This window comes from Denticeps clupeoides, chromosome 19 (assembly GCF_900700375.1).
Source record: "Denticeps clupeoides chromosome 19, fDenClu1.1, whole genome shotgun sequence".
Lineage (NCBI taxonomy): Eukaryota > Metazoa > Chordata > Actinopteri > Clupeiformes > Denticipitidae > Denticeps > Denticeps clupeoides.
Window position 1 is genome coordinate 10,286,897 of NC_041725.1, and position 243,793 is coordinate 10,530,689.

The 243,793-nt window shown below is 40.8% G+C and overlaps 3 protein-coding genes across 8 annotated transcripts; 2 read left to right on the forward strand and 1 right to left on the reverse strand.

Moving 5' to 3' along the window:
• Positions 1-12,671: 12,671 nt before the first annotated feature.
• On the forward strand, positions 12,672-15,383 carry ttc36 (tetratricopeptide repeat domain 36). Its single transcript, XM_028962610.1, has 3 exons — positions 12,672-12,828; positions 14,056-14,244; positions 15,044-15,383. Exons 1-3 carry the CDS (start codon positions 12,723-12,725, stop codon positions 15,310-15,312), a joined length of 564 nt encoding a protein of 187 aa, XP_028818443.1. The 5' UTR covers positions 12,672-12,722; the 3' UTR covers positions 15,313-15,383.
• Positions 15,384-16,278: 895 nt separating this feature from the next.
• Positions 16,279-20,201, reverse strand: LOC114769433 (F-box only protein 40). 2 transcript variants are annotated; one of them, XM_028962439.1, is made up of 4 exons: positions 20,156-20,201; positions 19,662-19,702; positions 17,578-19,458; positions 16,279-16,718 (listed from the first exon to the last, which is right to left on the reverse strand). In XM_028962439.1, exons 2-4 carry the CDS (start codon positions 19,662-19,664, stop codon positions 16,527-16,529), a joined length of 2,076 nt encoding a protein of 691 aa, XP_028818272.1. In that variant the 5' UTR covers positions 19,665-19,702; positions 20,156-20,201; the 3' UTR covers positions 16,279-16,526. The 2 variants fall into 2 exon arrangements, with proteins under 2 accessions (XP_028818272.1, XP_028818273.1); XM_028962440.1 differs by lacking the exon at positions 20,156-20,201 and adding an exon at positions 20,058-20,105.
• A 58,942-nt stretch (positions 20,202-79,143) lies between these two features.
• cntn5 (contactin 5) lies at positions 79,144-232,101 on the forward strand. Of its 5 annotated transcripts, none has more exons than XM_028962211.1 (25): positions 79,144-79,215; positions 79,281-79,532; positions 126,642-126,761; positions 149,536-149,724; positions 159,899-160,022; positions 162,562-162,737; positions 174,440-174,535; positions 179,068-179,271; positions 186,898-187,000; positions 188,932-189,113; positions 192,663-192,799; positions 194,407-194,536; positions 197,874-198,018; positions 205,060-205,187; positions 205,798-205,973; positions 209,117-209,237; positions 211,774-211,932; positions 213,655-213,804; positions 214,649-214,719; positions 225,402-225,636; positions 227,066-227,175; positions 227,775-227,961; positions 228,486-228,598; positions 228,980-229,148; positions 231,124-231,230. In XM_028962211.1, exons 3-25 carry the CDS (start codon positions 126,707-126,709, stop codon positions 231,228-231,230), a joined length of 3,267 nt encoding a protein of 1,088 aa, XP_028818044.1. In that variant the 5' UTR covers positions 79,144-79,215; positions 79,281-79,532; positions 126,642-126,706. The 5 variants fall into 5 exon arrangements, with proteins under 5 accessions (XP_028818044.1, XP_028818042.1, XP_028818046.1 ...); XM_028962209.1 differs by having other exon boundaries at positions 79,295-79,532; XM_028962213.1 differs by having other exon boundaries at positions 79,158-79,532; positions 209,120-209,237.
• The last annotated feature ends 11,692 nt before the right edge of the window (positions 232,102-243,793 follow it).

A 243,793-nucleotide genomic window follows, 5' to 3' on the forward strand; every position in this document is an offset into this window, starting at 1 on the left:
CTGACTCTCTCCACTCAAGCCCATGTAATTAATGAACTCTTCATCCGTGTAAGATTAATGGTGCCAGACGTTGCACTGTGCGCTTGATTAATTGCTTCTGAGTCGAGGTCACTCCCTCCCACCTCGGTGCGGCGACGCCATTCGGAATATACAACTGTATTTATTTACATCAGCGAGCCCGAGCCAGCTCTCCCGAGGTGGACTCAACCTCATGAATTTGCCATCTCTCCAGAATCATCTGCATGCACTCTAATAAGGAAATAAATAATAATTTAAAAAAAAAAGGACAGCGATCTGCTTTTGGATAATGGTGCGAACAGCCTGCGATGGCTGATAACCCCCCGGATTCAGTCAACACTATCTGGCTGTGTAAGTGCGACAGTAGCTCTGAATGTTAATGGATGTGCTATCTGAGAAAGCTCAGGAGGCACTTAGTGATTCAATTATGTTTAAAGCCCTGGGTTCTGTTGATGAGAGCCACTGAGAGAAAACAACTTTGACAATCATGCCTGCTGAACATTTGAGAGGGGCTCATTACTCTTGAAGCCTTCTGTGTACAGACTAATGGCATTTCGCCACCACGGATCCATGATTAGGGTGTATAGTGGCATTGAAGCCAAGAATTACACTACCCTTGCGCTTGTTGGCATAAAAACATGAATGATTACATTTGCAATCTTGTAATATCCTCGCAAGTCCTTCCGCTTAACAATAACTAGCTGATACGCACAGAACATGCATTAATGATTCTATATGATTTGACAGATGGTGAATAAATACACAGAGCATATGACTAGTACAAACTCTAAAATGGCCCCCGTTTACGTCAACTAGACTGTCTAATGGCACGATTGTGGAAGTGCCCTGCCGTATGCAGATACTCTACTCACTAATAGTCTAAGGGCACCATCACTTGGCGCATATGCACAACTGCAGCTGAGCATTGACAGAATATGACCGAAACTTGCAAACAGGACGTTTATTTTCATATATACAGTAAGTTGGAATGGAAATTGTCACCAATGGACAGATTTAAGGACAGTAGACCAATGGCATGTGACACAGCCAGCTGAACAATATCATATTTTGATCATATCAATATTTTCATAATATTTTTTTGCATTTGAAAGAAACTCATCTGTTTCTGGACAAAGGGAGGGTTCAGCCGTGAAAGAGGTCAATATGCCTTTGGATGGCACTTTCTTTTCCTTTCCAGTATATTGCTGCATTAATGTTTGGGGAGCAATTTCATATTACTTGTCAACGGATCTTCTCTGGGCAACGCAAATGTTCTCATTTTGTAGTTGGGCGCAGTCACAAATCGCTCTTGCATGCCGTAGCCTGACAGCCAAGGATAATCTGCCGCTCCTGCTTTTTCGGGCTAGCCAATTAGAATTCCTGCATCACTTCAAGGAACTTTACATTTTCCGAGCGAGTTATTCCGTCTGCTGGAATGGCTGGGGTCGCCTGACATCGGCTGTTAAATAAGCTCTGGACCCAGGCTATTCATTCTGCTTTGCACAAGCCCGTCGTACCATCCGCTCCGCCATAAAAATCTTATTTCCCACCCTGCCGGAGGTAAACAATCTCCTGGGACCATCTCCATGCGCACTTACCTCTCTAATAGCTGATTTTAAACACATGCAGATAGCTTTCTGCAGCGGCCAGACAGGTGCATTCAGGTGCATCCTTGCATGAGTGCTGTTGTTTTTGCCTTTGAAGGAGGGTTGACATACAGCAGGTGCCCGCATCCACCTGCGATCCAGCTGAAAGGAGACACCCTGGTGTGTGTGGGAAGGGTGGGTGCGGTTTGCTTTCGGTGTGTGTGTACGATAAAATATGCAAGAAGCGTCAGCCGACTGTCTGTCCAAAAAAAAATATCTGTGCATATGATTTGTCTGTTGCTGAGGAATTTGAAAGCGTATACATCACAAGTAAATTACCAATGGATGATACGGACTTTATTAAAGAGGCTGTGTGTGTAGGAACGTTACACTCACATAAAATTAAGTACCTAATTCTGACAGAACGGAAAGCTGATAATATTGATAATGCCTTTTTATGGAGTCCAATGGTAATACTTTACTGCAAATTCTTATTCATGGGTTTGTTGATAGCACCCCATGCAAATGATGCTGCCTAGTAGGTTGTAGCCCCCTTGCATCATAATTGACCACCATGAGGCCTAGGAGACCGAGACATTATTATTCCCTGCAACTGGGTGAAATTTGGGAATATTTACAGCCTGTTTTTTTTTTTTTTTTTTTTTAAGCTTGGTTTCTACTTTCCATGGAGGCAGGAGGACACCCTGGTGATTATTGATGTGATGTATCTGTTGAAGCACTAACAGAAGCTGCCATGTTGCTGAGACAACTTCAGATGGAATGGCTGAACTTATTGATTTGTGTTATTGATTTGATCTGGACTGTACACAATGTCTAATGATGACTATTGGGGCTTCTTTTTTATGGTTTTATGGCTTTTTAATTAATTATTTCTGCGAACAACATGACCAGTCTTTTTGTCATTGTCTTTGTGTTGTGTGTTGCTTGTTAAGTTCTATGACTTATGCATTCAGGGCTGTATGTTCCTGCTGCCTTTTCCTGTTCATAAGGATATAAGGGGTTATATAATAGGGTTTAACACATAGTACGGTACAATTTTTATAATGTGGTATGCATGTTATGAATTCCTACACAATTTTATGTGAATATGAATCATGACCAGTTCATATGCAATCACTATCACATTTATTAATGGCTTGTCTGCTCTACATGCCATCTAATGTCTTGCATTGTTAAAAATCACAATTTATCAATTGGGTGGTCTTATTATGGTTTTACAGTTTTTAGAGCAATATTCCATGGCGTCCATAATCAAAATATTTTGATCATCCTCTTGCTGTTCTTGTTCCCTGGCAATTTTTCTGACTTGAGGTGTCAAGTGCACCCATACCATTGTTTAAGGAGCTCATGTGAATATGAATCATCGCCTAATGCAATCCTGGTAAAATTTTTACATGAAACATTACTTGTTGCTCTTTTTTCATTATTTTCTATGACAATTGTGCTGTGGTGTACTGAGGAGCGTTGCCAGATCATTTATTTATTTAAAAAATTCCTCATCTCTGAAGAAGATTCCAGACTGTGAAATGTTCTCAGATTAATTATCATCCATGCACAGGAAACAACTGAGCACACCCTAGAATTTTATTTTTACTCATGCATTTTTTCAGCCGTTTACAAAGACAATCCAACAGCAAACAAATCCTTTGCCAGCCTGTCAACAAATAGATATACAATTAAAAATCTCGAAAACTATCTTTCATCCAAAAATGTAGCCACTGCATCTTTTTAAAATTATTTTCATATTGCAAATTAGTTCAGAATCTGCATCAGATGAGTTTAGAATCTTATTTTCCACAAAGTTTCCATTTGTGTCTGCAGTCTGATAAAAGAGCCAGCAGGACTCCTGAATCCAGTTAAAGTTATAATGTGACATTTTTGGGAGGGGATAGAGACTGTTTTACATCTAGGGAACTGGAATCTTCTCAGTCAAGCTCTGTAATAACTTCAGCTTTGCCTGTTTGATTAACTGTAATGTCCACACTTAAAGTAGGATGATCCATTACAACCAGCCGCCATTTGCATAAACGAATCATCCACACATATCAAGTAAGTTTGAATAATTACTGTATTATCTCACCTTAAGCAAATGTAACCATGACAAATGGCGTCTCAGCAGGTACATTACTGTCTCTTTGAAGTTAAAGTTTTAGAGCCCGAATGATAATTATTACCTCTCCACATGGAAAAAAAAATTAGTAAAATTAACATGATGAGTACAGTGTCATTTCTGCCCCATGCAAGATGTTTGTGTGATTGTAGCAACACATAATACATATACATTCTAATTCATTTTTACTAATGGCTCATGCTGTGGGTATTACAATAATGACTCATAATTAACATCATGGCCTCTTGTAAAACGAGAGAGGCTTTTCTGCTGTGCCGGGTCTTTTTGAGAAGACTGCTCATTACCCTACAGATATTATGGAAAACTGTCAATCAGCCAGCCTTTGAATAGATTATTTTTTGTATATTTATAAGAAATGACTCAAATGATTAGTTGGAGTGAGTAGCAATGAAATAAACAGCGAGTGCTATACACTGTAAATATGCACTTTCCTGCATAGATGGTATTGTTTTAAAGTTATTTGTGACGTTTTGTTTTCTGAATTATGAATGTTTCAGTGTACACATTTAGGATTACAATAAGTGACTTCCCAGCCTTTAAAATGAAGTGCATCATTATCTTGTTATTCACTGACGCTCTGGTGCATTTAATTGGGATATTGATTATGCAAACAGACTAATTGCTAAATAATTTGTTTTACTCCTAGTGTGCTTTTTAAAAAATCACTTGTTTAACCAAGAGCCATAAGCATTTGCATCTTCACCATGGCATTTGCACAGGCACCTGAAGCAAAACCTTGCAAGTCTTACCTTATGTCCTAAGTCTTAACCTCAACTTTTCTTCAAGCTTTTACCAAGACCATGTGCAATTCGATGAAACACATTTCCTGCAGTGTCTTATGAAACATTGTTGCTGTCGCTGTGAAAGGTATTTGGGAAGGCTGATATTTAGCTATAGGCACAGTCATCAGAATTTTGCGGACATTATGCCTTTTTTGACCATGGTGTATCTCAATGCTCTCTATCAGCCCTAAATTTGGAAGACTTGTGCTTCCATTATTACTTTGAGTAGGTTAGTACACTATGGTTCTTGATTCCTTCAGAATCTCTAAAGTTTCTTGTGTACTAAATTTACATTCTTTCAGATTTGCCTACAGAGTCAAGCATTTTTTAAAATGAAGATAAAATAAGCTTCAAATTAAATTATATGTCTATCTCTCTACAGCATTCATGGTCTTCTGATGATTTACTAATTTCATTCTTAATTTATATTTCCAAATGCTAAATTGATCAGACTTTTCCTTTGTGATATATACTGCCTCTGAAAGCATGTTAAGACGTGCTGTGTCTTAAGCATATTTTACTACAGGAGGATGACCAGGTCTCCGGTTGACCTCGATTCGTTACTGTCCCAGAGGGAGAGGGCAACTCTGGGGAATTAAGTCAGACAATGAGAGAGTGACGCCCGATGAGTGGAGACAGTCCCACTCAGGCCATTACCCAGAGAATCTGGCGCTGATGCTGTTCTCGACCTCTCAGGAGAGTTGTCTTTCCCGGCAGCAGGATCACGTTTTATTTTTTTTAAGTTGCTGCTCTCCTCCAGAGGAAAATCACTGTGATAGTCATGGTAATTCAACATTGAATTCCACTGAGGTAAAAAAAAAAGTAAAAGTTTTTCTCTGACCCTCAGCAGTGAGGACACTAATGTAGGCCATCAGAGTGTGAAGGCCCCAGCTCTTGTGGAAGTGAAGTTTTGCTCAACGTGAACTGGACTTTGTTGAAATTTTTGTGTAAACAGTGGTTTCCGTTATTGTAAGGCAGGAGTACAAGAAAGAGAAAGAATGAGACTCATCGTTTATCTTCTAGCAAAGATGAACGGAGGATTGGCAGTTTGGACGTCTGCCTAATTTGGGTCTCGGTGTAAAATGCAGGCTTCGAGCCAGGAAGAAGATTGGTGTTGAAGGGCAGGCATGTCTGTTGCATTGCTCTAGTAACTCGAGATGCGAAACATGATGCATTATGAGAGACGTAGCATATCTGCGATATACAGGGTCTTGTCAGTGTTGTTAGTAAATTTCAGCACGACTTCCTAACACAAAGGTGAGGGAGGGGCGGAACGTGTTTAACAAGTTCTGCTGAGCAAACAGGAGCCCGTCGCTGCAGCGATATAATTTGTAACGCTCAGCAGATGCTTAAATCATAAAAAAAAACAAAAAAAACAATCCACAAGCCACTCCAGCTCGGCGCAAATGAAAGCTTTCACATTTAATGAGTACGGAGGAAGCGGAGTAAACATCTTGACTCTGGCGCACCTCGCAGTTCCATCCGAGTGCAGAGTCCTGCTTTGCTTCCAGCGCGATCCTCTAATTCCGCCATAAATCACTCATGCTTCATAATCACAGGGCTTTCGTCTCACCTACGCCGCACTCATTACTCAGGCTAAACAGTCAGCAACCGGCTGTCCTCAGCAGCCGCTGCGGAACAACTTCCACCAGGCCGATCCCCTTTCTCTCATAAATTCTGATAAGAGTTCCGTCGCCTTTTAAGAGAATTAGAAGTTGCGCGGCTCAAAAAAGCAAAACTTCAAGTGTTGTGGCCCACAGGGAATGTGTGAGGGATTCACTGTGACGTGCCATTTAAATAGTGTTACATGCGTAGTTGTGCGTTGCGGGGTCCTTGCAGAATCGCGTCACATCATCTCACGGTACGGAACCATGCGTAAATCATAGCAGCAACATTCGCAGATACACGAGATCATGGAGGTGACGGATGTTCGACGAAAGGCACTCTCTTGTACGTACCAACCTTCACCGTTCAATCTTAAAATCACACTAAACTAAATATTCATATAAACAGATTCTTATATGAAATGATGCATTCGGTCCCCCAGATCTCCAAATCGATCCACTGCGGGAGCATTTGGAGGCGTGTCTCCGACAGCATCTCGAACCCCATCAAACACCAAATGAGGGAAGAGTATAACTGGCTGGTAAATGGTTCAGAGAAAACATGCAAGCATGGCTGTGCTAAGAGTTTCCGAAGTCCCCCGAGCTCCATCGCTTCAAAGCGCGCGGGCTGTCCACTGCGGGCCATCAGCAGCTTCCAGAGCCGCAGACAGAGCGCATTTTTACGCCGAGTTTATCGGCGGTGCCGCTTCAGCCCTCTCTGTGTTTACATGTCTCTTCCCTGAGAGGATTACTTTGTTCTAATCCTCCTCAGAATGCCCCCGCACAGTCGCCCCGGCGCACCGGGGCCCAGGTATCCGTGCGCAGCACCCTGTTTACCTCCGCGGTGCGGGGGGATTACGCGTCGAGGCTTTGATGTCAGATGCCGGAACAGCGATGCAGCGGAGCCTTGCTGGATTAGAATAATATCCAATCCGCGTTATGCACACTCGCTGGGCGATAATAAGAGTCAGCGAACTCCCAAGAAAGTCAGATGGCAAGGGGCGGCGGGGTGGGTTGGAGAGAGAGATTCTTAGACGCCCGGCTTTGAAGGCTCGGCTATTGAATCAGTTAATTAAGCTAAGAACACTTGTATAAACCTGCCACGTTACACAAATGCGGGCCCTGGATTTAAAAGACAGCAATAAATTTGCTCCCTTTCACTCCTTTCACATCTTCCACCAACTGCTGCAGACCCTTCATGTGCAATAATCACTGTATTTATGAGGGCTTTAATGAGAAACGTCCCCTGCAGTCATTTCCCTTCCACTCATCATACAAGTCAATGATTTTATATGTCATCTGAAACAAAATATATATATTAGTCTGCAGAAAGATCCCATTTTGTCCAATAGCAAACAATGGGAAGTGTCTCGGTTGACTTGTGTATAACAGTGCGGCCAGACTACCGCTCGCAACCAAGGTCATAACTCTTTTATTCCTCCTTAATTTCCTCCCTGCTCTCTAAGCAAAGCCGATTCCCTCGCCCCACGGCTTTATTATCAGCAGGCGCGGAGCAGGCATCAGCCGCTATTGACATAATCAGGTGCAGTGCCGCTGACATTTTACTGTAATGGCGGGTCACTAATGCCTGCACTCTGTTCTGGCTACACAAACCACCCAGGGCGCAACTCAGAGCATCCCACAGCCCACAGATACCAGTTGTGTGTCATGTTAATTATTTTTTGGAAACCAAATATCTTTCCTCCTTTGGCTTGGGGTGCAGTTTGACATTCACTCAAATATACACACATAATATTTGTGTGTGTGTGTTGTTGCAGCAGGACTGACACCACCACCACCTCTCAACGGTCTTGGTGTAGATGTTTTGGGTCTCTGTGTCCACACCTGTCCAAGCGAATAACACCAAGGGGCAAAACAGACCCGAGGAAAACCAAAAGCGAGGTGTGAAAGAAGCAAAAAATCAATAGGCTGGTGAGGTTTGTGCTTTTTTTTTTTTACACAAATGACTGAAGCACTGCTTCCTTCAGCTACTCCCACCAAATAAGACCAGGGTCAAAACAGGATCTACCCAGTTTGGAATGAAACCGCTAAATGATGAAACAACAAAGATTCCCCACCAGCATCAAGACACAATTTACTTAATTACTGACATTCTCATTAATATTGTTAGATTGGTAGTTAATTAAAGAATATATTAAAGAGTCTGTCATATGAGTAAGAAAGCATTCATTAATGTTTACTCTGCATATCAATGCACATAGACTTACATTAAAGCTTTAATTACTTGTCTGTATGGTGTGTGTGTGTATATATGTGTATTTAAAACAGAATTTTAGGAATAAGATCAAAGTGTGCAATTTTCCAGGTCTTACCATAAGACGCCAAATCACTATTCTGATGATACAGTGAGTTTCTCATGGGGTGACACTGACCTTGATGTTCATTGTGACTGCAGGCCATTTTATTGGACATATAATAGACACATCTAAACTCACAAAATGAGTCAGGAATTTGGGAGAATTACTGAAATGTAATAAGCTGTATGCTGTTTCTGTAATAATGGCTTTTTACTATTCCTCTTCCTGGAAAATTACAAATTCACAGCAGAACACACTTCATCACTCTTTGTGCTTCTCAACCTGGCCTGAACAGGTACAATGAATACCCAGAGACCTTCAGGCCTCATGAACTCACATGAATATGCAAATCTCTTTTCTCGTGCCATTTTAAAGCAGAAATTAAAACTAAACGTGCATTCCACCTCGAGCTCTTCATTTAAGCTAAACTGTGGATCTGTGCTGATCCGTGGTCTGGGAGACTCTAATTGACGGAGAGGTATATGCCGCCAACAGCAGTCATTTGGAGAGCTGGAATGATTGCGGGAATTTAGTTCCTTAAACCTTTAATTAGGTGTTGGTCTTCAGGCCATTTGTACCAATGTACAGCTTTCAATTGCCCCTATACACAGAATGGTTTTGTTAGAATGATGTGTGCTACTAAATCTGCCTTGTTACTGTTTGTGAAAAATATAGACCCACTATAGGAATGTAATTAAATAATGTGTGTTATTAATGTGTGTATGTGTGTAAACTAGTGATGCATTATTACTTGACGTAACACCTGAGATAAGTGTGTTCCAGTGCAACAAGTAGCCAATAACAACTGTTAGCCAATCAGTGTACAGAAATAGAAAATGCTACATTTTGTGAATGCATACATACTTAACACAATAAGCATAGTGATAACATAGTAAGCAGTTGACCAATTCTACATGTACTACATGATTTGATGAATCAGACTGTTGGTAACCATCTTGAATTTTGAGGTCAGTGTTTGTAAGATGGATGGAACATACTAAATGAAATGGGATTCTTCTCCATGCCACATGATGGGATTCTACCTTTTCAAACCCTGTGTAGCAAAGTAGAATTGATTTAATTCCACCATAGATGCAGCTACAACTGCCAATCAGGATTTACTCATGGACGATTGTCAACAAATGTTGCAGACCTTGTTCAGTCCTTTTGCATAAACTCGGGCCGGTCACACCTTCCTGCACTGTTGTCGTGCTGAAATGGTATAGCAGCTTCGGCTTTGTTAGAGACACTTTAGACATTGACTGCAGCATCGTTGAATGCCAAAAGCACATCCAGTTGTCCTGAAGTGAAATATGGATCTTGACCTGCTCTCTACACCCAGTCACTCACTCTGATCTTTTAAGCTGTAACTTTTACATCATCATGATCCACTTAGACTTGTGTCCAGCGTTTGGTGGGATATGCTGTGACCTTGACCTGGATAAAGTTATTTGGAAAATGTATCATTTATTTAATCACATTAGACTGCATAGTACCAAGTACTAGTAGTTGTGTTTGACCCCAGGCAGGCATGTCTATGTCTATCTGAACCTGCATTGTGGTAGTTAGAACATCTCAAAAGGTGGCCAGGAGCTGAATTCTTCATTTTGTTCTGACAAGACAATTCAATTTATGTTGTCCACTGACCTGAAGAACTGCTGTGTTTGCTGTTTTCATTGCTAGCGGCACTGCTTAGCAATGAGCTTTAAAAAAAAGCCCATCAGTATGCATTATACACCAAAGAATAAACACACTTCATTTTCTAGTATCACAGTTGCAACTGTCTTTTTGCACTTTTGCACAGAGAAAAACAGTCTTTATAGCCATCTTCAGGTCTCTTGAAGCTTCAGTCAGGCACTTTCTTTCAGTATAACTAGAGCTCCCTCAAGTGGTGGAGAGAAATGCTACTTCTAGGTGGAAAAAAATATTGTGCAATTTACAGATTTTATTTCAGTTCCCTCCTAGCATTGTACTCTAGCCCAGAATTCTAATTCTCAAGTCAAGTCAAGTCAGCTTTATTGTCAATTCTGCCACATGTACAGGACATGCAGAGAATTGAAATTACGTTACTCTCTGACCCATTAGAAGTAACATTAAATACAAAAACAGTAACAGTAACATTGAATACAAAGTATAAATACAATAAAAAAAAAAACACAATTTACAATTTTAAAAACACCATATACAAATAAGGGCACATGGTGGAGAGTGCAAAACCATGTAGTGCAACAAAGGTAAGTTTAAAGTGACGAAGTGACAAGTGAGGTAGTTGGCAGACCAGAGCTGCACAGAGTGACTGGTGCATGGTCAGTTTGTGTGTGTTAGGGTTCAGAAAGTTTGTGGAGCTGAAGAGGGGAGTGAGGGGAGTGGGGGCAGAGCCGGGAGGGAGTTGAGTTTCCTGACAGCCTGATGGGTGAAGCTGTCCTTCAGTCTGCTGGTCCTGGCCTGGAGACTCCGCAGTCTCCTCCCTGATGGCAGCAGGCTGAAGAAGGTTTGCATTGGGTGGGTGGGATCAGCTGCTATGCCGAGGGCTTTCTTGGTGAGGCGTGTGCTGTAGATGTCTTGGAGGGAGGGGAGAGGGACACCGATGATTCTCTCAGCTGCTCTGACTATGCGTTGGAGAGTTTTTTGGCAGGACTATTCTATTCTATTTTCAAACTTATTTTTCATTAGATTAAAATAGACAAACAGACAGTCAGATAGATAGATGGCCAGACCCATTAAACATCCTTCATGTTTTACTATGGGTTGCATTAAGGTGTTACTCTTAGATTTATAGAATAAGAGGTCATTGGCCAATTTCTACTTGCTGTGTCAGTGGCCTCAATTGAATCTCTCTAAGAAGCTGGGCTAGAGGCCCACTTTATTGCAGACTGACTCTAAATTGTTTAATCTGCAACTATTCCAGCCACCAAACGTAAATTTACATAGATTCTGATGTGATTGTTTTGAGCATATTCTATATGAGCTCAAAAAGTGAACAAACCACTGCCTGTAAAAAGGTGGAAATGTTTAATGAACTGAACATCTAGTAAATACACTCATCAGTTTTTGTCTCTCGTATTCACAGCAGAACAGTACTGCAGGCCCATTTGTCTTATTTACGTCAACTCTGCTATTATTATCATTAGCCGGTGTCCACTGATCTCTGGGATTAAAGTATGAGCCCATTAGAACCCGGACATGGTCCTGAGCAGCTTTTCTCCCTACAGGGACTGTGGAGAACAGGAGGATTGAGATTCCATTAGTCAATTCCGAGAGATTTATATTGGGTGTGCTGAGTTGGGCTTACTTTAAGTAAAAGTAAATTTAATTAGGGCAAGGATGCATATTCGTCAAGTCAGCACTGCTTTGCTTTCGTGCAGGTCAGAGAAGGTTTCCGGCCATCTTCTCAAAGCTCACCGACCTCTGTTCAGGCTTCTCTTCATTATGACCAGTAGCATCATAATGGACTTATTTTTGTATTGGACAATCACAAACCCTGCACTGACCCCACTTGCAGGCTCACTCTACCCTGGAAGGGGTCCCTCTCTGTATCACTCCCTCCCAACATTTCTTCCTTTCTTTTTTTCTCTCTCCTAGAGGTTTTTTGTGTGGAGCTTTTCCTTGTGTGCAGAAGGGTCAAGTGTGGGGGGTGTCAACTGTAGGGCCTGTCAAAGCCCATTGAGACATACTGTATGTGATTATGGGCTATATAAGACATATGTTGTTGTTGTTGTTGATGACTATGACTGGCCCAGTCAAGTATCCCTATAGGGATTTGGTCAAATGATCTAGCTTTAATCAAACTAGTCCAGTGACTGAGGCTCATTTCATATGAAGCAAAGGTCCTTATACCTTCAAAAGTCAAGACCTTTTAAATAAGACGAGCGTTATTAAATCTGTCAAAGAACGACAATTATTTGATGTTTGTAATCTGTCTCCTTCCGGTTTTCCCTTGCGTTATGAATAGCATATAATGCGTGATTGTTGTTGTGTCCACAGATTTATTTTGTGTCCTTTCTAGTGACATTTTTCTTTAGAAACTTGCAGCGGGGAAAAAATTATAAAAACATTTATTTCATTATATGGAGTTCTTTCCTGTCTGCCCCAGTTAGCAACAGTTGCCAGTTAAGCAAATACAGATGTGATCTCAAAGTCCTGCTGCCGCCCCCTTCTCTGATTGGCTGAGGAAGAATCTGGAAGAGTCCATGGCTACATCCAGCATCAGATCTGGGTCCTGCATTCTTCTGGCGTTCTTCTAGGGTTCTGTTTGAAACAGAATGGCCACTGAACATGATAAGGCTGTTCTTCAGGCCATATTCAACCCCAGCACGCCGTTTGGGGACATCCCTGGCATAAACCAAGAGGAAGAGCTGACAGAAGATGGTAAAGACATTTACATTTTCCACTTGCAAAGTGACTTATGGATGTTAGGATTGGGCAGTGATCATATAGAGCTACACATACAGTACATGCCTTACAGTCGTCTGCTTCTGCCTTCAGCTTCTCTCCTTTGGCTTCACCCGGCCACAGCACAAATGATTTGTCAAAAGTCAAGTAGCAATATTACAATACTAATTTTAGTTTCTTGGAAAGTGAAACATTTAACATGTAAAATATTTTACATGTTTCTAAACTGTTTTCAGGTAATGTGGACATTTTCGATTTGACTTCTCAAGAGCATTCTGCAGAGATACAGTATTTCCTGAATTTTGCACAAATGTACTGTCATGCCTTGCATCTACCTTGTACAAAGTAGTATTGTAGATTTAATTTTGTCCCACAACAATGTATTTATGTCCAGAAACATCAGTGCACACAGATGTATAGGTTTGGGTCCATCAAAGAGGAAAAGCCAAGCAGTTCATAGGCAAAAACAAGTGAGGGAACAATGAAGTGAGACAGTGAAGGCAACAAAAAAGTGAAAGTGAAGTTGTTGTAAAACACTGCAGCAAAGCACACAGTGACACAACGAAATGTGTCCTCTGCTTTTAACTATCACACTTAGTGAGCAGTGGGCAGCCATGACAGGCGGGGTCAGGGGGGGGGTCAGTGTTTGTGGGGACAGTGCTTTGCTCAGTGGCACCTCAGTGGCATCTTGGTAGTTTGGGTTTCGAACCAGCAACCTTCCGTTTACGGGTCTGTTTCCTTACAGAAGTCCTTTAACATTTCATATATCTTGATGCTTTTACATTTTTCACCAGGCCAGATGTTCATTATTATTTATTTTTAATATAAACGTTTTATATTGCTTGCTCTATACACACAGCTTTTCTCATTCAATATAGCGCTGATGTATTGGTGCCCAGCAGATGGCGCCATATCTCTGTTGCATACTCTTAGTCCTCATTTTCATTCCCAAGACTACTCTCTTATTTAAACCTCTGTGTTCCTCTGTAATCTGAATATAATCAAAAAATTTAAAGAAAATCAACTGAAATGTCCACAGAGAAAAATAGAGAAGAATAAATTTGTACGTGTTTTGCAAATCTCTTCAATTGATGTTATTAAGGTTTTATCGCTGTTTCAAGAAGGTGTATAATGCCAGGTGTATTGATGTCAACACGTAACACTACTATAATTGATTCAATCTAACCCCCATCCCCACCCCAGACAGCAGCTTTGACCCAGATCTGGTTCGACGGGTGAAGAGTCTGGAGCTCCAGGGGGTTTCAGCAGCAGAGTCCGGAGACATCCAGGCAGCCCTGAAGCATTTCAACCAAGCCATAGAGCTGCTGCCGAGGAGAGCTTCAGCCTACAACAACCGAGCCCAGACCCGACGCCTGCAGGGAGACACCACAGGTAGGCCTCAACTTCCTCTGTGATTGTCATATGCATCGTTTTGTGCGTCTGTTTTCCTTCTTCTTCATTGTGGGAATGACGAATAAATAACTAATGTTCAACTAATGGGTTCATTTGGAGACCTTTGGCACTTTAAATTACGGTGTCATTGTAAACTGTTTTAAAATAACAGATGAAAAGGGGGTGTTACTCTCTGGTGTACTGACTTTTTTCAGAAACCACTTTCTGTCACACAAAGATGACAAAGGAAATTACACAACCCGGGAAATTTATATAATGGACGGAAACTAAAAACAAACACTATGGGTATGGGTTGTGTGGATCAGTATGGCGGACCCCGCCCCTTTCCGTCATCAACAACACAACAAGATATCTACTGTACATGTGTATATGATACATGAGCTGGTGCAGTGATAATCACTGGAACTAACCCTAACCATTAACACCACCCACAAATATTGAATTGGCCCCCGAATTATTAGTTTGCCAATAATTTTTTCCAACACCTCAATTTGAAGGTTACATGATAATCACTGATAATCACTTCTCTTGTGATAATGTTATGAATGATCGGTGAATGATCGGTGAATGTACAGCCTAAGCACATATATACAACAGATATGCATTTTGTTATAGGGTATGCCAGACCATTGATTAATAAACGAGCCCAAGGCCTGCTAGCTCAGGCTGCTGATCTTTTTCAGTCTGATGCTCTCTGAGGATGCTTTTTCAAAACCCTACTACAGTGTCTCCAGCTGTTTGTTGGTCATTCAGCAGAATCCTCCCCTAAATGTCCCAGGGGCGATCGTGGACCTGGAGCGCGCCATCTCGCTGAGCGGGGGAGCCGGACGCTCCGCCTGCCAGGCTCTGGTGCAGCGGGGGCTTCTGCTGAGGCTGGCGAACCGTGGTGATGAGGCCAGACAGGATTTCGAGCGGGCGGCGAGGCTGGGCAGCGAGTTTGCCCGGCAACAGGCCGTGCAGCTGAATCCCTACGCTGCCCTGTGCAACCGTATGCTGGCGGAGGTCATTGACAAGCTACGCAACCCAGACCTGGCAGACGCGCAGTAGAGACTGGTTCATGCTGAACAGGAGGAAAATCTACCTTATTTCACACTTTAATAAACACCGGCTGAAATTAAGGAGGCTTGGTCACGTTTGAGAGTGATTTCTAGGTATGTGTGTATATGTGTGTTTTCACATAAACAGCTCTGAAAAAAATATGAGAGAATCTTTTGGTCTATTTCTGGCAGCTATTCTCTGTCTATTTTTCCTGAGTTGCAACTTGTTGTTGAACATGGTGAGATGCTGATTAGATGATCAAATCAACCAAATCTCACAAAACAAGGAGAGGTTTGAGAACCACTGCTGTCGAATAAAAGCCCCCTGTGTAACCATTAACATTTAAATTAGTTTTTTTGTTTTGATTCAAATGAAATGAATAGTTTACAGGTTAAATAGGTTGTGTTTCTCACATGTTCTATTACAGAATCCCATCAACTGAAAAATAGGTGAAAATGATTTTAAACCCATATGCTACTGATTGTTAAAAATTGTTTGACTTTTATTGAATCCAGACCATGCATGGATCCCTATTACATCCAGGAATGCAGAAATCCAATTTATATTAAATATACTTTACAATTGATGGGTGATGGACATATGAATGGTTGTAAAAATTAAATCACAGAGGTTTTCACTGTTTTAAAGTGACACTCACTTTATAATCATTAATGTGAAATCTAAATAGCCTGAGCTAAAAGGAAGAAGCACAGAGTTCAAGAGTTCATGCATTTCCTTTTTCCTCCACTAGATGACAGCCATAAACCTATGTGGCTTAAAGACTAGACCAACTACTTAGCTTTTTATTTGAAATCATTGAATAAATTATTTTATAGAAACAATTTAATCAAATTTCATTTAACCTTATAGTTATTGTCAAGTTAGTTTGTCTTGCTTTAGAGTTTCAAAAGTCAACATCGCAGTTCATCGTTTAATATTATTAAGTTGTATTCAAAACTGAGGTTAAAAATCACGTTTCACAAGTCAACTGGCATTAGTTTATTTGTTCAATTATTTTGCTGAAACAGAACATGAATGTGCAGTGCAAAGCCAGTAGTGCTTCAGTAACTAAACTAATACCTGCTATTCACATTTTTTTTAACATAAATATATATTAGGGAACTAATATGATATTTAACAGCAGTATTTCATTCAGAATTTTGTGAATGCTAGATAACAGGCTCTCCTTATCTCAGTTGCATATAAATGGTTAGTGCACCTGCTTATTTTAATAGCAGTTTTACCAGACTCTGACGCTGCATGTCTCCATTCTCATCCATGCTGGCCAGAGCCACGGGCTCACTTCTCAGTTCCATCTGGTAGTAGGGGCAAACCTTCAGGTGCTGGGACATGGAGGGCACGTCGTCAAAAGTCCATTTGTCCACTCTGGAGAACAGGCAACTGAACTGCCACACCTGGTGGAAGCAGCATGCAGCAAGACGTCATTCGCACCGGCAGTGAGGGACAGGCCGTGTCCTTCAGAAGTTTCTGGTCTAGTCGGACCTTCAGTGAATTTCAGCTGCGACTCCACTTCATTTCCCAAAATGAAATATGTGTTTTATATTTGTGTGTTATCCTAACTGTATTATTCAATTTTACTGTGAAATTGAAAAAGAAATTGACAAAACCAGAACGCTGTGATGAGAGTAAAATAGCTCAGCGTCATAGGATAGGCACTCAAAATACATTCTTCAGAATGCATACGAGTGTGAAATGGAAATACTGGCAAATTGCCTTTCTATTCACCAGTCTTCAGCCCCGTGGAAATAGCGACTAGTGTGTGTGTGTGTTTTTTTGTCCAGCAAAGAGACTGTGGTAACATTCCAGAGCACTGACATCACAGGCTCGGCCTTTGCTCTGCTGTTCAGACAATGCGAGGAGTTGCAGAGCCTCCATCTGAGCCCAACTGCAGGGCCGTGGTCCGGGGAACCGGGCGGTAAACGCGGCAGCTGTCAACCCCACGTTCTCAAAGGGACTCATGATCACGACTGACACCACATGGCCAGTTGCCATGGAGCGGGCGCAGACTTATCAGAACGACCTGGTGGCTATGCCCTCTCTCAGGCCTTTTGACCTACATACCCTGACCAGACCACACTGTACCTTATTTATTACTGTTGTCACAACAGAAGTTTAATATTAGACGCCTATAAACGTATATTGAAATTGACTGTAGATGTTAAATGTTTTGCACGGTTCATGAACCTTGTGCACTTTCGTACTGAATGTGCTACAGAACACGCTCAGACTGTGCAAGGACGAAAAACAACTTGCCTTCTTTCTGCACCTCCAAGTCCATCCACCGTGAGAGTAGGTCTTCTTCTCCCATTTCAACAAGACCATACCCCTCTCCTGTACCAGTGTAGAGCACACCTCCCTCAGAAGCTGCGAGACGAGGGAAAGCTGATAAAGCGAGTAGCTGTCCAGGAAACCAGCGACGTGCCGAAGAACCTCAAATGGAAGCCTGCTGAGGGAATCGAGGTTTCGAGCCCGCGCTCTCTCGCTGCTCATTTTTTTCACCCCCTCAAGATGAACTGGAGGCACCTCTGGTTGGAGGCTGAAAGTGTTCAGGTCTTCGGCGTAGGACACTCTGGCTCGGTAGGTGGACGGCTGGAAGCGCCTCTGGCTGTATTTGCATCCCAGGTACGCTAGAGGGCACCGCTGCAGGAACCAGCCATTCAGACCAAACTGGATGTCTGAGTGAACGTTCCGGAAGTGGGAAGCATAGTCTTTCCGACGGAACACGTTGTCGCACAGACACGTAAAGACAGAGCTCGACTGATTGTGTCTCATGGTTACGCACTCTGTCTGTGTCTGGACATGCAGGTTGTGGTCCCCTTCCGCCGTTACGTCCGCCAGCGATGCGTCTGATCTGAATGGCGCTGAGGGGAAATTGTATGTCTGGGTTCCAACATCAACGTAGAGGCCATCTGTCCCCACTGCCTCGCAAATTGGATGTCCTCTCAGCTCTTTTTCTAAAGCACACAGCAACGTGGCCTGAACTTCGTCCGCCACTGGGATTTTGTCGATGGACAATCTGAGATCAGATGTGTCCACGTTCTTATTGAAACATTTTCCGGCACCTGACGTATTCTTCCAGTGGCAGCGTTTGGCTCGAAAGCTGGTTGGAACGTTAAACGAGCGCAGAGTTTCAACCTCAATAGGTTCCAAGTCCCCATAAACGAAGTCTTTCTCTCGCGGAGTGCAAGCAGCCAGCTGGCCAAAATTGATCAGCATACACCCATGATGTACCAAATACATGTTAAATTCACCAATATTGACTTCTTTTCTTAGACGCTCCAATACACCATCTTGCCATGGCGCTAAGCCTGTTTGAGGCTCTTGTGCGCTATTAATAGGTTCTTCTCTGCTCCCTTGAGCAGCTTCCTTGGGTGCCTTGCTCGAATTTGCTTCACTTGATTTCCCTTCTCTGGGATTCTGCTGTAGGTTTTTGGCCGTTTGTTTGCAACCTTCCATCTCTTTCCGGAAAATTCTTTCCCACGTGGTGTAGTTTTCGATATCAGTGATGTCGCGGCTCTTTGCCAGGGCCTCTCTCTCCTCTTGCGTCAGCTCCAGGGTCTCTGAATCCTCAGCGCACACATCAAGGACCTCACCTTGAGGAAAACTGGCCACCCCTCCTTCCCGAGCAGTCAAACCTCCAACGGCACCTGCCGATTCCAGACGAGTCACCTCTTTCTCTCTCTCAACCAGCTCAGGAAAGAGTTTCTGCATCTTTATGGAGCGAAACAAAAGCCTTTGGTCTCTGAACGCCATGGCCACATCCAACTGATCTGCCGCGACGGGATCAGCCGAGACATTCTTGTAGAAAACTGTGTCAGACTCCGAGACAGGCCAGCGGTTCCATTCCAAAGAGCAGCTGACCACACTGGCTGGACAGACCTCGAGATGTTGGGCGAGTCTGTGGCGATGCAGGGTAAGGGAGCACCCGTAGTCTGCATTCAGGCACGGCACCTTCTCGTTTGGGCAAAGCAACTGGTGCTCCTCGCCTTTGCACATATGGAACGACGCCCCACAGTGCAGACGACAGTCTACGACCAGGCAGGAGACCGCCACCTCCACGGGAACCCTGCAGTACCGATTGAAACACTTTTCACAGTGTGTGTGCAGCCCGGCTGCAGATTTTCTGTTTCCGCCCTGGGGATGGAAGTGAAAGCCGTGAATGAACCACTATTCATTCTTGAACAAACACAGAATTAACCCAGAAAGTCACTGGAAAGTCAAAATGATGACATCCTTTCCTGGAAGTAATGCAAGAAAGCTTTCTGAAGGTATTAGAATTGGTAGATCGACCATGCAAACAGCCGGATTAGAAACCAAAAGGATATTACCTTACTCACCATGTTTACCCTTTTCCCCTCAGTGAGAAAAATATCATACCCTAGGAAAAGACGGGAAAACTCATTTCATTACAATTGTGCAAACGTTTATACAATGTCAGTAGTTTTTTTCCCCTGAACCGTAGGCAGCGTTACTTTGAATACCCTTCATGGGAACAGGGAGCTTTACCCTTGAAAGAATAACTCTGTGCCAGCAGCAAACATAGCAGAGAGTGTTGCAATTCTAAGCAATGACCACCACCACGTCCAAACGGGCAGTCCACAGGAACGACACAATTATAAAATGTGTTCTCCAAGCTAATTGTAACTCAAGGGCGCCCGCCGGATTTGCATTAGCCTGTAAGCGAGTCTAACAACTCGAACGATTTAGCAGTGGCAACCTGTTCCGAATTCTACCTTGCGGCAGCACCAGTCGATAGCACAGTCAGCCGTTCTGCAGCCCAGTGGAAACAGAATGTATTTATTTGCACTGACCGGCACGCTGCCTTACTTACCCTCTCAGCCCGTCATTGTGTATTCATCTGAATTCCCACTGGTCTGTGCTCAGGCGTTAAATATAGTACTTGGGGGAGACAAGGCACTGTGACTCGCCCTCTGAGAGGCAAGGTCAGATTACTGGCCGTGCAATTATTGTCATTTGTGTGGTCTTAAGTGAGTGTGAGGCATGATCAATAGCCATGAATGCAAAGGGTACAATGGCTTCTTGTGTGTATTCTGGCAGGAAGGTATTGTGCTGCGTTAAAAATAAACAAAAATGTCCGTTGCTAAAATTAGGTAAAAAATTCAGAGGTGAAAATGATAATGCAATATGTACGATGAAGTCTTGATGGTCTGATGGTCTGTCTGTTTGGATATAGAATGTTTGCATCCTAGTACGACGATGTGCAGTGGTTCTCCACTAGGTGTCAGTAGGAGTTTGCTTTAAAAGGTTCAAAATGAGAATGAAAACGCCATTGCATGGGGCAGACTGTAGTGAGAAGTAATTCACATAGGGACATGCTTATTTTAGCATGTGTATTATGTTCTTACAAAAGATGTTACAATTTGTCAAGATACGCCAGCAAAAGTTTCAGATTTTTGTTCTGGTCTTTCACCATCAGCAATCCCTGTCCTAACATTAGATGAGCTTGTGCCTTTGACCTGACCGGCATCTTCTCCCAGAGCAGCAGACTGTTTTAGATTGTTTCTTCATTCAGGCCACCAAGCTCTTCATCTCTGACCTCTGAGCAGTACACACATTTAAATCTCTTTTATGTATGTTCACCTGTGAAGATGTACTGTGCTTAGCGCTTTCATTTGACAAAATTATTTAGAATGAGAGTGCATTGCATGGCAGAGCAGTCAGGGCTATTTTCTGAAGAGGACATCATTTCTTGATGAGCATGTCCAAAAGATCACCATCAGCTATTTAGGACACCCGAAATAACAAGTCTATGTACACAATTTTAATAAATAAAAAGAGAAAATGAAAATGAAGTGCTTGTCATTGTGAAATCATTACATCATTTCATTTTCATTGACAGAATTTATCAGATTCCCTTATCCAGAGTGACTTACAATCAGTAGTTACAGGGACAGTCCCCCCGGAGCAACTTAGGGTTAAGTGTCTTGCTCAGGGACTCAATGGTAGTAAGTGGGATTTGAACCTGGGTCTTCTGGTTCATAGGCGACTGTGTTAACCACTAGGCTACTACCACCCCTACTACCACCCTGAAACACTGCAGCACTGCACATGATGACCACAACAAAATGTGTACTCTGCATTTAACCCATCACCCTTAGTGGGCAGTGGGCAGCCATAAAAGGCAGCCTTGAAAGGAACCTCAGTGGCCCTTTGGCGGTTCGGGATTCGAACCCGCAACCTTCCGATTGCCTCCTTAATTTTTTAGGCCGCCACTGCCAGAAAAAACTGACTCCCTTTAAAATTAAGGAAAAAAGTATATCTGACAGCCTAGTGCACATATGACATAATGAGCTGCTCAAAATAAATCATTAACGGCATTTATTTTATAGGCCAAAATGCTAATTATCTCAAATTGTGTTTCTGAGGTAGTCTTTTATAAAAGCTGTTATGGTAGTAGTACAGTGACGCTCACACACACACAGACACATATAAAACTCTGCTTGTCCCTGCAGATGGTAATGGTCACATAAATTAGGCTCCTCAACAACCTTCCCAACCACCTCATCACCCGCTTTTCAATTTTCAAAAGGTAGTTAAAACCACCTTGTAATGATGTCTTTACCACTATTACAATTTAATTAGGATGAAGTTTTATAGACGTAGCCGGCTCTGCCACACACACACGCACCCTTCAGGCAGAACTTTGTCTAATTTGGCCACATTAATGGAGAAGCCAGTGAAGCACAACAGAACGTGTGAGCGAGGAAGGGCTGCCAACCGGCTCCAGTAAACGGGGCCAAGCAGCTGACAGGAGAAGTGTGGTGTCGCGGGTACGACAAATGTCGACGAAGGAGGCAAAACACTTCCTCCAGTTTGGGAGATGTCATGCCCTCATGGGCCCTGGCTCTGTCCGGAATTCTGCCGTTTTCCACCAAAATAAGCATAATGAGCCCTGCATGTTCACTACATACCGGGGGCAGTGGTGGCCTAGCGAGTACGGAATCGGACCTGTAATCACAAGGTTCCCGGTTTAAATCCCGAACCGCCATGGTGCCACTGAGGTGCCAAAGAGCAAAAGAGCACCGTACCGTGTGAATGCCTTTCAGATGCAGAGACCACACTTCATTGTGTGCACTGGATGCTGCGGTCTAATCACTTTCACCTTCTTACTACGTCAACACTCAGCTACGGTAAAAACACTGTAGCCCGTCTGTTAGCATCATGATAAATGCTTTTTGGCAATGTGACTAGCAACAAACTATTAGCTAGCCACTGCATATTTACCTACATTTGTTTGTTTTGTCTCATTAGCGTAGCGCAAATCGAAAACTGATCAAGTCTCTGCATTTTTTTTTTTTTTTTTTTAATGTGGTCTCATATCCGTGGCTGCAGTGCGTCTCACTTCATGCTAATTCTTTCCTTTCCAAGTCATTCAGATTCAGCGAAATGCTCCAAACAACAGTTGATTTGTCAGCTAATTTTGTAGCTTTCTAGCCAAGTTTGTCTTTTTTGTCTCATACGTGCCCCAGTTGAGAGTGGACAACTGAAGTACAACTTTCGACCTTATTTTTAAAGCTATTTCATCTGTGCGGCTGCTATGGAACTACTGTGAGTGACGTGAGCAAATCTGCTACTTAACGTTTTTTTTGTTCCTTTCAGTTATTGTCATGCTAGATTTTCCAGTGCAGAGCACAGGATTCTCTTGACATTTCCAAAAATGGATTTATCTGGTACAGCAAAATGTTAGTTTTACTGTTCCCATCCCACCCCAATAAATAAATGAAATAAAAAAAAAATAAAAGCAATAAAAAAACATCAGCTTTGCTCTGTATGTTCAACTCTTGTTAACATTTTCTGTCCTGCTGTCATGGAGCGGCAACCCAGATGCACTTCGTCATATTTTATTCTGCTAGTAGAAAATAGACAATCAGTCTATTTACTGCACAGAATAAATTTTTTTATATTCCTCAACATTTTAACTCAACATTCAACAAAAAAGTAAAGAGGGTAAAACGATAAGATTCCTGACCGTAAAAAAAAAAGTTCACCTTGACATTTGGAGCAATCAGCCACTGGTGGTCAAAGGCATCATGTTCTGAATAGATGTTCTCCTTTACAAATATGGAAAAAAATAAATAAATAAATGAATAAATGTATTTTCCTCCCACCCACACAATCCCCAACACCACCATGCCACTGTCATTCTGCGGGACAACTTGTCTGCGACCGCCAACAAGATTTAACACAGCAAAACATTGACAATGTCTCCGCTGGCAGCAAGAGTGAAAGTGATTGTCATTGTGACACTGCAGCACAGCACACGGTGACACAACAAATCGTGTCCTCTGCTTTTAACCATCACTCTTGGTGAGCAGTGGGCAGCCATTACAGGCGCCCTGGGAGCAGTGTGTGGGGACGGTGCTTTGCTCAGTGGCACCTCACTGGCACCATGGTGGCACGGGATTTGGACCGGCAACCTTCTGATTACGGGGCCACTTCCATAACCGCTAGGCCACCACTGCCCCAATGAGTTTCCATGCTCCTGCTGCAACAGAGCCTACCGATAAGGGGATCGTTCTAATAAGTGAGCGGAGCAGGGCCCAGGGAGACGGCTCGGACACGGCTGATGGTTGGGCGACTGATGAAAATGTGTTTTATTTAGTGATGCGTGCATGTTCTGGGTCATGCTTACTGGTGGAGACGAAATGGAGCACGTTTTCAGAGGCAGGAAGGGCTCTTGTTCGACATGTTTGCTGTTAGTGCTTATTCTCTCATTTCAGGAAGAGCTATGCACTTCAGTGCTGCCAGATCTTCCGAGAGAAACAAGCACAGAGGCAGCAGACAGCAAGGCTAAAATAAGTAATTTTTTTATTTTATTTTTTCAAATTAATCTGTGTTTATTTTTGTATTGAGTTTTATGTTCACAGTTTTCAGTATAATTATCTCATTTGGTGTTTGGCATGAAAATTGCGAGATGCTTCTAAGATCCTATCAATACTTATTAAAATGTTGCATTCAGTCATTTGAAGTTGGTTGTAGCTTAGTAACAGAAGATCCTTTTCTGAAATCAAAATTAAGACACTACAGCAGGCTTAGCAGAATGTAATCTGAAATGGATTGATCTTTATATTATACAGATACATAAAATCCGCATTTAAATGATAATTGACAAAAATCCAGTATTGGTAAGTCTATTAAAAGGACATTGGGTGTTGATTTTGTGCTGCACGTTGTATGTTAGCTCAGCTGAAATGAATTTTTGCAACGGCAAAAACAGTTACCTTCTACATATGCATTCCCAGATCAAACATTCGGATGTCTTTGGAGAACAAAGTCACTTTTGGTGCTTTCTTCTAGGATATCTGGCAATACCACTTTCAATAGCTGAAACTCTGTTTCATGCCAAATTATCCATAACCCGCTAGAGTGAAAGTCATAATCATTTCAGAGGGACATGAAATCAGAGTGGACAGGCATAATTTCCTTAATGAGCGGACAGTGGTATTGATTTTGTCTAATTGCACACACAAGATTTACAGGCCCTTTCTGAATACGTATGAACTCAACGCTCATTATAGATTCACAGAGCTGCTGCGGCCTTTCTTTACCGCGGCATTAGTTGTTGAGGCATGAATAATTAATGTCTTTCTCAGGTTTCATGAGAAAAAGGGCCGGACGGCTTTAATCTAGACCATTTCAAACGTGGCCTTATAGCGCTGGTTAAAATCCAGAACACGAGTGTGATTTTAAAGCAACAGGTTAAAAAACAGGCTGGTTTATTCAATTAGTAAATCAGGAAGAATTGTGAGGTGACGGATGCCTTGTCTGTAAAATGCTGACCAGACTCGTTGCTGATTACTCAAACGTCACGTTTGCTCTTCCCAGTAAACGCTCGAGGAGGTTAGCTGAACATGCACTGCATAAATTTGAAGGCAAGGCGGCTTTCAGGAGAGGAAAACGTTTCAAATCCATCTATCTGTAATGACTGAGGGATTAGAGTGAGCTTCAGAAGAACAAGATGTTGAAATTCTGAAGTATTATCTGGGTTCAGCATGAACCCACTGCAGTGCTGGCAAAATTCCACTAGAGGACGCAAACGAGAACATGTGGAAGGGTTCAAACTGACTCTCTGCTTTTACATGGTGATGTTATTATGCAGAGTAAAAATTTATGTTTTTTTTAATGAAGGATGTAGCTGCATCATATTGAATTTCCTGGACTGGGGAATATAGAGTGGAGCGGTCTGATTTTTTTCAGAGATGACCTCGTGTCAGGTGTTATTTACATTTACCTTTACGGCATTTATGAGACCCTCTTATCCAGAGTGACTTACAATCAGTAGTTACAGGGACAGTCCCCCTGGAGACACTCAGGGTCATGTGTCTTGGTCAGGGACACAATGGTAGTAAGTGGGGTTTGAACCTGGGTCATCTGGTTCATAGGCAAGTGTGTTACCCACTAGGCTACTACCACCCTGTTATCACTGTTATTTCTTCATTAGTCCTGGCTCCTCTTCAGGATTCATCAGCCGTGCCAAGTATCTCATTGTGAATTTTTTGGTTCATGTTCTCAGCCATCACTCCCTCCGCCCTGCATAGACTGTTCATAACCAATTTGGCAACTGGATCGTTTCAGGTTCTCAGGGCCCAGATGGAGAACAGAAGTCTTGTTCATCAGACCTCTCGCCCCAGACTGGAGAACACGAATGAACTTGATGGAGTACTTTTTTTTTTATTTTTTATTTTTGGGCTGGGGGGGTTGGGTGCATGACAGCTTGTGAAATGTTCCCAGCACAAATGACAGAAATTGTGTGGGTTTCCAGAGGGCACTAAAAATATGTATGCATTTCCTTTGCATGGCAAGTTGCTGAGAAAACAAAGAAAAGTGGGGGAACAGGGGTAGCAGCCACACACTAACACACAAATAAAAAGAGGAAGCAGTGCGTTGTGCTGTGCGGTGTCGAACCTGGTACATGCAGTATTTATATAACAAGTCTCACTGTCGAAATGCCGCATCTGTTCTAGTCGCCTCACACAATAGCTCGCTGTGAGGACGGGGCATGATTTCCCAAATGCAAACCTCAAAGAATGCCGTCAGCAGTCATCGTGGGAATGAGTGTGTGTGTGTGTGTGTGTGTGTGTTTGTGCCTTATGCGGAAATGATGAGATCAAAAGGTTTTACTTTTACAGACTTGCTTTGGAAAACTCCCTTTGGTTTCCTGATGGAGCAGTTCTGAGGAAAACAAAACCACAATGATGATCATTTTGGATTATGCAGCCACCTTCCGATTTCCCGGGGATGCTTATCATTAACATTCTGCTAGAATCCACCTGACACCGAAAAAAACGCTCTGCGCCACAAACACTGAGACAAAACCGTTTGGCGGAAACCCCTTTAGTTTGGATGTGCTCAGCGTAACACAGAACCAGCTTTTATCCATCGTTCAGCGTACTCTCCCTTTATAGGCTAATGAAAGGTAACGCTCTGAAAAATTAACTGATTATGTATGCGGAGCGCTCATTTCTGCACCCGTGTGGTGCAGTTTATGGCAGGTCCTTAATTATTTATGGATGTGTCTACCCAGCAGCCATTGGTACCCCCCCCGCCAAAAGCATACAACGCATCCTTCATGTTTACAGCGGTGCCACGCGACGCTGCACTGTCACAGCTCCATAGCTAGTGCCATCACCCCGAATACACATAACTGACATGTAACTATCCCCACCCCCCAGGAGGAGGAGGAGGGGGGGGCACTTCCCCAATTACTGTCACCCGTGGTTACCCTGGAGCTAGAGACGTCGTCCCGGCATGGTGGAGACCTCTGTGGTGCAGAGCAGAGGGCCTGTGTCTCGCCTCCAGCCCGAGGTCTGGAGGCTCAGCCACACCGCCTGAGGGGATCTGGCACTCTCATGCTCCATTAGGCCCTGAGACTCCGAGCGATGAAGAAAAATGCAACCACTGCAGAGCAATGGAGGGGGGGCCCCGCAGACATTGGAGCAACAGGATCTGGAGTTTGTAGATGGGCAATCTTGCATGTGCATAAATCTTATAAGGTGGGTCTGGTGTTGCCAAGCGTCCTATGAACAAACAACTCATCCTGAACTGACATGGACTGTTGTTTATTCATATTTTTGAGAGTCAGCCAGGTTCCAAACCCTTTGGCTAGATGTAGAAATAAAGGAACACCGTACTGTCTTTCATCCTTCTTGGTTTGTATACCATCACTATCCTGACACAGAAAGTACTTTTAATTGTCTCTTTGAGTCGCTATGAGTTATGTTTCATATCAACTGTGATTGTGCTGAATGTGGCATGAAAAAAGGCATGATGCGAGCAGTAAGACTACATAAAAGAAAAACAGATGTGAATGGGAAAATGACAACAAGTTGCTGGAGTACAAGGTCAGATGCATTGTTTGCAATTGCATTTTCAAATGACTGAAACTACTCTAATTTTTTGGGCACCAGACAGAGAATTAATACATTTTCACACTCCCTCAGTTTCCATAACTGCTAGGTCAGAGTCCATATCGGGACACTGGGCTGAGGGGACAAGGCACAAGCACAGCACACAGTGTACACAATGAAGAATGCCCTCTGCATTTAACCCAACATCTTGTGAGCAGTAGGCAGCCTTGAAAGGCTGGGAACAGTGAGTTGGGATGGTACCTTGCTTCATGGTTTGGGATTTAAGTCAAAACTACGCTCATTTACGCTATAAGGAATGGTGAAAATTCTAAATCAGTTTATGAATATAGCATTATTTGGTGTTGTGTGTGTGGCTGTGTGGATGGAACATCTGTACTAAAAAGCACACCGACTCTTTCAGACCAAGGACGTCCGCAGTCGGGGTAAAGAGTGAACAGGTCGCATCCACAAAAGTGCCTCTTTCTGCCTCCTCTTTCGATACACACTGACCTGCAGAGCACAAAGTATGTCTCGGAGCCATGTTGGAAGTGGCACATCAGATATTACACACACATTTTACCTCTGTGATCTGTTTCCCCTAAAGCTCATATTGTATTTACACTGCATAAACGTCTAAGGAAAAAAAGAAAAAAAAAACTTATATTTTGTTGCAATAAAATTTGAGCTGAACATATTGAAGAAATTCATCTTTGGCTTGTAATTTAACTGTACCAATAGTCTGGCGAATGAAAGACATTTGGATTTTTCTGGAATATTTATTCTTACCCATAACTGTATCTGGGAGAGGGGGAAATATCTAACCAGCAGATTATTCTTGTTTTCTTCAGTTTAATTTCTGATAATTAGGTTTTAGCTTGCATACCTTGAGATGATCCACCATACACCATCTTCCACCATCTTAACCAGCTTTTACCACCCTTGATTTGTGTCAGCTTTAGCAATGAGAAACTTTAAACATGGTCGTTTTGAAAATTGATGTATTTCTGATTTAGCAGTTAATTATATAATAATGTCATCTGTAATGTAGATTATGTAGTGCAACACAGGTCATATATTCATATGGCCTTAAATGAGACATAAAGCACTAATGTCACATTCATTGGGCCACAAGGCAGAGTGCTTGACTTCATGTGTTGATAATTTGTGTTAGTGCTCAAAATACATATTCCGTAGTCTACAGACCTAGCCTGTGGAAAGGGATGTTATGTGCTTGGAGAATGGATTAAAGAGCGCTGTCAATCATGTCTACACAAGCATGTCTCCGCAATTTCAGAAATAATTGCAAACAAACATAAAGGATTGGGGCAGGTCAATTGTTCCGCTTCTCCAAATAGTGACCATTGTCCATTCTTGCATACATTTATTTCTATAATCTTGTACCCATAAATGCTGTGGAATAAGTAAACATTCCCTACCTGCAACATAGCTTTGAGGCCCAATATATGGCCCTAAATGGTTTGTAATATATCCTGACAATAAAATATATGTGAAACCACCACAATTTCACTATAGTTCAATGCTTTAAAGTTTTAATTAAATTTTTTTATGTTTTTTTCCCAAAGCTTTCAGAGACGTCATAAAAGTCAGAGCCCTAAAATTGTAGTGCATTTGTATAGTTTTAGCAGGTGGCTTGTAAAATCCAGCCACAAATGTTGCCTGTGAGTTATAGAGCTACATAGTTGCCCTATAACAGATATGAGGAAATTGATCTAATTAGATCAAAAAGTTATAGTCACACATTAAAGCAGTGGCGTTGTTTCCTGCGCTGCGGTTCATGCGCTTTGTTCCATTTCTCTTAAAAAGAAAAGCTGAAGTGCTACATCGGCACTTTTGGGTCGACTGCTGCGGAGCAGGATTTTGGTGTAATACCTCCAATGCACAATGACAGTTTTCTCATTAAGATCTTCTTTATGTCAGAGTACCTCATCAATGTAGTTAAGCAAGGTAAACCACACGTGGGTAGATGGGACAGGCCCTGTGGGAAGAAGGAGCTTGGGATTCCTGTTAGAGATTGCTGGCTTCCTCGCGTATGATAACAGTACACGCTCAGCGATCATCCCATATCACCACACACCCTGCACAAGACCAGATAACAGCGTCTAAACAGGTACCAATTATGCACATCCTTCGTGGAGGATGGTAGCCTTCCTGTGAGGTTTATTGACCTTTGGGATTCATTGTTGAGAAGAGAATGAACAGGGTTCATGCTGCGGGGGAACCAAACACCAACTATAAATGCAAGTAATTGGCCAATTGCAATTGAGGAAAATGAGGAATTCACGTTTCCAGGGAAACCATGAGCTTGTTACAGCAAAACCCCTTTAACCCTGCTGGACGTGAATTTAGGGTCAGCCAGCAGTTCTGCGTTTAATGAACTCTGGTAGCAAGAGGGCCGCTGGCGCCTCGCAGTTTCCCAGTGAGCTGCGAAAAAAGGGGCTGTGACGAGCCAAAAAACCCCGAATGCAGCGTTCTCCCACCGTCTGAAGGAGTCCGAGCAGCGCTGTCCCGTGACATCCAGCAGTGAGCCGCTTCTGCGCTCGATCCTGTGCAGTGTTAGCGCCTCTCGCTCACTCCCGGCCTACAGCTGCAAAAAGGGATAAATCGGAGCACGAAAGCGTCCGGGTCACTGCGGCAGTATTGATTACCAATGGGGCGGCTGCCCAGCCGCCCACCCTCACCATCTCTCGCTTCTCTCCGGCTCTCCCAAGATGCTCTGTCACGCATATCATGTGGTTAGTGGTTAAACCAGCCGAAATAACTTTATATTAAAGAATTATTACCATTCGCTTAGGAAAATGGCTGGAGCACGTTGCCATGATCGATATGGCGCGTCGACCCTGGAAACAGAAGCACGCAGCAGAAATCGTGTTAAGCTGCGCAAGATGTAAGCATCCAATGAATCCAATATGTACTAGAAATATACAATAAATAATGCATTCCATGCATATTGACTCTGTAGCCATGAAGTGTTCATCATCAAAGGCAAAGAAGAGACAAAAGTTCCATGACTCTGTGGTCTTGAGGGGTAAACAAGACAAATGCGGGAAGAGATTAAGATTCAGACAAATAAAAGTCTAACGTATTTCTCTAATTAGATCGGGGATAGCTCCTTGAAAGTCACTTTTATGGGACATGGAATTGGGGAGTTGGGAGGGGGGAATTCTAAAGGGTGTTTATTGAAGTCCTGAACCCGTCCGCCTCTCATTAGATTGATTCATGGACTCAATAAGCAGGAAGCAAGCACCAGGTGCTCATGACAGCGTGAGAGTGGCCACATCCATCACCTCGAACAGGCAGTCTACCCCCCGAAGGCCCACCGGGGGCTTCGGTGCCTGGCCTTTGGGCTGCTACCCTGCTCTCACATGTCTACCCATGTGCACCTGCCTCTCTATCTGCTTCAGAACGCACATCTAGCCCGGGCGCGCCATACGCCCTCTGAGGACGAGAAGGTCAGGAACTGTGCCAGGCCAGGTTAAGTGTCAGCTTATCCATTTGTCAACTACTGTGTGACTGAGCATGATCCTGACATTGCGCGGTGTCACAGGTAGCTGCCTAAAGAACTCAACTAATGAGCAATAGATGAAATATTTCACTTTTGAAATCAATCAACACAGAAACAATGCATTGAACACTTTGCTAAATGCCATGTGTTAATGTTTGTGTAGGATTGATAAAGTTGTGGATTAGTTTAATATGTGCTGGTGGTAGTAGCCTAGTGGGCGAAACACTCGCCTATGAACCAGGTTCAAATCCCACTTATCCCACATTGTGACCCTGAGCAAGATACTTAACCCTCAGTTGCTCCAGGGGGGGGGACTGTCCCTGTAACTACTGATTGTAAGTCGCTCTGGATAAGAGCGTCTGATAAATGCCGTAAATGTAAATGTAAGTGTAAATATCATAATAGTAAGAAAACATTATTTACAAACCAACTGACTACATATCTTTTTATAAAGACACCATGTTAACGCTCTTGAATGCACAGTTTCTGCTCTCTAATTCCAATGGAAAACAATTGGCAAGAATTACTCATATGGTCATTTTCTCTATTTAGACTAGATATAACTACCATAACCTGAAGATGAGTTGCTGGAAAATAGACTGTTCCCAGCAAATGGAATGGCTTCTTTCTGGCCCTGTTTCAATCCATGATGAAATGTGCTTCTGCTACAGAGCACCTTTCCCACGTGGTCTCTTTGTAACAGGTCCGTCCTTACACCTGCACTTATTGGAATTACATCTGGAATAAGCGTGAGTCAGCAGAATGGCTGTTTGGGACCTTCAGCTCCTCGTTTCATGTATAAACGTGTCAAGTCTCTTACAGACAGCAGGTGCTTGGACATGCTGAACACTCTGTCTACTTGGTTCGATCTGAGGGCCAATCATGAACATTGATTTTGTGAGTCATTGAGTAGATGGAAAAAGAAAAAGAAATGGGCCCCAGAATGAAATGTAGTTTAATTTTCTTCCTTTTACAGCATGTATATGACTGTGAGGCACTTTCATGCCCTTTTAAAGGTGCCAGAAGCAAGAGCATTCACACATCCATGTAGAGCATTTCAGCATTTCTGTGAGGGGCCAAAAATTCTAAAATTCAGCCTTACTGGGTTTATTTTCTGTCTGTTTCCACGGCAACGCAAAGTTAGAGGTAAATGAAGAAAAGAAATGATAGAAACATTATTGCTCATGGATAAAAGTTCTTGAACATAATAACATTATGGATGACATTAACACTTTCAGATTCTGGAAAGATTAATAAAGTGGAATTTATTTATAGGCCCCTTCTTTAATATTTTTAATATAGGTGAATTTTCATATGTGCCTGTTAATATAATTTACATGGGCCTAGAAACATCTGTTTGAGGAAAGAGAAACATAGGATTGAAAAGCAGATTTTTTTATTTTCTGCTTCTTTTCCATAAATATCAACATTATTACATTTATTACAAAAAGATATTTATACAACATTATGAATATTATATTTATTAATTTTAAAAAGGCATTTCATGAAAGAAGATAATATGTATTACAATATTTCTAATAGTTGTAGCTCTGATAGGCTTGCTGTATTTCTGCATTGAGTCCAAATATTCTATATTTTATTCAAGAAAGACCATGAACAGAACTCTGCTCCAAAAACAGAACTAGTACTGCCAAAATATATATTGACCATTGATTGGCATTTTGTGTTTTAGAGACATTTTTTTATTCAATTAACCAGTCACCAGGTGGAGAAATTCACAGGAAATCCTGCTCACATGTCTCCACTGTTGTGTTGAGTGATATGAATGGACTATGATGAAATTGATTTTAGGTTAGCATTTGATTTATAAATAAACAGACTCTGTGATGGATTGTGTACACAAAATCTCTCTCTTTTTAAAGGATTTGTAAAAAATAATCTTATTTTATCATTAAAAAATGGTTATTTAGATTTTTCTGATAAGAAAACCTTTTCCAACCAAGCTAATTTAAGTTAATCTATAATTTTACATGTACTCACCACTATCTAAAATGTGACATAAATTAACTTGAAAAAATGTATGATGACCAGTGAATGAAAAACCCTGGAAACAACTTAAGCTGGTTATGTCTGTTGATAACTTCACAACGTCTATGCGACGAAAAGATTTGTCTTTCAGAATGCATTGCCCAATAATATATAATCTTGTCTGAATAGGTGTCAATCAATGCCAAGTATCATAAAAGGCTAAGTCACCCTGACAAGGCTATTGCACGTTTGATAACTCCAGCAGCACCTATTCTGTCCGTCTCTTTTTTACTCCTGTGCCTATTTAAATGGTTTCAGTTCGAGGTGTGTCCATATTGCTTTACATTGTAGATAAACAGGAAGCCAGCATCAGCGTGTAAAAGGCTGTCCTCTCCCGCAAACAGCTCATTCCTCATCACAGTAAGTGTAACCAAACTGTCGGTATGGCCATTATGGTTATTGATGGCTTTGATGGAGGTCATTATACATGCTGTGGGCAACATATGCTCTTCCAGTGCTCTTGAAAGTGCAGTCTGGGGTTTCAGAGGACTCCCAAGAGAAAGTAGATCTCAGTCTAGACTTATTCATTTACTGCACCCAGTCTACCAGCTCATTGGATAGACATATAGACAGACAGACCTTACCTCCTTTCTCCTCTGTTTCCCTGCTCTCTGTGCTTGCAACACCTCTTATCCATCGGCATCATTTAGACCAAGTCAAACACAGGTATTAGCAAACTAGTAAATCACATTCAGAATGGTCTATGGATCAAGAGTGGTTCTAGAGCAGGGGTGGGCAAACTATGGCCCACAGACCACACCCGGCCCGCAAAAGTTTGGTACAAAAGTTTGTCCTGTAACTTCCTTCAGGATTAATGAAAGTTTCTGACTGTAATGTCCTGCCATTTCACCAGGTGGCGCATCACATGAAAACAGAGCTGAATGAGCTGGTAATGAGAGGTCAGGTGACCTCTCATTTTTGTTTAACAAGAGAAAGATGCAGAAAGGGATACTGCAGAGTTGAAATGGACACTAGACTCTGGCACTTACATTTTGGTTGCACCAGCAACAAAAGCAATGATGTTTGTAAACGTACAGTCATGTGAGAAAATTAGGACACCCTATGAAAGACTGAATATTTTAAAATATATTTGGACATATGGATATTTAAAATCAATTTTAACGATATTGAGGGATCCAAATAATATAACTAAACAATTACATTTTAAGAAAAGCCTTTTTAAAACTTTCTGTGAAATGTAATTTAAAAAGAATGCAATTTCTGGTGAGGAATAAATTAAGACACCCCCACATATTATCCCACTTAAAATGGTTAAAATCCCACACAGTTGTATAACGTCATGTGATCAGTTCATCGTAAAGGAGCCTTGCCCTGGTTAAACCTCAGATTAGTTTGGTGTGCTCCTGACTGTTGAAGTGAGCACCATGGTGAGATCTAAAGAGCTGTCTGATGCCCTCAAAAAGAAGATTGTGGCCGTTTACAAGTGGAGGACATTCAAAACAACTGCCACCATGCCCAGGTCTGGTCGTCCAAGCAAACTGAGCCCCAGAGCAGACCGTAAGATACTCAAAGAAGTCATCAAAAATCCTAAAATGTCATCACAGGAGCTACAGCAGGCTCTGGATACTGTCAATGTGAAAATGCATGACTCTACTATCAGAAAGAGACTACATAAGTTTGACTTTCATGGGAGGTGTGCAAGTAGGAAACCTTTGCTCTCTATGAGAAACATTAAGGCCAGACTGAAGTTTGCCAGAGCGAATGTAGACAAAGACAGGACACCAGAACAGAAGACATGTTTGGCGTAAATGTCACTGTTGGGCTACATGGCGATGAAGGAGGATGCATACGTACGATTTCACAGGACAGGGGTTTATACAGACTACACGAGACAAGGGAACATTGAGATGCTGTATGGTGACTTGAAACGGGCTGTACATGCAAGAAAACCCTCAAACATCTCACAGCTGCAAGCTGAGGAGTGGGGCAAACTTTCGATGTCAGAGACTGGGAAAAGGCTACCAAAGGCGTCTCACCGAAGTTATATCAGCCAAAGGGGGCAACACTAGTTATTAGGGGGTAGGGTGTCCTAACGTTTTTCCCCCATTAAAATACCAATTTTTGTTCTTTCTTTTTTTTTTATGTGTAAAAATTTTTTAATTTTTGTTGTTTAATTGTAATTAAGTCACTTTCTTTTCCAGACATACATATAAAGCATTGATATGTGAACATTTACTAATAAAGAGCTGATTATTTAATGGGGTGTCCTAATTTTCTCACATGACTGTATAAACAAACCATTCTTGAAATAAAGCGAAAGAGCTGAGTGAGCACGTGCATTTGAATAGCGTGGCGAGCTTTCCCTAAACCGGGAATAAGAAACACTAGCAAGCACTTCACTTCTCCAAAGTGAAGGGTGATCTGCATCACTGTTCCTACTTAAAGTGAATGTAAATATTAACAGTGTAATACCTTTCTCATGTTTATGTCTGATATGTTTGCATCTGGTGCTGGCCGGACCGTGTGATGAATTTTAAAAGTCAATGTGGCCTCTGAGCCAAAAGGTTTGCACACCCTTGTTCTAAACCATCATTTTGTCTGTAATAATGATAATCCATTTAGAAGAAAATATACCATTTGCCTCTGCTGGTGATCACAACAGATGTCACCACTATATGGTGACAACCAACTCTGCTTCTCGGTTAACATCAGCAATCTTTCCCGCTCATGTAGATTCCTTCTCTACAATATCAGACAAACACAGGCACCCAGATACTGGTTCAGATTTTAGTAATCTCTAGACTGGATTACTGTAACTCCCTTCTAGCTGGTCTACCACTATGCACCATCTGACCTCTACAACTAATACAAAATGCAGCAGCATTACTGATCTTCAACCTTCCCAAGTTCTCCCACACCGCCCCTCTACTACGTTCCCTCCACTGGCTCCCAGAAGCTGCACGCATCAGGTTCAAAATACTGATGCTGGCCTACAAAGCCAAACATGGAGTAGCACCATCCTTCCTCACAGCCCTTATTACACCTCGCACTGCACCTCGTTTACTCCGAGCCTCCAGTACTGCTCGCCTGGTCCCTCCATCTCTGATGGTACGAGAAAGACACTCATCTAGACTCTTCTCTGTCTTGGCCCCTCGGTGGTGGAACGAACTTCCCCTCGAGGTCAGAACAGCTCAGTCACTGAATATTTTTGACCTTTAGAGAATATTTAAATTAACTTGTAACCTTCTTATTGTCTGACTTATGTATAGAAACATAGTCAATAAAAAGATAGTGAACCAGAATTGATCACTTCATCGATGGTAACATGAAAGCACATCTAAAGTCGCTCTGGATAAGGGTGTCTGCCAAATTCCTTAAATGTAAATGATGTAAATTTATATGGATGCCAAATAATTACATTAATGTTTATCATTGTGCTTTTTGTTGAGCAATATAACACATTATGCAACAGCCTGGAAAGCTGCAGGAAAGGTCTCTTTTTGGCCTTTCTGATAAGACACTCTACAGGGGAGACTTCACAGGAGACATTACATACTTTTTAATCTCTTGCACTGGCTGTGGACCTGATTATTGATTATTGTTTAATGCAGAGCTTCTGGGAGCCTGATGGTTGGGGTTTTCTGAGTTCACAGTGCTGTCATGAACGGAAGTCCATAAAACAACATGCTTCAACGTCCAACATCCTGGCATTTTTATAGTAACCCTCCATCAAATACATGTTTTCATCCAGACAGTCACCCATGGACTGACCAATCATGTGCAGCGGAAAATATAGTCAGAGGTAATCAATAAATCATCAAAGACTGCATGAGTCTGACTCATACACCACAGGGATGTCAAACCTGCTCAAAATCCAAATTCAAATGCACCACCCACCCAAGTTATAGAAAATGTTTCTGTTCATTTTGTTGGAGATTGTTGGAGTCAGAACTCAACTATTTATATACTCTTTACCTACTCTATCATTTACCAAATTAAAATCTGCTTTTCAGTCATTTAGAAGAAAGTCAGTCGTTAATAAGTCTGTTTTTGTCTTTGTCTTTATAGTGTAGTGTGACCACACCGGGTTTGTAGCAGGAGAACAATGCAACATGTAAAAACGTGGCGTGCAGCAAAAATGCACAAATGGTCATATCAATATACCAGCAACATCAAAAAGTGGTTTATAATTTTATTTTGTAAACAGAGAGACTGCACAAGCACTTCATTAAAACACTCTCATCTGGCATGAAAGAGCCATGGTTACAAGAATGAACAGGTTCTAAATTAACACCAGTAGATTACTATTGTGGTTACATGAAAATATTGTACGTTGAAATGGTACCAATATTACAGAAAACCCCCAAAGAAAGCTGGGGGTGGGGGAAAAAGACAAAAGCACAAAATGCCATGGACCTTACAATTAATGGTCTGTTTTTTTCATGTTCACATTTGTATTTGTGACATTTCTGGTTTTTGGTTCTTTTATTGTTTTGATGGTTACAGATTATAACGGATTAACTCAACAAATTTGAATAATCTTTGAACTTTTTAGAATCCCAGTTTTTAATAAAGCCACTGACCAGGTTCACTAGTTTAAGAGGTCAAATTTTCAAGATACTTTAATCATCAGTTTTGACAGTCGTGATTTTGTCTTTTTTTCTCTCCACTGTTTGCTTATTCATGGATTATCAGAGGACCTCCAACTTTTAATTGCATTCGCTGCCTTTAAACTTAGGTGCATTCGGGTAACCTTGTGTGTATATCTCATGTCATCTCGACACAAATTGGATATGACTTGAACTTTCCCTTGGGTAATAGCCCACTTTACGCCTGAGCAACTGCAAGTGTCTGTGAGCCTGCGTTCAAGAAAGCGAAAGGTCTTTTTGTCGAAAAAGTCCAGAGACAGCGCTTGATAAATGTTGATAGTTTAGCATATGGACTTGCATGCGCATCAAACTACGGCATCACAACATGACCGTGCCCTGAATACAAATGAATATTTGAACTATTAATTTAGTTACGAACCAGCATCAGTCACACGGGTATTGTTTTGCATACAGTGTCCAGTCGATGGTACTGCTCGGCGCAAGGACACCCAAACCTTGTTTGGTGAAAAAGTAATTTTCTTTCCCCCCTCTTTCTTTTTTAAAACTCTTCCCAGGCTCTACTTTGCCTTTCATCTGGATGTCTTATTTCCATAAATTATTTTCTTATGAATTGCTCTTGGGTTCCTGATGCTCAGCCAGTGTGATGCAAGCCCTCTTGAATTACTGCCTGTATGCTTTTCGGGCCTTTATTCTGTCAGATGAAAAAGCAGAATAAAGTGTAACACAAACATCACTGTCATCTCCGCAGCATTGTCGACCTATTGTGTCCTATTCAAATATGCATATGGCCTCTTATTGTGTTAATGGTCACAAATTGGTCAGATTGTTATAAATGGACAGACACTTCCAATGTATACCATTTTTTTTATTTTTTTGCAGATTTCTCGATTCATGTTGTTAATTTTCTGAACATATACCAGTGTATACCAGGGCAATAAAACATTGTCATGAACCTGACTTTGAGGGGTGCTCTGGTTCCATGTTCCGGAGCAGAGTTTTATGTTTGTGTAACTTAGCCCTGATTGTCTGTATTTATGTTTATGTGTATAAATATACCCTGCTGTGTCATGGTCGTGTCTGGTCATTAACATGTTATCACTGTGCTCTTCCTGTGGGTCTCTGGTTTTGAGTACTTGTCTTTTGATTTCACATAAATCCCTTGCCTGTTAGTCATGTATTTGCATCCTATTCTTACTCTCCTGCAAAGTTTTAGAACACCTTAATACTTTCCTGTTTTAACTGAAATTCAAGCAGTTAAGTGTCTCTAAGAAAGCACCAAATAAATAGTTTTATCTTTCTGAAGTGCTTATATAAAAATACATTCTGTGCCATTAAATGAATTATCTAACTACTAAATCAACTTACACTATGGCACAAATGTTTGGACAAAATCATTTATGGGTCTTGAACTTTTTACATCAGAGAAAAAAATACTAAATATGTTTCTAAGCTAGGATTCTTCAAAATGGCTCCATCTTAGTCTCCATAAATGGCACAGTGTAGGTGTGAGTTGCTTGTTGCATTTTGTAAGTTGACATAACTTTATTTTGTTCGCAGATATATAAAGCATTTTGTGCACTGAATTGACACCAGCACCTGAAGTTTAGTGGATTCTTGATCAAATTTTGTTGCTGCTAAACAGCTTTAAGTTATTAGCACATTTCTTTTTTCCTGATCCATATAAAATGTTCAGTTTTTATAACATTTTTTTAATTATAAAAATTGTTTTTTAGTTTCAGTAACATTTTTTTTTTTACCTGTGGTAAAAAAAAAATCAAAGTAAACACAGCACAATGGTCGAAGGCCCAAGGAAACACAGAAGTAGCATCGCATATGGTAAATGCTGGTCTCAAGGGTCCTTACCTAACTGGCAGAACCTCTGGGTGCTCCCAGCACGCATGTGAATGGGTGGCACCTTGCTAGCCCTGGACAACCATTGCATCACGCATATTTTTCCTCATGCAACCAGTTGCTCAATAAGGCTCATAGTTTTATTTTAGTTTTTAGTTTTAGTTTATTATTTTACAGCATTTGCCAAGTGTCTCTCAATTTCAGAAACTATGTGTTTATTCCAGACTGGGAAAAAACGTGATTTTCCAAGTTTGATATTTATGTTAAGATGATCTACCAGAGTTCAAACTGATTCAGAATGAGAGGCATCTGTGAAAAAAAAGTATTTAGTGCAAAGTTTTTGGAGTGCAGATCTAAAGAATACTCTACAGTGGGAGGCCTGGGCTTATGTCAAGTTATGAATCACATTTTTGTGCATGCTGCTGTCTCAAACCGTTGTCACACTGCAAACATGAACAGTGTAGTACTGTAAGAAGTGTGTGCACATTAATAAATGGTTATAGAATCAAATGGCAATGCAGAAAATACAATCGTGATTCATAATCAAATGCAAATGATTGGTGGTATTCACTGCATTGTGCTTTAATGCTGCTTGTAATCAAAGGGAAGACATTATATACAGTCTGTATTTAATTTAGGGTCATTACAAAAAAAATATGCCTGTTCTGGGCTTCTCAATTGAGGGTTTCCAAACCCTTATGCCTTTTAATAAGAACACAGCAATTTTAAAGTTACGTTTAACCACAACAACTCTTAAAATGTCGGCAGTGCTCATGATCCCTGTTTGCAGTGGCACATGAGCGCGAACTTTGTAGATCAAAGCACATTCAGTATATTATCAACTTTTTTAGGATGTCGAATGTTATGAAGAGTGATCAGATGGATTGCAAAGTCCCCCTTTGCCATGAAAATGAACTTAATCCTACTAAAAAAAACATTTCCACTGCATATCTGCCCTGCCACAAAAGAACCTGCCGGGTGATGGGTTAAAAGCTGGGGACACATTTTGTTGTGTTTCACAATGACAATCACTTCACTTTCACTTCATTGATATTCTGCAAAAAGTACAGGGTTTTGACTGCTGATGTCTGGGGTAAAGTTGTTTTCTCTGATTAAGCCCCTTTGCATTTATTTGGGGCATCTGGGCCATCCAAGAACAGTTTGGTAAAGAACAATGCCTTTTCCAGCCCAATGGAGCACCGTGTTATAAGGCCAAAGTCACAAGTTGGTGGCTCTGGGAAGAAAACATTGAAATTTTGGCTCCATGGCCAGGAAACTCCCCGGACCTTCCAATTGTGAACTTGCAGCAATTTTGTGTAATTCTCAAAAATAATTTTTGTTCACAACTGCACACTTAAACAAAAGGTAACTGAGAAAAAATAATTACAACTGAGCAGAACGAGTAATAAAAGCAAACTCACCTCCCAGACCTAACACACAATTGAACATTTAGAATGGCTGATCAGACCATTAACGACACACATTAAGGACACACAGGGGTAAACAAATACAAAATAACCTACAAAAAAATCTCTAGAAAACATAACGCAATAATTGGCCTGTCAGTAAGTAAATTGTCCAATTCCTCAAGCACAAAATCTATAAACTAACATGAACCTATATAAATAAACAGAAACAAAATACAACACTATTTGTGCCAGCAGATGTGGCCATCACACAGACATTAATTAGTTGGGATATTAAATAGTTATTTTTTATTCTAAGAAAGAGTTGGTCACAGCATGTGATTGAATAATATTTGCACTGCTTTACTATTAATTACTACTAATGTGTATAATAATGTAGTATACTTTTGTGAGTGTTCATTTACTATTACACCATGTCTAAACATGTGTTTTCCTTCCTTTCCTTTCCTATTGCAAAGAATGTAGGGATGTAACACTCAGGTACGTCTTACTGTACCCTGTCTCTGAAAGACAGTTCATCCCATAAAAACGTCCAAAAAAAAAAAGTCTAAAACTAAAACTAAAAACATCAGTGATGGCAACCACTGTATCGCACCTCAGGTGGTCATCACACATCAAATCCCATTCGGCTTGCTCCAGTTCCACATGTCAGTCCCACAGACAGGAAGGAAAATGAGAAAAACTAGCAAAACCACAAAAATACCTCAGAAACAAGACAAACTGACACAATCGATGTGTTGTAGCATATCACTGTCCAACCAGCAGCAGTCACCAACACAAAAGATTCAGGTATTTTCCCTGGTGTGAGCCTGAACACCCTACTGCCCTGTCCTAAACTAACATAATGTCATTTTGTTTAACAGAACATGCGACTTCTGACTTTAAGACATACTGTAGCACCTCAGTCCTTATCCCACTGAGGCCTGCCAATTAGACCGAAAATGTACTTAAACACAGAAATACCTACAAGGAGCTAAAGTTAAAAAAATAGTTCAAGTTTAATCAGTTTCTCTTAACCTAGAAAGCACATGAGAGATATGTTGTAACAAACTGGTTTGCGTTCAGTGTCGATGCCAGCTCACCGGAAGCTTTCGCACTTCTGAAAGTGCAGCCACACAGATTTCACTTCCATCCTATTAATTTTTCCAACGTGTGAAACTGAAGTGTTGTTTGACAGCATGTTCATTTTTGTGCTCTGAAACATGGGATTTGGAGCACATTGTGTACCTTGCTTCTTGCATAACTAACCCTTGTTGTCTAAAGAAAAAGTATGTATCACATCATCAGTTCGTTGTGTGGAAGGAAAATTTAGTGAGGCCCAGACACTCCACGTGTTTCACCTTTGGTCATGGAACAGTCAGAAGGCAACTGTGTATCTTAGGTCTGACCTTGTTGATGCAAAAGCTTGACGCAAAAGCTGGACATAATCTGATAAAGGAAAGGTTCTGTGACGCTGATGGGCGCCACTGTCCAAAGTGGTGCGAGCTTGCTTTTCGACCTTGTATACCCCAGATGTATAAATGCTTGTGAACTGTAATCAAGCGGGGGGGAAGTTCTCTTGTGGGTCCCCCCCGTGCGCGGGAAAATAAACTTGGATAATCTATTCAGTTGACTTCCTTTATTGCAGCTCCCCAGACGGCAGAATTTCCACCACAGTTGGTAGCGCCTTTCCATCTCAAATTCATTGATCTTTATAAATTTACTTATAATGCATCATATGGAAATTCCTTGTCACAAAATGTTACTTAATTAATACAAAGGCTTCATAAAGAGCATAAGAGAACACATGCTGGATGTCACAAAAATTCTATGTTCTATGTCCAAATAATTGATGGTCTGTAATGATGTGGAAAATATGAAAATAAGGGTAATTTTAAAATCAAATGTTAAATGGAGCTCATAACAGTTTACCTGTAATACATTCATTCACCATGCCATTATATTGTTACACTGGTATGATTCATTTTATAATTTGAATTAAATTCGAAATTATAGGTTTGAGGAACGGTTGAGGAAGTGCTGAGAGCCTTGACATTTGTTACTGTTCTTGTACTGTTAATTGTACGCATTGACGAAAGGCAAATGGGATATGGATGGATCATCATGCATCAAAGCATTTAAAAAACACTAATAGAAACGTAACACATCAATATCTGGTTTACATACATATCAGCCTAATAAGGCAGAGCATCCTTCAGGTAACAGCCCCACTGAGAACATGTCGGAGCCCAATTTGATGTCCTCTTGTCCCTAGACATGTCCTCTTTTTGAGACCTGGATAATTGTGTCATTACGGGTTTTTAGAATGATCTGATTTTAGCTGATTAAACATTCATTACATCATGGGTATCCTACAAGCACTTCTACTTGCACTAGCTGAAGTATCACTGCTTGTGATAATCAGAGGTGTCCTCTTTTTTTTCTCAAGCTCAAATCTGGTCATCCATGCTTTGTTTATTATTGGTTTTGGCTTTCAAATCAGCTCCTTTTTCTGGGTGAAAAAATCTAGGGTGAGCGTTGCCTGTTTTGAAAATAGATAATGACTTGCTGTGATGTCCCGGCCTACCAAGCCTTGGCCACTAGAGGCCGCACGTAGATGGGCACACTGTTGAGGCTAGGCTTATATTTATTATCATGTTTATTTGTGTTGATTCAGCTTTATTTGTCTCAGTGGGTATGACCAACAAAACGAGTCACCATTTGTATATACTTTAATTAGTACAATATGTACTAAATAATCTGTTTTTGTTCACTTAAAGCCTCATCCTTCTCATCTTGTGCAATGAAACAGAAAAAATTAAGGCAAGTTTTGTATGTTGAAGACAGTAGGGTAAAAATCAAATAACAGTTCACACGTTTGTATTATTATTGTATTATGTAGGGCTACATTGTATTACTTCCACTAATAACAGCTTTCACAAGTTCTGTTTTCCTGCTTACCTCGGATCTGTGAACACATAGGAACTGGAACAAATCACCTATGTTATATAAATTCCCTTCTGCAACTGAGAAGGTTAAAATTCAAGGTGATGCAAAAAATGGCCTCACCTTTCATGAATATGCTTTCAAATTTTGCTAAGCGCAACTGGCAAATCACATTTCCCTTGCGTCCAACAAAAGGTTTTTCCTTGTGGAGATGCATTTGCTTTGGCTGTCCAGTCAGCAGCAATAAGTGAACATTATCTTCTCTAGCAAGCAATACTCTCTACCTACAGGACACAAATAAAGGCAATAAAATCTTTTATGGAACAATTAAATTTACATTCTTGACCCACGTTTTCTCATTGAAAGTGCAGATGGTGCATTCTCACCTGCATTTGCCCCAGTCATCACTTCTGAGAGGCAGAGTGGACTCCTGGTGCCACATTAACATTCCGGGATCAAGGAGGGCAAAATCAACAAAATTCAGAACATTTGCTCTGCCCAATCAACAATGTCTGGTTTATGGAAACTAATGTTTTATATTCAAATCATGGATGAAATTGGGACTATTCACATTATATCGTGTTTTGTTGTCTTAAACATGGTAACAAAATCCATACTTGGTTAGGATAACATGTCAAGAGATATGTGATGACTCTGGTCTTTATGCACAGCCTGAAAGCGAAAATGATGAGGTTCTGCATAATAATAAGCTCCAATTCTGTGTTATCACATTTGATTTGCTCTGAATTGAAAAGAGGTCATTGTGGGTACAATATTCCATGTATCAGAGCTTTCTGCTGATGTGAGAACCTATATTGAATGTTATTATTGATTGGAAAAAAAATCATTCGGATAAATCTCATTGGTGTTTTCTCTGCTGGAAAAGTACTCTTTCAGGCGAGTGGCTGTTATAAGGCTTCTTCTGCCCTGTGTCTGAGTCTTCATTGACCAAGCTATGAGGGCATATATGAAATTCGTATAGGATACATGCTTGACTTTAAATAGTTACTGATACTTACGAAAGAATGGGTTGAGGCAATGACCAAAGCAGTTGCACATTTTCATTAAAGACCAGCCACTATGTATAGTATTATTATTGACAGCAATATCTTTTTCATTGATGGTTGCATGGTGAAATGCAACTTGACCAGAATAATGACGTTGACCAGAATAATGTTGTAGGTGGTTTACAACAAATCCACATACTAATATTTGCATATGGGTGTGCTTAGCTGGGAAAAGAACAAAATCTTATTCTATTTGATATAATACCAATTTGCACAAGTAACATCAGTACTACATTGTGTAGAAAGAAATATGATGTATTTTTTACTTCATTTTATGTATTAGATTACTAGATTTTCCCTAAAGCAATTGCCATAATCTATTCAGAATTGATATTGATTTATTAGCCATATTTCACCTGAAGCATTGCTCACATTTGTCCAACACTTACTAATATGCATGATATCACATTAATTGTGAAACTGAATACATTATTTTCTTATAGCTAGGTTAATCCTATGCATAAAACCACACTAAAAACCTGTACTCAACAAATGGAAAGTGCCATGAATATTATTTGTACATGTGGACTGTATATTCAAAAATGGATGGAATGAATTCACTTACACAAGGAACGGAATCAGTTCCAAATACAACCAGGCAACAGCAGCAGGTTGGGAGAGACGATGCAGGCAAGACTAAGAAAATCTGAAAAGGCAGTCCAGTTTGAAGTGTATTATATAAATCACTTTTATTTTACTGTGGGGAAAGTGAGTAATGACTCGAAAATCAGAAAAACTACCCAAAAAGGCTCCAATTAAGGAAAAGAAATGTGTTGCAAGTAATAGATCCTGTTTCGTATGTGTCCATCTAGTGAAAGGGCCACAGATGCTGTGGCAACAATTAAAGGCACCTCTCTGGGTAGCAGGTGGGCAATTATTCTTCCTTTGTCAACGACTGCAGCACCCTGCGCCCCGGTGTGTATTTTCTCTCCCTGGAATCTCCCGTTCCAGTTCCTGAGACTGCGCTATCACGTTCTCCCAAAACGTTTTTTGATTTGACCCGGGCATTCATTAAAACCCGTTCAATCTAGTCTTTTACTCTCTGCAGCACGGTGCTGCATCTGCGTACGCTGCAGGCTGCGAATGACAAGGCGATAGCTCTCCGTGATTTCAGGGGTGCTGCCAGAGCAGATCAGCAGGTGGCCACGCAGCTGTAAATCAATGTTGAGAGTGTGCAGCACTGAAAGCAATCAGGCAGGGGTCAGCAGGGCCTGGCCAGCCTGGGGATGGTGCCGATGGCTGTGGAAGGGGTCACCGCAAGGAGGGAAAGAGAGGATGGTTTTAGTGCTGTCCATTGATTATGCTTGACCGATGGATTGAAGGGTAGACAAAGCTTTAACAGTATAGCACCAACAAAATTGTGGTGAGTGAATGGGCTGTTTAATATTATGTTGTTAAATGGGCTGTGAATCATCAAAGACTCAGTAGAACCACAATCCTCTGTCAATACAGAAATGCCAAAAACTAGTAATAAAAATGTTTGGACACACCATTCAATGTGTTTTCTTTATTTTCATGACCATTTACGTTGGTAGATTCTCACTGAAGGCATCAAAACTATGAATGAACACATGTGGAGTTATGTACTTAACAAAAAGTGGAGACCTGGACTCCACAGTCACCGGACCTGAACCCAATCAAGATGGTTTGGGGTGAGCTGGACCGCAGAGTGAAGGCAAAGGGACCAACAAGTGCGAGAGAATGCCAAGAGTGTGCAAAGCAGTAATCAGAGGAAAGGGTGGCTATTTTGAAGAAACCAGAATATAAAATTGTCATGATCAGGTCCGGCAGGGTTTACTCCATGTCCGGAGTTCAGACCGGAGTTTCATGTTAGTCTCGTGTAATGTTCCCTGATCGTGTTCACCTGTTGTATGGTTATATAATTGTATAAAGCTATAATGTTCGTGTCTGTTCGCGGTCAGGTCATTGTTTGGTGATGTTCCCCTGTCCTGTTTATTCTGTATTAAACCCCTGTCCTCCTTCCTTGCCATGTCCAGCCCATAGTGACAAAAATATTTCACCTTTTTTTAAGTACGTAACACCTCATTCATAGTTCTTCAGTGAGAATCTACTCAATGGTAATGAAAATGAAGAAAATACATTGAATGAGAGGGTGTGTCCAAATTTTTGCCCTCTACTGTATATGTATTTTCATTTTCAGTGTTGCAAAAGAATTTAAAAAAAAAAAAAGAAATGGTAAAAAAAAGAATGATGAATTTGCAAGTTTTTTCATATCAGCATCAGTGCAAAAATGTTTAGTATTGACTGTCAGCCACATCCATATTTAAGTATGCAGAGAGGAAATGTTTCCTTAGTCACATCACTATTGCACATCTCAATTTTATATATGAATAAATGTAGTCACATTTGAAATATACAACAAGGGTTGGGATGTATGAGACTAAGCAATTTTGCCAAAAAATACTGGATGTCCTGGCTAATGCACTAATACAAAAATGTGCTATAAAAAATGTGGGAACCCTGTGGATCCAGCCTTGGTGTTGTCAGGGTTCTCTTCACAGCAACCCCACTGGAACCAGAGGAATGCAGGCAACATGGGGCCAGGCAACATGGAGCCGGAACTGGTGCAAAGCTTGTCAATGCCTGGGGAACTTCAGACACAGGCAGAGTCAAGTATGAAACTGCAACTGATGCAGATGCAGCTTTGGAAGCACGGTCTTCCTGGGACCAGCAAGTGGAAAAGTGACATTGGGAGCACTATCATCATGACAACTAGCAAGTCAGACACATAATCTCCTCCAGATGCTGATGCTGAGGTGCTGCAGGTCCACTAGGAGGATCTTGGAAAAGGGCGGTGGTTGAGACAGGTTTGAGACAGTTTGCTATTTTACTGCACCAGGACATTTGCATTAGATTGTGGAACTGGGTCCTCACAGAGTGCCTTAAGTTGGATACAACAACACCTCTTACCGCAGCAAGTTAACCCATCAAAGAGTTTTTTTTATGTTCATATTCTGGACTGAATTGCCAGAGATAAATCATGTTTGGACAAATGAATGGACAAATGTTTAAAATAGGACCCTTGGTACCAAATTTGCACTGAATTTGTGTTCAGTCCATCAGAGATCTTTCTCAAAGTTCTCTCATATATTTCCTGCTTATCTGAACAAGATGTGACCTACTTATTTATTTACATTTTACAAGGCCCTTCGTCAGGTTGTTGATGGATACTTTGGTGTAAATAAATGATGAGAGTGCATATGCATTTCCATGCATATTTTGCTGGCTCATGAATTATTCATGAGCAAATTGCATGACCATAAATCAGAATTTTATGATCCCACCAAAAGGACATTCTATTGACAGCTCACAAATGAACTGGGGGGAAAAAAATAAGTTTAGTCTTATCTGATATTTACTGTGACAGCAAAATCTTTGAATTGGTTCCTAATTGTGCAGATTTCAGAGAGTTGACAGTTTTATACCTTGTACTGATTCACACACAGCAAGGTGGCACAATGCCACTTGCATATGTAATGCAACCTGATTCCATGCAAACAAAATTAGCGAGAGAGCTTGGCTCGTTTCGACTGTGAATAAAAAAACTATTAGGGGCTGATCTCAGTGGCAGTCCTGCCAAGATGCAAGCTACTGCCTACCAATCAAGATAATTACAAATCAAAACACCGTAATAAAATGCACCTACTGCTCACAGACCCTCTTTACCCATAAAAGCTGCCACCACCTTTTAACATTGGTCTGGTTCAGATCAACCGCTCCCCACACCAGGTTATGTCTCAAACAATCAGCTTAAATAATGTATAATTAGAGCTCTGTAGCATCCTCCGGGTTACACAACAGGGCAGGAGCTTGCAAAACCACTTTAGCAAATCAGCACATATAATTACAAAATCCCGTGTTTTCTCGTCAGCTCTAACTTTTCTCAACATACTCTAAAATGTCCTCTTCAAAATAATGACTAGGTGCTACATAGGGCTGTTACTAGAAATTGGGCAGGCGTCAGTACTATTTTCAATACTATGGTGGGGTAAATTTTACATGTACAGCACCTTTTTAGGCAGGTGTGAGAAATATTATCTATATTATTAAATTAATTAAAAATAGAATTCTGTGCTACAACCATTCAAACCAGTCTAATTTCTTTTAGGAACACTTGCCCAAAGATAGAGATTTTGTAGGACTATATTTAGTATATAATCAATCAGTTATATTAAGCAGGTGCTAATGAACTGACTGAACAAAGCAACAAGACACAAGGTAGTTAGACTGCATCAGCAATGCCTTTCCCAGACAAAGACTTCATGCAGCAGATAAAAACGCATCAAGCAAACACATCATCCAGCAGTGCCATCAGCTCAGACCTGGCAGACATGCAGGTATGCTCTTCTACCATCAGGAAAAGTTAGACCAGAAGTGACACCAAAAAGCCAGACCCTTGTGATGGAAATGACTCAACTATGCATGAAAACATCAAACTGGGCCGCAGAAACATGGCAGCAGGTCGACTGATGAGTCAAAAGTTTTGATCGTAGCAGAAGGCAGTTTGTTCAGCAGGGCCAGGAGAGCAGTACAAAAATGAGTTTCTCCAGGCAACAATTAAGCATGGTGGAGGTTCCTTGAAGCGCTGGTTCTGCATTTCTAAAAAGAAAAGCAGTTTTAGTTAGAAATAATGGTGTCCTTAATGCTGAGAAATACAGACAGATACTTATTTTTTACTTTATCCATCAGATCCCAAATTTATCCTGACTCAGGACAATGACCCCAAAAACAGACAATGTCATTAAGAACTTAAGAATCCTCAGAGTAAAGAAGAAAGGTGGTTGTAGCCTAATGAGTAACACATTGTCTACAAACCAGAAGACAACTTATTACCATTGTGTCCCTGAGCAAGACACTTAACCCTGAGTGTCTCCAGGGGGACTGTCCCTGTAACTACTGATTTTCAGTCGCTCTGGATAAAGGCATCTGATAAATAATGGAAATTTGAATGTAAAAAAAAAAAAGTCCTGGAAGTGATGGTATGCTCCCATCCTCCAGAGACCTGATCTCAACATCATGGAGTAGGTCTGGGATTACAAGAAGAGACAGAAGGATTTAAAGAAGCCTACAGGAACAGAAGAACTGTGGTCAGATGTTTAGATCAACCTTCCTTCTAAAACTGTGCGCAAGCATACCTAGAAAACTGATGCAGTTTTGAAGGATGGTCACACCGAAATATTGATTTGATGTGTGTTGATGTGTGTTCTATGTGTGATGAGGTGCAATACGTTTTGTGCGATATTACACACCCTAATACAGTGTACATATCCCTGGTACCACCATCTGTATACGCTTGATCATCCTCTTCACTGTTTACTTAAATTCTAAACCTGTATCTTTATCTAAAATTACTCATACTTTTATTTATTTTTGTCAGACTTTGAGAATGACACAAATACTGTTTTTCACAAAGTTTGCTGCTTCCGTTTCTTTTGCATATACTCCAGAATCTTATGTAAAGTGGTGAATTGCAAAGTCCCTCTTTGCCCTGATTAACTTAATCCCAAAAACCCAGTTAAACAGGAACAAGGATAGTAAGGTAAGATGGCTGGTACATCTTACATTTTACATTTATGGCATTTATCAGATGCCCTTATCCAGAGTGATCAGTAGTTACAGGGACAAACCCCCTGGGGCAACTTAGGGTTAAGTGTCTTGTTCTGGGAGACAATGGTAGTAAGTGGGATCTGAACCTGGGTCTTGAATGGCAGAGGTCAGGCAAAGACTTTTGGAGGATGGCCTGGTGTCAAGAAGGGCAGAAAAGAAGCCAGTTCTCTTTGAGCAAGACTGATATTCTGCAAAAAGTACTGGGGACTGGGGTAAAGTCATTGTCTCTGATGAAGCCCTTTTCCAATTGTTTGTGGCATCTGGAAAAATTATTGTCCATAGAAGAAAAAGAAAACAGAAGTTAATTGACAGCAGGTCTTGAAAAAGGGGGCAAAATATTGACTCATTGCATGTACTAAAGTCAATAAAAGCATTAGAAACCTGTAATCATACACCTTAGAAACAATTATATCAAAAATATCTAAAAACACTGAAGCAGTAAACTTGTGTCAGTATTTGTGTCATTCTCAAAACGTTTGGTCATGACTGTAGTTTTAATGTGCATCTGCTGGTTTGGTTCAAACTTTAACTCACTGTGCTTGTATAGTGACAACATCTATCTACTATTGCATTGTACAGGTGGGAAATAATTTGAAACTATCCGTGGTGTTTTAATAGGGGTGAATGTGTACTTTTTAGACCCGCTTTATGCCAGAAATGCTGTGTATTGCAGAGTACAAAAAAAAAGGTAGTGCAAAAAGATACATTCCAGTCAGCAAAAATTACGGGTGTTTTATGTTGCCCGAGGAAGTACAAAAAAAAAAAAGAAAATGATACAAAGACAAAACAGTCAAACGTTTTCCACTAATTATTTAGGTATGTGAGGTGGGCAGGATGGGCTGCCAGTGATTCAACTCAGTTTTAGTGTGGAATTTGAAGTCAAACCAATACCTTCGGACGCTGTTGGTAGTGTTTTCCAGTGAATGTGTTCATGGGATCAGCTGCTAGTGAGAGGAAGGGTTGTGCTGTATGAGGACGAGGTGAAGACAACAACCCTTGAAGCGCCTGCAAAGAAAACACAGCATTGGCACCCAGTGTCATGCCCCCATATAGATTAAAGACCTGGCTTCACCCCTGGCCTCAGCCTATTGCCGAGCAGATCTAGCAAAGATTTCATTGCGTAGAGTCCGCTGTTCTTGAAAACAAAGGTGGCCACATGCCATGACACATTTATACAACGCCCCCTGAGGTCATCTGCAGTTTTGCTTGCGGGGGTTATGGGAAAATTAAAAGGTTTAACGGTTGTGTTTCCTTTGAGAGCTCATAATACACAGTTGCAGCGGCGCAATTTGTCACACGGGCCACTTGCACTACTCTCAAATTCTACTGTTTCAAGAGTGAATAAGACAGGACTTGCTCGGTAAAATGGGAAGGTATCAGTTTTATTTTGACCAAGATTGTCATGCTGGTCTACAGACGAGCCAGTAGAAGATCAGAAAAGTATCCTGAAGCTATAAATCCACCTGCTGCCTGTACTCGCACGTCAAACTCAAGTTCACAGCAGGCAGAAGGTGGAAAGAAGGAAGGGGCATCACAAATGGGACTGCAGAGAACGGCTACTCTGATATATTGTAACATACAGTAAAAGTAACTTGTTTTCATGAACATGTATTCAATTCAAGTTTTCCTTAAGGTTGTAACTATGTAATATTTCACAACCAACAGTTTGCTTCTTCTCAAGTCCTAGCTCTACATTATGGAAATTATTTGTCTTCATTGTTTTTTGGCTTCATTATTTTAATGGACATTTGTGTCAGACTTATTACATTGACATCAAATGTGCCAAGACTGACTTTAGCGTATTTACACCTACAAAGAATTAAATAACCAAGAACCTTTCTAAAAAAATGATAATAGGACATTTGGATATAATAAAGTATGGTATTTTTTTCACATTTGATTCTTAAGGACCATTTAAGTACAATTTTACTGTTCACAGAGGACAAAAATAAATGGCATGCAGTATAGTGCCTTAAACTACATCTTTGTTTCAACACTGAAATTGATATATAACAGCCCAGAAAAATAGACGAGCAATCTTTGGTCTTTGAAGCTTAGCCTTTCCTGCTTCCAGTAGTCCAGTTGTTCACAGTAAGACTGGGGAGATGTGCAGATCCACAGAATCCGCAGACGCACAGAGGGAAAATACACATGCAGCTCTCGTTTTTTTTTTTTTTTTTTTTTTTGAAGCAGCTCAGCTCACTGCTCCTCTGTGTTCTTTGCACCCTCCCAGCCGGCTTCAGAGGATCTGAATGTGAACCATTTGCATTGCGTGGGACTTAAAGACCCCTGCAGTGTTCCTCTTTGATGTTGGGCCGGCGATTCAGCGCCACTGATACATATATCGATCAGCCAAGCAACAGAAGTTTCTATCCTGCTGTTCCGTGTTTCATTTGTTCCCTGTGGTTCCTTCCTTCTATTGATCCTCGTGAGGAGACATTCAGCCATACAGCCTGCATTGGAGAGACATTCACAACAACGTGCCATGTGCTTTATATATATTTATATTATATTAATGCTTCTTTTCTTTTTTGTATTATTCCATGCATTACTTAACACCAGTGGTAACAGGGAACCGGGTTCTTGGACTGCTGATATTCCCAAGCAAATCAGTTACTACCAGACAACTTGACATCCAGAGTTAAAGAGCTCTGGCCTAAATACCTTGTCTTCACACCACTGGCCTAAGGTATGGTCAATAGCCTCAAACCTGGATGGAAAAAAAGAAAAGCGGAGACCCAAGCTTTCTAAAAAGGTTTAGAGTATCAGGTCAGAAGGGATCTGCCATCCCTTTTTATTATTTTCAGGGTCATTGTCCTGTACGGCTGAGTAATTAATCAAATTGTAATTATCAATAAAATACAGACTTCCACCTACTATAAAAATTACACAAGATTTTTAATGACTTTTCTACTTTATTTTTATTCTTTTTGTTGTTGTGAAGGGCCATTAAAAGAAAATCTAAATATTTAAAGTTAATTAAAAACTGGATGTTTAAAGGTCACTGAGTCATTTTTTTGAATAATTGTGATCTAATTTCTGGCCTTAATAACCCTGTTATTGTTTTTGGCAAAATGGAGTAGCCCTATTATCCTGCTCAGCATTGCAAAGTCAAACGTTTATTGAAAGCACATTATTTGAAATGAATACTGTTTGTCCTGGTCTGCTCATCATCTCTGCATTTTAATTAGCTTTTGTGGCTGATACTGTAAACAAGGTCTGATGTAAGGTGAAGGGATTCATCACAACCCAAGGACAGGGTATGGAAATGTCATTAAAACCGAACCTATTCATTATATATGGCACAACTCCATGTCAGCCCCACCACCACTGCAACGAAACGTCCTTGTCATGGCCTCCAACAAACTTCATGCTACAGCTAGAATTTGGGGAAGAGATGAAGCTGTAATGAAATTTGTTAACAATTCCCATGGCGAGGTCCAGCTGAGCAGCTCTAGCCTGCACTTTTGTCTTTGCCGGTCCTCTGAGGTAAAACTGTGTGTTGCCATGTTTAGAAGTGACAGCTTCTGAGCCAAAAAAAAAAAAAACATACACACTCAATACATCACTTCCTTCGGGTGCGGCGTGCACAGCTCTGAAATGTTAATAAATGTTATTCTTAAACCCACCTGGGATTCATCAGGATGGGGACTTGCCTTGAGCTATTCGTGAATTGTAATGAATTCGGTTGTAGTCTCCACGTGTGGCTGTGAGGGAGAAAGTCAGTGTGTGTGTGTGTGTGTGTGTGTGTGTGTGTGTGTGTGTGTGTGTGTGCATTCGTCTGCCATATTGGCCCTGCAGCAATGGCTATTTCCACCAAGAAGAACATCTCTACATACCTTAACTCAGAATTAATGTGAAAATATATATAAAAAGATCAAATTAATAATAAAATTAATTCTAGGACAATGAAGCAGATAAGAATTGGTGTGTCCTTCTAGCTATATGCAACCTGGAAAACCTTGACCTTTTCTTCTTCACCAGAGACTTCTTGCTTTGCTAGCTTGGCATTCTATTTTGTGGCATGTCTGGTATGAAAAGTCATGGTTTGGAAATCTTCTTTTTTGATAAAAAGAAGATTCACAGTTCGCTAATCACATTAACACTAGAGCTAGAACGATCGCTATTTAAGCTAGAAAAACCTATCTGATCCCAGATTCCCTGTCATAAATCTCATTGGCTCTGAACAAATCAGAGGTGTTGGGGCTCTGCCAGCCCCAGAATCCATCACCCTGGCTTGGATGCCATGTGTCAATCTTGATTAATATAATGGCTGTGTACTTGCTGCTCTGCCAGGTTTCCAATGTGAAAGGGTGGAGATGGGAAGGAAATCCCATGGGATGATAATGAAATTCCAGACCGGAAGACAGACAGGGTGTGGTGAAAGATGCTCAAGTTAATCTTGCACTGTTCCATGCAGACATTGGCTCTTAAACCAGGACTAAAGATAAATATTAGACTAAGACCTAGACCAGTGCTTTTGGGTTTAGATGATTTTCATGCATGGATTATCAGGAAAATGTCTCGGTTTTGCAAATTAGTTGTAAGGTGAGCAATTTTCTATTCACAGCCTAATATTACCCCATTGTGTTCTCCAAAAGCTTTATTCTTCATCAGACTTCACTAGATGCAAAGCTAGCTGGATGGACGAGAAAAATGACACATTCCTACTTCTTTTAAGTTTTAAAATTGATAACCATGAATCAAATGGAAAATTCTGAGGGTAAAAGGGGCCCGTAATCAGAAGGTTGCTGGTTCAAATCCCAATCCGCCAAGGCACCACTGAGGTGACAATGAGCAAAGCACCATCCCCACACACTGCTCCCCGGGCGCCTGTCACAGCTGCCCACTGCTCACCAAGGGTGATGGATTTAAAGCAGAGGACACATTTCGTTGTGTCACCGTGTGCTGTGCTGCAGTGTTTCACAATGACAATCACTTCACTTTCACTTTGAAAAAGGATTTGCAGCCAATTGTCTCATCAATACTGACAAGGTGGTAAAACTATTTTTGAAAAATTAAGATTCATCGTGGAAACATATTTTAATTGCTTGGTATATACTGAACCTTATGATGTTTGGTAATTCTTTGTACTTCTAAAAAGCCCTTATTTTGAAGACAGGAGGGGGCATTTTTCCAGCTGCGCCTCCAGAGGTGGTGAGAATATTTTGGCAGGTGTTCCCTAGACCTGTTTCATTTTCTTCTGCATTCCTGTCCACTGGGAGGCCAGTGAAAGTTTGCAATTTGTTTCCACCCAGCAGGCACGGTAAATACAGCTCCCTGGAGGCATTACAGAGATTATTTCTGCAGCACATACGGTGCGCGTTCTCGGAGCCCGGGCGTCCTCTCTGATCGTCACCCCGGCTTCCTGATACGGCCCTGATGAGACGAAGGCACATGGAAGAGCTTCATTGACACTGCTTGTTGGGAGAAGGAAGGGGGGTTATGTTTGTATAGCAGCGCTGCTAATAATAGTCCCAATTTGTCATGCAGCCGAGTCAGTAAGCTGATCGGAAAGATTACAGTATAACAGATCATGCAGCTTCATATATTGAGAGGTGATGGATGGATATAATATATAATTTTTTCACTTCTTTTATTTCCTTTCTAATATGATACAAAGTGGAGCAATTAACAGGGGCTGACTTGATATACCTTTCTAAAGTGTAGCCCATATGGCTGTTAATAAACTGCAGTCTCAAGCAGAACCTGACCGTTTGCTTTGAGGGATCAATTTGTCAAAAATGTGGTGACTTTTTTTTTCTGAGTGTGTGGGTAATTTTAGCCGACAGAGTCTCACAACCGTTTCCCAACTTCATCAACTGAATGTGCCCAGATGGACGTGACATTCAAAGCAGTGCCCAGAGGGGACATCCCACCTGCCGTTCCTGCTGAGCAGGTGAAAGTGCACAAGTCTAATGGCTTTGATAAGCGGTCATGATTAAGACCAGTACTGACAAGGCGGTGGAAAGTGACCATGTCATCTCCTCCAATTAATTGGACTCTTGCGTTGTGTGGCAGTTTTTTTTTTCCCTTGAAATTGGGAGCTCAATCTGAGCATGTAGATGCTGTCAGGTTGAATTGGGTGAGCGGTAATGACGAGCATATCGCAGCACTTAGACCACTTTCCTCTCCGCCTCTCTCTGGGGCTTAGTGCACTCGACTTCGGCAACAGAGGGCAGGCCACACCAAAGCACAGCAGCACTTCGCGGGTTTGCACGGGAGGGTGTATTGTATTAAAAAGAAAAGAGGCAAAACAATCCAAATGGATGAACTGAAAATATATAGAAGGCAGATCCCTGTTTTCAAAGCATCCTCAGGATTTCCTGAAATAAACAGAGAAAGAATTGCTTGGATTTTATGTGTGTTTTAAAGAAAATAAACTTATTATTACGCACCAATTAAAATGCACCAACACACACAAGAGGCTAAATTAGAATTTAACAAATACCTATTCAAGATAAGTTTCTCCCAAAATACCGAACAGAAAACTGTCCAATCTGGCAACACTGAGCTCAAGCTCCTGTCTCCTACTTCCACCACTATTTACCTCTGATTTCTGACCCCGTAATAAGATCTGGTCAGGGTACTATCGCAAATGTGAGTTGTATTTATCTCAAGAGTACGTCCACTACAGAACCAAGCATGCACATAGACTGGCACTGCGTTTATTGGCAAATTGGCAAGCTAGTGACATGCCTGAATCTGGCATGAACCCATCAAATGTGCAAAGTCTTAGATAACGCCTTGAAAATAGACCCAGCCGTGTTTATATGCCCAGGGCCAGAATGTGTGTTGGTTTTTATAGATATAATTGATTGCGTTTTTAATTGCCTGTATTCTTCCTGCAAAATTTCACGCCAGCCTCTGCATACATTAACTTGCATGCTGTAAAAAAAAAACTCCCCATAAAGTCCCTTATGTCATCGAAAAGGATCACTTTTGTATGTCTCTTTTGTTCATGTTGCTGGTGGGTAAAGCAAAGAATTTGGTGCCATGGAGAGATGTATTTGGATATTAGAATGTTTTGCTCACAGGGAAACTGCCTATAATTGTTTGCTTGGCAGGGTGTGCCAATCAATGCAATGAAAGACAAAAAGAGTTGTGTTGCCATTGAGTCGCTATTGTGTCCGTGTCTTCCTGCATAAAAGAGCGATCTTCAATCTCATTGATGGCTTCCCCGTCCCGCTTTGACAAAGAGCAACTAGACCCATGTGGGCATCCTCTGAAGGAAGCAGAGGTCCATTTACTTGCCAATAAGTTTCCCCATACAGTAGATCTCTGAGCAGGATGGGATTAATGCTTTCAACCGCCGGCTCAAGAGACAACACACTGGGAAAGGAATGAGCTTCTAACCATTAAATAAATCATTCATGCCATCGGACCGATGCATTTAGAGGCAGAACACTTCATGGCAGGACTCCCTACTGACTCGGTTCATTCTGCACCGTTTGTTTTCTTGAAAAGCTCAAAATATGCAGATTGAAACTGAGTGGGGCGAAGACGAGACATGGTGAATTGCTGAGCAGGAGACACAGGACACAGCGCTCTAGGTAAGACGGGGGTCTTCCAGGGACTCTTCCTTCATCGGATTGCTCATGGAAAAAAAAAAAGTATGAGTCAAGATATTGATTTATGGCCTCCCGGCGTGTTACGGCCTCATTCATCACTCTGTCCCTGAGCACCCAGCCATCCCTCCATCCTTCCTCATCCGGGAGATTCTCTTGCCCCCCACACTGCTCGCCCCTTCCGTACCAAGTTGCCCTGACCCCTCCCACCCTCAGTGTCACAGTCAATGCCAAAGCATGGCCACAATCTCCCTGATGCCGCTATACAGGAGCGGCAGATATGTCCTTGGGCATTATTCTAGCCATGGCTCATTGCAGGCGCCTGTTGAAGTTGCCCTCTCCACCATGCTTCATTATCTTGACTGCTAATTTTATTTGCTAATTTATTCTCATTATTACCATTGTATTATTGGTCATAATCACATGTTAATGACTGATGAATTTGTTCTTGTTAGCCGAGATGAACTTCACGTGCCCTGGAGGACTCCCTCATTGACTGGCATGTCGACGCTCACACTGTTAGGGCTCGTGCTCTTTTTTTTCTGCCTCTCTCAGTTCACTGTCAGCAGAGCACAACCCCATAACAAGAATTGTTCTTCTATTATTCAACATAAACAAAGAAATGATTCCACCTTGGCGCTATTGACTCAAGTCATCGTGTCTAACGACTGTCATGCTAATTAACATTGGATCTCATGGCACAGGGTCTAAATATTTAATGGCCTTACTCCATCACACCCCAAGTTCAGCTCCATTATCCGTGAGAGGATTTATGATTCTGTCCAAGTTTAATGCCCTCTCCCAGCCAGCCATACAACTTTATTGCATTCTACTGCAGCCCGCCCCCACCTAAAAAAGGAGGATAAAAAACATTTGGCTCTTAGGGTCTCCATGTAGGAAGTGAGCTCTGAGCCAGACATTTATGAATATGCATTAGTGTTTCCGCTGCAAGAGTCTCTTCTGCGGTGCTGCAGAATGAGAGGAAACTGTCTGGACTAACCAGGCAGATCACAGTCAATGTGATGAATCCTTGAATTCGATGAATCAAATGTGCATGTTGAAATGAATAGTAATAATACCTTCTGATTTGTATCCAGTCTGGCCTTCTTGAATCCCTGCATCTATCTTGTTCTTACTGAAAGCATTGAAGGATGCATTCTAACCCCCCCCTTGCTCATTCTCAAGGTGAAACCAGGAGAGCAGTAGCTTCCTGCAATCCCTGATGTCACCGCCTGCCAAAAGGTCACAAAAGACAAATGGTTAAAGAGCTATCAGCTCAGAGAGGGAAAAAACTGTTGGAAGTGCAGCAGAGAGCCTATAAATTCCACGATCCAATGTGCTGTCAGCCCCACTGGTCGAATTTACCTCTCTAGCCTAGAGGTCAAGGACATGGTATCTATTACGCAATCAGTCGTCCGTTGTGAAATGTCCACCGCTGCCCAGGTCCCTCGCTATTTTTAATCTGTAGGCAGTGGCAGACTGGCCATTGGGAGCGCTGAGACATTTCCCGATGGCCTGGCCTGCCGAGAGCAGTCAACTGGATAAGCAAAAATATCTAGTAACAACCTGTCAACATGGTTCTGTCTGTGGTTGAACTTCTGTAAATACATCCTATAAAAAATGTAAAAAATGTTCTAAAATGCATACAGTGGATGGAATTTGTTCAACGCTTTGTGCACAAAACTGAGGTCCATCAGCAAAGTGCAGTCAGTTTTACTGGAACAACAGTTCTGATCTGATTTTACAACAATCACATATTGGATTCATGTGCTGGATTCTATCTGGATAACCTCCCACATGAACATAGTTGTTATATTACATCAGCATATCAGCCTATGGCCTACAAAAATGAGCAGTAATGGTTTCAGTGTGGCCTGAGACTAATTCCAGGCTGGATTTTTTTGGTGTAGTCCAACCCTGTCTGTCCATTATTGGATCGATGTGATTAAATATGAAAAAAAGGGAAAGACCGAAGACTGAACACCACCGACAAAGCATGCATCAGTGAGTGTCTTTTCATCATAGTTCCATTATGCCATTCCTTTGGGGGCTTGGAAAAAGCAAATCATATCTCCCCCTTTGAGACCTAGTGGAGGTTGTCACCATTTACACTCTATATTACCAATGAATTTCACCTGCCTTGGAAGTGACCCTGAAGCTGGAAAACATTGCTTTCTGTTTTCCCTGTCATCCTCGTTCTTCAGCTTTGGCTTCTGTGAGGCTTAGACCAAGTCAGGCACCAATTTATTTTTCCCAGCCTGGACTCATCATTGGCTGCGACTGCCACTGCTCTCATCTTAGGCAGAGCGATAACTGGGTCCCGCTTCTCATCTGAACAACTCTTTTCATATTAAATGTACCTGTGAGCAGTTTTCCCTGGCCTCCACACTCAATCACACCTCACAAATGGTGCAGAATGAGCTTCTGAGGCTGTGGTGACTGTGGCCTTACAGAGACTGTCGCTTGGGACTACGAGACATATGCAGCAACACACTGCCTGAGGAGAAACTCATGACCTCCTCACAAAACACCATTAGCTTCCGAACATTGTTCTCTTTTTTTAACACGACATATTTTGAATTTCTCAGCATTTTGTAAGACATCACATGCACTTGCTTTAACGCCTATGTACATTTATAAAGGTCTTTATATTTACTGCTTTTGTAAAGAAATTAAAATGTGTTCAACGAACATGATGGTTTTATCTTTAGTGTGGGAAGTTGATTTAGGATTGCACTCCAGTCCCCTGTAACATTATGCTGTTCCCAAAATGCTTCTCTGTAGGAATAGTTTTCTCAGCATGATACTTTGCAATGCACTTGGAGGTCAGATGGTTCAATTTTTGTGTCATCCCACTATTGGCTCTTCTACTTGGAGACTCCCACATGCATTCTGCTGCCAAGAATGGCTACTTATTTTTCTATGAAGCATTTTCTTTTACTACCCCTTATAAAGGCTTTATGTGTGAAGCTCCTGGGCTTTGCTTGTCTCATGCCTGGTTTCTTCTATTTCTGTGATTGAAAACTATATATCCTCCAGAATTGCCAAAGGCCCCTAACACATCTATTTTATCATTGTTCTTACAAGGATTATTATTGCATAAGTGTTATTCAGGTCTCGAAATCCATCCTCCGCTCTACAGATTCAGTTTGGCAGAGATTTACCATTTGTATAAATAAGTCTTGTTCACCAACATGAATCAAAATAATCAGATTCCCTTCATTAAGTAAAAACAAATTGCTCCAGGTAAATGGCATTTAGCAACTACAGGAGATTAGACCACGGGAAATGAACATTCGCCCTGATTGCACCAGGTTTAGTAGAAAGGTCTGAATAAATGAAACGAGAAGTAGCCAGCATTTGCTGGCATGATTTGAATAACTGAATGGAGGTATGGTCACGGCTAATCAGTTCAAAGCTACGGCAAGTCTTTTATTTGAAGAAACAGATAAAAATGTGGTCTTTGTTGATCGGATCTCAAACAAACCGAACACCTTCGGGATGTTCTGGACTTATTGCACTTTCCACCATCATCATTAAAATACCAAAGAAGAAAAAAAAAACATTTTGGAAGAACTGTCTGCGCCTTCAGTAGAGAATCAAAGACTGTTGATGGCTCATGATGGCCCAACCCCTTATTAACATTGTTTTTTTTTCTGTTTCACCCATCCATGGCATGGAATACTGAATCTTCATTTTGTAGCTGCTGGTCCCTTCATAGACACAGATCTAAACTGACTGAATTTATGCCACGAATCTCCTTAATTGCACACAGGTGGACCAGATGGATATAATGTTGAATAATGACTGAAATGATGTTGAGTGCTGAAGAGAATTAGCGAATTGAATGCAACAAAGGGTAGTGTTATGTTGTTGTTGTTTTTTTTTTTTTTTTATCAGTAGGGAATTATCCATTTTTATTACATGTTGTACATCAATAAAAGGTGAAAATGGTTTGAAAAAAACAGTCACAAATCATTTGAAACCAGCCTTTTTCTTTATCACACAGTACTGTTCTGATGAGACAGTATAAAAGTATTTTGACTGCTCTTCACAGGTTTGATGTTCATCATAAAGGCATCCATAATGGGCAGTTTACTGTGTTGCTAGCAAGGCTGGAAATTGCCGGGCTACTTGGCGGTGGGGCAGAAGTCACATAAACAGCTCTGAAGACATATTTGGGATCGATCTGCGCTGCATCGGTCAAAACAGAGGTGTGTTTAATCTCAGCAACAACCAATAACCTCGACCGGATCAATAATGCATGCGATGTTGGATGCCCACTAGACTCTGAGCAGCCCCAATATTTATTATGATGTCCAGCCAGCTGTAAGTGAATGACACTGTTGCACTACATGATGGGTGAGTATCAAAGCGAAGAATAAAATCATACAGTGCCTTAGGTTAAGAAAACGAAATGGACGAATTTCCATAGTTTACTGAGCATAAATATTTATCAAATGACTTTAACCTGGCACAATGTCCCAGGGGGTGAAAAATGCTGAAAATGCATGCTCTGTCTCTGCTGGTGTAGAAAACAAAATTTGAATGCTGCTTCTTGGAGGCAAGGGCTTTGGTGAGCGGCGTCGATACCCATCTCTTCTCAAAAGAGCAGATGCGGCGCGGCCTAGTGACTGCTGATTTCAGATCTGCTTCATTGCCACAATGATTTTCTTTGCTTAAGCACACGGTGCTTCTCCCACTGTTTATTGCGGTCTCCTGGTAGCTTCATTCTCTCTTGTCGTTGCTTGTCCTTCGTTTTCAATTTACAGTGGTCTGGTAATGAAGCCAGGCTGATGCCGGGGCAGCCGTCCTGCACAAATGACTCACACTGTGACTCACACAAAGATCAGAGCTCGTGTTGTTTGTTATAAGTTATTTGTTCCTTAATTCACAGATAGTTTGTGAAAAGATATGGTTTTGTCCTCTAATTGAGCAAAATAAATCTGCAATTCGGTACACTTGGAGAAATTAAAACCTTCTTGGTGAGCCTTTTGAAGTCCTTACACCCGAACCCATTAAGTTGCTTGTGGAAAGTAAGTTCTACATGAATAAATCATGCTGTTGAAAAAAAACAAGCAGTAAAAATTCATTTGAAATATATGGGTTGAGTTTGTTTTGCTTTGTAACACCAGTGGAAAACCTCAACCACCCAGCCATTGGGTACTCTAACTTTAATAAATGCATTTTCTATACGCTTTTAGATGGAAGAAAACTGTTCTTGTGGCATGATCTGTGGCATGGTCTGCTCTTGATGTCTCTTTCCATTTCCATTCCATTTCCATTTAGGCATATGTGTCACTCACTATTCACAACGGCTGAATCCATATCTGGGTCTTGGCTGCTGGAGCCCATCCCAGGCACAGGGTGGTGACTCCCTCAGTCCGAGGAGCCAGCTCACTATAGTGTATGGGTGTTTGTGTGTGTGTTCCCTGCTGTTAAATATTATAGATTTCATGAAGATTTCTTCATGAACACCTTAAACATTTTTTAAAACAATTAAAATAGTTCATAAAATTATGATCTATGTAGTATTGTAGGTTTTTCATCATTTATCACCTTTTCCCCTGTCTTCCTGTCCTGTATGGTTGGGTTGATGGCTAAGTTTCAGTAGTACTTGTACTTTTGACATGGTTTGTTGCAACAGCAATAAAGAGTTTCATCAATCAATCAGTTCAATATTTGTTTGGGTGGCCTATTAAAAATCTTGGCTCATTGAGGCACTTGAGCCACCTATTAGTATGACCCTCCCCTAACACTTTATTACAATAACATTAATTGCATTAGCACCAATAGTTACACCAGTGGTGTGCCAAAACTGCAAATTTTTGTCATTTTAAACCTAATTGTAGGTGACATTTTTAAATGTAACATTTTTCCTGACTGGTTAATAATACATTTACTGATGGTGTGATAAACTCAGGTCACAATGTCCTGGTCTTTATCCACAAGTTGTTAAAAAGGGCACTGCTGAGGGATGCCATGGTGGACCTTACCTCAGTAAACTGAGAGCTTTCCTCTGTTGTCATTCTCATGGACATGGTACCTACATATAGTATATCTTAATGGACTTTGATGGAACTATGTAGTGATAGTCCATAACAATAAAACACAGTGAAATTATGATTTCGCATGAGAATGCGGCCATGGTTAGTTATTCCATTGTTCTTTGTACACTTTGTTAGTTATAAACGTAAAAATCAGTTTATAAAATTTGTTATGAAGCTTTGCATGTGTTACACCAACCAATCATATCGAGTAAATACTGTTCAATACCTGAGCAAAGACTAAAGCAGTGTGTGGGGACGGTGCTCAGTGGCACCTCAGTGCCACCTTGGTGGATCAGGATTCGAACCAGCAACCTTCTGATTACGGGGCCGCATCCTTAACCGCTAGGTCACCATTGCCCCAAAACTGTGCTTCTGTATCATGGAGAATGATTCAGATTCAAAATATTTAAAACATTCATTCTCAGTTTAAGACTTTTCATTTTACGCCATTATCTTTGGATAACATTTTATATTATTCACTCATATTATACATCCATGTTAAGAGCTTTAATACATATACCATCCCATATTGGTGAAGATTGTTGGTCAGAGGTGTTGGTCTCACATGTGAACGGTTGAATGTTTGGTCCCTAGGTGATGGAGAGCATGTGTCCGTGTCCACAGAGTACTCCCGCCTCTCTGATGCAGACATGACCTTCCCTCTCTGGCTGCTTAACCTAATCAATTATGGTTCAGAACAGAAGCCAAGAAAGAGAGAGAAAGAGAGAGAGAGGTATACAGAGAGAGCGAGCGAGAGAGACAGGGAGAGAGAGAGCGACAGGACGAGGGAGCCCACGACCTTGTCAGAGCCCTGAGGAGAATGTGAATAATTCCCTTTGAGGCCCATAAATAAGCTGTGGGATGTGGAGGTGGTTGTGTGCGGGAGTGGAGAGAGGTAGAACGATGGTGGTGTGGAGTGAGAAGAAAGGAGACTGTAGGTGTGGTGACATACTGCTTCGCTCGAAGCCAGACAAGCCGGGATGTTAGGCAGTGGCATTACTCATTCCTCAACACTTTGCTGTATCTATAAATCTGTTCCTAAGTAAATCTCGTGACTTCTCATTATCACTTTGGGTATCATGGGAGAAAAAATTAAAGAGAGAAAAATGAAGAAATGCATGGCTCTCAAGTTTCATTCGTTGGCCCTGTACACACGCATTTCAACCAGTTCACACACTCACACACCAGAGCTTGTATTCCTCATGCTGAGAGAGATAAGAGGCACCTCCAACCGAGGTGTTCTATTATAAAGAAATGTGTCCAAATTCATCACCTGCCACTCACAAAATCAAGCGTAAGCAATTTTCTTTGGAGAATACTAGTAAATGTGTTCATTTGTCATTGCAGGAAATATACAATAAAAATACAATATAATTTTTTTTCCCACTACAGAATGAATAAATGAGGCACGACTCAAAGGCATCAAAGTTTTCAGTCAGTGTGGGTCCTGATCGCTCCAAGCTGACAACAATTGACATGTTAAATGCACTAAGCAGTCAAAAGATGTGGCTGCAACATTGATGTGGAGACTGAACCTTACTGTGTGTGTTTGCGTTTCAGTTCCTTAATACCACTTGCCTTCGAGTTCGCTTTTTGTATTCCTTATTTCGGCTGTCATGATTATTTATGTTCCTTTTTAATAAAGTCCCAAGCGCAATCCCAAGACGTGAGTCAGGTTCATCCAGAAGCACACTGATGCTGATCTTTCACGAACCATGGATACAAAAGGTAAAAACAGACAATTACAAAATATTTAATAATGCATACAATACAATAATAAAGTATACAAATATGATCTATAAATATGCGGGGGTTTTTGCACAGACAATACTTTGCATAAAATTTTGATGTGGAGTTTACACTTCCTGACCAATGGACTGCATGTCAGCAACAGCAGGACCGCTGTCCTTAGAAATAATAGAAATAAATAATCCTGCATGATAAATTTCACTGACAGAAATCGACTTAGAGATAAGGGTTACTGCTTCTGTAGGTAGATGATTGTGACCTATGATGAAGCATTTCTGTCCTAATTGACACAAGCCTTGTGGAATGGCTGATGGGAGTGAAAATTGAGATTTTACATCAGCATTATAGAGCATTTGGAAATATCTTTTAATGTCCATCCTAACAGAGGGGTGGGTAATTTGCCAAAAAATCAAGTGTTGCTTACTGCCTTTGTTTCAGCACATGAAAAATCAAAGGGACCTCAGATAACATCTCCATGTATCCTCCTTTGATGTAAATTTGACCATATTTCTGGCTATTGTGTAGGATTCTTGTATTTTTTTCAACCCAGACTGCTGATTCCTGACTAGTCGTCTCCTGTGTAATTACCCCCCTTGCTCACAGACACTACAGATTCTGGAAGGCTGACTCAGGTCACACAAGAAATATGGCATCTTGTTCTGGTGCATTGCTCATTTGCATGTGCCATTCCTCTCCTCCCAGTGAATTGAAAGTCACATTCGATCATCACCGGGCCGGGGTCTGCTGCTGAACAGCAGTGTCACACAGACATGCAATTAAACTGTCTGTGATGAGATGGGTCTGTATTAACATAGAGCCATGGGTGATTAAATATGGAGGAAAAAAACTGCCTGGAGAAAGCAGGTAATGGGATGAATAATCTTCAAAATATTACCAATTAAATATGGAAAATGCAAGAAGATAAATGTGTAACATTCATGGAGACCAGACAAAATGCAGGCCAACATTCAACGAAACACAAATAAACACAACCAGGATGAAAAAAACATGGACGTCTGTGCAAAAGTCCTAATTTTTCAGACGTGCACTTCAGACCAGCACTGAAAGTCCCCTCAGACAGACAACACACCTACCCTGGTTCCTCCTGCTACCATTCCAATTAGACCGATGTGATTCAAAAGTGAGGAACGCACAAAAAGGAAAGTTAAAATGCACTCCAGAGGTTGGATGAATGTCAAGCTGATTCCCTCAGTCTCAATATAGTCAAGATCTAAACCAGCTGTTGCTCCTGCAAGGTGCCAGCAGAAATTTTCTCTGGTGTGCTTTTTCTTATTTATTTTCAAGCAGTCAAATGCTGATTGCATCGAGAAATGAGTGTTAAAGTAATAGATCCATTATGGGTGAAATTCCTCCATTATGGAAAAAAAAATTATTGAACATCAGCTTCATCGAGAAGGAAACTAATGCAGTTAACAACAATGTAAGAAGTCCCATGATCAGTAATGGGTCTGCAGGATGGTTCCTACACTTGACTGTCAATACTACACACTGTGCATAATTATGCCTCTTGAGTATTGTACATTTACCCAAGACTGAGGAACATTTGATACACTATGCAATAAGTTCATCTCAGCCGCTCAAACATCCACTGCCATTCGATGCATGATACTGGGTATAAAATGGTATAAAATGGTACAAAATAAGTACTAATTCAGAAGGGCCAAAAAACACCATGAACTACACGTTGCTTTTGTGTATTAGGAACCTTTTACTGTCCACCTCCATCTTTATGTTGAGATTGTTTCTGGCTCGGATAAATTTTGCATCCGTCTTACATCAGAACCCAGACAGGAAGTAAACAAAACCTATTTGTTATCATTTTGACAGGCATATTAACAAATAAAAATGAACGATTCCGGGCAACCACCATGGCTGCGCAGTGACTGTGTACTGATGTTGATTGCAGGATTCATTCAATTGAACTTGCAATCTGAGGATTGGGAAATTGGTGCCCCCATTCCATGGCACCCCAGACAGTTGCTTATGTTACCTGAAGCAAGATCAGCTTCGGGACTAGGTGTTTTATTCCAATTTTACACTGGCTGTAGCCCTGTCTGGCTGAAGCTGCGTGCAGAGTCTCATCTGGCAGACTGTGGAACTGTTAGAGAAAGTGTCTGGGATGATCTGTTGTCTGCACAGCTGCTTATTGGCTTTTGCCATTTCGCTGTCACTCAGGGAATGTGTTTGCAGTTGGGCAACTTTCACAGCACTTTGTCATTTTCATTTTGAGCCACGGGTCCTGGAAAGGACAAGTTAGTAGGTAACAAAAAAAAAAAAAAATACAAGCCAAGTTCATCATTTTAATTATGTAAGTTCATGGAAATACAGAATTCTCATTTCCTCTGCGGTGTATTTATTTTAACATGATAAACCTACAGTTTGTGTGCAGCATTGTAACATCAGGATTTCCCAGCTGCCCCCAACACCAATCCATTCCAAAAGGATGTTTATCATTGTTATTAACGTTAAAGGATTATCATGGCTAATTCAAAATGTTCACAGGGAACTTTAAATGTTTGCCTACTGATTAATCTCCCATCAAGGCTAACGACTCCAAGCGTGTAATAACATCAGCAGACATTGGCTCGGGACTCTTGGAGAGAAATCAGAGAGCAAAACTAATAAAGATTGATAAGTGAGTCACAGCATCGAAACTCCAAATGGAAGCCATCAGGGCTGAGAAAATGAGTTCATCTGGGCTGCTGCATGAACATGTGTCTTAAAAGAGCTACAGCCTTTCTTCCCTTGCCTTTCGTGCAAAATTGGGTGGCAACAAAAAAATTAAATAATTCACATCCACATGCCAAATACTGATATCTTTCTCTTTTAAACCAGGCCTGCAATGTGCAGATCTGCACCTTTCCAATTTTCCCAGGTGAATAAGTGATAGCGATACACGTAAAAAAAAAAAAAAACTTTATTGCCCCGTGAAAATAAAATACGTGGACAGATCAGTTATGGCACTAATTTCAACTGAAAAACTGAAGCCATTACTCTTTGCATATCTTAAACGTTACAAAAATCCAAAGTGGCAAATTGCCTCATTTGTATATCTTATTCTTTTATAAGCTACCCATAATTTTGTGCTGCTGAAATTGCTGCTAAAATGTATTTATTTGCATAAATATTTATTTTTTGCCCCTTCCATTTGGGGGAATTTGGGCCCTAGTGGTACTTGCCGTAGCGGAAGCCCTTGCCAATGTGTATGTTTGGAAGACATCAATCAAGGTCTCGTCCTAATGACTTATTCATTAACTTTTTCAAAACACATGTCATGATGATTAGAGCGGAAGGCACATGTTTCTGCAGACTCTGTTGCCGAGACTGCAGTCAGCATTTTATGGAATTAGGTCCACAATTAATCAATTTTTCCTGAGCTGGAACGTGTCCCAGACGTGTGATCTGGAGAATGAGGAGGATTCAGAGTCTGTGTGAGTGTGTGTGTGTTTGCATCTATATCTGTTTGTCCATCTTGGCTGATTTGCACTTCTAAATCGGCTTTTCGGCTCATGTTATTTGCTCTGATTGTGTTTTAATGCGTACAACAAAGAGGAGTTGAAGGAAACCTACAAGTGATCATATGGGGTTACAGACACAGCTACTCTGACTGAGAACTGCATCCAAGTTTTAATTCACCCCCCGCACCTCAATATATTGCTTTTGACTAATTCATTCCAGGATGGTGTGGATTTGTGCTGACATCATGCATCGTGTGCCGATATGTTCAAGTTTTAATTGCCGCATTTGTCTTTTCGTGGGGGGTGGGATTCAACTTCAAGGTTATAGAAGATGCTTTTTGCATAATTTGAGAGGCTGGTAATGAAAAGTTTGTCAGCTTTTAATATTAGCCCAATTACCAGGCTTATATTTCTTGAATATTTGATCAGGGATTTTTGTGAAGACTCTAAAGACATCCAAATAAAAATCCGGCCACCTGTATGTGTGAGGTGCAATTCGTGTAAATGGATTTAGTATTTATGCAATGCATTTCACCAGCAACAATGCAATAAGATCGTAATTCCCTGAATACAATTAGAGCTTGTGGAGGATGAAGTGCCGTCACAGGATTTTCAAAAATATGTCTGTGCGGGAGACTAAACAAACACAGGACTGGTGCAGCGGGGGGTCCTGCGCCGCTTGGGGTTTGTCTTTTGTCCGACATGAGATCACCAGCACGATAAAGAGTCGGTCTGAATGCGTATCTCCAGGAAATAAAAGAAAGCGACTTTCCCCCGGCCTCCTGCTGAGAACAGTTGGGAACATGTGTCCAGCTGTCTGAAGCAGCTGCCTCTGTCTCAGATGATGTCCAGGGAGAAAAGGCGAAAGGAAGGAGGCTATATAACATAGCAGGGGGTGGCAGAATGAGGGTGGCTGCCTCTGATTGCCTTGAAAACCCCCTGTACTTCTCAAAGTGCTTTAATGGGGACAAAAGGACAAAAGGCACAGTCTTGTATGTTTGGGTTTTTTTACATTTATTTGTTATTGACATTGTGATTTATGAAATTCTTTCATTAGATTTTTTTCGAAATTATCATGAATTTAAAATGTTCACAGATTTTGTTGTAGCTCAGTGGCTCAAACTGGTGCAATATGCAAATAAATAGATATTTGCTGATCATGAACTGCATGACACTTCATGACATATGGGTTACTTTTCTCGGTGTGTCTTTGTAATGGAAAATTATAATTTTCCATTACAGTCTTGTATCCAAATTAACATTTACGGTAAATGATCTAACATGTTAAATCAGTGTATTCACATTGGTGTGAATACAAGCTCAGCTGTTCAATAAAATATGAATAGCCATTTAGTCAAATTAATGAACAGAAACCTGGCATTGTAAATTTAATTTTGATTCTCATATTACATGCTCATCAGCAGTACTTTGCAGAAAGTAGATAAATTAATTAGGATAAATTAAACAGGAATTATAGAATGATGACTCTGAGATGTATATGTTGCTTTATAATGGCTCACAACAGAGGATTTTGGCTTGATGCACATTAAAAATAAAAGCACTATCTGCAATAACAGTCAGAAACAGTGACAATGGAAGTGTGTACTTTTCAATCAAATATTTTATAGCTGGAGGGTAACAAATTAAATGACAACCGACTTGACTTCTCAAAAACACAAGCAGGAATGCCTGACTATTCTATTCTTTTCAAGGCAGTCAGACATGAACAAAGGAAAATGGTTTGAAAAAATGAGTCCCCCCCTCCCCCCTCCATGACAACAGTCGTCACGCGTCCTTTGCCACGCCTCTATTTTATCGCTTGTGATTTAAGTCATGGGCTTTGCCTGTGACGTGCACCGCTCATTATAGTGCCCTGACACGTGGATAATCCAATATAAATCAATCCCAGTACAGTTAGACATGTGATGTGTGTTTTAGATTTATTTAGTTTTCTGGGAAGCGTCTGTCCTTATTATTTGGAGGGTACCAGGGCCTCTGGGGACGTTGTGGGCAGATGGGGGTTGAGGTGTTGTCTCTGCTCACTGTACAGGTAATCAATTATTCTCTTACAAATGGGTTTCAGCATGCGGGAGGCGGTGGCAGGGATTCTTACCGCAAATCTGAGGGGGTCACGGAAGAGGCTTGGCAGGCGCACCATTTGGTGTGTTTATAAACTGTGGTTTTTGGGATCTGGTTTTTGAGTCATCGGTGGATTGGAGGTGGCAGCTGAAGACGTTACAAGATGTTAAAGAAGACAGCTCTTGTTACGACCCATTGAAAATTCAGGGGTTGCTCATTCAGAGGAAAAAATTACTCAGAAATGGAGCCCATTTTAAGGAGGCGAGGGAAATATTGAAGGCTCACCTATGTGAGGAGTCGCCACACACTGTAACTGGATTGGGTTCAGTGTTGCCTGTGCTACAAGCTGCATCCACAAGTTTGGTCCTGCTGAGGTGTCTTCAAAAGTCTCCTTGCCAGTCAGCTTCCAGCATTTTCCAGTCGTTGAGCCAGTCAGAGGTCACTCAAACTCCTTCAGAGTCTACAATGAGGATGCGAAACTTAATATGGGGTCTGTCCAATTACAGCGTGTGACCTTTCTTGTCTGCATCCGCCTCCCTGTTCTTGGAATCAGCTGATTTGTAGTGACATGACACTAATGATATGTCCCTGGTGACACTCGGCGCAGGAGGATATGATTACCCTCATGATGATTGTTATTTTCGGTTTCAGCCAATTATACAGCAGCATTGCATTTCAGCACCATGGACAGAGGACAGCTGTTGATCATTGACTCCCGAAGCAAATGCTTTGCAACAAGTGCTTGTAGCCGTCTGTCCAGAAGCTTCGGGGGCTTGCTGGCCTTGGAGAGTGGGAAGGGAGGGTCAAGCCAAGCCATCAGAGGGTCAAAACCTCCATCAAAGCCAGAGAGAGAGAGTGAGAGAGGCAGGAGTCCCCAGCTTTCAAGGAATCTCTGTCTCATGTCTGCATCTAATGGAAGATTTTGGTTTAACTTTCAAGTTCACTGTCAGATCCCTCAATATCAGAGAAAAAGAAGGGTTGCGGGAAAAAACTCAATCTTTGCCCTAATCCTGTCATTTTCTGGATGATAACCCAGTCAACATGGGACCGCTTCCTGATTTCATTTGGTGCTGTGCCTGCTCTATCTAGCATTTCCTGATGGTAATGGAGTAATCATTGGTCCTATTCATTCAACACAGTTGTTTCTTATCAGTTCTGATTGCACTTTGGGGGGATGGGAAGGCTGCTGGATGATGCAATGGCATGACAAGATGGGATCTGTCCAATGCAACAATGCAACCGTCCGAGATCCCATACGGTACCTGAATGTGACACTGTGCGATTGTAAGTGTGAGTCTTTGCTATCATTACATCATTATTACCTAAAGTACACAGGGTGTCATAAATCACCCAGTCGAAATGCTCCTGTCCAATAGGTCAAGGGGTGAGATAAGACACAAATGGGATCATTGACTGGTGAGAGTTTCTGGGCAGGACAGGACAGTGAAAACCTTGCCATCAGATTTTCTTTCTCTTTCAAAGATACCCCCAATAAAAGGATTTAAACGCCTGTCATGATTAAGATCTGTGATTAATTCCAAATCTGTAATTAGACATTTAGTTTTGTCTTCCCCCCCCTGCTCTCCTCCTCACTTCAGATGGTCCCTTAATCTTTTATCTTTGCAAGACTGATTTTATGTCACCCTGTGCATACACAAATACTCCATCATGCAGATGTTTTCACTGTCGTCAATGAAAAGCAGCGATCCGCCATTCAAATTGTAATATACCACCTCTATCCAGTCAGCATCTGCTGCACTATAAAGAGAAATTGCTCATATTTCTCTGGCAGGATAATGTGATTCACCATCTGCAGCTGCAAACCTCCCTATGCTACTTCAGTGCTTTACATGTTGGACTTGCAGAAAACTTGTCAAGAAACTGCAAGAAAGAAAGAAAGAAGGTCCTGCATTAAACAATGCACTCAGTGTTATGCAATTATTTTAATTATCACTTTGCAACGCACAGTGAAATGCATCCTAATTGCACCAATCAAATTTGCATTAGGAAGGAAAGCTACAGGCCCTTCCCCCCGCCCTCGACATCAGCGTGGTCCGCTCTCAGGCTCATCAGAGGCGTTCGCCCTGCACAGACACCATCTGCTTCCCGCTGGAGAGGAGAGGACAACGAGGACCTGCTGGGCTCGTTCATCACTCCTTTCTCAAATGCTGCTATCCAAAAAGGAGGAAAAGAAAAAAGGAATGATCAATTGTTAACTCCATAACTACACTGGAGATATTTTTGAGGCTCTCTGTAAATCAGGGATTACACTTTGATTACATTGTCCTCTTAAAAGGACAATCTGGATTAAATTCATTTCATTTAATGTGGTGGAAAAAAAAGGAAGGAACATAAGTGGCAACTGATTTCTTTTTTTCTCCTTGCGATTCATGTCAGAAGGTGATTTAGGCCAAATCTCTCTCACCATGAGCTGTTACTATAATTGAGAGTTTCACAGTTTTGATTCTCTTTAAATTCTGTTAATCCTTTCTTTCTTTCTTTCTTTCTTTCTTATGCTGAACCAAACAACCCAGAGGCAATCATTACTAGACATGAGGTTTAAGAAATGTTATGGCTGGGTAAGGTTACATACAAAAACTTGATATATTGTTATATCAAACTTGGACTCTGCATGTGTGTGTGCGTGTGTGTGTGTGTGTGTGTGTGTGTGTGTGTATATATATATATATATATATATACACACACACACACACATATATATATATACACACACACACACACACATACATATATATACATATATACATATATATATATGTGTGTGTGTGTGTGTGTGTGTGTGTGTGTGTATATATATATACAGAGTCCAAGTTTGATTTGGACTCTTAATATGAACCACAGATGGACTAGCAAATGGTTCTTGTAGTGTTACAAGCAACAGGAATGTCTGATTCTGGTTCAGGTTCTGTTACTAGAACCATTTGTTAGTCCAACTGTGGTTCATATTAAGGTCTAGGACTTGGACTCTGCATTAGATCCACTGCCAACTTCTCACTGCACTAAATGACTTTTCCTTTACACTTTAAACTGTTTACGTTTAATACGCGAATAAATGTGAATAGAGTTGTTGCATGAAATACTGTCAATATTTCTGACAGCTATTAATCATTTCTTTTGCACATACTGCACTGTATTGCTTTTTCATATAACATGTTGTGTATACATTTGTTGGCAACATCATTCACTTTTTAATCCCTTATAAATTTGACAACAACGTCTCTAATATTGTAATGTTGTCTTATGCAGTGAGGATGGAAACCAGTTAGGTCAATTACTTTCTGCACTCTTGTATTCATGCAAGTTTAATGCTCATTTGCATGTCTGGGAATATTTGGCGAATACAGGCATAGTGAGATAGGTGTGCTCATTACCAAAAACAAACACTTCCAGAGCAACCAGAAACCACACAAATTAACCCTAGACGGTGACGTGATTGATTAGTGGGCGCTTCGTTTGGCATGACCGTTCAGTTTAAACCCAAAAGGAATGAAACAAATGATGTCGTGCCCTGCCAATTAAGTATGACAGCTGGCCTACGGACTGGCGTGGAGAGGATATTGAGATATGCCTCGCTGACCCATAGATTGGTACAAGGAGGAGTGCGGTGCAAAGCAGTGCACCTCAGAAGGCAGTCCTTGGTGTTTAATGGAGATAAATTAACATCTGTCTCTCCCCAGGAGGGACCCTCTGCCTGTTCAGACAGAAAGGATTACTATTTTTCCATCTTTTCATAGAAGAATGGCAAATAGTAAGCCGCGACATCATCGCTCGCCATCTGTAAGCCGCAGATGTCACATCCTCTTGTGATTACTCAGAGGTGAAGCCAACAATAAGGAAGTGGCGGCACTTGTGTATCTATCCTCATGCCGAGGATCTGTCAAATACTGTAGCAGGGTTTTGGATTTGCAACCACAGTGGCATTTAGAAAGTCAGTTCACGGGAATCACAGGAATCTATTTAGGGTTGCGTTACTCTGAGTGATGGACATGCTGGAAATGAAAGAGATATGAAACCAAAAAATATGAAACATGCTGGAGATCTTTTTGCTTTGCAGTTACCAGACAGTTATTTTTTTATTTAAATTTATACATTGCATTTTTGTTTGCTTAATTGCGTTAATGGTATATTTACATTTACATTTATGGCATTTATCAGACGTCCTTATCTTACAATCATTAGTTACAGGGACAGTCCCTCCCTGGAGCAGTGTCTCAGGGACACAGTGGTAGTAAGCAGGATTTACTTTACTTTACTTAGCAGGCACTTTTATCCAAAGAGGAAGACACCAGCAATTCTCGGGATTTGAACCTGGGTCTTCTAGTTCATAGGTGAGTGTGTTAACCACTAGGCTACTACTACCAGTGCCTCACACTTTAATAAATGTCAATGTATCTAATGCGTTTATTTAAAATATTTTTGCTACAGTGAATTGTATGTGTTTAAGTCAACATAGGCCGATCAATGATAACATAACGACAGAAATATCACATAAGAGAGAGAGGGGAGGTGTGGCCATGAGTAAAATCTATAAACTCCATCAATTCTGCTCTTTCCAATCTGGACAAGTGACATGAGTGAGAGGAATTTTAAGTATTACTGGAACCCAAAGAAAACCTGGGAGTGTGGTTAATTACTTTCTGCAATTCTCAAATGGAAAAGCGATTAATTAGTCCCGGGTGTTACGTTTTAATTGCCTCTGGCATTTTAACTCCACAGTCCAAAATGACCATTCACATTGACCTGCTCAACTACTTTACAACCAGAGCAGAACCTTCAAGACATGGAATTATGTCGAGTGAGTCATTTATTCTCCACTTGATTTAAATTCAGTGCAGGCAGCCAGTTCAGACCAAAGATAAATGCATGAATTGACAGGTAATATGAATGTAAATGTAAAGATATTCTCCCGCCCTCCTTTTCTAAAACACTAATAACTCAGCCAAATGAGAGTATCTCAACAGAATAAAATGAAGAACAGCCATTAACTGCGTTCTGCGCTTCTTACGTGCTGAATATTGTTCAAGATCGACTGTGTCCACACTGCCGAGTGCATCTGATGTACATTAACACCTCATCTGAATACGATATACAAACTGCTACAAAAAAAATGTTATTAATAAAAATGTTGCCGGCATGAATGAAAAGAAGAGGACACTTAAGAATGTTTGTCCCCCAGAAAGCTTCTCATTGAGTGTGATGAGTGCAGCAACTGTGAAATGGACCAAATGCACAAGAGGAAGTGAGCTGAGGCTTGGCTGCTGTTTAATTAATGATGGAAACAGAGATAGGCTGTTAGTCCAGACTGTTGCCATTCAGACACTTAAAACAGTCAGGAAGGGAAGATGAGCGATGTAATTGATATTAGGATGTCAGGAGAGTGCTTCTGCTCCAGCCATTCCAAGTTTGCACTTATGCCATCAAACCAATTAAAAAATCCTAATATTATTATATAATTTTATTGTTTTATTAAATATTAACTAATCTAATTCCATTGTATTTCACCACTAACGGCACTCTAATGCATGTATGTTCTTATAAGTGGACTCTTTTTAACTGAGGTTCTCAGGGAATAAGAAGAAAACAGTTGCGTCGTGAGGGTGAATTCAGCGTACCAGCGCCCCCGGAGGAAAATTCAGATACTGCACATAAAACTAGTCCCGGATCTCAACCCTGGTTGTACAGCAGAACAACCACTCTAGTATTTGACGGCAAATACATATAATTTATCTATCTGTTTCACTCCCAATTAGGTAAATATATAGTCATGATGAGAATGGGAGAAACAAACAGCATTCAGAAAGAAAAACAGAACCCATCTGCCGGTGGTGGTTGCGGGGAAATTAATATGACTGCTACATGAGCACAGGAGACAAGGCAGCCAGCAGACTGATCAATAGCACTAATGAATAAATAGGAATATAAATGGCAATGCAGACATCAATGGCAGTTAGATTTTTAGTGATTTCCGGTCTCGTGGAGTGCTGCCTTCTTCAGTGTTTTTCGGTGATAACGATGGCATGTTTAGCAGAATCACACTCATCAAGAGAGGATTGCAGATGAAATGAGTTAGTTTATGAGAGACATGCCTCCAGTGAAAGCTGTTCTAGTTGTGAGAGACTGAAGGGTAACACACAGCTTAGCCCTGTGCTGAGAGCCACAATCTCATGTCACGGAAAATTGGCATTGACATAGATGTCAAGGAGCCAGTGGCGAATGAGGCCTGGAGTGCCTGTCTTTTCATGTTGGGTGCATTACAGCATGAAGAACACACAGGGTACATCTATTAATACTGTCCTTAATGGAACCTCAGGTTAATAGACTGTTGTCATTTGGCATTGCCCAAAAACAGCAGAGACAGGTGACCCAAGGGAGCAGTGAAACAGATCATATTGCCTCCTGTGTGCCACCTGATACAGGGAATATGCTTGGATTCATGGTTAGCAGAGGGAAAATATCTGCCAGTGCATCCGCTCTAATCGGACTTCTGAGAGCTTTGACTTTCACCGTTTAAATGCACGGTCTGTGAATTTGTTGGCAGAAGATCTGGTCGCCAATGGGGAGCATATGATCGTGTCTTCACCTCTGACTTGCAGACCAATAGAACTGGATAAACATGGTCTTCTGATTTAATTTAGAACGAGAGCTCTGATGCTTGGAGTCACACACACACACACACACACACACACACACAAAGAAACAAGAAGAGATTGGAAACAAGCGGTTTGATCTGTTTTAGCCGACTGAGACAGAGTGTGTGTCTAAAGTGTCGCAAGATAATAGTGCAATTGCTGGCATGTGAAAATGAAATGCATCTACAAGGCTGTCAGTACGCATATGCATCAAAATACCACTAAACAGCACTACCACTTTTTCATCTCTGATTCTGCACAGAGCAAAATGATGATGGTAAGCAAACAAAAAACACTACACAATACAGAGTGACACTGCAGTTAGCATTGTGGCCTCACACTTCTAGGGTTGTGAGTTCAAATCCCAGTTTCTAGCTTTATCAGCACGGAGCTTGCATGCTCTCCCCGCCTCATCAAGGTCTCCTCTGGGTGACCTGTGACAAAAGTGACCATGTAGGTGTGCCGTAATTACTTCTTCTTTCAAACGTAAAAGTGTAAACGTTTACTCTACGCATGCGCACACAGAACCGGACAGGTAGGGCCATCAGGCAGCCACGTGCGACGCGTTTATCAACGCAGCACGCTTTTATTCTCACTGGAGCAAGTGGCCTCGAATCCTTTTCAGGGTTTTTTTTAAAAACGTGTCTGGGATATCAGGCATGAAAACAATTCCTGGAGGGACGATCGATCGATAGATAGATAGATAGATAGATAGATAGATAGATAGATAGTTTTTGCACGTGCATAGACACATACAGGCGCACACGAGCCGTGCACGCGCACACTCTCGCGCACAGACACGGGCGCGCGCGCGCCCGCCCGCACGCGAGTGTGAGGGTTTACGCGGAGACGCCGCTACTGTACTGCGAGTCGTCGGGAGCGGAGCGGACCGTCTGCAACAACAACAGTAAAACTATTCACCAAATTGTATGTATATAGATATATAGATATACATTTAAAAAGAAAAGAAAGGTGTCGTCCTGTAGCGGCCAGGCGCAGGTGGACGGTGGCGGCTTCACCCGTGCGACCGGAGGATGCGAGCGAGCGACCGGAGGATGTCGGGCACGCCGCGTCGTGCCGTGTGAGAGCGGGGGAGAAGGGCGTCCGGGAGTCCGCCGAGCCTCCCAAGTTCCCGGGCGACACTCGGCCGTGAACGGGACTTAGAGAGCGACGCGACGGTGCCGGCGAGCGAGGCTGCACCCTCCCCCGTACCCCCGCACCCGAGTGAGTACCGGACTTTCTCCTCACCGCCGCCCCCGGCGAGAGCCGAGCGAATTCTTCTCTTCACGCCGCCGCCGCGCATCTCAGGTTTTTTATTTTTGTTATTATCGTCATTGCCGTTTTTGTCCAGCACCACTTCCACACGCCAGACTCGGTGGAACAATACGTGGCGCCCACAAACTTGCCACTTTCCGTGGGTTAGTTAGCAGGTTGAGCTAATCCACCCCCTTCACCGACGCCGCGGTTAACTAAGAACGACAATGACGACGGAACGAACGTTGTAACAGGCGCATTCAAAGCCGTGAATGGAGCAGAACGACGGGCGCCACTACGGTGCAGATGGCTCATGTTTATTAGTGTTTTTTGTAATGGGGGCAAGTGGGGCTGAGTTCAGCAGAAGTGCAGTGGGAAGCCTGGCGGAGCGTCGGGATGCAGCGTGGCGTCCCAAAGGTCTTTTCATTCAGGAAAGTCGGGACGCCGACGGGATCCATTTCGCTTTTCTCAATTTCGCTTAATTTGGTGTCTTAAATTACTTTTCTTTTCTTGGAGGGGGGGGCTTGTTGCCACGCAACCGTGCGTAAAATGTTGTGCTCAAACTTTTCTTTGGAATTTGTATTATTATTATTTCTTGCTCAGTCCTCCCTCATATTCCCCTTATTAAAAAATATAGTTCAGGATTTAGCAGATCCTTTCTTGCTTTTTTGAAGTTTGATATTTTAATATTTACCAGATAAGGCTGGACTAAATATAAAAGGAATATAAATACTCCTATTGTCACTTGACTGAATATCTTGAGTCGCCTGAATCGTACGATTATTGCTGCTTATTGAATACAAACTTTTCTTTATTTATAGATTATCAATACATTGATAATTCCTCATCGATACAAAACCGCTGCTCCGCCTGCCTTTAGGTTCATAATCGGGTTGTAAATTATGTAAAGATTTGATTGTAATTGTTGGTGAAAGTTGAAAACATGTCAGTCAACAGAGAAGGGTGTGGCAGCCAGTAATACGTCCCTCCAGATTTTACGTTTGTGGAGACTGAAACCTCCCGGTTCCAGCTCCTGGTTCCCCAGTGGCCTTTGAATCTCAATATTGGAATGTCAATTAAATTAGAACTCTTCAGCGACTTCATGTGAACCGGCAAAACAAGGCCATTTTCTACGAGCCATCTCAACGCCATTTAAATGTCAGCCAGTGCAGAACATCGCCCGTATGCATATTAATCTGCCACGGGATGCTTGATTAGGCTTTCAGCGCCTTTTATTCTTCAGCCCTGTGGTGGAAAGGTCTCGTCCTGTTCCGGCGCTACGGCCTCCAGTAGCCCAAACAAGAGCACGTGGTCAGGCCCCTCTGAGGATGTAAGGCTGACTCTCTGTTATGATATTAGCTGCTACGAACCGAACGCTGACTGTGACCTTAGTTACTAAGCAACCTCACATAGCCGGCAAGTGGGTCAGAGCCTGATTCAAACGCAGCGGTCTGCGTGCGCTGCAGGTCTTCAGCAAGTAGGGAGATCAACTTTGAAGACGTCTGCAACTGGCCTTTGTGTCACAGGCCTTTATGAGCATGGATTTCAACTCATTTAGTTAAGCGAAATCAAATGTCAAACAAAAGGTTGGTGCTCTGCGTCCACCCAGGGGCGGTTTAACCCGTGAGTGGAAGGTTGCGGGTTCGAACGCACTGTTCACAACGAGCGGAGGGGGAAACGCAGAGGACACATTTTGTTGTGTTTTGCACTGTGTCACTTTTGAAGCGTCTTACGGCGAAGCCCTACAGAGGCATGAAGGTGCATTGCATTTTTATTAATACATAATATAAAAAGTATAATCAAATCATTGCAGTGCTGTATATCAGGACAGGCTCACAGGGAACAGGTCTGGGAGAGAATGGGCCACAGGTAAAGAATAAAAAATAATGAAAAAAGGACTTTACCGTCTACATCATTCTGCCAATGGGAGCCATAAAAAGACAGAGTGGCCCTTTTCCCCATCCAGATATAAAAATCGAGTAATACTTTAGCCACAGGCAGGGCTTGGTGCTTGTATGTGCATCAGAGTATCAATAAAATCATGCAGGCAGAGAAATCTGCAGCATTTTATTGGTTTGTGATACTGTGTCACTACAGGAGAAGTTTGGAATTTTGTCATTTTGCTGTTGTTATGCTGTCATAATTAGCCTGATACACACCCAGTAGCTGGTACTTGTCATGGAGTTTAGTGCTGACACCACTTCTTCTGCACACAGAAATGTGCAGCACTATTAGTTCCATTGCTTGGGTAATTGTGTTGTCATCAATTAAGGGGAGGTGTTCAGACAGGTGAAAAATTAAAGGAAAGATATGAGTTTTTGAATGGGGCATCTGGCAAACATTGTTGGACCCTCTTGTCCCCTTAAAGGGAAAGGTCAATGGAAATCAATACACTGAGATTATGACTGATCACTTTAATTCCATAATGACATGTTTATCTGCTGATGGGAGCAGCACATCCACTGCTGAAATATTAAAGGAAAATAAGGCAAAGCATTCTGTTGAACAGATCCTAACCCTGCTGAGCACCTATGGGACATTTTGGATGGACTGTGTTCACCAACATTGTCACAATGCAAAATCCTGGAAAATCTAACAGTCTTCATCCCACCCATATATATCCTATGCATATTCAGCACCTAAGACATTTTTTAACTCTTTAATTGGATTGCATCTTTCTTGTCATGTTTACAGGTCTCCGATTATGAATGTTTTCTTTTTTACTTTTATAAAGTTCTTAGTGGACCACTAATAATATATCAATTCAGTCTTGGTGCAGAATTACAGCCACTTTTTGCCAGATTTCTCCAGGACGCACCGTATCGGTGTCTGTAGCTCTAAATGCTAATGAGGAGGAGAGAGGCGGGACGAGGAGGAGAGCAGCCTATAGAAGTGCGCAGACATTCACGGAAATGATATCATCAAGACTCCCTGTTTTGCACAAACAAGAAGTCATGTTGCCATTTTCCAGAAAAAATTAACCCTCTGAGTCTCATTCGATGGAACTAAAAAAAAAATTGTGCTAATTTTTACATCCAATCACAGAGCAACTGCAATGATTCACATGTTTTCAAGCCGTGACAGTCAGGGGAGTTACTTTTTTAGGGGAGGGGTGGGGAAATTCTCTGGGCGGACAAAGCATGAGAAATATGAGGTAACCTTTCCCCTTATGATGACATAAGGGGACAAATTCCAGATCCAACTGTCCAAGCTGCTGCTCTCTGAATGGTGAAGCAGAATGGCCAAAGCCCTCTTTACACCTATTGGCATTTCTAACCACTGCAGGACCATAGACAGGCTAGGAGAACTCATATTTATGTGAAGTAATCTTACAAAGTGAAATTTTCTTGATGGGGACCTTTAAAAATTATCGTTAGTTCTATGGTTGTTGGTTTCCTGGTATTAACATACATGTTGATTTAAAAAGGCTGAATTTTACATCAGTGTCTCTTGGGGGAAGACTGTTCCTGCGGCACGCAGTATGTAATGCTGAATTGCACTGGAACAATACGAGGCAGCAGAGGTCATCATCTTCATTGTTCTTAATTTGCTGTATATTAAATGTGGCTGATGTTGCATCTGTAGTTAGCAAATTGTTAATTGTTCTTTCTTCCCATAAGCATTTGCATTTAACTAGGAGCTGGCTAAAAATATATATTTTTACTCATTTTTTCTAGTTATAAACACTTTTGTTCTCTTGAGTTTTTGCATGCTGAAGCCCAATTTCAGAGAGGCCTGCAGCTAGATAGCGCTCGGCTCTATTTTTATGCTCTGGCCAACTTCTAAACTTGAGTGGAAGGAACAAGCCAGACACCAGATCAAGTGGTTCACCATTGCATTTAGATTTCAGCAATGCACCCATTGTTTTAAACATTGTGTTTCTGGTCTACTGAAAAATGTGAATTTGTGAACTTCATCAAAATAAAATCTGATAAATGGTTTGTTTATTAATTTCTAGTGTACATTATTTTTATGTACGAATGCACCATTATTAAGGCTAAAAGCTCAAATTTATATGAATGTTGAAACCTGCACACGCACGCACACATACACACAAATACTGCTACTACTACATGAGTAAATGATAATTCCTTCATACCCTGTTTATTTTACAGATTTTTTTACTTTTCTGCAATAATACAAATTTTGGCATCCATTATTGAAATCGAAGGGTCATTCATTAATGTGAATCTAGTAAAAAAAATTTGAATGTTGACAGTTTAACAACACATTTAGTCCGCAACATAAAGGTTATTGACATAGGCCAACAGGCTTGGGACAAGACCTAATTGAAAGTGACAAATTTGCACTGAAGTCTAGCCCAGGGGGAAACTTTGGCAAAAATATAGGGCCATTCTGAGGGACCAGTGTGGAGGGAAGCAGTGACACGTCTCATGTAGACAAAATAATGGGACCTCAGGGAGTTCTACTGTAAGATCGGAGACGTGTAAAATGGGCATGGACAACAATGTCTGGAGGGCCACTTCTGGGTCATCTGGAATATATTTGCATGGACTGGTGGAGGGTTATTTAACTGAGAAATTTAGATTTCTTTTGTATTATATATGCATTATAATTATATGAAAACATAAATGCAGATAAGATATGATAAGCTCTAGTATAGTTTATAGATTTACGCAAATATCAAGCCAATCTTCACCAGTGAATGGTTAAGACCGGTAGGCGATGCACTATTTGCAACCTGGAAATGGTTTTGGGCACAAATTATCTATCGGTCAGCACAGGGAATATACTCACACTGTGTTTGGTGAATTTATTCCAAGACTGCCCCTTAATTATCTGCCTCTGACTCAAACTAGATATCAAACATCCAAATTGTCCAGTGGCGAGGCCAATTATTCTTGTGCGTAATCAGAACCTGAGCCGTGCAAAAAGCACACAAGAGGCAAAGCAGCAGAGGGCACTATTTCTTTATAGTCTTATTACATTGTTTTATATTGCTCTAGTTAATTTGTTCCACTTTTAACCATAATAACTAAAATTCCAAAACCCCTTTAATAGACGGAATGAATAAATGAAACAAATGAGTTCTCAAATGCTACATATATTGCCAAACGTTTGGAGAGTCCACCTAGATATCTTGTTATAGAGATGGATGGGTGAATCCCAGAGGAAAACGCACAGTCTCAAGCAGTTTCAAACTTACAAATAGACAAAGTTCACATTGAACAGTGGGTATGTATGTGTACATGTAAAAAAGGGAAATGAGAGTTGTTGCTATTGCAGTTATACTAAAAGGAAAAACAGCATATTTTCATTTATTGATTTATCACAACCTGTAGAACTGACTTTCTACCATACTTTTATGACCATTAAATGTGACCAGATGCAAGCTATACATTTATTGCGCTTGCGTTAAACGTACCCCCATCATCACTTGGACTGGTGCCATTTAATGGCTGGCTGTGTAGCTCTCAGCAGTAATTTATTTCCATTTGCACAATCCATCAGAGTTGCTTTGAGTCACGGTTAAATTGGAACTTCTTCTGTTTAGCTGTGGACACAAACCACGGGTGTTGAAGAGAATCTTCCCATGGCCACCCTCCTATGGCCAGAGGCTAATCACGTTGTTTAACTTCATTTTGAAATGCGGGAGCCCAGTGGTCTTTAAGACACTGTGTAGGACGAGAAATATCCCTCAGGAGCCATATGACAAGTTAATTTATGTAATTACACATGAGCCTCTGCATTGTGGAAGATGACTTAATGCAGCGTATTGCTGGTTGTCTGTTTCAAGAATATTTCTGATCTGAAACAATGTTATTCAAAGTCCTAAATATCTTTATCTTTAAGAAATGGTAGTGTTTTTATGTTGGTGTGACTAGTTGTCTCCATTTAGCACTGCAGTGATTTGATTGCGCTCTGTGAGAGAGGGTGTTTTAAGCTGAGCCCCAGAGTCAGTAATTGTAATTAAGCAAACACTGAGATTGTGATTTCCTGGACGCTAATGGTGGCATTAGAAACATTCAGGATTTCCATATTTCCATTTTGTGTTGCTATTTTAATCATCTGAATTTGGTCTTTAGCGCAAAGGGGGATGAAATCTGTGTTCAAGCTTCTTGAACAACACATCCTATTATGTGAGCAGTTCCAAAAATAATACAACAATTTAACTCAACCACTGCTGCTGTTTTATTACTAGTCCTTCTTGGGTACTATTATAGCTCTACTACTCTGTTTATTATTCTTAGAGGCAATTATCCCTCCATCTATCTGTCTATCCTTCCATCCATCCATCAAGCCATGGACGCATACACGAACACACCCTGGGGTGCCAGTCCATCTCATGGGTTTTCAGAATATAAAAATGATGCAATCTTTTATTCTGTCAGTTACTCCATTGCCCACTTCCTAGTGCCCCGGTGGTTGTGTTTCTACCAACATGCAGTGCATCCATATAGGTCCTTTTTAGGTCTTTAAACATCTTCCCCATCTGTATATTGTTGTTGTATGTAAGCATAATTTAATGAAGCAGAATAACCTTTTGACCTTTCGTTCTTCGGTCTCTCATCTACGGCATCTACAGGAAGATTTGTTTTGTGCATAGGCTACCTGTTCATCCTGTGTGTTGCGGAGAATACAGATTTGGTGTGAATGAGCGTGTGTGTGTACTCACCCTGTGACAGGTATTCTCTGTAGGGTTTGTGTCTAGTGATTGCTGGGATTGGCTTCAGCTGACCCTGGCTTTGATAAGCACCTAGAAATAGATGGTTGGATGAAAATATATTTAGTGTGTGTTATAGGTGTGGAACAGGTTGCAAATGATCTAAAAACATCTGTAGAGAATATAGCAAAAATCATAATGGGAGTTTTTTTTATCATAGGTATAGATGTTATAGATACAGGAATTTAGCTTTGTTTGTTGTTGTACCACAGTAAACTCCTTTAAACCAAAGTGTTTCCAAATTGCTGACTTGGTTTTGCCTTTCTTGGACACCAAAGGCTCTCGCTCTTTCATCTTGGCTCGATCTGGACTGAATTTGCCACTGACTGGCAACGAGCGAGTTTGAGCTTTTAAGGAGGGGAATGGGTGCAGCAGACAAGAAAGGTGTGTCAAAACTAATACAGTACAATTGTAGGGCCCTATGAAATTTACCTCTTCACCTAAAAACTTTATGATTATGGAGTAGATGGGGAAAAATAGCGGATTCCGTTTTATTGGTTGGAATTTGCTATTCCGTCCGCGTCTTCCACATCACGGAAATAGTAGACAAGAGTAGACAATCGTCATTTTACCTTGATTATAATCTTCATCATAAACTTTATCAAATGAAAAAATGTGAGCACCTTTAAGCATCTACGGTTAGTTAGATTAGCCTGATTACCTTTCACACCACAGTTCCTATTCATCTTACCGTGCATTCAGTAGTGTTTTACTAGGCTTTTACATTCCCAAACGTACACTGAATGTTTTACAATTAACGGGGGGGTGCATTAAATCTCTGTTCATACCCAAATCAAATATCCCAGGGCTCACCACAGCCTGAACGCTGTCACCAAACAATGAACATTTTTACTGCTCCCAGACAGTAGGCAAACATTCTTGCTGCATTTTTGTCTCGTCTTTTAGCTGAGGATAATTTGCTATTAATCTGCTTGTCTCCTTTGTCTGCATTTTGCATTGCCTTCACTCTCCCAGACTGATACAGTCTAATTCGTTTTTACTCCTTTTTTTCCTTGCCTCTCCATTTATTGTGCTCCTTTTATGCGCATTGTGTCGAAGTAGCCGCCGGCGTTCTGTTCTCTCATTTGGCTTGCACTCGGTTACAATGCCGCGGAGAAAATGTGTAAAAGATATTCATTTTGGATACTCCAGATTAAATTGTACCCCTCTTCAGCAGTGCAATGTCATGAAGGACAGGGTGGTTTGAATGAGCCCTGAACAAGATACTTCATCACCCTGCTGGAAAAAAAAGGAGGGGAAGATAAACGCTTTTCTCTTAATTGAGATCCGGACTCTATCCAATCTCCCGGCCCAGATTGCAGTTTTGTAAAGCGATGTGAATACGCGCTGATCCAGCTTCATCACTTTACAGCATGCCAGCAGTCCACCAAATGACATTTCTCCGTATCTCATTTAATGAGAAAATAATATTTGCCAAGGCCAGTACCTCATTAGTACGTCCTGGGGTGTCTTTAATCCCACGTGGCTCGAGTTGGACAAGTAATGTGGAGTTTTTGTTGACGGAGGTTTAAGGACTAATCAGCTTTAATTACCTTCATCCGGTCACACGGAGGCCGGGCAGCATGGGATAAATGATATTGGTTCTTTGAAAATTGCTGGCGTTCCAGAGAACAGCACTAGACTCTGCCGGCTGCCGACACCTAGGAACAGAGGGAAATTGAGGATTTGGGACAAATCTGAGATTAGGAGTAGATTTACTGAAAGATGAGGCACGGGGGCTCATTGAGGCCAGTTCTGTTGGGTTATTTATATCACTTCCGAAGAAAAAAAGACCACCACTTTTCTGGATATTTTAGAGCCACACCATCAACCATCAAGGGCATAATTGATCCAGTTCTTTATTGTTTTACAAAATACAAAAATAACCAGAAAATGGGTTAGATTGAAAGTAAAATTTCAATGGCAGAGTGCTACAAGCTTGCTCAGAATTGAGCTTGCTCAGTCTTGTAAGGTCAGTTGTCATCCAGATTTCCATAAATAAATGGATGAAACAAGAATGAAACATGGTTTTTAATGATGATTTGTCATGTGATGCATTAGATCATCCAGAATGAGGAAGTAGCCTGTGCGAGAGCTGTCGATCATCTGGATCCTCGTCTGGTTCATAGGCAATTGGCATTTTCTAGGTTTTATTATTTATGGGAGTACAGGACACCTTACCTGTAGAAAACATTTAGCAAACTCCAGTTTAAAAATTTTGCCCTTAGTATTCTGGAAATTTGTTCAGTTGCCTAATAATAGCATGAAATTTGCAATTTTCTCTTTGAAAATGCTCATATTTTTAATGACAAATTATAAGTGTCAAGATTTTAACATGTCTTTGGTCTAGACAATGTAAATTATTAATAAAATGCATTTAATGCACAAAAAAAGAGGAGCTGTCTATGGTCCTGATTTGTGGACCGTGAAGGGGTTAAAAATAAACCGACTAAATGCCCAGTGAGTGCTAATGTAAGTCTTTGTGTGACTGCATGCGTTCATGCAGTCACCCTTATCAGGACGGAAGGGGCTGCTGCTTCTGGACCGGGAACAGATAAGTGTGCCCTGTGGTGGAATCCAGTCGATGCCGGGGATGGTGTGCCGGAGCCGCGGGGATGAAGTGGCTTTCAGCACGGCCCCTCCTGATTTTATGTGACAGCGTAAGGGCCTAATCCAACTGGGCCACAATAAAGGGCGCTTTCTCTCTGATCTTTTATATTGCAGAATGTCTAACACGCTCACACCCCAGTAAAGATCAGGGCTTATGGGGAGTGCCGTAATGAGGAGCTAAAGTCAGGCAGAAGAGCCCCAATATGGGGTTCGTGGCAATTTCTGCATCCTGCTGATATCATGAGAAGGCACTTTTATGGATATTAATTCATCGCCTCCTCGGGTCCGTGACTCACGTTGACCTGCCTTTGTGATAGCCTCTGCTTTCTCTCAAATCATTCAGCACGGCTTAACATCCCAATGTTCCCTTTTTGTACCACCCCTCCCTGCGTGTAATTTTCTCCAAATCCTTTTCACATGGCAAATGATTTTTTTTTTTCTCATTTAAAACTAGATCGTGGGTGTTAACAAAAATATATAATTCCTGTGTCTGTCTCAAGGGAACAAGTGCTTAAAAACAACAGCACTGAACACCAAAGTCCTATTATTGTGAAAGAAGCCATTGCATTTCAAGGAATATATCATTTTTTTCTCCCTCCAAGAGACATGGTTGCCCATAGCGCTGCGACTGTTAGCAGCATCAGGTCCTCCGTCCTCCATGTTCACTCACACTAGAAACATTAGGGTTAACTGCGTCGATTCGAATTAGTCCGAATAAACAGGTCCAGGAAAAAAAAAAAAAAGCCTTGTGCTTTCATTTGTGCCAATGCTCACGGTGAACCTCCAGCTCAGTACACCGCGACAGCGCCAACAACCCCCCACCCCCTTCCCCATTAATCTAACAGGTGATTATCAGAATTAGAAACTGCGGTTATCGTGACCCAGTAAGATGATGCTAATGAACCCGGTGCTCTTGTGTTATGCAATTTGTGGCTCGTGGGCAATAAGCTTCTTATCATGCTCATGAATATCAAATGGCTTCTTAACCTCATGTAATACACGCCTGGTGACATAAACACCCCTGCCGAATTACTTAGAACTTAATCATTTTTGCTCTGTTACAGTAAATTATAAGAAGGAGGTCTGTTGCATCATATCCTGTTTAACTAAACCGTGCAATCAGAATAATCCCTTGGATTTGAGGGCAGCTCTTTATAATACGCTTCTGATTTTTATAAGAAATGCTTTCCCCCATCACGGCAGAGGACCACTTTTAATATTGGGTCGAGGCGTAGACCAAATGATCACCCGGGAAGATTTCTTCCTGGGTGGAAGAAGTCACGCAACCCTGCCGGGTGGGAATGAGCGCCGGGCTCCTCTCGCCGTGACCCGTCCTGAAAGTGAAGCTGTTAGCCGCCCGCTTCCTCGGTTACCAGAACCAGAGCCCCAAATCGCGGCTTCAATCACTGCCTGCTGCTCGGTGCAGACGGGCGCTGGAATCGTTCCAGACACACTCCGCCGGGAGCTTCCGACAGGTTAGTGTCTTCCTCCTGACCCCCATCACCCGCGGGCCGCCTGGTGCCGATCCCCCCCAGGTGTGGGGCTTTAGCGATAGAGCAGGTAAGTAATAAGGGGAGTGTGAGAGGATGGCTTCGCTTTGATATCTTTCTCTATCTCTCTCTCTCTCTCGTTCTCTCTGGTGCATTCACTCGCTCCCACTGCAGGGCTCAGGGAAACAAAACAATAAGATTTGCAGCGGCCACAGAGCACGGAAAAAAAAATGGCTGTGTTAGAGTGTGCACTGATTCGAGAGCAGCCCACACCGCTTGTCTTTAACCTCACGCTGCGGGGAGCCCCCTTTTCCCCCTCACTGCTTACATAACGCCGACTTTAAATGCATTTTACTTCGAACGGCCTGTCCAAAAAAATCCCCTCACCTGCATGTGGAAACGTTGTAACAGGATCAAAGTTTGGCAGGGAATTGAATTTTCACGTTGGGAAAAGTTCAGCTGCCTTTGGCGGGGGGCAGGACAGGCCTGTGGGGGTGTAATAATCAGGACTCCCACTGAGTCCTAACAGAATTTGGGGTTCGTTATGCAGGAACATGAGCGCCGACTTTGAACTGCTGAGTCACTTTGTTTGGGGGGGGCTTTTATTTTGGGAAAAACCGTGATGTCGACAGCTCACACGTGGGGGGGATTAGGGAGAGTAATCCCTCTGCATGGAAACACAAATTCACACATTCCTTTGCTGTGTTAAATACATTCAGCAAGAATGGATTTGTCCAGCAAAGCATGTAATAACATGCCTCTGTGTGTGTATGTGGGTGTGTGTGTTTGTGTGGATTTGTGTGCACTTTTATGTTGAAGAACCATTTGCAGATGTATACTAACGTAACATCAAGGAACACATGCAAGAAAGGATATGTGGTATGGTGGCAGCAGCACTGTTGGGTTAAACACTTGCCTATGGACCAGAAAACACCAAAATCACAGGTTCAAACCCCACTTAGGAATATTGTTCCCCATAGCAAGACACTGTAAATGTTACAACAGTGACACTGCGCCTTCCAAACGAATCGAACTGATCTGCGAAAAGGTCAATTAGGAGGCAAGCATTGTATCAATACAACTTTATTTATATAGCTCCTTTCATGCAGATAGCGATGGGAGGTCTTTTGGAGAAAATAAAAAAGTGTGTGTGTGTATATACATATATATATATATATATATATATATACACACACACACACACACACACACACACACACACACACACACACGTGGTTTACTGTTTCAGCATGTGCTGATATTAATATATAAACGTAAAGTTGCTGCACACAGTGATCTGTTCTTGTGTACCCCTGTATATGTGGTAAAAGTCAGTAAATTGTTGATTAGGAATTGGTTAGGAACGGATCTAGTCGATAGGAGTTTACTGGAAGCCTGCATGCAACAGCTGCCATTTGTCCCTAGAGGCAGCCTAGCGTGAGGCCGGTGGGAGGAAATCCGGATGACCTTAAACAACGCATGATCTTTGACAGCCTAATCTCCCCAGTGTTCTTGTTCACATACCCGGTCACTCCAGACCACATGTCTTTAGGAAATGTATACCGTGGCAGGCGACATGTTCGAAGTGAAAAAAAAAGGCTGACATGAAGATCACACCTTATTTCTGTCTGTCGGCTTCCGGATTCTGTGTCGGAAGAGTGAATAATTGACAGGGTTTCTGAGATAAGCCTGGCTCTAATCTCACCATGCTTTAGTTGTCAGAAAGGCAACCTGCGGCAAACAGGAACAGATAGTTGTGATACTGCGCCATCGCTCTGTTCAGAGATAGGTCTCTGTGAAGGGGGTGAATGTAGGATTTTCAAACTGTATCTCTGTGTTTGTATCTTCAAATTAATGCCAAGAAGCCAAGGTATCTATAAAGTACAAAAGTAAGACATTTATCGATCAGGGACAGGAATTTAGAATGAGTAACACACACACACGTTCACTGCTGTTTGAATCTAAATTCCTGTTGATAGGCTAAAAAATATGGATTATTTTACTGGCAGCTAATTAAGTGCCTATGGATTGGTCCTTAAAGGCCTGCTCATCTGAATGTTAGCAACAGAAAATATCACATTTGTAATGTGTGCTGATGTCCCTATCAATTTTTCAAAGATTACTTTGGAAATGTAATTCATTACAATTACAAATGACCCTATTTAAAATGTAATAGTATTGTACTATATAAAAGTAATGAAACAAATTACATTGGATTACTTTTGTAAATTTTGATTCAATGTTATGGCAGTGCTTACCCTAAAGCACCAGACATTGACTACTGTCAGACTTTTTTCAATATATAAATTAACATTGTTATAACAAAGATAATATGATAACAGCCACCCCAGGGTTAGGTTTGCAAGGTTTGCATGCTTTCCCTGTGTTGGTGCGGGTTTTCTCTGGGTTCCCGGCAGCCATGACCCTGAGTAGGACTAAGCGATTATAGAAAGTGAGTGAGAGAGCAAGTATTAAACATGCCTCAATTGCTTTGTCGTATCACCAGTAAAATGTCGCCTCTTCCTCTGCTTTTAACTTGGTGAGTAGTGGGCAGCCAAAGGCGCCCGGGCAGCAGTGTGTGGGCACGGTTCTTTGCTCAGTGGCACCTCAGGGAATTACGATTAATAATAATGTATTAATACATTACTATTAATGTAGCAATAATTGATGGAACAGTAATTGATGTTGATTTTTAAAGTAATGGACGTGAAAAATACCTGGAGCCTCTTGAACATTTTATTGATCAAAATGATAAAATAGAAGAAACAAATGCAGTAGTAGGCAGTTACACTGTTCTTGTGAATTCTGCTGTTACAAAACAGTACTACTGCCTTTTTAATGCCAGTTCAGGATCACACTAGGAACTTTGGACACACTCTGGTCATTATACAGGCCTTTTCAATAGTACGGTATATAATATTATACTGTACCATGTCTAGTTTATTATACATGTTCATGATGTGCAAATGGTGACGTGTACAGTGTAGTCTATATTACTTAAGGCTTGGATTGGTTAACACAGTGCTGGGCCATTGCCCACATCCACTTTCTGCACGCACTTAACTTATCAATGTGCAGTAAGAGGGAACAATTGGCACCAGTCGGAGGGCTAAGAACCAGTCCACATTCTCCACTGCTGCCAGCCGACGACAGGAGTGGATGTGTTAATTAAAACAACTTAAGATCTGGAAATCTGAGAACGGCCGTGGTGTTACTCTGCCACTCTGTCTCTATTCTCCACTTTGGCCAAAGGCACTCTTGCGCAGTGCCTGAGATCCTTGTTCTTTTGTGCAGGAAGAATAGCCCACTAAATGAAAAGCCAGGCTGTGTGTGTGAGTGTGTCTGTTTCTTGAATGGCGAGTGGAATATGGGTGTCTCAGCAAAGGTGTTTCTCATTTTTCATATCCTGCCCGACACAGTCGAAAAATAAAGATGAGGTTAAAGTTAATGAACTTTAAGAAATGAATAAATAAATCAAGCAGGGCTGACTGAGATTACACACATCATTAGGCAGCAGCACATTTTAAGTGTGCGGCGCTCAGTCTACGGTAAAGGTCCTTGTCTGTGTACAGAGCATATCAGAAGTGTTTGGGGTTTCATTTCGTTTGTTTAGTTCCCCTTTGGAAGCGGCGTTATTATAAAAGCACAGGTAGCTAAACACATCAAAGTCAACCAAATCCGCTGTAACATTTTCCTTTGGTGCTTTTTTGCTCTTCATCAGAGTGCAGCATCATCTCCGGGCTGGTTCGTTCTCGTTTTTAATCAGGCCGGACCACTTACAGCTCCACTCTGCAATCACTCTGATCTGAAGTGGCCATGGCTGGTACCCCTGACTTCGGTTCTGATGTATAGGCATGACTACTAGGGCACCAGCAAACATGCAAACAATTAAATGTATTCATGAAAAGGTTCATGGGAATTTATCTGCTTGTTTGAGGAGGTTGCCAGGGTCAAAAAACAGGGTGTGGGTTCCCCTGGAGCACAGAAGCTTTGAAAATTTCACTCACTGCCCCACAAGTTATCGGAATCAAAAGGAATCAGGTTGATGCTCTATTCATTGCCACCAGTAACATCAGATCACCTTTTGGTTTTGGTGTACTTGGGGTAGTGTTTTTACTTTTTGTTGGTTTGGTTGGCTGATTTTGTTGCCATCTTCTTCTCATCTCTTGTAGGCATTTTAGCCTTCTTTGAGGTTAATGGTCACTTTTTTTATACAGACACCCAGACTTAATACTTTTCATAAGGGTTAGGGTTAGTAGTTATTTAGACAGTTTTTGGGTACTAGGAAGTATTGAACTTATGAAATTTGATTATGAGTAGATATGTATTGTAGATTGCTGTTCTTACTGCAAACAAAGTCTGGGCATATTTTTCTCTGGTATAAAATTGGGATGGCAGTTAAGTATTGAGACTGGGTGTACTCAAGCATTTAATTTTTAAATGATGACAGTAGAACATATGGCACAAAACGGTGTGCAAAGCTTTGTGTAGATGCAGGACAGAACATTAGCAGTAGAACACAGAATTTATCATATTTTAGGAAATTACAATGTAGAAGACAAACATTCATATGATGAACATGCCTATGATAATATTGCATTGTAATATTAAATATGCACCAAGAGGCAGATGTTATAATAGCACTGATAATAATATAATATATAACTTGATCAATGTGCTTTCATTTGATTAAAATTATGCAAATAACTACTGTTTCAAATCTTCAATATTCAAAATGGTGTTGATATTTGTTCAATGAACTATATCAACTATAATGAAATTCCTATGTGCAAGTCAAATAAGTACACAGTGAGCAATATTGTTTTAATATCAAATATGGAGCTACTTACAGATATAATGTTGTCAACATCTCAACAGTGGACTGTGCATACAGATTATTATAATGCAACAAAAATATAATGCAAACAGCTGCAAGGTTCTATTATCAATTTTTCAATATTCAAGTTGGTGACCATGTAAAGGTATTGAAAAGGTATTGGTTTTGGATTAGGTCTTGGTCAAAGGTGGTGTGTCCATATGGTCTTGATTATGTGTCTGAGTGTCTTTTTTTCAGAAGGTGTGCATATGTTGATACATACCTGAGTGAGTGGTGTCTTTTGTGACCCCGTTTCCAAGTAGTGCCCCGTTGTGACCCCGTTTCCAAGAAGTCATGTATTTCGTCAATGTAATGAATCAGAAATAATTTTGACCTTTGTGGCGAGAACTGGTTAATGAATGCATCAGGTTCTACTCTGTGGTATTGTGTCTATTTTGCTATCTTCCATCTAAAATCCGAATAACTAAAATCTGTTATTCCATAGCAAGTGGTGATTTAGACAGCATTCATAAATGTATTCAGAAACATATTCAGCGTCCAGGGACAAAAAGATTATTATGGGTTTTAACTTGACATTTGCCTTTTGAATAAAACATTCAGTGTCATATATTTCTGACTGAAAAAAAGGATGTAAAGTGTTTTAAGCATTTGCTTGTTTTGGTAATCTGAGGTGGAACTGCTCACGTCATGCACTCGTTGACCTTAGAGCGTATAACATTTCCATAAATGCTTTTTGTGCTCAGCTTTGCACTGGAAGGCGCCACAGTTCGGTTAAAGAGCGGCTCCCTAATCCTTTAAACAGCCCAACATGTGTGACACTCTTCTCTGCAGGTTGCACTTATCCACCTGTCCCAGAAATGTCAGCCTTTTCTCTATTATCCTTTCACACCGCACTGATGGCTGAATGCTCGGACGATGAAACGTCCGATGAGCTGTCAGTCTTGCCTGTTTATTTATTTCCCCCTCATACCGCATACCAACTGGCTTCCCTGTGCAGGATTTGGTTTTGCTTTCTTGAAGATTTGGCCTTACGCTTCATTTAAAAAACAGCACACTGTTAATCATTGTTACTGTATAAACCGTATGAGGATGCTATAAAGAAATAGTTTTCAACATTTGACAGGGTGGCCTGCGAATTTGACATATGATCTCATTGTATGGCTCGATTAGTGCGCTCATGACTGATTACTCCATTATTTCCAACTTCTCAACTTGTTCACGAGCATATTATTCATAAAGAGAGTGGTAGTATTTTTCCCAACATGACGCAAATTACAGCATCTCTACGCAGTGACGGCAGCAGCAAGTTCATTACTTATTGTTCATCATATTTATTGTTTGTACATATGCCAGCGCTGGATTTGTTATGGTGATCATTATTAGATTAGATAGAATTGTGCTTGAGAGAGAGAGGGGAGAGTCGGTGTTGAAAGATGACATCTTCCAAGTGAACAAAAGACTCCACATCTTTGGAAAGGCTTCTGCCAGGCCCTTGTGAGCCTCATACAAATCTGAAGTAAGAAATATCGGCAAGTCAAACAGAGGAGTTAAAGATAAGATAAAAACCTGAATATGTGCATGGAGAAATCCTTCAAAATCTTGTTTTGAAAAAAAAAAAATTACTTTTTATTTATAGATTAAATTCATGGTAGACAGCCTAGATCCACTCAACGGTATGATGCTCCAAGACTTGTTGATGGATGCAGGATCAAATTAACACTCATGCCTCATAAAATAATAGGTATGTCATGAATAATTTTAGACACACAACGTACCTTGCTGGAGACTACAATTACAGTGCCATGTTCAAAATGATGGGCAGGTGGTGTTGCAGATGGACAGATGAATAAAATCAAATGGAAGATAAACTGCTTACATTTTTGGACGAGATCCTCTCAGGATTAAGTCACATTTGTTGATATTTTTCATAATTACACATGTAGAAAATTTGAATTTATTCCCTGGGAGACCTTTACAACAGAAATTAATTAAGTAGAGATAAAACTGCATTCTCCACCATGCTATATAAACTTCAAGAATGTTCAGAGAGTGCACTGGGCTGCTAACCAATGTAGAAGTTGAGTGGAAGAAACTCCTTGTTAAAACCAAAAGAGCCAATTTCTACAGGCAAGCATATGATCATACAACTAGTGTGCATATATTTAACCTACCTACTAACACTACTTGAAACACTGATTTGAATCATATCATGCCATCAGGTTTTCTATATAAACCTAAATGTGTAATTGTAATTGTGGGGAAGTGGTGGCCTGCCTACTGCTCACTATGGGTGATGGTTAAATGCAGAGGATGCATTTTGTTGTGTCATCGTGTGCTGTGCTGCAGTGTTTCACAATGACAATCACTTCTCTTTTTCATTTTCTGTTCATCTCTTATGAGAGATTTTTGAACAGTGCTTTAGACAGCCTCTCGACCAGCATCATCAAAACTCCGAACATGGGAAGATTTTTTGGAACAGCGGACTCCTTCTCACCGGTGGAGAGCTTAGTGTAGGACAGATAAACAGGACAACAGAAATAAATCTCAGACTTTGTTCTTATTCTGCGTGAAGGGGAAAAAAATAATCAAACGTCCACTTTCATTTGATGCAGCCTTATGAGCTCCTTAATAAGAAAACAATTTCTGTTGCCTGCATCCACATGGGAAATGTCAACTTGTGTCATTTATCAAGCTGAGGGAACAAAAAAAAAGAGAATTTGATGTTCACATGCTGTGAGATGAAATGCCTCAATTTGTGGAAACCGTGGTGGAGCCTTTTGGGTTTGTGTTAATCACTCTTGAGTCAAAGCAATTACTTGCTATCACCTTAGTTTAAGGTTGCTAATCCAAAGTCGTACAATGGCTGAGCTGAAGATGTTTCAAGCTCAGCCCGAAAGAGTAATGTATTCCAGTTTTAAATCTCCACTTGAGTGATGGCGAGCTGCTTAGACTGGAAATACAAGCTGGAAGGAGACCCATTGTTCCCCTGCACTTTATGGTTGATGGCCACACCGCAGTGCATTCGTCATTGACTGTGACACGAGTCACCGCGACTGACTGTCATTTCGCCTGGCACCATCCGGCCTTAAAGCTGTGCCTGCTAGCCACACTCCGCTAGGGTTCTTGCAGGAGATCCCACCCAATTTTTTTGATGGTTTAAGGACTGAAGAGAATGTAACCTCAGGTGGTCTCCCATGGTTCCACTGCAGAACAGCTTGAAATCGACATTTAACAAGTCCAGTTCTGAATGAGGGGTTAAAATGTGGACGTAATTTATTACTAGTGCTTTGGAATTATTCATATTTTAAAAATCTTGATGCGCTTCTCACTTGAAACTGCATTAAGAATGTTAGGATTAGGCCAGTAATGGAATATTCATTATCAATTACTGCTGAATAAAATCTGTATAATATGTATTATTGATAATAACAAACTAGCTCAGAGCTTCCTTGACAAATCATGACTGGTAATATTTTAACATATATTACATATAACCTTTTTAATACATTTTTAAATATATATTTATATGTGTGTGTGTGTGTGTGTCTCACTGCAATAACTGTCATGCACTGTTGTCTGACTTCATCGGCATCTTCAGTGTCTATGCATGTGTGTGCATGTGTGTGTAGGACTATAGAAGCACAGACAGGTCTTGTGCGGTTGTGTTAATTTGTTTTGTTCTGTTTATTGATTACATGATTATTTGGTAAAAACAAAAAACTATATATATTGCCGCTATAATCTGTATCACCTTACTAGAGCCTGAAAGAAGCCGTCTTCCAGTCGGCTTTTCAACATCACAATTTTTGTGAGTAACAATCCAGATTTGTTCCAAATACAAAATCCCCTGATAGCGCACCTTGCAGTACTGCACATTACAGTCTTTGCAGCAAAGCGATTGTTCTTTGAGAATCCATCTTTTTGCATCAGTCGTTTGTCTAAACAGTTCATTTTACATTTACATTTACATTTACGGCATTTGGCAGACGCCCTTATCCAGAGCGACTTACAACGTGCTTTCAAGTTACCATCGATGAAGAGATCAATTCCGGTTCACTAGGACCCCAACTATGAATACATCTATTTAATTCACTCTGTTGTAGATTCTGTACACATTCTGTACACAATTTTACATTTATTTCATGTTGAATTCGAAACCAAATACACAACTGTAAACTGTTTGAAAAAGAATTGTGATCCCAAATGAAGCAGGTTGCATGTGAGGCTCATGATCCTAATGAAAACACACAAATACCCCAAAGCAGCGAATACCTCCATATTTAGCCAGAAACATTCCAATTTTGTTTATCTGTTCACTTTTCCATTAGCAAACACGTCGCTGTTTAAACATTGATTAAATGTAAGAATCACTTCGAGTGCTCATCTCGCAGACTAAACTTGAGTGAGTGTTGCTCGGAGTGTCAGAATGCAGTCGTCACATCTGACATGAAGCCGATGAGACGTTTAGAGAACATGACAGGGCCCGTAAATGTTCATCAGAAAGCAGCAGATTAGAGGAGCTGCTGCAGCCTGCGGTCGGCTGATTAATTGGGAATTATTTCCTGTCACAGCCGCGTTGTTATTACTCTTCAGCGCAGGTCTTTCTTGCATCTGAGGACTCTCCTCTTGGGATGATTCTTGTCACAGCAAACGCAATATCACAGCAGACATGAAAGGCGTGCGTCTTGAGGAGGCTCGGCTTAAAATAGCTTCCTGCAATATCCTATGATACTGGTAGAAATTAATGAATGCGGGGAGAAATAGAAAACGGGTACAATGAGATAAACTCAGTGTGAGGGGAAGAGCCAACAGGTCACGACCTTAATTATGAAATTAATAAATCAAAGACGATAAGCCCTATTGTCGCGCCTTTCTTGATTTAGTACAGAGACCGGGTGAGCGTAATTATAATAAATGATCACTGGTACCTTAATTTAATCTCCCTCAGCGCGCCCGAAGGCTCTGGCTCGGACTATCCTAGGGCTCAGTAATGAACCCTGAGTCCCAAGATTAATATTTGATGTTTTAAGCTGAGCATGTAAACAAGCATGGCTCGATTCCCTGCCTGGGTGCAGGATGCGGGGAGGAAGAGAGCGAGCATCTCTCTCTCTCCCCGGTGAGAAAATGAAGATGTGGCGGAAGGCGGCTTTTGAGCCCGAGTGGAACCCTCTCTGATATCTGAGGTTAACAGCACCGGTTACCCTTGTTTCTTCTACCATCTGCTTCTCACCAGATTCCCCGCGAGGTAAGTGATATAAATAAATAACTTTGCTGGCCAGACGCTGAAATCCCCATATTACACTTTTTTTTCCCCACCTTCTCTGAAAGTCTTCCAGGAAATAGACTTTGAGGTGTCATCCAGAAGACCCCAGCTCCCATCCCCACCCCCCCCCAAACCCGATGCATCAAAACCGCTATGAGCAAACCACGAAAAGCTCATGTGTTGATTTCAGGGTTAATTAAACAATATAGCGCGGTAAATGAGTGCCGGGCTTTATTTGATAGTTTTACCGTGCAGCAGTGACCTGCATTTTCGAGGATACGTTTGGCGGGCCAGCATTGCGCAATCAATTCCCCGGCTTTAATCAGAAATGAGCACGATGCACTTTACATAGCGTGGCACATGTTAATTGCGCCGTTTTGCATGCTTATCCTGGCTCAATCACGCCGAGCATTCGGATTTCGCCCCTCCGTCTGCACACCACCCCTAATTTTGAAGTCTTACTTTACAGCTCAGTATGATATCTAATTAGCGGAATCCAGCAGAGACCTCTCGTATTGCGCTCAGACAATTGGATGCTTTGATTAGGATAACAATGAATGGCTTCAATGTGTGAGATGTAAATCCAAAATGAGATTCTTGTTGCACCGCGTATCATGCAGGCCAGGCGTGTGCCTTGAGAAGCGCCTTGTTTTCTTTTCGGCGTAGGTTCAGACACGCTCAATGACGATCGACACAATCCGCTCTGTTTTTCTTGGGCACGTCTCTGCGTACAATGCAAGGGAAATTGTCTGGTGATTAGAGTGACTCCCTCTGAGTTAAGAGATGTTTATGCAGGGGATTGTTGCAGTGGCGGAAGGGGATAAAGACTGAGATCCAATATCACTGGATGGGCCACCAGATTTTTATCACGCAGCTTCGTTTAATACTGCCGACAACTGATTTACCGCTTATAGTCCTATAACATGAATCAAGGGCTGTAATGACTGCATAACAACTGTACATCAAGATGATTGTCGTTGGAGAATAAAGTGCAGATATTACTTGCTGGCTTAATCTGTTATCCTAAATTGGTGATTCAAGGCCCTGTCAAAAACAAGTCTATACTCCCTGTGTTCTTCATCATTTTTCTGTCAGCTTCAACAAAAATCAATATCCAAGCTTGGTGCCATAGCCGAACAGATGAATTCCTCTCGCTAGTGCCCAATCCATAGTGAGAATCATCCCACACCCCTTTGCAAAAAAAAGCTGCAATTTTGACTAACACTTATTGGTTCAGCATTATAACAATATCCAGTAGCTTCACAACTGACTGGATAGAAGTAATGCATCAAGAGGAGCTGTCTTTAGTAGACTGTATTATATTTCTTGGCAGAAAAATATTGGGTTGATGCATAGTTTTATCTGCATAGATATGTATATGTGTATTAGATAAGCACACTTTTTTTTTTTAACTCAGAGTTAAGACATATTTTGTATGAGACTGTTATGTGTATTGCTTGATTACCAACCTTAACATTATCATGAATTTGACAGCGTTCTTATTTGAATTAGTTCAAATTGATTGTCTATTACAGAGCTATAGAATTACGTCTGTTTTTTTTTTGTTTTTCAGTGGTATCAAATGGACTCACAACCTGTTTCAATTAAGCATGCACCACAATCGGTATTGTGTTACTTCTCAATGTTGAAGCACAATGTGCCCACATGCAGCCAGATCAGGCCGGCTCTCTTTTTATAGATTTTTGCCCACAGGAGAAAGTTTATCCCGGAGCCAGGGTCGAGTTTCGGCTTTGAATCTTTAATTTCTTTATTTATTTTTCACTTATTTGTGCCGTTCACATGCTTTCATTCCAGGGGATGGCTGTAACAGACACAACAGGGCGCGGCATCTTCTCAACAAAACTCGTCCAATAAAAATCAATTACTGGAGAGCAGAGTGACATAAATCAGAATCCAGTGGAAAAAACTGTAGGCGCCACTGTCCCCCTTCCTTCCCCGGACGGCCAGACCAGTGGTGCATGGAGCTGAAATGAAACGGGCGCCTGGAAGAGAGTCAACAGTAATTCCGAAGGGAAGGTTTTATCCCCGGCTTATTGATAAATCTGGTGATTCATCACGGGGGCTAAACGGAGTGCTGAGGCTGAGAGTTCTGTCCACGAGTCGACGATGCCCCTAATGCCCTGGAAGGACACCATCCGTGATGCCACGCTTGATCTGTCGCTCACCTGCTGCTTTCGTCCTGAATTCATCTGTTTTTAATTCACTGTGGGGATTAATATATGGATTTTTGGCGGAGGAAGTGAACTTCTCTAATTGGGGCCTGGGCACTGAGCATATCAGGAAGTGATAAAGTCTGAAATGAAACAGCACAACGATGCAGTTTTATCAGTATTTCCGCAGAAAAAGAAGACCGGCGCTGTGGCGGCAGCACTTGCGCGGTCATGTGTTTGCACAGATTGCCGTTGGCATTGCTAATAGGTTGTGCAGCAGTTCGATTTTATCCGATAATCCATGTAAGTCGCACTCGTGAGTAGCTGCCCATCCTTCGGGAGTTAAATTGTCTGAATGTGTGGCGAAGGCGCCCAACTCTTTCGCCAGCAGATGATGCATGATTAGAATGCCATGGCAACAGATCAGAACCTAATTAAAAACATGTTTGCCCTTGAGGGAATGGGTCCGGCATCTCACCAGCGCTCATGTGGTGAAGAGGAGTGTCGAAATGGAATGCAGATTTAGTGACAGTGATGTTTAAGTGCTGTGAAGTCCTAGATGGAGTGTAATGATGTGGAATATGGCCATTTATCTGTTGTGCGCATTTAAACCTCGGAAAGGCCTACGGAGGCACTCCTGCCTTATGGAGCACTGAACTGGATGCTGCACTGATTTCTTTTATCACCCAGATTTGCACAAGGATTATTGCTGCTCTGACCTGAATACATCTACAACACACACAAAAAATACTTTATTACAACAGGGCGTGTCTCGTGAGTTCTGAAGTCCAAACTGCCACAGATGTCGAATATTTATGAGTTTAAAGCTTTGTTCATATGTTAGAACCTGAATCTGAAATAGTGCAAAAGCATGACTATAGACTATGAACATTAATCATGCTTCCTGGCAAAATAATAAAAATAAATAATAAAATAATTGTGTTTGTCACATGTGATAGACAGCACACGGTGCACACAGTGAAATTTGTCCTCTGCCTTTAACCCAGGTGTGTAGGGACGGTGCTTTTTCTCAGTGGCACCTCAGTGGCACCTTGGCGGATCGGGATTCGAACTGGCAGCCTTCTGATTACGGGGCCGCTTCCTTAACCGCTAGGCTAACATATCCTAACATAGATTTCTGTTTGAGTGCAATTATGTATGACACATGATCTTCAGCAAAATGTTTAAAATGGAAGGAACCCATAGGGATGATTGAAAGCTTTGACATACCGGTTCGAATCCCGATCCGCCAAGGTGCCACTGAGGTGTCACTGAGCACCGTCCCCACACATTGCTCCCCGGGCGCCTATCATGGCTGCCCACTGCTCACTCAGGGTGATGGGTTAAATGCAGAGGACAAATTTCACTGTGTGCACCGTGTGCTGTGCTGCTTTGTATCACTTTAACTTAAATTTAAGTTGTGTGTACAAAATCAGTGCAGCATCCCGTTCCATAGTGATTGTTACATTAGCAAATACCCACAATGCAGTATTCAGCACAGCAAAAATACCCCCATAGATACACTTTGGATCCACATGGTGGTACAGCAGGTAGTATTGTGAAGTCACACCTTTAAGATCACTGTTTCAAATCCAGGTCCCGGCTTTGTCTGCCTTTTGACAGAAGTTAATGATAACTGTTCTCAAGACTTTACACTTATGACTGGTTAAGTGGGAATCTAACATGGTAGCCGGGACAATTGTGGAAAGATTGCTACCTCATCTCTCAACATGTCATTGTACATGGACAGCAACAAATGTGCATGTGATGAGAGATCACTCAGAAAAATCATCTGATATCTCCTGTGTGACCTCTTGTAAACCACATAAACCACATTGTACAAAGGTAATTAGACACAGTACATGCAGAATTATACACTACTAGGGTGGTAGTAGCCTAGTGGGCAACACACTTGCCTATGAACCAGAAGACCCAGGTTCAAATCCCACTTACTACCATTGTGATCCTGAGCAAGACAGCAAGTTGCTCCGGGGGGGGACCGTCCCTGTAACTACTGATTGTGAGTCGCTCTGGATAAGGGATGTCTGATAAATGCTGTAACTTTAAATACTAAGAACTTTGCTCATGTTTTTGTTTTGATGTAACTTCACAAACCCAAAGAGTTGGCTGTCCTGTTCCCTAGTTCCCGTTTTCTGTTCCAATTTTTACTAGTATTCTCAAAAAAAGCACATTAAGAGTTTACCAGATGCCTCATTTCCCATGACCACGCACTTCATATTTATCATTTTCATCTATTTTCAGAGCGCAGTCCTGCAAGTGGCTACCCTGAAAAAAAAAAAAGAACAGCAATGTATCACAGAGCTTTTATGCATTTTTTTAAAAAGTCTAACAGCGTAATTTTTTTTCGAGGAAACAAGTATTATTGATGGCAGGGTTAGTAAATGATTAGTTTTGATTACAGAATCTCATTACTGCAGTGATAATCATATTAATAATTCTGATTAATTACCCAGTGTTCTCAGCCAAACGTTGAACAATACAGTGGCATTAATGTTAAAGGTGACGGTATCGCTGCATACAGAAGCCACCATTAGGGATGTCACCCCACATGCCACACTATAATCTCCCAGTTCCTGTCTGATGATAAGTTAGAGTCATTAGGATGTCATCAGAGGAAAATATCAGTTTTCCTCTGCTAATTAAGTGTTACAATTTCCTGGATTTAATTGACAGCAAGTGAGTGCTTGGTTTTGAAGGCACCATGCAGTGGTCTTTTCTTTCAATTTATATTTTGTTTCCTTTTCTAAATGCTCTGCTTAGCAGAAGTGTCCTGCTGTGTAGGACTTACATTTCTTATATGATTTTCTCCCTGCATGGGATTTCAAACGATGTTACCATCTGATCATTAAATTAAAATGAAATTGAAAGACAATACCAACTATTCATGCACTATGTGTACAAGTATGTACATCCTCTTATTTGGATGAGTGGAGAAGAAGGAATGTATTTATTATTTAAGTATTTTGCAAAAGAAAGAAAGTGAAGTGATTGTCATACACAACAAGAACAGCAGCTATCAAAGGTACCCAGGATTGAGGTGTTTAAAATTAATCATCTAATTGATCCATCACGATGCAGACGTGGACAAAATTGCATCGATGCAGTGCAGAACATAATCGCTTGTATTATAATGATGTTGCTTGGGGATTTTCTGATATAAAAATTATTGTTAATTTTAGTAGTGCTTACTGTGGCGGCCTGATCTGAGTACAGCGCCACTCTGGGGAGGACATTCACGCTGCACGGTGCTGAACTCGGTGGCCTTGTTCCCTGAACGTGGTCAAAGGTCAAATGTGTTGAATCGAGACGTATTTTATTGTGACCAATAGAATCCAAGCAGGCGAGTGTTATTTCTGCCACTTCGAAACACACAGGTGAAGTGGGAATGGAGGAAAAGCTGATCCTAACACTCTCTGAGTGTACAGGGATCTACAACACAACATAATCGTCTTACTGGGAGTTTAGAAAACCACGCATATTTGTTTATGCTGAGCCCCACGGTGAGTGCAGCACTGCCACGTTCGGTCAGAAAGTGGCTTTCGATTTTGTTCAATGAGCAGAAAAACCTGACGCCATGGACGTCTGAACCAGGTGTTGAGTTTGTGGCTTCAGGTTGTAATGGGTTTGGGTCGGTGTGTAGTGGAGGAAACTCTGGTGAAGCATGCAAAGGAAGGAGGCCCTACAGGAAGAAAGAGAATGGGTTTCCATCACACTCTCTGCATCAGGACAGGGGCTGACGACTAACTCCGCACACAGCATAGTGACGTACTACCAGTATATGCAACTATTAGAAGGTTACATGAGGACAATGTAGAAAATGTATGGGATGCATCACGATGCATCAATATGAAGGCATTGATAATCCTAATCGAATTGGCCTGTGAAGGTTTACACTTCGACCCGGGGAGCAGTGTGTGGGGACGGTACTTTGCTCAGTGGCATCTCAGTGGCACCTTGGTGGCTCGGGACTTGAACCAGCAACCATTCGATTAGGCATCTACTATTTGCTGGTACTTTTGACATATTGACATATAGTGTGTAGATGGACAATGCATGAAAGTACATCTTGTTTGTGACCAAGTTTCTCTTGTCACATTCCCTTCTAGGAGTAGAGAAAGTGAACAATGAAGGGAGGGGAAAAGGTGGCTGGAAAACACACAAACACAACCAAAGTGCAATAATAGTGCGTTTATTTACAGTGCAGGTAAGTGAGGCAAACACACAAACCAAGCCAAACCAAAGACAAGTGCTAAACAGCAACTAACAGGAGGAACACTACACACACAAAAGGGATTATTTACAAAGGGAGAGAACACACAAGGAATAGGCAACAATAGGCAACAAAACTCCAACAGCACAGAACACAACTCCAAATCTCTCCCAAAAAAATCGCCTCTCTTCCATGAGCACTAGGTTGCCATCTTTGTGAAGGAGGCATCCTTAAATGCATCCTGCGGATGTCACGTGATGGCATGGGCGGAGGCTCCATTCACCAAGCCTGTCCCTTAAGTACCTAAAAGGGAAACTAGACCCATACTCACACACAGCACAGAACACAAACCACTACGGCCGTAGGACTAGGGACGTATCACTTGGAACATCATCTGTAAAGACGAGGAACTTAGAGAGCATAGGCCAGGCAGGGCAGCACAGTGAGATTAATCATTTTTAATGCTACACATTCTCTGTAGCACCTTGTCCTCCCTTGGCAGCCGTTCCAGACTCCAGGTCAGCGTAATTCCCTGCCTGCCTTCCGCCACACCACGGGTATCCAAATGACTTGACACCCCAGCACTTTCTGGGAAATAGCTTGACAAGAGGACATTGCTGGGTGGAAACGGTTGAGAGGGGCAATGGCTGGAAGTGTTCATAATTAAAAGCTCATTTGGCCACTACAGATATGCTTATTTCCTTCTACTTCCTTTTTTGGGGGGGCGGATCATTTTTTGGACTTGGATTAAGTAGGGCTTGCAAGGATGATTAACTAAGAGTGACATTTATCCTGCTGAGAAATAATTCATTATTTTTATAGTTTTTTTTATGCTTAATTACTTAAATGCACACACTTTCTGTGTTCATTTGTTTGGGGGACTTTTGTCTGACATGGTTTTCACTTGTCCCCTTAGAAGAAGTTACTGTGAATCACCTTTATCCTATGATGGGGCTGCTGTATTTCAGGATGATGATGATGTCTCCATCCACAGGACATGAGTGTCACTGTTTGGTTGATGAGTATGTAAATTATGTAATAAGATAAGGGAAATTAGCCTTTTAACATTAATAGAGTCTTTTTCTCTTCTTTATCACCTATTCAAGGTCTTACATTTTACTCTGTGTTCATATCCAGTTTTAAGACTATTTCCATGTTCAATGAATTATTGTTTTAAATACTTTTGTTTTTGCCAAAATTGAGCAACCCTAGTCCTAATATCGCTATAATGCACAGTTTATTTCCTTTATTCTCATATTGTCATTTTTACATGTATTTGTACTTATTCTCCTGTTCACTGGGATTTTATTTACTCTCAGCAGCCATAATGGAGGGCTGTATCAAGGGAGCAAGCTGAGAGATGCAAAAACTCAACACTTAAAAACACAATTGTCCATTTGTCATGCCGGAACTTGTACTTTTGGGGGTTGGCTTTCATTGCGCTATCTCACAGCCAAGCTTCCCCTCGGGAGCAAGGCAGCTGAATTGAGCAGGCGTCAATGGACCCGTTAATAAGTCTAGTAATGTGGTTCGAGGAAAATCAGATGCATTTGTCAACAAAGCCAACTGTGCCTTCATGCATATTGAGTTTTATTTGCTTTGTAGATTTCAAAAATCCATTGAAAAGACTGTAAATGGCTTACACCGTATCACAGTGCCATTGTACAATTTTTCTTGCACAGAACGCTGTCCTTGTAGGCCTGCGCAAACAAAATCTTGCGAAATGGGTTAAACGGCAGGAAAGTGCTTGCATTTTTCCACAGCCAGTGGCCAAATCTAGTATCCGGGTTTATCTAACACAAACCCCACCCATGGTGCATAGCCTCCAGGGCACGTAAACCAGGCTCCCTCTCTGTCTGAGGTGATGATTTGAGACCAGCTTCCTGCTGCCTCCCCATAAACCTTTCATTATCTGAATTACCGTGCAGTTCCTTCAGCCCCAGCAAAGGTATCTGTATTGATCCAAAAAAAGAAGCGGTTTAATCTCCCTTTTGCTTGGAGGCACGCCAAGACATGGAATTTGTAGGTGATGATGACAATCAGTGGTTTTAAAATGGCGGCCCAGATTATATAGCGGTCTCCTGATGCTGCCAATATATTGAATTTACATTCAGATGTGAGGCGTTCTCACCCCTGTATTGTGTATAACCAGCCATCATGTTGTTGAAACCTGAATAGCAGGTATGTTTTGTCAAATTATCACATTATATGTCAGTCATTTTTACTATAACGGTTTGTATGACTTGATTACATGCTGTAGAGAGTATATACTGAAAGTAGCACTTATTAATCAATTAGAAAGTTTTGCTATCTGTGAACAAATTACTACTTATCTCAAGGATACCCTATCTTTGGTTTTTGCCTTCTGTTTGTCAATTTGATGTGCTGCTGATTAGTCTCAAATAAAACCATAAAACCAAGATTTCTATGGGCATATATTGTTCATTTTTTAAATAATGCAGAGAGCTACTTCTCACTCAGATATCTGAAACGCATTGTTAAATAGACAGGGAGACTGTGTTAATAAGAGTGCATGAGCAGTGAAAGTGAAGTGATTGTGAAACACTGCAGCACAGTACACGGTGATACAACAAAATGTTTCCTCTGCTTTTAACCATGAGCAGTGGGCAGCCATGGCAGGCACCCAGGGAGCAGTGTGTGGGGACGGTGCTTTGCTAAGTGGCACCTTGGCAGCTCGGGTTTCGAACCGACAATCTTCTGATTATGGGTCTGTTTCCTTAACCGCCAGGATATCGCTGCCCACTGTTGGATATTATGTCACAATTTACATTTACATTTATGGCATTTATCACCCTTATCCAAAGCTACTTATAATTAGTAGTTATTAGGACAGATCCCCCGGAGACACTCGGGTTAAATGTCTTGCTCAGGGACACAGTGGTAGTAAGTGGGATTTGAAGCTGGCTACCCCCTTTTTTGGGGGGCAGTGGTTGGCCTATCGGGTAAAGGAGCGGACCCCCAATTGGCCTGTCATGGCTGCCAACTGCTCACAGAGGGTGATGGTTAAAAGCAGAGGACACATTTCACTGTGTGCACTGGGTGCTGTTTTGTGGTTTGTCACATGCACTAATTTGTCAATCAGAATGCTAGAATTGTAACTAGCTGTGTAACTGGTTTGGTAGCAGCTTTGTCTTAAAGTGCCTTGTATGAGTGTAAAGTTTTGAGACTCAATCATGGAAGGGCTTAATTCAAGGTACATCACTGCCATCAGCACCAGCTCAGTTTTGACCTGAAAATGGGTACGCCACCGAGATCATAGCTGAGATTAATCTCTTCTTGCATTATTACACTTGTGAAACCTGGATGTGTGGTGTTTACATCCTAATGGGCACTGGTTTTGAATTGGGGTTTGGGAATGGTTTGTTAGTGACCATACAAGGAAAACAAGGAAGTAACAAGACTTTTAATGATGTTAGATTGACACAGATATAAATCATACAGAATGAGGAAGTATATGAGGGCTGTCAATCAAATCGTGTTCTGGGTGACATAAATAATTATAGTTAGTTTATCATGAAACTGATATGAGTCAAGTGGTTTTCTTGTGTGATCTATTTATGTAAATTCTGTGCACACCTTCGACCTTACACTAGTGTGTAGCTCTTTGTTTAGTACCAGAACTATTCTCCATGACTATTATTGCCCAACTATTATTAATGTTATTTTATACGATATTATTTATGTCTAGTTTAAAACTTATTAGAACAGTATGCCAGTATTTATAAAGAATCCAATTTAATATATTAGATGAACTGAGTAAAATATTTCCTTAAACCAAATACTCTGCCAGCATTTTGTTGCGCTGTGACTTTCATTTGGTTATATTAGCTATGTTGTGCTAGCTATGTTTACATGAGATTGTTGCTGCGCTTTCTTGATCTGAAAAGAAAATGAGAATGGTATTGGTGAGAACCGTATATGAAAAAGAAGCAGAGATCATGCAGGAAGACCCGGCACCACTGTATATGTATTCATATCATGAGGCACACAGCAAATAATTTGAGCTGAATGCACAGGAACGTCTTCCATCATATTTTTATCTCGGCTTGTGGCACATTTCCAAGGCAAGTAGCTTTACACCAAGCTGGTCCCCTCTTCCCCCATCCCAGTGTTGCCTGCCCCCCCCCAGTTCTTTCAAGCTCTCTTTAATATTCCAGCTAAGTTGCAGGGCGATAAGCATTTCAGCCACACGTTTCCATGACCAGTAGTCCCTGCTCCCTCCTACCTCTTCTCCCACCCTGCAGTTTGCACAGATTTTACCTAAAGGTGCCTCTCGTCATTCAGGTGCGCTCAGTCTCACATTGATGGAGATAATTGCCTCCCGCTCTCGCCTGGGTAATTGTCTTTTGATTGAGGTCATCAGGACAATCAAGCCAGCATGGGGTGAATAGTGACAGTGAAACACTTTAGATGGTTGGAGGCAGCAGGGAAGACTCTGTGTGCAAGTGTGTGTGTGTGTGTGTGTGTGTGTGTGGTTTAGAATGAGGTGATGGTTGAATGGAGTGGAGATGCAGCCCACTTCCTGCCTGTGATGTTCAGGCTTTTGTTTACCCATGATAAATAGCACGTCTTCTGCCATTAGAGGATCAGCTGATGCAGCCAGCCAGGCTGGTGTGATGGAGAGCAATGATGGAGGAGTAATGCTTCCTGATTAGCTCTGGGCTTCAGTGCCTGTTCCTGCTTCTGTCCACACATTGTAAGGAATGGCACAAATTGTGGGGTTGCATCCAATGTGATGCCATTATTGTTTTTGCTCATATACATGTGACCATATCAGACTTGGTGATTTTCAGACACAAAAAATAATAATAATCCAGACGTACATTTTTGAGTGATTGGCTGTCAATTTTTTCCCATTTGTTGTACTTGACCCTCCCATTTCGTATTTCCATCCATTGCATCACTAGCAATCAGCCTCAGCATTAAAACCGTTGACGTGTTACATAGTTATCTCATTACAACGGAACCTGTTAAGGACTGCCATATATTTGGCAACACTGACATGTTTTTAAGCAGGGAAGAAATGGGCAAAAGTAGGTACCTCAGCTATCTGGACAAGGACGAATCTGAAGAACTGCAGGTTTTGGGTGCTGTTCAAGTTCATGTTGATTTGGCTTCCATTCTGTGGAATGCACCCGAAAGGCCGTTCCATGGAGGTGTCACTGCTTCTCTGCTGCTCACCTGCAGCATATCAGGCACTTGATTTCAATGTCGTGTCTGATTTGGTGAATGCTATTTTCATCTATTGCACAATGTATTGTAGATTTTTTTTTAATACTTTGTAACCTCTGACAGCCATTCATAACACAAATGAAACGGAGGCTGATGAAAAAGACAAAATATCAAACGGGTGTATTTGTGCACATCTCTTTGATATAAGAGGCTAATTCAGTTTTTCATGAGGGGTCATCAATAACTGCTGTCAGAATACACAAAGCACTACGTCTGGGAGGGCCCATAAATTATGAGAAAATTGCGGTTTGTCGACATTATAGATCTATTATTTGCACTTGCAATACAATGAATTCACCAAGCCTAAGTACTTTTTACATGTCAGTTTTAATTTTCTGGGTAATGTTTCATTTGGACAGCACTTTATTTAGAAGTTTAACTACCCTTATTAAAAGTTAAGCCTCCTGACTGTAAAACACATTAGATTTTGCAGCGTTCAGCCAGTGAAATTGTTATTACTGTCAGTTTGTGCCATTCCCTTATTTATAGCCATTTTTAGAGGTTTGCTGGCAGAGGACCCTAGAGAATTCAGTAGTCTGACATCACAAGAGATAAAAAAGCATACATTCCCATGCAATGTCCTAATAGAGGCTGGTTTCAGACAGCTTTTTGAATGGGACTGGCCACCGTGGAAGTGAATTAAATTGTATTCTTACATGTGACAAAGGAAAGCTGTTGTCCTTAAGAAACCTGTGGGATTGAGAGCTTGCCCTTTAGTGTTTCTCCAGAGAGGAGAATTGCTTCGAAGGTGAGGGTGGAGGCCCGCTGGTTGGATTACTTCAGGAAGCTGATTAAATGTGTTTTCCTGAGGAATGAGTGTCTCACATCTTGCTATTGCACTGTGGGGGTATGTCTCAGTAAGGGTTGTATAAATACATTAGGGCTGTTAATCAACTGTAATATTTTAGCAAATGAATTATGCATTTTACAGGGAATTAATTGTGATGAATTGTTTACTACAGTAGATATTCAAACTATGGATGCAAGGTGTCTTTATCTTTTATTTAATAATCTTTTTATAATATTTGAAATGGACATGGAATTTTGTGCAAATTCTGTCTTGCATAGCTTCTTACTTTCAAAATTTCCACCTTAGGACTGATTCCTAAGATTCTCGATTAGTATTTGTAATTTTACTGTGAGGAGAAAGTTTTTATCTGGCACTAAGGTAAAAGAGAACCTGCATTAGCATACGATTTGTTTGCTGGTGTCGAGGTCAGACATCTGATAAGCCGTATTGAGTGTAATCCCGGTTTTATCTCGTTTTTTTTTAAGTGTATCCCTCGGGGCACTTGGATTAATTCTTCCAGTTTGTGGAGCACAAATCATCTTTAAAGAGCTTAGAAACCTACCAACTGCTTCAGAGACTTTGGAGCATAATTCTATGTCAATAAACATTTTTGCCCTGACAGTTTTGCTCCTCTGCAGCACCTCAACACAGCAATTATTGATTTTTTTTTCCTTTTCTCCTTCCCTAACAGTGCATATTTTTGGTTGCATTACTGATATTCATGGCCGCCACCCAGGAAGACCTTTAAATGTATTTAAATATGAAGGTGCCTACAATTTAAGCAACATGCCAAAATGGGTACTTAAAAGCAAATAATTTTAATCACTATTATAATTATACATAATGTATTTAGCAAATTAATTGGACCCTGGGACCTTGAAACCACAGCATCCACCTTTTGCCAGGGGTTCCTTAATTTCTGCCTTTGCTCTTGAGTATTTCAGCATTTTCAGATGATTTGCATATCATCAAATGCTAATTGGTGGCATTTTAATGGAGTTCGGTATGGACCATGTGACTGCTTGCTATCATACTGTGAAAAGGTCTCAGAAAATGTGCCAGTATTTAAACAGACCACAAGTGACAGTGGATTTATCTTTGACAGAAAGCTGAAATGATATGACACAGACAGCGTATCTACACACCCGAACACCTTGAAGGACATATGGAAACGTCAGCATGGCCTTACTGCATGGCCTATGTGACGTGTGAGTGACAAATCTGTCCTCATTACCGCAAATGCCAGAGAGCATATTGCACTTAATGTGACATGACGCACGAGTCACAGAGTGACACACCAGTCTCATAGGTTAGCAGCATGTCTGGAACATGAGGAATCATGCAAAATGAATTACTTTACCACTGCACCAGTACTCCTTCTAAATTGTAGCCTGAACCCTTACCCTCTCCATGCTACAACTATCACCTATATGTGGAAAATTCAACCTAAAATTGGTATTCTATCAACGAATATGTACATTGTGCTGTGTTTATGAAGCTGTAATAAATGTCAATTCAGTAGCAGTTTGAAGCAGTATTTGTTCTGACAGCGAGCAACATTTTTAAAACAATATTAATAATATTGTATTAAAAAGTGAACAGTAATACAAAATATTTTTCTCACAGAATATAGTGGAAAAAACGTGAGATGAGCATTATATGCCCTTTCTAGTTCATTCTTTTGAGCTCCCATTTACTGTAGTTGGGAATTAAAACTTTGAGAAACCACAAGGAGCAGCTCAAAAACCAGGACAATAAAAAATAAAATGTTCGGGCTCCATTTCCAGATCGCACAAAGAAGATGTCCAGTGAATTCCCTATGTCCGGGGAAAAGAGAAAGTCTGGTCACCCAATATTTCTGCAAACTAGCATGCCCCAGAAGAGTTTTCTGCTTGGGCAGGGGAGTGGAGATGCTGGCTTTGACTGGGCAGAGAAGTGAACCTCGAAAGCAAAGTACATGCTGTCTGTTTACAAGTAGCAATACCATTATCCTCGATTTATGGTCAACAAGACAAGATAATACTGTTCCATATATCACGGCCCTTTAATTACTGATGAATGGGGAAAAAAGATACCAGTCTCAGATCGAGATCATCATTGTATGGTACAAGATTTCATTTATTTGCAGAACAATTCCATTCCCTTAGATGTTACACTGTTCTCGCAGACATGAAGAAAATCAACCTTGTTTCTCTGACGACCTCACTGCACTAAAAGGAGAGGTTCTTTTGTATTTGTGCTGAATATGTTCCAAGTACTGAAGAGGCCGAAAATTCAGCTAGATGATTGCATGGAATTCTGAAATGTAAATCTGTGTAGACACCACGCACAACCTTAAGTAATTGGCAAAGTTCAAAAAAGCCTTATAAACTCTTCCGCAGCATCAGCAAGACTTGCCTGTCTGACCTGGACACACCCAAACTGCAGTCCTGTGCGAGAGCAGAATCTCGTAATAATCCTTTGAAAGATTAGCCTGATTTTAACTGGAAATACAGGTTACAAATCAGTACCCTGGCATTTCTGTTAGTCTACAGGCTACAGCAAATCAATAGAAAGAGAAAAAAAACATGTTTATGATTACAATCCAGCACACAAGCATCCATGCCTTTTATTAAACACTTGTTTCCATGATGAAAACGGTACAGCAGCAATTTTCCTAGATTATGCCATTCTCATCAGACAGAAGCGCACACACCCACTTTGATTACTGTTTACTATTACTATTACTAAATACTACTGTATTTATTTGAATGAATAGCTCATTTCCTTGGTGCAGAACATGGTACAGAGTATAATTTTTAACCCACCCAAATTAATGGAATGAGCATCTGTGTGTAGGCAGATAAAAATAAAACCACGGCCAAGCTTGAAATATTTCTCTCGCTTTAATCATTCCACCCAGATGAAGACAGAAATTTCAGAATCAGTGGCAAACACGACAGAGGTGGAAAAAATACTGCACCATATCTTTCCATAGCTAACTAATATGAAAGAAGGAGTTTGACAGCTCCTGATATTGGTTACATTTTCTCTGCCCAACCAAGGACAACAGAAATAATGAAACAACTTATAAAGAGGAGAACATTTTTCAAAACTGTCTCAGGGGGGGAATTAAAATTGCCCTGTGTCAACAAACTTTTGAGCTTGCAGTTCATTACTAGAAAATAGAACAGCACTCTTAACAGTCTTAACTGAGCAGAACAGAAGGAAGAAAATAAGTTAAACAAGAGTTCTCATTTCAAGGTCAGTAAAATAGCACAGGGGGTCACAGTGTTGCATAACTTCCTTTATTAAATAAGATCCTTTGTTAAGCGTTAGCTGGAAAATTTCTCAAGGGGAAGGCAGCAAAGCAAAGCTTTTCTACGAACTGGGTTACTCTGGCCCACAAGGTGTTGGACTGCCGTAGAAGTGCTCTATATCATTTTTACAGAATCAGAAAATGATTCATGCAAACATAAACTTATTATAATAAGAAGAATAACACAGTGACATTGTTCTAATCTGCATATAATAAGGAATTGGACACCCCTGACTCATGTAGAGATCTGCTCTTAATGAAGTAACAAAACCCCGATATGGAGTTAAGCCATTTTTCCTACTGCAGTAGCTTGGTAAATGCGAAGTGTGTCAGCAAACCTCCCCAGACAACATGTGACAGCCTGTTGTTAATGGCAATAATGACCAGGGACACAGCTGACGCACCGGTGCTTCATATAAGTCAGGATGGTAAGTTCCAGACGAGCTCTGAGTTATGTTCTTCAGCTGAACTAAGACTCAAAGCATTATAGTATTTTTGTAATATCATGCAATGCAACCGATCACACAAGTTAAAAATACATTGACAGTGTGAGAGTGAACATGCAGGATGACGCTGACAACTCACATCTCTATTTTTGCAAAGTTTTGTGGTTGAGCAACCACCTGCAAAGTGCCATCACCGGCTGACCAAACAAATACTTAAAGATGAATGAAATATCATGACCTACCCCCACAGAGATTAGATCTGGCCCCACCATCAAGGGGTGTTTTATGAACAAAGAAACTGAATAAAATGGCAACTAAATGGAAGATGTTGAAACTATGTTGGCATGTCTGTTGTATTCACAAAAACATTGTTATAATTTTTGGATTTTGGTCTCAAAAATAACACTCAAGCAAAAGGGACTGGTAGGGAGTTCTTTTTGAGATAAAGATAACTGGCATTCAATCCTTTCTCTTTTTTTCTGTTGATTGCTGTAAATCTTGCAGCACCATGTCTCTGGAGCAGCTTGTCAGATGTCCGTCACAGGGTGCAAATCAGTCTTGTGTGATCCAAAAATCATCCAAGTTGTAGTGACGGGAACCAGCAAGATTGCAACCCCCTCCAGAAAAATACTGATTGATGAGGAACAGCTCAATGTCCGTAGGAATCTACAAGACTGTTTAGTTGCACAAGCATTTTATGCTGGGATTTACCATTTGGAGATATTGACATTTTGCAATTGAAATGTGCATTTTTAGGGCCCTATGAAATCCGTTCCGTAAATCCGATCCATTCCATTTGAATTTTTCTGAATTCTATGTTATCAATTATATATGTTATTTCATGTTATATCATGTTATATCATGTTAATAAAATCATGTTTCACAGCTGATTTGCTGAACTGCGCAAGTTTGCCAATTTTGTGGTCCAGACAATAACAGCTGACCATGCCGGTGTGTGCAAAAGTCACGCCTCAACCAGAAACGCATGTGACCAGAAACACAAATTATACACAATTCCATTTTATTTGTGTGATTCTGCGATTTCTGCATCACGGAAATCTTAGGGCAGGATATTTTTGTTAAATACATTCATATTCAGAGTGCTACTTGTTGCTGTATTTTAGTATCTGCAGTCATTGGGAGTCTATCATAATTGGTAGGGAGTCACTGGGTAGAACTGAAGTATGTGTACAATTCATGTACATATGTACAATTTATTTAAAAATGTGCAAAGTGGATCCCTACATTTATCCATGTAGCTTTTTACGCGAATGACATTTCCGGAAATACATGAGCATGAGGCTACGTGGATTTCCTTTGAATCCGGAGGAAAATCATTCACCCAACATGTCATGTAACATGTAACAGATAACACATTATTGCTGAGTAGAATATTAAGCTTGCTATGTTTACATATTTCACTGATGTGGGCGATTTCTAAAAAAACAGAACATGGCAACAGGTATTTTCAGGCTGACATTTTAAATGCCTTCATTCTAGAATCTCTGAATGTCAGTGCAGCTTCCTGAACACAAACTATTTAAAAGCTCATTACAGCTGCTAGAAATAAACCATAAACGTAACGAGACCGGCAGTCAAAACAGAAATGGGAGGCTAGACTGCGAAATCACTCCTGATAAAATATACATTTTAAATGTATATAAAACACATGAGTTATAAAGTACAAGTATTTTGAGCAATGGCCCAATAGATATGTGGTGGAGAGCAAAGCTCTGGTTTCACCAAAAACAGGACCCTGTGTGTGCATCTATGTGCCTGATAATGAACCGAATTATCACAGTCCTTTCATAACAGCAGTTGTCCAAATTTGACGTGAAAGTGCCTGGTACAAAGTTTGTGAATCTGGTTTCCACCAAGAGCATGACTGTGTAGACACTTGTTAATCGGTTCCCATGCCTGCCTATTTACCAATTCAGATGCTACGGCTTCATGGACACACCTTGTGAGGCCAAAGTGCCTACAACCCAGGGGGATGACAAGCCTATCTGTTATTTTTCAGCCCTCCACTGCCTGGCACAGTTTCCGGGTGAAGGCTTGAAGGCAGCCCTACAGGCGATTCATTTCCAGTGTCATCAGTCAAAATTACTCTGGTTTGAATGGAGGTTTTGGACATTTAACCTGGGCAGTGAAGATGAATGTTCTGATTTTGCTGGTTTGAAGTGGTGAATGCGGGCATGTAACAGTGTCGGGTTGGGGTTGTATGGATTCACAACAGATGTATCTCATGTATTCACTTACACGTCCATTTATGGTGTGCATTGTTCTCTGGAAGACATACTACTCTTATAGCAGCACTGAATGTGCTAAATGGTGTTCATTTTCTCTAAAAATGCCTTTTTGCCTAAATTAAAAATTATTGTTTGATAGTTTTCTAAATCAAATGACATAATTTATTAAAAGACACTTGATGCTGTGTATCTGTAAAGTGTGGATGCGCAGCATTAACACAGCTTATCTTCAAGGGCCAGGGAACACTTTAAAGTTTACTTCTGTACGACTTCCCCTTTTAAAATACATTCTGCATGCGCTGAGCAGAATATGTTCGCCATATGGACTATTAAACAGGAAATATAATGGAGACTGTAATTACAATCAGGAGACTGTTACAAGTGATTGGTAGGTAAAGAATATCTCTCAGAACACCACAGCCACTTTGGGACAATGGCACTCTGCCTTATTTCTGTAGCTTGTGACCAATTTTCTTTAGTTTGCCAGATGCGGTTTATGTTCGTTCAGGTTTAGGTTATCAGCTTTTCTGTCAATCTTTGTGTCTGAAGCTTTGGAAAAGCTAATAGCTCTCCTTCAAAATTTTAGGGATATTGGCTTTAAACATAAAAAATCTGACAAAATTTAAGTTGTAATCCTTCCTCCTAAAATTATTCCATACTCTATTGGAAGTCCACTGTAAACAGTTGTTAGTCCCAAAGCTTGTGAGTCCTGGTGTTTAACGTGAAGGTTATTGGCAGTTATGGAGACACACCTATTTGGTCCAAATTAGATTTTCTGTCTAGGAAGCACTCAGTACCCCATAATGACAGTACAAACACAGAATTCTGGAATTGTTTTCAAAAAAAGAGGAACTGAAATATAATGTGGACTCCTTGAGTCTTTTTGGGAATGATTTAGAGTTGTTCCTGAACCACGTCTGTGTTTGTGTAGGGTCATTGTCATGTTGGAAGGTGAACCCTCAGTCCAGTTTTATCCAGGATATCTATGCACTTTCATCTTTAGTTCAACTACGACCAGTTGTCTAGTACCTGCAGCATTCCAGGTGATGAGTAGTGCCTGGTTTCCTCCACATGTAGGCCTTAGACTTTTTTTTGCTCAGAACATGCAGCGCATGCAGAATGTATTTTAAAAGGGGAAGTTGTACAGAAGTAAACTTTAAAGTTGTCCCTGGCCCTTGAAGATAAGCTGTATTAATGCTGCTCATCCACACTTTACAGATACACAGCATCAAGTGTCTTTTAATGAATTATGTCATTTGATTTAGAAAACTGTCAAACAATAATTTTTCATTTAGGCAAAAAGGCATTTTTGGAGTACAGAGATATCCTGGATAAAACTGGACTGAGGGTTCACCTTCCAACACGACAATGACACTAAACAAACACAGATGTGGTTCTCTGGGTCATCTTTTGGTTTTTGGTTACTCACCATTTGGTTACTCACTCACTTCTCCCCAATTACTCATTCAGGCCAACTGGCCAGCTCAAGGAAGAGTCCTGGTTGTCCCAAACGTCTTCCATTTAAGCATTATGGAGGTCACTGTGTTCTTGGGAACATTAACTGCACTGGATTTTTTTTGTAGCCTCCAGATCTGTGCCTTGCCATAATCAGTTCCTCTCCTCAGACACTGTGGTATTCACTGTGAGGTGTTAGGCCTTTTATAAATAGGTGTGTGCCTTTCAAAATCATATCTAATCAATTTCATTTAACACAGCTCGACTGTCATCTCAAAGATGATCAAGAGAAATGGACGTCACCTGGGTTCAATATGTCAGCATCGCAGCAAAGGTCATACAAGGAGCATAGATTCAGGACAAACTATAATGAATGTACATACATTTGGCAGAAGGCTACAACATGACAAATGATTAAAAGTTGAAAGAGGTCTGAATAATTTCTGAATGCAGTAAACGTTTGAACGCAGCTGTGGCAGTCATTGGCAGAGATTTTGGCCATCTATTTTTATTTTTTGTAGCAGGAGAAAGTGAAGTATGTTTTATGAATCAGTTTTTTCAGAGTCGCCTCTTTTTACCTTCATGGCTGCTTTGTTCACTATTGTCAGCATCAAAATCCACTTTACATGAGTGAATGATAAGGAAGTGTTCAGCATAAACCTTCAGGACTGTTGGAAACCGTCCCCGTTGTCTAACTTAAGGTGGTGGAGAGAAGCCAAGATTGTGAAATGCTGCCATCACAGCAAAAGCTCCCTGCTTTGCAGAGACCCAAGCTTTCTTTTTTGTTGTTTTTTTCCATTGTATGCTATTTTTGTTAACTACATATTTTATATAATATATGTTATATATATATATGTGTGTGTGTGTGTGTGTCTGTCTTAGTAAGAAGCTTGTTTTATGCCTTAAACACATCAGTTTTTCTATATCAGTCCTTTACACTCCCACTGCCAGGGAACAAACTCTGCTTTACCTTTATTTCTAGAGAAAGCTTCATGTTCCATTTCCTCCATTTCTTCAGGGTAAATGCTGATGAATTTTGCAGGTGAAACCAGGAAATCCTTGAATGAAACATTAGCATTCTGAGACTGGATGCCATGGAGACGTGGAGTTCACTGTGTAAAACTAGCAAAGAGAAAAAATTATGGCCAAAGCGACATGGAGTAAATTTAAGCCACTGTGTAAGATGAGTTTCAGTTTAGCAATATCAGAAAAATTTGGTTCTCAGACCAACAAAGCCACTTAGAGTTGTTTTGGAAAACATGACTGTTAACTGTCTTAGCCCTCAAAGGTCCCTGCATCATCTTCTGCATTAATCACACCAATGACTCCAAAGCAACATCCAAGACATCATGTCAGTACGATTTTAATTTTTTCCAATCCCATCCCTTAGATATCTCACTGACATCATGAGTCACTTCTGAGAGATTTTACTCACAGTTTTTAAACACCGAAGAATCAGAGGCCATTTGTTCATATAAATATACTATAGTGCCAGATGGGGATTTTGATTGGCTGAGAGGAGTCCCAGGAGTGACAATTATGTTTACATTGTTGCCTGAATGATTTTGCTTAGTTACAGTGAGATTATAGATGAAGGTTTTCCATTGGATGGAATGATGTTTCTCAGTAAGTAACACACACTCAAGTATATAAATGCTTACTTACAGCCCCAAATGCAGGTTCAAATTAGGTGTATGATGCAATGCTGTTTCAACATTTTTCACTAAGCAGCCTCTTGCTGAAAGGTCAAATAATTAATATCAACAAGTAAATGACCATGTCATTCTGTGGGTCAGTTTTAATTGTTTTAGCTATTTATTCTCTGAATTCTTCTTACTTCCAATCCAGTCCCCCAGACTCTATGATGTGGTGCAGCCTCTTCTCTCAGGACACATGCCTCAGCTAAACAAATACATAAAAAAAATAAAACGTGTCACAAGCCGTGATGTTGGGTACAAGGCTATATGGTTATCAGAATGTATGACCTTCCTTGCATACTTAAATTAATCTGATGTAAAATCCTGAATGACTGCACATTCTCCACAATGGGTTTCTGGATGATATCTTAAATGCACAAACTCATTGACATGTTCATGTTACTTAGACTTTACTCCACCCTGTCTGTCGCCATTACACCATGGTCAAAAGTTTCTAGAGGCTGAATGGCATAGAGAAATGTCTGGGCAGAACAAGTTTCGCTTTTAATGATCACCTTTTGTACGAGCAGCGGCTTGTTCTCATCTGGTTTAAGCTATTTTTTGTCCTGCTGAGGTCACTGTTGAGGTCTCATCTCAGGTCCAAAGCGTGTGAATCCCTTTGCCTCTGGGAGAGATTACATTTGATCTGGCTCTTTTAATTAATGAAGAATTCAAAGAGAGTCAAGCTGCGTGGGTTTGCCAGTGCAATGAACATTTCATCGCTTTTATCATCGCCTTTAAAGGCTTTGAAATTAGAGTTGCCTTCAAAACAATTACCACACTTTTACTACAGGCCTTTTCCCCCAGGCAGGAGTGCAGACCACTGTCTGGGCATGTGGAAAAATTTGAAAGTCTTCACTAAGGAATAGCACAATACATTTGCACTTCAGTATATTTATTCCATGTAATTACTGCATTAAAAACAAAAAAAAAGTGATATTTTAATAAGTTTTCAAAGTAACTGAATACAAATAATGCAGCTGCTTTTTGTTTCCTTCCTATGCGGATGTGCAGAGACAATGGAGACAGACAGCAAATGAGATTTAGGGCAGATTCAGATTAGCAACATGGATTCAGGCATGACTAGTTGATAATGCACAAATTCATCCATTTTTTGCAAAATTTATTTCACATATCTGATCAATTAATTTTTAAAGGTAGTGTTTAATAATGAAAGTGATTGTGAAACACTGCACCACGTAACATGCTGACACAACGAAATGTGTCCTCTGCTTTTAACCATCATCATGAGCAGTGGGCAGCCATGAAAGGCACCCGGAAAGCAGTGTGTGGGGACGGGGCTTTGCTCAGTGGCACCTTGATGGTTCAGGATTCGAACCAGCAACCTTCTGATTACAAGGCTGCTTCCTTAACCACTAGGCCACCACTTCCCAGATGTAATAACATACAAAAATGCATTATCTTGAGTCGTCTTCTTATTTTGTTCTAGCCTTTGTTTTGAGAGTTCCCTTAAAGCCCTGTATTGTTATCTTCTGTCTCTGAACGGTTTGTTTGTTTGTTCCTGCAAGTTGTTCTGTGTTTTTAGATCCTTGTTCCTTGTTCAGTTATAGACCTTTGTTGCTACTGTGAAACTGTGTATACTGTTCTGCTGACCAGTAAACAGACTTTGTGGGGATATTTTAGCTGTACTAATTATAACCTTATTGATCCTACACACTGCAATAAAAACCGTAGCTGCAATCGGTTGGTAGAACTGAACAAAGTCAGAACAGTTCTTTCTCTGCAGCAAGGCTATTACTGCAGAAGTTCTGAGATTCATATGTGGTATAGTAAATAAGAGTATGATTGAGTTTTACATCTGGCATTACATTGGGCTGCATTGGCAAAGCAACAGCCATTTTGGTTCCCATGCGACTTCATCTGTTTCGTCTCTAATTAAAACAGAACACTTGGCCAAACTCGTTCTTTCTTCCTGAGCTTTAGCAGTGAGACAAGAGTGGGTCCCCAGCTCAGTGCTCGATGCTTCACAATTACACACAGGCTTCAGGACTCTCTTCTGAGCGTCTTCAGGAAAAGGTCTCTAAAATGAGAGAGTGAAGCTCTGACAAGCCTGATGTGGGGCAGTCAAGTGTGATGAACTTTAGACAGCCTGACTGGAGGCCCACATTATTTAATACACAGCAGAGACCCCGGCTGGGAAACAGACAGGAAGAGTTCAGTGAAACCCACTTGGTGGAGATGGTGTGGAGACCTACAATGCCACAGAGGCAAAGGGTCAGAACCTGGGAGTTCTAATGTTAAAGGTTAACTTTTAGCATTTGTGTGGATATGGATAGAAAATGGAACATATGGGTAAAAATTATAGTTATACGTATTATATACATATACAATAGATGTTATAAATTATATTTTAAAACCAGATGAAGAGATATAGCATATGCCAAGGCCAAATATATAGAGAATATGTGGTTTTAAAAATCTGTATCAGAGCATCTCATGTCTTATGAACCCTAGTAGGTTCAAGGAAGGGCAACAAGTATGTCCAAGGTCCACAGTAGGTTCAAGAAGGCAAGCCTATCTGTTCTCATTGGTCATGATAGAGCACACACAGCATCACACTTGCTGACCCCTGTTCTCCTCCTAAAGTACATACAATGGAATTGGATGTGATGAATCATGCTCTGTTAGATCATAAAGACAGTAGACCAGGAGCAAGAAAATGGCAGGAAAAAAGATGGGGAAAAGGCAATGTTATGTCCTCTGTAAAGTTCTGCTGGGAAACCCTGGATCCTCAGACTCTGCACCATAGAAAGTTCTAGGAACTTATTTAGCTCACTTTTGAGGATTGGGTCTAAACTCCTATATGTTATCTGGTTTGAATACTATAAGTTTTTTGAATACTATTCAGTTTCTTGTGAGTAGATCTAAACAAGCAGTGGAATTTACTGTAATGCAAGGGGGCGGCACCTAAAATCTTGCCTATAGAGCTCCAAATTTGTTAGGACCATCTCCGTATAATATATGATAATATAACGTTGTTTTAATTATGAAATGGGTTTGACTAAAAGAAAATGTTGCTTTTTGTCTGATTTACTAGGTAATTATACTATATTGACTGGGTGAAATAAAGGAAAAGAGATTAAAATACAATTTTCTGATGTCATCGGTTTTCATTGACTAAACTTGGAATAGATTAACCACTTAAATAAGACTAAAAGGTGTTTTAGTTGACTGAAATTTGCCTATACTAAAATGACATGACTAAGACATGACTAAGACAAATTCACACAAAACTAGATTAAAACTAAAAACTAAGAACAGGCCGCCAAAAACAACTATAATACACTATTTAGTTATTTGTACAATATATGGAGGTTTCCTGTGCAACTTCTCAGTCCAAAATGGTCTAATATTTCAGACCACAAACATGAGGGGCAGTGGTGTCCTAGCGGTTAAGGAAGCGGCCCCGCAATCAGAAGGTTGCCGGTTCGAATCCCGATCTGCCAAGGTGCCACTGAGGTGCCACTGAGCAAAGCACCGTCCCCACACACTGCTCCCCGGGCGCCTGTCATGGCTGCCCACTGCTCACTCAGGGTGATGGGTTAAATGCAGAGGACAAATTTCACTGTGTGCACCGTGTGCTGTGCTGCTGTGTATCACATGTGACAATCACTTCACTTATTTAAGAGGCACACAACGGTGCCTCTTAAATAAGGAAATTTTGTAGTTCAACCTTGAAGTCATGTACTTCTCTGCTGTTACTCATCCTGCTAGCACTCTTGTTCTGTCATTATACAAACTTTATTTGTTGGGATTAATATTCTCCACTCGATAAATGCCATGGCGAAGGTCTTCAGAATAATACAGCCTGTGGTGAATGTAGGCTTTAATGACTAATGTCCTGTCTTTTAGTTAATCCCTTTTAATTAGTCCCGTTTTATAGTTAATCCGATATTTAGGACCTATTGCATGGCACAGAAATAACGTTTCTAAAACAGTGTTTAAAACAATAGTGCTATGCATTTCTGCAACACTTTACAAGTGATAAGTAAGAAGCAAATAAGGGCATTATTATCGAGGGGATATTAGAGAAAAAAAACAAAACCTAAATATTGTTGCAGTAATAGAGAAGCAATTGGGAATATAATTGCATTGCACACTGATAGCTTGATCTTGTGAGTCTATGGTAGCCCCACTGCTGCCACGCCGCACCTGTTCTACATCACGACGTTTAAACGCTTTTGGCAGAAATAGCAGAAATTCCCACCATTGCCAGATCAGGCCCAGAATGTCGGTGAGACTGAGTAAAAAGGGCCCCCTGCTTGAAACCGACTGGCTAATGCTGGCGAGCCTGTAGCAGCAGCAGGCTCAACTGTGCTTTGATCAGAAAAATAATACAGTCTGGAAGTGCAGCCTTTAAGTGCATGTGCCAGCTGCAAAGTTGATGAGGACTTGAAAATGAGGTTGCATGCAAAACATATCTTGTTCTCTCAATGCCTCTCCCGCTCCCCTTTACCAGTACTTTTTTTTGCTTTGTACCTCTCCTCGGCTTTAATTACCTCTGGAACCAGGTACGGACCTGAGCCTGAAACCTTACGCTTACCTTTTATTTGTTATTTATTTTATGTATTTTTTTTTCCTAGGCACTGCTTTAATGAAGAAACAGACCTACTAACAATCTCGCAGAAGGGGACCCTCCACAGCAAGCATGGGGTCACCATGGAAACCACTTCTCTTCCTGTCTTTTATCAGTGGCCTTTCTGGTAAGAATGCGACGTGCAACATTGTTGCATATTTAAATATTATTACTCCTATTGTGATTAGTTTGACGATCTCTTGATTTCCTTCACCGTTGCTTAAAGCGTTCCACAATGCCAAAGCGCAGAACACACACTTTTAACACAATTATTACGTCAGATTCTGGTGCTGCATGTAAAAAGATCTGCTTGTTGGGGAGCATTGCACCACGCAGCTGTCTGATTGGCCTGATGTGTGTACAGTGTAATTGCTGCACAGATGTCAATACCACACTGAGCAACAGCAAATGAGAGGGGATGATTTTTGACTTTTTGTGTTTTAGCCCCTAGCACTTGAAAGGAGTCTTCCTGTGTCACTGTGGTCGCTTGTGCCAAAACAGTGGGATGAGATGGCATCAGGAATTAGGACGGTCTGGGGGGGGGCGAGAAAAAGTCATCGTGGCTGTCAGAGAGGTACATTTGCAGGCAGTGTAGTTGCACAAAACTACAAAAGCTCAGAGAGGCATTCACAATGAGGGACAAGGCCTTTTTCTGGGAAAGAATGTGATTTATTGTTCTCACCTACAGAACAGCATTTTAATTTCGCTCTATGCACTGTATGCATAACAAGCTTTTCATATTAGTGCCACGCTTTATTACACCTCAGCACTTTCTGTTACGTTATGCTAAAATATTATACATTAGAATTTTATTCATTTAATGAATTTCTTGAAGGCATAAAGCATAAGGCATATTGTTTTTGTTTTTTGAAAAAATTATGTATACATGCACAAATGCTTATATCAATGTAATAATTTTAGCAAGGTTGTGTATTTGCTTTAAAAAATTCCATAGATCCAAAAATAATTATATAAAGAAACTATGAACACTTGAAGAATACTTGAAAGTTGTCCATTGAAAGCCATTAAAACAACAATTTTCTGATTTTCCATCTTTTAAAGCACAATATATATTTTTTTTACATGATAACTCTATTTATTTATTTCGTACTTCAATGCACTTCAACAGGCATCAGGTAAAGAAACTGGTATGTGAAGGGTTGAAATAGGCAGCCTTTAATCATTATGACCAGCAGTTTTATTGCAATTTTATCCTCAGTACATCGTTTTAAGTAAAGCACAAGGGTTAAGTATCCGTTTCCTGTTCCAATTCATTTTGCACAGTCAACCATAAATGTAAGTAGCTCAGAGTCTACAGCACAGAATGGGTAAAAACCCATCTTTGAAAGAAATGAAGCGACTATAATAATCAAAGAGCATAACAAATGACAGTGGGAAAAAAAATTACAGATTCAGATTGAACTTTTGGTCTCTGTTTCCAGACGTGGGCGAAACATGGCTGCATTTTTTTCCCTTCTGAACGTTTGAAGCCCACGCACCTTCTCAGTGCAGAATGGGGTTTTACCACCACACTCTCACCTTGGTGCTTTCCTTTTGTCTGCAGTGCAGAGAATGGCGCTTTCCAGTTTTCCACGCAAGTGGTGTCATGGAAAAAATATGTCTGTACACTAATTGCACTGATGAACAGGGGCTGCATACATCCTGTGGAATTGTTTTCCGTAAGGATCTGCTCGCCGCTTGTTGTTCAGAGGCTGGTTTGTCAGAACTCATCACGGCCCGTACAAGGAACCCTTCAGCTGTTTGTATAAGTGAAATTATGTATTCCTCAGCAGGTGTTCTCTATCCCTCAGGCCTTAAATGCTTTGAAATATAAAACAGCTTGTGGTGATGGGTGGTTGTGTTGGGCAGGATGGAAAGAGACGACTAGAGGGCTTTTAAATGAAAAAATTAATTTAAACTGGGAGGATTTGAACTCCTAATTTACCAGTTTGCATGATGTGTGGCGGGTATACGCTAGGCTTGTCACAATGACAATCACTTCACTTTCACTTTCAATACAGAAATTTCAAAATTAATACTAATACTAAGGATGGTACTTGGTACTCGATGCTCGATTCAATATTTTCAATTCTTCAGGTACTTTTTAATAATTTGTAATAAATAAAGAATACAATTAATATAAGTCAATCACTATATAAATACTACAGAAAGAAATTAATAACCAAATGGATAAATAGATAAAAAACAAATAAATAAATGAACTAATAAATGAACAAAATGTATTTTAATGTTATTGAGACAAACACATAAGCACTCCACGCTTCACATGCTGCAGCAGTGAAAAATTACACAATTTTAAAACACGGAGAGAAGCCGTTCCTATAGTTAACTTAATTCAACAGCGGCAATAAAATATTCAAATTTCAACTTTAAAACAACTTAACTCCACCCTTGAAATTTGGATTGGTGATCTTTCAAATGCTTTGCTAAATTTGTGCTGTTGCTCACTTTGATAGCGACAACTTTGAAGCACTTCTTGCAAATTGGCTTGTCCACATCATTTGGTTTCCCTTTCATCTGATATCCGAAATACTTCCTGATAGTGCGCTTGGTTTTTACATTTTCTAGCAGCCTCGGTGCTGCAGAATTACGTTGGAGCTGCTTTCACCCGCTGCCATGTTTAAAGTGTGTTTCTCATGTAAACATTGGGTCCTCTGGGTAGCCGGGGGAGGGCCTGCCCACTGAATTGCCTGTTGTAGTCTTCTGGCGATTTCCATGAAATTTAAGTATCGATACCAGTGCTTCGATTTTAGTAGTATTAGTGTCTGAGAATCAATTTTTTTTTTACAACATTCTTATACGCTGACCTTGCTAAAACGTTTAAATTACTTTGACATTTATTAAGAATGCTGAAATAACAACTTATACTATCTAAAATTTTTAATTTATATATGAATTATATTCTTGGTTAGGGTTTCTTATCAGTATTTTTGGAGACATTGATGTTTTAAAAATAACTTTGCAATAAATTTGCAATGAATTAACAATATGCACAGCTTCCAAATACTGTCTGAAATAATAGCATTGGTAGTGTGGTGTTAAATCTATGTGATGATCTGACATCCTGTTTGCAGTGTTTGCATCTAGTGGTGATTAAAGACTCCAGAAAACCAGTAATCCTTTGGAGCCTGTCTTTTCAGTTCATATGCACAGTGTTGATATAATCTTCATGAATAATCTTCAGGAAAACTTTCTGGTTATAAATATATGACAGAAGCATCCATCCCAGTGTTTCGGCTGTTTAATTGTTCATCATTTGGTTTTGATTCACTTTGTAGGTCATTATATTATAAGAAAGTAATCCAAAAAATTGAGGAAAAAACAACCAAATCCGGAACCTTATTTATTTTGCCGTTACCCGCTAATTATTTGAAGTGTTCAGTTTGAGACTGCCTTGCTTAAATTGCAGAAGCAGCGGGTAATGAGCAGGTATGAATGTGTGGAGTGCCTTTCACAGGGGCACACTGTAACAGTATGAAATATAAAATGGAAAGCGTTTACCTGCTGGAGCCGTGGAACCTTTTGGCCAGCACTTGTTCTCAATTTCTCAGCCTAGCAAAGCAAAGTAATGATTTGAGGCAGGGTCAGGTCTTTTGATTAAATCTGACTGTGAAGTAGAAACAGCACGATGATGACTTTGGCCAAAAAGAAAGAAAGAAAGAAAGAAAATGTACATTTTTCTAGTGGGGCACCTGCTTCAAGGTTGTCTGAAAGGTTCACAATCTGTTACTTCAAGGCGATATGAGTCTCGGAAACTGTAGTTGACAGGTATAATTTTGCCGTAATCTGTGTGTGTAACAGCATGCCACATGTGTTGCAGGGTGAATATGTATATGTATTTATTATTTTATCATTATTAATTAATTTTAAGACTCAGTTTGTGAGTAATGTACTCGGATTGTTTCAGTGTTAAAACTCGATCGCAGTCACCCACCTTCCTCACACTCGTTATCCCCCCATTTGTTTTATTCTAATCTCAGAGGCACCCTGCTCCTTAACTGTCCAATTTCAGATCGTTCATTCAGCGCAGCATCAACAAATGAAGCGTTAGTTCCATTTCAATGTCATTTATTTTTGCCTGTGATTGGACGGCACGGTACGGCCACTGCTGACTCAGGCTGTACGGCGTAATGGGGCCGCAGGTAGCCGCAATGAAAAAGTAGCTCCCAGACACCATGCTGATGGTACCGACCGGAGTCAACAGCCATTACTTCAGCACTGTGCTTACAAGCTGGAAAATAAATGCAAGCCCAGGCAGTACAGCACGTCTGTAATGGACAGGGAGCATCCCGCAATTCCCTCGTGTGTTTTAGCCTCTTGCTCCTCCCGCTTTCTGGCTTTAATTGAGCTTTATTCAATTTTTTTCCCCCACTGCTATAAACAACGCACCTGATACATGTTGCTTGTCAGGATGACTGGTAAGACTCTTTGGACCAAATAGGTCCGCGAGATTAACTGTCACTCCTGATTCCAAATGGGGACCAAAAATAAATGGACTGCAAATTAATTTGAAAATGTTGAAACACCTGATACAAATGTCAGATTAATTTGCATTCAGCTAGCAGGTTAAAATGTAAGAATATGAGGTTCAAGGCGGGCACTTATGCCAATGCCTTTCTGTTGGGCAAATAATATATACCATTCATTAAAACAGAAAGTTAAAAAAAAACTCATGTTGTTCTTAGCACTGATTTGTTTATTTCTGTTAATTTGCTGAGACAGGGATTGTATAATGAGCTCAAATTAAATGGTAAGAAATATTTTTACTTTGTTGCAATCTGGCATGTTTGCATTGATTCTTTAAACAAATGAGTTGAAGTTTGAAGTTTCATTCAGTCTTCTAATTCACATATTTAAAATAACACACACAACAAGAAAACATTCAAAATACAAAAACCAATCAATTTTTATTTGTATAGCGCATGTACACTGGCACAAAGCGCATCACATTAGAACAGTAGAAAACTCCATCCTCTTCTGGTCAGCACTGGGTTGTTCATATCAGGCCACAGATGTAGCACAGTGTGAGCTGCATCCAGGGATTCTGTGAGGCCAAATATGTTGCTTGGTCAGTCCACACCAGGGTGTTCTTGGGGTTAAATTTATGATCCACATGGGAGTGAATGGTGAGAGACATTTGCTTTGCATGCTAGATAAGGTGCTGGGAGAATCTGTAGTGAATCTGTTATCTCCAATTTGCACTTTTACTTGCAGTTCCATTGGTCCTGTGTGACACCTTGTTCCTACAGAATGTGTCCACAACTTGCATCAGCTCAGCATTCCTTAGTGTATGGCCTGGAAGTCCTGCTTTATGATGCTTTCTTTATGAGGTTTGGCATTTATTTATTTTAAGCCTGGCGTCCTCTTGCAGCCATGATAACAAGTTCTCTGTCCTGGGGCTGTTCTCGAACACTGCCGGGGATGTGCACCAGACATCATGTGTAATTTTGTTTTATTGTTTATTTGGCCAAGGTTCTCTTTAAACCACGGACTGTTTAAGTTTTATCAGCAAACTGCTGCAGAGCTTTCAATTCCCAGGCTGCACCATGATTCTGTGTCCGGGTTGGCTTTTAGAAATGCTTTCATAGTAAAGTCATGTGCTTGTTTAACCCTTTTAGGGATATATACTAGTATTTTATATTGATCCATGAAAGGCTGATTGTCACCATCCATCACCCCTCAACTTTATTTCCCCACTATTGTTATAATAATTTAAAGTCTTCCTCTGTGCATCTGACCTGACATTCATTCTTACTGGTCAAACCGTTTACTCAAAGGGTTAGATAGATTGTCCTCTTGTATGACACACACATACACACACACAGAAACTGTGATTGTGTTCTATACCCTTTGATTGGCACTTGGGTGGTCTAGCAGATCTTTCCTCATATTATGTGAAGTTTGCCGGTTCTCCATTGGTACAGTTTGGTATGTTTGGGTGTCCCCACACATTCATGCTAAAGAAATTCCACGCTTGATTGTGAATTTGCCCTGACCGATTCTTTTCCCCAGGTCCCCAACGTGGGTAAGCGAGTTTTACAAGATGGATGGTGGGATGCATGCATTTTTTTCCAGTTAGCATTTTGCTTTTGCCCATCTCAACAGTTTGTTCAGTCCACCAGATTGTGAATTAGTACTTTACAGCTAATATTATCCCATTCAGCCATAAACAATTCAACATGTGGCCTACCCAGGGGCTACATATGCTTCTGTGCCAGACTGTAAAACACAGCAGACTCCAGTCATTCTAAACACCAAATGTCAGCAGAAGAGATTACATTTTAGAGCAGACACTTCCATTTAAGTGTGCCCGTAATGATCATTCCCAGTATTTGTTTGCCATTGATTTTTAACAGCACTGCTTCTCCTGGATTTCTGTTCCTTTTCATAAAAATTATTTAAAAAAATTTGGCATCACAAAACTTTTTTTTTTTTGTTTAGAAGCTAAATAAATCCATTACAGCCCTATTTATTTTGCCCCAGTTGTTAGACAAGAAAACAAAGTTTTCCATCAGTTGGACAAGTGGCAATAACTGCTTTCTTACTGCGTTTATTTTTAGATGTATTTACTTTCAAAGTGATTGCAAATCTGCCAATTTGTTGTGCAACAAAAGCAAAATTACCCGTGGACAATTTACTCCACTTCACACCACATTTTAATCTGAATGAAAATGACTTCTTGTAAGGAGCAAGGATGCTTGGCCATAGATGGCAGAAACTCAGAAAACTGCTGACTGGCCTTGACTCTGCCAGCAAGGCTTTGGTGCACAAGTTGTGATGTATGTTTTTTTCTAATGTACACCATGGTGGAAGGTGAAGTCATCGTTCCAGCAGAAGGAACTTCAAGCTGCGAGTATCATTAATAATAAAAGGCAGTGAAGCTTCTACCTGCAGTTGGCAGCATTAGGGAAAATTAGAGCAGCCTCCAGCTAAGCTTCAGCAAACAGTGCAAAACAAATACGTTGCCACAAGGGGACATGTCTGTGTTTGAGAACGAGACTGTTAACGTGAAAGTTCTCCCAACATGCGTGTACAGTCAGGAGTGATATTAAGGGATATAATGGCCCATTTTCAATAAGAAGATCAAATAAGATACACAGTGAGGAGTTTTCAGAATAATAATGATTATCACACTGATATCTGTGTTCATGTCACATCTTATTATTCATAGCAATACACCATAATCACATTGTCATCAGACTAGTTTGGTCATTTGGCTCAGCCAGTGCTTTGAAATTCTAGTAAATGTAATTTATCAAAGCATTTTGACATGACACTGCAAATGAGTTTGCTTTTAAAGTGCTTGTTCTCTTTAATGTATGTGCTAAACACAAGAAGGGAGCGGAAACACACTATTGTCTCCTTTAAAAATAGGCACAGTTGTTTATATAATGTTTTCCTGCCCTTTTTTGCCTGTGCTGACTATAATTTCTCTTCTTATTGTTTTCTTTGTGTTTAAAGGACATGCAATGAAAAGTTGTAATTAGTTCTATGATCCAAACACCCTTTCTTTCTAGATGTTATTCCACAAACACTGGATTTGTGCATGAACATTGCAGTATTTTTTAAATAGAACTGGTTCAAATAGCAATTTTTATACATGTGAAAAGAGAACATGCATGAATTATTGTACTATATCTTGTAGCCGTTTTTCCTGAGGAATCAACTGGCTGCATGTTCCTCATCAATTCAAAAGCTTTCAGTACATGTCTTTAAATATATATATATATATATATATGTATATAAAAATAAATAAAACAAATTTAACGGCCCAGATTATGGCAGGGATCCATAATGATGACAGCATGCCTACAAAAAAAGGAAGTCCTTTGTTTGGTAAAATTTTGAAATTTCCTGCTGATGACTGCCATCACCAGGCTGATCACATTTGCTTGTGTCTTCGCTTTGTGCTTTCCGTCTTGAGTAAACTACCTCCATGATAGACATATCTGCTTTGTGTCAGTAGTGGGTAGATACCATCAAACCTCTCTAATGAAAGGCACAATGTGCAGTGTGAAGAGGAAGAGATAATTCGACTCAAATTCAGTCTTTAGGTGTATTACCCTGCTTCTTTGAGAATAACACTTTGAAAACCAACACAAAACCCGAGGTCTTAATTGCCCTGAAATGCGTTTTGGAAGCAGACGATTCCATCACGACTTTCCGGCCCCGCATTCGTTACCTTTTTCAGTGTTCCTCTTGGCAGCCGGCATCTGTTTTTTGCAGTGCTCCAACATTTTGCCTGCTCTTGCTCTGAAGACAATTATTGGGCCACGAGCAGGTGGCACAGAAACTACTGACGGGGGAGAAAGGGTAGAGAAAATGGATTAAGTGTTTCAGTGGAGGTGCCAAGCCTGCCTCTTCCCTGGGAGAAGGCAGTGCAGAATAATGTAGCCTTACAGAAGCCACAGAGTCGCAATTAATCAAATACATAAGTAGATTTCCCAAAAAAGATGTTTTTATTTACAGAACATTTTTCGATTTATGACAGTACAACATGGGGATGGGGATTTATTTTGCTCACTTAATACAATGATAAAACATCAGCTTCAGTTGCGTCTAAAAGTTGCAACAATGAACAGCACTAGTTTTTTTTTTATTTCTTTTTGCATACTTTGCCATAAATAAACCAAAGAGCAACAAGGGAGTGCAAACCTCTGGCAAGTACTTCAGTCGCCTTGTCTATGATATGCAAATTTGCATCCTGAACCATTATATATGTCTCCAAGATGGGTTCTTTTCTGGCCTATGATACATCTGTTTGCCAAGATTCATGGAAATTGGGCAGTTTTTGCATAATCCTGCACACAAGACAGACAAACCGACTTGCCAAGGGACACAAAAGAGCAGTATTTATACGTCCATACTGGGACAACAATGGGCCAAAGCACAGCATGAAAAGTACAATTTACCCAGGAAATTTGGTAAAAATGAAGTTCAAGCATATAGCTTATATAATTTTTGGTCAGTTTTATTAAGATCATTTTTGTTAGGTGTACATAAATGGAGAATGATGTCAGTGACCCTCTGGTTCTTCAGGGTCATTTCTACCACACAGTTTTGTGGAATTTCAAAATGAGATTTGTTAGCAAAATAGCCTGATTGAAATGCCCCCCTTTACCTCCGTATCTGTCGTGTTCTCTATGGACTGTGAGCCATTTTACAGATAGGCTCTGAGAGGCTCCGTACAGTTAATTTGTTTTTGCTGAGTCCATTTTTCTTCATTGATTTTTGATCTGGGCAATCCAGTGTACGGGGTTTTGCAGCTGTTTGCAGCTGACAGCATCTGCTGGGCTTGTTTATTCCAGTGGGCTCTCCAATCCTTCTCTACCTCTGATCTCTCTCCGCTCAGCTCCACCCCTCGGTGCGTGTGTGTCTGTGTTTTCAATGGCGACAGCATTTTAAAGTAGCGACAGTTTGGACCTGAGCATTCAAGGGGGGTTGTCACCCTGGGAGTGTGTGTGTCTGCATGTATCTGTGTGTGAATGTGCATATATACATATCTGTCTGTGACTTCCATAGGGCCTGTTTTAGGCCCCGTGCTGGGTCTGGCATCTGATCCTGTGGGCTGTTACCGCACTCCCCTAATGAAAGGAGCTGAGGCTGCCTGAAAGCTCCCCTCTGAGGGCAAAGACCTCGTACTCATCAGCATTTTTACCACAGCTTTAATACCTGCTGCCCCTGTGTGTGTGTGTGTGTGTGTGTGTGTGTGTGTGTGTGTGTGTGTGTGTGTGTGTGTGTGTCTGTGCACATGGATCACATGTGGGGATTCAGATTCTCTATAAACCTTGTGGGGGAGTGAGAACTTCTATATTCTAGGAATAAATATTCAGTTAGTACAAAGTAGTAATTACATGAATTCAACCCCACAAATTCCACATAGACAAACCTTTCCATAATTAGGAATAGGAATAGTTTCTTTTGAGCAGTCACCCACACAAAATGATGAGCAGTACCTTGCAATTTCACTACAAAATTAAATGCATTTTAAATTATTTTAAATAAATTCAGTGATATCAGGCATTTACTTTACTTACTTTACTTAGCAGACACTTTTATCCAAAGCGACTTACAAGAGGAAGACACCAGCAATTCTCATTCGGTTTCTATAGATTTTGAGTTTACAAATCTAAGAGCCCTGATAAGGCCTAATTTGTCAGAAAAAGAACATGCTCGGAAATTGTTAAGTGCTAGATGAAAATAAATACATTATTTTGTGCAGTGTGCATGTCACAAAAGTTTCTTTACTTCTGTGTTTCTTTGCTTCTATGTGTGTTTCAGATATATACAGGCTACCAGTGATGGTCACTCTATCATGTTTCCAGCCTATTGGGCCTGCAAACGTGGCTTGCAAGTCTTTTTATCATCCTGGCAAAGTGCATTGAATCCTTCAAATGCCACTGCTTTTGCCAATCCAGCACAATGCAGACTGTGCCAGCTGTAATTTTCTGAAACATATTGGGGGTTCTCCTGGTTAGTCATGCAGTCCATCTTATCTTAACAACTGCAGGCCATCCTGTCTATGTTCAGGGTGGGCTAGATGAAGCACCCTCTGCTCTGCGTTCACTCATATTGAAAAGCGATAAACAGCCCGCTCTCAGGCTCGGCATCCCTCTTTCCATGTGGAGGGGGATGTGGACACTGCTGTCTTTTACATGTGAGTATCCAAAGAGTGTCCAAAGATAATGTTCCGAGTTCAGGTTGCTTTTTGTTTTTTTTACTTTTGTTATTTAATGACATGAAAATTTTACTTTGTGATATTATTTAACAATCATGCGAGTTCCCCACTCCATTATTGTTATTGTCCCTTCATCCTGCCCATTGGTCTTTTTATCTGATCCTCTGAAGATTGGTATAGACATGCCAAAATAAAGTCATAATAATGTCAGCTCTTATTTGAACTCATCCTGTAATGCCAGGTGATGCGTTTCGACTGGCGATAAAGGTGGTGATGAGGTGCGATGTCGAAACGGACTCTAGCATCTAGCGATTAGGTTTTGGTTGTACTGACAATGAAACAACTTTGACCTTGATGTTAATACATGTATAGTCGACATATTCTTGACAAAGTAAAAGAGCTGTGTGCATGCTGACATTCGAATAATGTGGCAAACTTTTGCTCGCCGCTCATTCTGGCTGGAATAAGAGCTTTTTTGTACTCATCTATACAAGCTGGTTACTGAAGTCAACAGTACAACACGCACATGTTTTACTTATTGACTAGCAAGAACATGGCTACTCTTACATGTTTGCACCACACAAAGGAAATGGTGCCTAACCGCCCAACTACACAAAACTGTGTTTAAACCCCATGTAACACACATCTCAATATGCAACATTCGACTATTTACATCCAACTATTTCCTTTTCTTTCTTAGTTTACCAAAGTAATGGCTGATAAGCAGCCCAGTTCCAACTAAATGTAAATATTAACATTGTAATGCATTTTTATGTTTATGTCTGATATGTTTGCATCTGGTACTGCCCCGGCTCGTCTGACAAATTTTAAAAGTCAATGTGGCCCCTGAGCTTGAAAGTTTTCCCATCCCTGCTCCATGGGCCTGCAGTGGCAAGAAATGGTGATATGTGTAAAGCATGTTTTGGCCATTCTGCTTCTCTGTTCAGAGAGCTGCAGTTCAGATGGTTGGTAATGGAATTTGGCCCCTTTTGTCATAATAAGGGGAAAGGTTACCTCACCATATTCATGCTTTGTACACGCAGAGAATTTTGCACCCCTCCCCTAAAAATGTAACTCCATCGACAGTCATGGTTTGCCAACAAGCGAAGCATTGCAGTTGCTTGATGATTGGATGTAAAATGAGCACAAGTGTATTTTTTTAGTTCTGACATGTGATCCTCTGAAGAACCAGTGCGTTACTTAATTTTTTTTTTTCTAGAAAAAACGCTGGTTGGTGAATGGGGTTGATGCCATAATGTCTCTGTTGGCCTTCTATAGGCCACTCTCCTCCTCAATAAAGCTACAGACAGGGGCAGTGGTGGCCTAGCGGTTAAGGAAGCGGCCCCGTAATCAGAAGGTTGCCGGTTCGAATCCCGATCCGCCAAGGTACCACTGAGGTGCCACTGAGCAAAGTTCCGTCCCCACACGCTGCTCCCTGGGCACCTGTCATGGCTGCCCACTACTCACTCAGGGTGATGGGTTAAATGCAGAGGACAAATTTCACTGTGTGCACCGTGTGCTGTGCTGCTGTGTATCACATGTGACAATCACTTCACTTAAAAAAAAAAAAAAAAAAACATGGAAATGGCACATCCTGGGGAAATCTCATTGTGTGACTGGCTCAAAGTTTCTGTAATTCTGCACCACGGCTGAATTTTGGAAAGTGACTTCAGATACAGTATTAGGGGACAACATAAGGACCTATATAACTACATCTCCAGCAATGCACTCCAGAGCAAATCAGTGCTGCTCCAGGAAGGGCTCTCTGCACAACCACATACCTTGTCTCAGGCCTTGCGACCAGCGCAGCCACGGCATCCTGGGGCTCCTGTGGTTAATTTTTAGAGGACTGCCTCTTGGAGTGCTTCATCAGATCATTGAATGGGTTTCGATTTCTAACCATCACTCACACATCAACAATTTCATGCTACATTATTAATATGGGACAGGCCAAATTAAATGTCATATCCAACGTGCAGCTCGCTGTCTGACTGCATAGGTTTTTAATGAGGATGTGACCGTGGCAAGGACTGTTTATTTTTTGAATTTTTTCCCTTCCCAGGAAGAGGTGAATTTTTCAACGGAGAGTTATGAGTATTGATATGAATGTCTCGCTATCAGTCAACCAGCAGGTGCATTGTGTAAGGTAGCTGCCAGTTGCTGTAAACAATGGATTTGATCCAAATAGGTATGCATTCGCCATTTATTTCTTGAAACATATAGATCTGGAAAAGTGGGGAGGAAATAATAACCTGTGTTACATGGCTGGTTATCCACATCCAGTATTTGAAATGAGCTTTTAAACCAATCTTATCAAAATGAGTCTTTTCATTTCCATTGATTTATTTGTGCAAAATTAGTTTCCAATTTTTTTTATAGTTTGCAGGTTGTTTAAAAAAAAAGACCAGATCATCTACAGACGCCCCCCCATCTGAACCTCTTATCCACACAAATACACTTCAAATAGTCATTTCAAATATTCAATCAATATTTTTCATTAATTATTATTAATGTGCCAAAAATGTGTACGTGAAGGTCACAGTGCTCTTATAGCCTGCTGGTCTTTGATTATATATTGTCTTAACTGCACCAGGGAAACTGATAGTAGGTGGCTTGACATCAATCCCTTCCTTGGTCTAAAATCCCCCAGAATGCATAACCTTTGTTAAACCTCACCTTTTGTTTGACAAAGCAGCGTGGTTAACATACCTCAGATTCACTCTTTCAATCACTCCGCAACAACTGCATTTTGCAGGTTTTTTAGAAAGAAAGCATATAAAAGAAATTTCCAAATATTTCTGCAGGTCGTTTCTGAAGGTCACTTTATTATAGAATTCTCTTCCACCTGCTGAGAGGTGTGAATTGAGAAAAGCACGTAATTGGAAAGAGGAGGGGAAAAAGGCCTGGTGCTTGCAATATTCCACGCCAGAGAAGAACAGTTACATCTGAGAGCTAGCTCTCTCCCATGATGATACATGGGCCGCTGCCAGCTTTTTATGGGTGAAATGAGAAGAAGAATATGAGAACAATAATTGCTTGCATTTGCAACCGGAGCTTAAAATGTTATGAGAAATTAGTGTTAATGAAGACAACCTGCTGAGATCACAGCATGAGGGCAAAGATGGAAGGGAACCATCTGTAGCAGTCAGGTTATACAGTTTGTTTTAATAATCATCTTCCTTTAATCTACTAGTGATGGTTTTACAAGATTTGCATTTTTAATAGTTTTTGTAACACATAATGAAAATGGTATAATGGTGTATGGTATAATGGTGTTACTATTCCAATGAAAATGGACCACAACAGTTTACATTATATTGCTTTATATAAGACATATGTCACAATTGTTTAAAGACATTAACAAGAACCATGAAGTACATTATGAGGAAAGAAAGTAATAACCTTCAGTAACAATCATGGCATCAGATTCCCCCCCTCTCAGGCCTCAATATTATATGATGATGCCAATAGTAGTGCTGCTACTATTACTGCTATAAAGAATAATAATCACAAATCATGTAATATTGTAAGTTTGTTTCTTTCTTTATCTTTAAAATATTTATTTTATTTGTCATGGGGCACTAATGCTCCTCATCTGCCATATTATTAGGCATTCTTGTATGGACACTGGAGCTAGGTTATTGTTAAATCTCAGCTTGTATAAATACATCCCCCTGTAAAAAACTTAAAAACTCAATGCGAAGAATGAAGATGTATGGCGTTGCATGGTGGAAGTGATGCATGAAATCATTTTGACCAAGGGCAAAAGAGTCACGCACCCGAGACCAGCTTTACCATCCATGCATTTGTAAGAGGGGAGCAGTGATAGCATTAGCATGCCGAGCACACTGCCAGCGCTCTCTGTGAATTCTTGTCAACAGAGCGGCTAAAAAAAGGGACAACATTAAATTTGGAACATAAGTCTTGTTACATAACCCCAAAACTTCCCTGTCAATCCAGTCATCATTCATATTTATATATTTATTTTTATGGGATACTTGTGGATAAACAAAGGCACAAAAAACGGCGTCTCTCTGTCGCCCTGTCATATTGTGTAATAATTATTGTCATCCCTGATCCAATATTCTTAGATAAATTGCTGGTGAAACAAATCATATCTTACTTTGCAATCTGATAAATGTGATTTTGCCAGCCATGAAAGAACAGTAGGGACGTTTCTCTTCCTGCACCCTGGCAACTCTGATAATGCTTTTAGCGAATAAAGCATGAAAACCTTGTTTCTGAAGTCCCTTTCATATTTCAGAATGGGGTGTGTGTGTGTACTATAGTTTTGAGAAAGAGCTGTGACAGGACACGTCTCTTGCGTTATGAATTCTATGCCGTGTTGAAAGGCTCAGCGCAAAGACAGGGTTTAGTAAGATATCAGCTCGGCAAGGGGGTCTGCATATGATGTATGGATTGTTCTATTGCTAATGATATGCCATTGAATAAATGGTCTCCGGCATAATCAGCCTCAGTCAATATAATCTCCTTTTGAAGGTTCTCATTAATCTTAGCAGGGATGGCTAATCATGTCTCTGTGCTTGAGCTCTCGCGAACGTCTCACCTACTTATGTTATCCTAATTAATTTTCAGACGTAATGTCCACGGGCAGCAGACTGTCCCCACTCTCTTGTGCCATTCAATTCTGAAAGGAAAAAAAAAAGCAGTTCCTTGATTACCCCCACATGAATATGAAACTGAACCAACCATATGTGCGAATTAGAGAACCAAAAGTTAATAGAGATATGAAATTCAAGTGTTACTAAATCATTTCATGAATATATATAAATTTGGACCTGGTACTGCACTGGTTAAATATTGTCATGCTTGAGAAAGTAGTGTCATGCTTGAGAAATGGCCCGAGGCACAACTGCATGATATGTATTAAAAAATAATAATAGTGAATATAGGCATTGACAATTTGGTGTACTATAGAAGATGTTGTTTTTTTTATTTGAGTCAGAAGATCATAAAGTAGTTTGGAATACAACTCGTGAAATGTTCCTTAATAAAGGACTATAACTTTAGTCTCAATGCAAACAGTTTGACCGGTTAAAAAAAGAGAACAATTTGAGGCCCAGGAGTCCATAGGAAACTTTATGAATCTGTCTAGATAAAAAAAAATGTTTGGCTGCATGTTCTCTGCAGTATGTCTTCTTGGCTTCTGGAAATAAAAGCACAAGGAAGGGTTGGGTTGCTGGGTGGCTGTGGATGGAGGAGGAGAAACAGGCAGCCTAGCAGCCCTAGCTGGTTGTTTGCTTTCTGTCTCTCTCTCTCTCTCTCTCTCTCTCTCTCAGTCACACTCTCTCTCTCTGTGATGCATGAAAACATATTTGTACCAGTCGTCAGCAGCCTCAGATTTCCCCTGTGACACTTTTGCTATGATGACATTAATTCATGAATCTTGAATGCATCTTGCCATCAAATTCAGGCTCCACAGAATATTTAGTCATTTGGAAATACAGAAAACATATTAAAATAAATGTTAAATGCACTTAAAATAAATACACGCATGGTATCTCAAATTTTGGCAACTGCCCTAGGGCAGTTGTTTTAATAAATACCTGTCTGTGTATCCATAGGAAGATTATTATAGTTCATGCTTCCCACTGGTGTGAGTGTTTTCTTTGTGCCTGAATTATGGAGGCAGAATATTCTTGCCATTTGACGGTTTGGACGTGGAATGTCTGACATGTCACCCCTGCCCCGTTCTTTACAGGGAGTTTCTGTTTGTCTCACCCCAGAAAAGATGCGTATTCCAGGGGTCTCTGCTTTACCAGATGAATCTGACAATCTGACAGGGGCTCCAGGATACACAAAACAGCAATGCGCTCATACTGTTTCACTCAGAAACAGTATTTTTGTATTCTTTTTTTTTTAGTGCAGATGAACTGCAATCCAGCCATTTTAAATCAGCATGTGTTGTGTGGGATTCATGGTTTTTGTATAATAAATAAATTCTACATTTTGTATGTACTCTTTTGGGGGTTAATAGTTATGACACTGTCCAAACCTGTCACTTTTTACAAGCTTTTTTTTGCTTGTCAAAAGATACATTAATGTAGAATTAATCAATCAACAAGTGTTTTTGAAACACTAAACATGAAACACAAAGTCTCCTAATCTGGCAACACCGACTGCCATCTCTTCTTCCATCTCCACTTACCTTCAGTTTCTGTCCTCAAAATACTTGTAAATCTTGTGAATTCCTGAACGCATCCAATATTTAATGTCTAATGTAATATCTCAAAAATAAACCCCTAATTGTGATAGTGCAATTAAAAAAATCCAATCCAAAATGTTTAGCAATGCTGATCTCAATGCATCCACCACACATGCCTACAAAACAGTTCACAGTTACTGCTTCGGTAGGCTTACGTTAAATTGGTTAAATTGACGCTGAGTTTAAGATTGTGTTTTGCTCCTGACAAGGGGTAACATCCTTGTGCAGTGCTGAGAAGACTAAGATGTCATCCGGAGATCTCGAGGAGATGCAGCACATCAAGGGATTTCATTCAAGCTGATATCATTATTGCAATGACAATATAATTTCCCTGTTACACTGGACAGTTGATTTTTTTATTGACAATAAAAAATGCACTCATAAAAAAAATTACCACCAAAAATCTGCTGCCTGCTCCCTATTTAATTCCACTGTTGAATATGAGTGTATTTTTTTCTCACCTGATTCCATTTCTCTCTGTTATGGCACTGTAGTAACAGTCCCATAGAAAGTCCTAACTCAGTGTCTTTATCATACTTGCCATAACTTTCCCAGAACTGTCAAAGTTTTTACTTTTCTCTTTTGTAGTGCAGTTTAATGCCATTCCATCAATACACCACATAGTCATGCAAATGAGACGTTTGGAAATGTATACTTTTCTGTCCCTGCCTATTCAGTCTTCAGTTTGATCATGGATTTTAGATGCCCGAAAGAAAGGAACATATATGGCAGGTACTAATTAACCATGTCTCCAAACTGCCTTCTAATCATCAGGCACAGGGCGTCATGAATTTTTATGTGATACTGAATGCATAGGGTGGCTTTTGTGCATTTGTCCCAGCCTCCTGTCTGCCCAGTCCACAGTCATTCGGAAATCACATGCTGCTGTACCTGCAGACAGCACCTGCGTATAGAGGGGTCCATTCACTAATTACTGGTTCATTCCATACAGCTACATCAGAAACGCAGTGGAATAGCTGGATTTGTAAAAGCTTTACTGGTTTTTATGGTCAGTTTAGTGGACCACTGATACACCTCCTCTTTTTCTAACTAAACCGGAACCACAATATAAACTTTCTATTGTACTTGTTTTGATATAGCACTGAGTAAGAGCTGTAATTGCCTTCTTTTAGATGAGCACAGAGTAGGGTTTTTTTAAACCACAGAAAGCTCCCCAAAGGCAAATGATTATTTCCAGTTGTGCTGTGCTTTTTATTGTGCCGCAACTTATCACAGGCTCAGTCATAAACACATGCAAGCCCCTGGGGTTTTGATCACAGGATTTTGTTGCATGCTCTGAGTTTTTGATGCATTTTTTATGAATGTAGGTGTTCTGTTTATGTAACATGTCCTTTGTCAACCCTATCAGCATAGTAAGAACAGATATACAGTGGAGTTCAAATTTCTTACATTACTAGGGATAATGGTTCTATTTTGCATTCCTTTTTCATTTATCATGATAAAAATTTTAAATTAACTGTCAGCATTACAGAGTATTTCCCTTTGTGGGCAAACAACGGCCAAAAAAATGGTCCAAAGAACAATGTGACCTCACTCAACACTTTACTGCTCAGGGATACATGGTGTAGACATAATACAAAATACCATTCCATGTTATTCATCTATTCATTCATTTTTTTTTCTAATAAAACATTCTGCTGACCCTGACAGTAAACAAATAATGCAATAATTCAGTAGTTTTTATATAATTGTTCTCATTTCCATCCAAAAGCAATGTTGCATGGTCACTCCTTTTTTTTCATGCCTGAAAGATGAAGTGTCCAGATGCGGCATCTGACATTCCTTCATCGTCCATCTTTGTCTTTCTGTAGAATTTCATATAATCACACAGGATGTAAACTCAACTCAGCTGTGTTAATTGTGTTACATATATCTTTATACTGCCCTGGAGTGGCACCCCACTCTGGGTGAGTCCTGCCCCTGTGCCCAATGTCTCAGGATTTGCTCTCGCAGCCATGATTCTGCATATGAATAAGCGCTTAAAGAATTATTGAATCACTTTTTTTTTTTGCAGTTTTGATTAGACTTCGTAGAAGTCAGGTCAACATAAATACATACAGTCACGTTTGAAAAGAAACCTGAAATAAGCTGTCCTTTAACTGCAGACTTTAATTTCAAAACCAGGTGAATGGTGAAGAAATTATAACAGTATTTATGTGTGCCTCCCAATTTTTTAAGGGACCAAGTAATGGGTCGATTGGCTCTTCAGCTGTTCCATGGCCTGGTGTCTGTTATTCCCTCATTATCCCATTTACAAGGAGCAGATAAAAGGTCTAGGGTTCATTTCAAGCCTGCTATTTGCAATTGGAATCTGTTGCTGTCGACCTGCTGTCTCGATATGAGATCCAAAGAACTGTCACTATCAGTGAAGCAAGCAGTCATTAGGCTGAAAATTAAATATTAGGTGTGGTTAAATCAACTGTTTGGAACATTCTTAAAAAGAAAGCTCAGCAACGACCCGGAAGACCACGGAAAACAACTGTCTCTTGTTCCTTGGTGAAGAAAAGACCCTTCACAACAGTTGGCCAGATCGAGAACACTCTTCAGGAGGGAGGTGTATGTGTATTCAAGAGAACACTTCACCAGAATAAATGCAGAGGGTTCACCACAAGATGTAAACCATTGGTGAGCCTCAAAAACAGGAAGGCCAGATTGGAGTTTTCCAAACAACTTCTATATAGTTCTGGAACAACATCCCATGGACAGATGAAACAAAAGATCAATTTGTACCAGAGTACGGAGAAAGAAAGGAACTTCTCGTGATCCTAAACATTCGATCTCATCAGTGAAGCATAGTGCTTGTTTCTGCTTCCCTTGTATTTTTGGATATTTGACTACTAACAAAAGCAGGATGAATTCTGAAGAGATTTGGGGGAATATTGTCTGCTCATGTTCATTCAAATGCTTCAGAACTCATTGTACAGCCCTTCACAGTGCAGATGGACAATGACCCGAAGCATACTGAGAGAACAACCAAAGAGTTTAAGGCAAAGAACTGAATTGTCATGAAATTGCAAAGTCAATCACCTCACCAATCAAATTGAACATGCATTTTACTTGCTAAAGACAAAACTGAAGTAAAACACCCAAAGAACAAGCAGGCACTCCCCTCGAAACCTCTCCAACTGAAGCTGAAGGTCTGCAGTTAAAGCTCATTTTGTTAGTTTCATTTGAAATCCACTGTGGTGGTGTAAAGAGCCAAAATGATTAGAATATTTATGGACCTGATTGTATGTGAACAGATTACTACTGGATCACAGTTATATGTGTGAGTTATAGTAAATAGTGAAACGATTGTCATTGTGAAACACTGCAGCACAGAACATGGCGCACACAACAAAATTTGTCCTCTGCATTCAACCCATCACCCTTGGTGAGCAGTGGGCAGCCATGACAGGCGCCATATTAGCAGTGTGTGGGGACGGTACTTTGTTCAGTGGCACCTCAGTGGCACCTTGACGCTTCGAGATTCGAACCTTCTGATTACGGGGCCGCTTCCTTAACCGCTAGGCCACCACTGCCGCATGCTTTGTTGTGAAGTGAAATAATTATCAGAATGTGTAGCGTAGCTTTCATCTGTGCTTCACAGGTGTTTTCCCACCCTACTGTTTTCGCCGGTTCCCTATGGGATCTGTATTTTTTTTTGGACGGAGGTGCATTGAGGCTAATGTGTTGTGACAGTGCAGCCTGTCCTGAAGTGTGTACCTCAGAGAACGAATCATTCTGGGCCACTTTCTGATGGCCGCGCTTAAAAGAATGCCGCCGCTGCTCTGTTATTTTACTCACTTTGGGTTTTTATATTGCAAATGGCATTGATGTATGAGCAGGGAAACCCCAGTAGAATGTGAGGAGCAAAAATGAGACTGAGGACCTGGAAAACGTGTGTGGATTAAACCCAGGAGTTTTTTTTTTTTTAAACCATCTTTTCTCTGAAGCCGACTGCGGCGAACACACTTAATTGCAGAAATCTCACATGCACACGCTGTCAAGGTGAAATGCTCAGGGTTTCAGGGGACATCTCATGAATTCCTAATTGCTCTTGTAACTTTCAGATATATCTATTTTAATCTTAACTGATATGTGTAATTATCCATGCTCGCTCCTTCACTCCCCCGACACTTCGTCTCGCTCTCGATTTGCTTAATGTAGTAAATCATTAATGCTACATAGGAGAACTTTGGCCACAAAATGCCGTAGCAGATTTTTTTCTATGTTATTTTATCTGCTTTTCTGCCTTGCTGCGCTGACCTTATGCCCATGCATTGTAGAGTGTTAGTAGCCTAGTGGGAAACCCACCCACCTACGAACCAGAAGACCACAGTGTGGTTGTGTCCCTGAGCAAGACACTTAACCCTGAGTGTCCCCAGGGGGACTCTCTCTGTAACTACTGATTGTAAGTCACTCTGGAAATAGTTGGTGTACAGTATATATTTCACCAGCATTTTTCTATGCAGTAAATATAAATAAAAAAAACGAAAATTGGAGAGTTAATCTCTCTCCGTTGCCACATTAAATAGAACATTCAGAATAATTTTTCTATAACACTGTAGTGAAATATTTATGTATTTAATCATGGCTTTGTGATTGGTGACCTTTAAGAATTAACCTGAAGTAGGTAAACTGGCAAACCTGAATGGTTCATATTTATGAATGGATTCTACTGATAAACTCTACAACTGACTTCTACAAAGACAAGTAGTTCCATCTCTGATCTAGCGATTGGTTACATTAGTGAATGATAAAATATGATGTTCTGTATAAAATATGATGTGCAGAATATAAACCAGAAAGACTTTTTTCGTCCTCCATTCTTTCTCTGTATTGAACAATCACATCCCATTGGTGTGTGACGAACACAGCAAAGGTCAAATTTTGCAAGTATTATAAGTGCGTCTAATTAGGGCCTCATAAATGTCAGCATGCTTTATTCCGATTTGAGCTCCAGCCTGCAGGACCAATATACTGTACATATCCTGGCGCCTTCTGACTCCAATTTTTAGAGGTTGCCCTGCTCGTCCATACTTGAGACATGTTATAAATTATTTTGTGCAGTTCTCACAGTGGGGCATTAAAGTTGTCATACTGCTCAGTTTCTTATTAGGAAGCTTGTAACTGGGAATTAGTTTGACTGCTGTATATATCAGACGGCAATTGTTACTTTTCAAGACTCTAATTGGAGGACATAAATACATGATTTGGGGGACAGGGTGGGGGGATAAGGACTGAAGAAAGTTCCTGCTGGTTTGAGACATTTTGTTCTATTTTTGGCGATCTAAGATGTTGTAGATATGACTGCTTCAGAACTGTTGTATTTACTAGTTTGCAAGCAATGATAATCTAGCCGCGTGCTTTGTTTGGTGGCAGATGACTGTAACAGAGGTTGTGTTTCAGATGACAGCACCGTGAAGAAGTTTTATTACATGGAAGGAAGCAAAAGATAAACAGAGGAGGAGGCAGGAGAAAGGATCTTAGACTGTTTCCAGATTAGGCAGTTTGGTATTTTGGGAGAATAGGCATTCAGGAATCTCATTAACACTATTAAAACATTAGCCTCATATTCGGCTAAATGTACATGATTCAGTAGTATATAGTAAGTGCATATTATCAGGGCGTCAGATACGGGAGAAATACTGTTTTATTTGTTGCCTGCTTGTTTGATTGGCCGCTGGCTCGCTTGAGAAAAGTGTTTCACCGGTTGCATCAGATAATGAGACTAATTGAAATGCACAGCAACTCGCATCGAGCTGTGTATTCTGCCACTTGTACTTGTTACCTAAGTGCGCTGGATATTGGACGGGCCTGAATCTGTTATGGACAGTCCTCCTGGCACAATACGTTCAGAAGAACTTTCAACCAGCTTTTTTTGGGGGGGGTTTGAATACTCAAAAAGAGGGGAAAAAGGGGGAAGTCTCAACTTTTTTTCTGTTTTTCTTGTGCTCCCTTTATTGGTGTTAGACTTTGCCAAAGCAGTTGCCGGGAGACCTGTGTCCTATGCGGCTGTGTTGAGGATGAAACCAGACAGTTCCTCAACACTGAGCACAAGGATCAGACCGCGACATGACCACAGCACCACCTCGGACTGGCCACCCTTCTCCCGACACAGATTCTCCGCCCTCAGCTCTCTGGAGGACTACAGAAGCGAAGGTGAGAATTTATCCCCCTCGTGCCACCCGGCCATTGGTTGCCGCCTTCCAAGGGCGGACAGACAGCCTCTCGACTTTACGGGAAGATGTAGCCCCGGTAAAGCTTTCCACAATGTGTTTGTCCTGTCATCCCGGAGAGCACCATGTCTGGCAGTCACTTACTGTAAGTGCTCGGTGTCTGGAGGTGAATGGTTTTCATTACTCCCTGACAGCCGAACAAATTCTCGCTCTGACACCTCGTAGTCTCCCAGTCTCCGCCACAATCCCTGCCTTTACCTCGACCTTCAGCTTCATCAAGCTCTTTTAAGACCTCGCAACCTACCCTGGCCAGTTTGGTGTTGTAACATCCATCAGTTTATTTTCTGTGGGGTCCAATTACTGCAGCTCATTTAAGTCACTTGTAGCGATAAGATGGATGTAGTCTGGAGTAATTCTTAAGTCTTGAAGGGATCTTCCGGCCGTGCATTGCTTCTGTGAGCCGTAGCCGCTGACCCAGGCCCTGCCCTGCCCGAAATTGAAGAGGGATCAAAGGCAACATTCGGCGGTCCCCCTTGACGCCTGTCTCCAGTCGCTGTGGAGAATATGATGGATGCCTTTGTCAGGAAGCGAAAGATTAATTTTCTTGAAGGCAGCGGGAGGGCAGCAATATGACAAGTGCCGTTGCAAATAAATAATTTTGGCATCGGCTGGTTTTTGGCTAAGTCCAGGCGGGGTCATGGCAGGTGAAGCCGCATTGGAGATGGATTTGCCTGGTCAGGCAGAACTGACAGTTTCTTCAGGATAGCATATTTTGGAGAGAAATCTGTCCAAGGTCACTTTTGCATTAGCTGAAGTTGGGTGATTGTAGTGTAGCATACAAATACTTTCAATACTAAGAAAAGGTTTGAACATATTTTTCAAAAATGGCAGTGTAGTGCAATGGATAAAAATGTGCAAACAGAAGACCAGTGCACAGTGGACAAACATGACAAAATGTAATGGTTTTGGGATGAGAGCGAACATGGGATAAGACGCCACAAGTCAATACAAAACTATGCCATGGTAGGTGAATACAAGACAACATTACATATATTACAATAATAAAGTGATGGGTAGATGGAGAGATGGTGTACACTATGTAAAAGGTAAAGGATTGTAAGGACCATGTACACTTCTTGTACTAAAATAATCACCTATATCTCATATTGAAACAATAAGACTTGAGGAAAAAAATGCTACTCTTTTGAGGATTGGCAGTTTTGTGCTAATATATTACTATCAACACATTACAATTTCTGCTGTAAAATTGGAAAGTCCAGGTCCATGGCTTTTCATATGTTGTGAAGACCCCCACTTCTCCAAGCTGTGGCCTCCCCGAAACAAACAAGAAGTATCACCAGAGGGCCAAAGGCCAGCAAATGGCCTGAGGTGCCATGCCATCTTGTTGGGGGTGGATGACCACTGTATTCCTGTTTCAGGGGGGTTCTCTCTGGACAAAGCACAAACGTCAAAGCATAATCTGATTGGACTGTGGCAACCTTTTGTCCAGTATAAAGGAAGAGTTAATTCAGGGGGCTTTTCCCCTCCAGGTCTTAGGGGTTTTAGGGGTTCGCTCCAAGTTTCTGGGCTATTTCCCCCTCTCCCCATTGGGGCTCTTTTCCCCTCAGCATCTGGAGGTTCTTCTTCCTTAGCTTCTGGGCTCTTTCCCCCCTCCACTTCTTTAAGGTGCAATCTCCCACTCTCATTGCTAATAATTAATGGAGTCAGATTAACAAGGTCAACGCAATCCCTAATGGCCATTGTTTTTACACTACAGTAATAACATTTCCATAACTAATCCAAATAATACATTTTTTGAATTTTTGAATTTTTTACAGACTTCAATATTTGTTATTGTGGTTTGATGGATTGGCTTAATTGTTCCAATTAATTAATTATGAGCTGGCTTCCTTGCGTGGAGGCCTAGCATGTAAGCGGTTTAGGAAAGTGAGTGAGTGAATGAATAATGTTAGTTAGTAAAAGGTTTTATTTCACAGGTTAACCATTTAACTGTTTAACATTTATGGCATTTATCAGATGCCCTTATCCAGAGCGACTTACAATCAGTAGTTACAGGGACAGTCCCCCCCTGGAGCAACTTAGGGTTAAGTGGGATTTGAACCTGGGTCTTCTGGTTCATAGACGAGTGTGTTACCCACTAGTCTACTACCACCCATAAAATAATAAAATCTGTGTATGGGCTAGCTGTTAATCTTTCAAGTGCTTTTCACTTTCAAGTTACTTTAACAAGATAAACAAGATGTGGTGATAATGTAGTAAGTGAATAATACAGAGTAGGGGCTGAATACAGAGTAGGGGCTTAAAGAGTTGTGGTCTGAAGGGTTGAGAGCCTCTTAACCACTGAAAGTGAAAGGTTGAAGAGAACCACATTAAGCATCAGGGAGAGGAAGTGCATGACCATTCAATATTAGCCTTTGTTGTACTGATATCACTAGATTGGCTGATGGGACGCCCCTCAGCCAATCACAATGCAAATTCTGAACTACCAGGGCTAAATTTATATTGCTGTATTATTAATTGCCAACAATGCAAGGCCATTTACAGATGCAACATGGAGCCAAATTCTCTTATTGTCCTGCAAAATCACTGAGCTCATGGGATTCAAGAGGCTACTGATGTCTAAAACATTTTTAACAGTACAACAGACACTGTTGTTGTCCATGATACTAAGACAGAAAAACAACAGTCAGATTACCCACAGTTCCCCAGACCTGCACGTCTCACTTGCTACGCAATTCTCGTTGAGTCTGTTTTTATGCAAGCTACAGTTTACAGCTGACAGAAGAAAAGATTTGATTTAGGCTGACGCGTGTTACAGGCCGTAGGTCTTCTGTGAGTAGATGCTGTCTGCGTTGTCACATTTCCCCAGGTCATTACATTCTGAAGGTGCGTGGGCAAAGCCACGCGCAAAGATACGTGACACGAATTTTACAAATGAGGTGCAGCATTTAAAGCAGTATCTGTACACTGTTCTCAGAGCCTAATTGTCAGCGAGAGACGTCTCTACACTGCTGCACACAGCCTTCAATTGTCAGTGAAATTCAATGCCTGCAGTGCTAAAAGGGCCAAATGCTGATGCTGTGCTTGCACAGAGGCTGGTGAATAGCAATGTGGTTTTAGGATGACTGAAAGGCTGGGCTCTCTCAAACTGCAAAAACACACTGAATACAAGCCAAATGCAGTAACACACCCTTCACAGTGCATCAAAAGGGCACATGCACTGCATTCTGTGCTATTATCACAACTTCCAGTGTGTATGTTCACACAACACACAATACTAATTTCATATACGGTCACAGTGGGGCATTGAGCCAAAATGGCACAATTGCAGAAAGGGACATGAAAGGCACATTTTTTCTCAATATATAAATAGAAATGTCAAAAAATGTATTTAGATATTGACTATTTAATTTATTTTTCTGCCTCTAACACGTCTAGACCTAAATGTTGGCAGGTATGTGTTTGTTACACATCTTGCATTGACCATATGGCTGTAAATGCCACTACAACCATATTCAACGCAATATGTTTTCATTAGCATTTTAATATAATTCATTTTGTCATATTGATTTCTGTTTACACGCACAAAACTAGCTGTTTGTGTTGTGTTTTGTTTAAGTTAAATACATCTTATTTAACATGTATTCCTGCTTATTTTTTATTGGTTCTTGGATAAATCTGAAGTACAGTGGTTACAGCTTGAATCAATTAGCAATTGTGAAACACTTTGAAGGTTAAAACAAGCCTATTATCATGATTCTATCTTGTTTGAGTTGAACCTGCGTTGTAATGTGCTGGATAAATATCATTTCTAGTACAAAAATGATATCCTAATTGACACCATTTGCTTTTTTCGTTTCAATTTGCTTTTATTCGGTTCCTTTTAAGGTCGCAGTTAGTGTCACAATAGTGAAAATTAGGCCTGAGAAACATCAAATTAATTTGATAATGCAACAGATTTGCTAATTTCCCCCCTTTTAGTATAAAGTGAATTGGTGAGCTTTAAATTTCTTCACCCGTCAGGATTCGCTGTGATCTAGTCTACCCTCGTTACCCTCAAAACAGAGCTCCCTTTCCGACCTGTGTTCCCTTTTCTTTTCTTTTTCCATGAAAGCACCACTACCAATAGTGCCTCTACCAGTAGTTTCTGTTTCAGACGCACAGCAGTTCTCGCCAGAAGCCCACAGCGCACACTGAATTGCTTCAATGTAGTGGGAGCAACGGAACCAAAAAAAAAAAGACATTGATTTCATTCTCTTGTGTACAGACACTTAAAAGGAAAGGCAAGGAGAGAAATACGCAGATCTCTGTTGGTTCAAGACAACAATTTCATCTATGATGGTTGTGCGTTAGATTTAATGTGTAATAGAGAGAAGGAAGCAGTTTTTTTTGTCATAGATTGCTGAATAAATGTTTTTTTTAGATCTGAGCTGGGATTCATTTATGCTTGGTGCACAAGCTGAAAAACTTGCCCAAAGGGATGCCTACTAACCACTGCCACCAAAGGAATTGTCACTTCTTATTGGTGCTTTTTGTGAAACTTGACAGGAGGGCATTAGTGGCCACATCGCTTTTTCCCTCCTTTCAGATTCAACTTTGTTCATTTCTGTCTTTTCAGCTTCATTAAAAAAATAAGGGAAACAGGCGGATGGCTAGAAGGGTCCTCACGGTCATCGACCACGATCATTTTTGTGAAGTGATTTTATTTATTTCGATCTATTTTTGGGAAACTAGGGAAATCAACGTGTGAGTCTGTTAACCTTGAACTCAGAAGTGTCTGATGCTCCAAATTGCCTCGTAGCACTCGGAAAGATTCAGTGGCAAGACGGGCCATTCCTTTATTCCACCCTTTCCTGTGCGCCCGTGATCTATGTATAATTCTAAAAGGCATTTTATTTCCCTGCGGAACCACATTTTGCTGACAAGAAGCTGCTGAGAATACAAGAAGAAACCCCCACCACTCCCTTTTGCCACCAGATCAGTTTTAAATGTTGGGGGAACCATTTTGCCTTCATCACCGAGCAAGGGCCACCAAGAGGTGTCATAGCGGGGGGTTTATCTCCCTCGTACAGGACCCCTGATTATTTGTTTGCAGCAAACCCTCTGAGACGTTAAATGCAAACCTCGTTAACGAGCCCAGTAACGTTGTAACCTTTTAAAGATCGGCGGTGTTGTGATCTACGCTCTGCAGTGTTGTGATCTATGCTGTCGTTTTTACAGCATATTTTTTATTATGTCATAAATAAGAAATGAGCGTCACTGCTGTGCCACGCAGGTTTCAAATCAGCTCTGTGGGATTTAAAAAAAAAAAGAAGCTCTTTTGGTTTGCATCTTTGTGTCCCAAACCACAGGAGATGAACAACAAATGTGCCTTTTTCATGCAAGATTCTATTCATCTGTGTATCACAAAATACGTTTCGGAATCAAAGCCGACTTCCGAGCCCCGTGGTTGCTGCCATGGATTCAGTCGGCTTTTGTGTTGTGATTCAATAGAGGGTGGAAAGGAAGTCTCACTGAGTGTACTGTTAGCGCTGCCATAGTTACACTAATGCACATGGAATCTTGCGATGTTCACATATATCCCATTCTGGAGGATTTACATGCCTCTATGCTGTGCTGTGAGTGTGTGGTTATAATTAATGACATGGTATGTTATTCAACATGTGCATTTTTTGCTCGTGATGTTGGCCATTATTATGGGCTTTAAGGTCAGAGTTGAGTCTCAATCCTGAAGTCATGTTCTCCCAAGGCTACATTTGAATGGCAATTTTTTTTACAGCATTACATCAAGGCTGTCAGTGGCCCATGAGGGCATCCTTGCTTTACCAATCTATAAAGGATCCACTTATTGGATCTAATATAAAGAAACACATTATTTTGTTCTAGTTCTTCAGTTACACCTGTTTAATCCAGTTCAATCTGTTCTTTCATAATGTTGATTAGCTTCCGTTTTTTTTCTAAATGTATTATTTCAGCATTGTCATCTCTGGCTTTAGGCCCTTTCCTGCCTGGGCTCCAGTTCTTGGTTTGTTGTTGAATTTTTTTGCTGCCCCCATATTTTGCATTCGTGACAAATTACATCTGAATTACCACATGACTAAATTAAGTCCCGCTCTCAAGGTCCCGGTCTGGACACAGTTAGTCATCCATCCAACCGTCCGTCCTTTAAATTCACTTTCCCGTGTCGGGAAGCGGAAGACTGTTCCAGTAACCATCAGAGTGAAGTCACAAGATGTAATGCAATATAACGAGTCTCCTCCCCAGACTAGCCAAAACCCTACAAATGATTGCTGTGTGTGCCAAAGTCTATGTTGAAAGTTTTGTGAAAGCTTGAGTTGACTCATTGACAGAATTTTCTCAAATTTAGTCAAATTCCAATAAATGTCAGTTATATGAAGTAGGAAGTGACTATACGTATATAGGATGCTTATTACATTATTCTGTGTGGACAAATGTAACATGTAATGTAATTCTGCAAAGATTCACTGTGCTGCTATGGCCAAAGACTATTTACATTTACAGCATTCATCTGATGCTCTTATCCAGATCCTGTCTTGCTCAGGGACACAATGGTATTAAGTAGGGTTTGAACCTATGACTTTGTGGTCTTCTGCTTCATAGGTGAGGGTGTTACCCACTAGGCTACTACCACCTTATTACTGTTTTATGGCAATAAATAGGAAGGCTTACGCTGATCTGGCAGAGTGCAGTTTTGGGTGGGATAACCAATTTTGTTTTTCAAGATAATAAGTAGTACTGTTATTGCACTTTGTTTTACTGATTTTATGAGTCAAGTGGAACAATATAGAATTCTGTTATTAATGAGTATTTCCCCAATTCCAGCAAGTATGCATCCCAATGCCTCAGCATGAGCCGAATCCGGGTTTACAGCAGGTTAAAGTACCACAGATGCCTTTATAGTTGCAGATTTTTCACCACAAAAGTAAGCGGATTGTTACAGTGACTGTTACAGTGGAGACAGGAGCCAGTAAGCATATGGGAGTGGGAGTGTTTGTGCAGCGGAGAGCTCTTTAATCTAGCGGTGCATGAGTGTGCTGAGAAGCAGACAGAGGCACAGATCGGAGCGCTTGGAACGGGAGCAGAGGCGTCGTGGCCCACACAAAGCCCCGTTTTGTTTAGCGCGGATTAGCTAACAAAGCTCCTAATTGGAAAATTGGTCAGCTTCAGGCTCAGCAATTAGCATCACGATTTAAATGCATCACTTCAGCCAATGTCGTAAGTGCACATGCAATGCTATTAAAAACATGCCATTTCTCACATTTTATGTACTCCATGAGATTGTACACATCGATTGCCATGGACCCTTAGCACTACTCCAATTTTTCTTGAGATCTTGAAAGCTTGTTTTATCCTTGAAACAGTCCACCCACACATATGGTGGGTAAACTTTCCAAAATATCTCTGGCTTGGCTGATATCAGGTGGAGACACAGGATCTCATGCTGCTATACATGGGTGAGTATGAATTATACTGCTTTAGTCTAGATACACGACTTTTAAAAAGCATGCATGGAAATGTCTTTAGGGCAGGCGAGATAAGTAAAATGGACACGCCACAGGTTTCTGACAGGTTTGCATCTCCTCCATTTGGCATTACAACATTACTGTGTGGCATTACAATCACATTGCTATCCGCAAGGCAGCAAAATGATAATTGTGTCTTGATTATTTCATTTTTGTTAGCTTTGGAAGACAAAGTTGTTATCAAAAGCATAATCTATTGCACAGCCTTATGTTAATGGCTAAATATAGTACTTTGAGGTACAAATCATTCACTTGTCACAAGACAATTACAATCCTGAAGATCCTTCAACCAGATCAAGCCTAGATTTAAAGATCTACACCATTTCACTTGTGACACTTTTGACACAGTTACTGCCCTACGTCCTTATCTCTGTTTGTAATCGGCCTAAGCCTCTGACTGGACGACTTCCATTAAGTGCAGTGAGTCACTGATGACAGATGTTGCCCTCTGCATCATTGGCTTGGGTAATTAACTTTGAAGCAGGTATAGACACCAGTTATACATTTATTTCCACACAGTTGCATTTCTGCATTAATAAAATGTAGTTGAAGAATAATAAAGAGGTGCCTTATGTCGAGCTGACTTCTTAGGTTTTAAAAAGGTAGTATTAAAATCCATTGGAATTCATAATGGCAGCAATCATTTCTGTTGATCAATATAAAATGCTCATACAAAAGTCACAGACTACAGAGCACCAGTGCATTGCATAAAGCCTTTGAATAAATTGCAGTGAAATCCAAAAGGACAGGTGTGTTTATTGAAAAGTACAAAAGAGCGGCACAAAAACAACACGACCAGAACAGCTTTCAAGCTGTTCAAACTTCCTTTCGGCAGCATGAGAATATTAAGATTGTAAAAATCTCCTATTAAACCTGCTTTTACTGGCAAACACTTCATTTGTAGTAAAAAGCAAAAGTGTGGAACAGCTGAACGGAATTAAACTCATCAAATTTACAATATCATTTGCATAGTAGTGCTGTGGTGATGTGCCTGAGCTGAAAAGAGTTGCAACTGAAGTGACACCAGTTGACTGTGCTGTTTTGAAAAATGCTATGAAATTGGAAACCTTTGCTCTTTCTTATCAGTGGAGATGGTTTAGATGCTTGGCTCATAAGAGAGTTGTTTGGGAAAGATCACTCCTGGACAGAATGTCACTGAGGTGAGGTCCTTAATTGTTCTGCAACTCCATTGGAGAGAAGGGAATTGTTCCAGATGCAAGGTTTTATGAACAAAGAATGCATTAAGTTCAACCAGCCTGTTCATATATGATTGAAAAAAAAATTTTTTTTTTACACAATTTACATTCAAATTTGGGAAAACAAATGAGTAACACACTCACCTATGAACCAGAGAACCACAAAATCACAGGTTCAAAACCCACTATTATTGTGTCCCTTAGCAAGACTTTTCAGTGTTTCCAGGGGGACTGTCCCTATAAGGGTGTTTGTTAAATCACAATGTGTGTCTATTGCAATTTATTAAAAGTTGGCTAATAGACCTTACCATATTTGTTTTTGGTCATTTGCCATTGTTTTGGTTGTAGTATCATAAAATAACAACTGTCCAACATTAATAAAGTATTGAAGTTTCAAAACTTCATCAGAAAACACCATCAGGCACTGTGGCAAATAACACCAGAAAACTAAGACCAAGATTTTCCTTAGCAGAGGGTACATTTGATTGAGCATTTTTTCAAATTGCCAATTAAATGCACATCATGTTAGAGACTGAATAATTGCTTCACAGAGCTCAAGCAGCAGACATCCCTAAAACATCAGCTGTCTAGAAAAGACTCTCAGTCAGGAAAATAAGCCAAATAAGAAAATGAAAGGTTTTATTGGGCCACAAAGCAGAAATGGGCTGGACCTACACTGTAAAATCAAAAATCTGTTTCATCATCCATATCTGCTATATATGTATAATGTAATACAGTGTAGCAGTCTTACTTTCACATTAATTTACTTACAGTAAAGAAAAAATAAGGTTTTGTATACATAAATTTAAAATTTGTGGATGATAAAAAGAGTTAAAAAGGAACAACTGACAGCTTTCATGCAACCTACTTCGTCATTCTATTTCTTACTTCATCCCTCTGCTATCAGTGTGTCACTTGGGCATGTCTTCTCACTTTCTCCTCTGTTTCTGTCTGTTGTTGCTGCTAGTAATACACTTTGTCCATGCGGCCATCAGCAAACATCACAAATGCGATCTTCACAAGTGAATATGACATTTTGTAAACACTCCCATATATGGCAGGTCTAGTGGACATCATAGCTGAAGAAATGGTGCGATTTCTCAGAAAGAGTGAAGGAGAATGAATGAGGTGTTCATTTGTTCTTCCCACCATGAAGCATGGGCGAGGAGGTGTGATAATGTGGGGGTGGGTTGCTTGCAAGGCTGTTGATAAATGTAATCTTCTGGGAAAATGTATAGGTTAAACAAGTTAATTTTTCATCAATAACAGTAACAATATGAAAGATGTATATTCTTATATATATACATATATATAAGAATATATAAGTATTATTCTTTTCTTTGCTTGTGTTTATCACCATGAGTCCTAGCCTGTCCTTTTTTCTCTTTTCCCCTAGAGAGTGAAGAGTTTGGGCCAGTATTTGTACAGGAGCCAGATGACTTGATTTTTGCTGTGGACTCTGAGGAGAAGAAAGTGATGATGGCCTGTGAAGCACGTGGTAACCCCAAACCCACGTACAGGTGAGACTAAATGGAAACTCCTAGTCATACATAATTTAATATAAATAAAATGAGAACCAGCATTAAATGAAATGCTTTGTGAGAAAGAACATATAGACATTGTGTGAATTCCATCTTGCTTAGAACATGTGAAAACACCTTAATGAGCATCAATCTTGGCATGGAACACTAATTGTATTCAAACTGATGATGTGCTCATTAAGCCTAACACATAGCGGGAAACTTTAAAGGTAAGGTAATAAAAAATAGGGCCAGATTTATGTGTTACCATAGCACATGGGGAGTGTTTACTAAGTACACAATAAAAGTTTATTGTATCTTATTAACTGACTTTGTGGTTATTGTATTATCTTTGTATTGTATTATATTAAATTATAATGATGTAAATTCATGTATTGAAAGTGCTGTATCGTTCATGTGCTGTAAAGTAAACACTGCCAGGTTACACAATTTTAAAATAATTAACAGTTAAGAATTTTAATTTATATTTTACAAAAGTATAAAAAGATGTCATTAGTTTTATATAGTAATAGAAATTGTTACACTACACTAGATTGAAAGTTATACTACTATAAAGGATAATTTGTAATTGTAATGAACTACTGTACATTACTAAAGTAACACTGATCGTAGCACTGCACACATATGCCGCCAAACCTACAGTACAGGCCAAAAGTATGGACACACCTTCTCAATGTTTTCTTTATTTTGACCATTTACATCAAAACTATGAATGAACACATGTGGAGTTATGTAATTAACAAAAAAAGGTGAAATAACTGAAAACATGTTTTATATTCTAGTTTCTTCAAAATAGCCGCCCTTTGCTCTGATTGCTGCTTTGCACACTCTTGGCATTCTCTTGATGAGCTTCAAGAGGTCGTCACCTGAAATGGTTTTCCAACAGTCTTGAAGGAGTTCCCAGAGGTGTTTAGCACTTGTTGGCCCCTTTGCCTTCACTCTGCGGTCCAGCTCACCCCAAACTATCTCGATTGGGTTCAGGTCTGGTCACTGTGGAGGGGAGGTCATCTGCCGCAGCACTCCCATCACTCTCCTTCTTGGTCAAATAGCCCTTACATATAGCCTGGAGGTGTGTTTGGGGTCATTGTCCTGTTGAAAAATAAATGATCGTCCAACTAAACACAAACCAGATGGGATGGCATGTCGCTGAAGGATGCTGTGGTAGCCATGCTGGTTCAGTGTGCCTTCAATTTTGAATAAATCCCCAACAGTGTCACCAACAAAACACCATCACACCTCCTCCTCCATGCTTCACAGTGGGAACCAGGCATGTGGAATCAATCCGTTCACCTTTTCTGCGTCTCACAAAGACACCGCGGTTGGAACCAAAGATTTCAAATTTGGACTCATCAGACCAAAGCACAGATTTGCACTGGTCTAATGTCCATTCCTTGTGTTTCTTGGCTCAAACAAATCTTGCAGTCTCCTCTTAGCAGTTGTTCTAGAAATGGGTCTGTTGATAGTACTCTGTGTGGCATTTATCTGGTCTCTGATTTCTGAGGCTGGTGACTCAGATGAACTTATCTTCAGAAGCAGAGGTTACTCTTGGTCTTCCATTTCTGGGTCGGTCCTCATGTGGACCAGTTTCATTGTAGCGCTTGATTGTTTTTGTAACTCCACTTGGGAACACAATTTAAGTTTTTGAAATTTTCCGGACTGACTGACCTTCATTTCTTAAAGTAATGTTGGCCACTCGTTTTCTTTAGTTAGCTGATTGGTTCTTGCCATAATATGAATTTTAACAGTTGTCCAATAGGGCCGTCGGCTGTGTAGTAACCTGACCTCTGCACAACACACCTGATGGTCGCAACCACATTGATAAAGCAAGAAATTCCACTAATTAACCCTGATTAGGCACACCTGTGAAGTGAAAATTTCAGTTGACGACCTCTTGAAGCTCATCGAGAGAATGCCAAGAGTGTGCAAAGCAGTAATCAGAGCAAAGAAACTAGAATATAAAACATGTTTTCAGTTATTTCACCTTTTGTTAAGTACGTAACTCCACATGTGTTCATTCATAGTTTTGATGCATTAAGTGAGAACCTTCCAATGGTCATGAAAATAAAGAAATCAAATTGAGTAAGAATGTGTGTCCAAACTTTTGGCCTGTACTGTACTTTCTTATAATAATTATTATACCACTTTCCTGTGGTATAATAAGTATTTGTGTTTCTAGCTATACACATGCTGTGTATGGAGAATGTTTAAAAAAATACTGTGCTATTGTTTCCACACTGCACGGCTGGTTTGGAAATTGATTGATTCAATATAAGAACCTCTTGCAAGCAGCACTGCACAGGTCCAGAAATAACATTGTTTTTTTTCTGGTGTGAAATGGCTTGTAAGTTGTTATTGCACACTCGCCTGCCTTCTGCTCATTTTTATTAATGTCTTAATTATTCTTCTTTTTGTTTATTATTCAGAACCACTTAAAGATTGAATTTTTTATTCACTTCTGCCTCTCCGTGCAATTTCACGCAGCTTTATTCACTGACTAATAATCTCATTGTGATTGCAGCTGGTTGATCAACAGCACAGAAGTGGACGTTGAAGACGATTTCCGCTACAGTTTGATTGATGGCAACTTGATAATAACAAATGCCAGTGAAGCTGTGGACTATGGAGTATACCAGTGCAGGGCAGAGAACAGCCTGGGTATTGTCTTGAGCCGAGATGCCCTCCTGCAATTTGCATGTGAGTAACCAACTGCTATTCTAGTCTGTGTACAAAGCTTAGGAAGATCCAACTGTGGTATTTAGACATTGCTGTTATTGCATTACATTTTATGAATACAGTATTTAAAATAATTGGGTTAAATTTGCTTTTTATTCTGCTACAGTTTCATTGCAGCAGGAAACTTTTAGAAATGATTTTTAATTTTAAAGCTGAAATACCCATGGCTGGATGTGTTATGGGGGACATGGTTACAGTTAGCTCATAGCTGTTGACCTTTTGTAACTTTTACATTGAAAATATATTTTAAATAGATCTATTACCCCATTTGCTAATCTAGCCAATGCTCTGAATTAAACTGAATTTTTATGTAAATAACATTGGATTGTTAATTCTTTTTTGATTAACACATTTGTTGGAGTTCAAAATGTAGAAATGAAGCAGGTTAATTCACTAGTTTAGCATTTATAAATGAAGCATCACTTGCAGCTGCTTTGTATGCTCTGCTATTTACCAGTTTACAGTTAAGTGACATTATTAGTGCAACAAAGCATGCATAATTTCATAAGCAAGGCAATTGATAATATCATTAATTACCAACTATTTTTACTGAGCCTGACACAATGTTTGTTTATTAATACAGGTAATAGATAGGTTTCATCTTGATCAGTCGATTAGAGGGTAGGGTATCCTTAATAGCAGAAAAGTATTAGTATAGAAATATTGAAATTACAGTACTAATTGGCTGTTCAGTGAAAAATTCAGCATGGTTGCTCAATTTCATGCTACTAACAGCACTGGGCTAATTGGATTTAGGCAGTAACTCAAAACTGATCCAGTCACATTGATTGTTTTATGGTGAAAATCCTATTTAAATGTTTTTCCTTTGATAAACTATTAGGTATTAGTGGGCCAAGGTAATTATTTTGTCTTTGGTTTACAGGTTTATCACTTTATTTTTCTTGTAGCTCACACATCAGCACACACATATGTAGTTACGCCAGCAGGCTGCTTCAAGAATAAATTTGATTGCATTCCAGTGCCATTTAGTCCACTGAAAGCCTTAGGGGGTCACATGCTCACATCAGAAATACCCCCATGAACTAATGGTCTCTTCCAGCAGTTTCCTCATATGATAACTTCCATTTTGGTGTTGTGACTTATGCTCTAGAGAACAGAAAATGGTTTTCAGTACACAATTTTGTTACAGACCATGAGCATTTCTACATTCACTGTTTGCTGCCTGGACCCTACATCTGTACAGACAAGACATACCAAACAAAGTACATAAAAATACATAAGATAAAACATAGGTCAAGCAAACACATACAGGACAAGGTTCTGAATCAAGCATTGGATAAGAATTGAACAAATGGTAATGTCAACTAAAGGTACATCATGTTAATGAAGACTGGCTGTGAAAGTGTGGCTTTATAGCACCTGAAATACTTTATAACATTCATGTAATAATTAACGCAGGTTTACAGGTTTAAAAAAAACGCCGCAAAGCTAGTCTTATTTTCTAAATGCACTGGATCATAGAGTGAAAGTGGCAGAAACAAATCATTACAATTTTCTATCTCATCTCATTGGGCCACATGTCAGTCAAGCATCCTCACTCTGATCCCAGTGGGGTCCTCTAGGTAATGTAGCATTATTTAAAAGATACTAAACTCAGCTGAGGAAGAACTGCACACTCACCCCTGGGGCAAAAAATAGGTCATTTCTCAGAGCAAATTAAAATCCAGTCAGAGACAAAATATCCCTGCTGCATCAAAATGTGGAAGATTTATTGTTGGTGTGTTTTTCCTGTCCTAAAATACCATTTTGGTACCACTACTGTACCCATATCATGCACTGTAGAAGTTATTAAATTAGTCTTTGCAAATATTACAAATCATTGCATTGATTACGTATTGCCATGTTGGTGGAAGAGTGATGAGGCACAAACACTCAACGTGTTGAGGAAAGTGAGATTTTAATAAACAAAATTACTGGCTACCCCTGTTCTGATGGTCAATGGGATTACAGCATGTGTATCTTCATATATTTTGGATGTTATTGTTGGAACATTAATCAAACAGTGTAAATTAGGTGTACGATTGTGCATTCAGCAGTCCTAAATACAGGGCACCCTGAGCCTATATAGGCTGAAGCAGCCCCCATTAACTCCATTAAATGCCCTTAACTCCATACCTCCACTGGCGAAGGGATGCAAAAAAAGCGAAGCAAAGACCATTTCTCCTCCTCAGTAATCCTCTCTGGCCTGGCTCCACAACATCATCGCGAGCCAGAGAAGCATACAGCGAGAGGCCAGAGGCACAACGCTTGGTGGAAAACACATTGTTAGTTTTGCTTAGAGATTTTCTCTGGAGCGGTGACCACAATAGCCTCGTCGGCGTGCCTACAGGGAGAGCGCACTTCCGCCAGTCCGCACGCTTGGGCGCAGGGGCGTGGGGGGTGAGCGAAGAAAAGGAGGAGAAAAGAAACATGCTGTATAGGCTGTTTAATGTCACATATTCTTCAAAGCCCTGCATGCAGAAGAAAGATTGGGGGAGAAACAGCATCATTAAAAGCGGCGCGGTAGCCTCCCAGACTTCAGCAGAGCCAGGGATAAAATATTCTCTCTGGAACGTTGCATGTGATCTGCCCACACAAGTGCTTTCAAGCAAAATTTTGCAAAGAGGTCCCTTTTTTTGTCCACCTGGACTCTTTTTCAAGTTGTTTGTCAGCTTAGTGTGGGCTTCCCTACAAAGTAAGATATTGCCAGTCTGTGTTATTGTCTGTAAAATTGATGTTGAGCAGGACCAGACACTGCTGTATATGCAAAGCTGGTCATGCTCTGAGCTGGCGAAACGAACCCCCCCCCTTTTTTTAAGCATGTGGGGCATTGTTGTTTTGAGGCTGCCTTCGCCAAAGCCCACGTTGGGTCATTAGCTGCCATCCTGTCAGAAAGCGGCAGTGCAAACACCATTAGATGAATACAGAAAAGGTAAGAGCTTGTAGGACAGCCAGGAGTATCAATTGGTTTTGAATCATGGTGCTGGTTAGGTAACCCAACCGTCCTCCATCTACCCACCTATGTGAAGAAACTTAATGAAGTTGACTGTGCCTTTGAGAGAAACCATTACATATTCAGAGTACGCCTCTGAATATCTTGCTTTGGACCAGGCTAGCACGTGTGTGTGAGTGTGTGTGTGTGTGTGTGTGTGTGTGTGTGTGTGTGTGTGTGTGTGTATATGGCCATTTTTTTAAAACCCTGTTGAATATTCATGATTCTTTCTATCTTGGGGAATATTATAGCTTTTGGCCACTGTGTTTTAACCTTCCTTCCATGGTCTGACACAAAACCTTGACAGTAGACACAAAGAAAAGTTTTCTGCAGAAAGACATTGGGATGCAGGGTCCTCTCTCTGTGTCTTTGCATAACGAATGGCCACCATTCATCACCCTGCTGGAAACTCAAGGACTCTTTCTCTATACTGGCACAGCACTGTCCTCTGCCGCTGAGCTCCGGGTTTATTCAGTCTGGCTAACAAGCTGGAAAAAAAGAAGGCTTACATATGAAGATTTTTAGACCTAGATTGTGTTTCTTGATTCACTCCATACTTGACCGTAGTTAGCATCAGGTCTTTCCTAGAGTTCAAGTTCAAGTGAGCTTTATTGTCATTTCAGCTTCATACATATTAGACAGTACATAGTGAAACAAAACAACATTTCTTTGGAAAACGATTAAACAAAGTTACGTACTGACATAAGGTGCACATGTGTGACATTGACAAACCCGACTACATAAAGTGTAAACATGCAGGAGTGCCATTTAAGGCAAACAACACACATACACAACAAAGACAGAGGGTGTAATGTAAGATAATTAATATAATATAAAGTTGGCAAAATATTGCAAATATTGTTGTGAAAAATGGAACAGTGCAGCAATAGATAAAATATTATGAACATAGAAGAGATAAAGTGTGTATGTGTGTGTCAGTCCAGTCCTGATTGTTCAGCTGTCTGATGGCCTGTGGTAGGAAGCTGTTGCACAGTCTGGCAGTGAGGGTCTGAATGCTTTGGTACCTTTTTCGGATGAGCTTATGTAAAGACACTCGTGGACCCAAACAAAAACAAGACTCCTCTGGATGAACACCAAGGAATTTTGTGTTCTTGATAATCTGTTTTCTTGACTATGACTATAATTACCTATTAACACAGTGTGAGTGGTTTTTTGACAAACCAGGTATTACCCAATGAGCTGAACTGACACTGTGTTAGATGAACTGGCCAGCTGATGTGAATGCATGTATCATGGGCAAGAATTTACCAAACTCAAACAAGACTGTAAACTCAAAGTCCTTTGAAGTTTAAGATGACAGGTGGTGGCCACTAGTAGTTGTGACCAGGGTTAATGCAAAAGCATCTCAAAGTAAAAATATTTTCGTTTGCTTGGGATGTAAACTGTAAAATTGTCTCGGCAATTGTGAGTAGATTGAATAGCGGCATTACTGTTTTATGTGTAAATGAGGAAAATTCTTATTTAATACGTGCAAAATATTGGTTAGGTTCTGGTTTCATTTAGCTTCTGTTCCACATCTTTAGATATTTTCAGCTCTCTTTTACTTCTGCTCTCTTTGATTGAAGAGGCAGTTCAGGTCCTTCCCACTCAGAGTCAGCATCAGGAGAGTGTTGCACTTCAACCACTGATTCAGCCCCATCTATCCTCTTATATTACAGGATAGGCCAGCATGGGGAATCCCTGGCAGGAAAGTCAGTTGGAGCAGAAAGATGAATACACGTCCCCGAGAGTATCTTCTGCAGCAGAGCATTTCAGTATTCGCCTCACAAACCCGTGTGTTGTGCCTCCAAACCTCTCCTACTTTTAGCTTTTTTTCAGTCTTTGTTTAGAAATTCTGAGGAGCTGATCTCACGCTTGGGCTACTTTTCAGGCCAAGGTTTGAATGCTGGAGGCAGAAGGGACTCTTCTGATCTCGGTCCCCAGTGAGATTATCACCCACTCTCCATCCTCACTCACAGATGGGCACATGTGACTCAGGTAGCACTATGCTTGCCCCTACCGCGGGTGCCACATTTACCTGAAAGGGAACCTGTGTCATCCTGTTCCAGGAGTAAAACAAGAACACAACAAGCACTTGATTCATGTCAGGAAGTTCTTGGGGGGAGGAGGCCTAATGACTAAAACTGCTAACCATTTACAGGATCTAATTGGATAATGAGTGGGTTGTGCAGTGAATATGTTCAGCTTGAGATTCATTAGAGGTTCATTAAAGGCTCTATTCACCCATTCTAACCTGGCCTTTTTTTGTGTGTTAATAAATAAGAACATATGCCATGTGAGGCCCACCAGAAGATCAGGGTAATAAGTTATGGGTATGTTTGCTGAATGGCAACTAAAAGTCAGAATTCCGATATATATAAAAATTCGGACAACATACTTTATGTTTGACCTCATATTTGGGTCTTTGCGGTGCCTCCAGTGTGCATTGTTTTGCCAATATCCCAATCGGCTTTAGCATGACATGTGGTATAAGACCATATTTAAGTTTAATAAGTGACAGGAATTGTATATAACAGGAATTGTCAGATTTCAGGATTGTGATAAATCATTGCATAAAATTTTATGTGTCGGCTTTGCTTAAAAGGTATATGCTCATCTAGAACGAGACTTGTTGCTTTTTCAGAACGTACCTGGTTTGCTAATGAATTGCTAGTGCATTCATTCAGAAAGGTGATTAAACTACTTTATCCAGTTTTAATGCACACCCACCAGCCAATCAGAAATAATTGTTATCCCAGCTTTAAGTTAAATTAAATTAGGGGCACTTTAAATAAAGTAGTCACTTACATTTAAAATCAAATGCAGAGAGTAGCCGGTTGCATTCCAATTTTCTGGTTTGGAGCTTTGTTGTAGTGTATAGAGCATTTGATTGTAATTTCTCTATTACTTACTGTTTAATATGGACCATTTTTAATATTCATGTTTGTCATACATTACCATTTAAAATGTTGTCATCATGAAGAACTTTTTCAGAGCTGGAAATGTGGAGATACATAAGGCATCAGATCACCTTATTTGAATCTTTACATCTCCTGACTCTGACAGCTGTATTGCCTTCATTCCATCTTCTTTACGACCGCTTCCCCTCACAAAAGCCTTTCACATTTCTGCACCTCCTGTGACTTATTTTTTAACCTGACTTGGTAATTCAGTCCCAGTTTTCTCAAAACAAACCAAAGCCACGCCTTTTGTTTCGTGGATGCAGACTGTGGGATTTATTTCGTTCCCTCTTCTCTCAAACCGCTTCAGGACAACACAAAGGAAATCTATTTCCCCATTTAGGCTACAGGGGAAGACATTGATTAGCAATAATTCATATGTCGTCTCTGAATTGACAAGGGGGTCCAGATAAGAGGAGTGATACGGAGAACAACAAGGAGGTGGTGACAGGAGCTCCGAAATCAATAGGAATTGCAACGACAATGGGATTCAGGGCCTTCCATTCCTGCACTCAGCTGACAGCTTGTTAAGCCCAGATGATTCTCCTCAGGCCATGCATTATTGGCTGGACTATCTCTTTCCTCTGCAAATGGCCTTTTATTGAAACACCAAAGAGACACTCAGGTTTCCGTCGCACAGTGCTTGTCTAGATGCTAACAATAGCAGAATGAAATGGAGGGAGAACAGACAAGATGATCTCCAGACTGTTTGTGTAGGAAGGGGTATAGAAGCTTGGGGTGACATTTCATGCTCCTTTCTTTTTTTGAAAGGGGGTATAAATTGCCTTCAATGTCCCGCACTGTCAGTGTAGGATTGGTTTTGACCAGAAAGTGTAGTAGAAATACTACAAATAGAAATAGGAGTGGTATGCAGACATTTTGCATAAAATGTTTAAAATGTTTAAAAGTTGTATTACTATGAACAGCTTGAAGATAAATATTACACATTCTTTTAATGTTTTAGGAAAAATTACATTTTTTATTTCCACCATTTGCAAGTATAAAATACCCAAAAATAGCCTGAAGCAAAAGTTTGGATCAGTACGTAATACATCCCTTTGGAAAAGTATCACACCTTTTTGTGGCTGACTAAGTGGATGTTTACCAATTCATCCTTGTACAAAACTTTTAATTCTGCATGATTCTTCAGTTGTTTTGGTAGGTAGGTAGAACTTTATTTAATCCCTCAGGAAGGTTCCTCTGCCAGTACACTGGCAAAGAGTTTAAGAAGAAAATGAGAATTTGAAAAGACATATTGTCATATATCATATTATTTTCAATTAAAAATATTTCAAATATATAAAACAATAACTAACACCAATCACACAAAAAAGAAATAGTGGTGGAGTAATAAATAAAAAATAATTATTGCACATTTAAATTGAACAATCATGTGCCCTAATGCAGTAAGTAATTTTTGATTGTGTCACATAACTTTGAACATGTGGCGGTACGCGGCTCATCTCCAGTAAGCCCGATCCATTCTCCTCCTTTCCTCCACCCTGCTTCCCTGTTTGTTGTGTTTGTTATGTGAACGTCAACCTCCATGGGGGTTGCCGTGTACGCTGAACGCACTCGCACAGTTAACGGTGGAGACTCACCCACTGCTTTGCGTCATCTTGCAATTTGGCTCCACAACTCCTCCAACATTCGCTCTTCCATCGCAGCACACCACAGCCTTGTGACAGATTGTCCAGTACTTTTTGGTTGGACTCATTTTTCTTGCTCCTTTCCGTCCTCCTCTGTTCTTCTGTTCCCCCACATGTCCAAGTTTGATGGTATGTGGGACAAGTAATTTTGTTCTGTCACTGGCTCTATGGTTTTTTATGACATTCTGCAGAGGGTGTGTGAAATTGCCCATAATGGCCAGCAGTCTGTTCAGTCCTTTATTTGCATGCACTGCTCTTCTGAGATTTGTCCACACATTTTCAATGATGTTTATGTTGAGGGACTTTGATGAACCAAGGCAAAACCTGTTCTTATTGAGGAATATCATTACAGAACCCATCAACTTTTGAACTTTTTTACAGATGGTATGGTGATGGTTGGCTGATATTCCTTCTACCACAGAAATGCATCCTGTGCCACTGATCCACCCCCATGTTTTGTAGTGGGGGGTGTTCTTTTCTCTATTGCAGTCAGACAGGGTTGACCAGTTCTTTTAGAAAATTGTCAGACCTTTGTGAACATTGATTATTTAGCTTTTTTAAATGACACTGAGTTACTCAGAGGAGGCCATGGTTTTTGATTTCATGAACAAGTTTGAAAAGCCATAGAATTTGTTCACCCAGCCTTAAAAAATAGAATAGAAAGTGAAGTGATTGTCACACGTGATACACAGCAGCACAGCACACAGTGCACACAGTGAAATTTGTCCTCTGCATTTAACCCATCACCCTGAGTGAGCAGTGGGCAGCCATGACAGGCGCCCGGGGAGCAGTGTGTGGGGACGGTGCTTTGCTCAGTGGCACCTCAGTGGTACCTTGGCAGATCGGGATTCGAACTAGCAACCTTCTGATTATGGGGCCACTTCCTTAACCACTAGGCCACCACTGCCCCATGACAGTGAACAAATCATTATTCTGTCATCTACCCAAGGTCTGGGACTTTGCTTCAAGTTACCTTAGAACAATTTTTCACTTTTCTACACTTTTAAAAATGGTGAAAAGGAGTGTCAAAGGACCACTTGGGCTTGGATAGCTTTAAGCAACGATGCCCAAACCGTTGCACGCATAGTTGAATTCCATTTGCTCTGATTTTGTCCATAATATCTGCTCATATGTACCACCAGTGCCCATGTGTGTTGATTTTCACACATGTGATGGATTTTTGTGCCGTTCTAACATTTGTATACAGTACGGCTGTGAATGCCGGATAGATGTGTGCTTGCTGTGAAGATGCCCCTGCCATTTATCTAGTTAAGCCCAGATTAGTATGTCTCGATGGCGTATTTACCTCCTCCTCAACACTGTGCACCTTCAGCTCTGAGTAGATTTAAGTCTGGATTAAAGTGGGTCAGAGTTTAATCATTGCTTTAATTTATGTTTTTTCTCATGTTGTCTGTGTTTGTTGTCTTCAAAAAAAAGAGCTTGGTGTGAAAAAAATCACATCAATATCACCTATAAATAAAATATGGCATATTTTGAATGAAAAGAATGTGTACATTTATGTATTTATTTATTTATTTTATCTTGCTTTTAGTTAAATCCTAGGGCTACACTGTTGTTCCCATACATAAATCAAATGGAATAGCTTGACCAAAACAATTGTTATTGCTGCTGGGTAAGAGATTAGTTCTTTTTCTCCAGTAAACTGCATGCAAACTAACATGTTTACATGCAGTTTAAAATCCCAGTTTATGCCAGACTAAAACAATAATTAGAGTTTTTGATATGTATATAAAAGTAATATAAATGATATAAAAGTAATTATTGTGGCAAGAACAGTATTGGATCAAAAGGCACCATGGAATGTTATTGATCTGACTTAGAGTTTATTTTTCTAAATTAATGCATATTTAATATATACATGTTCCATTTACAGTCTAGCTGCTGAGGTCAGGAGTCAGGTTTTCACCACATTCACATCAATGTAACACCAGTAATACAAAGTAAATTAGATGCAGTTATGACTCATAGGCCTCTCACCCAATCAAAGTGCAAGATCAGGTCTGGCTTTATATATTTGCCAGTGTGCTACTCTAAGAAGCAGTCGTATTGGTTCAACTTAGGACTAAACAGGAGATGAAAGTGCTGGATCCGCATAAACCATCACTCTGTTATCTGCCACCCACCATGCCACAGAGCCTCGGTGTGAAATTAAAAGCATCTCATATTTCTTTTAAAAGAGGCTAATCAACCCCACCCAGGCTGAGAAATAAAACAGCATGACACAACCTCTCCCCAAATTGTCTTTTCCTCTCTGTCTGCAGAATAGAGACAGAATTAAACAAACTACCAGCATGTTTATGTAAGTTGATATGCAGGAGGGTTCAGAGAACTGTAGAAATGTGTGAGAGATGAATCTGTTTGTGAAGTCATGGTAGTAGCCTAGTGGTAGTAGCCTAGTGGGTAACACACTCGCCTATGAACCAGAAGACCCGGGTTCGAATCCCACTTACTACCATTGTGTCCCTGAGCAAGACACTTCACCCTAAATTGCTCCAGGGAGACTGTCCCTGTAACTACTGGTTGTAAGTCGCTCTGGATAAGGACGTCTGATAAATGCTGTAAATGTAAGTCATGTTTTCAAAATTATTCATATAATTGTCAAAGACATATTTGCGAAAACCGGCTCAACTTGAGCTCTCACTTATTTATAATTTTAGAAAGGACTCAAATTATCGTTTTTCAGAAAAGGGATCATCAGATGTGATATGTAATTAGTGCATTCAGTTACTAAGTGTACAAAACCTCAATATTATTTTTTTTTAAATGCTGTTTGGATTGGCACCTTTAAAAGGTTCCATTTCTTTTCTGATCCTTTCTAAGCTCTGATAGTGGGGTACAAACCTGCAAACACTTATATTTGTACATGCCTAAAATCAACAAATTCCATTTATTCAACATTAGCTTGAAATGTTAACCAAGAACTTGCACCTTCTCTGCCAAATGCCTTAAACGTAAATGTAAAAACCTCTCATTAGTTAATGAACTACTTTTCAGCTCCATTTGATGACCCTGTGTGATGACGTGACAAACTCATCGTTTTCTTTTGTTATCTCCCTCAGTTGCTGAGACCATGATTAAGACAACAAAAAAGCTCTTAGTGCAACTAATCAAAACAACACTCTTACTGATACCTTGACCTTCATGAATGTTGCACACAATTTATTTCCATTTGCCCACTGTGATTGAGAGTTTTGACAAAGTACAAGTCTGCAGAGCAGAACAACAATTGACCTTTATTGACAATTTCCACATTGCCCTGGGGAAGAAAAAAGGGCTTTTGCTTGTTAACATTTTCCATAAGCATTTGAGTGCTGTGCTTCTGGAGGCTGTTGATTGCAAAAATGTTAATGTGATTGAAAGATGCAGATGGCCTCTTCTGGCCTTAAACCCACATATGTATTTTCTCAGTGTACATTTAAAAAAATTAAACACTGATTTCAATTTAAATATTGGATCTGATTTGTTTGAGTGACTGTGAGACTGAATGAACGGTTGATTCTGGGCAGTCCTTCTCAGATTGATTTCTTCATATTTGGTTCGTTAAAAGGAAAAGGAACAATAGACACATAGGTATATAGCTTTGAAGTACACTATTTGCACACTGGCACTAAGTGAAAATAATGCCCAAAATATTGCCAAATGTTTGCATACATTCAACAGATTCATCTCAATTGAGCCAGACCCTTCTGTCCAGACTGTTGCATTAATTTTTGAATAAGTGTGACCCACTCTCGGGACTGGGGGAGACTGCCGGCAAGGTTAACTGCCTTAATTACTGTTAGGCCTTCATTGCACTAGGAAGCTAGAGGTCATGTTTTAAATCTGTGTAAAGGTAAGGAACCACGGCATGAGGTAGCCTAGATTGTCACCAGGCGCTCTGAGCGGATTACGACAAGTTTCTAAATCCGTTCAGTCTCCCAGACTTTTAACAGAGAGTTGCATATTTCCTGACCCTTTGTCTGCAGGTTATCGGCAGCTGTTGCCCTTTCCTCCTGTCGCTGTAAGCAAAAACTACAGCTTCTCTTTTCCTCTTTCCCACAGATCTTGGTGCCTTCAGTGGAAGGACAAGAGGGGCTGTGTCTGTCAGAGAAGGACAGGGGGTGGTGCTAATGTGTGCCCCGCCTCCCCACTCACCAGGTAAAAATACATTTTCCAGTTTTTTTTTTTAAAGCAGTACTTTGCTTAGTATTCTCTGATACTTTAATAAGCATAGACACAAATAACTGTTGTTCAAGGTTAATAACTTTGTTTAACCTTTAGGCTAAAGTCTAAAGTAGTTTTTTTTCTATATAAAAGACAAAATAATTTTTTTTTGCCCTGAATTACTCCAAATTACGCTCAATTGCAGAAAAGTCAAGCACATAAATCTTCTGAGTTGTTAAAATTTACATCAGTCATATAAAGCAAAGCCTGGCCACTGTGGGCTGCGTTTAAAGACCCAGCTTGTCCTATACAGAAGAGCTCCGGCATAATAACCTTTAGCGCAAGTCACTCATACCGTCTGTCTCAGCAATAAACGGTTCTGACCCAGTTTCAACTCTGTCTTTTTATCCTAGCCTTCACCCTACAGAGATTTATTTACCCCCAGTCAATGGTGTCTCTGGAAATTTTATGCTGAGTTCAGCTCAACATCGGCTTAGAGCATGTCCATCTCATAATCACTATCTATTACTTTATTATGCTGCCACTCTGAGCAGTAAAGTGTGATTGATTCTCCCCCGCCCCTCTCGGCTTATGGATACAGCAGTAGCCACAATCGCTCCACCCAAGTACTCATATTGCTCTTCAGTTACCGGACGCTAGCCAGTAGAGTAATAGTGTGTTAACCTATCCTGCACTGTCTGGTCGATGTCGTGTTTCCAGTAGAGCTTCAGTGTCAGAGCTCAAATGTATTGGATCATTAGAAATGAAAAAAAATGCTACACTTACAATTATTCCATGCAGGCAGTGGGGCAGCATGGGAGGATGCTTAATGGCACATCTCAAATCGCACCACAGTTGTCCTTAAATGTTAGTGCTTGTGCTTGGTTTTTTTTTCTCCAGGAGTCATGATTCACTGGGGATGTTTTGTTTAGATCAGCTCTACTCCAGAGTTACAGTGCTCCTGTGGGAACGCTTGCCAAGAGCTTTCCCGCTTTACCTGGGTGCCATATTGCCTGTCACTTTAGCAGGTTGCCATCAATTGGTGCACAGCTGGCTTGCAACTTTCAAAAAATGTACAAATAAATTAATAAATAAATTCTGACTGGTGTCACTAAATCAGGCATCTGTGACTGAGAACTTGTATTATTCATCGGGTCTCAAGGTTTGTTTACTTGAAATGAAGCCGATTTTTTTTTTCCAACCATAGTGATTTTCTGTAAGTATCTGCTTGATTGACACAGATTGCCGCTGTGGAGAAAATTAACATTGCACTGTCTCAAGATTGCAAAAAGAGATATCATGAGTGCCAATGCAGATTTTTTTTAATCCTTTTTAATGGCAAACCACAGGGAGGGTCATGGATTTTGGATGGCATGCACCAGATAATCAATACTCACTGCATTAATGAATTGCTTACCTTTTAATTCACCATTCATCTTTAAGGTCAGGTACATGCAATGTATTCAGAAAGGGAAGACAGTGAAGACAATGCCCTTATGGTTGCCCTCAGTCAAACCAATGATTTAGCAATAAACTTCAATAAAGTGTTTGCATTACAGATTGAAGTGTAAAACTAAAGCAGAAAACAAAGCTGAAAGTTATACACGTGCCTATAAAATGATTCTGGGATTAATTTATCTTTTATTCTCCCAAATCTGGGGTTGGAGAGTTCAGCCACATTAATATGAGAAGATTGCAAAAATTAAAAAGGCAGAGTAATTGAAAATAATTTAGAGTCACTCAGATGTAAACAGGTTATTATTCTCAATTTCCTTCTTCCTGTGTGGGGTCTGAAATGTATTAGGCACTCAGTTTTTTTTGTTTGTTTTGTTTTTTGCATTTTGAAGGGCTTCTGATAAGCATTCATAAAGATTAAAAAGCTGAAAAATATAAACCCATGCTGTTTACGTACGAATATCTTTTGATACATATCGGAATGACAATTGAGAGCTTACCACCATTCAATTTCATAATGTAACACATAATGAAGGGCCTAGCATAACTGAGTAGCATCTCAAGAGTTTCATGTAAGCAAAGCATCATACGACTGTTATTCACATGACACTTGTGTTGCACATTCCAGGATGTGCATTACGAGCAGAATGGATCGATTTAGCAGTTTATCATGCTTTTCATAATGAATGCAATGCCAGCACCATGTTTTAATGGAGTTATCAGAACTGTGCAGCATCCTCACCATCGCTGTGCTAATGTCTACATCCTGTAAATTTCTGCTTGTGCCCATTTCTGCTAAACCCACTGCAAGAAATCAATTTCCTTTGTCAGCCTGTCAGTGAAGTAAGTGAACATACTCAAAATTTGTGTCACGTGTCTCTGGTGTTGATTTTGTAATTAGAGAAGTATGCCATAGAGCAATAAGGTACATTAATTAGCTCAGTTCTTCAAGCCATGAAGTTGCAGTTGCACTTTGACTTTCTGCCTTACTTTGAACACTATGTCAATTGTCTGAGACAGAGAGAGGATTAATAAAAACAAGCAAACAAAATTAAGCCTTGGCAGATGAATAAGTAATAAACTGACTAGGTGAGTTGGTCGTGACACGATTAATAATCTGACATTTAATTAGACTTCTCTAGTTCCCACCAAAGAGGCCTTTTGACTTGTGTTTATAAGGATAAATATTCATTGTTTCCTTCAATGATGTCTGAAAAATGTTGCTGGAAACCTTTAAAGGGCCACAGTCTTCACAGTACTTCACAGTAATTAATCAGCGGCGTGATGCCACACCACCTGCAAGTGGGCATATTTGAAATGCAAAAGAAGCCAATGGTCCATGAAATCCATGCGATAATTACATTGGGGTCTAAATTGGTAGCAGGAAAAATATTTAGTACGTCTCAGTGACAGCCCTTTTTGTCATCATCTGTACTGTTGCGAATGATAGAGCGTTCTGGAGAGCTTATGTGGCTACGAGTCTTAACAGTGTTCAACTCTTGACATTCCTGGATCCATTCCCTTAATACAAGTGATTTAGAGCCTGGGCGAGTATGCATATAATTTCCTTTCAGGCCAGTGTGGGCTCTCTTTAAAGTTTTTTTTTGCGTGTCATTTTATTGGAAACTCAGTGTGACATGGCAAAGAATACTTAATCCATGTGCACATCTGTGCTGCAAAGCCTGATAGTGAAAGACAATTTATTTCCCCCATCTATTTATCATAAATAATCAGCTTCGGCTTTAGCAGCAGCATTACTTTTTCAGAACAAATTTGACATAAAGTGCAAGAAGCCTTTGTTGTTTCAATCATCATCCATCTCATCAGCCATCGCTCCAGGGCATCAGCGGTGAAAACAGAGCCTTTTGATGTCATTTTTATTGCCGGCAGGTCACACGCCACACCCATTCATTACAATGAATAAAATAGATTTTTCAAAAATGCTCCGTCCAGTTCCGATGTTTTTTCTGTTCCTCTGGTCTTGATTTCTAGTCACTGGCATCTCCTGAGCTCTAAGCACCACAGCAGGCTGCTCTCTGTGGGAGGACGGGTGTTACTTCAAAATTTCAGTCTCATGTCATTCGTTGCCTCCAAGTCAATCAAAGCCACATGAGGTGTGATCCAAAAATCGCGTGCGGGGCTTAGCAACGTCAGTCATTCTCAGCATGCTGACGGGAACCAATCACATTATACTTGGCCCAGTTCCACAATGGAAATGTGTTGGAGCTGGGTTTGAAGGCTGCTTTTTGCATCCTGTCTGGAGCCTTTAGACTGAAGTCACTGTTGCTGTTACAACTATGTATTAAACCATGAAGCATAAATTCATTTGTGATATGTTTGCAATTCCGACGGTCTCAAAGTCTCAAAACGGACTCCCAAGGAGATTATTAAAACAAAATATTAGTGAAGTCTTAGTTTTTCCAATAGTTGCGCTGAGACGAAAAATAAATCAAACCGATAATGTAGTTTGTTACTGCAGGGCTATTATAAATATTTGCTAGTATAGCTATTAGCAGGAGTGTATAGCAAGTGTAGTTGATTGGTGGAACCTGTTTAGCTATGCCTCTTTTGAGCCGCAAATCTGTAATTTCATTGTTACACTGCTCTGAGTGCTAATTTAGTCATTTCTAGCAGTGTTTAGTAGGACCGCGTGGTACCAGGAACCACTTCACTTCCAATCCAAGGTTCTGCACTCTTGTAGCCCAATACAACAATGGTTCCTGTACTTTTTGAGTGCAAATTGCTCCACAATTAATGATCAGTTCAGTAGAGGAATGTTTTTTATTTTTTACTCTTCAGTTGCTGTGAGAGTCCTACTTAGAAGGGGCCGACCAAATATGATGGCGTATTTTATTATCTGTCATTTGTGATTAGGTGAATACAGTACTCTTTATAGCTTTTGTTTATTCAAAACCATGTTAATTTAATCAAAATGTTAATTAGAAACTTTTTTTTTCTGAGAAGAGAACTGAAGATGCCTCATAAGCAAAGGCATCTCAATCAGGGCAGCAAAGATTCAGTCTATATGGACTTCACTTCACCTGTGTCCTCCTCCTCCTCCCCTCTCCCAGATATCATCTACAGCTGGGTCTTCAATGAGTTCCCCTCCTTCGTGGCAGAGGACAGCCGGCGCTTCATATCGCAGGAGACGGGCAACCTATACATCTCCAAAGTGCAGCCCTCTGACGTGGGCAGCTACATCTGCCTGGTGAAGAACACAGTGACTAACGCCAGGGTCCTGAGTCCACCAACACCACTAACACTGAAGACAGATGGTGAGGCTCGTCTGCACCCACACCCTCTTATCCTCCACACCCCACACAGGAGAGTCCACTTGACGATGCTCCTCACATCTGGTATTGCAAATGAGTCCCAAAATTTACATGCGGTCCGTCATCACAAAATTCAGCAAAACCATGATTTGATTAGTCTTCTGGCATTTACAGTTCTCACATAACTGCAGAGGTTTGGGCCTACCCTTTTGAATCTGTGCCAACAATAAAAGATCATTAAAGATCATTCTTTATTTCATGTTTATCTACTTTTATCTACTATGTCAATCCAGAGGATGCATGTGGCCTTACATTTGTTGACAAACCCCATGCTAGTGCATTGTGCTACACATAAAAATACTGTGGAAATTATGAACATTTATTTTTATAGTAGAAATACATTTATAAAAATGGCAAATAATATAGAATAGTATAGAGTATATGAGATTATGTAGTATAAAACTGTGGTATGTTCATAAAATGACTCCAAGTGAACATGAACATGGCTGAGGAAAGAGAAGAAAGGAACTACTATCTGATGCCTTGTTTTCATGTAAAGTAAGGCAGAGGATACTGAGTACTTCATATGACACTGGCAAACATTCCCCTAAACCATCTATCCTTAAATTGTTCAAATGCAGCCCATCATCTATAATAGAAGCAATACAGCCTCATAATGAGATGTAGATCAACCCATGCATTCTTTTAATGGTACTATATTCTACTGTATTATTCACAATATGGTTTTACATGCTTGAGTTATATGTGTTGGGCCTAGTGCCATCACAGTACAGCCTGATGTGAATGGACAATGAATGGAAAATGAACAAGAAATACAAAAGACCTCGAATTCACCCACTTTTTTCCTGCTTAGACGCCCATTCAGTTGAAGACAATTTCAGACGTTTGGCTGCTGGTGCTTAAATTGCTCAGAGAGAGGCAAGTGCTTCATTGCCCCACTGAGTAATCTCAAGTTGTCCTTTAAAATCCATAGGTGAGAGAAATATGGCTCCTCACTGTTCTGCCCAGGGCTTAGAAGAGAGAATAGAAGTGTTATGAATTCCAAACATAGCCTCTAAATAGATAGTGAGGAATGCTTTAGCTGGGAGAGTCGTCTCCGCAGACAATGCGCACGGGTAAAACTGTCCATAAGGGAAATCATATTCCAGCATAAAATTAACCGAATCATTGGTCCTTGTGGTAAAACGGTATTTCACTCTTGTGTGCAGAACAGAGAGCACAGGCCTGCAGTCTCTTCTGGAGGCTTTTTACCACAATCCATCAAGCAGCACTGGTGCTCATATCTTGTGTGTTTTTTTTGTATATGTTGTATGGGTGTGTGAATGTGCACATGTCCTGGATGCATATCTTTGTTTTTATATTATGCATGCATGCATGCATGAGTGTGTTGTATGGGAATGGGTGGAATGATTATTGTGTGTGGAGCCATTTGTAAGATTTTAGTACTTAAATGCATATAAGGTGCGGTTGGGGCTTTGCCTATTTTTGGTGTAAATATGCCATACTTCTACTAACATGTTTACATAGTGAAGCATGTGATAACGAATGGACAAATGGAAACCTATGTGGAATCTATGCTAGATACATTAGCATATGTATACTTTTACATTTGTTTGGCTACTCATACATTCACATGTTTGTCTTAACGCACCTCTGCAGACCTTTACGACCTTACGACCTTTTAACCCTTTAACCCTATTACTATGGTTAAATCAGCTGTGAATTGTTTACGTCCTATGTCTGCCCTGACCTATGACACTAGTGTGAAATTGATCCTAGTCAGGGACAGTTCATCCATACATTTGGTGACAAAGTTTTAGGGCTGGTTCAGATGACACATTTACATTGTTTTCAAATGGTGTTCTGTGTTTCTGCAATGTACCAGTGCCTGGACACATCTTTGTCAGGCATGCCAAGAGTTAAGATATTAAAATATTTATGCATCATTTGAATAAGCCCTTAAATAGTAATAAGCACCAAATCTTGTCTGCATGGTATTTTATTTAAATTATTAATTATTAGATCATCATAGATCACCGTATGAGCCACCTGACTTGTCTCTGTCATAGGTTTAAGTATGTATTCCAATTAATTGCACATTTTGCAATGAGTTAATTAATAATTATTAATTCTAAAGCTTGCTACAATTAATTGAAAGACAAATTATTATTTTTGTTAGTGTTATTACTTTTCACAATAATTGTAATTGTTCATCTGGTGTCCACCGTAATCCGTCACAGGGAAAGTAGAGTATGCGTTCTTCAGCCATTTTTGGTGTGTGTTTTTGTGTGTGTGTGTGTGTGTGTGTGTGTGTGTGTGTGTGTGTGTGAGGAGAGGTCATCTGTGCCCAGAAAGGTAGTCACTGCAGGCACGACTGGATTCATTATTTCATTAAGACTATGCACACACACACACACATCTCATTTGCATAACCTTGTCATAAGAAACGCTCCTTGGAGACATGACATGACATGCATGACACTGAGCCTGTTATAGTACAAAATCGGAGCACATCTGTTATCTACAATACTAAACAAGATCTGATGACCGACATTGTGAGAGACGGATGGAGGTAGGTAGGAAGGTGAGCTGCAGAACTCTCAGAATCCGGGTCCAGTTCGATGCTGCTGCTACTAGTGCTGCTGCTGTTTCTGGTTTGGTTGCCAAATTCACAAATTGTAGTGTGGTTGTCTGTGTCATGAGAAGTGCATCTGATAAAGGGTAGGGAGCGCTCACCCATAACACAAGCTGATCTGAATGCTTATTCATCTGGACGCGCGAGACACAAATCTTGGCAGCTGTTCATGTTTTGAGTCTTGCCGCTGTACGTGTATTTAGGTGGTATATGCCGGCAGCTCATTTCTGCTTGTAAAATGCCAAAAAATGACACTGCTGTCTCTTGCAGCGCACCCTCTATAGAGAGGAAAATGGCATTCGGGGTTACAAAAGGTAACCTAGGAACCACGCTGAGCAGGGCAGTCACTGATGCATTCTGCGGCCCTCACGGAATGAGAAGGGGAAGTAAGGGAGGGTGTTAAAGAGGGGCTCCGAGTCTGTGTCTCACCTCTGTCCTTCCTCTCGGTCCCCGCCTCGCTTAATCACACCTGCCGGAACGCGTCTGCGCTCCAGTACCCCTCCAGGGGAAGCCATGCATCTTCTCCCCGGGGTGCCAAGGAACAGCAGAACAGAACAGCAGCACAGACAGCCACGAACACTTTGATGAATCACAGTGATCGATGCGACCGCTGCGGGAACGGTAGATCACCAAGGAACCGGTGCTCCAGTACGGGAGTAGACACTTGCGGATCCAAAAGTAGTGCTTGTCACACTTCTGGCCTTGGGTTGTCAAAAATGTACTGCATTTGGGTGAAAATTGTAGTTTTGAGTTTTTCATTAAAGTGCACCAAATATATTATTGTTCATAAGTCAGAGGATGAGCTTTTTCTGCTGTCAAATGATTTTTTTTTTTCCTAAACTAATTAATTAAACATCAAAGAAAAAGCTAAAATTACATACTAAAATACAGGAAATAATTGGACTGAGAAAATTATGTTTTGCTCCTCCTATAAATGTGGCAAATTCTTGTGCCCTTCTGACATGTGCGGTGTGTAAGACATAATCCACAATGAGGTGTGCATTAAAGGATATTAATGGCTGACATGGAGGCAATTAACCGCCCAGCACGAAGCAGATTAAAATCCTTAAATGCGCATGAAGCAGAGCGATTTATACCACTTATATACAGCGGTCACACCAAACGCCCATTTATGTTTTTAGTTACTTAATGTTAATAAAAATTAAATGGCTCCTATAAGCTTGTTACTCTTAATTTGTAAATAGTTTCTATTTAAGGGCAAGTGTGTTAATTCAGAACATTGCATTAGATTTACATGGGTCTGTCTGCACACTTTGCTGGTTGCTATGTTAAAACACTCACCCAGGGCATGACACTGGTGTGTGTACATACCATTCACAAACTATTCACTCACACACTTAAGCCCAAGTGTACATGTCTTTGGAGCAAACTGGAGAACCCGGAGGAAAATCAAAACATGAAAACTCTGCACACACACGAAGCCGGGATTTGAACTCTCAGCCTTGGAGGTGTTACGCCACATTGCTGACCGCTGCACTACCATGTGGCCCATATAATAAATATAGTTCTTGTCATATTAAATTTATGTTAACGCAAAATCTGTATATGTGTTCTGTTTTATCCACAAAAGAATAAGGCAGCACCATAACGTCTTGTTTTTTTGACATTATTGGGTCAGCATTGAAATACAGCCACGTTTTCCCCCCTTTACTAGACACTCAGTATGCAACTGGCTGTTTTTTTAACCACAGTTCAGAGAGTTGAGGCTAAGACTTGAGTGCAGTTGCTCGAACGGGGAGCATGTGAAGATTCCCTGGGATGGGGCTGTTTACCCCGCCGGTCTGTTGAAAATCCTTGGAGGAGCCTCAGCCATCAGGCTCATCAGCCAGCAAGGCGAGGCTGCTGTCTACCACCAATCTCTCACCTCTGTCTCCCGCCCATGTCTCAGGTGTACCGGCCTTTGGAATGTCAGACATTTGGATTCGGATGATGTTGCAAAGCACGCATCATAAAAATGTATTCAGCCCATTGGAACACTTCCACTATGTCCTCCCCGCCTCTGGTAATGTATTCCGTCTGAAGGGCAGGCATGCATGCAGTATGTAAATGAACATAGAATACAAACCCGTAACTGAGCAGCGTTTATCCCAACTGAAGATTGCAATTAGTCGACGTTAATCTTTTTCTAATGAAGGCCAGGGTGTGTGATTGTCTGAAGAGGGCCATGATGAAACAAAGAGGTTATGAGTCCAGCTCCCTAAAAGCAGCCAGGAAATGAAACCACCAATGAGACTGATGGCTCTGACTCAAACCTGCCTCTAATAGCTGGTTTTCCTCCCTCACTCCCTTTGCAAACGTGTTACCTGTGCCGCCATTTCATTTCGGGCTCCGCTGCTCGACGAGGTGAGCGCACAGCTCTAAGTGAGGTGCCAATTTGTATTTTTTTGCTAAATGTATTTCGGCCTGCCACAGTCATTAGAAAATAGATGTGAAAGCTACCAATGGTATAATGGATTTTTTTCATCAGCGGCAGGCCTTAAAAGCTTAGAGGAGAAACTGATGGATGCTCAGACTTTCATCAGGTAATTGTTCTGCGTGGTACAACAAAAGAAATGGAAAATTGCGCTCCACTAAAAAGGAGGGGTGGGGGGAGATCAATTCCCATGTAATAAATGTATTAATTTATGATAGGGAGCTGTTATTGTGTGGTAGAGTAGTTTTTATTTTTGTTTTTAGCATGTCATTGCCCATTTCTATCAATTCATAACTCTGCAGACATTCAGTGCCATGTGGATGGAAGGCTGGTTTATAGAAATGAAACCCCCTGTATACAAATTCATTGTACACAGGGGGATTCTTTGCAGTTGTAAATGTGCAAGAAGTAGAAGAGATTGATTTGTTGTGAACTGAAAAGTAGATAAATTGATAAATTGCATTTGAAAAATTGCTCCACAGTGCCAGGACTGTCGAAATTTACTTCCTGTGTGGGTGGAACTTCTGTACAGAGAAAAAAAAACATTTGATTCCCTTTTTTATCAATATAGTGAAACCTGCTTGCTAATATTACGGGATGTTTCACATTTTTAATTCGATGGGGTGTTTTGAGGCTCAACAGCTACACATGTAACATGAGCTGCAGTGGTAGAAATGAGACATCCTCATGTAAAATTCACTGAAACAATTTACCCTTGAAAAAGAGCGATCATGATAATTAGCCGTTGAATGGGAGGGCATTTTGCTTCCTAATTGCAAATTTGCTCCGTGCCATCTGACATGTCCTTCCTGCAAATGGATGTGGATGGTTCCTTACAATACACATGAATAAACAAGAGAAACCTGTCCTGCGGCAATGACTTGAGGAGCGGTAGAGGAACGGGAAAAACCGTCAGACGGAGCGGAGCGCCACTTTGCTCTGTTGTGCTTTCTGTGTCAATTATGTCCTCATGGGGGGATGTCATCCAGCACAAATATCCCACAATTCCCGGTGGCCTGGGTTGCATAATTACGCAATCATTTAGGCTATCAACCTACGCTGCATCCTGGCCCAGAGGCATGGAGCTTTCTGTGTCACCCGATCGGGGTGAATATCTCCGCCGCGCCACAGCACCAATCATTAAGCTGCTCGGCAGAGACCCTGCGTTCCAACCAACCGCCGCCATGGGACCTCTAAATCAGCTCACTGCAGCCAGGGTGGGATGCGGTGATGTACCATGGCTTGATGGACAGGGGGGAAGAGAGGGACTGGTTAGCATATCTCATGTAGAGTTTGTTGAAAGAAAACAATAAGATGAGATATGTTCTGTTTTTTGGGGATTTATGAAAAAATTGCTTTTTTTATAGTTGACATGTTGACTGCTTTAATTTTTTTTACTGAAACTGATTAACATTTTCACATACTTACACTGTTTAGAACCCCCTGTTAAAATAACCACAATAAATAATTTCAAAATACTTTGCAGAGTGCATACTTTTCAACTACTTTGTTGAAACTCCTTTAATATAATTACAGCATTCAGTCTTGTTGGGTATTTCAAAACAGGGATTATGAGGGCATCTAGAATTTTAACATGGGTGTGTGTGTTTTTTATATACACTGTTGGTTTAGATACCTATATTCATTATGAAACCTAATGTCCTAGAGCGATTTGATCTTTTCTTATCATTTTCATTCATTCAAGTCTTTTGTAGTAGAGTGAAGTCATGAGCCACATTCGAAGTTCAAAGTTTAATACAAAGATCAATGTGTCTCATCTACAAACTTTCAGTGAATTCACCATATTTTAATCTGTTCTTAAGAAATCACATCTGATACATAAATGTAGAATATTAGCAATGAATATGACAGATTTGTATATTATATGGTGTAATTTAGTCAGGTTTATAATGAAAAAACATCCATCCTTTTAGCATGCAAACTCATTACTTTAGCATGGAAACTTTTATTACGTGGTTGATGAAGGAAACAGCTTATTATGCATCTCACATTTCTAAGCAGGAAGCCTTAATTTTTGCTCTTTGTACAAGCTCACTGTAAGTAGAGCAGGCACTTCTGCTATGACACTTAATTAATGAGCGGACCGCCTCAGAACGCACAGTCAGGTGGGAGGGCGGGGGAACGATAGAGTGGTGTGGAAGTGGCGGAGGAGCAGAAGGTGTGAGTAATGCCTGGTCCCACACCCCAAGTGTGGCATGATTTACTGAGTACACTGGAACTGTGGCAGTAACCCACACCCCCACCCAACTCACACACACTACCACCACCACCCCCTAATCGCATCCCCTGATTGGATGCTGGAGCATTAGGCCTGGAGCTGGACCACACTAATGCACATGCCGGTATTCATCTGTCTCTGGGTCCCTAATCTTGGATCCCTATTTATGTTTACCTCTGCTGAAAGAGAGTGGCGGGTGTCTCTCTATTTATATCCTGCCACTCTTCTTTTTTTTTTTTGTCGTCATTGTCGATGCTCCCCTGTGACTCTGTTTTGTGTATCTGTGCATGTGTTTTTCAGGTGTAATGGGAGAGTATGAGCCCAAAATTGAAGTGCATTTCCCACCGACAGTGATGGCAGCCAAAGGTGTGACAGTGAGACTGGAGTGCTTCGCTCTCGGGAAGTAAGTGAGAGCTGGTCTTTAAACTGCATCACAAGAACACGCCATGTCCCAGATGCTTCTGTAGCGTCCTGCTGATGCACCGATCTGCTGATGCAGGTTCTGTGGGTGCCTTTACCTCGTATTCACCCCCTGATCTTTGCATGAAGTGCATGTGGCTCTTCTAGATTCATCTTTAATGGCAGGAACCAAGTAAACATTCCGTACTGCTCTCTCATGTTAAACGAGCTCTCCGAAATTTGTTCCGTGTCTGATTTAGTAGCAATTCGGTTCCAGCTGGAGCCGAAACAGGGCCCGCAACTCAGCCCTTGAGAGCAGTATATTGTGATAATAGCCGTAGAGAGAGGGCACATTACATAGCAGTGCTTGCCGGACGTTTTTAATCTTTGTTAGGTTCATGTTCTGCCAAGGATACATGGATGAAAAATGGAAATAGTCGCTAGCAGTGGACTGCCAGGAGGAAGAAAAGCACTCTTGCTGATGTTTAGTCTGTGCAGGACAGCGGCAGGCCATTGTTTGCTTGGTCCCAATTGTTCACCAGGCCAGATGGTGCTTCTTCATCCATAAAACACCCTCACCGCCACATAAACAGTAGAATTTCCACTTTATTGGGTTGCTTAAGGTAGCTGGATAGATTTTTACATAAAATATGATTATTTAATTATCTGATTTGAAATCCCTATCTTATTAATTCATTCAGAATTTTGTCTTTCTTTTGGGTTTTCAGGGATTTGAGTTCTTTTCAGTTTTACTCATGCAGTTAATTTGCACAGCATAGTTGATACACTGCTTGGCATTAAACAATATACCCCTCCCTTTCTCCATCATCTTTTGTGCCATTCATGCTCGTGTTTTTTTCCTTTTTCATTTGACATGAATAATTCATCTAAAAAGTCTATCTTAAGAGCAAACAGCATCTAATCTACAGACGACTCTAATTATTTACAGTGCTTTCAAGTGGTGCTTTTTGAGGCAAAGTTATTTACAATTAGTTAGCCACATCATAATAATGAGTCATTACCTTACCCTATAGGCACTGCCTTGCATATTCATCCAATGCTCATTTAAAGAATTACAGGAGGCAAAGGATGTTCCTCCAAGCAGGCAAATTGTCGGAGACCTTGCCCTTCTCACTCCTCTAAACTAATTTGGGGTCTGATGGCTGCACTGATCCCTGCGACTTACCTCTCTACCACAAATGAATGATTTATCAAGGCCCCTTATTATGAAATGTCACTCTTTATATAGGGGCGAAAATTGAACTTAAAATTGTTTTTATTCCTTCCCTGTCAATCAATATTTATTCTCACAGTTGAGAAGAGAGATAGAGAGGGGGGGGGTCATTGTGTTCAGGAAGTGCTATATGTATTTCCCCAATTGCCACACAGTCAGCCCTAGATGTTAAATGTCTACTAAGGGATTTTTGAGAGATGACTGTATGTCACATATATTTGTATGATTTATTCGCTTCTGGATTAATTTAGGTTAATTTTGGCTGCTGCACAATGTATTTTGAATTTTGGATCCAAACTGTCACTCTGCCCTTGTCAGTGATAACCATGTTAAGCATTAACCAAAAAAAAGCTACAGGGATATAGAATTTTCATCTTGACTGGGTGATTGATGCACGCAACGGGCTTTTCCCAAGTATCATATCTCAATCTTTAGGAGACCTGTCATATGTCTATGCTATACAATGAAATCGCTGATGTGTTGGATAGGTTAGTCTATTTCTCCATTTTCAGCACAACTATAAGGTGCAAGAGCAACCCAGGGCTACTCAAAAAGGGGAACTGTTCAAATACTCTCACCCAATAGTCATTATTGAAATAATTTGGTCAAATAAGATCACGCTGCAATGTTTTAAATACACTTTTTTGAATTGTAATAGAATTTCTGTATTTGGAAGTTCATCCCCTCCCTCTCTCCCCAAGCCCTGTTCCTACAATCACCTGGAGGAAGATGAATGGCAACATCCCCAAGAAAGCACGACTGAGGAAATCCCAGGCAGTCCTTGAGATTCCCAACATTCAGCTGGAGGATTCTGGGAGCTACGAGTGCAAGGCTGAGAACTCCCGAGGTGGAACAGCCTTCAGGGGATACCTGCAGGTCTACAGTGAGTTCCACCTTCAGCCTTGAGTTCTCTGTTAAGAACTTAAGAACCTTGTTTCAGGCTAATGTATTGAAATGAATGAGATGGCATGCCTGCAGGAGTTGGCAACCTTTAACACTCAAAGAAGCCATTTGGACAAGGAGCCATAAAATCTTTTTGACATGTAAAATGAAAATAGAATGCTGCCAAAACGCGGTTTTATTTTACTAGCACGAATAAGCATGTAGAAGGGGATGACGTGACAAATGTTTAATCACCCATCTAAAAGCCAGGCCGGAAATGTTTAGTTAATTACATGGAGTAAATGAATGGAGTAAATCTCACATTTTATCAGTGAAATTTTTTTTTGTAATGTCTCATGTCTGTGAGAGAATCTTAAATTTTGGGGGGATTTTCACACTCTGTAGACTAGATCTATAATCAAGTGTAAGTCCATAAATATAGTGCCTGAGGTATGTTTGCAAACGGTCATATCAAGAATCTCTTTAGGATTTACAGCAATAAACCAAAACTGTTGTAAACAAAGTTTAAAATGTGAGGAGCCCATAGCAATGATTGACAGCTCAATCATTGCTATGATACACATCCTACTTCTTTATTCTGGACTATTACAATTCAGTGCATAACACACTCAAAGTTGCACAAGCATCAAAACATGCACACAAAACTGGAATGATTATTTAACATACTGCACTAAATTTGGCAACACAGTGTGCAAGGTCCTGTCTCCTGGGCAACATCTTTATTAGCACTTTTTCACAGTGCTCCCAGTGGACATCAAAAACTCTTTCTTTATTTCTCAAGGCAGTTTTCTTCATTTCTCAAGGCAAGTGCAGACTTGTGAATTTGGTGTCAAGTGCGATTCTTCCTCTGTTTTCTGATACAGGATTATTTCCAGTGATCTGTCATTAAGTTAGTTATATGGCAGAAAACTATAGGACTGAAATAGCTCTGAATAGGACTGAAATAGGACTGAAAATTCGTCTCCGCTACATGGAATTGAAATCTGAGGTCAACCTTCAGTACAGTGAATTTATTGTCATGCCATAATGATAAAGATATTTATTTATTCTGCGCAGAATCTCCTTACTTATGTATACATCTGATAAATACATAATACATAAATAAATACAAATTTTCCATTCAGTGTTTCTAAGAGGCAAGTACATCTCTATTTTTGACAGACAAGGAAGGAATGATGGCCTGGTCGAGGCAGTAGTTCAGGAGACAGTGACCTCCAGGAGGCATTTTATAATAATCAGCTCCTGCCTTGTGAAGTTGAGACGTCTCATTGCTGAATAAGATTGACTGCACCTCATATTCCACCTTAGGTCGCATAAGGGTTGAGTGTAAAGGTACGCCATTAAGTCAGGAAGGGCACATCTCATCTCTGTCTCGGGCCGCTGCTCCGGAACCTTTTTACCGTCCAATACCCAGCATGCTCTGCTTCTACATTCACTCTATTTCTACTGCCTCTTCCTTTGGGCTGTGCTCTGAGATCTATGTTTGTTTGCTAGTGTAAGGTCAAAGACATCATCAGAATTTACATAAATAGATGCATCAAGAAACAAATGAGGATGTAGCGTGTGTGAGATGCGTCAATCATCAGGCACCTGTCACTGGGGTTCTGTGGCGGCACACATGCAGACGTGTAGGACAACTGGGTGGTTTAGGGGAGCTGGATGTCGCTGTGCATGGGTGTTTGCCATGGCATTGGCACCAAAGGGGAGAGGCATTGACGAACCGATGGACCCTGGAGGCAGAATGACTGGAAAGATGGACGCTGGGACTGTACCACGGCTGTGGGGCGTAGCATGGGAGCGGTAGGACTCGTCATCGTCTTTGGAAACGGTTCAGATCTGTGACGAGCAGTCTATTCCAGAGGGTCAGGCAGAGTCAGAGTCCTGGGGCAGGCAGCATGACATGGCAGCATCAGATTCCAAACCAGAAAAGGGTGAGGTAAAAGGCAAAAATCCAGTAGGAAAAAAACAGTTGGCCACAAGGAGACGATCAGGGCAGAAAACACACAAGGACACAGGGAAAAGGTTTCACAGTGGGATGAAACCACATTGATGAGTGAGCAATGCACAAAATGGCTGCCAGTCTTTTATACCAGATGCTGACCTCAGCCAACTTCTGGGTCGGAAGTTGGCTCACATTTTAAACTATTTGTACAATTGTCATTAAAGATTCTGGGTGACAGAAACAATCACACACCAACAAAAACCTTATTATCTGCCAGAAGTGTCTCTTCTTCTAGATAACTACCAACTTCTAGATAACTACCTGCTTACATTGTGTCCCTGAGCAAGACACTTATCCCTAAGTTGCTCCAGGGGGGACTGTCCCTGTAACTACTGATTGTAAGTTGCTCTGGATAAGGGCGTCTGATAAATGCTGTAAATGTAAATAAATTACATGCAACATTATTATGTAAATGAATGGTCCTCCCAAAGCTTCATTATTCATGTTTGATTATGTAGACAACCTCACGTGGACTGCAATGGGATTGGTTTAGAGGCTCTTTCCAAGCATTTTATTTCCACATGGAGGGAATGGAGCTCAAGGAGCCTGTGTCTTTGCCAGAGGTTACCCCACTCGTCCAATCTTCCCTAGCCCACCCCCTCCGCTGGACAGCAGGAGCCGTTCGCTGAATAATACACAGAGTCCTGAAACACCAGGGGCGATATTGACCTGTGGAGGTGTCCTGTGCTCCTGAGGCCTGACTTATTGATTTATGCTACAAAGAATTATGGTGCATTTGTTTTCATTTCTCCATATCGGGCTGCAGCTGTGGTGATTCTTTATCAAAATAGAGATAAAAGATTTACATGAGTGGATCTGGGCACATCAAATTTCTGTTGGGCTCTGGAGAGGATTCTTTGATGGTAATGTTGAGGCCAGAGTTCTCGAGGACTGATATTAGCAAATGTTGCTGAATTTCACTGCAACCTGCGCTTCAGTCAGTGTTACATTCTTTTTCTGACTCCCCCAGGGTTCACTGGGTTTTCATTGAATGTGACAAATGAAGGTTGTGCATGTGCAATTTTGTTACTAGCATAACTGCCACTGCTGCGTTCATCTTCAAAATAATTATCTTTCAAACAAATGAAGACTGAAGTTAATTGTCTTGTGTATAACGGCCTTTCTGCATGTGCCGTGTCCCTTTGCTTTATTTCTGTTACAGATAACTCAAAACAATTACCCACTGATACGTGACTCCTTTGACAGCTGGTTTCAAAAGGACAGAACACGAAAAATGTGGCTTATTGATTGGCTTTTTAAATATTGCACGGAAGTCGTTACTCAATATTTCATGTGTTTCAGTGCCCATTCAGTATTTTCTGTTCATATTAATGCTGGCAGGTGTTTATGTGAAAAGGTGTGTGAATCAGAGTGTTTTTATGTGTGAATATGCCCTCAGGGTTTTTCCGTAGATTAACTGTGAAAGCCTGGAAGGGGTAGCTAAATCGCTGAGTGTGTACTGTTTGCTGTTTATATCACTATATATGTGTGTGTGTGTGTGTGTGTGTGTTGTGTATGCCCTGACAGTGTACCCTCAGTGGATCAGCATGATTAATGATACGCAGCTGGACAGTGGAGAGCAGCTGCGTTGGGAATGTAAGGCCACGGGGAAGCCCAGACCCTCCTACCGCTGGCTGCGCAACGGAGCGCCCCTCAGCCCTCAGGTACCACGAGAGAACCTTACACATCGACATGCAAATGCGACATCATTGCATACTCTATACACAGTTAGTGGCTCCAAATTAAATCGTTAATACTGACTCACCATGCTCTTTATTTCCGGGGTTGCAGGTCCTTTTCCTGGAGACCAAACCCCTCCCCAACCTTCTGTGTGCACACCAGATTCAATTCTTGCAAGCATTCCTTGCAAATGTAACATTTGTTGTTTTGTTGATATGGGTGATTACAGCCATTGAATCATCTTGATAGAGTAACAGAGAGATTGTGTACTTGTACCTGTGGAAAATAATATACATTTACAAGTCAGGGTTAAAATTTATGAAATTGTATAAACTTGCAGACTGCTGCACTCTTTATGCTGCACCTTCCAAATGGCACACAACACATACACTGTACTACTTACTCTGCAACTACACACATTTATTATAATACAGTGCTCTAGGACAAACTCCCCACACTCTCCATTTGTAATGCAACACAGAGAATAGTGAGGCACTGCGGAGCTCAAAACCTCCAGCATTCACATCGCCCTGTCAACTGACCAACTCAACTGTTTATTGATGGTCAGAGAAGGTATTGGTTTGGTGTGTAAACACAGAGTCGGTTGGAGAAGGAAGTAGTTTGTCCTTATCGGCTGGGGTGCAAAATCAAAGAGCCGCAGAGCTGGCAGCTCCCCTCGTTCAATTATGAGATGTCGATTTAAGTGGGTTTGTTTGAGGGGCTGCGGAGCATCAAGTGTTGAGCACTGATGTGTACAGCGGTCTGAGCAAATTCATCATCTCTGGTCATTTGGCTTGGTGTTTAGGAAGCGTATTGGGCGCAAATACACACAATATTTGTACACCCACACCAATTTTACACCATTTCTGAAACTTTTACACTCACCTCAACCTTTTGGGCACAATTTTTCAAAATGGTGCCTAGTTCTCTAAGCGTGGTTCTTGTTCAGTAGTGTAAAGTCAAAGTAGTCCACAAGATTTATATAAATAGATAAAACAATAAATTACCTCTGAGTAGATATATGTATCTTGGCCCTAATATTAATTTAAACATTTTACATTCAGTATTTCACAGCACATGTTTTGCAGAAATTACATCAGGAGAACAAAAATGTGCTGCATAGTAGTTAGTTCCTAAATAGAGATAAATAGCTAGCTATGGACATGTGTGGCTAGATTTCTTGTTTCTTTGTACCTTTGTGCCTAAACCAGTCACTCTCTTAAAATGGGAAGTTTGTCTGTTTATGCTCTCTGTTCTTACTATTGATTACCCTGTACCATTTATCGTAAAATTGTATTACTCTTATGAAAAGGGATGGGTAGATGATTTTCGAGATTAAGATGAACATCACTGGTCCAGCATTTTTTACTTTTTCTTTTCCCTGAAATGGCTAATGTTTTCATCAGAGTTCAAGAGTTTTAGTTTTAGTTTTATTGCCACTGATCAAAAATTACCACATTTCCATAACTGTGTGCAGAGTGGAGATTAGACACACTGCTGCATCATATTGTGCTGCTCTGCATACAGTGACTGGTTCCTGCAATCTAATATGAACATTTCCAAGTTCTAAAACACACTGTCTTTGCTACAGAACAGAGTTGAGATGGTGAATGGAGAATTGATCATCCACAGAGTTCAGCAGACGGACTCCGGCATGTACCAGTGTGTCGCTGAGAATAAATATGGTGCAATCTACTCCAGCGGCGAGCTCAAAATTTTAGGTAAGAGTCCGGATGGTCTGCAGGGCCCTCACATAAGGTCATTTTTATAATCTTTCAGTCTTGCGAGAGCATTTACCCAGCTGGAGATCCGGAATAAGGCATTAATCACCCGGTTGACTGGAACACGAAGCCCTCTGTTTGACCACAGAGTCCTAATTTCCCCTCCATTACAGTTCATGTGGGGGAGACTCATTTGCTGATAGGGTGGAAGGAGACTGCAGACATAATGGGCTTTTATCCTCTAGGGCATTGTAGTGAAGTGGTCATTCAGACACAAAGGGAACCTTGTATTGTTCTTCTAGAACAATGAACACCCTGCCTATTGGCATGTGGGTCTCAAACTAAACAAACAGGACTGTGAAATGTTCTGATGGGGTGAAAAATCTAAAAAGGTATAAGAAAAAATGTCCTTGAGGTTATATTCAAAAGAACGTCCACACAGACCAAACTGAAGTCAATCTACTAACCTTCAGACTGTCTGTCTGTCAATGGTCTGTGTCCTGCGGGAAGAGGCAGACAAAAAACAATGCCACAGAGGCAGACACAAGGCAAAAGTTCTTGAGAGAGTAGCTCATAGTAGTCCAAACCCCAGAAAGATTCGAATGGCAGGAGTCTGAAAGCAACTCCACAGATATAGATGTTTCCCCTGCATCAGCTTCCATATCCCAGGTGACCACAGGATACACCGACACCTGCGTCATTTCTTTTTTGCTACGGGGTCTCTTTCCTCACAGGACAATTATCACAGTAACACAAGCCTAGAAGCACGCCAAACCAGTCAGAGGCTTCACATGCATGTGTGATTAACATGCATAATACTTACATTATTTTTTAATATACAGTACAGGCCACGTTTGGACACACCTTCTCATTCTATGTGTTTTCTTTATTTTCATGACATTTACATTGGTAGATTCTCACTGATGGCATCAACACTATGAATGCATGAATGAATGTGGAGTTATGTACTTAACAAAAAAAGGTGAAATAACTGAAATCATGTCATGTTTTATATTCTAGTTTCTTCAAAATAGCCGCCCTTTGCTCTGATTACTGCTTTGCACACTCTTGGCATTCTCTCGATGAGCTTCAAGAGGTCGTCACCTGAAATGGTTTTCCAACAGTCTTGAAGGAGTTCCCAGAGGTGTTTAGAACTTGTTGTCCCCTTTGCCTTCACTCTGTGGTCCAGCTCACCCCAAACCATCTGGATTGGGTTCAGGTCCGGTGACTGTGGTGGCCAGGTCTCCACTTTTTGTTAAGTACATAACTCCACATGTGTTCATAGTTTTGAGACCTTCAGTGAGAATCTACCAATGTAAATAAAATTAAAGAAAACAGATTGAATGAGAAGGTGTGTCCAAACTTTTGGCCTGTACTGTATATGTGTGTATATTAATAATTTCTTTATTTGGCAAGCACTTTATATGCATGTACTTTAACAGAAAGCAGTAATAACTAGAACTGTTTTGTTACTGTCAAAATACCCAACAAGTAATGCCTGTCATTTAAATAATCTCTGGATCTCTGATTGTGGGGTCTGCTTGTATATCCCAGAACAATGTTGGTTATTTGCCGTTTTTGTTGTTTAATGTCATAAAAATTATGTAAAATGTAATTGTCCTGCCCTTTAAATATGCATCCAGCCACTCAGTAGTCAGTGCTGTGTATAGGCCTGATAAAACGTCCTTCATGTTTTGCAGGCCATACTTGCAATCAAGACAGCAACTTTTTCTTTCTTCTTTATTTTGTGTGTGTGTAGCGGCTTCTAACTTGCGTCCCTAGGAGCTGCTGTCCTAAGTGACTTGCATCTTTTCTGTCCAGGAGGAGAATCTTATCATGACAGATTATGTAGCTAGTAACAACACTCACTCAGACGGGCCATCATACCGCAGGCAGCATCGCGGCCCCAGCCATCCTCTATGTACATGTTCGTGCCACAGGGGTCAGAGCTGTCCTCACAACCTACACACACACACCAGCACAGCCATCTGAGGGCTGCCACCATCTCCAGGGCGCCACTTAGCATTCAGACCCAACTGAGTGGCAGGCCCGCTGTCTGCTTCGGTGCGAGGGCGCCCTGCAGGGGACGAACCTCCATACAACCGAGGCCACCATTGGATGACCATCGTAGCCCAAAACAGTGGGGGGTTGAGGGCTTGTGGGGGGCATGGTAGCAGCTGCTGGCTTGGGCAGGAATAGAAATGTCATCATCTCTAATGTCATCTGAAATTAAAAAAAAAAAAAAAAAAACACGAACGACCCTTTAGCAAAGTGCTGCTGATGAAGGTTGGCTAGAAATGCCCAGACGTCTCCTGTCTAGAAGCCCCACCCATTCCTGTTATATTGCGGGTGGATGCAAGGTGTGCAGATTTTGGCAGTGCTGTGTGAGCCTGAACTAATGAACATATGCATTGTGTGCCATTTACTTTAGGGCTGTAGAAGTAGAGAAATGCTCCACACAACAAGTACAAAACAGGTCCCCTGATATCACATTTGTTGCCTTTGTCGAGCTTCCCCACCTGATTTTTGAGCAACGTTTGACTCATCAGACATGTCAGCTCACCTTGCCATCTCTCTCTCAGACATTTGAACAGTAATTATCTGTAAATGCAAAGAGTCAAGGGCTGAATTATTTATATTCGTTTTAGCCTGGGAAAATGTGACTTGTGGGGGACACTTAAGCATAACAATGAGGCAGCTAATAATGGCTTTATCTCTTGCCATACCAGGCACAGTCATCATGACACACAGCTTAAAACCTGCCATGTATCATAAATAAGCAGGAATAATACCCCTGCTGCATTAGTCACCATGCACGACTCCAAACAAATGCTATTATATGGAGAGGAAAGATGGCAAGCTTTAAAACACTTTGGGATTTGAGATGTACCTCACACATTTGTTGCGATATTGTTTGCACAACATTTCATTTAGTCAAATGCAACCTTTAAGCTGAAATGTTCAAATCTGACCCTTGAGCTCCTGTCACATTACTTGTGCCTTACCATTAGGTTTATTTATTTGTTTGTTTATTTTGGTGTAATTTATTGAGAAACTGCAATTCAAGTGTATATACTAATTAAAACCAACAGGTAGAATTGTTCAGCATAGAATAGTTCAATTGTGCAACAGAACAAATTGAGAATATTTTCAATAGAAATCAATCAATCAATCAATTAAGTCCTACCACTCTATGGATACATTTATATTCATTGAGCCTGTATTTCTATTTTCTGTTAGCTGATTATTATAATTAGGTAGGTAGAGATCGAATCAGCCAACATAATGACTTGTAAAGATGTTGACATGATCTCATCTAATTATTTCCTCTTAACAGCTTCAGCGCCTATGTTCAAAACCACATCAGTAAAGGTTATCGCCACGGTGGGGAAGGACGTGTCTTTAGAGTGCCGCCCTCAAGCTTCTCCCAAACCCAGAGTGTCATGGAGGAAAGGAGACCGGAGGATCCAGCCCAGCAAAAGGTATGACGAGCCAATCACTCCATCAGCCAATCACCTCCCACACATCTGACACTTCACACCTCCATTAATAACCCTCTGTAAAGTGGCTTTTTCACCAAACACGCATCTCTCGCACTCTCTCTCTCCCTTTCTTTTTACTGCAGTTCAGTGATATTGTGGTGCCGGTTTTAAACAGGGTTTGGGCAAGTTCACATGCATTAGTTATTTAACTCGTAATAAATGTCCATGAGTCCATGAGCGTCCGTGATAAGCAACTCCATGCTGGTTCTGGCCATCATATGAAGGTCGGTTTGTTTATCAGCTGCCTAAGCATTCTGGTTGTTGGCCTAAATTGTCCTGTGACTAGATGATGAAAGTGATGCCTGGTAAAAATGGCAGGCAATTAATATCTGCACACTATTCTGGAAAAACTATAATGAGTTATTTCCCTGCAGATGTTTTCATGCCGCCGAGTCCTGTTATCTGCACACCTTAGGGGTCTGGCTCCAGCAAGTCATGAGTTTATTTTTAAAAACGGCAGCCACCTAGGTGCCTGAGACCATTAGTGGTGACCGACTCAGAGACTTTTTACCATGCTGGAAAAGTGACAGTTCAGATCTGGCAACCGCATTTGATCCCACTTCCCTGTGCTAGGTTGAAAACGAAGAGATGTGGGAGGTGGCATCAGAACGCGAGTGGCGGAGAATCATCAATCATGTTGACTGACAGCTGTGAATAGTGTATATCAATGAGAGCTGGGCATCCTCAGATGTGGGTCAGAAAGCAACGGGAACCTTTTTATCACCCCCAGATCTGGCAAGTTATTTCGTACGTTATCTACAAGGGAAGCCGCTCGATAATCAGGTGTGGGGTGTAGCAAGGGATGTGGTGGTGGGTATATTTTTATCATCCTTGCTTTGTAAGTAAAAAAAAAACTTTGTCAGTTAATGGAAGGGCCTATAAGGCCATTTGTTGACTCAGTTGTCCTTGACCTTTGCATTACAATCCAGACAATTTCTTTTTTTATCTGTTTGAATCCGTATAAAAGTTTTATACCATTCTTTACTTTACTTTACTTTACTTTATTTAGCAGACGCTTTTATCCAAAGCAACTTACAGCTGTCTAGAGCTGTCACTCAATTAAAAAACATAATCAATTAATTGAACATGTTGCAATGAATGAATCATGAACAATTAATGATTTAATGCATAGACCAGTGTGGGGGGAAAATCTGAGACAGGGACTAACGGGGTGATGATATGGTCTTTTAAACCATGCAGACGCTTTCAAAAACAATACAACTGAAGTAAAATTAGGTTTTCAGTAGTTCACCTTTTTATTGTCTTTGGTAAACAAAACAAAGCTGTGTGAATAGAGTTAATAATAATATTTTTACATGCTCCATATGCATACGTTAATTGCAAAAATTAATGGGTTTATTTGTTTTATCCACTGATGAACCTGGGACAAATATTTTGTTGCTAAGACCTTTTAATCAGCACCATAGACAGCTCCCCTTTAGTTTTTGTTATTAATGGAGCAGCTCTACAAGTAATAGTGATATAATTTAATAAGTTATATAAATGCAGTGCCTTTTGATTAATCGCTGCCAAATATCATGTTTTTTGGGGGTTTTTTTGGGCAATTTCTTTGCAAAAACATCATCCTCCCCTAAATCAGTATGTAATGAGGTAAGCTTGTAATTTTTACATGCTGTGCACTTCATATTGCATCATGCTGTAGAACTGGATGATAAGCCACATTTACTGCTTGAAAGAGGTTTCAGGAGAAGTTTGCCCCTCCCTTTTTCAAATAATCTCAAAGCATCCTCCTCACACCTTCCACTCAGGTGCTGCTGCACGCAGTTCTAAAGTCCCCTCCAAGACACTCCATTGAAATTATTTGCTGGGCCATTTTTGCTGATGTGGTAGCTGTTGCATACCTGGCAATTTATTCAGGACAAAGAATAGCTGCTGGCGTCTGTGTCCCTGCAAAATGATCCACATAAGCCCTAACAAGTCATAATACGGCGTCCGCCGGCTGGCTGCAGCGCCTTCCCAGACGACACGCTAAATAAGATAAAACCGTTTACTCTGACCCCCACGCTCCATCTCCAGCACTTATCAAAAGCTGCACTACGCTCGGACCAATCAATAATTTAAACGTAATTTACCATGCGCTCTCGGCCTGCTTTTTCCCCAGAGGTGTTTCTTGGAGGTCAGCGCACGGCCTGTCAGACGTGGTACAGATGGAATCATTTGTAGGAAGAATGTCACACATCACAATAGAAATTATGTTGTCTGCCGAGTGATAGATGTTTGTTTATTGATAGTGACTTTAAGGCATCTGATTGATGGGGCGAGACTCCCGGCACACACGCGGCCCGTGATGAATGAACTCGGTGGCCATGTGATCTGATGAATCGGTCAAGGAATTTGTCAAGCCTTAAGAAACACACGGGTTTCTCCTTTTTGTGAAGGGTTGCGAATTTCGGCTCTTCACTTTGTTTCTCTTTTTTCTTTGACTCGTTCAGAGGACAAATGGAGGATAAAAACAAGATTGAGCAGTAAATCTTTCGTAATACTGACTACATTGCATTTCCTGCTTCGAGCTTCACTTTCCCCCATGTGAAGCCTAATCAGAACTTCGGCTGAGATTTATGATCAGAAACCTTAATTGTGTTGTTCTCTTTGTCCAAATTTGTTTTTGATGTAATTAGGAATTTGTCGTCGGAGCCGGTATCATGGTACTCAGAACAAAAAGCTACACAAATGAACAGCACCCCGTTGTTCTGCGACTTTGGGCTCTGCTCACTGTGCTCTCTGCCGTACTCATACATCAGTCTGCAGGCGGCGATAAACGGCGAACGGGAAAGCGCTGGCAACGGCCTCTTTGATTGAAACTAAATCTGTTGTTCTGTGGTCATTAATGGTGTTAGACCATGTGTCCCATTTACAGCATTGGGGGGTTAGGCTATTACCCTCTCCCAGCTATAGCTGATGCCTTGGCGACAATGATGATGACGTCGGCTCATGCCAAGAAATACTGAGCTGTGACGGAGACGGGGCCGGCATTGGTAGCCACTCGCCGTTTATCTGACATTGACAGCTGTGCTGAGTTAATGACAGTTTGTAATTAACATGGATTTCTTCTAATATTCCGGCTTTTGTGTCCTAAATGGAAACTATTAATCCCATTAGTTTTAAACTGTGCTGCACACTCAGTTGAAAACCAAAGATACTAAAGAGAAAGAATAAATTGGTCAAAGAAAAGAGATTGTTCAAAGTAAACAGTTGTCATTGGGCCAATGAGTTTGTTGGATTTTATTTAAATTACAGTTTGATTTGCTACTCAAAAGCACAGCATTAGTATAAATGTTATGGCGTATTAATTCATTAAATGTCTTTGAGTTGCTATTGGGGAAAAGGTGTTCTCACCCACAATATCAGCATTCTGACTGCATCTCTTCCTTCACACTCCAGGACCCTGCCCCTGTATTATTCAATAACTGCATGTTCCTGATCCAGTAACTACATGGAATGGATTTTACTGACCGGTGAGAAGCATCTGGTAACGACCTCACTTCAGACTAAAAAGAATATAACTGCTATATTCTATATAGAATGCCTTACATTGCTTCATCAGCATAAGGTATACAGTTAGTTTAAGAATGCTGCGACAATACAAATGTTCTAAGATAATTTAAACACAATTTAGTCAAGGGGGAGTTCTGTACCATCAGATGTACACCAGTAATATTGATATCATCTTACTGTTTCTGCTGGCAGTGGATGGGATATATTAAGCAGAAAAAATAAATTACAGCTTAACGTTTTAAAGTGGTCTAGTGGAACCTATCCATGAATGCATCAGGGCTATTTTCGAAGCATTAAAAGAAGATCTACCCAATATCAGGCAGGTTGTCATAATGTTGTGGCTAAAATCCAACAATGATTGCTCTTTTCCTTGCCAAATCACTTGGGCAGTAGCTGGTCATGTGGTTTGACCATAACTAATGCAATACGGTGGAATGATGTTTATCATTCGGTGATGTCCTAGCAGCAATGTCCTTGCAGTGGTGTCCTAGTGGTTAAGGAACGGCCCCGTAATCCCGAATCCCGACCTGCCAAGGTCTACCGTCCCCACACACTGCTCCCCGGGTGCCTTTCATGGCTGCCCACTGCTCACTAAGGGTGGTGGTTAAAAGCAGAGGACACATTTTTGTTGTGTGTACCGTGTGCTGTCCTGCAGTGTCTCACAATGACAATCACTTCACTTTCACTTTTTTATTCACTAGTTTTTCTGAACCAATCCAAAAGTCGGGTCTTATCTAACTCTTGCCTAATGTTATTAATTGAGAAATGTTATATGATATTGAAATGTGTCTGAAAGGCTTGGACTTTAAGTCAGACTTTACAGTCACGCTGTATTTATGAGCTGCTTCCTCTCTGCGGTGTGGTGTGCCCTCTCCTTCATTCTGTCCTTGTCGGAGGTGGATTGTGCCCCTAATTTGAAGAAAATGTCCTGGCTGCTGTCTCCTCATGAATTTTCGATGTGCGGCCGGTCTTTGTCACACTTTTATGAGCTTCTCTCGGTCAATCTCCAACATCTCCTCCTGCATGAGCGGGTTTTAGTGCTGTAGGTATGGGATCCAAACAATTTAAGACAAATTAGGAAGCCAGAAGTTTTCTCCCTGGGAAATATGGAAATTTTAATAAAATGGAATTTTGATAAAAGGATCGCTTGGTGTGTATGTATCCTCCAGATGAGGAGCAGGGTGGTTTCTCTAGGGCCATGGTGGTTCCCAGTAGGGTTTGAAGCAACACAGTGTAACAGAGTCATCTGTGAGCGGCTATTCATTATTCAAGCCCCAGACCCAGAGCCACTGTATCATCCACTGTTCTCACGTTCTGAGATGTCTGAGCTGGTGGAGATCCTGAATACACACACACACTCACTCTCTCTCTCGGGCTGTTATTTAAATACCTTCCTGTCCCAGAGCTGTCCCAGTTTGAAGTTTGTTTTAGATATCATCCCCAGACAAAGGGAATGCATAATGCAGGTGAGACGCACTACTGTGGAAGGGAGTTTGATAAGACAAAGAGCTCTTACCGACTATCTGCATGTTATCAAATCTCGGCACAGGATAGGACGTCACGGTTAAGCTTTTGCTGCCTTTTAGGCAGAGCGCAGAATTTTGTTTTATGACATTTATGCATGTGATTTTCACAAGCACTGGGATGATTTGCATCGTTGGTTTTTATTTGACTTGCTGAAGCTGTTGTCCATAAACACTTGCATATTACAAGGGTTTGTGCCTTGCGAGGTATGTCACAGAAACACAGTCAGAATCGCTGATCTTTCATGGGGCAGAGAAAGCTGCTGAATACTAAATTTCTGCTAATTCAACCTGGTCAGGTGTAATTAGTTGACTAATCTCTCTCGATTGCCATCTACAGTGTATGCTAATCCCTTTAGATAGATCCCTATCAAGCTATTAATTAACATTGAAAGAAGGACTCTGCAATGTTATACAATGTTATCAGCTGATCGGCCATTTTAATGAGAATTTGTCGTCGATTGAGTCGATTTTATGATTGCAATTAATTCAAGCCTTTTTGTTGAATGTGCACTTCTTTTGTATGACACAGGCTGGGCTTGATCACTAAATGCTCCTAAAGCATTTATGCGGTGATGCACGGGGCAACTTTTTCCAGGCTGTGTTGCTAAGCAATGTTGTTAGTGCCTCTAGGATTTTTTTTTATTGCCAAAAAATCCCTGATTTTGTGGCAACATTAAAAGAAGCAATGTTTTTTAAATTGGGGAAGAAATTGAAAAGTGTGACAAGGCAAGAAAATAAAACAAAAAAAATATGTTTTTGTTTAACTGCAAGACAGTTTCCTGCCTGATCTTAGAGTGCTGCTCTTTTTATGCCTCCTTTATACAAACATTTCATTTTGTAACATCACACACACAAAAACAGAAATACACAATCACATGATTAACTGAATGGTAACATTCTGCTCACAGAACTGAAATATAATCAACAACTCTTTCCTTCCAGTTTAATTAATTAGTGAGCTTTATTGTCATTCATATCGCACAACAGTGGTGCATAGCTGAATGGAATTTCCCCAGGCTCAATGTGTAAAACAGACTCAGAAGAACACATAAATATGTGCAATAACTATTCATTTATATCCTTGCAAAGTACTTCAATTATAGACCAATCTTGCGTTTGTGACGGAAACGAAAGAAAAGTGGACCTGGACACTCATTGGACAAATATGCAGAAAGGATGTGATGACTGGACAAAATTGCACAGAATTCAATTCAATTAAGACACTTTGATATTTGGGGAAAATATTTTCCTAGAAACCTTTCAAAACCAGAGGACTACTTATAATGGGACTACTCATAATGTGAATACATTATTCCTCAAAAAGTTGTCTATTCATTGCCAAATTCAGCATCAACATTATAGTTTTTCTTTTCCACATTTTCTGTTACCATTACTTTTCCTTAATAATCCGAACTGGGCCGGAACTGGGTGCCCATATTGCTATGTCAGTTCCAAATACATTAGTAGATACGTTTCTTTGTACAGTTCCAATAATGGTGCAAGTCTGGATCATGGCTTGGCATTAAAAATGAGGAAGGACTGACCCACTTTTACACCATCCTTCATTTTGGCACTTTAGGCCTGGTTTTCTACTGCTGGACTGACCCAAACCTATATGGCACCTAACTGTTTTTTTTTGGTCCATAGTTGCCTTTTTTTTTTTATTGGTAAAATTTTGTTCTGCTTTTAGCTTAGTATTTAAAATATTTGTTTGTTATCGTAAATTATTTTATCTATTTAACTGTTTTTAAATAATCTGTATTTATTGCTTTTGCAAAAAATAGTATACACATAATTGGGTACACATAATTTTGCCAAATTTGTGTCAGTTTATTAATATTACTATGTTGGTCTGTATGGAACAACCCCCTTTTTGTAAGACTTATCAAAACACTTGCATTTCATATTTTGCTGAATTGTTCTCCCACCCTCCTGACAGGATAATCCTCCTGCGGAACAATACTTTGAGAATCATCAACTCCAGTCGCTCGGATGAGGGCAGCTACGTTTGTCGGGCAGAAAACCAGTTCGGCTCAGCTGAGAAGACGACTGCTCTGCTGGTGAAAGGTAAATGCTGCCCAGGAGGCCCTCATTTTCTGCTGAAACGAACACACATATCAGCATCCTCTCCCCCGTCAACCTTCCATAACATGAACCCAGCGCTGCGTTTTACCGCCGCCTCCTTACAGCTCCCCGTGTCAGTGTAATTTATTGTGCGTGATCAACCGTTAAAAGGAAGGTTTTTACCCATTCAGGAATCACTGCGCAAGGCCATGGGCTGTCACCCACTTGGGGGCAGGCTGTGTCAGGGTCGCCTTCTGAAGAACCTCTCATATGTATGTGACAAAGAAAAGTGCAGGCCTGTTTGTGTGTGTAATGACTGCAGAATGAGCAACTTCCTCACTCCCACTGCTTCACCTTCACTCAGCATGTCTGGCCCACCAAGAAGACGACACAAGGATGCTTTTTTCCCCAGGCAGCCATGGAAAAACTACATGGATTTTTATGAATATTTATAATATGATAATGCTACTGTGTTGCATGTTGTCATACTTTATCACTGTGCGTTTCACACACATCCATAGTAGATCTCAGTGCGGGTCATGTTTTTAAAAATACAGCCCAATGTCTCATTCAGCTGTCCTGTGATGACCGTGTGGCAGCCGTCTCCTTTCAGAGGCCATGCGGGTGGAGCTGAGCCCCAGCCGGGTGGAGGTGACAGTGGGGGAGAGCGTGGTGCTGAGCTGCAAAGCCATTCACGACCCATCGCTGGACGTCAGCTTCCTCTGGCTCCTCAACAGCCAGCCCCTGAACTTCCAGAAGGAGGGCGGCCACTTCGAGTACATCCAGACAGTAAGTGCTCTGATCTGCGGAGTAGGGGCGGCGGGCTGGGGTCTAATTTTAATCAAGCTCATTAGTAAAGAAACGCTGTTAATTATGTGAGTGTCACTGGGAGGCATGACAGGCTGATTGAGTTGAAGTGAACCATTGATCTTGTTTAAGGGGAGAGCGGTTTTTATTTGGCTCAGTTTGCAACCAGCATTCTGTTTGATTGAGTGATTGACATATGGCATTGGCAGTTTGTGATCAGCTGTGATATACTGTAAAGTGTTCAAATACAGCTAACATTAAGGTGTAAGCACTATGAGAAGCCTTTACTTCAGTTTATCCAGTGATGCATCATCAAATTTGTACATTTTCTATTTCATACAAGATTTTACAAATGGATAATATATTAGAATCTATAGTTATGCCTCAGATGAATACAAAAATATGGATAATTTACAGATATATTTGTTTTTAAATGTTTCAAATCGTATTACCATGGATGCCATTTTACAGAATTTCAGTCAAATGGAAACTGACCAAAAATAAACAAAAATCTAAATTATGCATATCACGATTAGGTGACTATTAGCTTTTAAGGATCTATTGTAGCGTTCCCTTTCTGTTAGAGTTATGTACTGGCTGTCTTGTCTTGGCAGAGTGGCATGTCTGTCTGTGAGCAGGGAGAGTCATCATAACTCAGGGCAGGCCTGGCACGTTACGCCCAATCCTGGTTAAACTTGAATGAGAATCAATCCTGCGAAAGGTCACACAAGACTATATGTCATCATGATTAAAGGCCTGTGGCGGATCATGCTATCATGTTTATCAAAGTCCACAAGAGGTGACAGATAAGCTATAGAATGATTTATTTTACTCCCAAATTATTCTGTAGTGTTTCAGGTGTTAAACCTGTAAATCTCTTTAGCCAAAATAAAGACTATAACCACCCTTTCAATGGGTTTGGCATTCAAGGGGACACAAGTCCTAAGAGACCATGCAGAATGATGGAATGAAAGTAAGTTCTGCAAATTAAATCAAAAGTTTTAGGTGATATAAAGGTTTTAGGTCATCAATAATTTGACTTATCAGATGACTTCCAAGTATGCCCATTATGCAGATCACTTTGTGGGGTGGTAGTAGCCTAGTGGGTAACACACTCGCCTATGAACCAGAAGACTCAGGTTCAAACCCCACTTACTACCATTGTGTCCCTGAGCAAGACACTTAACCCTAAGTTGTTCCAGGGGGACTGTCCCTGTAACTACTGACTGTAAGTCGCTCTGGATAAGGGCGTCTGATAAATGCTGTAAATGTAAATGCTGTTAATGTGGAGCTTTAAGTGAATCAAGCAAAAGGGGGGCACAACAAACACACAAATATATGTGTGGAATATTTTTAATCAATCAAACAATGCACTAATTTTAATGAAGAAAATACAATTTAAATGTTTTCTTTTAGCAATGATGATTGTGAACAACTGTCTCTTTCTTTGAAAGTAAAAGAAAATTTGTTTTTGCTGCAACAGCATGCTGATTTAGGGTTGCCACGAAGGCTCTGTCTTTGATCACACAGACGTCCTGGTATTAAACCACCCTCCCCATCCCCTCCCCTGCCTGTGCAACACTAAAACTTCATCTTAATTGGGATGAATGTCTGCTTTCTTTCTATCAGCGCTGAAACAATTCGGCCCACAACAGCTTTGGCTTTTTCTATATCAAATTATTGGCAGATTTGCGTCCCTCCTCAGGCTCCAGCTCTAATATGGCAACTCTTATACCAGCACTCATCACCGTGGACTGTGCAGCAGACAGTCAACTGTAGTAATTGGCATCCCACATTGCCAATGAAGCAGGGTTCATTAGGCACCCATAGGTCAAAAGCTTATTGGCTAAAAGTATATTGGAAGTATTTTATTTGAATTCTGAATCTGTTTAATACTTTAATACTTCCATATATTTCTAAATCGATCTCAGGTTAATCCTTCTGATGTTTCAAAATGATAAATAGCGTTTAATTAATGTTTATGCTTTCAGGAATATGAAAAAATTAAATGTGTGACATTTACATACATGGCGTATTTGGTCAGGTGGTATTTTCTAAAGGTGCCTTGCTTTGTGGATGAAACAGTTCTAATAGAAACCATTTAAATCTGAGCCATGTGTTTTTTTTTTTTTTTTATGTCATTTCTTTTATGAAAACATGTCACATACTGTCATCTTTTTCATACAGCTTGTTGCAAGATGGCAATATGTACAGTCCAGGCCAAAAGTTTGGTAACACCTTCGCATTTAATGTGTTTTCTTTATTTTCATGACCATTTACATTGATAGATTCTCACTGAAGGCATCAAAACTATGAATGATCACATGTGGAGTTATGTACTTAACAAAAAGTGGAGACCTGGCCTCCACAGTCACCGGACCCCACGAGATGGTTTGGGGTGAGCTGGACCGCAGAGTGAAGGCAAAGGGGCCAAAAAGTGCTAAACACCTCTGGGAACTCCTTCAAGACTGTTGGAAAAGCATTTCAGGTGACGACTCTTGAAGCTCATCGAGAGAATGCCAAGAGTGTGCAAAGCAGTAATCAGAGCAAAGGGCGGATATTTTGAAGGCACACTTTATTTGTTAAGTACATAACTCCACATGTGTTCATTCATAGTTTTGATGCCTACCAATGTAAATGGATATGAAAATAAAGAAAACACATTGTCAGTAATTTTCCGTTACTCCCTTCTTGCTTATGTAGGAATGTCATTTTCACATCTATTCATGACTGGTCCTGCACAGTCACATTGTGGAAGTGAAGCTTCACCAATATTCTTCAGAGACAGCGGTGAGGCTGATCTGATTCATGTCCTGTAATTTTAATCATTCTCTGTGCTAAACAGCAGCCTGTAGACCTTGACTTATTCCCAGTGTCGCCCCAGGCACTTTTTTTTTTTCATTGTAAGGGAAGGGAGGGAGAGATGGAGGTTAAAATAGAGAAAAGAATGAAGGGAAGTAAAAGGCGAATTGAACAGAATTCTCTTAAGCTGGATGAGCCAGTACAGCGTGTAAAAGCAGCACATTGCTCAGGTGTCAAGCACTCAGAAGAGGTCTAAACCTTACTCTCCTTTCCCCCTTTTTTGTCTCTCCTTTTTTCCTTCGGCGCTCTTTCTTTCAATTTAGCAGTCCTCCACAGCAGACCTGATGATCAGAAGCATCTTGCTGAAGCATGCTGGGAAGTATGGTTGCCGGGTGCAGACCAGTGCAGATACGGTCTATGCCGAGGCGGAGCTCCTTGTCAGAGGTAGGCTTGTTAGACAGACACTCCCTGCTGCTCAGTGGTCCTCACACTGAACGGGATTTTAACTGCTGCTGAGGGACAGCTAGCATCTCCCTAACGCCTGTGTCATCCGTTTATACCCTCAATCATTATCATTTATCTTCATAAGCATAAACATGGTCTACTGGAGATAGCTGACACAAGATATCGATGCTGGAACCTCTATGATACGAGCGGTTGCACACGATCCAAGCTGTTTCCTGAGAGACATCACTTCTAATCATCATCATACTAATGTGGTGCCACTAATAAGGTGCTGCTGCCTCAAAGTTTCAGAATGAGGTGCAAGACCCAGGTTCCCATGCAGAAGACATGCAAGTAACATTAGGTTAGGTTTGGATTGGTTTATTTAACTGGCGACCATAAATGAAGGCAGTTACAAGAGAAACAATCTAAGTACATAAGTAAAGTTTGTATAGTAACAAGGCGCTGTGCAACAAACAGAGCAAAATGCTAACAGATGGGCACTTAACAAAGCAAAAAAAAAATTATGCAGCATGGTTATTACTCTTAATATAGTACAGTTAATATCTTCCCGTGCTGTGTGTTTGCTTTTTGTATGACATTTGAGCTAAAGCAAAAACACATGACATGAATTAACACACATAATTATCACTACTAATCTGCAGGTTAAGAGCACCAGAGTTTTGGTGAAAATCGATACACCACGCATCGGCTATGCAACTTTTTTGCTTTAAAATGAACTGGCTTGTGCTACAGGTGTAGTTTCTTGCACAAATATTAGAGCAAAATAAATGTCAGGGAAAAGAGAGATTTGAATAGGACTGAGTACAGATCAGTGTTTTTTCAAGGTCTGAAAGCTGAAGAGATGTCAACAAGACTGTTGCACTTGAGCAGTGTGCCTACATTAGTGCGTAATATGTTGAATGCATTGTATAAATAACATCATGCAGTAAGAGGTGCAGTTTAGTTTTTTTATAGCAATAAAGATTGCACTGATTTCATCACTAAAAAGTTTATATTTCCAGAACCTGTACTTTCAAAGTAGATGTATCGGGGGTTAAATATACACGCCTTATCATGACAACCTATACTATAGTTAGCTGAGGCAAAATTAAAAAGCTCAGTAGGTGTAAGCTCTCGTTTGGTTATTACAACTGGCACTGCTACGTCTGGAGTAAAATCCCATTTTGTCTCAGGCTAAGAACCAGGAGATGTGCTCACTGAACAAATGAAGTTTAAAATCACCGTGCAGCATTTTCTGAAATTAGAGATTTTATTGGAAGTCGCTGCCACGTAGCCCAGGTATCCAACAGGCCTTTAGATCTTTAATCTTTTTAATAATTGTACAGATCTATTTCGCAAGGTAGTTAGTGGAGTGTAATGCCGCTGTAATAATGCCTCTGTGGGTCTGTTTAAGCTTCAGAGAGAGAGAGACATATTCCACGGTGTTCATCCAGACTTAAAACAGATCCCCGCTGCCGGGCCTGCGGTGGCTCGCCATGCATATTAATGCCACCCCCACCCCCTCGTTTCAAATGTCCCTTTCATCGCAACCTTTCGCTGCACCCTTCTTGAGGGGACACGGAACACTGGTTTTCATTGGGCCTACCAGCTGTCAGCTTATCATTTACAGCTGTTTCCTCCCGAGTCCGGAACATTTGCTGCACTTGCAGATAGCGCTCACTTCTGAAGGCTGAGGTAAACATATGCCTGGCCGTTTGCGACCGAGCAGGATCCGCCATGCAGCATAGCGCCGGGCTGGCATTGTGCCTCTGAAAAGAAGGTGCGGTGGGGTGTTCAGGGTTCTTTAAGCAGCATGAAATCCTTGGCAAGATATCTGGGCTTCTCCAAAAGCCTGCTGCAGCTAAGCAAGTCTTTGTGCTCTTGCTTGTTTGGATTGGGATTACAACGGGAAAATTGAATTCGGCAACATATGCGGGCATATCTGGCTCGCCATTCACTCGTGTATGTTCACTGTTGCACCGTGACTCACTGTTACGTCAAGGTGAATTACACAGCATCATTAAATATTCATTTAGAGCAGCAGATTGGAATAAAAGGCCTTTTTGTGAGCTGTGCTTGCTTAGAGATGGGAGACTGTCATGTCGCTTAACACCTCAGTTTTATGGAAAAAATAACATATTGATTTATTGATCATTTTTCCATGAAACACAACAGAAATATCATGTACAACAGTAAATACATGATAGTGATCAGCCTCGAGACTGAACCCCAAAACTCCCTTCCCAAAGGCTACAAATGAAGTAGAAAGAAATAAAAAAGTGCAGCTGCATCACTGCAAGTAAAAACTAATTATAATTCAGAGGGAAATATACATTATTCACTTTTATTTTCCAAGTAACTGTAGAGAATTAGACAATAAATGGGGATCAATAGTGGCTTATTATTAACACAGAAGGAACGAATGAAAGGGAAATGTTAACTACAAAGGTGAACAAATTAATTTCCATTTGTGTGCACTTAACTTTGAAGTAGTGCTGGTGCTAAAAGGAATCTCTCTCTCTCTCTCTCTCAGGTCCTCCAGGTCCACCTGGCGTGGTTATCGTGGAGGAGATCACGGACACAACGGCCACTCTGTCCTGGAGCCATGGCGTGGACAACCACAGCCCCATCACGGCTTACAATGTGCAGGCGCGCAGCCCCTTCTCCCTGGGGTGGCAGACAGTGCGAACAGGTAATCAATACCTGTCTTGTGAGGCGCTGGGTGCGCCAAGCACAAGGTCACCCATCAGCATGAGGGTTCGGTAATGGATATATAGGTGTTGCTCTCGCGTCAGTCCGCTTTTGATGTCTTAATTCGCCCTGGCTCTTAACCTTCCCATCCACGCGCTTGGCGTGATGGGAGTGATGCCGCCTCCCACCTCCGGCCCTCGATAAATCACCTCCCTGTACGTCAAATCACCGCTGTAATGCTTATGAGCATCCGTTTAAGCCTAAATGAGACTGGAGCTTGATTAACGCACTGTTGTACTTGCACTCAGGTCGTTGGCTTAAGCGATGTGTCAAACGGAGGACTAGCTTCCTTCCCAGAAGTGCAGAGCTTTCCTTTTTTTTTCCCCTCTGTCTCGCTCCCATTAAGCTGAAGGAGCAGAGGGACACATCCCGTTTACGTTTTATTGGAGTGTCAGCAGTGAAATGGCTCTATTTTGTGTACCTTGACAGTAATACCACGTGTAATTATCGGGGCTGAGCGGCTCTCTAAGCGTTTGTAATCTGTTTGACACCCTCAGTCAGATAAGAGGCATGGTAAAGAAGTTTTAAACCGCACAATGACTAATCTGTACGGCCGAATCGCTTCACACTCATTCGCTCCACTTGCCCAGGCTGCATTAAACTATACCAAAAAAAAAAAGAAGCACCAATTAGGGGCCCTGCAAATCTTGCTAAGTGCTGAGTGGGTTTGGAAGTCGTTTCCTCGGCTCGAATTTGACAAGAGCGCAGCTCAACAGAGCGGCCTGTTGTTAACGGGCATCTGTGTTGTCCACCCGAATATGCCGGAGTAGCGGGGGGAACATATGGAATGCTGAAACGCCAGCGTCCCACAACCGTAACACTGCTGCAGTGGGATTTCGTAGGCTGGAAAATTGGACGGCCATCCGCCCGCCGAGTGCTCTGCTATTCAGCCGTCGCTGCCATTTCACAATTTTTCTGTCATTTGCGTACTAACCGTGTCACGCTGGTATTATTTACAAATGTCTCGCCGCTAAATGTTTTATTAACTCGGAACCCCAAGGGCGAGAGCTGCTGTAATCCTCCGCTGAACGTCGAGGAGTTCACACATGGCATCAGTGGATGTGGTAGAGAGTGAATCTTTCCTTTTCCAGAGTTTCACTTCTGTTGCGACAGGGTTGCTGGTAATAAATAAAGTGATAAAGTGAAGTGATTGTCACATGTGATACACAGCAGCACACACACGATGCACACAGTGAAATTTGCCCTCTGCCTTTAACCCATCACCCTGTGTGAGCAGTGGGCAGCCATGACAGGCGCCCAGGGAGCAGTGTGTGGGGACGGTGCTTTGCTCAGTGGCACCTCAGTGGCACCTTGGCAGATCGGGATTCGAACCGGCAACCTTCTGATTACGGGGCCGCTTCCTTAACCGCTAGGCCACCACTGCCCCCGCTAGACCATGTTGACATGGTCAAAGAATGAAAAATTTAACTTAACGAAAGGAGCCGACATGAAACACTGCCATCGTGTCTCAAAGTGTACTTCTGTGTGTCAGTGTTTTGATGCCCTGAGGCTAAAGGTTCAGCTTGTAAAGTCAGCGCTAGCCAGTGTTTTCCTTTTAACATTTGTATTAAATGAAAACATGGTTTTCTGCTCTTGTGGTCTGCAGGTGGGATACAACAAGCATTAGCACGTCAGTCAGAAGCGATCTTTTTTTTCCCCACAGATCCTGAGCCTGTGACAGGAGACATGGAGTCAGCTATGGCTGTGGAGCTGAACCCCTGGGTGGATTATGAGTTCCGAGTGGTGGCAACCAACGCTATCGGCACTGGAGACCCCAGTGCCCCGTCAAGGGCAGTTCGCACTAAAGAAGCTGGTAAATACTGTTTTGCTTCATGGCATCATGGCATCATTGAGGATTGCACTATGTGTACATAAACTTATAAATGCATTTAAAACATCTTAAAACCAACATTAATGCCTTTGATTATTTATTTTTAATGGTGTCATTTATTCTTGTCGCACAGACTAATGGTATTGTCACTGTTGCACAAACCTCTTTGCAATACGTTTCAAAATAGAAGGGTTAAAGTCTAGTTGAAGTCTAGTCATGCACATTGACACATGTGCTGGGACACGTTCCCAAAATTGACCATGACCACCCTGCATTGCCTGTCTGACCCTGTTCTGAGTTAATTGGAGGAGGAGTAGAGTATAAGCCGCTTACATGAATTTAGATAAGTTTTGGGCTTGAGCTACAGCAGCCAGGCACACACACCCTGAGGCAAGGGAGCTGCAGAATTATCTATTTATGTTGAAACAAAAAACCCTCCCTCTGCCACCGTTCAGATCAAATACTTATTCAGCATTGCTTAAAGCCTATTTCTTTGCAAAAAAAACATGAAAATCTAAAAATGTAAAACCATTTAGGGGTCATTATGTTTAATATTCACTAGCACCTGCAGTTTTGGAATAATTAGCAATGGATCCCTGTTTATTGACTTCAGGGTATGCTGCCCCCAGGTCGGTGATACTGAGAGTGGGAATGTGTTAACGGATTAGTGAATCAATTAATGAATCAATCAATGAATGAATTAATATTACTGATTGAGCAAATGTGGTAAATTGAGAAGAAATGTAAATGTAATGATGTCTTCTCTCTCTGTGTGTGTGTGTGTGTGTGTGTGTGTGTGTGTGTGTGTGTGTGTGTGTGTGTGTAGTACCATCCGTAGCCCCAGCCAACGTGAGCGGGGGAAATGGCCGCAGGCATGAGCTAGTCATATCATGGGAGGTGAGTTGCATTTCATAGCGAGTATTCTGGGCTCCCCGCTGAGATCCTGTAGTATGCTAATGCACGCGACACAAAAGCCTCATGTCCTCCATCCAAATGGATTCTCTTCAGTAATTGACTTGGGCATTCAGAGTTACAGCCAGGCACTCGCTGATATTTGTACTTAATTTTTTTTTATGATGAGTCATCCCAGGTCATTTGCTTCGTCCAAAGTGCTCCAGCTGTAAAGGAACAACGTCTGCAGTAGGGGTGCAGTAGGGGTCCCGCGGCCCATATCTTGGTTTTAGGACCATGATTTTGGTTTTGCTCTGATACATGTTTTTTTGCATAAAGAGAACAATGTTTTTTCTACCAAAATCTACCAATCTTCACAGTGAACAAATGCCAGTATTTCTGATGTACTCAATGATATAGCACGTTGTAAGTCACTCTGGATAAGGGCGTCTGCCAAATGCCGTAAATGTAAATGTAAATGTAGTTAACAGATGCAAAACACAAAACTTAAAAATGTTAAACTGCCTCTTATTGATTTATGCATTGATTTATTGATTTATGCAATATGTATTAAATTAAAACATACAAAATGTAAACAAAAGGGCTGCTAATCCTTAGCAATGAACGCTCCCACTGCTCTGGTTATTTTCTTTATCTGAAGTGCCACGTTCGAGTGCATTTCAATAAACAGTTGTCTTTTGCTTTGGTTTCCATGTCTTGCACTTCCGGCAGAGAGGGGGCATGTGGGTCGAGGCACAAGTGGGCGATTGAACATTAACTTGTGGGGAGGGTCCTTTGGCGCACCAATTTTAAAATGAAAAAACAAAACCGAAATCCCGTGGTCCATAAGGGTGTAATAGTGATCTGAATGGTTCAGTATTTTACAGAGTACTATTGCATCCCATTGAGATTTCTTCCAGGCGAATTTTGTCGAATTTTACATACAAGAACTGCAGTGAGGCCACAGGAGGTGACAGCAGCCAGTATTAGTGGGATAATGGGACTGACCGTTCAGGTGGTGTCACCCGTAGAATCACCTGGACATCCTTCTAATGTCATGCCATTTACAATGACTGAGTGTGCATTGTGCCCAAGTCACGCTACAGCAGGAGGCTAATTCATCTTTCCTTTAAAGAGGTTACATTTGCTCCAGTCTATAACGTTTTTATAAAATGCATATAGGGATGTAAACTGTGAGCCTTTGAAACATTTCTTTAGAAATGTTATTGTGCCATAAATAGTTTAGAGCAACATGAATATTTTTTTGCAATGTGAAATTTATATGGGAGACGAATTTTAAAATCAGGGTGCATGAGTGAAGAAACTCATCTTGCTGCCCACCTTTTCCATTGACTGTGATTGATCACCTTTATCCAGTAATTTCTATCCTGATGGCAGAGGTTCCAGAATGACCCCCCTCCTGTACCCCCATCCATAGGATATTAGTGTTTCAGAATGGTGGATGAGTTTGAAACCTCATTCTCCACCCTAGTTGAACACAGCAAAATTGATTCAGTGAACTCCAATATTTCATTACAATTCTCAATCCCACTGTGTGCATTTATTTTAATGCATTTATAGTGAATTTTGTTTCCACTGCATGAAGCATGTGGGGAGAAGCAGCCATCACTGTCTTTTTGGCAGCGCCGTGCTCTTTTCAACCGCTTTGAGGCTGCAGCTATTTTTTAATAAATTATAAGTTTGGTCACACTGGAGAAGTGTGAACAGCGATTAACCTTCAGTCTACATGCAATCCCCCCCATAAAACCAGGGATGTTCCTGGAACATCTGTTTCTCAATCTCATTCTTCACAATGCTCATACAGAATGAAATCAATCTCCCACCATGTTAAGAGGATATTTACAATGAGATGTTTGATAATGAAGCGCACACCTTATGCTCGCCGTAGCATTGGGAGGAATTCCGCGGTGCAGACGAGAGGTCGAAATCTGAACAAAGCAAGGCATTTGCAAATGAGGGCTTTAATATGTGGAGCGGAGAACAGATGTGGAGAGTAAGTGATGGTTATTCTTGTAGTTATTAAGAACCCCATCCCAACTGTCACCAGGAAATAACCTTCATTCCTAGACAACGACACCTTAGTGTGACATTATGGGAAATTTCCAGATGGACTTCCAGATGAACAGTTTCTAGATTGACTTTTTTTCTGTTTCTACTGCACACTGGGCCTCTTGGTACTTATAACCCCTTGAGGAAGTCATTACTGTAACTATGGAATAATCATCATTTTAATCTTCCGCTCTATACTGACAGTTCAATTAGAAGAAGCTGGGGTGCTCAACAAGTGCAGAGCATTTCAGAGCACAAGAGCGCTGAATACTGTTTAGCTCATCACTTGGGGCCATTGCACGTCAGCTATTTTGCTGATTCCACTAGCATTAGATTCCCAATGAATTAATCAATTAACATTATTAAGCACTAAACATCATAATCACAGATGTGAACTACTGCAAAGCATGTTAACATTTTATTTAAAATCATAATTTCCTGAAGACAAACTTTATTGGCTGGCAGGCTGATTGACTATTTCTCTACTAAGGCAGGTATGCAATAATAGCATAAATAAAGTTTTTTTTTTATTGTGTTTTGCAAAATATCACATTTGCAGATATATCTATAGAGTACCTGCAAAGCAGATGGGCTCACATGCAATACAGAATTGTGCAAAGGGTCAAATTATGAAATGCATTAATCGTGAGAAAGAGAGGTGTTAAAAGGCATTATGTTGATGCATTATTAACCCATACACTTTATTAACGCCCTTAACGTGTTGACATCAACAACCCTAAAAAATTACTGTCAGTAATTGCCTCGGGCTTTGTGCCTGTAACTACAGCACACCAGTGCTGATAACAGGAAGTGTATCACAACATCCATTAATAATAGTTCTAGCTAAGATCCAGCTGGTGTTGTTGCTAAGCAACATCATTCAGTTGGCAGTCAGGTAGGTAGCAGATGCTTGCCACTTGATGTTGTGACTAGTACAACAAGGTAAATAAGGTGGAATGACTTTTAAAGCGATGTTCTCAGAGTGCTCTTGTAGACAGATATCAGAATTCCTCTGAGCCAATGACAATGCGAATGTGCTCTAATATGCCTTGCAGCCCTGAAACCATTTGCCACATCAGATGTTCATGTCTAAACCCCCTCTGTCCTTTTTTTTTTTTTTTTTAATTTGATGTGTGAGTGGGCGTGCACATTCTCTTTTTATTTTTATTCTCTTTTTCTCACATTTGTTTACCTGTCTGTCATCGTCAGGTAGGGCAGACCTTCCTTCTGTTTCTCCTTCTGCTCCTTTCACAAAACGGAAGGCTTATCCCCTTCATCACACCTATTGTCTCCTTTCTTTTTCTACCAGAGCAGATCATGAATCAGTCAGTGAAAAAGAATAGGGAGATTTGGGACAACACGGCAGCCCACGGAGGTATTAACAAGTGGCTCATCAATAAATCCATCAGCCCGACCTAGAAGCCAAGCGGGGGAAGGGGGGGTTCCCACATGCCCTGCCACGGACGCCGACTCCTCTGACTTCGCACATATCACTAAATGCTTTTAGGGTGCGTAAATCAGCCCCTCCGCCCATGATCAATGGAGATGAATATGGAGAGAGACGGCGCAGGAACTGGGGCTTCCTCTGGCAGCGGGGGAGACAGAGTAAAGAGAGAGAGAGAGAGAGAGAGATGCCAGATTGGCCTGTACCGCCTCGCCAGTCATCTCTGGGCTCTTGTCAGCGCCGAGGCGTCCACGGGGGTGAACTCAGGTTATTAAGAAGGATGAATGGCTAAACAGAGCGCTGATTCATCCAGCCATCTCATTAGCGTCGGCGTGCGGGAGGCTCTGGAACGGCTGGGGCTGCCCGACTCACCCCGGCTCACATGCTCGCCAAGCCTTTTGTACGACTAGAAGGTCCACTTGTAGAAGGGGAGACAGATTATGTATATATATTTTTAGAATATGTATGCAAAGACGGAGATATGTCTATAAGCAGAATTCTATGCATTGTTCAATATATTCTGGATATTTGCAAATGATCAAATTTCCATTTCCAGTCAATTCTTCTCCACTCATTTTTCTAGTTCTGTAGTATATAAAACAGTATACTACAGTCATGGCCAAAAGTTTTGAGAAGGACACAAATACTGATTTTCACAAAATTTGCTGCTTCCATTTCAGATGGATTGCAATGTCCCTCTTTGCCATGAAAATTAGATTAATCCTAAAAAACAATTCAACTGCATTTCAGCCCTGCCACAAAAGGACCTGCTGAGATCATTTCAGTCATCCTCTCGTTAACACAAGTGAGAGTGTTGACAAGCGCAACGCTGGAGATCATTCTGTCATGCTGATTGAGTTAGAACAGCAGACTGGAAACCTTGAAAGGAGGGTGATGCTTGAAATCATTGTTCTTCCTGAAACACGTGCAGTCATCACTGTGTTGCATAAAAAGAGCAAAGATATTGCTGTTACTCAGATTGCACCTAAATGCACCTAAAGTGCTGTGAAGAAGGCATCAGGTTGTTCAAGAAAGTCCAGCAAGCACCAAGACCGTCTCCTAAAGATGACTCAGGGTGCCACCACTGCAGAGCCTGCTCAGGAATGGCAGAAGGCAGGTGTGATTTCTTATGCATGCACAGTGAGGCGAATGCTTCTCTTCAAGTAAAACACCAAGGACAGACTGATATTCTGCCAAAAGTATAGGGGTTAGACTACTGATGAGCAGGATTTAAGTCATTTTCTCTGATGAAGCTGCTTTATGATTGTTTGGGGCATCTGGAAAAATGATTGTCTGGAGAAGAATGATTGTCTCGTGCCAAACAGTAAAGCATCCTGATACCATTCATGTTTGGGGCTGCTTCTCATCTAAGGGAGTGGGCTCACTCACAATAACACAGCCATGAATGGTACCAAAACATCCTCCAACAGCAACTTTGCCCAACCATCCAAGAACAGTTTGTTGAAGAACAATGCCTTTTCCAGCATGATGAAGCACCACGCCATAAGGCCAAAGTGATAACTAAGTGGAACAAAACATTGAAGTTTTTGAAAGCCCAGAAGTAGACTGACAGCATGCCCGGGAGAATTGCAGAGGTCTTAAAAAAGGGCCAACACTGCAAATATTGATCTTTTGCATAAACTTGATGTAATTGTCAATAAAAGCCTTTGAAAATTATAAAATGCGTGTAATTATATGTCAACACACCACAGAAACAACTGAGATCTAAAAAAAAGATCTAAAAGCACTGAAGCACCAAACTTTGTGAAAACCAGTATTTGTGTCGTTCTCAAAACTGACTGTATGCATTTATTTAGATATCTAGTATCATGGCATATTACACCATAAAATGTTTAAACATGCATCATTACATACACATTCCATAGCAAATTAATGTTGTGCTTATATAATCAATTAAAAAAGGTTTGGGGTAATAACACACCTAAACACATGCCCCTCCCCTTGCCTGCAGCAGTCTTTCATCCACAACACATTTCATTCTGCATCATTTTTTTCCAGTACACCACTCTCAGATGTCCCCATAATTCGAAGGTTAGCTAAAAATTCCCAGGCAGCGATGATTATGTGAATTTGATGGATACTAATTTATTTCAAAAGAACACTCTCGCAAGTTAATTAGTCAGCGAGAGCAATCCGTCCCGGCGGAGCTGGAAGTTGTAGTACTCCATCCAGCACAGCTAACCCTGTCCCCGGAGAGGTCGCTAATTTAGGTAATGCCTTAAGGGGACATCGTTATTTTAAGCCGTGTGCAAAAATTGCTCAAGTTGCTGCATGACAGGCAGATTCGGTGGCAGGAAGAACACAGTGTACAGGTTTTTGTCTTTTATTAAATTTGCTGAAGATTTAATTCCAAGAGCTCATATTTTAATTAAATTTCTCTCCCTTCTAATGAATTGCATTCGGCATTGCCAAAAAGAACGAGCAGCTGGAGCAGCATGACTTTTTTTGGACACCGCTAATGTAAACCTGCTTGATTTGTGACATATCAAAGGACAAGTAACCAATAGACAATAGTTGTGAACAGACGGTTCTTGCTGACAGTTGCATCAGGATCACATTTTTTGGCCAAGTATGTGAACAAACATGTACAAGGAATTCGATTCTGGTCGATGACGCAAGCATCACAATCACTGAAGCTTCTGCCATCCCACAGTAGTGCTTTACTCATTTACATTTACATTTACGGCATTTATCAGACGCCTTTATCCAGAGCCACTTACAATCAGCAGTTACAGGGACAGTCCCCCTGGAGCAACTTAGGGTTAAGTGTCTTGCTCAGGGACACAATGGTAGTAAGCAGGATTTGAATCTGGGTGCAGTGGTGGCCTAGCGGTTAAGGAAGTGGCCCCGCAATCAGAAGGTTGCCGGTTTGAATCCCGATCTGCCAAGGTGCCACTGAGGTCCCACTGCTCACTAAGGGTGATGGGTTAAATGCAGAGGACAAATTTCACTGTGCACCATGTTCTGTGCTGCTGTATATCACATGTGACAATCACTTCACTTTTTTTATTATTTATTGTAGATCACCCCTTCTAACCCGACCCAGCAACCACTGCAGTATATCCATTCTGATTTATTCTCAGCCAAGCTCTTGTATCTCATTAATAATAATACTGGTGCTTTGAAAACAAAGTGTACCATTGTGTCTAAACAGTGTTCTAAACAGACATTTTGTGACAAACACTGACTGCTAACAGTATTTGCAGGATAGCTGCCACTGTAGCCATTAAAGGAAGTGCTAGCACTAAACAGTTAGGTGTGTCGGTGTCCAGATTGACTTCATAGATAGGCCAGAGCCGAAGTCACATCAAAAGCGCTTTTCATTTAGCAGCGTAGCAGTTGCCAGCAAATTTGCCTTTCTCATTACCTCAGTGACAGCAGCTCTGGCCCTGCAATCTACCGGAACTGCTGGAAATGATTTCTGATGACTGCCAAAACTCGAGGTCTGCGTTATTCGGTGTTCGCCCTCTTCAACAAACACACACACACACACACACACACACACACACACACTGATACAAACACTTGACATGCACATTTTTTATACATCTTACAATATTATGACTGGCATATAGGTTACTTGGCACCAGCATAACAAAGAATATTTAAAAACATCCAGAGAATTATAATGTGTATTACACATGGGTTGTAATAAATCTTTGGTCAAAACAAATGTTAAAAGGAATAAAAATTGGGCATGTTGCACACATGTTGGATTGGTCTCCGATTGATGGAAAGTTGTTCCGTCCTGTGCTAGATAAAGAGTCAGCATGACCCTGACCTGGATAAGTGCCTTTGCACAATAGGTGAATGATTATAATATGTAGTTGAATGTATAATTACACTTATTGTTCACACTTATTGACCCTGGGTCAGTGTTCATTTACTGTGATCAACAAAGAGAAGCTTATGAAGCGCATGACCTTACCTGACATGGAGTTACTTTTGACATTTGCCAACACCACCATTCAGCTGGACGATAACAACTTTAACTGGGACTTCAGTTAACCTTCTGTGACTGGTACTTAACAGTTATACTGTCTGTTGCAAGATCTGGCTTATGGAAAAGTATGTGTGAAAGTTAGAATACAGAAAATCTATTGTTTAAGGACTTGCTGTGCACACAATTTTTTATTAACACAAGGAGACCATTATCACAAACATATTAATCAACAAAGGCTGATGGATTGCCTGTCACTTCATGTGCCTATTAGAGGGATCCTGTCCAAATGGACCCCATCTATCAGTGTGAAAAAGTTGTTAAGACAAACTAAAGTTGTGAGGAAGACATACAAACATTTTGGAAGCTCTCAATATCTTTGTGCTCAACTGACTACGTTGATAAATGGTGACCATAAAAGCTGAAGCAAACAGGTTTTTCTGTGCTTATACATGGGGAAAAGACTACTTAAATAGAACTAGCGGTAGCTAGAAATGGTTTGGCATGAATGGAAAGGACACAACATGTTTTCCATTCATCTGCACAGCATGGAGACTGACACAAGCAGGAGTTAATGTGGCAAACACAACAAATGCATCTAGGTTGTGCACACATTATGCTGTTGTAAGAAAAAAGAAAAGGACAGTATCGCAAAGTAAAGCTCAACATATTGGTGTGATGTTTGAATACAGAAATTAGATGCATTAGTTCCATTTGATGTATCTGCACACGGACAAACAGTTTAGAGACAGTTTTTAGTCAAGTGGCCAAGATAGATTGATTGTTTTAGGGTGGCATACTATTTAACCCTTTAATGCCGTGTGTATCCTCATATTTGAGACATGCATTTCTGGGACCCATTGCATTGCATTTTGTGTACTATCCGATGCTTTACCTTTTGCACTACACCAATTCTCACATCTCACATACAGCCGGTATAAAGGGTGATTTAGTGGTACATTGGTCAATGGTCATTTGTTCTTTTTTCTGTATGTTATAAAAATTGAACTTCCAAGTGTTTTGATGGATAATAGACTCAGAATTCATAAATATCTATGCAATGGCAAATTTATAGATGGCTAAATGGGAGTTCACTTCCATGATGGCAATTTGAGTGACATTAGAGCCTTATAGAGACAGTGCATAGACGTGCAGAGTTGGACTCCCAGTGCAGAGCATGATGATGTTTGTTATTGCCCAAAGTATTAAATGATACAGAAAAACATACTTGTAATGTGTAATGCCCAAAGTATCAAATATGATACAAACAAAAACATACTTACAAATGTTTTATTTTTTTTGGTTAAAGGGCCTAATAAAGACTAAAGATAAAAAACTGAATTGTATGTCTATTAATTCTTGGTTCAGGCATTAAAGGGTGAAGCACTTAAGCCACACACCTCTATAATATTTAACAGATTAAATAAGTGCTGTTGTTTGAGCGCAATAGCTCGGTCGAGCCTACTCAGATTGTGTATAAAACTAATAGCACAACTCACACAAAAGAGTACTAATTTTTGATATAAAGCTTGCCAGTGTGTGCTCTCTGGTAGGACCCATATTAAGTGCCAAAAACGTACTATAATAATAAAGAAATAAATATTTATTTCCCCAATTGGCATTTTTTTATGTCAAAGATATTGCTGTCAAAACGTCGGCCTTGACCAGATCTATAAATCACATTTATCTTTGTACAAAAAAACCTGTGTTAAATTTGTTTGTACATATTTCTGTATTTTGTTTGTAAGTACAACAAACACTTTTTTTTTTATTTCATCATACTGGGATGTGTATTCATTACACTTGTAATTATGCTCTGCCTCCTTAACAGAATTTCGGTTTTACTTTGGCATTATGGCAAGACTCTCAATCCGCGTTCCATGCTAGAAGAGGGAGCTTGCACATTGAATTGCCATGGGGTGCAACCAGTTCATTAATCAACACACAGTACACAATGCAGAGTCACCATAACGGGGTTTGCAAGGGGCCATGTGAGGGGTTCGCTGACACCCGCAGCCAGAAAAAGTAGTTTTTTGGACTAGAATAATAAACAGGAATTATTTTGAGAATTGCGCGCGACCTGTAGACCCCACTGAGGCAAGCCCAAAAAAATAGCAACAGCTGTGATACAGTGCTTCGGGTGGCCAATAGGGTGAGCAGGATTTAGTTATTGTATTTGTACCATAATGTTCCCCTATGTAACACATAGGTGTTAAACTCCCGACTTGCGGGCCACATCCGGCCTGGCGTACAATTACATCCGGCCCACAAGATCATTTAATATAGTTCTATTATTATGGCCTGGCATTATGAAGCGTGGATAACACACAGATTAAGAATGCCAGAATGCAGTGCTTTGTTTGCCTTGCCAAATGCGATCCCATAGGTTTTGTCTCCTTGTGCGATTGAGTTTGACAATGATGGGTGGTTTAAGCGCAGATTTGTGCAGAGTTGCAGATACGGAAGGTCGCCATCAGACTCTTCAGAGGTGGTTTTTACAAATGTTCTGTAGGTAAAATAAGTATTATACAGTATAATAATGTATACAGTATAATAATGCACAATCTATGATGATATGTGTTATTGAAGCAGATTTTCTGAGCAACTTCAGAATGGAAATTGCATGTGTACGTTAATTCTTCACAAAATCCGATAATTTTAAAGTGCTTAAACAATAATTCAACTTTTAGCTTAGTCTAATGCGTAAGATATTTGCCTATGAACCAGAAGGCCCAGGTTCAAACCCCAATTACTACCATTGTGTGTACCTGAGCAAGACCCTTAACCCTGAGTGTCTCCAGGGTAACTACTGATTGTAAGGCACTCTGGATAGGGGCGTCTGATAAATGCCATAAATGTAAATAAAAGAATGATAAGCTACTCTTACAAAAAAGAAAAAGACATTAGAAATAATTTGCACTATAAGAAGTGATAGTGGATATTTTTCTATTTGAAGCTACCAAATCTCACCCACCAAGGACACTTATGTCCCAGTGGTTATGAAGGAAGCTCTTTTTATGTATTCTCTCACTGGCCTCCCTGTCAATTTCTCTTTTCTGTGATTCTCTAATAGCATGCACTGCTGTCGTGCTTTAAATACAAAAATTGACCAGCAGTTTGGTGGGAGACTATAATCGTGTTATTAAACCAGTAAAATAATTTTGTGCTATTGATTTTCTTACTGTATGTGGGTGTATGTTTTTTCTTTCCCAGCCTGTGTCTGAGGAGTTCCAGAACGGAGAAGGCTTTGGTTACATTGTGGCATTTCGAGCCAACGGATCGCGAGGCTGGAAGGAGAAAATGGTGACATCAGCAGATTCCACCACATACAAGTACAGAGATGAGACCTTCCCCCCACTCACACCTTTTGAGGTGAAGGTGGGCGTGTACAACAACAAAGGAGATGGGCCCTTCAGCCGGGTGGTGACTGTGTACTCTGCTGAGGGAGGTGAGTCTGCTGCCCAGCATTAATCATAAAAAAAAATTGAAAATAATGCCACGTTAAAAATTTATTTCATCCATCCATTAAAGTTACAGTATTCTGTGCTTTACTCAATAAATAGATTGATTTTTTTTTTAAATATAGTTGAATTTTTTCTGTAATCTGCCAACCAGGCCTTAAATTGTGGGATTTCAAAACATTCTGATAAATACATTTAGGGAGTTATTTCTTGAATGTCATCATGAATCAGTCTGGGAGCCCAGTAGGACCTTTAATAATTTTTTGTAGCGCTGTAAAAACGTATTCTACATCTCTATTTATTATTATTATTATTATGGTCGTTGATGATGTTTACCTCATTAGATTCATTAAAATGAATGTATAGATATTAAAATGTCTGTAACAAAAGCTGCATGGTGATGTTGTTGGCTGTTGGAAGTGTTTGGGGAGGTCACACTCCCAGGCATGATGGGTATTAATCTGATTGAAATGCCTGTCCCTTGTCACCCACTCGATTTACAGGGAGACCTTTAATCTAAGACTCATTAGGGGTGAGACTCCCTGTATATTCGTGAGTGGAGACTCTCCAGTTGCCCTGTTATGTATGAGTGGCGATACTCTCTCATAAGCACTATCGGCCTTCTAATGAGATCTTACAAGCAACCCGACTCCCTCAGATCAAAAAACGAAAATGTTGCAGCAATGCTCAGCTCAGCCATCTCTCAGCTTCTCAGTTTTTTGTGTCCTGTTGCTGCAGCCCGTCAGTACTGATGCACCGAACTCGCACCAATTTGCACTCATTTTGGCATCTTATGGAACACTTGACTAATGAATTGATTAGTATCTATAGTGAAACTGTACTGATGTAGGCTGTCCTGCAACCTCTAGCAGATGTACTTATTTTTTATGTGATTTATCAATATGTTTTAAGACACTCTGCCAGCAAAAGCTGGCAGCACTGCCAGCTTTTGCTCAACTGGGCTGGAGAGATATTCAGTTTGATCATTTTGACCCTTGCAACAACCGTGCAGTATAGGAAAAGTTTTCGGTATGGAGCAGAAGTTACTTATAGCCTTTATTAATGAACATCTATACTATATAGAGTAGTGGGCAATGTTGGCCTAGTGGTTAAGGAAGCTGCCCCTTAATCAGAAGGTTGATGTCTCGATTACCGAACCGCCAAGGTGCCACTGAGGTGCCACTGAGCAAAGTACCGTCCCCACACACTGCTCCCCGGGCGCCTGTCATGGCTGCCCACTTCTCACCAAGGGTGATGGTTAAATGCTGAGGACAAATTTCATTCTGTGCACTGTGTACTGTGCTGTGTTTCACAATGACAATTATTTCACTGTAATTTCACTTCACTTCCACAAATGGAATGTATGCTTCTTTAAAGGAAAAAAAGTTTAAATAGATGTTTACTTTTTCAACACAGAACCAAGGGAATCCCCATCTGAGGTGAAAGCCATCAGCGTGTCCTCTTCAGAAATCCAGGTTACATGGAAACCACCCAATCCAGGACCTGGAAAACCTCGGGGATATGAGGTCAATGGAATTTTCTATGTATTTTTAAGACAGAAAAAAAGATTAAATAGAAGTAATTCGGTCATTATCGAGTCTTTTTTTGGTCAATATCTCGCCCTGTGAACCTGCTGTCACCACTGTTCATGCAGCTGCAGCTTTATTATGGTTCAGGAAGAATTTCCCATCTCTTCAGCTGGTGACAGCTACAGCTGCTGCTGTAGTTCATCACTCTGGGTCTGTTTGTGTGTGTGTGTGTGTGTGTGTGTGTGTGTGTGCGCGCGCGCAATTGTGTGTGGGTGGGTGTACATGCACATGAGCTTGTGAACACTTTCACAGTTACTGGCATATGGGATGGAATAAATTGTTCCTTTTTATAAAAGCTTATAAAATTTTGTCCCTGGGAGACAAATTAACATTATCCGGTGCCAGGGGATATTAGATGTTCCCTTATTATGCTTTTCATGAAAAATACATGCCAGTAATTTAAACTAAATGACAATTCACAAAAGGTAAGAGAATTCCAGGGTCCTTGCAGTCTCGGGCTCATGGCTGTGCCAGGATGTCAAAGGCAGGAGTAATTTCTACTCTAATTTTGCTGTCATTCTTCCCCTGTGTGACAGGTGAGCTACTGGAAGGATGTGGAACAGGAGGACTCTGCTAAGAAGAAAAGGACATTGGGAAATGAGACCTCCATGCTGCTGTCAGGCCTGGAGGGGAACACACGTTACCTCATCACTGTGAAAGGCTTCAACAGCATCGGCCAGGGGCCAGCCAGCGCTGCAGTGCATGCCAGTACTAGAAAACCCTGTGAGTTCAGCCATCCTGCATGTCTGTGTGTGTGTGTGTGTTATTGCACTACGTGGTGGTAGTAGCTTCGCCATGACAAAACAACCTTAACACGGTTATAACACAATGATCCCTGTGTCGATCCAATGACACTGACCCTAACAATTTCAATCGATTTGTATTGTATTTGTATTGTCTTTTTTTTATGTTATTTAATTTATCAGCAAAATAACTAACTTTGATGCAAGTAGCATTTTACCACCATATTTTCATACTTTATATATCTTTTATACTAGATTTCTGAAAAAAAAAATTATCATCACCTGTCCCAATATTTTGACATTTGAAATTAGTCATAAGACCCCGAAATTAACAGTTTCTGGTAAAATTCACATTCACTTGCTCACTGGATCAGCTAATGGCTGTCCAGACCATTCATACATATCACAAAAGATTAAAGTCTCGCTCATCTGCGCTCAAAATCAGTAGCCCAAAAGGAACTTTCAGTCTAAATCAGACTTTAATGGTTCTGGTTGTGTCTTTAGCTCCTACTCAGGCCCCAAACAACCTGATGTGGATTCAGGAAGGTAACAATGTGTCTTTAACCTGGGAACCAGTAAAATCAATGGCCAACGAGTCTGATGTGATCGGCTACAAGGTAAGCTATCAAACCAACCTGCCAATAATTTATTTTTATATGAATTCTTATTTCTTTTTTCGTGTTGTCAGTTCAGTTTACTCCTCCAGGATTACATTTTATGACCGACTTACCTTTTGTTTGCCTCTGTCAGCCACCTTTTGTGTTCCTTGTCGTCATGCCACCAAAATCGCTCTGAGCCGATAAGATAAGGTCTTCAGAAGACCATTGAAGGTGTTCTGTGGCATCAAGAAACTTGTGAAACTTGTGTACATGGCTGCAACAATCTTTAGGAGGTTGGAAAAGCCACATGACTATAGGATCCAAGTAGTAATAAAGTATTTCACCCCTTGAAGGGTACTCCATCATAAAATAATCTGTCTGTTGTTCTGTCTGTTGCAGGTGTTGCTTCGGCAAGAGGGGCGGAGTCACAGTCAAGTGATGAGGACTCCTAACCCTTCAGCTGTCCTGACTCTGCCAGAGGGGGGCACTTATATCATCGAGGTCCGGGCAATAAGCGAGGGGGGAGAGGGGACTGCCAGCTCCCAAGTTCGAGTACTGACCTCTTCAGGTAAAAAGAAAATGCCTTGGGCTGCTTAAACTTTACCACGGTCACCGGAACAGAGTCAGATCAGAGGTGAAGATGGATCAGGTCTTGTCAGTGTTTGGCATTCACTAGAGAAGAGTGCAGGATGTGGTACATGAAATAAGTGTATGAACAAAATACAGCTCACATTGTTGCTTACTTAATTTTTTTTTCTGTTACTTAAGTGTTTATATTTTAAAGATTACTTTGTCCCCTGGCCTCAATTTTCATTTAAAATGTTGTTTTTGTAATTCAGTGCGATTGCACACAACCCTTATTGCATCCACTGACTGCTTGTGCTTCTTTCATCCTTTTGTTTGGCTGAGGGAAGTGTAGGTGTATTGATGATGTCAGCACTCTGACCGCCTTGCTGTATCTATTAGTATTTGAACAATGATTAAAATCATACTAAGGACCATTTAATAGAGACCATGCATTGGTTTAGATTGATATTTCTGGTATTACCAATACTCAGCTCTGCATTGCTGTACGTTTTACTTGCTATTTACAAGTGATCTTGAATAATGAGATTTTGAAGAACTGTATGAGATTACTTACTTACTAGCAGTAATGGGAATAACGGCGTTACTTTGGTGAGGGCAAGACAATTACATAAGGGTTGACTAAGATTGAGTTAAACTTCTTGGTAAACCAACCAGAGGCAGATGTGAATAAGCATTTGCACAAACCCACACATGCAGGAAAGAGTTTGAAAGTAGCATTTTTTACAGTAGAAATACAGACATGGCTTTTCGATCAATTAACGATCAATTCAAATCTGATGAAGCTCCTCTCCTATTTAACTATTTCAATTACTTTCCCCTTTTTCTAATGCTGTAACTCAGTCACTAATTTTGTTACTTTTTGAAAGAAGTAACTAGTAACTATAACTATTCTAAATAATGTGCCAAGCACTGGTTACTAGCCTATTGTTGTGATACATATCATGTAGTGTATCTTGTAGTCCATAACTACAGCATTCAAAAAGATCCCAATTACGCATCAAGTAATGCTGAAGCGTGACCAGATTTAAAATGCAAAATACAAAAAAAAAAAGTCAAGAGTGCTGCTCTTTCTTTATCCACCATGCGGTGAGAAAATGTGTGTGGACGTGTTTTTCCAGCCAGCTCCTCCTCTCCAGTCGCAGGATGGAGATTTAATTGCATTCATGCAGCTGCTGCATCGTCCAAGTTGCTTTTGCTTAATACTGTTTTAATTACCTCTCTGCACACACCTCCACCACTGCACAGCCAATTAAGTCTCCCTCAATGCTCAAACGACAAGGCAGATTTAAAGTTTATCGTCATTTGTACCACAGAACTAACAAGTTGTTTAGAACAAACACAACTAAATTAGTTTTTGCTTTTTTCTTTGTCTTGTATTTCACGCCCAGGGACGGATTTTCTTTGCGGCCCAAATTTGCGGACACTGTAGCAGGCATTTCCAGCAGAGTGCAGCAGATTTCTAATGTAAATGTAAATCACGGCGGCTGCTCGGGCCTGTTGCACGCTGAGCGATGTACACCGACGCCTCATTATAAATTATAGATTGTGTACAACACGCGCCAAACTGTGCAGACCATTAATAATTCAGCCCCTAAAAAGGAGCCGTGCAACAGCAACACGCAGCTCGGAAAACCAGCGACGATTTAAGGCAGGAACGCCGGGCCCCACCTCCATCGTGGGATCAGGGACGTCGGCAACATATCATGATAATGGGGGTGTTTTTGTCTGCCATTTGCCTAAGCGGCGAGGGATTTATTTGCGTAATCTATAATCTGTGTAGATCCACGCTGTTCGTTTTTGTGTCAAAAAGAAAGCAGGAAAAAATACAATATCTGTCCCCCAGGGGCCACAGGAGCTATTCACACTGCGGACTCCATTTATCACCTCGAGGTGCGATTAAATTAGCGAGACACCTGCGACCACCTCCACCCATCTCACCCCCTCTGTCTCCGCAGGGGTCCGGGCGAAGAGCGGAGGGCGCTCGGCGCACTGCCCGCCGTGGAGCGCCGCCGCATGGGCCGCCCTGCTCCTGGCTCCGCTGGTGCCTTCTGCCCCGTGGTGAGGCCACCACGCCAAGCCCACCCTGTCAGCGGGGAGCGCCAAGGGGGACCTCCCACCCCCCCCGACACTGACTGCCTGCTTCTTTACCGGGGCCTGCTGCAGGGGAGCTGCTGCTTTTTACCCGCACAGGATGTTCGACTAACAAAACAGCGTCTTGCCAACCCTGGAAAAAAGGATTTTGGTTTTTTTTTAATTTTCAGACGATGCCAACTTCATTGTAGTACCGTGCTGTACGTTTTGTGCAGAGAGTTGTTCTGGCCATGTTACACCGAAAGCCCTAACTGTTCTTTTTATTTATTTAAATACATTTTTTTTTTTTTTTGGCCACATAACAATAGAAGACTCCAGCAGACTCCACGGAGCTGCGCGCACGATGTGAACGATTCCCCCTCCGAAAGCTGCTCTGCCAGAACAGCCGGCCTGGCTCTTCTCATTACTGATCTACATCAATTTACCCCCTGGCTGCCTAACAAGCACCGCAGTGAGAGCTCGGTAGAGATAAGTGCATTGTTTTCTTATTCACACATGGATTTAATGATGACAAAAAAAACAAAAAAAAACTTTTTTTATAGTACCAAAACTCTTACTATTTGCAGACTTGCTTTTGTACGTTGTGTTACCTTTAGAAGAAATACATTAAAGCAACAAACTTTACTGTGGTGAGGGTTGGCTGTATGGGGAAAAAATGTTTTTGGGGTTTTCTTTTTTTTTCCTTGTAGCCAGCGTTGATGCTTGGTGATGCAGCAGATTTTATCAGAGATGCAGTAGATGACAGGTTGTCACCTGTAGTGCCCAAACACATAGACGAAGACAAAAAAACAATCTGTGATCATTGCTGTTGACAGTTTAAATAAATGTGCTGTATATTTTTATTGGACTTGGCTTCTATGTTCTGTCAGAGGAAAACTGACATCTCAATGTGTGTGTGTGTGTGTGTGTGTGTGTGTGTGTGTGTGTGAGTTATATCTCTTCAGTTTATTTCTCGATCCCACATCGAGAAATAAACTAAAAATTCCTAAAAAAAATCTGGGTTTTACATGGAGCTCTGAAAATTTTAGCTGATACATGTCACACTCATATGACACACAACACGTCCTGAGACAAACTGTCTATTTGGTGAATTTGTTACGTTTCTTTTTTGCCAGTGTTAATTAATGCAGCCTGCGCAGTACTTTTTTGACCTAATGAAAGGCAGCAAATCATATTTCTTTTCATTGTGGGGACTCCCCTGAGGTTTCAGCAGAGCAGAGCACTGGATGAAAGCAGACAGACGTTGCAGCAGCCCCTCCTCAAATCTGGAAAAGAAACACTCTACTTTGAGTGGCAGGTATGTGAAGGAAATATAAATATTAAAAAAAAAAAACACTGTAGCGTCTCGAGTGGCCAGGTTCAACTTCAAAAAGCTCATGGACAGTGGCCACTCTGATGCCAAAGCTTTTATGTGTGTGTGTGTGTGTGTGTGTGTGTGTGAGAGAGAGAGAAGCAAACTGCTGATGCCTCTGATGGGGTGCAGTGCCGGTAGCTGCAGCACACAACGCCTGTTGGCATCTCCAGTGCTCTCGAGTATAGTGTGTAACGCTGCAGCAGCAGCATCCCGGACGCTGGCTCAGTTCTTAAAGATCACGAAATTATATATGACTAAAATCTACTGTTTCACAGTAACTTTTGTTGTTCACTGCTTAACCAAAAAATATTCCCCCAATGACTTCTTGTGGCAAGAATAATCTGAAAATATATATGAATATTTTTTCTACATGATTTCAGTATTAGGTCTTAAGTACATTATAAATAATATCTAAAATGTAGAATACAAGCTACACCCATTACCATCATTTTGAATGTTCATCATTTTAACCAGGGATGTTGTACTCTCTGAGCATTTCCTGTCCAAAATACAGACAGGCTCCATTGTTGCCAGATCTTTTGAGATGAAAGACACACACATGCATCAGGGTCCAAAATAATAGGCTGGCTCTTCAAAAGATAACTTTTTGCGACTTGTGTGAATGGCTGCACAAACTGTAGCTCTACATGATCTTCATTAGACCCAATTCAACAAACTAAGAGGTTGCACATAAATTGTAGAGGTCACAATATAGCAAAAAAACAAAACGGTATAATGGAGAGAAAAATTACCATTAAGGAATAAAGGAATTACCACTAAGAATTTTATAAACAGAAATCCAACTTCAGACCAAAAACTGTGTTCAGGTATCTGTTTTTATTTTTTTACAAGGATGAACTTATTCACATGTTTTCACCCCAAGCATTAATGCTTCCCTCTTTTAATTATTCATGCCACACCTGTCTATGTCAGTGTGTGTGATTTATGATAATGGGTTATGCATCCCTGCAAGGGGACCTCTCTGCTTCCTAGCACCTCCAGCTACCGCGTCAGCGATTAAAGCGCAAACCGCTGTCAGGCTAATGTAGTGTATTTAATGTGGGAGTGGAGCGGGTGGCCCGTGGAAACTCGCTCTCCGCTCTTCCGGCTCGCGCCGGATAAAACGGCTGCACCTGTCATGTGGGAGAGCCTGCGAGGGGAGAAGGATATGGCATCTGCGCGCCTGCAGAATTCACACCTGTTATGTGCTAAAAGGAGCGACTGGGAAGCAAGAAAGAAAAATGCAAGCAGCCACCTAGACATGAATTAAAGATTGACACTGTTTTAAACTGCAGAATATCAACTAGCAAGTCATTCATTTGAAAAATATGCAACAGGCTTGTGAAAATCTCACAAGTTTACTGTTTTTTTCCTCGCTTTACACGGTTAAATACACACTGTAAAACACCAGTAAAATACTGAAACAGCATTTTCCAAAAAATTAAAACAAAGACAACAGACGACTCTCCTATGATATGTCAGTAGGAACCACTATACACATCTCTGTATATTTAGAAAAGTGCCTCAGGTCAAATGCTTTGCGTACAAACATGTGTTATTACTACCAGGTTATTAGTACGACTGAATATGGATGGGTGAAGATGGGGTGAAGATTTTATCGTCTGTATTTCATCACTACAGAACGTTACCGCCACCTACAGGACTGGAAGGTTAACCAGTAGCTGTTTATTAGGGCAAAAGGTCATGTCATTCAAAAGTGAAAGTACATTCTTGGAGCTGCCCTGTGATATGGACTCACTCCCACTCTGAAATTGAGTCGTATTTCTTTACACCTGTTCACCAAGTCTCATGTAAGTCAGGCCAGTAGATTGGCCTGGCAGGTAAGGAAATCACCTGTAATCGGAAGGTTGCTGAAGCACAAAAGCACCGTCCCCACACACTGCTGTCATGGCTGCCCACTGCTCACCAAGGGTGATTATTAAAAGCAGAGGACACATTTCATTGTGTCACCGTGTGCTGTGCTGCAGTGTTTCACAATGACAATCCCTTTCAGTAGTTTTTGTATTGTGGGCAGTGGTGGCCTAGCGGTTAAGGAAGCGGCCCCGTAATCAGAAGGTTGCCGGTTCGAATCCCGATCCGCCAAGGTGCCACTGAGCAAAGTACTGTCCCAACACGCTGCTCCCCGGGCACCTGTCATGGCTGCCCACTGCTCACCAAGGGTGATGGGTTAAATGCAGAGGACACATTTCACTGTGTGTACTGTGTGCTGTGTATCACATGTGACAATCACTTCACTTACTTACTTACTTACTAGTATGATCCTGCATATAGACACTAGCATTAAAGTTAAAACACAAGAGACCCTGTGAAACCATCTTACTTTAGTCTTCGGTCTTCACTAGAGACAAGTATAAATAAAACCAAATTAATTATAAATGAAACCAATAAAGTGAACTATGTGTGTTCTGTCCCATTTGCTTTCTAATTTAAACAATTAAGCAGCCAAGTTAAAGTTGGCATAACTGAGTACTGAGTAATAGGTACTCTTGAAACTGCAAGTACACCTTACTTAATGTTGTGTTTTGATTACCACTGAGTTCCTGTACTACAGAAATACAACGCAGTCTGTCTGTAAACATTAAAAACAGTAGGAAAATTCAAACACGTAAAAATGATCATACCTGTGATGCCCTGCCATTGAGCTGCACAAAACTAAAATCTTGTAAATGTCCAGTCCACTTGTTTTTTTTTTTTTTTAAGAATTTTCTGATTAAATATTTCAGTGATGGGCCACATTTCTGAAAACACTGTCCTAAAATAAATACATGAAAATACGTAATAGCTTTGCTTTATGGTACAGGCAAATCTATTGAAAAATCAGTCATTAGTCCATAAAGGGTTGTTGCACATTCTGCATACTCCTGAATTATCTGAAGTCATAATATTATTCTGGATATGATCATAGTGCTTCCATTCTATAAATCCCCAAATCCCTTCTGAATCAGCTTACAGCAGCAGTGAGAATTACCTTTTATAAAATGCTTTATATTATTCATAATAGTCTGTGTAGGGGTCAGGGCCAGACATGAAGATTAATGTCCTCAGGTACCATCAGATGACCCCTCTGTGACTTTTAGCAAATAAAATCGAATTCTTTTTCTGGTTCAGCTTTATTGGAACCTGCAATATTTCATAATTATCTCTAATTAATTGTCAGTCATTAATTATAGTGAGTCGAAATGTCTAGTTAATTGTCCTATTGTATAATTAAAAGCTCACCTGGCACATTAAGCCTGTAAGAAATATGTTCTGCTCTGTAGGGCTGGGGTAGATCTGCGTATCGCAGATGGGGGACAGAGAGAGGGTCTAATGTGCCCTACAGCCTTCCATCCCAGAAAGCCCTTTCTGCAGAGGCCGGAAGCATCTGGAATTATGTTGTGTCTCGACACAGTAGGAAGCTGACTGTGTATTACAACTGCGGATGAAGGAGACGGAAGCCTTGTTAGCTGTCTACAGGGGGATTCTGGGAAAATGCTCAAGCACTCACTCTCCCTGCCTGGAACCCAGCAATGGCTGACGGGCGGTGATGCACCGCAGACTAATTACGCTGTCAGGATGGAGAACAGTAGGGGATGTGGGGTTTGGATAGGTGTTTATGGCTAGGTTGGGGGGATGTTTTTTTGATGTTGTCAGAGAATAGTGTAGTCGTGGTGATAAGGACCAAGGCACATGCTTGGAGGGCAGGGTTTTAGGGGAGGGTCGCTGTCAACTGAAAATAAATCTATTCTCAAAACTCTGTTGTTGCGTCAGTGTCTTTGAAGTGGTGTCTTGTGCAAGTGAGTCTGTGAGATGAGAGGGAGCGGTGCTGAGGTGGATTGGCATCTTCAGCTCCATATTTTGGAAATTTCTAGTGTGTTTTGACACAAAGCAGAAGCCCCCCAAAAATACTTTATAATGTTTTAACTCCCCTTCCTTCTTCAGAACAACTTTTTATAGTTTTATACAGTCCCATTCATTGAAAATGCGTTCATTTCTAATTTGTAACGCATCTTTTTGTGGCAAACTATATTAACAATCAGAACAAATCAATTTGAGTCATTTTTCCTGAAAAATTTGAATTGCAGAATGTGTAGCTGCATCACTCACTCACTGGAAATCTGACCTTGTGTTCAAAGGAACAAGTGATGAATAAATCTAAAATACTGAAATACCCATTAAAAATTCTTTATGTTACATTTCTGATTTGCAGATTTCCAATGTTGTTATCTTACATTTGGACATTTTAAAGAATGTATGCTCACTCAGAAAATATTATATATATGCTCCAGCAGTCTGATGACGTGAACCACATGTAAACCGCATGGGGTGCCTATTTAAACTACTCCATTTGTCATTGTCTTGTAAGATTTATATATGAGTACACATCTCTAATGAGGAATCTCAGAAGGCACGTTTACTTACATTTCTTATGCAAATGATGCAAAAGGAGATCAGTGTGCCGAATGGCCTCTGTGTTTTAGGAAGCTTATCCAGCCTCAGTACTACAGGTCCATCTGCAGGGTACTGGCGCATGCTTCTGGCTTTCTTAGGAGGAAAAGGGATGAAGAAAAGGCATGCAACATTTGCTTGTTTGCTCTTGCATGATGCCATTAAAGCTACAAACACACACACCTCTCTGAACAGGCTGCGAATGGATTTTCATTCTAGAAAATTTTGGTTTTATGTGATCAATCAAGTGACTTTCATGCAAATAAGCATTAAAACCCAGGCTGTGTCAGCATGCTGGAGGTAGTCTGTCTGAGCTTCATTTAAGGGACCGGTTAAATCTACCTCTTTTGCCTTTTTTTCCCTGAGCTGCCTATTTCATTTTTTTGTGCATTTTCAAACACTTCTGATTACATGATTATACCTCGAGTACATGAAATGCAGCCTGAGTACATAATCATCATAATCCAGTGTCAGAAGTGTAAAGCTTAAGCAGAATTTGTTTGCTCGTGGAGCATGCATTATCCAGTCGTTGGACGGTGCACTAGTGCTGCATCGCGAGTCTCTTCCTCTGTTTGTGGCTCTGTCGTTTGACACCTTAATAACAGTGAGATCTTGGGATATAACAGCACTAATGTTTTATTCATCTCTCCCTTTATCTGGTTTCCTGTAAAGAGCAGCCTCACTTGGGCTAATGCAGTCTCTTTGAATGGGACTGAGACAGACCAGTCATTCTGGGGGGCATCAGGGGGCCCGATCGAACTGCTAGGCCTGTCCAAAATTAAATTGCTCCCTCGCATACTCTATTGTTGTTTTTTTATTTCAGGAAGTATTCAAATGCCAAATAATACAATTCTGGCATTTAATACATTTCTGGCATTTCATTGGCTTTGGTATTATAACTGGCAGTTTCACGATACATGGCGAATAATATTTGTGCCACCCACAGAAGCTGAATATGGTCCTGGGATTTGATGGGGCTGAGCTGAGCTTGGTTTCTGCCAAGCACAGATTCTCTGCCTCTTTCCTTTTTCTTGTTTTTTATCCCCTGTCTCCCTCACTTCCTGAATGAACAGAAAGGGGCGCAAATGCTGGATTTGTCCTGCCGTCTGATGCTGAGGTGCACAGGAGTGCATCCAGTTCATCGCTTTCTCTTTTCCAGCATCGTTGGCTTTTTGTGAAGTAAAGCCACTGAACCCTCTATGAGGCTGACATATTGTCTGATTTGAAGCTTTCCTTGGTGGCAGGGTTACAGTAAAACCAGAGGATCAGCTGGGACAATCTGAGATGCCTTGTGACAGGAGAGCATGCAATAAAGCTATAAAGCCCGGCCGGGTAACAAACAAGGTGGATTACGGGAAAGTCACATTGCCTGCGTTCGACTTTGAATTTGCTTAGATTGTAGATTATCTCCAAGGATGGCCATAATGATGGGCATGCAGAGGCTCCTTGCTGTCTTGCTGAGATGACTAGGTTCTATTGATCGGGGTGGAGAAGAGCTGCATGGAGTATGTTGTGACACTGCATGCTGTGTACTGTGCTGTATCTCCAGCTTTAACCATTCCAGACGGCCTAATTGCAACAGGAATCAATGGCACTTCAAAACGTAGAAATACGGCCCCTGCCTGCTCATGTTCCAGTCTGTACTTTTTTCTTTTTTTTAAATTGATTACTCAAGTTTCTTCACTTTTTTCCTTTTTGTACTCTATGTGTATATGCTTCTTCTGCAGCAGCCATAGCACCTTGACCTATTCTGATCCACTCCTGGTGCCCAGATTGTTTGCATATTCATAACACTTTATTGATTCATATCCCCATGCAAACGCTAATACAAAAACAGCATGACACACAGCATGACAATTTTTAAACAACCTTTTGAATACTTGAACGGGAAACGGAATTGGCATGGATTTTGCCCATGTGACAACGTAATTTACTCATTAGAAATTTAATGAATCAAGTAAAATAGATCATGGGTTAAAATACATTAGACATGCACAAGGTTGATGCACTAACCCTGTTGAATCAATGCATCACTTTGCGTAGAGCCTGTCGTGCGAAGTCGGGGGGATAGGTGGTCTCAAGAAGCAGTACACCTTGCCTCGATCAAAGGACATTCCGCTTTCTCTGTCGGGAGAAAGGGGTACAAAGTAATCTCTAAATCCCTTGGACTCCAGCAAACCATGGCAAGAATCGAATGTGAGAAACCTGAACCAGGGGACTAGCTGGTTTAGCAGAGGTACAAGGGCAGAGAAACCTCACGAGGGAAGTCACAAGTGGCAACATAAAAATCACTTCTACAAGAAGATAGATGCTCTGAGAATGTGTGGACTTAGGAGAATGTCATGGGTCCTGCTAACAAAAAATATAACGTCCCCTTGATGACCCGTAAAGGTCCTCTCTAAACGCTCTAAACAGGGACATTGCGGGGACGTTATTGTGGGATGTAAAAATGCCCCTTTTCCTGGTGCTGTAACAATGACAAATAGCAACAGGTGACCACAGCTTACTGACTGGGGTTATCATGAATGTCTGGTTATCATCCAGGGGGACATCATACCCACAGTCAGACTCACTGGTAGGGTGCAGAAGATTGTAAAAGATCTCATCTTCCTTCACAACAGTGGTATTTCTCTGGAATATAGAATCAATGCTTCAATATTCCATTAGAATTGACTTAATCAATGAAAATGCAAGTGGTTTCCACTGGGGAAAGAGGTGAGAAATGGAGGTTTAACTCAGAAGATTTGAGTAGGTAAGGAAATGTACAACATATATGCTTTACTACAATAAAATGAAACGTTAGTGATGTGCACATATTTAGCATTCGCCCTGAGGGTCTCATTCCTTCAAATGGCAATAATTAAATCCAACATCCGCTATCCTCACTAATCACTTCTTCTCTTCTCACTTTTTCTTCTCACTTTCAAATATTCATTGTTCCAGGGTTCCTACTGAATGCTAACTGTGCTTTGCTATTCTAACTGTGCTTTTGCTATGCTAACCACCCTACTGCTAACTGATGGCAAAACACAGACATTTTCTAATACAGAGCTATTCAGTTTTCTGGGAGCAAATCTACACCAGCAGAGGAATTTGCTGCAATGCAAGGGGGTGCCACCTAAAAGAATAAAATGAGTTTTAGTCGACTGAAAGTCGACTTTACTAAAATGAGTATGGACGTGACTAAGACTAATTATAACTAAAATGACAGCTTAATGCAAAGACTAGACTGAAACTAAATTTAAAACTGGTTGCCAAAAACAAGTACACTTTGTGGCATGTTAAACTGCCAGAACACATTAGAAAAGTGCACCGTATAGAGGATTTCTTGTAGTTTCTTTATGAGGCCAGATCGAACAGAAATTCAGCGTTTTGGAGAAAAACGATCTCGCATGCACAGGGCCATAATTGGGCCTAAAAAGTTAGCCAGACTAAGAGGGGAAGGAAATGCATAGCAAAATTTGTGTGTTTTAAACACAAAAGCCTCCCTTTCACCTCCTCAGCATTCATTTTTACATCTCTCTGACAATAATTAAAATGCATCACCTGACAACGTGGACTGAGAATTGCAAATCAAATTAACATTTTCTTAAAAAATTAAGATTAAATAAAACTTATTATACAGAAATGATAAGTACTATAGAAAGTAAGTTTGTGTTTGTTGACAACTCATTTACTGCAAAAGCTTAATCTGACCTGACTCAAATAAAATGCCACAAATTGAACCCAAACCCACCAGGATTTGCAGCTTCTGTGCAAATATATCTCAATTTTTAGCACCAGCCATGTTCCTTTCAGTGGTGGTTTTACATATGTATATATTGTAAATATTATTGTAAATAAACCTTAGTCACCATTTTTGCACAAATTTTGCACCCCTGGGTTTCTCCAGTGGTGGAGGAAGTACTGAAGCTTAGTACTTAAGTAAAAGTACAAGTAACCTGCAAAATATGTACTCAAGTAAAAGTACAAGTGCTACATCAACAATCTTACTTAAGTAAAAGTCCTAAGTAATTACTTTTAAATTTACTTTAAAGTATTTTTATTAAGTAAAAGTACTCACACAATGGTTTGTCTCAACATCTGGGGTGTGCCATTTTGTAGAAGCATAGTACATAAACTGACTTATGCCTGTACTGATGTCATTGCTCGTAATAATTACAAGCAATTATACAGTATATGTGTATTGGAAAGTTTGGTGTGCTTATTGTTCGTGCACTCTGCAATACTGTGTGTACCTTAGAATTATGTGGATGACAAGTTATCTACTAGGTATGACAGATAGAAGGAGAAGACTGAAGGAGGTTCAGATAGAAGGACGTTGTATTGAAAATGTTAAAAAATGTTAAAAAACTGAAGAACGAACGTGAACTAGTTCATTTTTTGAGCTGTGAACTTGGTTCAAAATTTTTAAAAATGAACTATGAACGTGAACTTCTTTTTCAGTTCTTTTTCAGTGTGAACTGGCACAACACTGAGCTGGACATTATGCTAGCAAAGACATTAAGCTATCTTCTCTGAGCTAATAAACCAATTTTATCCTACCACCATGTTAAAAAAATAATGAAGCTACACTGGCGTGATTTTTATACTATTTCTGTATGTCAGTATACATTTCGCTAGATAATAGTATCATAACATGTCATAACATACCAAAAAGCATAGCATACCATAGCATAGCTTACCTCTATATGTTTTTTCAAAGGGGAGTTTTTACATGTCAACAATTCTTTATGTTGAGGCAGGCATGGGATGCAAAGAAATCGCAAGGACTCATTCTTTGCTCCTTTGCACTCTAATACATTTCTGTCATGATCCGGACCGGCAGGGGTGACTCCGGATCCGGGGTCCGGACCGGAGTTTCATGTTCGTCTCGTGTAATGTTCCCTGATCGTGTTCACCTGTTGTATATTTATATAATTGTATAAAGCTATCCTGTTCGTGTCTGTTCGCCATCAGGTCACTGCGTGTTAATGTTCCCTTGTCGTGTGCAGTTTGTATTAATTCCCTGTCGTGTGAAGTCGTGCATATGCATTCTCCTTCATCGCCATGTCCAGCCCCCACTTGACAATTTCTTAAATCCGGCCGAGGATTTCTTTGTGATTCAGAGCTCAGTAGATGCAGCTCTGGGTCCATGTTGAATGTCTCGTCTACCAGCTCGTGATGCTCTGCCATCATTGGATAGTAAAGCCTGATTGGTAGGAAATGGCAAACAAGGCCAGAATGCGATAGGCGAACTATTTTTTCATGCAAGATTTTGAGGAAATTGTGTTCATAAAATGTAACGAGTAACGGCATAAATTGTAGAAATGTAGTGGAGTAGAAAGTATAGATAATTGCCGCAAAATGTAGTGGAGTAAAATAAAACGTATGCATTATTATTTTAACTTAAGTAAAGTACAGATACGTAAAAATGTACTTAAGTACAGTAACGAAGTACAAATACTTTGTTACATTCCACCACTGGGTTTCTCACAACACAAGCCACACACACAACACAACTGGGTTACTCACAACATTGTAGCACATTTAGACTTTTTCAATTTTATACATCTTTCTGTAACCTGTGGTGGCATGATTGTGAACCACATATAAACCTTGCAGGCTAAGCTGAGAGATGTTGGACTTTCTGTTTAAATTCCAATGGGCTCTGCATTATTCAGGTTTGGCCATGTCTCTGGAAGTGCTTTTAAAATGCCTTGGAGAAAACTGGCACTAGACCTCTACAATTAAGTCCTGCATGGTAATCCATAAATAAATGTCAATGAGAAGTTATCAGGGTCTAAAACGACAGCCGAGCGTAGCCCAGGCACTGTTTCTGTGCTAGTTATTAGTCACAGTGTGTTTCCACAGCAGTTTTTGGAGACTGGGCATAATAATATTAATAAGATTTTGCATGAAGCCTTGTTGCTGTGTGTTGAATGATGATGACAAGCACTTGTGTTTTCCTATGTTTTTTTTTTTATATGTAGTGTTTTTTTTTGCGTTCCATTTGCATGCACTTATTAAGCAAGAGTGGGATGAGATCTCAGCCTCCTAATTGACGACACGTTGTAGTTTGTCATATGGCTGGATGAAAATCTGTAAACCCGTTTGCGACAGGCTATAGGTATCGGGCAGAAAAAGGTTTAATGTATCCAAGGTTCAGTTTATTTTCTGGATATTCACACTCTTGGGGTTTATTCACTTTGCAGGTAAAAGCAGCCATATGTCCAGTTACCACTCTACCACTTCATCTGAAGCTTGGGTGTGATTATCTGTCCCCGGGCAATGAGTGCAGGCCACGCCCCAGTGCAGGCCATGCCCTGGGGCAGACCCGGTGCGGTCCACACCAGGGGTTTTAAGAGTCATGGTCTGAGTTTGTGTAACTCTTGGTGTTTTTGTATTAATGATTGTGATGAGTTTTGTGTTTCAGATGTGGTGCGAGCATGGAGTGTCCCCTCCGAGGCTTGTCTTTTCCCGTTTCCACTTCCTGTGCCTGGGTCCTCCCCTTCCTTGGTGTCGTGACACCCCAACTTCTCCATGACGCTGACCTTGTTAAACATGTTAAGAAAATAGATGGAGAGATGGAATAATCGGCAAACAGCAGCTCTCTAAGGAAGTGATGTAACAGGCAGAATCCTATCCCATTACATAAACAGGTGGATGTAAAGATCCCATCTCCTAACCCATTATCCCCTGCTTGAAAAGAATGGCTTTTAATGGCAATTAATTGGGTACATCTTATACAA

Coding starts and splice junctions, on each gene's coding strand:
- cntn5 (XM_028962211.1), top strand. CDS start 126,707: ATGGGGTCACCATGGAAACCACTTCTCTTCCTGTCTTTTATCAGTGGC. Junction 213,805..214,648: donor AGTTCGCACTAAAGAAGCTG/GTAAATACTGTT, acceptor GTGTGTGTGTAG/TACCATCCGTAGCCCCAGCC. Junction 229,149..231,123: donor TCGAGTACTGACCTCTTCAG/GTAAAAAGAAAA, acceptor CTGTCTCCGCAG/GGGTCCGGGCGAAGAGCGGA.
- ttc36 (XM_028962610.1), top strand. CDS start 12,723: ATGGCCACTGAACATGATAAGGCTGTTCTTCAGGCCATATTCAACCCC. Junction 12,829..14,055: donor GGAAGAGCTGACAGAAGATG/GTAAAGACATTT, acceptor TCCCCACCCCAG/ACAGCAGCTTTGACCCAGAT. Junction 14,245..15,043: donor CCTGCAGGGAGACACCACAG/GTAGGCCTCAAC, acceptor TAAATGTCCCAG/GGGCGATCGTGGACCTGGAG.
- LOC114769433 (XM_028962439.1), bottom strand. Junction 16,719..17,577: donor CTTGGAGGTGCAGAAAGAAG/GCAAGTTGTTTT, acceptor TGCTTCCACCAG/GTGTGGCAGTTCAGTTGCCT.